The sequence below is a fragment of the Amphiura filiformis genome, chromosome 5 (genome assembly GCF_039555335.1).
Source record: "Amphiura filiformis chromosome 5, Afil_fr2py, whole genome shotgun sequence".
In the NCBI taxonomy this organism is placed as follows: Eukaryota; Metazoa; Echinodermata; class Ophiuroidea; order Amphilepidida; family Amphiuridae; genus Amphiura; species Amphiura filiformis.
In genome coordinates this window covers 22,826,605-23,110,612 of record NC_092632.1, presented here as the reverse complement: position 1 = coordinate 23,110,612, position 284,008 = coordinate 22,826,605, and the positions used below count along the sequence as shown (strand labels likewise).

The following is a 284,008-nucleotide window of genomic DNA, read 5'->3' as shown; positions in this document are numbered from 1 at the left end:
TTTATCTGGATATTGGGTGAAAACTAATGTGATGCAACTGCAGTTTTTTCGTCTGTGCCCCTGAAATTTTCTTTTGCCCCCCGACCAAGAAAGCTGGCTATGCCCGGGTCGGGATTCTAGAATTCTGACAATTCCAAGTTTTTAACAGGCTGCGTCAGAAATCTGAACTGTCTAAATTCTAGAATTCTGACAATTCCAAGTTTTTGACACTTGCGTCAGAAATCTGAACTGTCGAAATTCTAGAATTCTGACAATTTCAAGTTTTTGACAGGCTGCGTCAGAATCATGGAATTGTCAAAATTCCATTTCAACAATTCCAAGAATCTGATGCAGCAATATCCTTCGGTTACCTTCTTTTAACGCACCATAGAGATCCAAATACGTACCGATTAAATTTCAGAAGCCCGTTGTTTCGGGGATGATTTTGGCGAATCTTGCAAGACAAAAAACTGTTTTGTTATCGATATCTTGATTGTGGAACGTTATTTTGAGCATCTATCTACAATCCCGGTCATTGTTAGAACACTTTAACATGGGTACTTCAAATATGCCCCCAGTTATTGTTGGTATAGTTGTTGTTTTTTCGCCATCGATAAGCCTAATTAGCTTAAATTTCAGGGGTGGGGAGCATGAAAGCATACTATTGCATATTATGATCGCTTTGAGATCAACTATCAATATCACTCCGCGAGTGGCGTAATCGATTAGCGCGCTCAGTGTACTATGAAATACTTTTCAATTTCTTGACTTCTTTTTCTGTCTTCTTTCTTTCTTTATTTCCCCCTCCCCCTCTCTCACTCAGCTTCTCTCCCTCCCTCCACTCTTTCTTTCTTTCTTTCTTTCTTTCTTTCTTTCTTTCTTTTTATTTATTTGATTGATTGTTTTTTTGCCCGGTTTTTAAATTTTATATAATTCTCCCGTAAAGATAAAGGCATCACAGACTTTAACATAAAATGGTCCATAATTCAGCGGGCAGCAATAAAATTATGTAATCTATGGCTGTCTGAGAAATGCTTCATCATGATTTCTAAATACTCATCTCTCAAAAACGCGCTGAACTCATCATCGCAAACTGTAGGCACAAACAAATTTATAAACTCATCAATTTTAGCATCACCTGAGTAAATATCAGACGGCAACACCAGCTGCAGTGATTGAACTGATTAATCAATAAGTTTATTATTGTTTGCAATCAATAGTTGTTCTCCTTGTTATGTGTGGACTTGTGGATTTGATACAGTCTGATCATGATTGCCACTGAACACTCTGTGCTGGCTAGACCGCCGCGGAACTCAGTTTTCCATGATAGTCGTCATTTATCTATTGGTCGTTATATGACTATCACTCAGGGACTAGTAGTGCTGGCATGAAACTGACAGTAACTGAATAACTGATATGTAATATCAAAAACAATCGGCCTTTTTGATTATGTTAGTTTTATACATGAATATTTTTCCGAAACTCGATTTACAAAGTAATAGCGGTGGTTATATATTTGTTATTCGTGTGGCACTTCCTACAACTCGAGAACAAGTCTTCAACCGTTCGAAATTTGTAGTGACCAGACAGTGACCAGTGAGTCTATGCTTACAGAGAGAGCGTACCACCAGTCAAAATCTCCGCATCATCCGATAATCAAATTCTTAACGCAGAATTTAAACGGGTAAATTATGCAAGAAGAGCGAGAGCACGAGTGAGAGTAAGATTTACTAGAACTATAGTATGATCCCAATTTCATGAATGAGCTCTATAAGATGGCATTCGTTTTACTGTCTGGTCTGCTAAAGTTCCAATCCAAGCAAAATTCAACTTCCCTGAACCAAAGTAATTTATTTTCATAAATCATTCAGCCGGCTTTTAAATTGTTATTTGGGGCTTGTCGTACCATCATTTAGTATAGTCTCCCAGGCGGTTTAGGACTGAATCAGCATCAGGCATTTACGTACCCTTTTTACCGTAGTCTCCTCCGCCGCCGGTTTGTGTTGAATGAGCGGAATCATCTCGGCTGTGGAGGAGACCAGTGAAACGACCTTTTGAGCATTAATTAGCGCCCCCTACAAAAATGTTTTGTAAGCAAAAACTAAAAATCACAAATCTTTTATGACGTTGATTTAGATCAACTTATGATTTGTGATAAATGGGGGACGTTTTACTTCCTGGAACCCCAAACCAGGCGTCCTCTACCCATCAGATGGGTAAAGGCTTAACTTCAATCACAATTATAATACATTCACGAGTTCTTATAAATGGTGCAAAAAATACGAAAATATAATCCATGGTGTCAACACGAAAATGCATTTTCTGTCTCGAAATCGGCGACACATCACGAAACGACCCCTTAAAATGCGATACCGTTGATTTAAATTGTTTTGGCCCTCTATCCATGCCAAACGAGTTCGACGACAGAGGTCGCACTTCTAGTTGTCTATTTTTACCCCCAAATCAAATGGAGAATGAATGCCTTCTGGATTCTGATTGGTCACACCCACTTCACTCCCTTTACACTCACTCCCTATATACTCCAGTAGCTAGGGACGAGCGATAAACAGATACTAATGAGCTTGAATGTTACATTGTTGGCCAGAAAGTACAATCGATCTCATTGGATCAAATTTAGGACTTTGCAAACAAAAGTTCTTCGGATTGCAGTATTATGCAATAACCTATCAGTTATTCACAGCCCATTGAGCAGTATCATGCCTGTATCGGACTCAAACACGTTGAAGTAAACATACATTGATTGTCTATGGTATGTGAATTTATAGCTTGCATTACAATGTATTAAAATATATCAACTGGAATGTAATTCGATATGTCTGATGTGCTCTCATGTCCCACAAAATTAATGTGTAAACGAACAGAACTCGAACAGTATGAGTAGGCCTACACCAACAAGTGACGCGAGGGAAGAGGACACAAAATTTGTCGTCATTTGTTTTCATATGCGTAAATATTGGTACCTACATGGATAGGATTGCACTTGAACATTTTGTGAGTTTTGATTACCGCAGCTAACTTGGAGGGATTCTTTAACTCTGTGTAATTTTTTTCAGGAAATGTAAATCCCTGGAATCGTTAAGCAGTATGCAGACTTTTTATTATACGTAAAATATTTGATGTAACATATCTACGTTATTTAATGTAGTCCCATTCTATTTCCAATAATGTTTAAGTTCTAACGAATGTTTGATGACGTAAAATCGATAATATATTTCTGCTAGATATTTATATATGTAACATATACTCGGAGTCTGCATACTACTTTAAGCAATTAGAGATCAGTCACTAAATTCAATTGAATGTAGACAATGCAAGTGGGATGGTGCGAATCCGGTAATAAACACTTTTGTCCTGACTTTTTACGCAATCTACTCACACACATACCAGATTTCTTTTGGTCACTGAAATTGATTTGATTTGAGCGAAGTGGGCTATTGTAAAAGTGTGATATCTATAACAAAAGAATCATTATATCAAGTTGTTCATAGAATAAAAGGGTCATATTTTGACAACCATGCATTTTTTTAGCTGGGTATTTCTTTATATTAAAAATCTGTGATGGTCCCTGAACAAAAATCGTTATTAGTATTATTAGGACTATATCAAAACCTGAGGAAGAAAAGGACCATCCAATTCTTGTTGATTGAATAAAGAAGCCCTGCTTGCTTGTTATCGATTGAAAGCTAAGTCAACCTATGACAGTAAGCCTACACTCAGAATGTTAGTCAGTTGCTGGCTATTGTTATATAAGACCCATTCAGTCATTTAGTTTATATAGGCACTGGAAGCGATCGAATTCGGTGTTGAAATGAGCAAAATTTTGAGCTACGCCTTTTCACGTTATGATTTAATTTAAATTAAAAGTAATATTTTAATTTTTTAGTGAATGTCAGAATAAAAATACAATGCTTGATACTGTATTTTTTTTAAAATCATGGTGTTAAACTCATACGTGAAATTTAATCATCTATAGAGCGCTTGGACCCGGGGCTTGGACGGAAGGCCATTAGTTCAAATCATCCTCCAAACACGCTCCAGAAGATATGCAAATGCATATGAAGTACAAAAGGATATACTTTGATCAATACCAGTCAGGGCCGTCGCTAGCCCCCCCCCGTCATCCCAGCTACATACACTTTAATTACATATTATTAAATTTATATTTACTTCAAGGACTGTTAAATATCAAACATATCAATATTTAATACTTTGCCATAAAATGTGTATTATATTGCGAAAAATCCAAATTATTTGATATCAGGACATTCTTCGTATTTAGAATGCAATTCGATATTGGCGATATGTCTGCTGTGCTCTCACATCCCACAAAAACTGCTGTCCAAACGTTTATACCAGAGCCCTTAAAAAGCCTTAATGTACGATCTTTTTTTAGAATATAGGCATACGTTTATTTTTTCAAAACCGATTTTTGTTTTGGCATATTGTAATACTTACACATGTTCCAACTTACATCTATTAGCAAACTGTCAAATTTGCCCTATTTGTAGAAATCGGGATGATTTTTTGTTGGTCCGACATATTATCATAATTTTCATGCAGATTAATATGATAATATGTCGGAACGATCGCAAATCTTAAGTCTCCTACGAAGCCAGTTTGCTTACGCTCCCTCTACACATGTGGAGGGAGCGTAACCAAACTGGCTGCATTGGAGACTAACTCTGAGGCCGCACGCGTCCTATCCAAAAAGTGCGAGATATTTCGAGTGATAGAGGTGGAGTTTATGATGATGTTTCTTTGCAAATGTCCAATGTTATTCGCGTCCAAATGTATTGGGAACTTTCATAATGATTGCATATTACCGTAAAATGGGGTAACTTTGGGCACTTTTCAGAGTTTTTAAACCACTGCTTCCAAACAAAACTAATTATATTGCTAATTATCTCTTTTTTATGACAATAGGGTTCCCTTCTACACCTTGAAGTTGAAAAAGATTTTCTAATAATTTTGTAAGGGTGCCCTAGGGGTTCAAAATAGCCTGACCAAAGTTACCCCGCATTTGGGGAAACTTTGGTCAGAGCATGAAGAAAAATACACATTTTTTTATTACATTTGACCCCTTGCAAAATTAATTCAGCACACATCCTTGCTCACAAATATCGATTTTTATTTTTCTGAAAAAATGTAAGAAAATGCTCATTTTTGGTCAAAAATCCCGATTTTTTCATAAATTTCGAGGAAATTGGACATGAGCGACTAATATTTCTTCCAAATATATTTCTGAACAAATTGACACCAAATATGACTAAAAACAATATCGCTGTACAAAAATATAACCATTTAAAAAAATATATTTGACCGACCAAAGTTACCCCGCTGACCGAAGTTACCCCATTTTACGGTAACTATTTTATCATTTTATCATCTTCTTTTTTTTTTAAGATCGTACATAAAAAAAAAAGGCTTTAAGTTGGGTCTGCCCAAAATGACCTCTCAATTAGGTCTACACTATTCAAAAGAATATTTGCAAATAAAAACTTTTTTTTTTCATAAAAAATATTATGTTTGAAATACTGGAATGCCTTATTAGTGGCTCTACATTATAACAACTGAATATCGCTATATCGATTATTCATCGAATAAGATATCGGAAGGCATTTTATCATGCGTTCTCGTATGTAGTGGCCGCGCGTGGTAGGGGCCTACTTGTATCTTGTGCCATTTTTGACCCGATAATATGGCCCAGGACCATATGGGGAGCACCATGTGGTCCTGCACCATATGGTACAGGAGCATGTTTGACTTTTCAATTTAAGTACATCCTATCAGGATTAATATGCATGAGGTGTCACTGAAGTTGGAATAGTAAATGAGTCAATCAATATCACTTCAACTGGGGATTTCTTTTTGTGCTTTATTCACGCATCATGCTTTCTGGAGGCAGATTTGAACTAATGACATTTCGTGAAATCGCCTATATGCCGATATGCACAATTTGATAACGAACCTCAGTGACGGGTTTAGTGCCACAAATCAGCCCCCCCCCCCCACACACACACTTTTCTATTTAAAAAAAAGTCATTTTTATACCACTGAAAACCACACCTCTGGCTACATAATATTTGTGTACAAAAGATTTCTTGCAGATAATTCGTTTAGCAAAAATATCGTCAAATTTGAATTACACTCTAGTGTTCCAAAACGAAATTACAACAGTGGCATATGGAACAGTGTGGTAAAACACGCAAAATCGGAATCAATTGAAATTTTGGGAATAACACTTTTTTCGTGGATATCTGCTGAAAATATCATAAAATGAGGATGTTAGGATCACGAAATACTCCTTTAAATTTAATATGAACATTGCAAGGAAAATATGGAACTGATCCCAGAAAGTGAGAAGGGAGGTGGAATAAGGGAAACTACCGGCCGAAAACGTATTGACTAATTTCAGACATTTTCAGTGATTTTTGTTCTGAAACTGGGGGCCAAAAAAAGGAAAAAGAAAAAAGCCAAAGTTTCGCTTCCCTGCAACCCTGGAAACAACACTGAACTGTTTTGCCTCCATGGCCATGTACCTTCACCCTGTTAGTGATGAATTTTCAGCCCCACCGTGTTGAAAATGGTCCTAAGCCAGTGTTTATGACGGCAAATCAGTGAATAACAGTGCGGAGTTATACGTGTTGGCTTCAAAACATTAAATCTACGATCATCCCTGAAAAATCGTTTTCAGTTTATAGCACCTTATGAAAAGGTTCAGTAAATCCAGTATAATGAGACCCGGGAATGAGACCTAAGCGTTAGCATCTTAAACATCCCCATCTGACAGGGACAGTTCCTTAACCCCAATATATTTCTACATTCATATAATGACCTTCCGTCTGTTGGGTACAAAACCTCATCCTCCAAGACTTAATATTAACTTCTGAGCTGTGGATTTTTGATTTGAGTGTAGATTATCTAACTCAAGTTACATTGCGTGTTAAAATTAGGCAATTTTTTTTGGAACATTATTATTTTTTTATGTTTTTTGCTTGCTATCTGCTGAAGACAGCACTTAGAGCCTACGAAGAAAATAATTAATACCTCCAGCGGAATCTGTTAAAAACATCTTTTAATATAATATTTTTCTTTATGTTTAATTTTTTTAATGATTATTATTTTGACTATCTACTGAAGATAGCAAGCAAAAAACATTTAAAAAATAATAATGTTCCAAAAAAAAATATTGACTAACACGCGTTGTAGATGATCGGCATTAGGCCGAATGTAAAGCTATAAAGAAATATATTTGACGAAGCTGACCAAAATCTAAAACGGCACTTATATAACAGAGATTATCAGGAACATGAAAAAAAAAATAAGAAACAAAACAATAAAACAAAACAACAAAAATTTTAAAAAAATGATAATGATTCAGTGCGCAAGAAATCATAAACCCGCCGTCATTGCTATCTTCAGTAGACAGTCAAAATAATAATCATTAAAAAAAATCATTAAATATAAAGAAAAAAATTAGTGAAAAGAACTGATGTTTTTAACAGATTCCGCTGGATGTATTCATGATTTTCTTCGTAGGCCCTGAATGCTGTCTTCAGAAGATAGCAAGCAAAAAACATTAAAAAAAATAATAATGTTCCAAAAAAACATTGACTAACACGCGTTGTAGATGATGATTCAGTACGGCGCGAAACGGCAAAAGTGCATTGACAGGGGCTTCGTGCTTAGAAAAAAATCGGCATCCATTAGGCCGAATGCAAAGCTATAATGAAATGTTAGAATGACGAAGCTGACCAAAATTTAAAACGGCACTTACTAGTATATAGCAGAGGTTATCAGGAACATGAAGGAAAAAATCAGAAAAAAAAATCAAAATATAATAATGATTCAGTGCGCAAGAAATCAAAACCCCGCCGTCACTGCTATCTTCAGTAGATAGTCAAAATATAATCATTAAAAAATCATTAAACATAAAGAAAACAAATTATATGAAAAGACGTTTTAACATAATAAAATTGTTCTGAACTGATTTCTCATAAAATAAAATTTTCATAAAATTTCACAATTATGCCATTAAATATTGAAGTCAGACAACCTGAAATTAGGGCCCGTTCAATATTTACGTCGAGGGGCAGGAGATTTTAGGGGAATCAAAAACAGTTGGGACTCTTTTGAGTAGGGCAATAGTTAACATCTGCTAATCCTAACCCTAACCCCAATACAGGCTATACCTAAATGCCAAAAAAAATAATGGTTTGATTCTATTCCTCTCCCTCCTCAATTCCTGAGCTTTGTCAGACTTTTTGCTTTCTTTTTTAGATTTGTCAAATTTCGTAAGACTTTGGAAAGTTTATACCCAAAACATTAATGAGTAAACAAGTCTTTTTTGTGGTACATTAAGAGGTTTATCCCTCAGAATCTCGCATTTGAAAAAAGCGAGAAGGGTTTATCCCTCAGAATCTCGCATTTGAAAAAAGAAGCAAAATTGTCTCCTCTTTTCCTCGATCTTAGAAAAGACCGGACTAGTATAGTGAACCATCTTTATGTTTCGGACAAGCGAATCTTTTTTTCGGACAAGCGAACTTTTTTTTTCGACCTAGCGGAGTTTTATTCGGACTTGCATGCTCGTCTAAGCCACGAATGCGTAACTATCGTTTCAGTTTAGATTTATTTGTACATATAGGCCCTTGGCCCTTTGCACTACAAACATAATAATTACATATGAGGAAGAAATATAAATAACGTGAAGAAATAATTACATAAATTCAATCATTTCACGAAGTTTCATAGCATGAAAAACAAATAATGAAAGACCACTGATGTCAGATGGTGTATCTGAACTCATGAGAGAAATGAATTTTGGGGGACCCGGTTCCGATCTGTACCTGAGTGGAAGATATTTTTGACGAATCTTATCAAAAAACTTGCAGACCATGACAAAAGGATATTCATCTTCAATATTCCCATCCCTGCACAGATCACAAACCCGGTCCTCCAAATCCAATTTCAGTCTTCTACCTGTTTCAATCTTGACTGGAACACCTTAATTTAGCTAAAAAACGCCTATATGAGGCGTGCTTTACATCAAAAAGATATTTTTCAGGAGTCAATTGATACTCAAGTGAAGTTACATCAGAATACCAGTCTTGTTTTGCAACATCTTCAAGTCTTTGTTTAAATATGTACATAAAAAGACATTCATTTTCAACACCTTGATTGTACCAAACGTGGCCAAAGCCATACGTTAAAAGAATGTTTTTTAACATGCATTACCCATGTTGATTTACCTCTGTCGTCAAGATACAATAACATAAGGTAGCACTTTATTGGATACCTGTTATTGTCCATATTTAGAAGTTGAAACCAAAATTTAACACAACGAATCATACAAGTAACATAAATTGGAAGTCAAACTATCGTGTGAAGCTAGAGTTCTCGAGTAAATTCAGAAAAGCTAAACTTGGACTAGCGCATTTTAGGATAACGACGAGTGACGCGCGGTAGGGCGTGAAATTTTGTCATCCTTGTATATTGATCGAGACCTTTAATTTTCAACTGATAACTGATTGAACTTGGAGGGATTAAAAATCTCTGTTTAAATTTTTTCAGGAAATGAAAATCCCTGTAATCATGAACATTTTACAGTAGGCCTACACTTCACACTACTGTCTGTTCAATTAGCTTAGATTCTTGAATTTTTAAGATATTTGAAAAAATACAAAATTGCGGTCAAAGTCATCAAAGAAAAGTGTTAGCACAGCCTTAGACCTAACGTGATTTATACTTTTCAAATTCTAAAGTTCAATTTAAAACCCCATTTCTTTTCAATTTTGGTCTTTTCCCGCGATATTTTCAAAACAAGCCGTAGAACGTCGGGTACTATAAACTTTTTGAATCAATCCATTTAGAGCAATGGGGACGCCGGACGATATGTCACAATGCGCTGAGATAGTATTTATTCGACCATCCGCATCAAGAATTGTCCAGCAAAATAGCTATATCATGATATTTGTCAGTAGGCCTATTTCAGATTTGTGTTGAAATCCTACTGTTGAAACATTACCTTATTATTTATGAACTACATGTAAGTTTTCTAAAATAGACTCCAGCTTATATAAATACATGCCTTGCGTATTTATTTATTTATTTATTTATTTATTTATTTATTTATTTATTTATTTATTTATTTATTTATTTATTTATTTATTTATTTATTTATTTATTTATTTATTTATTTATTTATCTATTTATTTATCTATTTATTTATTTATTTATTTATTTATTTATTTATTTATTTATTTATTTATTTATTTATTTATTTATTTATTTATTTATTTATTTATTTATTTATTTATTTATTTACTTACTTTTGAATTTATTTTTTGCGAATGGATCTGAGAAGGTGTAGGCATTTAGGCCTATTATAAAACTACACATTTATTTTCAATTAGTTATTTCGTTTTGTTTGTTGAATACAAACTATGAGAAGGACAAAAGAACTTTTGTACAAGAAAATATTATTCAAAATAATCAGGTTACAGAAAGCAATTTTTGAAAAGTCACTGTATCTGAAAATGTCAAGCGAATGCTGATATTCTTGGGAAGGAATGATGGTATTAAACAAAACTCAATTTACATTGTAAACCAGTTGAAATAAGATGGAAAAAATGTTTAGGAAAAAATAATGCTCAGAATAATGTTATGCATAAAACGTAATCGCGCCATATAATTTCGTGTAACAAAAACCGGTGGACCATCATCACCTATAGAACCTATCCAATAACCGGAACGGTATAACAATAGAGGCCCTGCATCATTTTATCGACTGGCTCCAAACAAAGGATTTGAACCGGTGTCCTTCACCGTAGTTATGGCGGAGTGCAGTTCATTCAATCAAATGTTGTCATCAACCTATTTGATCGTAGTGCAGGGTTATGTGTGTGAGACGAACTGTCACGGTAGATTGCAATCATGCTTTTGTTGAATGCATTTGAGTAGTCCGCCATATTTACGGGATGATACGTCACATGCAAGGCCTCTATTCAGCATCGAAGTGGTTACGTAATTCTCTTGGTTACCGGATCACGCTACTTTGGTATGCCTTCGAGTGCCATATACTTTATGTGGTGATCATTTCGATCGTGGTTCATTACTCTAGCGCGTGATCCCGTTGACATAGTAACATTACGTAACTTCGATACTGAATTGAAATGACAGGACAGATTGGTGAACAGGTTGTTTTGCTATATTGGATAGGGTCTATGCCCTAAGTTGAGAATGGACCGTCCCACTCGATTTGTAAAAGGTCGCGAACCCTTTGGGTGGACCCAAGTAACTGCCTAAATGAGGCAAAATTGAAAAGAAATCGTGTTTTAAATTGAACTTGGGAATTTGAAAAGTATAAATCACGTTGGGTCTAAGGCTGTGCTAACACTTTTCTTTGATGACTTTGGCAGCATTTTTTTATTTTTTCAAATATCTTAAAAATTCAAGAATCTAAGCTAATTGAACAGACAGTAGAGGTGTTAGAGGATCAGTCACTAAATTCAGTTGAGCGTGTTGGATGTAGTCAAGTGGGGGTGCGAATCCGGTAACAAACACCTTTGTCCTGAGTTTTGTATTCAGTTGACACAAACATACCAGACTTCTTGTATTGTATGAAGTGGGCTATATATGAATAGCCTAATATATCGATGATATAAATAAGAATCGTTTTATCAAGTTGTTTATAGAGTACAGGGAGAAATGACCAGGTTTTGTTAACCATGCCGAGTGAATTGGGTATTGCTTCATACATAAAATCTGTGATCGTCCCTGAACAAAAATCGTTATCAAAAACCTCCACCATGTCCACCGTGAAAAAAAAACAAAGAAAAGGACCATCCAATAATGGTGTTCTTATTGACTGAGTTGAAGCCCTGCATGCTTATTATCGATTGAATCAATTAAACAAAGGATTCGAACTAGCTCCTCATACCATATAACCAGCAATAGGCCTATAGCCTGATCAATAGATCAACCCATATACAGCATTCTCAACTGATAACTTGGATATTAATAATGGCGCATATTGTGTATTTTCTGTGGAATAAACTACATGATATTCAGGAAGCTAAATGTGGATGCAAAATACATCCACCCGTTGCTAATTCAGTAGTGATAAAATCTATACAATTTGCCACTCATTTGTAGTGGGGTTTTTCTTTTTTTCTACACTCACATTAATTTGGTCAAATAAGCGTGAAAACGCTATTATTTTGCTGAAGGAAATTTATTTTTAAAAAAATTAGGCCAAATTAATGAAAACTGAATTTGTTCAACTAAACGCTTTGCGAAACTTTTTCGAACAACATTTCGTGAATCCATACACAGCGTCATCATCCGGAGTTCTATGGGAGGACATAAAGTCATAATTAATATGTCGAACTTTGCTCTGTTTTAATACCTACAAACACAAGAAATGTGGCTGATTCCATTTAGGTGCAAGTTGTGACATGTGTAAACATTACAAATATGCCAAAAAATCAGGTTTGAAAAAATTAACCAAATTCATATTATAAGATCGTACATTATGACTTTAAATGTCCTTATAATGTCCTTTTTTTAATTTTGCAAACCGCGCTTTATCATGTTTATTATTAGAATCCAAACAATATCTTACACAAAGCAAACTTCTGCGTTTGGTTTTATGTTAGATTTATGTATGCAATATTCCTCCATGCTACAGAGATTGAGTGGATGAACTCTGATAGACTTGATTCAAGCTCTTTCCGGGTTGGTTTGGTTTGCAAATCGATGTAAACAAAAGCATGCAGCTGAGCCGGGTGCCCGGGATCCCGGGACTAAGTTGACTATCAGTGGGATGACCAAAATTGCACGTAGACAGCTCAGTGCCGTTTATAGCACAGATTATAGAAGGAAAATAGCTTCATTTCTAGCTTATTTAAAACGATTTCATTTGTGAAATTAAAGAAATCCTTATTTAAAAAATATTAATAGGCCTATAAAACAGAACTCCTTAGTTAAAAATAAAATATAAATATTAGAGATTAGAGATGTGCGGTCCCAAATATGTGGGGTCGAAAAATATGTGGGGTCGAAAACTGTCAGAGTGCTCTCAAAATCTTGTTAACCCAGGCCAAAAATAATTCGTGAACCCCCGCATTTTTATATTTAAGTTTTGACCTATATTTGTTTTTTGTTTTTTTGTTTTTAGAGATGGGTGAATTACAAACACTTGACCGTATCCCTTGACCGTATCCATGGTATCAGTTGATTCCAATCAATTTTGTTTAGACCTATACCAGAGAAGATATATTACCCTTCCCAGAATCCTTTGCAACATGATGCGTCACCTCATTACAATAATTGTAAAAGACACTCCTATTATACTTTGTACTGACAGATTCCCTCCCATTGAACATTCAAAACATATTTTGCAAGATTTTTGATTAAAATGGCAGAAATGCATTGTGGGAAGTGTGCGCTACGGTATCTCTCTTGGTCTATGCCGTGTTAAATTATGAAAAACGGAATAAATCCAAAAAAATTATTTCAATATTTTGTAAAAAGAGACGAATTTCAAAAAAAATTTAAAAAAACATTCCCTAAGTTCATGTCTCTTCTTCATGAAAAGCTAACTGAATTTTTTTACTCCAAACGGAAGTTGTCACAAAAAAATTGGGGTAAAAAAGTGAATTTTTGTTATTTTAAAAAAAACCTCGAGATTTTTGAACAAATCTGACATCACCATGGGATTCCTTGACTCATTTCCTTTCCAAAAATGTATAGTTATCAGATGACCCCTGGTGACTCCGAAATGACCTTCCAAAATTGTGGCCCTAATTGTTGACTGTACCCACCAAGTTTCATGCCCATGCGACATTTTTTACTAATTTGACCTCAGCTGACCCCTGGCCCTGGATGACCTCGGATGACCCCGAAATGACCTTCAAAAATTTGGCTCTAAATGGTGACAGTATCCACTCAGTTTCATGCCCATATGACGGTTTTTAGTAATTTGACCTCAGATGTCCCCTGGGTGACCCCAGATGACCCTGAACTGACCTTCCAAAAATTTGGCTCTAAATGTTGAATGTACCCGTACCCACCAAGTTTCATGCCCATATGATAGTTTTAATAATTTGACCTCAGATGACCCCTGGGTGACCCCGGATGACCCCAAAATGACCTTCCAAAAATTTGGCTTTAAATGTTGACTGTACCCACCAATTTATACGACAGTTTTTAGTAATTTGACCTCAGATGACCCCTGGATGACCTCGAGTGACCTTGACCGAAATGCAAACTTGGTCTGGCTCGGATAGGGTTAGTGGAACACTTAACATGCTTAACATGCGGGCCAATTATGTAATGAATCAACTGTCCCACTTACCCCAACACTTTGGGGTAAGTGGGACACATAAGGGGGTAGGGGTAAATTTGACACAAATATTTACCATTATTAGGCCTACATTAAGGGGTGGGGTATGAACCTTTGGACAGTATTGGGACATTAGAGCACATCAGACATATCGAATTGCATTCTAAATACGAAGAATGTCCTTCTGATATCAAATAATTTTGATTGTTTGACATTCGCAATGTAGGCCTAATACACATTTTATGGCAAATGATAAAAAATTAAAAATTGATATTTTTGATATTTAACAGTAGGCCTACTCGAATTAAACTTTATAAATCTGATAATATGTACTTAAAGTGTAGGCCTATGTAGGTGGGATGAAAAGCCGACGATCAATTGAAAATTTTGACCTTTCGTATTGAAGATATGGATTTCCCCCAAACACCAAACAAAAACAAAAATAGGTCTTTTGGGGAATAAAATCCACATCTTCAATATGAAAGGTTAAAATGTTCAATTGATCGTCGGCTTTTCCTCCCAGGTACATACATTTTAAGAATATATCATTAGATTTATAAAATTTACTTCGAGGACTGTTATATATCAAAAATGTGAACAATATAAAATTTTAATAATTTGCCATAAAATTTGTACCATAAAATTTGTATTATATCGTGAATTTCAAAAAATGAAATTTAATTGATATCAGAAAGACATTCTTCGTATTCAGAATGCAATTCGATATGTCTAATGGGCTCTCATGTCCCACAAAAAATACTGTCAAAACGCTCATTCCAGATCCCTTTTAAAAGAACATATTTTACGGCAAGGCCTACATTTGGGCATTATTAAAATACTTATACCAAACTAATAATACTATCATTGTGTTTATTAATTTCATCTGAATACATTGGATTTTGGTGACAAAACGGTTATTCCTTCATGTAATTTTACACGAAATTAGGGTTAGGGTTAGGGTTAAGGTTAGGGTTAGTTTAGGGTTAGGATTAGGGTTAGGATTAGGGTTAGGATTAGGGTTAGGATTAGGATTAGGCTTAGGGTTAGGGTTAGAGTTAGGATTAGATTACACGAAATAATTACATGAAGGATCGACCGACAAAACCCACGATTTGCCACAAAATCAATAATCAAGTTATTGAATAGGCGTTTTCAGTATTAATTTAATTTTTGAGCTTGTTGGCGGCATTATATGCAACTTAACTTAGTAATTTTGTTATTCTTTGTAATTAATTTCAAGAACCACTGTTCCACCTACCCCTGAGTGGATGGGTAAGTGGGACACCATACTAAATAGGTTGGCCCTAATTGGCTAAATTGCATGATATCATCATGATTTTCTGCTATCAGACTTGTAAAAAGCGTGCTTTTTTTTTTAAATTGTAGGCCTAAATGAAATAATATTATCTCCCAAATTCTCCTAATATTCTTAGCAAAGACATTTAAATATTTGGTAATAAATAGGCCTAAGTATAATTCCTCAAACTTGCGCAGCATATCGAAACGGTGTCTAAATATCCGAACGTGCACCCCCTTTTGGGGAGGGGGTGGGGGGGGGGGGGCTGGCAAAAAATTCTTTGCCGCCTTTTGATAAAACTAAAAGAAGATAGTCCTAGGGCCTATAGGCCTATGCCTACTAATGATTGCAGCACCCCTTATCAATTGCAATGACCCCTCCCAATTTCCCCTTCCTGCCCCAGTGGCGTAGCCAAGGGGGAGGAGGAAATGAGTCTTGCCCTTCTTACCCCGGGTTCCTACCCCTCCCCCGGGATGCTGGCCGCCCTGATATTTAAGATTTTAGTAATTTTTTTGTACTTTTTAGCCCATTTTTTTGTACAATTTTCGTCATCAAAGTTTTCCCCTCCATCAAAGTTGCCTTTCCCCCCACCTCCATCCCCCTCCTTACCCCCTCACCCTGAAAAGGTTCTGGCCAGGCCAGGGACCTAAGGGACCGTTCACAAACACTTGTAAGGGGGCCTGATGCAAAACAATTTCATCGCAAAATTTTTTCGGGCCCCCCCCTTTACATACAGACTTCAGCCCCCTTTTGACATGAAAATTATGGGTCAACCCCACAGAAAAGGTCATTTTTTTCAGGCCCCCCCTTTAGGAGGGTCAAAATTTCAGCCACCCCCCCCCTTTTTGCATAAGGCCCCTAACAAGTGTGACGAACGGGGTTTGTGAATGGTCCCTAAGCTGAGCAATTCCAGCCGCTGTTTTTGATGTGCTCCCCTGCCCTGTGTGACAATCATTTTTATGTTCAGGTTTTTCTGCAGTATGCTAGACTTGGAACCGAGTCATGACCGAGTCTTGAAACCAGTCTAAACGTACACAGTTGTGGACGTGCGAAACGTGAAAAATTAGGTTTGTTTGGTGTAATTTCACTGGATAATGCTACCGTTTTTAGTGTTGATCGGGTCGTCTTCCCGATTGTACCAAATTCATCACATAGTTAAAACTTTACTTCATGTCACAGATGTATTAAATTTGATCATATGTGTTGCATTAGTGAAATATTGCAATAAGCTTACTCGCAACCATTGTTGGCAAGATCACTGCAATAGGGGGGCCTACGTGCACTGGTACTGATACTGTTGACTGTGTCTGTGTGTGTGGTACACAGCTTGGAACTTTGACCAGGCTTTGCGATGATACACTCTATCGAAGCAAAAACCTGTGCCCTACAGTACTGTAATATAACTGATAATCTTCGTGTATGTGCACGCTGCAGGGTCTCATATTATTGTGGAAAAGATCATCAGAGACGAGATTGGAAGTCACATAGACAGGTGTGTACTACAGCCCCTATATCTAATCAAGCACATTCCATCAGTGATATTGGATCGGCACTAGAAACGCTAGATACATACCATGCAGAAAGTACTATTCCTAGTGAAAATCACCAGAATCTACAAAGTGAAGCTATGAATCATAGCGAAGAATCTGTAACAATGACCCACCCAAACGTACTGCAGCTGCCATTGCAAAAGCCTGGGCCTTTCGCGACCAAAAGAAGCCCGGATCAAGGAGACTCCTCCTATGTTGACTTGACAAATCTTGACTTGAATCAAGCATCTGGGACATCATCGGAAAATCCCACACTTGTTGAACTTGAACTAGAACAAGATGCAAACTCAGATCAATTCATTCGAAGCCAGTCATTTCCGTTGACTCCTCTCTCAGATGATGAAGAATCACCTGAAGAGGTTAAAAACATTGGAAGTGGAACTGGTAGGGGACTATGGCAGATTGGATCAAGCGAACACACTATGCCATCTGGTCCATCAAGGTATCCACCTGGACGAGTTGGCATAACAAAACAACCCAAAGAATGGCATGAGAAGTTGACTCATTATTTAGTGGATTGTATGAGAAAATTTGGTATTTGTGTTATTGATAGAGTACTAGGTGAAGACAGAGCAGAATGTATCCTGCAGGAAGTCCTTACTCTCCATCAGGAAGGCAGATTCAGTGATGGACAACTGGTGAAGAATAGTGCAAACACCACACAGAAAGGAACAATTCGAGGGGACAAAATAATGTGGACTGATGGAGTGCAACCACACTGTAAAAACATTCGATATTTAATTTCACAAATGGACACTATTATTCAGATGACTAATGGAAAATTGGAGAATGTTACTATCTCAAGTAGAACAAAGGTAAGACAACAGGGGACAAATAACCACATGTTTTGTACAATGTAAAGGCATTGCATTCGTAAAAAAAGATTGATCGAGATATGGATCCATTGTTCGAGACAGGCATCTGTCAAATCTTAGTTTTGGTTATTCTTTGCAAAATATTAAAAGGGCATTTCATGATCCACAGCATCATTCCTCCACTTTTCTAAAAAAAAATTGAGATTTTTATATCACTGGAAACCTCTGGCTACATAATGTTTATTTACAAACAAATTCTTGCAGATTAATTCGTTTAGCAAAAATATTGTGGAATTTGAATTTTGTTTTGGTATACCAGAACGAAATTACAACACATCATCTATGGAGCAGTGTAATACACATCTAAATCATGCATAACTCGCAAGTTACGCAAAATCAGAATCGACTGAAATTTCGGGAATAAGCTTTTTTCGTGGATATCTACTGAAAAATGTCACAAAAAGAGGATGCTAGGATCACGAAATACTCCTCTAACCCTAACACCCAAAAATCTTACAAAATCTTACGATGAAAAAATCTGCGCATGCATGAATTCCAGGGTCTGCGATGACGCAATCACCCTAAGTGTTATATGCGCACAGAATTGCTGGCCGGGAGCCAATAACCGGTGTAGCTACCGGTCCGTGATCGTGTGCTTGGCATACGAGGGGTCAAAGGTTCGAATCCCGGGGGTGCCAAGTCAAAAACTCTTCTTCTCCTTGACTTTTTCGGATCTTCTTTGACTTCCGATCCCAAAAAGCAGGGTCCAGTGTTAGGGTTAATGTAAGTCTTTCAGGAAAGTTTTCTGGTCATTTTAAAGGGAGTCTCCGGCAATGTAACATTTATGCCTTTGTTAGAAAAATATTTATCAAGCATGAATCATGTGATTTTATTTTAAAAACAAACTCATATTGACCATAAAAACAAATAAAAACAGTCAGCTCTCAATATGCAATGTTTAAAATTCCCGCGCCAAAATTGTCCGAGTGCAATGACGTAATGGTTATTTGTGCTCAATTGTCGTCAGCCTTGTATTTACTGGGGCGTCATTGCACTCGTCAATTTTGGCGCCCGGGAATTTTGAATATCCTGTGTTGAGAGATGGATGTTTTTATTCGTTTTATGGTCCCTTTTAAATTTGTTTTATACAACCACATGATCTGTGCTTGATAATTGTTCATACAAGGCATAATGTTATGATTGCCGGAGACCCCCTTAATTAAGGTGGTAATACAACCATAGCAAATTTTTGTTCTTATTTTAAAAAAAAAAAAAAAAATTATAGCGTATTGGTGACAAGTAAGATATGTATATTATAGGGGAAAGGTCTACAACTACTGTACTGGAAATTTTATTTCAGTACAGACAACAGTTGTGGAGTTACAGTCAAAAATGAGGGAAAACCAATAACTACTTGCCTTGAGTTGCTGAATTTCCAGTGCAGTAGTTGTAGTCCTTGCCCCTATAATATTATCTTACTTGTCACTAACACGCTATAATTTTTGAGAAAAATGCAAAAATAGGCAAAAATTTGGCCAGGGGTGTAGTACCACCTTAAAGGGCAGAATAAGAGGAAGCACATTTGTTTACACCCAAATTTGAGATTTCTTGATATCAACACTAAGATGTTGTTTTAAAATTTCCACCCATTTCATATTGATTTAAAAAACATTGTTTCATTCTTTCCAAGGCCAATATATAATAAATTCATGTGTCCGGTAACCCGCCTGTCCCTGTTTTTTGGTGCCACAAAAATATTTTACGTCACTTACGGAAAAAATAAAAATTTTCAATAGTCGTCTGTGTCAAAATTATGAAGAAATCGCATTTCATCGGCAGACTGCCACACTATCGTAAGTGCAGTTTGGACAATTATACAGGAGGAGCATATACATGTAATTTGTGTTTTCTGTAGCTGTCTGTTTCCAAGTAAACCGCAAAATGACATGCATGTAAAGCAATTTAATTTTTAATATTAACTACCGTATGCCCTGCCGTATAATATAAATGGTATTAAAGTCAGGGTTGGCGCGATTTAAATCACAATTTGAATCGCGATTTAAAACCATATTATAACATTTGCTGAGGAGAACGCCCTCAAAAACTTTTTAAATTTTACACGATTCTAATGTACTTTAGTAAACAAAGATACTCTGCAAAAGTAGATGCTGCAGTTTTGTCAAAATCCGAGATTTTGAATAAAACACAGGAACCGTCGTTCTATTATTACGATGGAAATATTAGTCGAGCATGTATGCGATGTTCTTAAGAGCCAGTCTTCCATTATGTACCCAACTGCTATACAAACAAAAAAATTCTCTAAAACATTATATTGGTATATTAACACCAACAACTCACATGTACAAATGAGCGTGTACATGTACAGCGCCGCCCTCGTTCAGCTGAAAAAATTCTTGAAATTTCGGCCTCTCTGATCCTAGTTTACAAATGACAAACTTTGGAGGGGCATAACATCTTGCACCATGCCATCATCATCCCAACCTGCATTTTGCATTTTTTTGAAGTACATGTACCAAATGGTTACATCACAAAAACCAAGAAAAAAAGTTGGAATCTTGATGGGGCATAAAAACAGCAAAAATGCCCGAAAATGAAAATTTTGACCTTTGACCTCTATTAACTCTGTGCGCTATCAAAATCCCAAAAAGTTTTTGCTGGAAAATGAAACTTACCATGGAGGTCTTTAATTTCAAACTTGTTCGGACTTGGGATTTCGATGGCGCGGCCCGTTATGATGCTTTGAAGTTTGCATGAGGGCGCTTTTCATCAAAACATTGGAGTTGCTGTTTTTATGCACCATCAAGATCTCAACTTTTTTTCTTGATTTCTGAAAAGCTAACTGAATTTATTTTATTCCGGACCAATTTTTTTGTTTGTTATCACTCGGGCAAAAAGGGGTGGGGGGGGGGTAGAGTGCCCCCAGTCAAAAAATGAAAGAAAAAAGTGCCCTTCTGACAAAAAAATTAAAGAGAAAATCAGGAAAATGAAAGAGAAAGGGAGAAAATCAGGAGGGCAAAGGAAAAGAAAAGGGGCAAGGAGCCCCTTTTCTACTAAAATTCAGCCTGATAATAGGTCAAAAATAGTGCACATTGTAAAAATAAAGCCATCCTGATAATGGGCGAAAATAGTGTAAAATACCCAAATTTTGTGCGCTACGCACCCACATCGTCCCAATAAAGCCTTTTTTGAAGCCCACAGACATGTACAGTCTCTATGTATTGTTGTATGATGCTACTGTATTTTTTTTTCGTCTGTGCCCTGAAATTTTATTTTGCCCCCCCCCCCTAACCAAAAAAGCTGGCTACGCCCCTGAGCCAAACTTAAGAGGTACATTTGTCAAACGAAAGAAAACTTACTATCTTAATGGCTTTTCTGTTTGTGGTGTTTTTGGGTATTTTAAGATCATAATTATCACTTTAATTCAAATTTACTCTGTTGTAAAATACATTGTATGTATTGACCCGGGTCTTATCATGCTATTAGTAGGCATGTCCACTAAAAATTGAAGTACTTTTAAATTGATTCAAACCTACCTTATTGGCTGGGAATTGATGAAAGAAACATTTTGGCGTTTAAATAATCTTAATCGGACGTTTCATTCCAGAGATATGGCCTTTCGAGTGTCACGGTTTTATATAGGGCTGCTAGAACATGTTAAAAAGTTAAATTCCAAAAAGGAATACTAACAGAAAGTGCAACTTTAAGGTACTTTTTCTTAATGTATTTATTAACTAGCGTTATCTGGAACATTATATTTGCTAAATAACAACATGAAAATAAGACCATCCTGAAAATTTAATCGATTTTGTTGACATACAACAAAAAATATAAGACCTCAAAACCCATGATTTGTTTGGTGAAACCTCAAGCATGATCATAGATGGCCGGCGCCGCCATGGAAAATATCTCCATAGAGGAGATGAACAATAAGTGCATTATTTCAAATGAATAGCGGTAGTCTTAAACATTGTTCAATCTTTTAAGGGGGTACTACACCCCTGTGGTAAATTCGTGACTATTTTTGCATTTTTCTCAAAAATAATAACACACTGGTAACAAAAGTTATGTATATTATTGGGGCAAGGAATCCAATTACTACACTGAAATTTCAGTGACTCAAGACAAGCGGTTCAGTATATATGATAGGAAATGTGGTACATTCTAGCGGTACCTCTTTTCTTATCATAAATAACTAACCGCTTGTCTTGGGTCACTGAAATTCCAGTGTAGTAATTGGATTCCTTGCCCCTATAATATACGTGAACTTTTTGTTATCACTGTGTTATTAGTTTTTGAGATAAATGAAAAAATAGACGAAAATTTATCGAGGGGTGTAGTAACCCCTTAAGGTCAGCACATTTTATCTTCAAAAATTATTATATTTCATCAGGAATGGCATAAGTTTGGTAACATTAATCACTACCAATTTTGAGAAATTTGCTCCAACTCAAAGGTTATCTTTACTACATTGAGCAATACACTGTGTGTGCATGGAAGCCATGATGGATAGCATATGAAATGGACATGGTAGTGAGAAGTGCACGGGAAGTAAAAGATTTGAGATGGGCAGCATGTAGGCTTAAACATTCTTAAATTTCTTAACATCCTGCACATTTTGTCTTCAAAATAGTTAAATTTTATGAGTGTGTAAGTTTGCTTGTCTGATTCACTCCAAATTCGGAGATAATTGCGTTTGAACACCTGATGCACGGAATGGTGTCACTTCAACCTGTTGTAGTTCTCATCTCATTAAATTTGTCATTAAAAAAAGTTGATCTCTTCATGAAAGAAGGTCCTCTCTATTTACTGACCAAACAGGAAAAAGTTAGGTTAATGTTTTCTGGTGGAATCAGGAATTTCTTGAAACACCCTGATATAGGCCTACATTTGTATCAAAACAAGTATGTACACCATTTAACAGGCCTGGGATTTCTTGTATCGATCAGTTTCTCCATAGACAATACGTGTGTGAGTGCACGCACACAGTAAATGAAAAATCGTTCTAGTGGAAACTTTATTGACAGTGGTCATCCCTACTATTAGGCTAATACATGTATCATGCAAATGGTTGCTTGTTTGGCTGCCTGGTTGTCCAGGTGGAAGTCAATTAATTAATCCACTGTGCAGCTCAAATGCAATAACCGATCAACGTCAAACTTGGTATGGTGATAGGATGTGGTGGCCTAATGTGCTGTAATAGTTTTGTGTTATGTTATTTGCATATTTTACCTACGTTTTCATTAATCCACTCTAACAGCCTTTAAAATGGGTGATGTTTCAAATTTCTAAGGGAACCAGCTTATTTTACGGAGTATGATCTCCCGAGCATTTTGACACCTTTTTCATCCAAATCTGCTGGCCAAAACAAGTATTTGGACAGGGGAGGTCTGTTGGGGGGGTCTGAAAATCAATATTTTCATCAATATAAAAAATATATAATTTCACTATTTTCAGAGAAAATTTGTTTTCTGCATAGAGGTTGACACCAGGTAGATTATTTAGTATTGAGCATGCACGGTGATAAAATGACAAGAAATTCTTTCCGTTGGGGGCATTTGATCAAGTTCCCTTTGGTGACCCCATATAAACTACACATACATTATAAATTTGATTTATCATGCCTGAAATGTAGCATAAGTGGAAAATTGTACCTTTCTCTTCATCTTCCTTCCTTCCTTCCTTCCGCTTTGCCAGAAAAACAACTGGGGCATTTGGGTTAAGACTTTAAAAGGGAGTAAAAGGTCCAGCAAAAGTCAATTGAAATCCTCATCACTCACTCTCTCTCTCTCCCTCATTTTAATGGGGTTCATGATGGGGATCTACAATGCATATATACATGTATGATGATGGCAACTTTTTTGTTCCGTATATTCAGGGGTGGCGCCAGGGTATTTTGATAGGGGGGCAATACATTTTGTAGAAAATGTGCCCCCTCAGAATTTGGAAAAAAATCAAAATGAAAGCACAAATGAAGCCATTTGATGCACCATTTTCACTCTTTTGGGTTATTTATTTATTTTCCAACCGCATATTTTGATAGATTTCATTCACGGGCCCGACATTCGGTCCGCTGGTTTTAGGCATGGCCCTTGCAATTATGATCAATTTTACCCTTTCTTACTTTGTCCCATGCTTTCACAGTCTAATTTCACCTTTTCTTGAAATAGAATTTATTACTTTTGACCATGTTTACCCCCATTCCTTCCATACTATGTCATCCTTACACAAATGATCGGGCATTACAATTATTAGAGCATATTTGCAAAGTCCCGGTTTGCTTTTTTAATGTTTCTTTTTTTTTTTTGACATGGGGGGATGGGATTAGTATCCAGCACCTTTTGGCAACAGATTCCGGGAACAGATTAAGACAATGTTACAAATGTGTGCGAAGCGCGCAAAAATTTTGCGACATTAAAGCTTTTATGGTGGAAAAGTGAAATAAACTCGCGCAAAGCGCGCAAAACTTGGCGCTTTTTAGGCTAAAATGGCCAAATATGAGATTAACCCACATACAGGTGTCAACATTGGGGAATGATTGTATGGACCATCTCCCCTATCAAAATATTAGGGGATTTATCCCCCACCACCCCACACCCTGGGATCTATGACCTAGATGGTCACAATGCGGTGTATATTAAGTTGCATTGTATATGATATGCTGTTAATATTTTTTATATTAATGGCGTAATAAATAGGCACGATCATAAGATATGAATGGGGGTGGCTGGAAGTTGGAAATTTTATTCCCTAATTCGTGAACTCAACCGTGAATAAAGCATTTTCAATCCTGCCCCGCCCCTCCTTGCATACCTGCAATAAAACATTATTAATAATATACACATATCGAGGGTTTTAACAAACAGAAGGCCTTACCTCACAAAGAAATCCTTTGTGAGGTAAGGCCTTCTGTTTGTCAACCCCAGGGGGGTCACTCCCATTGTGGCCTGTACACCATCCGCGATAATGAAAACGCGTAAAAAGGGTCGTTTTTTTCGTGGGTACGCACGATACGCGCGTATCGCGTTTAGGGTGTCAAAGACATGAAAAATTGGAAATAGGGGTAGCAAAATTGCAATTTCTAAATACGGAAATGAAATTTAGGGTATGAAATTTGATGTTAGGAATGAAAGCCCTGTTTAGGGTGTCGTTTTAACCAAGGGTTAAATCCTTGTTTAGGGTGCTTTTTAAAAGTTGATTAACGCGGTGGGTGTACAGGCCACAATGGGGGTGACCCCCCCCCCCCGGGTTGTCAACCCTCGATATATTGGGGAGCACTGAGCTTCGGTTGATAGACTGAACTGGATGTTGTTGCGGATACAAGAAATAGGTAACACTTAATACCCTTATCCTGCTATCTTCCTTACCCAGCTTCCATCCTACCAGCATCTTCTTGAAACACGCAATGTTGCCTGTCAAGTAGTCTCCGAGGTAGAATTTGTTCCTCTGTTCTTTCTGGCATTCCTTCCCATCTCTTCCATTGATGTAAATCAACACGTCCGTTGTCTATCGTGCGACCTCAGTCAGTGACCACACCACCTCACCCTGCGCCTCACCACACCTCCTATACCTTGCAAAACATTCTTATGCTATATGCTTTAGCTTAGCTATTGATTGAAAATATATTTTAATCAGGAGCGTAGGCGGGAGGTGGTCCCCCCCCCCCCCCATCACCAAAAGGGTCCACTTTGCGTAGCAAGCGGATATGCTTTTTCAGTCAGAAAAGGTCAAAATTTTCCCTTTAGCGAACTTGTGTAGCGAGCGAAAAAATTAGGTTCTCTATGCTTTCTGGGTCAAAATTTTAGGAAAAGACCCAAAACAGGTCCACCTTTTCAAAATCAGCCCCCCCCCCATAAATCCTGGCTACGCCCTGGCTATAATGAAGCCAATTGTTTACTATTGGTGCATAATTTAGTATAATTTCTAAGAGAGGCATTATAGTATATAGTTTTTGGATATAATACAATGTGATGAAACCAATGATATGAAGGATGAAACCCCTCCCGTATCGGATTGAAAGTAAACTTATTTATAATGACTGGTATGACACAGGTGTGTGTGTGTTGCCGTGCCAGGACAGTGGAGTAGCCAGGATTTTTCCAAAGTAGTTGGGGAAAAAAAGGCACGAGAGGCCATGTGACTTTCATGGGGGAACATTTGTCGAAAATGGGCACAAAATACAAAAACTGTATCGGCCAGCATTCCACAGGGGGCAAGATGTCTGGAGGGGGAACTTCCCCCCTTCTCTTAGCCATGGCTAGGGAGGGGAATGGTTCCTTTTCTTCTTCTACCCCCTCCTTTCTTTCTCTCTCCCTCCCTTTTCTCTCTTCCTCTTCTTTTCTCTTTTTCCTTCCTTTTACCTCTTTTGCGAATCATAGGGAATTGCCCTCCTGCCCCCCCCCCCGGTGATGCCACCCCTGCATATATTTTAAAGATTTCTCCATCAAAGGCTGGTAGTATCTGAATGTTGGCTGGTTAAACCTCTACCTAATGTGGTGGTGGTGTCCTACATGTAGGTATTTCCAGTCGAGAATCATAAATTCTTGAGAGTTAATGGCCCCAGTCCCTGTTTAGGGTGGGGTTGGTCTCCTTCTAACAGTCTATAATATCGAATTGATTAATTCGAATTAAACAATTCATCGAGTGGCCATGGGCAGCGCCATTAGACATGTTACAATACTACCAAGTGACAGGTGATGGACCGTACCCACACAATTGAATAGGCACTTTTTTGATAATTTTCATCAAGGTTACTCAAAACTTACCTAGCTAATTTATTATACATCAGGGGTCTCTGCCTTTTTAATATGTTATGAAAAACTTAATTTTAAAAATATCTGCCGACGGAAATAAAAATCCATCGACGGATAGTCTTGTTATGCTCTCACAAACTTAGAAAAAAATCTGAAAAATCCAAAATTTTGGTCTAAAACATGCCCAAGGTTACTGCTGTCCCATTCAAAAGTACAGGAAGACCACCTACAGTGTTGAGGTCAACTTTCTAGACTTCCTGTCTACTGGCAGTAATGGCTACTACCCAGTGCTAACATCAATGAATTGTTTAATTCGAATTAATCAATTCGATATTATAGACTGTCTAACTGCAAATAGTCTCCCTCACTATATACTGAACAAACTTGTCTTCTTGAGAGCATCATCAGTCTAACTGACAGTCAGCATTCAAACTTGTAAATATGGACTTTTGTTTTTGTACAGGCTATGGTAGCATGTTACCCAGGCAATGGCACCGCCTATGTGAAGCATGTTGATAATCCAAATCGAGATGGACGATGTATCACATGTATCTATTACCTCAATAAAGGCTGGAATTCAAAGGTAAGATGTTTTAAGTGTACACTGATTATGTTTGTCTGTTTATGTAAAGAATCCCCGAGGGTTACAGTATACACAGATTAAGAATCAATCTCGATTCCTGCAAAGGAATTTTGTGGGAATCATTGTGAAGTTCCTACTGTGTCTAGTGTGGAATTTATCAAAAGAGAATCAACTTTGGTTCTTGTAATTGTTAGAATACAAAAATCTTTGCTCTAATTGATTCATGGATTTGTCCACAAATTCTAGCCTAAAATATTTGACCAGTAATGATGTCATATCAAGCCTGTACCCTGAGAAAAGGGAGGAGGCTGCTGCACTTAACTTCTCACTTTTCAAAAGTGAGTCTATTATGATTGTCAATCCAATGTTAAAACTGATATAAAAGCACTATATGCAGAACATATCTCCTGAGCCCTACAATGTACATGTATGTACCACTCGTAGTTTTAATATGGAAACATTTTTGTGTGTGGTTTATGTTCAATTAGTGTTAGACCCTTTCAATACATAAAAAAATTAACTAACCGGTTTCTGACAATTTGAATGCGTATTTGACCACACAGTAGGCAACTCTTTTAATTTTTAAAGCGCTGCATCAAGTAAAAGCAGGGCAATATATACATGATTGGCGTGCACCTCATACAATGGTCACTTTGGTCAGTGCCATTCACACAATGACCAACATTGGTTGTGGAGTTTTTGTTAGCAACAACAGGACTGATCAATTTTAAGCCCTAGGTAATTTCTTGAATACTGAAGGATTTAGTTTGATTAAAATTTGTAATACTTATGATGATATTTTTATTTGAATTGAAGTATTTAAGAATGCGAATAAAGGTATTGTTTTTAGCTGCTTATGTGCAAATATCGTCTCATATAACACGGGCAACATTATTTTTGCCGTAAAACAACTTGGCCTCGTTGTTTTACTTTTAGAAATAACAATGTCGCCCATATTATATGAGACGATAGATGCACAACAGCGGCTAAAAACAATACCTTTATTCTATCAATGTTATTGAATGCTGGGATCCTTGTTTCAACAGAGAGATGGTGGTCTGCTACGGATCTACCCCAAAGGCCAGGACAATGTTGCCAATGTAGAGCCACTGTTTGATAGGATCCTGTTCTTCTGGTCTGATAGAAGGAACCCGCATGAAGTGTTTCCTGCCTATAAAACAAGGTATGCTATAGTGTGTGTGGGTGTTAGGATTCTTTGAAGCAGTCTATTTTTATACAGATTTCTTGGAATTTATGCACATTGGCAGAGCTTGCAGTTAATAATCCAGATTGCAGGTAGGTGGTGGTGGAAAAAATTGTCAAAATTTGAAAATGTTCCAACTTTTTAAATGGTTTCAAAATTCATCCTTTCAACCAATGTAAATAATGATTACTAGTTTACCCTATATACAGTGGTAGCATACATGCATACATGTAGCAAAAATAGGTCACAGTCATAAGATTCAATGTGCACTGATATATTTTGCTGTGTCACATAGGCAAGTAAACATCATAGATATGGGAAACTAGTGAATTGTTTGCAGAAGACACACAATTTGAGCCTATTTATGCAAGTGTCTGAGAGAATTGGAGCATGAAAATGGGGGGGGCACTCATGTATAGAAGTTGTAAGCATCCGCGTGAATTGACTTTCAAAAATAACCGTAAGCTAAGATGTCGAAAATTTGTCAAACTAACCCTTAACAAGGATTTTACTCAAATAAAAACACCCTAAGCAAGGAATTGGTTAGAAATTTACACCTTAACATGGATAGACAATATAAAAGCACCCTAAGTGAGGAATTGGTTTGAAATTTGCCCCTAAACAAGGATAGACATTGCGTGTGTCGGTAGAGTGTCATTCAATGACAGTGATGATATCGGTAAGGGGGGGGGGGGGCTCTCATATATAAAAGTTGTAAGCATCCGTGTGAATTGACTTTCAAAAATAACCGTAAGCTAAGATGTCGAAAATTTGTCAAACTAACCCTAAACAAGGATTGTACTCAAATAAAAACACCCTAAGCAAGGAATTGGTTAGAAATGTACACCTTAACATGGATAGACAATATAAAAGCACCCTAAGTGAGGAATTGGTATGAAATTTGCCCCTAAACAAGGATAGACATTGCGTGTGTCGGTAGAGTGTCATTCAGTGACATCGGTCAACGATATCGGTAAGCTTAAAATTGGCGCTGTTGAAGTCGGCTCTGATTTTTTTTTTATCTGGTGAGTAAAATTGCTCAGAAATCTTTTGTGCCGAATAACTTGATAAATATGTCACCACTAATGTCTGTTTGTTGGGTAATTTTAAAAAGCTACCCTAAGCGAGGATCGCCCTTTAAAAAACACCCCTTCTTTTAGTAAAATGAGTGTTTTGAGACCCTAATCACAGATCCGTGTGGACCCTCGTCTTGCTTTTCATAACCACCCTAAATCCGTGTTTTCTTTCACGCGGATGCTTACAACTTTCATATATGAGTGGCCCCCAGGCATGAAATCTATCTCAAAATTGCCCAAAACTGATAGAGGGACAGTAACTTATTTTTCAAATTGATGGGTTTGAAATTGGTTTAACCTCATCACAACAAAAATAAAGACAACAGAACAAGGCTGAGATGACTGCAAGTAGGCAACTAAATTAGGGGCTCATTAACAGAATTGAGGACATGTTTCTGCATAAAGGCATAAACAATGATCATTCCTTCAATTCTTTAGATGCGTTTTGTTGTTGTTGTTGTTGTTGTTGTTGTTTTGTATGGCGCTTTCAACTCGGGTTTCAACTCCACTGGTTATTTGCGCCAGTACTCACTCCTTTGTCAAAATGTACCTGTATATCTCCATTCAGTCACAAAACGTTATATGCTTCACTGCATCATAGTTATTTCTTATCTTCTTTATGCCACGTTATATGTCTCTTGCTGTATGTGTATGCTCGTACGATGAATCCAAATTTATTTCTTTGCAGACATGGTAAAAACCAAACGGTGTCTCTTCAGAGCCACACCAGGCTGAGTCAGCCGAGGAAGGGCTAAAACGTGGTCAAAACTTTACATGATCCTCCGCTAGCTTGACTTCCTCGCATCCAAGCCTGGTCCCCGTGGCGCAAGTTTGCGTGACCCATCCGACACCACGTGGAGGTTTGGGTTGAGTTGCCCGCAAGAAAATACTATGCCAGCTCTGTGGGCCTTGCCGGACTTTAGATGCGGTCAGCCTGCGCCAGCCTTTTACCATCTAGAGGGTAAAAGCTGGCAAATCAATACCTTTATTTTCATGGGTGCAAACCTGTGTACTCAGCTCTAGGTTATCACATGATTTCTTTGATACTTGAAGGTAATTATAATGATTTACCCACAAGATGGCCGAAAATGATGTCACACTGACGACCTCTATCAAAAGTATCAATGAATCTCCTCCATACATCTCCAACATTCGGTGATTGTATTTCATCAAGTAAACAAGATGTAGCATAAGATTTTACTTTTGTTTTTGGTGGGTTTTTTACCCTGAAATCGCCACGCTAAAGCAGATAAGCATTGATGTTGTTTATGTCGGGCTCTTGACCAATCACACGCACCGTTAGATAACAATGCTTAATATATAATATATTAACAGCAACGGTGGGGTAGCAAAGTGAACATGATCATTAACATTGACTTCATGAGGTTCCAAAGTTCAGCTTGAAATCAAAAATATTAAGATTTGCTCTCACCAGTATATTCAAGTTTTGTAATCTCCAAATGTAAAACAGAATGTAGTATTGTTTTATTCTTTGCTGGGTTTTAAATTAGACAAAAGCTTAAAGAGGTTTTACAGAACGGAATGTACAACATACTAGAACCAGAAGTGTCATAATTTGTAGCCCTTTTTGACGTAAAGTATCATAGTACTAGGATCAGAGTATACCGGCTGTATTTATAATTCTCTGTCCAATTTTGGTGTTTGCTTGAAATGATCAGACTTGTAAATACAAAGTATTTTCATTTCAATCAGTGGTGGTCACAGGTTTTTAAAAGTGGGAGCCACTGGTCTCGATTCCCCCAACTGCTTAAAAATTTTCAAGTCGATTTGATTGTGTTAATTGAGAGTCCCATGATTTCCACTCAATTAGCTGAATTTCCCCAACCATTGTGCATGCCACTGCCAGTCTGCCATTGGTACATTTGAGAAAGGCATGAAAAAAACCCCAACAATCATTTGATTCAGCCTGTACCATACCTATCCTTGCTTTAATATTGTCAGTAGGTACATCAATATTCACCATATGCATAGACTGATTAGAATCTTATTTAACATTAAATATGGATGATTATGACAGCTAAGATGCCAATGACCTTGAGTGAGTCGGATCAAAATAAAAACATGAATCATATTTAACAGAAAAAGTTGTCATTTTATAGCAATTTTACTTTCAATCAGTGGTTCAGTTTTTCAAGAAATTTTCAAGAAATTACTCATATTGATAAAGTGTATGTTGAAAATGTTCGGATCTTGTTCAAGGATTCATTGTCAATACATGTATATTCTGCAAGATTGTTAAAACATGTGTCTAGAGCCACTGGATATATGTCAGGTCATGAATATTATTACACAGGCCATGCCGATATCAGTGCATTTACAGCGCAACAGAAAACGCTGTAGCCTATCCTGAACTACACGTAGGTTTGCTACTAAACAAACAATTCTTCATTAGTTGACCTTTAACCTAATGGTCTGACAGCATATGAATTAGCAGTATGGCATCATGTATCTGGCATAATACAAAATACAAAACATTCTATTGTGATTTGGTTTCTGACATACGTAGTATTCACTTCACAGCCCTCAGGATAAATTGCAAACGTTAAACGTGATTGGTTACAAATAAAGTGGAGTGCACTAGTATCAAGATAATGAAAGGGTTTATCATTACTTGTGCCATGTGCACGCTAGCCAAGAAGATTTGGTTAAAATTTGATTTATTTTGTACTTGGCTATGATGATGCGTGTGCACACACAACTTGGCATGTATATGTTTCTCCCCTAGCTTCCCGTCTGCTATCAGGGGTAATATTAGACTAACAATTTCCCATCATCATGATGATAATCTAAACATTGTCAAGTCTTCTGAAGGTTTGATAACAAATTATAAATATTCAGTTTCATTTCATTTTCTGTTCGCTTATACACACTAAAAGGTACAGCATTTTCCACAGCAGTACCCATGTCAGTCATATTGGCTGTAGTACAGCGTTGTACATATAGGGTGAATGAACTTTTTAATGAAAAGCAGGTTGGCGGCAACATTCATGCATATACATTCATTACATCTTGTACCACATACACTTGTCTGCCTAGCTTGTATTTTCGATTTTTGCAAATGGAAATTAAAAGCAACACTGACAATTCAATTTGCGTTACCCGGCAGCACTGCATTTAGAATGTAATGTAAATTATTAATGCACACTGGTGATTACTTAACAGTCTACTGCCTCCAGTCACACATGTTGTCCAGTGTCCACAAAAAACTGCATGAAAACGGTACATCTACATGTAGGGCAACCGAATATTGTGATTGCATACACCAACATGGTCAAACTGGGAGCAACATTAGAACAGTGGATACAACCCTGAATATCTTAATCCTTAACCTGATCCTATGGAAACCTAATTCTTAGCCTAAAATCTAACCCTTACCCTAAATTCTAACCCTTTTAATCTCTCAGACCTCAAATCAAGCCGTATCTCATCGCAATTTGCACTCAAACATTCTGCATGTTGTGATACAACTTTCAAAGTGGGTGCAAAATTGTAATACAACTGTCAAACAATTTAAGCAATTGTTGATGTTCTATATTGCTCCTTATTCTACCATTTTCAAATGCCATTGCACCTCATCTTCAAAGGTAGGTTTCAATTTACTGATACAAATTAAGTCTTAGAAACGGCCTGAGTGGAATCTGGTATAGGGAATATGAATTAAGACCTTAGTTTGGTTGTTTGCATGAAATTATGGTGTTTTATCACTGATGAAGAATATTTGTGCCTTTTGGACCTTCTTCATTTACACCATATATTCAATTTATGCCAGTTCATTTGCAAGGGGCAAGGATACCAACTAGAAAATGTGACATACACTGAAAGTTGCCTTAGGGATAATATTTTGAAATGGAGGTTAATTTTGCCGACAATGAAATAAGCTTTAAAATGATACGATCCTGGTTTCCTTAGTAGTTGCCATTATGAAGATATGAAGAAAAAACAAGTGAATTTTCGTAATATTTTTTACATTTTGCACATTTTAATCACCAATGTCTCTCTCAGAACTAGTCTGGATAACTTAAGGTACCTTTTGCTGTTAACTGGTTAGAAATATATCCCCCCAACCTTGTTTCCCTCTGTTTACGCCACTCAGTAACATTCCACTTTAATAAATTGCATTACTTTGAAGATGTATCGTACACTGCACATACTGGCATGGGGACTAACACATACCTTGTCCATCATAATCTACCTAATTGTAATCTTGTTAGCTACTCAATCATATAGTTATGTTACACCTGCAGCTCAAATCAATGTTATCTTGTCAACAATCGGTGGCGCTATGTTACACATAAATTGAGTTGTTTAATCGTCAATGCAATATCAATTTCTCCGTGAATTTTTCCATGAATATTACACCATTCATGATGGATCTGTTCATGTTACACACAACAATGAAATATCAGAGAGCAAAAGATCTCTTATTTCACAAATGATTTTATCCACATACAAATTATTTTATCCACATACAAATGATTTTATCCACATACAAACGATTTTATCCACATACAAATGATTTTAGCAACAAATGGCTCATCTTACATACATGTATGATGGTATTGTATATGTTGAAGATCAATGAACAGGTGAAAGGGATGTGTGTGTCAATGTTGGTCTTTACTCATAGATACATAGAAATTAGAATAGATGTTACATATAGATGAAAAAGAAGCTAGCTTATAAATGTGGAAAATGAGCAAACAGACAAAATGATCAAAACTAGCTATGTGATGCAATCTGCTCTGCACGTGGGGAGGGGGGGGGGGCAAAGGAGGTATTTTGAGTGAGAATTATTACCTTATACAAACATTAGGCTATCATAATACTGAAAAATACCAAAGTCTAGCATACTTGAAGTTCTGAAGTTTTGTGATTTGTATTTTATTGTATTTACTCCATTTTTTTTGCCTTTTATCTTAATTTCAAATTTGCCGTCTTAGTGCCCCCCCCCCATGGACCAGATCGTGTCACATATGAGACAGGATCTGATGACCAAAGTCTGAAATTTTGAAACTTGAGTTTTTACCATTTCTAACTCACTCAGTATTATTTTAATACCAGTACTAATATTAAAATCTCCACATTCCTGGCAATGTGGCATACTCGGTTGCAAAGTTATGACTTTTTTATGTTCATTTTCTTGTATATTTACTCCGTATTTTTTCCCCTGACCAAATTTGGTCTGATTGAATCATATCACGTCACATGATATTATGGTGATTATTTCCCTAAATTGAATGTATTTTGGGGCATCTGCTTTATAAATCACATCTTTGGATAAACATTGAGGTCTATAATAGCCAAACTGCAATCCCTCAATATTAAGCTGTCCACCCCCTAACGTTCATCATTACCTTTAATCAGCAATAATTGTTACTTTTTGACACTTCAATCTTTTCTCCTCTGGATCAGAGTGAAAGCAAATTTAAGTTGACTATAAACTAGACATTCATAGATCATACTAACAACATTATTTTGTTCTGATTGTTTGGTTTATTTATCTAGGTATGCTATCACTGTATGGTATTTCAACCCAACCGAAAGGGCAGAGGCGAAGCGATCGCGTGTCAACAAACTAACATCAACAGGTACATCACCAGCACTACCAACGTCATACTAGGTATTGATACGTCAAGTGCACTTGGCAAAATGGCCGGCCAATAATCACAGCAGACAAATTGATATTGAACATGGAAAGCAAGGGATACCCCTTCTTGACACTATGAACTGCAAATAGCATCATGACTTGTGGCGTAGTTCAAAGACAGACATTCAACAGCTACAGCTCATGAGTTGACCTCAAGGTTTGGTACCCCTTAAATACCAACACTGTGATCAAAAATAGCATCATATCCTGATGCAAAGTTCAAAGGATTACATTCAACAGCCATAACTCAAGAGTTGACCTTAAGGTTTGGTACCAAAAATAGCAACACTGTGATCAAAAATAGCATCATGTCTTGAAGTGAAGTTCAAAGGAATACATTCAGCAGCTCAAGAGTTGACCTCAAGTTTTGGAGTATACATTTTTGTACCCAATAATGCATTCAAAGGTCATTCTATTGTACAAGCATACTGTCATTAAAGAACTGTGACTTGGCACATGAGCATGTTGTGCAAGCAGAATTATGGGCATTATCCAAACTTTTATAGCACATTCATGTGAGATGGGCTAGGTTTCAAAAATGTCACAAAAGTGCAGTTGAAATGGGTCCGCAGTGCATGTATGCATATTTGCACTGAATAAAATGAACCCATGCATTGATGAGAAAGTTGGGCCTTGTCAAAGTGCCTATGTGAAATCAGATCTTAGTTGATTTATGGATGTATTTCTTGTTCGAATACTATTAATTTCAAATAGTAACGATTGTAATAGTAACTTTTCACCAAGTATAACTTGGCTGACTATATTATTGGATTCTATCTTTTTATATTCTACTCTTTATAATGACTGTGCTAAAATTGTGGGCCAAATGTAGACCTACATGTTATTTTTTCTTAATGTTCATTCGTCTATAACTTAGGCGGGAAATAAATGTTATACGGGCCCTTCCGCCTAGATTTTGTGTTTTGGGGATTGTTAGAAGTATTTGAAATTAAGAAACAGCTATTTTTTGATGGAAGTGGATGAGTATTTGTTCTTGATTAAGGGCTCAGATAGCAACAAATGCACAGTATTTTGTTATGGGACCTGAGAGCACATCAGAAATTGAATTCTGAATACGAGGAATATACTTCTGATATCAAATGATTTTTTTCGAAATTTGCAATATAATACAAATTTTATGACAAATTATTAAAGTTTGATATTTTTGTCATTTAACAGTCCTCGAGTCGAAGTAAACTGTATATAAATCTAATGATATGTACTTAAAGTGTATTTTCTGGGATAAAAAGCCGACTATCAAATTTTGACCTTTCATAAATGGAAGATTTTTTCCCAAAAAGACATACAATTTTTTGGTGTTTTAGGAAAAAAATCTATATCTTCGATACAAAAAATTATTTGATATCAGGACATTCCTCGTATTCAGAATGCCATTCAATATGTCTGATGTGCTCTCAGGTCCCATAAAAAGTATGTGAAAACGTTGCTATCCCAGCCCTGAATGTAGAAAATTATGTTTGCAAAAGATTTTCTGATTTTTTTTCCAGATTTTTCAAGCTTTCTGAGATTTTTTAGGGTCATTTAGCCTATTTCAGGAAATAAAACAATCTTGACCCTACTTGGCAAGCGTGTCTGCTCCTAAAACTTCCTTCACCTAACAGATGTATCTTTTGTTACAACGATTGCAATGCTAAAGGACAAGACCACTTGCATTTAAAAGTAAAAGATGTGAACTTGTATTGGATAATCTCTTCCTAAATTAAATGTGTGCAAAATGCTCTTCATCATAAGAGTAGTTTTGACAATTTATTGTACTATTGAAAAATGTAAATATATATATTAAGCCACTCTAAAAAATCACATATATATAAAGCTGTATAAAATTAATGTTTTGGTTCTCGTCCAGTGGATTTTCGTAAATTGATGAGGGAGTTTTTTTCCTTCAATGTAAAATTAGCATTGAAAGAAGGAGGCCTTTTTTCTTTTCTTTTCATGTGAGATTCTGAGGGATAAACCCCGTATAGTATCACAAAAAGACTTGGAAGTGATTCATGTTCTCTAATAAAATTATTTATATGTATAAAATTTGCCTTTTAAAACATTCCAAAGTCGTAATTGTTTTGAAAAATCTAGCAAAAAAAGTCTGACAAATTCTAGAAATTGAGGGGAGAGAGGATGAGAACCAAAACATTAATTTTTTGGCCAAACACTTTAAACACTCAGGTAAAATTGGACCTCATACGTCTGCTATTATTAACCATTATGGACTACTCTTCATAGGCCATCATTATGGACTACTCTTCATAGGCCATCATTATGGACTACTCTTCATAGGCCATCATTATGGACTACTCTTCACAGGCCATTATGGACTACTCTTCATAGGCCATCATTATGGACTACTCTTCATAGGCCATCATTATGGACTACTCTTCACAGGCCATCATTATGGACTACTCTTCATAGGCCATCATTATGGACTACTCTTCATAAGCCATCATTATGGACTACTCTTCATAAGCCATCATTATGGACTACTCTTCATAGGCCATCATTATGGACTACTCTTCATAAGCCATCATTATGGACTACTCTTCATAGGCCATCATTATGGACTACTCTTCATAGGCCATCATTATGGACTACTCTTCATAGGCCATAATTATGGACTACTCTTCATAGGCCATCATTATGGACTACTCTTCATAGGCCATCATTATGGACTACTCTTCCTAGGCCATCATTATGGACTACTCTTCATAGGCCATCATTATGGACTACTCTTCATAGGCCATCATTATGGACTACTCTTCATAGGCCATCATTATGGACTACTCTTCATAGGCCATCATTATGGACTACTCTTCATAGGCCATCATTATGGACTACTCTTCATAGGCCATCATTATGGACTACTCTTCATAGGCCATCCTACATGAAATAAATATGAGATGTCATTCATGCAAATTATGCAGTCCTCAGGGGCACATTTGCATGTTTCAATTTATATAAGCCTGTGCTCTTATACTCAGGTAAATCCAAAGAGTTAAATTTTGATTTGTAATTAAAATATGGAGTATAATATGTACAGTATTCTTAACTTTGTTATAAATTCAGACAAAATATGCCATGTACAAAACAGTATACAGGTCAATCAATCAGCAATCAGTAATAATACTATTAAAAAAGTAAGAAATAAAGTCTTAATGTGATGTCTTCACGTTGTTCTGGTCTTTTCAGGTTAGATTAGGTATACTATGAGCTATTATACTTGTATATGATATAAATATTCAGATAACAAATTTTGCTATCTTAGAATCACAAATTTGTAAGCCTGGCCTATATGTCACATTGATCTTAATGGGTCACAAATCTCTTCAAGTATTACAGTTAAAAGTAACAAATGCAGAGAGTTACTCAGAATCTTCATTCGTCATATTAGAGTGTTACTCATGAAAGGCAAAGTAGTTTACCTCTGGATTATTTCAGCATGCACTTTGCAAACTTCAATTTAACCCTAACCTTGCTGGGGTGGTTTTGGAGGGGGTGCCCTGTGTGTTACTATTACTCACCCCTGCACCATTCCAGGGGCACCAGAGTGTGGAGTTTGCCAGAGATAGGATTAACAAAGGCACCAGTTGAAGACACTATCCCTAGAAGTTGACCAAGTTAACATAAGAGAGGGCACCCTGTTCAGGTACATGTACACTTATCCGGCAGAGTTTTGCGTAGGTGAGGTATGTTGCTTGGCAGTTAGTTGATGTGCAGCTACAGTGCCCCCCCCCCCCCAGGGTGGTCTTGCTTAGGATATTGTTAGGATATTGCAAGTGGTGTAACTGTTGATGACATTAAACACTCATAAGACAACAATTATCATTCAGTTTTTGAGTTTTTGCAGATAAGGACAGGATATACAATATTTTGGTCCCCATGCTTGGCAATCCAATATGGCAGATTTACCATAGGCTTTACTTGGCTGACAGGTATCCATTTTGTTTCTTCACAGGCAGACCATGAAACAACTAATACGACACTGAGAATCAGATAATGAGAGAATTCTCATACTTGTTTTTTGTGCTCTGGCTGGAATGTTTCCTGTTCTGTGGTGGATACTTAGATAAAGGGGAAATTGGCTCCCTACTTACCGATGATGTAATGGTTTTGACCTAAAATGAAAGGGATTGCGTAAACAAAGCTAGAAAAGGTCTTACGGTCATTCATGCTTAGGCCCTTCACAATTGATTCCGAGTTTACTGTTCAAGATTTTAAAAATAGGACGAGGTGACTTTTGATTATTAATTATTAATTATCTATTATTTTCTTTATTTAGTATTAGTTATCACAACCAATTATCAACCTGTTTTGACGGGAGTCTGCATTTAATTATTTTATCAATATACTTACTTTTACACATAGTATAAAGGTGCAGCTATGCTAATTGTTTAATCATCATTATTGTTGATATGATTCATGTTAGAAAGTAGAAGTAAAAGTCATTAAAAGTTATTTTAAAGGAGAAAATCCAAAATAAAAATAAAATAATTAAATATTTTACAATTTTCAATTTTGGATGCGGGTGGTGAACAGTAAACTAAGAATTTAATGTGAAGGGCCTAATAGGTACTATTTTAGAAAAGGAACATGAATAAGGATGAATACAGTACACTAGGGATGGCCAACCTGTGTCCGAAGGCCACATTCTGCTCTAGACAATCATGTCCTGTGTGGCCCAAGATGCATCTTCTGACAAAAATAGTATATCTGTTTAAAGTCGCCACTTACTATTCACAGAGTATTCTATGGGACTTCATATGCTTGTTTTTACGCTCATATCAAAAAGGATAACAAAATTGACATTAAACTTCATAGGTGGGTGTGAGGGTCAAAGTCATTCAACCAAAGCCATAACATGTGATGAAATCGCACCATCTTACTTTAAAGCAAATTGCCACTTCATTTGGGGCTTCCAGTGAAACATAATGATGGTAATGCATTTAAGATATGATCATCATCGCCTTCCGATATAAGCCCAACAAGCAGAATAACAATCAGTCAGTCACATCCGCCTGACCTCATAATGTATGGAATAAACTTTGCTTACATAAATATAGCCTGGTATTTATTTGTAAAGTATGATTGATAAGATACATACTAGGGTTATTGACTTTCATAAATTGAGTTGAACAATCTAATGTGATCTAACCTATATGATAATATCATGTATTACAGCACGCAAACTTGTATAATATTTCAAAATGTCTTTATACTCACATGATTACAGTCAATAGGCTTTGGAAGCCATTAACGGGTCAGAATACAGTGGCCTTCAAATGTGTACAAAATTCTTTAATTGCATGGAAGTGTACAAAATCTATACAAAATTTCAAAATTTATAACTTAAATTTTCATATGCAGCTCAAGTTATGCAGCTGTAATTTGTTTGAAGTAGTCATAGGCATTTTTTTTAATACTCCATTAAAAAATTGAATGGACATGTTTTACAAAATTTATAACTTAAATTTGAATTAATGTGAAATAATCATTTGTAGCTGAAGGCATACAGCTGCATTAATTTGATTAAGTAGTCGCGGACAATTTAGTCTGTTAAGAAATTGAATGGACATATTTTACTACCAACAGAAGTGCTTGGTGAATTATTTACAACATTGTGTAACCAAAGGAAAGCTGAATGTACACTCCAGTTGCTAGTGATGAGTAACTGAATTGTGGCCAATCAGCTTGCTTGTTTGTTGTTGTTTTAAAAAGAACAGATCATATCATTGGTTAAAAAGTAATGGCTCATCCCTTGGAATCAAAGTGTAAATTCAGCCTTATTTATCATATGTGTGCATATCCCAGCAAACACAGAAATGTTTTTAAAACATGTTGTAAATGTGTTGTGTTTTGGTCAAAACATTTAAATAACATTTAAGGGGTGGGTAATATAAAGGACATGAGGTTTCTAAAAAAATTTGAAGAAAAACGCTTCCAAAATTTTTAAAATGTTGTCTAAATGTAAAATATTTTGGCTAACTTTTTTGCAAGATATTTTGTTAATACTTAAAATAGCATTGTTTTGCAGCAAGTTCTCAAACATGTTTTTGAATGTTATTAAAACATTATATACCCTTTATATACACCAACATTAAACGTTTTCTGTAAAACATTTTCTGTAAAACGTTTTGTGTGTGCTGGAATATCTCTTGTCCAATCAATTTCTTTTTATCCAGAAGTAGAGAACACCTATTGTAAACCAAAGTTGTACTTTATATATTGTCTTCTACTCATTTTGGCAGAACTGTTAATGTTACAACTTCTTCATCACACTTAAGAAGATAGCTTAAGTGTGAACACTTAAAAGGGCATTTTGTGATCCAAAGCATCATCCCCCCACTTTTCTCAAAAAAGTTGAGATTTTGATACCATTGGAAACCTCTGGCTACATAACACTGGAAACCTCTGGCTACATAATGTTTATGTACAAAAACATTTCTTGCAGATTAATTTGTTCAGCGAAAATATTGTAAAATTTGAATTACGTTCTGGTACCCCAGAACAAAGTTTCAACACATTGTCTATGGAGCAGAATAATCATGCATAACTCGCAAACACAAAATCTGAATCATTTTTGGAATAAACTTTTTTTGTGGATATCTAATGAAACTATCATAAAAAGAGGATGCCAGGATCACAAAATACTCCTTTAAGTCACTGACCATTCTGATATTGTAGACTGAATCTTCAGTTTACAAGGTGAGTGCTCAATAACAAGTTCAAATCTTACAGCTGTGTGATGAAGGGTTGTTACTGATACATGTTATATTTGTTAAGTCTTCTCTGTGGTGAAAATAGTTGGCTTAGGTACAGGCCCGTATGCAGGAGGGAGTTGTAAAAATATTTTTTTTAATTCCAAAAAATCCCAAATTGCAAGTGTTAGAAATCAGCAAGAAAATAAATAAGTTTTTTTATGCTTTTTGGTGAAGGGTGGTTCAATTCAAATTTTAGGTAGATGGTCCAGTCTTCCTAAATTGCTCCCTTGGAATAAAGGTCCACTTTTTTTCAAGATATGCACCCCAAATAAAATCCTGCACACAGGCCTTCTTAGGTACCATGTTACAGCTGACAATGGCATAAATGCTATGCCTAAATATAAATGTTCATGTTTGTACTGACAAATATTGGAATTTTTCCAACATTGTACAAAAGTGTATTAACATTGAATGTGTTTTTCATGTATCTAGCTTTATAATCAGCATGTTATTTGTTTAATGGCGGGGTTATTTGTATTAGACACAGATGCTTCCTTCCCTTGGTTTCAAGAGAAGAGTCAATATTTTGTATCCAAGATAGAAGATTGTCTGATTTGAAAGGCAAATCATTTGTTGGCAGCTAAAAATGTTTCATTGAACATCAGGTTTGTTGATCAGATAAACAAATTGGTTTTTGCTTGACAAAACCAAGTTAATTTTTACCCACTACAATATTTTGTCCTTTGCATCGGCGGACTTCAACGGTATGAAGGTCTTTCTTCCCCTTCTTCTTGTCTCCATGGCTTCTCAAACCTTGAAGCCATGGATATAAGAAGACAAGGAGTCATACCTTCAACAGAGAGGAAGGCACATATTTTCTAAGCCACACACGAAGTATACAATCCACTAAGACTGCAATTGCAAAAGAGACTATGGTATAACAGAACCCAGTTTCTCAGGATATTGGACCAGATAACCATATCAGTCATGCCTGATGAAGTCCACTGATGTGAAGGAAAAAAATATATTGTAGCGAGTAAAGATTCTCTTGGTTTTGTCAAGCAAATTAACCATTGATGGTTTTGATAAAGCTGTTTTGTTTAGAGTTTGTTGTACATGTATCTAGCGGATTATTCAAACTGCTATGCAAAGCACCTTTTGAAAGAATCCCTCCCCAGGTCAGGTGGCACTAGCTTTGTTTAAAAGCATTTTGTATTTTTTTTTTCAAACTGATAAAGAATTTAATTTTGCATGTATATACAGAGATGAAAGTTTTTCCAGGCAATTTTAAACATAAACTTGGATGAAAAAACGTCCCAAATGTGATCTTTGACCATAAAATTTGCCTTGATGAAATCCATTTATGTACGAGGGGTATCAAAAGTTTTAGAAATCGCCCAGAAGTGAAAGAGCTATATCAATGAAATTTTGTCAGTGCAATCACTGGTCCTTATGTACACTATGGTGCAAAAATGTTCTCATAAGTATGTTTACTTTTTTTTTACAGGTGGTGCTAGATGCCAATAACCTGCTGCCCCAGTTACTGCGCATAAACTGCAAGATTGAGAAAATTGAGGCAAGCAGCGTTATTAAGATCCTGCTTTTGAAGGGTTGCAGTGCCTAGAAAATTGATGATGAAATGAAAGTTATCTTCGGTGGTGATTGTGATATGTCACTGTTGCTTTTTGGAAAAGGATTTTTATTTCATCACAGATTTTTTGGGCACTGTAACCCTTAAAATGGATCTTAATCACGGCTGCATGCCTCAATTTTCTCCATTTTGCTGGTTATGCGGTTACATAGACAGGTACTGACATCTAGCGCCTGTAAAAAAAGTAAACATACTTATGAGACCATTTTTGCACCATAGTGTACATAAGGACCAGTGATTGCACTGACAAAATTTCATTGATATAGCTCTTTCACTTCTGTGCGATTTCAAAATTTTTTGATACCCCCTCGTATATTGTTGTAAGAAATGTGAGAATTGATTATGTATATCTTGCCATTATCTTAGGAGGATTCCATAATGCCAAAGTATGAGTTTGTTTTCTTCATATAAAGCATTGGGGAATTCCTTTTCGTTTAATTTTGACAACGTTTGTGCTTCCTGGCCAAAATTTTTCCTTGAACTGAAAAACAATCAAACAATATGACCTTATGTACACAGTATATATCAGTATAAATATGACCCAATCGCACAATGCTACATGGCAAATCCAATTTCATGTTGGTTGCTCACAACTTACCAAAACATTTTGTTTATGACTGGAAAGTTATAAAGTAACTGCATCTCATAATTAAAAAGCATTTGCTATGATGTTTAAATATTCCAAACTTCAATCTGAATCTAGGAAGATTATATACTGTGTACATAAGTTAAAAGCCCTTCTTTTCAAGGTAACCTCATTGACTGTGTGGTTTTGGATCATTTAAGGGCCTAAAATTATGGACAAATAATAAGGCAAGACACCTGCTTACAAACCCTGTTGCATGTATTTTTAATGGCCTACATGCCATGGCTGTATTATATACTGTACTTTGTAAATTATGAATTCATGTCAGAAATAGTTAATACAGTGACAGATCCAGGGGTCACGAGTCCAAAGGGGTACAAATTATATGGGGAGGTGACACAAATATGGGTCTCATTTGCAGGCTTCTTTTATAACAATTTCTCCATTTGTAGGTCAATTTTGGTATAAAAGTAGGTCATTTTTCACATTTTCCAAAAAACAACCCGCATCATAAACTTGTGATAAATTTGGCCAAGAATCTGGGCCTCATAATAAAAATGGGTCCAATTTTCTTTATAAATGTGTATAAATATTGTCCACTCTCAGATTCCCTACCCCACCCCCACCCCCACCAGCCCCGGCAAATCGGGATCTGCTCCTGTATATACCATCTAAACTTCATTTTACGTTCATGTGTGAAAATGTGTAACATTTTTGTTGTGGTTTATAAAACCAGGTAGATGCTACCATGATCTAATATTACATGCATGTGTTGATACTCAAGTTATCAATTAAATTATTTATTATTGCTAGTTTGATAATAATTGATTAACGCATACCATATAAACCATGGTATTGCACTACATCCAAAAGTAACTAGACTTCTTTGGAAGAAGCTGTGTGTTGCTTGTGAAAGCTCAAGGATTGTTGAATTTAAGATTTGAGCTTAAAGCATATTATTTTATCAACTTCTGTTGGATGTTATTATGTTATTTGTATCACTGTGAGTGAATATAGACAAATGTAATAGGATGTGTGAGTTGCTAAGCAACTCAAAAGTAACTTGAGTAATTCACAACCAAACAGCTACAAAACAAGGAGTTTGTAAATGTTTTAAAACTCAACATCTCAAGAAGTAATTATTTGTTGTGTTCTTTGCAACTGAACCTAAAAAATATGTGACCTGCTACCACGAAATGAGCATAAAGTCACAAGTTGGTAGTTTTTAGACTTCCTGGCTGCTGTGTTGGTGTTCTTTGTTTCACAGACAACTGTTCAAGTCATTGTATGTCTGTATGTTCTTTGTGAATGGGGTACAATGGGCCATTCACAAAGGATATACTACTGGCTTGTACAGGCGTGCAGCAAATAAAGAACATCAACTCAGCAGGCCATATGTCTCCCAATTATCAACTTGCGACTTTACGCTCATTTATTTCATGGTAGCAGGTCACATATGACTCAGATCAAGAATAACAAGGGAGCTGAGATTAGAAATGCATCTGTTGCCAACTGATGATGATGACAACTATGAATGGATGAAGAATATATTTTATGGAAGAAGTAATATTGTCTGTTGTCCATGGTGTGTAGTCAGATTTTGTCACATAATTTTGTGTTTTGTATGTACCTCTACGTCACATTAAGGCCTGTTCCAAAATAAGCTGATTTACAAGTTTTGAGTTCAATTGCACTACATGTAGCAATTTTGATATTAGAAGCAAAAAGGTATTTTACAATGGCTCATAGAACAGTATGGGTGGTAACCATTCATAACATCTAAATAGAACATATTTCTGACCTAGAATTTCACTGGTATTATGAGAAAAAAAATGAGCTTCCTTTTGATGCCACAATCTCCAATTTGATAGGATAAAGTGGGTGGATGAGGTGGCCAATCTGATATGAGGTGTATCATAAAAAATTAGAAATGAATAACTTGGCCAACCTAGCCACTTCACTTCCTATATCTAGTACTCGCCTTTCTCTCAGTGTACAATGGCTCTTGTGGTAGTAAATTCATTGTATTTGTACACGCTTTATACTGTTCCTTTCTACTTTTTGCATGAAAAAGGGTTATTTTAGAAATGTTCACATTTTAGTGAAAACAACGTTTCATATCAGCAAAAGTTATTGAATTATCTAAAGCAAGAGAAAGTGGACACTATACTACTCGTATTTTTCACCCTGATGTGGCAGTGATGTCAACGTGTTGAGGCAGCTGTTTCGTGCATGCATCAATGCGGTGTCTTTAAGAGCTTGTGTACGTCAGCGCTTTGAGTGGACGCTAGCGAGTAGAAGCTGCACCCAATGAAATTCGCATTGACGTCACTGCCATATCAGGGTGAAAAATTGTATAGTGCTATTGTCGATGTGTATTATGTGGGCGTAACAAATATTCCAACATGTCAATGTAAATTTGGAGATATCAAAAAAAAACAGTCGGGTTAACCATACACCATCTGGTCTATGGGTTAACTAGGAAGTGCCAACAAATGGTAGCAGTACAATATTTTTAACAATTTTACTGCTAATTATCAATCGAACAAGTAGGATAGTATTGCATGCATGGACTAGATATGCATACAAAGTGTATATACGCAAGATATTTAACCAAATTATGACAGATTTCTTTCATTTTGTGATAAATGTGAACCAATTTGACGGACACGCTAAGGAGAGCATGGCTCAGTAGTTAAAATTCTTGCTGCTGGTGCATGAGGTCCCAGGCTGTGGAAAACTTGCTGGCAGTAATGAATGACCTGGAAAAAAGTCTGAATTGAATTGGCAAAACCTATAGATTAAAATCAGACTTTCATTCTTGCCATGGTGCATTTAAAGCTGGGTATATGAACCATGAGGGAATTCCATCCTTTGGAGGGTCATATTAAGCCGTCGGTCCTGTGTACAGAAGTACCTGTATGTAGCTCGCAGTCAGTTGTTAACTCCTGACTGTCCCAACCAGTCCCAGTGTTCTAATGGACCACAACAGAATAAGCCTCACAAGAGATTTTTGGGTTATCCTTGTACAAACCAAATCAAATCAAATTCCAGTCCATGAATTTATAATGACATGTCAAAATTATGCGTGTAATTATTTTGACATGTTGACACAAACAAATCATATCAACAACGGCACTAGTTTCTAATTGCCGCACTGCAAAATTAAAGGGGGAATCACCTGTCAATACACAACAGGCCAGCACCAGTTTCCTCTGTATAAAGCTTTCTAAGTTCAGGTTCAGTAAAGGTTTGTTACCCATGTTTTAATGGGTCTACTGTTTTGTATCTGATTGGTATTTTGTATATTATTGGTGCATTATTTTGTCAAATAAACAACATTATATTAATGCTAGGCAGCTTTTTTTTTTTGAATGGTGCAATTTCTATTATGTAGATATGTGATGAATACATTATGCATACTGTTCAATAAAATTTTGATTATACTATGAATATTTTGGAATGTGTCACCTGATATTGTAATTTGTATTGTTCAAATCCTTAGTGAAGTATATAAGTACCTGTTATGATAAGCCAAAAAAGACTTGTCTCAGGCGAAAATGGTTAAAATCTTAACACAATTTCCTATATTTGGTGCATCTTTTTATTGAAAAAGGCTATGTGAAATGTTTGAGGTTTTATAATTGCATTTTTTGGGGGCCTGGAGGCCAAATTGATTTTTTTCCAATGACTCAAAAAAATTAATAACCATCCAAAACATGAAAAAGGGGAATATGCTATAATGTGAATTTTAAACTATGTGCCCAGTCTTCTGAGGCAAACCTTTTTAACCTTATCATAAGCTATGTTATTTATAGTTTTTTTCAGAGAAGAACGGCACTTGTTTACATTTCGAGAGCGTGCAGAGCGTAAATACAGAAGTGAGGTTCTGATTGGCTGAATCAATTGTCCGACAATCATAGCAACAGACCGATGATTGGCCGATTGTGCATTAAATCATTGGTCGGCGCAGATCGGCGCCCTTGAAGTGAACGCAAAGCTTCACATATTTTTTTGTTTATTTGATTTGTTCGGGTTCTGACAACCCTGGATAACCCATGAAAGCCTCTATTGAAGCTTATTTCCATTGGGGTCCATTTAAACACCGGGACGGGTTGGGAACAGTCAGGGGTTAACACCCTACTCTTTTCGAAACTGGCTGCGAAACACATGTACAGGTATGGCTCTCTGCACACGGGACCGACAGCTTAACGTCCCCTCCGAAGGATGGAGTACTTTTGTGATTCATTTACCCAATTCTAAATGAACCATGGGGAGAGCGGAAGTCCGAATTTAATCTACAGAAGTTGCCAATTAATTTCAGACTTTTTTCCAAGTCAATATCCCAGCAAATCGTCACCGCCGGGAATTGAACCCGGGACCTCATGCACCATAGGCAAGTACCCTAACCATTGCGCCACGCTCTCCCCAATGTCGCTCATTAACAGGGCACTCGCATCAATCTGAAAGGACTGCCGTTCTTCTCTGAAACCCAGAATAGTGTAAACATTCTTGAGGGCTCGGATAGTGATGTTTTCACATATTATGAAATAGCTATGTACTGAAGACATTGACATTCCCAGCAAACTCAAAATGTTTTACAGAAAGCGTTCAAATGTATAGGGTTATATAATAACATGCAAAAACATTTGTGAAAACTGGATGCAAAACGTTCGAACTTATTATTGTTAAGTGTTGACAAAATGTTTTGCAAAAACGTTTGCCAACAAATGTTGACAACACAAAAATGTTTTTGCAATGTTTTTCCATTTAAAACATTTTTTAAATGTTTTCATGACCTTTACAGGGCCTGAAAAGAATAGCAGTGCTTTTACACTGAAGGAGCTACCCTGTATTAAAGCCTTAATGTACGATCTTTTTAAATTTTTAGATTTTTCTTTTTTTCTTCTAATATGCAATCATTATGAAAGTTCCCAATACATTTGGACTCGAAACACATTGGGAATTTGCAAAGAAACAACATCATAAACTTCACCTCTATCACTCGAAACATCTCGCACTATTTGGATTAGGACAGCGAGTGCGGCCTCAGAGTTAGTCTCCTATAACGCGGCCAGTTTGGTTACGCTCCCTCCACATGTGGAGGGAGCGTAATAAGCTAGTTTTGTACGAGACTACGGTTTTGCGATCGTGGCCGACATAAAGTCATAATCAAAATTATGACTTTATGTCGGACCAACAGAAAATCGTCCCGTTTTACTACAAATAGGCCGAATTTGACAGTTTGCTCATAGATTTAAGTTAGAACATGTTTAAGTATTACAAATATGCCAAAAAAAAATCGGTTTTGAAAAAAATAAAGGTAAATTCTGAAAAAAGATCGTACATTATGACTTTAAGAAAGTTTAAATAAACTAAATAATAATAAATACATAAACAAACATTAAAAATGTTATTAAAATATTTTGACCAAAACCAAAATCGTTTTAAAAATATTTTTGTGTTTGCTGGGTTGATATCTACTGCAGATATTTAGTCCTTTTGTTAATGTTGTTTGTTTGTTTGTGAGGACACGGTGGCTCAGTGGTTACGGCCTTGGCCTCATAATCTGAGAGCTTGTTCGACGTGCGTGGGTTCAGGTAACCGTCCCACCACTGTGTTGCGCCCTTGGGCAAGGCGCTTTGCCTGGCTTGCCTCACCCCACCCAGGTGCAATGGGAAGCTGTTAGGGGTAGTCACAGTCTTTGTACTGATGAACCCTACGCCATTTGTAGGCAGCAAACGACATATTCTAATGATAGGGGAATAAATGTAAAGTGCTTTGAGGCTGTTTACGGTATAAAGCGCTATATAAATATCTACATTTAATGTTATCTTGCATATTGTATGACTTGACGCACACAAAATTCAAATAAGTTTTACGATTTTAAGGTTCTATACTAATATCAGCTTTAGATACCTACTTCATCAACAATATCAGCAGTAGATAGCTACTTCATCAATACCAATATCAGCAGTAAAATCAAAATTGGTAAATTACCAGGTAATTTACCAATTACGAACATTGGTCAGGATTGTTGGGCACTGGCTGTCAAAAATATGTTGTTCTCTAGAGGATTTGGTCACAAGGGGTTGCCAATAAAAATGTTTTTATTGCACTATTTAAGCAATAATGTACATAGAACTACAATGTTTTACTACTTCATCAATGCCAATATCAGCAGTTGTAAGCTACCTCATCAATGCCAATCAGCAATCAACAGTAGATAGTTACTTCATGAGTAGTGCCAAAATCAGCAGTAGATAGCTACTTAATCAATAACAATGTCAGCAGTAGATAGATACTTCATCAATAACAGTATCAGCATTAGAAGATAGCTACTTCATCAAAACCAATATCAGCAGCAGATATATAGCTACTTCAATACCAATATACCTTCTGGTGACGGTGTGCGAGGTGAATTAGGCAGATATCCTTTATTTATTCAAAGCCTGATGAGAGTTATTGGTTATATATTCTAGAATCGGTAAGTAAAATAAAGCTCTGGTATTTTACCGGGTAATTTTGGTAAAAAAACGTAATTGACCATAAAATTCGGTAAAATAAAAGACACAAAGTTATTTTTGAGATGTCTTAAAACATGATGTATGGTTTCCTTCAGAAAATTCTGTTTTACTTGGAATACATAATACTAAATAAGATTGATCGCTCAAAAACAGGATGTATGGTTAGAAAATCAAAAGGTTTCCTTCAGATAATGCTGTTTTACTTGGAATACATATTATACTAAATAAGATTAATTGCTACTGGTATTCAGGATCTAAATATAGTGCCTTTTGTTTTGATCAAAATTAATAGTTTGCAATGCAATATGGGAGACCAAATGGTTCAAAAAGGTCTCAAAAAGAGAAAGGTCTCCAAAACATGATGCATGGTTAGAAATTCAAAAGGTTTCCTTCAAGGAAAAGGTCTTTACATGTACTTTTATTCATCGAATTTGTACAACAAAGGGGTTCAAGTGCATTTTACATTGAAGACTACGGTTACAATAAACACAGTTCACACCAAAAAAAAGTATTATTAAAAAACCTCAGAGGTTAAGAATGATGAAACAAATTGGGCAAGTTTTGAGTTGTGCAAAAATAATAATATTCATGTTTGGTAATGACCTGCATGATATCAGATGTATAATTATTTTAAAATGCTTATTCTCAAACAGCTCCTTTGAATAATAGGCTACAGGTACATATGCATGTAGGCCTACTGGCTCTGCAAAAATAACAGTTTTTTTTGGTCTGCAGGTAAAAAATGTTCTTGTACAATGTATATATAAACTAGGCATCTTACATTTATCATCTCTCCATAGGCACATCAAATTGCAATTCATCCTAATCATCAAGATCATAGTTAACGCCAGCTACAAAATCCAATTTGTGGTACTCTATGCATTTACATACAAAATATTGTAATAAATGAAAGATTAGAACATAAAGTTTGAGCAAGTTTGAATTTTGTACAAATAATGAAATTTGAGAATATAAGTCTTAAAAACATTTATTTTACCTATTTTGCAGTAAGTAAAATAAAATCTGGTTAATTACCAGGTGTAAAATACTGGTAATTTACCAATTTAGAACACTGGTCAGGGGTGTTTGGCACTGGTTGTCAACAATATGTTGTTCTCTAGAAGATTGGGTCACGTTTGAATTGCACAAGGGGTTGCCAATAGTAAAAGAAACAAGAAGCTGTTCATATCAAAGCCAACCAACCATCTCTCAACAAAGACGGGGGCCGGTTCAAACTTTCAGGGGTATATGAGTCACAACCAGATATAGTCACTCATTCGCTGATGAAAGATGGAGTACCATCTGAAAATTCTGAGGTAGGAATTAATTTTTTGTGTTTGGATCAAAAGTTTAAATCAAAATCATGATTTATACCAACACAGATGAACTTTCACGAACAATATCAGCAGTAGATAGCTACTTCATCAAAACCAATATCAGAAGTAGATAGTTACTTTATACCAATACCAATATCAACAGCAGATAACTACTCCATCAATACCAATATCAGCAGTAGATAGCTTCTTAATTAGTGTTAAAATCAGCAGTAGATAACCACTTGTCAATAACAATATTAGCAGTAGATGCCCACTTCATCAATAACAATATCAGCAATAGATGCCTTCTTCATCAATACCAATGACAGCAGTAGATATCTACTTCAACAATAACAATAGCAGCAGTAGATAGCTACTTCATCAATACCAACAATATTAGGAAAGTTTGTTCACGAAACAACATTTTGAACAAGCTCACTGGATCCAGATGAGGAACTTGACCAGACACTCTCAGATCAACAGCCTTGGCCTTATGCTACTCTAGTGCTGAATATGCCTACCCAGTGGGGGGAAGATCAACTCATGCAAAGAAGGTGGACCCAGCACTCAACTCATGCTGTCGACTTATCACTGGGTGCCTCCTATCAACACCAACGGAGAGTCTCTACACCTTAGCTGCTATAGCCCTCCATCCAGATGTACGTCGACAAGTGACCGGCATGCAAGAACGTGAGCTTCAGACCACTGATATGAAGCATCCCATGTTCAACCAGACTGCTGCACCCAAACGCCTTACATCCAGGGGAAGCTTCCTAAGCAAAGTTCATCCTCTTGGGACAGTCTCCAAGGAAGCAGAAATACCTACTCTGTGGAAAGAGAGATCTCCCAATTCACCAGCTTTGGGACTGCAACCCAGTGAGCAGCTACCACCTGGAGCTGATTCCATGTGGCCTGAGTGGCGGTGTCTCAACAGACTAAGATCAGGGGTCGGAAGGTGCAAGGTCGCTTTGCGGAAATGGGGCTACCTACCAGAAGGACAAAACACTACCTGTGAGTGTGGAACTGTTCCACAGACTATGGAACACCTGCTGGTCTGTCCACAGATGGGGCAACATTGCACACATGAGGACCTAACTGAATTCAACGATTCTGCTGGTCACTGTGTCAGCTATTGGCTCGGGCGCATTTGACCCTGCACTTGGACACACTAAGAAGAAGAAGCAGTAGATAGCTATTTCATCAATACCAATATGAGCAGTAGATAACTACTTCATCAATGCCAAAATCAGCAGTAGATAGCTACTTAGTCAATAACAATGTCAACACTAGATTGCTACTCCATCAATACCAATATCAGCAGTAGATAGCTACTTCATCAATACCAATATCAGCAGTAGATATCTACTTCATCAATACCAATATCAGCAGTAGATATCTATTTCATTAATACCAATATCAGCAGTAGATAGCTACTTCATCAATACCAATATCAGCAGTAGATAGCTACTTCATATTATACCAATATCAGCAGTAGATAGCTACTTCATCAATACCAACAATATCAGCAGTAGATAGCTACTTCATCAATACCAACAATATCAGCAGTAGTTAATTACTTCATCAATACCAATACCAGCAGTAGATAGCTACTTCATTAATACCAATGTCAGCAGTAGATAGCTACTTCATCAAAACCAACAATATCAGCAGTAGATGGCTGCTTCATCAATACTAATATCAGCAGTAGATAGCTACCTCATCAATACCAACAATATTAGGAAAGTTTGTTCACGAAACAACATTTTGAACAAGCTCACTGGATCCAGATGAGGAACTCGACCAGACACTCTCAGATCAACAGCCTTGGCCTTATGCTACTCTAGTGCTGAATATGCCTACCCAGTGGGGGGAAGATCAACTCATGCAAAGAAGGTGGACCCAGCACTCAACTCATGCTGTCGACTTATCACTGGGTGCCTCCTATCAACACCAACGGAGAGTCTCTACACCTTAGCTGCTATAGCCCCTCCATCCAGATGTACGTCGACAAGTGACCGGCATGCAAGAACGTGAGCTTCAGACCACTGATATGAAGCATCCCATGTTCAACCAGACTGCTGCACCCAAACGCCTTACATCCAGGGGAAGCTTCCTAAGCAAAGTTCATCCTCTTGGGACAGTCTCCAAGGAAGCAGAAATACCTACTCTGTGGAAAGAGAGATCTCCCAATTCACCAGCTTTGGGACTGCAACCCAGTGAGCAGCTACCACCTGGAGCTGATTCCATGTGGCCTGAGTGGCGGTGTCTCAACAGACTAAGATCAGGGGTCGGAAGGTGCAAGGTCGCTTTATGGAAATGGGGCTACCTACCAGAAGGACAAAACACTACCTGTGAGTGTGGAACTGTTCCACAGACTATGGAACACCTGCTGGTCTGTCCACAGATGGGGCAACATTGCACACATGAGGACCTAACTGAATTCAACGATTCTGCTGGTCACTGTGTCAGCTATTGGCTCGGACGCATTTGCCCCTGCACTTGGACACACTAAGAAGAAGAAGCAGTAGATAGCTATTTCATCAATACCAATATGAGCAGTAGATAACTACTTCATCAATGCCAAAATCAGCAGTAGATAGCTACTTAGTCAATAACAATGTCAACACTAGATTGCTACTCCATCAATACCAATATCAGCAGTAGATAGCTACTTCATCAATACCAATATCAGCAGTAGATAGCTACTTCATCAATACCAATATCAGCAGTAGATATCTACTTCATCAATACCAATATCAGCAGTAGATATCTATTTCATTAATACCAATATCAGCAGTAGATAGCTACTTCATCAATACCAATATCAGCAGTAGATAGCTACTTCATATTATACCAATATCAGCAGTAGATAGCTACTTCATCAATACCAACAATATCAGCAGTAGATAGCTACTTCATCAATACCAACAATATCAGCAGTAGATAGCTACTTCATCAATACCAACAATATCAGCAGTAGATAGCTACTTCATCAATACAAATACCAGCAGTAGATAGCTACTTCATTAATACCAATGTCAGCAGTAGATAGCTACTTCATCAAAACCAACAATATCAGCAGTAGATGGCTGCTTCATCAATACTAATATCAGCAGTAGATAGCTACCTCATCAATACCAATATCAGCAGTAGATAGCTACCTCATCAATACCAATATCAGCAGTAGATAGCTACTTCATCAATAACAATATCAGCAGTAGATAGCTACCTCATCAATACCAATATGAGCAACTGCTAGAAAATCACTGGTAGGCATGAAGGGAGCCCTCTTTCAAAAAAATATTAAAAAACACAATTAAGGCAGGACACAAATCACTTAGAATGCCTACATCTAGGGCATCTAGATTTGTTTACAGACTATTTATTACAATATAATATCGAGATTGATAAAATAGGCCTATTTCTAAATTTCTCAAAACTCGACTATGGCATAGTCTAGAATGACCTCGGCACATGTGTCAAAATATTCTTTTTCTGAATCCTTATGACAATACAAAGAGATTTAAATGAGTTTGAATAATTTTGAACTTGACCCTCTATGCAAAGGTCAATGAATTTTTTCCACAAAATGGAGGTGCTGCTGAAATGGCTCCATATAATGATCAGCTCTGGAAGTATTATTATTCTGTCACATAACTTTAACATGATTTGTACAATATTGTGGTGCATGTGAACTATTAAAACTGTGTATGCAAATTTCATTGCTGTTTTTTGCTATGATACTAAATATCTAAATTATCATTCACAAATTGTACGTACCATATCTTCAAAAGAATACCTAGTACTAAAACCAAATCTGAAGTCAAATTTGAGCATGTTGTAGGTTTTGTGGAAATCAATACAAATTTCACAAATTAGTAGCTATGTTCATGTGTTTTATGTGACAACACTGAGAACTTATTTTTGAGTTGGGGAGGGGGAAACTCAAGTTTGGTTTGTTAAGGGACATGCCTCAGAGAATCTGAAAGACGACCCATATTTAAATTTGCACCTATTTTTACACTTAAGGTCCAGATATTTGACCAATTTTAAACATTATTATGTTTTGATGGATCCAAGTTGTGATAATATTGGATCCAAAACATAATAATGATAAAATTGGATGCTTTACGCCCAATATTTATTGGTCTCGCTATGAGTTGTAAAATATTGGACTCGACTACGTCTCGTCCAATATTTTAAAACTCATAGCTCGACCAATAAATATGGGCTCAACCGATCCAATTTTATATCACAATTTCACAAAGTTGTCCAATTTTTGTAACAAAATGCTCCAGATATGTAAAATTTGGGTAATTTATTAAAAAATTTGACAAAACTACCCATTTTTATACCGCAGTTGACCTAGAATTAAAAAAGGGTGCTATTGTTACACCAGAAGCCCAATAATGAGACCCATAGTTGTGGCACGTCTCTATATATGGTCATTTGTACCATGTACCCTCCTTCAACAACTGGTGAAAAATGCACAAAGCAAAATCAATACAAATTCACTACATTGTTTTTTTCCGTATCATTTAATTACACTTTTTCTTCCATCCATTCATCACTCCAATACATCATCATTCTATCTTAGTAATATTTTATAATAATATTTCATCATATTCGGCTTTGTTGTTTTATTCATTTTGGCATTTTGATGACTTGCATCAGAAGATATTGAGCAATCTACAATAGTACAATTGAATCATATAACTACATGCAATAAGTGACTGGCTACATAGGATAGTGGTCAAGTACGTTGAATTCGCATCCATCATGTGATCAATGCATTCTATTCATTGGATTAATTATTACTACTGATCACGGTTGTAATTAAAGGAGCAATACCTGATTTGTAATCACAACATTTCAGTTTAATCCGCACCCCAAGGCATGATGAATGTATGTGATCTATAATGCCAAAATACACAGATTATTTCAAACAATAACTACGAACAATAACTTACTCGTAGTCGTATATGTAAGCATTAAAAAACATATAAGGAGCAAAAAGAAAATTTTGTCAATTTGGTAAATTTCCAAGTAATTGTTATGTGACAGTACAACGTACATAAATTTATGCAAAACATTTGTAATTTTGGATTTCTATTTCTCAATAGTGGAGTTGAATGACCAGTACTCACCCACAAACACCCAACTCCTAAACACCTAAACACCTAATATTAACCCCAACCCAGGTCCACTAGCCAGCAATCGTTTTAAACATCTTTGCCAAGAACCCATTTTTAAGTTGATAAAAATCAACATAATTTGGAGGGCCAGGCTCTTGATACCCTACTGTCATGAAAAGAAATTATTTCAAGAATTTTTGCCAAAAATGTATCTCATCTCAAAATGACAAATATAAAATGACCTCAATCTCTTTTTGACTTCAAATCCTTATATTTGCTCATCATATGATAGTTATCAAAATCAATTAAAGACATGTACAAAGATGAGAAACAGTTTTCATTGAGTTTGCTTGTGTCTCTCATATAATGTGTGCTACATGAGCAAACCTTTGTACACTCAATATTAAAGAAAGTAACTATCATTTGATTTTGGGTTTAGCCAATACATGCCCAAGGTACACTATTTTGCTCTCTCCACAAGAGACAGACTAATATGGTGGGTTTACCATAGCATTACACATGCGCTATTCAAGAGTTAGTACTCTTTTGATCTAATCTCTTTGGTTTTCCCCTTTTCACAAATCAGGTTTTGCTCCTTTACTATACAGACCACAGATTACTGCTTTTAGCTATTGAAAGGGTAACATAGGGAACTATACACAAAATAGTAATATTTTTCCATGTTTTTCATCTTTTTTAAAAATATCTGGATTGGCTCAATTTTATTGAGCCACAAAACATACAAATACACAAATGCATTAACTTTGTTTCAAAACGCTGCACTAATAAAAAATAGTTATGTACACTTTACATAAAATATGTGAACCCAATAGTGTAGGTATGAGTTCCAATTATAACAAAATTATAATAACTATTCAGTTCCTCTCTTTTCTACAGCCCAGATTGTGCAGATTTACATGTTTTATTATTATTAATTATTTCTATTACCATGATTACCATATATCAATACATGTGACCCGATTAAGCAATATGAGGACAATATGACACAATCTGATCCACTCAGACCAAAGTAGGACATTTTGTTATTACCATTACTACAGTACCAAAGCTTACTAATGTTGAAATCTTCAAGTCCCTGACACACTTTGCACAGTTATGAACAGAACATTTTATATGTCCATTTGTTTTAGTGTTTTATTGCTGGTTTTTGCATGCTCCTAATTTTTGTCAAAATCTCAATTTCAATATTGCCAACTTTGGCCTGACTGGATCAGATCGTGTCACATATCATGAAAAGTTCATTTTCACATTTGTACATCATAAAGGATAAACGCGCGCTCATAACTCAAATTGACATTGTCCTCATTTTGTCTAATCTGGCCAAAAATGCAATTTTACCCCTTTTCCACTTTGAATGAATGACTTTTTAATTAAAATTGCTAAATACCCTGTACACCATGATTCAATGGTCTTCAATGTTGTGTATCATCAGATGTCATTAAACAAGTGTCTAGGGCTATGTGGCATTCAGCAATAACCTTGAATATTATCTATCAGTCAAATAACCATTTAGATGATTTTTCAAAAATAACAATCATTTTAGTCATTGTTATTTTGACCAAAACATATCTGTTATCAACTGTGATTTGCTTTTGGTGCCATTGAAATATGAATTCTCAATTGTTTTGACCTGGCTGTACCATTTCTGACCTGTACCTTTGCACTTTGTCATGGCAGTATGTTGTCATATGTTGCACTTTATCCTGGTAATAATTTCTCAACCTGATACTTGAAGTCATATGATATCCTTTGTCAACTTGGCATTTTTACTTACAAAAGTACAGATATTTAAAACAAATGTCACTTTGTACCAATCATTTGTCCAATTGTTCACTTGACTATACATTTCAAATAGTTTCAATTCATGTGTAAAAAGGATCCTGAATACATAACTATTTTGCAATTGGTTTTGGTGACACATGATTTATACAGCCTCAATTATATCTACACTAATCATATTTCCTTATAAAAGCTCTTAATTCAAATTAATTCAATGCATTTAAAAATGATAAGCCTTAGCTTAAATCACACACACAAATCATATTGGTTTTAAAAAAAAAGTTCACATGGTACAATTAAGCAACACTGTTTCAGCAAGAAACCTAGGTGACAGATTTTACAATGGAGATTTTTAACTTTGGGCACACTCAAAGGTAACACACAAATAGTACCATTATACCTCTGATACTACAGTGCTGGATTAGCTATCAAGTTGCAATTTCAAATCAATCATCACCAAATTTGACTCTCCTCATTAAATAATAATAATGACATTTGAAAATGACCACTGGAAAACTCTCCTTTCATGCATTGTGACCATTCCTTGAATGACCACAATGAAAAACTTGTCAAGTCTGTCAATCACAGCACACACAGAATTGACATACATTTAATATGGTTTAAAACCTTCCGCTTATATCTGAAGCTTAGTAACATCACAAAAAATGTTGTTTAGTTTAATTGATTGACAGATTGGTACTTAAATTACATTTTTATAAATAAAATGGAATGATAAAATACCGTCTATTCTTTGGCAAAATGTTAAGACTATTGCAAATTATATTCGCTATTACAGGACTGTATTAAGAACATACAAAATTCATAATTCATATGGCTATTGAAACTGTTTTACCTGGCCATCATTTCAGCCGCTCAAAGAAGCTATCCATATGGGTCATAAGTTTATAAAAACTTACATAAACCACCACCAGAAAACCCAAATAAAACAAATGACTTTACACTCACTTTTGCACACTGCAGCCAATGCTGCTGGACTGGAAAGCTCAAATTATTTCAGTAACAGATTTTCAGCTTTACATAGCTTGCAAAAAGTATACTATTGGTCTTCAAAAATGTGTTTGAACTTCTGAGTTTGTTTTGATAATAGAAAATAATGTCTAAACCACCCCAAATTATTTCTAAACAAAGGTATAGAGCATATATACTTACTGGTGTGAAACCGTAAGTATCCTACATGCTTTTATTTTGACCTTGAACTTAGGCATTCCACATGAATCTCCATCCCATTATGTACCATGTAAAATACCTCAACATTAAAAATTATCATCATAAGTAGAGCATCTTTGTGAAAGATGATATATCCATCTGGGTACAGACAATAATGTTAATAAGCTTAAGTTTTTAGGCTGGGGCACCAGCTACAACATAAATACTGCTAACAGGGGAACTGTTACTTTACATTTCAAACAACACAATGAGCTCCCAACAATGATCTAGCTTGAAATAGACCCTGGAAAGAGTGCTTGAAATGACTTGGCAAGATCTTATTTTCAGAAGCCATCTTTGAATCTACCAATACATCATTTGGTCTCCAAGTAATTACCTTTGGGCTGGCTGTATGAAATCATTATTGTACTCTTTTTACTTCCTTGGTCCAATCAAATCTGCTCAATAAAGCCTCTCCATAAGTACATATTTCTTAGTTAATTACTATTTAAAAATGCAGCACCAATGTTTTTTTAAATGATAGAAATATGACAAAACATAATTGTTTAAGTACAAGCAGACTACATACATATACACATGCATTTGATGCTAGAATCAGACATAATAAAATAAGTAGTTTTAACCATCCAAATCTATCATTATAGCAAACAAAATTACACTATAAACATAAAAGGTTGCACATATAGAAAGCTGCTGAATACAAATAAAGCATATATATTCTCGGTTGTTTTAATCCTTAAAAGGATGTGGACATAATTATTCACGCAAAAGTCTGTCGGTTAAGTTGTATACTTTCATTTTAGTTCAACACATACAGTGTTCAAGTACTGATCTCAATCAGTATTTCTTTCTTAACATCATATAGTCCAACCTCACTTGTCCGGACCATACTTATGCTGGCTTCATAGTGTCATGCTGCTTGTCGATTTGCAGCAAATACTTTGTGATTGCTGCTTGCAAACAAGTGGCAGTCACCTTTGCCGCTTGTATTGATCGCATTGGCCAAACTAGTATACAGTGCCATACATCATGAGCGTCAAGGATAAAAAAAGTGCAGTGATTTGTAGTGCACAGGCGCAGGCACAATGCCTAGACGTTGATCCACAAGCCTCAGCACACTTTACAGGATGCAAGGGTGATGTATTGGCAAGATGCTGCTTGCCATTTGTTCACCGCAACCAGCATGATATATGAAACCAGCGCGAATAGGCATATCTGGATAAATGATCTTAAAATAGCTTTCAAATCTCTAAATATGTTTTTAGCTTAAGCTCTGGAAGGACAACACTTAAATGTGTGGTGCCCTGGATTACACCCAATACTATCTTCTGTGTTGTTACCAGATGATTTTGTTCAATTTTCAGCACTGGGCCATTCCAAACAGAATTGCACATAGTACACTTATCCAGATTTAGATTTATCACATATTATCCATCCAATCTTTCGCCCTATGACCGGGTGAGATTGGACTGTACTTATCTACCAAAATGTTTTATATTTAAGCACACAAAAGTTTTTTACCCAAACACCAAAGCTGCTTTGCCACCACATTGAACATTCATTTATGTTATACTCCACCCAGACTGAAATACAAGTTATAATCCAACCATGCTGATGTACAAATTATAATCTATCTGAGCTGATATGTCAAGTCAAGTAAATTGTCCCTTTACAGGAGAAACCTGCATTGCTCACATGCACATCACCATTTAAGGCTGTGGTTATGCAAGATGCCTTCTCTTTGGCTGAGCTTGTTTCCAAAACTTTGCTTAGTTGAAAACTATTTCTGGTCCTGAAAACAAGCTGAGTGATATCACAAAAATGAAATAGAATAACGTGGTACTTTTACATTATACTTTACATAAAATGTAGGCAGTGTCTGCAATTAAAGCTCACAATGTTGTGGCTAAGCTTGAACATCTATTACATTAGAGTAAAACTAAATGTAGAAGTAGTGAACATGTTTATCACACTGAATGCTCATTGCCACTTCTAAAATCATCTTAGACCAATGACTTGCAGAGACTAATTGCAGATTGTGTGCAACTGCAAAACACATTGCAAGTTGGGTGTCACTGTCCACTGCTTACTCTTAATTTTGTAAACCACCAAAAATGTTTTGGTCCAAGCTCTTACAAAAACATTTTGAGTTGTAGCTTTCAAAGACCAAACAAAAGAAGCCAAATGGGTTGCCAATGCAGCTTATCACACACACTTTGATAACTTGCTATCATTTAAATCATCATACTCAAGACCTTCAAGTTGGTCTGTCTGAATCTAAACTCACTCCCCATCATTTCCATTCCCATTCTACATTACTATTGCACTCCATAACATCACATTTGGGGTATTCCAATTAAAATACATATACCCCCACAGAAAACATGACCTTAACCTTTTAACACAGGGGTGTAGATTTCAAATGGAGTCACCCATTCAGGCAACTCAATTTGAAATACATGATCCCTGTGCAGGAGATTAAGGCCATGTCTTCCATAGGGGGTGTATACATTCCAACTGGAACAGCCCAGTCCTACTACAGGGATTTAAAAGAAAGACTTCTTGCAAACATAAACTAGAAACTACTTGTTACATTTAATGCAAAAATTAGAGGACTGTTCAGGTTCACATTTTACAAAATATGAAGACATCTTTCTCACACCACTTGGGTGAGGTTATCAATTAAAAGGTTAAGACCTTATTTTCTTATATTTTTTATTTTACAGACTTCATATAGATTAGCCAAATGTGTAGCATAATGATGTGAAGTTGTGCTTGAGTGTACTTTTGGCTTTTTTCAGAGAAGGCCCAGAACATATAGATCGCAAACAAGTATTTTCACAAGGCAAAATAATCCAGAGGAACACTATTTTCTGCTACATTGGAAGTGTTAGTTTATAAGAGCATGTGTGCAATACCTGTTTAACATGTTTAAACTTCTCCCAGAACCATAATATGGTGACAGCAAGAGGAAAGTTCATTCATAATTCAGACCCATAAGATGAGCAGCTATTATCCATGAGTCAAGTGTAGTCGGTGACATCAATGTGCACTTTATTGGGCACAGCTGCAAATCCAAGGTGTATTATACAACAGCTATCTCAATACATTGATGTCAGCATCAGCATTTTCAGCTATATTTGGACCAAAAGCACTATAGCTGATTCTATAGATCTTTCAAATTATTTTACAGACTTCAAATATTCCACCCCTATACATACTTCATAGGTTAGCCAAAGATGTGGCATAATGATGAAATTGTGCTTGAGTGTACTTTTGGCTTTTTTCAGTGAAGGCCCAGAATGCATTACACATAGATCGCAAACAAGTATGTACAATGAATCAAAGTTTGTTGGACATAAGGCAAAATAATCCAGAGGAACACTATTTTCTGCTCTAGCTCCATAGGCATCACCCAAACAATACTACATTGTGAGTGTTAGTTTATAAGAGCATGTGTGCAATACCTGTCAACATGTTTAAACTTCTTCGAGAACCACACAATATGGTGACAGCAATAGGAAAGTTCATTCATAATTCAGACCCATAAGATGAGCAGCTATTATCCATGAGTCAAGTGTAGTCGGTGACGTCAATGTGCACTTTATTGGGCACAGCTGCAAATCCAAGGTGTATTATACAACAGCTATCTCATTGATGTCACCGACTACTCTGGCATGGCCAGAAGTTGCGATCAGCAATTTCAGATATATTTGGACCAAAAGCACTATAGTTGATTCTATAGATCTTTATTTAAACCTTTCCACTCATTGCTGTTCAAATTATGTCATGGAGAAGTTAAAATTATCAGTTAAAATTACCAAGTTGCAAATTTTCAAACATTGTTATGGTGACACTGACCAGGCACATGTATTTTAAAGATAATTTTAAATAGGAAATGCACCATGGAATAAATAAAAACATTTAAATTTCTTATTGCCTGCAAGTTATTGTGTATTAAAACATTTTGTTTTATGCAACAAATGTGGCATCATTAATTAATCTGTGATGCTGCCCTCTATCAAATTTCTATATTGCATTTGGAAGGTTCACTAGAGTAAGTTGGTGGAGGTATATTTTTGAGCTCTCCCACCCAAAGACCTCAGCTCATATTTGTCAAGTTTTACAGTGCAGGTATGAAAACAGGTATTGAAGACCATGTTTTTATACCATTTTCTGTGAATTTTATTCAAAAATAGGCTGAAAAACACTGAAAACAATAACAAAAAATGCTGAAATTGGCTAAAACATTATGCCTGAAAGTGATCTCATTACAAGAACCACTCATCACTTAAAGGGGAAAGTTTATCATTTTGTTAATAATACAATGATACCATCAGTTATATCTGCTCCAGTCAGGATCACCAAAAGCTGTTCTTAGATATTATTTCTCAACAATTTTGATTTATTTGTCAGTTCCCTTGTTTTACTGACTTTTCAACAAAAAGGCTGGGTTCTTTCCATCTATTATTTATGAAAAAAGAACTTGGATTTTATGATCAAATTTCATCTGTATGATCCAAAATTTTGTGTGTATTGCGTCAAACAAAACCAGTCAAGTCAGGGTTCAAATTGGGCTATTCCATTTGAAATCCACACTACCCCTGTGGAAGATGTTAGCACTATATCTTTTAGGTTTTAGGGGGAAGTACAAATTCCAAATGAAATGAACACATTAAGCAGCTGAGAAAGATTCAACCTGAATCTTCCACAGAGGGAGGGTAATTTTCAAATAGAGTTGGTTAATGTGCTAATTCCATTTAAAATTTATATTCCCCCTGTGGAAGATATTTCTAAATCTTCCACAGGGGGAGTGTGGTCTTTAAATGGATTGGCACATTTGGCCTAAATCATCAAACCGATCTCACAAATTAACAGCATTAATTTGCATTCTCCATGCCAGGCATCAAGCAAATATTGGTGAGATTCTTCCTTGATTTGCTCAAGCATGCCAGCATTGATTCCCAGCAAATAAAACACGAAAACCTGCCACTTCAATATTGGACTGAATTTTGAACATTTATCAGTTGTCAAATCAGGACAATCTCTCATTTGGAATTGCTGTAGCCTCCATGGAAACAAAGAAAAACAGGACACTTATTGCCAGGGCTTATTGTTGAAAATTTACATATAGGTGTACTCTATCCTTATTAGGAGGTTAACTGTCCCTCCCCTTGCTGCCATAACTATTGGTTTTACAGCCACATAAAATCTTGTGTCCTGTATCAAATGATTTTGTCTGCTCACACATAGTATGCACATTAGTAACAGGTTGATTCTACACATAAGCAAATAAAAGGCCTACATAGACAGTGTCATTTGAAAGCACATAACCGCTAACCATTTGAAGTCTATAGTTACCATCCAATACAATCATGTTATTGTTAAATATGATACAGACATGCAACGTTTAACCAACTTGGTTGACAAATTCAGCAGCCAAAAACAAAGCTGTTTTTGGAAAAAAAAACTCTGCCACCAAAGTCATCCTGTTTTTATACATGCTCATTTTGTGTAAATTTCTTTTAAGACTATGTTACATAGAGTACAAATTTATTAGTTTTTGTTAAACTTTTTGCTGTGCAGCCCTGACCGCTTCTTCAAGCTGTGCTTTGTCATGCATGGAGTGCAATCCAGCATCGGAGGCACTGTAGGACATCTTTGAAGCATGGAAATATGGATGGGTGCTGCCTGTTGCTGCCGACACATTGCTGTGAAGCAGCGACATAGCTGCAGCATTAGAAAAACTACCCACATTGTTATACGACAAGTCCATAGGCATCTCGTGCCCGCTACGATAGTTCTTATACACGGAGTGATCTGCGTATGGATTTGTTTGGTACGAATGAGCAGCTGCTAGATTGACAGGTGTCCCATACTGCTGGAAATTGTTGTACTGACTGTAATTACCATAAGCCATACCTGTGTACGCCGATGACACAGCTGTGATCACTCTAGGGTGTGTGTTGTATAGTGGTTCTTGTTTCATGGGATTGGTTTGAGAGTCTAATGGATCGTAGGCTGTAGGACTTTTTGCTAACAGTGCTGGGTGAGTTGACGCTAATTCAGCACGGCTAGCACTAAGGAAGCTTTTGGCATAACTTGCGCTATTGGCATAACTTGCGCTATTACCATATGATGATGAACTATTGGCAGTGGCGGGTGGAGTTCGTGAAATATCTATATGGTCCTGTCTTAAAGATGTCATACCTCCAACCACGGCACCTTGCGAAGAAAGGGGATATTGAGATTTGGCACTGTCTGATAATGGCGGAGTCAAAATAGATTCCGGTGGCTTCGGGCTAGTTGCCGATGCTTTGCTGTAAGGAACTTTTGGTACAATAATACTACCAATATGTCCTCCATCATCATGTTCAGGAGATTGTACATGCAACAGGGTATCCCTGTGGTGATGTGGAATTTCTTTGTTCGGTGGATTTTCCCAGCTTTCGCTGGCACATCCATGATGACCACCACTGCCTGCTACAGGTAGCTCAGGCTCTCTATGGTGTCCATTTGGTTGTGTTGCTATCATAGGGGACAACCTATTTGATGTGAGCTCTGTACTAGGTGTACCTCCTCGTTCTTCAACCAATGTCCTCTCCAACACATTGGTAACTTGTATCTCTCCTGACTCCGGGTCAGATTGGTCCTCAGAGAAAATCTTTGGTTTCTTAGCAATATCATGGACTACCTCCTCTTCTTTGCTTGTGGGTGGTGATGAAGACAGTGGAGGAGATGCTTTTCTTACTTTATTGATTTCATGTTCTTTAACCTTTGCACTATCAGATACTATGACCTTTGACCTCTGGTTATCAGCATGGCTGTTGCTGGTGATAACACCACCAGGTGACGGTGATGCTGCTGAAACGACAACAGGAGTTCCGATCATCTTGCGTTTCTTGCTTTCTTTGCTCTCTGGGTTGCATTTGCGTCGTCTGCCTTTGGCTGGTTTGTTACCGGGAGTGTCAGATTTCTTGCTTTGGTCCAGGTGTGTGTCCGATGCTGGTCTTGGTGAGTTCTTGGATTTCTTGATGTCTGGAGTATGAAATAAACACAAAATTGAAAGCATTAGGACTAATAGTTTACATGTGTGTAGTCCATACCACTGTGACAAGAGTCACTGAACTCTGGGCTTGGGTGATTTTTAAAAACGATCTATTTTATATTTTTGATGTGAATATTGTGTGACTCTAATAGGTTGAACACCATTGGTTGCATAGAATCCCACTATTAAACATAGCTGTGCATTTTATATGGAGAAAGATGTGTTTAACAGTTATTTTACTTGTTATTCTGGTTGTAGTTATCTTACTATAAATAGGGGAATGTTGTGACTATGTGACTATGCATGAAAGTTAAAGGCTCGGTCAGTTTCGATCCCAATGTCGCCAAATTCATACAGGACATCGAGGCATATACCGAGACGGTAATGCGAAAATTTGGTTGAAAACGGTCAAGAATTGGCTGCAAAAACAGTGAAAATATGGGTAAAAACGGGGTTTTTGTTATAAAAATCGGTTACCAGCCTACGCATCACTGCAGCTGGCCTGCAGCGCGTCGGCGTCGCATGCGTAATGCGCATTACGCCACTGCGCGCGTAAACGGCGCAGAGCCACACGATTTGCAAGCCAGAGACCAGTGGACATGATAATACGGAAAGAAGGAAAAATAATAAAGGACAAAAAGGTACATGGACGGGTCACGGGATGAAGCGGTACTATAAAGAAAAATTAAATTAAAATGAGGACAAAAAGGAACGAGTAATTAGACCAACGGGTAAAAGTAACTAAATGAAATGGGAACGAAACAAAGAAGGAAAGAAACTATTCAGGAAATGTAAGAAACTATTCAGGAATGTAAGAAATGTAAGCGGGGACCTGCACGAAGCGCGGGTATCCCGCTAGTGGGTAATAAATCACCTAATGATGCAACTATTTCAAAAATTACCAATCAGTTGAAAACATTGCTTAAAAAATCCATTTGCTTAGAAAAAAAGATAATTTTTGATTAAATAAAAATGGTGATACTTCAATAATTATGGTGTTTTAAATAATCAAGTACTCAATTTTATTGTTGTTTAATCAAAATATCGCCCAAGTCTTCTGAACTCTAAATTAATTTGAATAGATTGGACTGTTGAGCCAATTCTTTTGTGCCATGTCAAAATCAAAAATCTAAAAGTCTGAAAATTGAAGAATGTCATATAATAACTCCATATCTAACAAGAGAATTACTTCTAGAAAATAAACCGGTGGAATATTTCTGTTTCCCCTATGTATGGGCAATTGGGCATTGTGAACTCTGTCAGCAAGCAGTGTCATCCAGAGCCTGTTTGATCAAGTACAATAGCGCCCTCACTTTGGTTTTTCAGTGATTTGGAATTTTAACAAAGAATAAATAATTGTGACTTATTACTTCTTTTGAAACCTTTTCAAATCTTTATCTTTAACTTATAATCTGCACTGGATCTGGATCAGTTAACTTCATTCAGATTTCTTTATCTAACCTGACAATAAAACAGTTTCTGTAAACATTTTGAGTCTGCTTAGAAACTGATTTCAGAAACTGGTGAGTCCTCTGAGCTATATATCATATCAAAGAGAATAATTTTCCTCATCATTGTATTATCCACCTATCATGGTTGCTAAACCTGTATTGTGCTGGTAGCCTGATTAGGCCAATTTAGAACTAGAATTGACCCACTTTGACTCAAAAACTTTTGGGCAACTTGGGCAACTGCAGATTAAAAGGTTAATTTTAAGATCCTTCTTCACAAATCATGTGTCTTAAACAAACCATTTATTTTCGGGGATAAGATCCACAGAAAATCATACAATTTCAAATAAAAGTGGAATTAAAATTGATTTGTTTAAAATTGATTTGTAACATGTTAAATTTTGGGCACATTTTTGTCCTATGTGTGACTTTTGGGCTGAACAGTTTTGGTAACCATGACACCTGTGTTGTGACAAGAATCTGATGCATTGGTCTGGTGAACCCTATGAGTTGCTGATAGCTTTAAAGTGTAAGTAAAATGGTCAATACCAGTCCTCAATTGTGTTTAACAAACAAATAAACAAACAAACAAAAACTATGTCTCACTAACCTGTGTGGTGACCGGGTCTGACTCCATGTCTGGTGAGTCCCCTGAGCTACTGTCAGATTTCAGATCTGGGGGTAGGGACGTCATTTGACTGATATCAAGCACACACTGAATGTCTTCCATTTTACTGTAGAAAGAGAAGTAGAAGAAGAAAAGGTGTTTCAATTAATGAATTAAAAATTGTGTCATAGCATACTGCAAGTACAAGTAGTTTAATGTAAAACCAGGATTAGCATATGCATTGAAGATGCTGGAGGAGATCACAGGGAATTCAATTTTTTGTCTTCTCATCCCAGAAATCTTCCTGGCAAAAATGTTTTTATGTGCCCCACTGAATATATTTGAAGCTCATTTTGTTTAGCATTATATTAATTTGAATCTGTTACTACATCTACTATTAAGTTCCTTTGCTTCAGTTTTGTTTTTTCAGGGATATAGTTTGTCTGATCCATGTCACAAGAGAGCTTAAAGAACAAATTGATGACCAACACTGGCAACATGAAACAAACTAGAGACTGTCAGTATGAAAAGCACTTCAAACAAATTAAATGAAAGTCCCCTCTGGAGCAAGCATATATTCTGAATCCAATTTGTAGCACCGAGGATCAGTACTCGCCCCTGCAGTCCCTATATAACATCAATGTGAAAAGTTCTACAAATAATATTGATGTGTCGTCGTAAACTAATATGACTTCTCTAATATCCAATGTAGTTTTATTTATAGAACTTCAATATCTTTTGGTAGGTCCTCCTGAGCATTCATACTTTTTATACACTAGTCAATTATTGGCAATACTAAACAAGCAAGCAGTGCACTTTGTAGCTGGGTTTCAAATCTCCAGATCAATAGGATGGTGCCTAATTTCAACATGGCCGAATAGGTACTTTTATCACCTCTAACATTAGATGCCCATTTTCATACAGAAATTTATCTATTATTTATTTTAATTCATAAAGTATATTAAAATGTCAATACAAAACAAAGCAAGGAATTCACTTTGTAGCTGTGTTGTAACTCTCAAGATGAATAAAATGGTGCATATTTTCAACATGGCCAAAATAATGAACTTCGTCAATTCAAACAACTCACACAGTCTCATTGCATCCCACAATATCACAAAACTAGTGAATTAATCAACAACAGACAACGTAATCTAGTGATGTTTCCTAGATTATTTGACAAGAATAGTTGTTACAAAATGATACCCTTTTCTACCTCCATATGCACTGACACAAATAATACATGACTTGTCCTGGAGTGTAAGTCTTCATGGTGCACTAGAGGTTTATCAACTGGGCTAATCACACTCTAATTTTACCTAATTGAGAGCTTAATGAGTTGCCGCTTATCTCCTTTATTAAACTCAAGGGAAAGCCGTGTCTATTCCGTGCCCTAGTTCCATATGATCTTCATATCATAATGCTATACATTGCCTAACAGATTATATCATCAAATCCATCATGTTGTACAACATAGTCGTATCTACGCAGGTATGTAATAGCTGTGATGTGTACAATTTCTATGTTTAAACGTTTCTTAATCAACTATTAATTCAGGTATCATGTTGACCACTCATTTAGTTGACTATATTATTGTCTCAATCAGGCCCTCTGGACACTTGTGGTACAATGATTTGCAGCCAGGACAGAAAAGAAGACTATAATATTTTTCACTACAGTCTGTCCACTTAGAAGTACAAACCAAATATGTGACATCGGGGGTCGATGCTTTTCGTCACACGCGAGCGCCACACGACGCGTAAAGAGCGTGGTGCACAAATCGCGCAGCAGTTGGCGCGCCAAAGAAGCATTGCACTGAAATAATTATTCGTATACCTCCAGTTTCCGAGGTCTATTTACTTTGTACTTCTATGTGGACAGACTATATGTGGCAGTGACGTCAACACGTTGAAGCAGCTGTTTTGCGGTCACACATGTGCGTCGTCTTTAAGCACGTTTGTGCGTACACCTGTGCTTTGAGTGTCCGCTAGCTACTTGACGCTGCGCCTAACGAAATGTGCACTGACGTCACTGCCACATCATCAGGGTGAAAAATGGTATACAAGAAAGGGTTGCAGGATTTCCAAAATGTGACTATTACGACCATTCAAAAATTGAAACATTTAAAAAAATGTTAACCCTAGACAGCTAACTTCTTGAAATGTTCTTCCCAACTTGTACAATTATAAGCAAATGTTTGTACCAGTTTTGGAATGTTTGTGGAATACCGGGTGCATTACATTCCTGCAACATCATGCTGCAGGCCGGATCTCCAGTCTGAATTATAAAGTGCCACTGTCCTAATATTACTTACAATCACAAAATGCTTTATCAGAGTAAGAAATGCAGACAATTGTGTCTGCAGAGAAATACTATTAACCAATAGTATATGATACATAATGTGGACATGCATTGTTCATAGCAATCATTGTGTTTTTGCCAGAAAGAGTATCTTAAATTTGACACAATGTTCATGATTAGCAACAAAAAGAGTTACTTTAAAAGGACTGTAAAAATGAGAAATGACTATGAAAGGGGATTTTAATTGTCAACAAATATCTTAAAAATTAGATGCAAAAGTAGGTTTTTACCAAGTACAGGGACAAGCAAGCATACCCGCAAATACAAGGATTGAGCGCAAACTCAGATCTTTGAAAATAATCTCATAATACGGGAGGTTTTTATACATGGCAGCTATTGAATTCTAAGCAGATATAGGTTTGTTATAATAATATGATTTACTCTTAATGTTATCACTTTGTGCTTATTATATCATGTACACAAGTCTTTAGTAGTAGGGTAAGTTTTCTGTAAAGTGCAATGATCATTTCTTTGAAATTGCGCTATATAAATGCCGTTGTATGTATGTATGTATGTTATGTTTAACACACACAGTGTAGCTGGCTGATATGATATAAATATCAAATATCTCTGAATTGTCAATGTTTCTTCAAAATATGCTTATGAACTACAATCTGCTGAGCAGAAACAATGCATTTACTTATAAAGATCATAAAAATATCTAAAAATTCATTAAATCTGTGATTTTTACAGATCACAAACATTACTCAGAACCCAAATTGTTGAGAATTGAGGGCAAGGGTTAATATTAGTATACGGCTTAATGTTAACAGTCAATTATAAAGAGGGAGCTTATATTGGCAGACTACATTTCAAGAGTATATAGTACTTAAAAACAGGTATAATAAACCAAAACTGAATTCTGACCTACTTCTTTTGATAAAGTTCAGTAAATCATCTAACTTAAGTCAAAAAGGAAATTAATACAATTTTCATACCAATAAAAATATGAGTTCATTAGTTAAGTAAAAAGAAACCCTCAACATGCGGAGCACATTTTTAAATGTGCTCCGCATGTTGAGGATTTCTTTTTTTAAGTAATTCTGGAAAGTTCTTTTAAGAAAATGTCCCAGAAATTAGAAGTTACAAGCTCATTGTGTACTACATTCTATGAAATTTTGATGGATATTCATTTGTACAAAAATGTAATATGCTGAATGTGTAAAATTGTGTGAACCTTTGGGAACCTGATTGCTTTCAATATCCATATGAAGAGGGCTGACATTGGCTACATTTATCATCATAACTTTGAATCCCTGAATGTCAGCCTTGAAGATAACACTTATCATATCATCTACATATCACAAGATGGAAATTCTGTGTCCAATTTGTTATTTAATTGATGTCACAGAAGCTAACTTTCTCAGTCAAATAAATAGTTGTATTACAAAAAACACCAGCTACATAGTACCAAGATAAAAGAGCAAGAGGTTTTCAAAAGAGCTTACCTAAGAACTTGGATAATAAAGATGAAAGATTTATCAGTGGAATTCTTGGAGTATGTTAATGTTGCTGTTGCTTGCATCCACACATAACCACCAGCTTTGCACATCCAGCGGAAATATTTAGTGATCACCTGACCTTTGTTTAGTACTAGAAAGAAAACATAAACAAACAAAAAACATAACATAATGATGCAGAACCAAAAATATCAACTTCAATCACAATTACCAATTACAACAATGGCAGTGGAAATATTGTTCATTCATTTATTGAAATTAAAGATGTGTGACCCATCTGACAGCCTCATTCCCCTTCCACATTACTACATCAGAATGCAGATTTTGATATCAGGTGAAAGCTCATATTTTTCTCGTAACTCCAGTGATATTTTAGACCTGAAATATGTTTTATTTTGGTGGTATGATCATAAAAGCATGGTAGTTAAGTGGTAGGCCTACACCACCAAGGAAGTCATGCATTCTATGAGCACTGTGATACACATTATTTTTTGCTTCTAGAATTCAAACTGCTGGAGAAATTTAACTCAAAATTTAGAATAAGAATATTTAATATTTCGGTGAAATGGGCATGGGAGGTAAAAATTATCATGTTATTATTATTAATGCAAGGTTCATGTTATGAAAAGTGCTTTATCAAGCCCTGGGACATACGATAAGTTTGTAAAATATCATTGGTCAAAACAATTATGAAGCAATGGAAAGGAGTAACGGATGATCTCAATCTCGTTATACATAAGTTCTTCAATTCTGCTTAGCATTCGGGATTTGTCATAATATTTATTCTTAAATACTTGGATCTTTATACAATTTCATTGATTCCTAGCTGTGTTATCAGACAATATAACACAGCTGGTTTGTACACCAATAACATGCCTGATAAGATGAAAACACATGGGCAAAAATATTGGATGCATCTTGATTCATCTATTTATTAATATTAATATCTGAAGTGTTAAAGAATGGATACAGGTGTAAAAATCATCTTTCATAACATGCAAAACCATTAATTTTGGTATCAATTTTGTACTTAAATAAAATAACAATATCACTAATTTTATATAAGACAATGTATGGATATAAATATAATAGACTTACAGTCTGCATGGCTGTCCCTGATGCCTGCAATATCTTGTGCATGTAGAAAACTGTACAAACTTTTGTTTACTACATCCTCTGATACATGATCTAAAAATTCACTGATTCTGGAAGAAAAGAAGGTAAAATATGAAATAATTTGACACTGAATTCAATAATAAATGATTATGCATATATCATTAAGGAGGTATTCGTTGTATTACAGTGGTCTCCTCGTGTCAATAATTCTTTGAATTGCATGAAAGCAAATAACTTTGATACGAAAAATGTGTAAATTTAGTGTCATCAAAAGTGGCTCAATTTGCCATTACCGTATTTGACCCATGCTTAATCACATGGGCACTACCTGCTGATTGGTTACAAGACTATTATGATTTATTGAGCCAATCAACAACATGGTAAGAATAGTGGAAGGGCTGGCTGATGATTGACCTTTTTGGTAAATCCCATAAGCCTTTGCGAGTAGACCCGAAATGTTGTCATTTGACGTCACACTGACTTGCAATGCACAGCAACAATGTTCGCTAAACGATGTGCACATTGGCGTGATGCATACTGGCGTCAAATGACAACATCTTAGGTCTATACTCGCAAAGGCTTAGAATAGCCCATTTTGAATGTTATCTTAAATTAATCTTACAAACAAGTATCACACTTACTTGGCTTCACAAAATGTGACATTAAGATTGAGATCTACTTTGCAGACAAACATGGTGGGGTCTAGGTGAATCTCGCTGATGGTAGGGGGCGGTAGTGAATATGCTAATGCTACAAAACCCATGACGACTGGTGGATGACGGCTGTACTGTGTCAGCATCATGCGGGTTCTTAGGCTGCCGGTGATATGAATTACCTATGATTCAAATCATTACAAAAAAACATAATTTGTACTGATCATTTGTAACACTAATGGAAATGTAACTTATTCACTAGCAGTTTCCGAATATACAAAATGGATCCTTCATGTAAGAGCTCCAATTTAAACATAAACCAGGTCTGACCAGTACTAGCAACTTTAGTAGACTTGCAAAGTATACTTAGTGTGACAGAGACTGTACACATATGAATAATATATCTATTAAAGAGGTGCAACCTGATCAACAGCTTCATCCCCCACTTTTCTTCAAAGATTTTGGTATCAGAAGAAAGCTCATATTTTTCTCATTACCCCAGTAAAAAAGGATTGATCGAGATATTATTTGTGACATAAACAAAAACATGGAGAATTGTGGTAACCACATCGGAAATGTGCATACTTATCTATAGGCATTCTTATACATGTTTTTGCTTCTCACATCAAAACCAATAGAGCAATACAACTCAAAATATGGAAACATTTTGTTTGAATGGTAGGCCTCAATGAAAAATAGAAATATGAAAAATTGGACCACACCCCTTAAGGGCTGGGGTATGAGCGTTTGGACAGTATTTATTGTGGGACATTAGAGCACATCAGACATATCGAATTGCATTCTGAATACTGAAGAATGTCATTCTGATATCAAATAATTTTGATTTTTGAAATTCGCAATTTAATACACATTTTATGGCAAATCATTAAAATTGATATTTTTGATATTTAACAGTACTTGAAGTAAACTTTATAAATCTGATGATTTATACTTAAAGTGTATGTAGGTGGGATGAAAAGCCGACGATCAATTGAAAATTTTGACCTTTCGTATTGAAGATATGGATTTTTTTCCCAAAACACACAAAACTAGATGGACCGCGGTTCTCGGATGTCGCGGTTTTCGACGCAAAGCGTCGACCGTGATGCCTCCACCAAAGGGAGTGAAGTGGCACGTACTCACAAGTTGATACAAAGCTGGGTGACCCCAGATGACCCCAAAATGACCTTCCAAATATTTGGCTCTAAATGTTGACTGTACCCACCAAGTTTCATGTAACGTATGACAGTTTTTACTAATTTGACCTCAGATGACCCCTGGGTGACCCCAAAATGACCTCCCAAAAATTTGGCTCTAAATGTGACTGTACTCACCAAGTTTCATGCCCATATGATAGTTCAAACTAATTTGACCTCAGATGACCCCTGCTGACCCCAAAATGACCTTCCAAAAATTTGGCTCTAAATGTTGACTGTACCCAATAAGTTTTATGCCCATGCAACAGTTTTTACTAATTTGACCTCAGATGACCCCTGGGTGACCCCAAAATGATGTCCCAAAAATTTGGTTCTAAATGTTGACTGTACCCACCAAGTTTCATGCCCATATGATAGTTTTTACTAATTTGACCTCAGATGACCCCTGGGGACCCCAAAATGACCTTCCAACAATTTGGCTCTAAATGTTGACAGTACCCACCAAGTTTCATGCCCATCCAACAGTTTTTACTAATTTGACCTCAGATGACCCCTGGATGACCTCGGATGACCCCGAAATGACCTTCCAAAAATTTGGCTCTATATATTGACTGTACCCACCAAATTTCATGCCCATACGACAGTTTTTACTAATTTGACCTCAGATGACCCCTGGGTGACCCTGGATGACCCCAAAATGACCTTCCAAAAATTAGGCTCTAAATGTTGACTGTACCCACCAAGTTTCATTCCCATACGACAGTTTTTACTAATTTGACCTCAGATGACCCCTGGGTGACCCCAAAATTACCTTCCAAAAATTTGGCTCTAAATGTTGACTGTACCTACCAAGTTTCATGGTCATATGACAGTTTTTGCTAATTTGACCTCAAATGACCCCTGCATGACCTCAGGTGACCTTGACCCACTAACCAATACAAACTTGTTCTGCCTGGGGTCAAGATGCACCCACCCACCAAGTTTGAGGATCATGCGACCCCTAGTCTCCGAGAAAAGAGGTAAATAAGGAAAATGAGCCCACTGACCTCAAATGACCTTTTACCTCAGTATATGACCTTGAAACTCACCCAAAAAAAAGTAGCCAGAGTTTTGACCATGACCCACCTATCCTGAAAATCTGAAGTCAATCCGCCCATCCATGCCCGAGATATGGCATCCGGACGGAAGCACGGAAGGACGGAAGGACGGAAGCACGGACATTGCAAAAACAGTATGCCTCGCGGTGGAGGCATAAAATTAGGTCTTTTGGGGAAAAAAAATCCATATCTTCAATATGAAAGGTCAAAATTTTCGATTGACCGTCGGCTTTTTCTCCCTGCTACATACACTTTAAGAATATGTCATTAGATTTATATAATTTACTTCGAGGACTGTTATATATCAAAAATTTGAAAAATATCAAATTTTTATAATTTGTCATAAAATTTGTATTATATTGTGATTTTCAAAAAATGAAAATTATTTGATATCAGAAAGACATGCTCCGTATTCAGAACGCAATTCGATAGGTCTGAGGTGCTTTCATGTCCCACAAAAAATACTGTCGAAACGCAATAAACACTCATTTTAGATCCCTTAAGGTATTAACATAAACACCATACTAACATCACACAAACACCGCCATAGAGGTGAAGATAGCCTTACACCTTTAAACCACCAACCCACCTTGTATCCCGATGACTTAATCTGACTACCACGCTTCGTAAGAGTCGACTTCATACGAATGACAAAACTTCTTTCTAAAAACGGCATGTCTTCAGAAGTGCTCATATTTAACATGTGGTCACCTGTGAAATTGGCAAGACACACAATGATTGAAAAAAAACATGGAAAAACAATGGAATATATGGGATATGGTATATATGTACCTTATATCCAGATGACGTGATCTGGATGCCTCTCTTGCAGAGGGTGGACTTCATTCGGATGATAAAGGACCGTTCAAGCTGACTCCCTGAACTGGACATATTCAAAGCTAGATCTAAGGAGGATGAGAAAATAAGAAAGCAAATCACATAATTGTCTGATTGTAGTTGTACCATCTTGGTATAGAAATGGCTAGAGTATACTATTTTGTACAATGGCATACAGTAAAAATAGTTAAAATGATGGCTCTTCATATCAAAGAGGGCACTAAAGGTCACAATGATGTAAATTTGATCAGCTTTAAAATGTACCTGTTTGTTAAGTTGGATGAGTATTGGGCTATTCCAGATTAAATCCATACATCCCTATGGATGAAATGACCTTAATCTCCCACACAGGGGATGTAAGTAAATTTCAAATGGAGTCACTTATTTTAGGTAACCCCATTTGAAATTCATACTCCCTGTGTGGAAGGTTAGGGTCATGAGGAAGTGGAAGTGTGTGGAATAGCCCATTCTGATTTTGTTGATGAGAATCATAAGTAGAGTGCAAAGATATTCTTAATTATTTGCTATCTTGGTCAAAATCTGAAAGAGTATTGTAATTGCCCAAAAGTAAACACCTCCTTGTATACCTGGTTAAAGGTGTTAAATGGAATGCAGAAATATTAATTTAACCTGGCTATAACGATAGCCGATTATCCTTGAACTGCATGAATATTATTGTGCATACCACTTCAGCAGACAAATTATTATTGGGTACAAAATAAGGTAGGAGCTGTAAAGGAGGTAAAGATTAAATGTTCTTTGGTTAATTCGAAGCAAATCAATTCTTACAATTATGATGCGCTGCCAATGGTTGCTCTTCCCAGAGCAATTATTGGCCTCCAGGATCGACATCGCCGTTCTAGCCATCATTGCATTTTCACATGAGTGTGATAATAATGTTAAAAACAGCTCGGTTAAGGATCAATAGATAAAAAATGGATCTACTATGATTGTAAATTGCTGTTTTAGTGCATGTTCATTCATGTGCAACAGTGTTATCTTCAGTAGATAGCTGTGCAATCGCTATCTTCTGTGGACAGTGCTGCTATCTTCTGTAGATAGCAGTGCTATCTTCAGTAGATAGCAGTGCTATCTTCTGTAGATAGCAGTGCTATCTTCAGTAGATAGCAGTGTCATCTTCTGTGGATAGTAGTTCTATCACCAGAAGAGATTAGACCTATGTCAGCTACATTTTATTGAGTGCATATCATTGTTGCCCTCCATACATTTGACAGACAAAACAAAGTAACAAGTGATACTTGACAACTGATGCAGCATAATATAGGGACAATTTTTGATTCATTTTGAAACATATACATTAAAATGTTTAGTTTGTATTCATACCATCTGTCATGTACATCACAATGTGACAGTCCTGGGTCTCTTTGAAGTTCACAAACACAACATTTCAGCTTTGTTAAAAACTGATCAATTTTGATGATAGTTTCCGGGATAGTTTTAGAATATAGTTATGAGTTTATAACATAAATTTAAAACTATACTCTGCTTGCACTATGTAACATGTGGACAGACAAAACAACATTTTGCTAATAGGTCTCCTGACGGTGGTTCCATCATGAGTTAAGTGACTATGCCATAATCTACCATTGATAATTTACAAAGTAAAGATGGCTAATTTGTGACTGGTATTTAAAGCGCTGACAGTTTTATTGGTTGTGACAGTTAGCCACATCAATTAACCATCGGGCCATCATCACTCACAACTTATGCATGAGATGCCACACTTCATTCCAATCTAGTATTCATCTTAAATCTGTTCCGTCTCACCCTGTGCACTCCAGAGCAGGAAGCGTTACTATACCTAGCCTATACTGCCAAGCCATGTATGCGCTGCAAGCTTCCATAGTGGAGCACCAAGCCCCCATATTTGAACTAGGAGGGATGAACAAATTGCAGAAACTACACGGACAACAATATTATTAATATTGTCCTTTACATTTTGGAGTTGACAATGTACTTGTGTTGTGTGTTTCCCTGCAAAAGGGCTAAGGGAATTCTACACTACAAGGGCAAACAATACAGCGTGCACAGTGCAAAAGAAGCAGGCTGGGTAAACCCGCCGTTACCGTAGCAGCACGGCCATACTGCCTGCTGCCATTTGGCAAGTTTGCCATCTGTCTGTCATTTTGCGTGATCATGTGAGGGGAAGAGACCTATCACCAGTGTGTGTTATAGCTTGGGGATATTACCCTAAAACGATCTTGCCTGGAGCGTTGGTAAAGGGGAGGACTGGCTTCAATGAAATATGCATAGGCAAACTTCACATTGCTCCTTTACTCTTTGAAAATCACCACTTAATCTCTGACATCCACCTCAATAAGCTAATAATTAGATTAGACTCACATAAAGTCCTCACAAAATCTCAATTTTTCTTCAATCCATGTTTGAATACCACAGAATGCAAGTCTTTGTGTACTCATACAACTGAAAGTACTAACACATGGTTTTGAAAGAAGTTGAATGTACTGTGGTTTGATTGAACAAGCATTTGAAACCATTAAAAGCGTTTTTACACCAAAAAGCGATAAAAATCATCTATGATCAAATTTCATAAATTTTGAAAGGTACATAAATCAGCATCATTAACTTAAATAGCACATAGAATTTAGTTACCAGATGTCTATGTAATTTCTATTATTTCATAACAATGACATTAACTTTTAACTTCTTTTTTCTAATCTTATCAGTCAACAGTACAATGAATAATGAAGCTTAGTATTTCTTCATAATAATTCAAAATTAAGGGGAAAATGCTCAAATGCAACATTGTATGCTGTCACCATTTTGTAAAAACATCAAGTAAAGCTAAAATATTTTTAAGTCAAATATATCTAAGGTTTTTATACAGCAACTTAAGAATTAAGTACTAAGTTTGAATATTTTCACTGTCAGTTTCACAAAATATACTTTTTGTTATCATGTATTAGTTGCACAGTACTATGCTTTGTCCTTCGTTAAATCATATTTTGAACTATAGAATTCGGTTGATTTTGATGAGACAAATGAAGAACAAAGAAGTGCAAATGATCATTAATTTTACATAATAAATGTACAAGAAATGTTTAAAAGATACAATGTTTTAAAACACATGGTTACCTATTAATCTGAAATATCCTTATTATACAGCAACCCCACTTTGTATCACCTGAAAGAACACTATAGATTTCAGTTCAAAAGACTAAATTTGGGCTTTTAACAAGCAGAACCTGAAAAGTGCCATCTTTAAACTTATATAGTCTCATCACCAATAAATTTTCAATTGTTGAAAGTCTCTTTCAATCAAATTTGGTTAAAAACCTTCCACACAATGAGAAGACAAAATAACCAATGTTAATCTCAGCTACAGCATATGGCACTGAATTGGAAGTCGGGATTTGTACGAGTCCAGCGCTCAGCTGATTCAGCAGCCCTGTAGACTCATCATTGAGTTTACACAGGGGCAGCAAATATTTGATGTACAACCAATTTAGTGAATTACTAATTCAATAGGTTTCCAATTGCAAATCGTACCGTGGTCTCTCCTGTGTCCCCTTGTTCTTGTATATATATTCACTGATTTAATTTAGTTGGATTATACCGAGCTATGCGTCAAAGGTGTAAAAAATATTGAAAATGTATGATGAATTACTCAAATATAACTATTTACATTCATTGTATCTAATAATTTAATATTATTAGATACAATGAATTTAATTAGTTTAATATTGTTTTGTGTCTCCCCAAATGTAATATATCTATTATATTGAGTGCATATTTTTGTTATGGGTAAACAAAGACAAATTTCAATATATGAGTGCTAAAGTACCCAGACTATGCAATCTCTATATTAAGGATAAGTAAAATAAATTAAAGTCTTTACAAGAAGAGTGGGCTATCAATATGTGATGGTCAAGGTATAGTTGTCCATTAAAGAAAATCATGTTGATTATGGCAGGCTATTTAACTGTTTCTCGCTATTCTTTTCTTTTTTTGTGATTTGGAAATGTACCAGATGAATTAAAAGTCGATTTAAATAAGAAGGATAGTTGATTCATAATAACTGTTTAACAATTTTGTATTAGTACTTCTTTCCTTCATCGCAAGTTCCTATTTTGTCATGATGAAGTTTATACATATCATATCAAACATACATATTTTTAACAATTTTTATAGTTACTCTACAAGTAAGATGCATGTAACCAGAGGAAGAAAAACATCCAGATATACCGGAAAAACTGATAAAGACAAATCTGGAAAAACAGACCAAAATCCGGTACAAAGAAAGCTTTATAGTACCAGAATTAGTGCTCTCACATTTACTTAACCCACATTCATCCCCAATTACTATTCGAGAACCAACTTCTTTCAGACATTAAAAAATCATGTTCCTCCCTTGTATAGAAACTGCCTCCTCCTTACTCCAAATAAAACCTTACTATATGTCACCCTTTTGTTTACTTCCCATACAGGCTTACACGTCTCTGGGGTCGCAAACGCAGACGGATGTTTGTATGCACACCACGTGTCAGTCATCTCCCTATTTCAAACCAGCCTAGTGACGATGGCAATGAGGGAGGGGTACATACACCAGGCAACCACCAACAGCATTATGGGTATCCAGTATCTCTGATATTGAATATTTTTAAGCTTATCCCGTTTGTACCCCCTGCACTAAGTTCATCCTATTTCTCGCCATAATAACCTAAATCCTTAGGGGGACAGTGCCAAATGAAATTCTACTGACAAAACGTCTGTCCAGATTTTGAAACGTCTTATATACATTTCAATGAATCTTAATCAAGAGAGAAGCTACCGAGAGATCCAGTTTTTGTCTTGGATGCACACATAAGGGTTGTAACGGGTACGGTTTTTGCCACAAGCTTGGTTTGCCATATCTTTACAGAACATATGCCACAGCCCAAGTTTTTGCTGCCGTACATTAATTTTTCAGTTGTTGACACCTCAATCTCTTCAAATTTAATCAGTTGTGCATCGATGGTTTTTCCCAGATTGCCATTTGCAAGTTGTTCTCTGCGTGGCTGGACTACCAAAGAGGCTATCCACAGTACGCTCCCTAACGCGAGAGAACCCGGACTGTGTAGGCAACCAAGCTGTTGCCTGGATCAGCTTACAACATAGAAGTGTGGAAAGCAATATACATACGCAAATATGTAGCGCAGGGGGAGTTTTCCATTTTCACACATTTTGACCACTCAGCCATATGATAATTTCCTTAATATGGAAATAAACATATCGTTTTCGTCCTGAATAACAAACTTGATGTTTATCCATGTATGCTATGAACAACAACATTAATCTGCTTTTCCCGTCTCAGTTACTAATAATAGTGCTTCTATAAACTCTCTATTCTAAATCCACCATGTTATGTTTGCATTAAAACTCATAAAGCAAAAATATTTTAATGTCAACTATCATGTTCAGTCCATAACCAGTAACGCAACCACCAAAGTTGCGACAGAGCAGCATTATTAGTATGGATGGCGCACCCTTAGTGACGCACGTTCAGCTTGCTTAGCAACTGATGTCAAACAATTTTGTAGTCAACTTTAGTGGTCACCAGCATGACGTGTTTTATCTGCAAAACATGCGAGTGACACGAAAGTATCTGTCAAAACTGTTTAGCCATGATTTAAAGTAAATTTGTTTTCAATCCTGACCTAATCAATAAACAAGGAAATGTAAGATTTTGCATTTTGACATCAAAGCTTAACTAATCTCTTCCAAGCCCAGACCCACAACATTCCATGTTAGTCTGATAGTAAAGGAAGAAACAAAACGGTGATGAAGCCCTTACATGTACGTAACTAGTTTGGTTAAAAAGCTGCCTCCTCCCTTCTGTGACAAAACAGGATGTGACATGGGTCCCCAGAGTTGGTCTAAATAATGTTTTTAAGAGTGAGAAACATTAATCAACATTTAAACCCTCTTCCTAACTGAATTAGTTTCATTCATTGGGCTTCATTGATCTGTTGGTTTGTTATAAGTTTCGCAGGGTTTCTTACCCAAATTTGCATATTACATCTCATTGAGGGTATCCATGTTCCGCCATGTTTGTACTTAAAAATGCAGGCCAAGTTTCTATTCTTGTTTTACGCATGTTCACGCGCCAATCCGGCTTGAAACGTGGGGGGACATTCAGCCTAAATTGTCAAAAAGTGGCTGAAAAGATAAAAAAATGGGTCATTTTGCCAAAAGGTGGGACATATCCCCCTGCCCCCCCCCCCGGATTGATGCCCATGCTTTTACGACACTAAGAGTGTGGAAGGTGTAGATGGGATCCGGGGTTGGGAAGTGATATACAAACTGTCAAAACAGGCCCATAACCAGCATTTATTTTTTGGGGGCTCGCAAATGGGACTTTTTGGGTCGTTGGTCCTCCCTGGTTACGGGCCTGTTCAAAACAAAGTAATATATAAGATATTGCTGATAATTGGTTAAAAAGATAGTATTTATGGCAGATCTGGCCATAAAAGTTTCTTGGAGATGGATTGATATTGTGTTTGCAAATAGTTTATACTAGAACAAAGTTATTGAATTCTTCAATTGAAGTGAATGGATATAAGGCAGTATTGGCTTTTCAATAAGGCTAAAATAAATAACATACAATTCCTATATCATCTTTAAAATTCTGCCTTGGATCAAATCGGAATTCATATTGCACATAAGCTAAAGCAAACATCAACACCCAATAGGAATGCCAGTGTCCAACCACCTGTGGTTGTTAGTTTACTTGGCTTGCAACTGGCAAACCCTACACATTATGATTGTACTACACTATGTGCATTTAACCAGCAGACTACAAATAGTCAATTCTGTGTTCTGCATTTTGTACTTTGACAGTTCTATCGTGTGTTGCAGTCGTCCGGGCTGGCCTAGCTACCTACTCTGTAGTCGTAAGCTTATTTTGTATACAAGTGCACGCACCAAGCTCTAGGCCAAAGGTGGCAAAAACGAAATGATTGAACTTTTCAAAATGGTGATCATGGAATCTCTAGGGAACATGCCTGCGCCTGATCAGAGCTTGGCCATGACCGAATCGGTGCTCTAGTTGATAACATGGAGAAGATTGAGTCAATCTAAATTCATGAACTTTTTACAGCTCCGAGTTTAGAGTGGCAGAGCATATAGCGTGAAGATGGCATTGATGAGTTCCCTAGTTGCCGGTGTGCTACACTCCCATTTGTCGTTTAAAGTCTCATTTCTTTTCCTAATTTTGCTCCTATATCAAAAAAGCTGTGAAGAGGCTACTTGTGCTGGTGTATAGGGGTGACATGTCAATTAACCTCCGACAAAAACAGACTTGTTGTCATGACAAAAATTGAGCGACAGCTGGAAAGAGCGAGAAGTTTTTATCATGTATATAACCTGTAGCAATTTATCACATTCAGTGTTGGCTACTCTCGGAATCACACCCACTGCAGAAATTATATTCTAATTGGATTGTTTTAGCCTGAGTAAAAAAGATTGCCAAGCGTCATAAGACCGGTGTTTTGTGTTGGATTTTAGATCTGGTAGCTTGTCTAGCATTTCCCAGAACCCAACCAAGTGTTAAACTGCAATGCATATTTGATGCGATAAAAAAAGTGATGAGATACCTATTGTCTATAAATTAAAATGTCAGCTCCCCAGTTTTACAATTTTTTTCTTGTTTTATTTTGCACCTCCAGCAACAAGTGATCTCTGAGCTATAATAGGATATTATTAAACTGTAATTTATACACTGCAATCGAGCATAATTTCACTGGACCAAAGTTACAAGAAAAAATCACGGAATCTGAGGTACAACACAGAAAATGACATTTTTGCATGATGCGACAAAAATTGTTAAAAGATAAGAGAACTAAATGTTAAAAACAATCTTGAGTTGTGTGTGTGTCAATTTTTATTCCCAGAACCCAAGCAAGTGTTAAAAAAACAGGGATTTACAAGTTTTGCAACACGGAAAATGGATTTTAGAAAACGGTAAACTTCGGACTCTACCCTATGGGCACTACTATCTCTCTTAAAGTTCCCCTGATTGGTTAATTACATGATATAATCATCTGAGTACCCAATCAAAATGGAGCTTTTAGATCTCTCAGCAATTTTAGGCTTTTATCCCCTTCAGCCCTTCCAACTATTCTTACCAAGTCTCTGATTGGCTCAATACATGATATGCTCCTCTTTGTGATCAATAAAAATAGTTGTCAAGGCTGATAATTTGACCGATTGTGCCCATAAGTTGAACTCTAATTTATACACCTAATCAAGCATCATGTCACTGGACCCAAGTTAAACCTAATGGAACACTTATTTGTATAACTTTTAAGGCTACGTAAACATTTAGTTTTTTAAAGTATACAAGTTAGTAAAGCTATGATGATAAAAAAATAATATTTTTTAATTTGATAAATTAATTATGAACCATTTTCAACTTTTTTAATTTCTCTGCATTGCCATATAGAGAAGGATACTCATATATAATAATGCTGAAAATGTGTTGCAGACAAAACATTAAAAAGTATAACAAATTAAACTGGGATAAAGAAAAACAATAAATAATTTCATCTTGGTCTATTTTGGTCCCACTTAATTAGAAATCATCTAAGTTTACTGGTTGTATTCTTCAACTTTGCAACGTCTAACTCTATTGACTATTCAACTTTTCACAAGAGTTAGATGTAATAAATTCCTTCCCTCCAGGCAATTAAATGTAATGAACTCCCTCCCTTCTTCCTCCAGCAACTTTTTACACCTTTTAGACTTGAATATAGGACAAAAGGTTACGGTCCTATATTATGACTACTTGTTGCGCAGTTTCAATAGATACACAGGGCAATGCGTAGCCAATCAGAACAATGTAGCAAGCTATTGGTTTGAATCACAGCAGGGAATTGTCTTCCCATCATGCATTGTTCAAAACCTCTTAATAACCTGCACATAATATGCATGTTGCCAAAGTGAGACAATGATTTTGACCATGTTGACTATGTAGTTTGAGATACTGCATACCGTACTGGGATATTTTTGCTGGGTTAATGTTTCGCAATTTTATCAATTCTGGACAGTTTTGTGGGTATTTAATTTGCATAATGTCCAAATATCATTCACATTAAGTACTATGTGTAATAATATTTTTGCAGGGTTAAAAATTTGCAGCTGCTTGTTCGACCGGTGAAAAATGTGAAAATTAAACCCCACTAACATTGCAGGCTTGAAAATGGTCTTGAAAAAAACCCACTGAAAATCATATTTTTTTACCATTTTCTGTGAATTTGATTCAGAAATAGGCTGAAAAACACTGAAAACAATAACCAAAAAATGATGAAATCGGCTAAAACACTGATACTTTTCATGGCTGAAGTTGGGTCACTTGGTAGTTATTGCATAAATTCAATGCTCGCAGCACTTTTTGACATCATACCCCCAAAATTGATCAAGAAAGCTTTGTTCATCTAATTGTTTTCAAAAACATCAATAATATACAAAAAAAAGGTATATCTTAATCATTTATGGTTAAAAAAAGCTAAAATATTGTATACTGTTGTAAATTTTAACATGTTCGCATTATGGTTCAAAAGGGACAAACCTCCCTACCTGTTTGGCAGTCTGTCTCTTTTTTTGTTTTCCTATATTCCATTTTTAGTTATTTTCTGACCATTTGAAACACCTTTTTACCCTATGTGTAGTAATCTGCCTAATTTTGTTACTACAGTGGTTTCGTCTCAAGTATGTCTATGCTTAAAAACAACGAAGTCCTCAATTTACCTCAGATAGCCCTATTTCAACCTCACTTTACCATTGCAGACTATCTAAATTACAAATGATACCCCATGTCAGTTATCAATCTCTTTTTGATTTTTCAGTACCTACAATTTTCAACCCAGCCTCTGTTTATACTGATTTCCAAATTCACTAAAAGTAACATAAAAGTATTCAATTTTGTATGAACGTATATTAAATATTTTTACCAACAGCCTAATACAAGCTTGTTTTACAACAGAATATTTTCTCTCTCTAGATGCCTAATCAATTTAATGCGACTGCTTTCAGTAATAACCCTTAACATATTTGAGTATATTTGCAAATACACTTGTTTAGGATTTGAGAAATCAAGATTTTCCATGTTTTGCTTTTATACAAGGGACATTGTCAGATAGAAATGATGTTAGATATGCATAATATAAGAAAGCATTAGCAGTTTGAGCTGGTCTCCGATGTTTATCAAACATGGCCATTCTAAGGTGCATAATTATGCAGTCAAGTTTACCATCCCTCCCTCTCCTCTTACATGATTATACAATCTAAACAAAGACTCCTCTAGTTGAAATTTATTTAACATTTGGGCTCATCTTGAAGAAAACTCACAAATAAGCTCAAGTTGACTTGAAGTAGACCTTGCCCAAACTTCTTGTCGGTGATCATCCCGGCCCATTGGGCACTCAATGTCTTATAGAAATACTTGCCAATTTCCCAAGAAAAGCAGCTACTCTACTGACCTAATTGGATTGAAAATACTCCAAATTTGGCGAAAGCATACTTCACACCAATGTAAATGGGAACCGGTCGGCTGACTTGTTTTTCAGACCAACTATTCTTAAAACTCTTCATGACTAAATAAACACATCAAATCTTAAAATGCTTTAAGAAGTTGTTGTTTGTACAAATGGTCCGAGCCTTGATTGTGAAATCTTGAAAGGAGAAATTAATTGTAGTGGAGGGAAAAATAACGTTGACATTTGGTTGATAGATTCGGACGCGCAATCATCAGTTTCATGTTCGAGGCATTTCCGTCGTCCCACAGCCCCTTAGCTATCGTTTTGAAAACAAACTTGGTCATGCATGCCTGAGCTCAATGCAAAAAGGATGCAATTTACGAAGTACATAAATGGCTCTTGAGCTGAAGTGGCCATCTTGAATTATAAATCGTATGCTAAAAGCTTGGATTTCGTCTGTCTAAATGTTGGTGTTCTCTTTAAGCGACGGAGTAGAGGCATTTCCAATTGGGATGGGGATGTGAACAGAGGGTTTAGATCTTGTTTGACTATATTCACATAACTGCTTACATTTACGTTGGAGAACATTTAATTATGCATTACGCACTCTAACAATGCAGTGCTTTGCCCTTTTTAGGCAACATGTTTTTGGTACTTGAAAAAGCATTTTGGTTTTCCAATAGCTTAGCATTATTATGAATAACAGGTTAAAGATAAAAATGCTGAATATCCAAGACTATTATCTTGTTAAATGAAAATATTTATCAATATCAATATTTATTGCTTTATGTGTCTAATGGAGCTTCAAGCTTTGTAATAGTTCAAATGTAACATAAAATTATGATATTTTCATACAAGTTTTAGTATCCCCCTAATTATGCTGTACATCAATTATAGTCTTTACAGTTGAAAATTGTAATCAACATTATGTTAAAATTGTATGAAAGAAGTAAAAAGTAAAATAATTAACTATGATGCTATGGATCTTATTCAAATTGATTCCAGGAGGACGATCTAATATTTTCTTCAGTACATTACACATACACACATTTATTTTAGTCCGACTTGTGGTACTCAATCATTCTTATTCCTCAACTCGAAATAGAACTTGGAAAATATTGAGAACCATCATGTCAAATGTTTGTAATTCTTCATAATCATTATGTGCATGCCAGTTTGGTGAAATTACAGATCTCCAATCCAGCAGGAAATATTTGGCTGTTTTAGGTTGAATTCCATGTAATATGTGGAAGATTTTAAGAATGATGTTGATATAATATTACCATGGCAACAAGCTTACCTTGAGGTGAAACCGGTGATGTTAGCACTGGGCTTGATGCTGCATTTGGACTACCTTCAGCTACACTAGGTGTTGAGGATGTGGTTGGAGACATCATACGGGTGGGAGGAAGCTTCATGCCAAGTTGTTCTGCTAGTTCTGCATGATCTCCAGGATGGACATAGTCAAAAAAACTGCTACCGGTTAATTCCACCTGTACACAAACATTGTGATAAAAAAAGACATATAAGTGACCTTGCACTGATTTTACCAAGAAATATGTAATGGTTTGGCAATAAATGAAGAGTTCAAATGCAAAAACAAATTTATCCATTTCTTCAATTGGATAATTTTAGATAAAAACAAATATAATTGGTCAAATATAAAGAAATAACAAGAAAATATTTGCCACTTTTGATCAAATATTAACCTAATGAAATTTTAAAGTCGGTGTCAATTTAATGCTAGCATTACATGTAAAAGAGTGAAAAAGAGATAATTTCACTCTAAGATTGCCTGCAGTGAACATTCTAATGGAATGAAACAACAAGAGTGAAACTTGAATATATTTCACACTGAAAAGAGTGAAATTACACTTTTTCTTAGAGAAAGGGCAGATATTGGTGGCCTTAACTCAAAAAGTTTTAAAATGGCATTTATTAGCCTTTGCATAGGCACTCTTCAAATGAAAGTTGATCAACAGCCAACATCCTATAATGATATTCTACTAGACACTGGCAGGGGTAAACCTGAAAGGCAATCAAGATATACTGCAGTGTGGAAAGACTTCATTCTGAAAGACTTTGCATCTTGCTTTGTAAGTAGTAGAAATAATAGTTCAAGAACTTCAAGGCAATTAGTAATACCATATTTTACAAAACTGCAAGGATACTGCCTTCAAAATAAAAGAAAATTTCTATGTAAAGGGCAATTTTTGACTGAATTTTGACTCATATTGGCTACTAAATACACAGGTTTGAAAGAAAATAAATGGAAAGCAAAATAATTGCAGACAAAATAAATCTAAATTTGGTTAAACTCGTAATCCATGGATCACTGATACATAAAGTTGAATCAGAATAAAGACATTTACAATGTGTGTTATCATAACAAGATGCAATTACAGATATATTAAAATAATACCCCAGAAATACATTCACTATGTTACCATTCTTTACATTTTGAAAAAAATATCATCATCTCCAATTATATCAAATTGTGTTGGAGAGCACACGCTAATAAGATTCTCACTTAGGATAACCTTAATATCACAATGCCTGGTAGCTTGACTTTATATTTCCCTTAAGAGGCTATTTAGCTTGCAGGTAAGCTTTGCCTATCCTAGCCACTGGGTAATCCTGGTGGAAGGTGGGATACATAGCTCCCCCTTGAGATATCATTATTCAATGTCTGCGAGATAATATATTGTGATTATTTTAAACCAATGCAGGTTTCTTGTCACATTGGCAACATTATGATTGTGGGTTCCTGCTGCTGACTGTATAGCTCAACTGTGATGTAAGGAAAGGGGAAATTTGTTTTTTGAAAACATATTTTACTGTGGTAAAACTAATTTACCAGCACATTTATGTAACATTTAGAAACCAAGATTCTATTTAAAAAAATACACCTGACTAAACTTTCATATTATAATATTGTGCTCTTTGTTTCTCATTTTTTAATGAAATTCAAAGGAAAAAATATATCTAATGTATAACATGCAGTCAACTTTATCTAAATTCATTTGATATAATATAAAATTACAAACCAAATTGAATAGGAATAGTACTGGTCACAATGTAGGTTCCCAGCAAACACAAAAATGTTTTTAACATGTTATACACCATTTTGATTTTGGTCAAACAATTTTAAAAGCATTTAATGTCAGGTTATTTAAATGTCATAAAAACATTTTGAAAATGCTTTATATGAAAAAAACCCCACAACAACAGCATTTTTAAAATGTTGTCAAAATGTTATTGTATCATTTTAACAAAATATTTTGTCAAATCTTAATAACATTTATGCTAAAAATGTTTTGCATCAAGTTTTCAAAAATTGTGTTTAATGTTAAATGTTTTCTGTAAAACGTTTTGTGTATCTTACCGGTACTTCTTTGTGAACTTGATCTTTGTTTTTCTTTACTCCTTAGAAACACTTACTTCTTTTGACACTGCTAACATGTCATGCTTCTTTCTATTCATCGCCCAATTCAACTTTCATCCTTTCAGTACATCATTTTATAAAAAAAACAACATTTTATTAAAAATGAAAAATCAATGCCCAGAAATAAACCTATCCCGTTTGAGTCATAACATTTTCGCCAAAAATCTGCTTCCTTAGTCACTCCATTATTCATGCTAGAGGGCAAGATAAATGTAGATTTACAGACATTATTGAGTGTTTGGTCATATCCATTTTTTAAACATTTCCAATATTAGAAGACAAGACGCCTTCCTAAGCAAGAGTACTTGGTCATATTTATATTTCAAATGCTTGCAATTTCAGGAGAGGAGTCTCCAACTATCATCGAACGAGAAACAGGATATTAAGGAAGCAACTAAAAGATGTATACTGCTATGCAATAAACAATTGAAGCAACCGATAAAGACATGTTGGAGGACTCAAGAGATGACAACTACAGGCCGTTATGGAGTGCTACGGGGAGCGTATAAACCGGGATTGTCTCACCCTCCTGGCACCTCTCGAGTTTTGGCAACAATGTGAAGTGGGTTGGTAATAGAGTCGGCACAAATGACATGGGGAATTCTCAAGGTGGTGTACTCCAGATATGAAATGAGTTATGAATATACTGGCGAGGTAGAGAGATAACACATATAGATGGATGGGTGAAAGAATTTGGTTACAAAATAGCAAGCTTAATATGTGGATGTACTGAGCTTCTTTTTTTTTTGTAAATGCTAAATGATGATATTATTTATTGTTGGAAATATTGATAGTTGTTAGTTCACATTGAACTAAAATGACTTGTTTTGTACTAACAGACCAAAGTACAGTTACTTGTAACAATTTACAGAAAAAATACAATTGAGCCATATATTTTGAATTGGTGAATTAAAATGTTGTGATGAATCAGAGAAGGGACAACCCAACAAAATACTACAAAACAAATTATGTGATCAATTAACTTAGAAGCTCTTAGACACAGTTTTAATTGTTGTTTTTTTTTAAAGGGATCACATTTTTCATATTATTAAGAAGAGTCTTTTCATATGACTGGACCTTACAAGCTTTTTAGTCAAAGAATTCAAAATTTGAATACATACATCAAAATATATTAAAGGTTTGGTGAATTTTCAAATTGAGTTGCCCAATGTCAGGCCCGAATTGTAGCAGTATTATATAGGTTGCTGCCCCCTGTTGTTAACAGTTTTCAATCTAAATTTAGGCTAATCCAGTTGAAATCCATACACACCCTATGAGGACATGGCCTTAATCTTTCATACACAGGATGTGAATTTTAATTGGGATTAACTGAATGGGTAACTCCATTTGAAGTCTACACCCCTGCGTGGGAGATTAACATCATGTCTTCCGTAGGGGGTGTATGGCTTTCAACGGGAATAGCCCAATGGGGTAAAATCGAGTACAAATGACATTTAGAAATAGTTGCTGCTATAAAAAATGGTAAAACATGTCACATCATATTGGATGAAAAAGACGTTTACTTCACAACATTTTTAAACAGCAAATCACTTAAGCACACAATGGGTCTCTTCAAATTCAAAAACAGGAATGTGAAATAAAACTTTGTACAAATTGAGTTTTTTCCAGAAAGGAATTCCCCACTGACACAAACATAGTACTTGTTGAAGTACAAGTTCATAAATGCACATCTATATACAACTCAAATCCCCTATGTCATTTCACCATGGGTCTCATCATAGGACAAGATGAAGACTGGATGAGGAGTGCAACTGGTCTTGATTAGTACCATACAGAAATACATTGTATGGTGCCTCTTGTCTTTTGGAAACACTTGGAGTGGTGGATTCAAGGGAAAATTGGCAATCTTAAAATGGGACTACTCCTTAAGTGGGACAACTCTTGTAATTCTCCAGTTGACTCATCAAGATCTTGAAAAAAGATTGAAGGAGAGAGGCATTTCTCTTGGAAAGTTTCCTCTCTGAAGTTCTATTGTTGCATATTTGTATTATTTAACAACAATATTCAACATTTCAAAACAAAAGTAACATACTTTTTATGGTCATTGTCTATTTTTTGTAGAAAATTAAGAAATGTCAGGAATTTCTTTATACCTGGGTTTATAGCAAAAGCACATATGAGATGATCCAAGTTTTTGAAAGTGAATTAATTTGGATTTCTTAATAGAACAATTGTGATTATGGACCAATCAATTTATTAAATTTATATCCAAATCTATTAGATATAAATCTTGAAAAACACTGTTCCATCATAAAAAAAAGTTTGTGAGATTTGTTTAAATCTGAAGCATGAAATCACATCAATAAATTAGGTGTTGTTTTTTTCTCCACCAAGAATTGGCTTTTGTTCTTTTCTATAATGGTTTAATTGTTATGAAAATTATTTTTATTGGAAAAAATACACAAATCCAATGGCTCTACCACCATTTTCTCCTCTTTTGTAGAAAATTTTAAGCTATATGGGTTGTGATTGAATGACTGTTTATCAATCTTAAATTATTTAAAAGTTATCGCCAAGAATCAGTAACAATTGACAGTGACATGTCTATAGCCTTAAAATGACAGTATCATTAGGTTATTCCAGTTGAAATCCTTAAGTTACACCCCCTATGGAAGACATAATCTTATCTCCCATACAGTGGGTGTAGATTTCAAATGGAGTCACCCATTCAGGTAACCCCATTTGAAATTCACACTACCTGTGTGGAAGATTAAGGTCATGTCTTCCATAACAGGTGTATGAATTTCAACTGGAATAGCCCATAGTATATTACTGGATTGATATGTCATTCGTATCGCTATTTATTACATGTCAATGATAATTTCCAATCTTGTATCTGAGTCTAACGTGTTTGATGTATTAAAAATACAAGAAGGCTAGTCAAGAAATGATATAAATAATGAACAAGAGGGATGGATGGGGTTTTGACATTGGCAAGCTTTTGCCTGCACTCGAGTTCAGTTGTGCAACTAATGATATTTTACTTATTCAGCATCTTTTCACGAGTTGCGGCCCTGCGGACTGCTACGCGAGACGAATACGCCTCAACCAGCCATTTGGCACTTCACGCATGACGCCGTTCACGCCGGTGTAGTTTTCACAGGGTTTTCGCCGTGGCAGCCCAGGTGCGCACGCCGGAATGACTCGAGACGAAGGTGTGAAACTTTTGTCAGGAACAGGCTGGTTGTACGGCAGAATCCTGTTAACCCTTCATTCCAAATTGATGTTGACTCCATGTCAAAACTTGATTATTTCAACCTAGACAACCATGTCATCAACCACTCACACACTAGTCAGTAGTGATCAAGTACCAACCAACAAAACCATTCCTACATTTGTATAACATCTTTCTTTCATTTCCGCCAAGAAGTAGGGCATTGATTATGGAATGATTAAGAGTAGCAATGGATTTGATCAAGTTTAACTCGTCTATAGCTGACAAAAAGCACAAAAAAAAGATACATAAATGAACGGAGAAAAAAGTAATTGGCTCACTCACTATTCTACTTGTTCTATAACTGCTGGATGCACTTGCTCAGTGAAGCAAACCTTATGCAAAGAAAAGTCTTGGGGCCATGTAACACCTTAATCCCTAAAGGCCTAAGGGTGCAGTGTGCACACAACACAATGCAAGTAATGAGGCAAACTAATCGTGTTATCCTACACAGTCCATACTAATTGACATTCAGGACACTGCTATAGCGTATCTCTTCACCCCCACATTATCGCCTCATTATTGACTGTTTAAAGACCCACAAGGCATGGTGAGGGTGATATCTAAAGAATTATTAAGTAAGGGGAGGGCACCGCACAAACAGTTTGTGTGTTCAGAAAGCTAATTCAAAGCTTTACTTTTCCAGTCGACAAATGTAACCAATAAACACACAATACGAGTACTCTGCCAATTGTACATTACATGTCGTAGACTGTTACTTGTACACCTTGATACATATGCTACAGGGGCAAAATGCGGCACACACAAAACCGACTAGCGCGGTTGGTCGGGGTCTTGCCTTGAATACCAACAAGGTCTCTCTGTTTGCCTTGCTAGTTGATCATGAATGGGCTTTATATACAGCTAGTTTTGTTGGTTTTTAACACAATGCTGACCCCTGAAGGCCTTGGAGAAAGTCATTGCTTTGAAAAGAAGATAGACTTTAAAACTTGGTGTAACAACAATAACTGTGAAGTTGTTACACCTATGGATGGAGTTTATCAACACACTTGATTAATTTCTAGGGTTTTTTTCCTTCTTGTTATACACATCCAAAATTGGTGATTATAGAAAATCAAATCAATTAGAGCTTTCAAATAAACAGTCAGTGATTGCTATCTACTGAAGATAGCACATCTACAAATGATGTCAACTATAATGACACAGTTTGGTTTCTGTGCAGATTAATTAATTGACCGATTGATGAACCGATTGATTGATTGATTGATTGATTGATTGTAGCAACAGTTATAAGGATGGATGTTATTAAGGCACTGACTAATTTCTACTTCTGGCATATTTCTAAATATATATTCATGAACCGTATTAATATTCATGAGGCAATGAACCAATGGCAGCGATTGATCAATTGATACTGAAAACTTTCACTAGTTATACATATCATATATAGAAAATCAGTGAGAGCAAATTAAACATCCCTGTGTATTTTGAATGGTCAGTGATTGCTATCTACTGAAGATAGCACTTGCAAATGAAGTCACCTATAATAGCAGAGTATAATGTATGTGCAAACTGAAAACTTTCACTATAGTTATACATGTACATATCTTATATTAGTGTTGTAAAGAAAATCAGTGAGAGCAAATGAAACACCCCTGTGTATTTTGAATGGTCAGTGATTGCTATCTAATGAAGACAGCTTGCTATCTACTGAAGATAGCACCTAATAATAATATTCATTTGTACCAAAATAACAGTACATTTACACACACTTTATATTTCTTGCACATAACAAAAGCAAGTATTTCTTACACATGACAAAAGCAAGTAATGCACAATATAGTATATGTGCACATCATGAGCTATCATGCCTTGCTCATGTTTCAAAAATGGGATTGATGGATTGAATGATTGATTAATTGATTCATCCTGATTGACCCATCTATCCATTGATCCTCTCTTTGATAGATAATCAATTTTGTGTTTGAATTTGCCAAAACATTTTGCATGTTTTTAGGAAAATACTGTTTGCATCACTTGTTGTTTCACATGATATGCTTCAAGTTTTTTGGGTTTTTTTAAACTACCCCTGTATGTAATTCATTTTTCAATTGCAAGAAAGGGTTGGCGGTATGCTGGATTTCTTAGGATGTACATGTTGACTGAAAAAGGCCACAGAAATGAAACACACACATTGTATTAATAATCACTTCACTGTCACTAGGATCCACAACATACACATCTATTAGCACACAGTTCTTTAACCCCAATATAATGTGTAAATTCAATGATTGACCGTTGCAACTTTGGGTACAAAAACTCATACTCTGCAACTTGAGGTCAAATTTTGCACTATGATTATTTAATTGAGGTTATTGGATTATGCCATTGAGATGAGGTTATTGTGGTCCATAGTGTGTACTCACCTGGGAAAGTCCTAGGTAGATAGAAACTGTCTCAGAGATATAAAGAAATCTGCCGTCACTGCACAGGGCAAACAGAAAGCCGTCCAGAGACTGTGAGAGAAAGCCAAGAAACAACAAAAGTGTGTTAAAACGCAACCACAGATGTTTTTTGCGTAAATATACGGGATGTAGATTGTCAACAGAGATGGCTGGTACTGACACTTGTCGCCCTATATCACCATGGAGATATGTTGTCATCATGAGCCAGCCATTATTTCTTTCCTTTTGTATCAAAAAAAGAGAGAGTGAGCAAAGGCATGTTTATCCATGAATATCTAAGTTGGTCTTCAACCTCTTTTACTCCACTCTTCAGGTTATCCATACATTGATATTAAGTGGGTCAGTTGATGGTCCGTAGTCGTACCGAACTCTATTCACAACATTTGCTCACATTGAAAGTTTTGGTAAAACTCATGTTCTCCATAATAAACATTCTTAAAATAGTGTTTGGAGTACATATTTTGGCGCCTTAAGTACGATATTATTGTATTTCAAACTTTAAAAATAGCATAACGACTGTTAGATTTTGTACGAAAGGAAGTCAAGAAACATTCATTTGGAGACAAATACCAAACAAAAAGACAGACATGAAACATGTTATGCAAACCTGAAACATGCTGTACAAACAAAGTTAGGCAAGAAAAAGGATGTTTTTAACACTTTCATGACAAGTTGATAAGACAAAGTACGCATATAGGTTTATTTGTAAACTAAGTTTGTACCAGATTGGTCTAAAATATATAGCTTGGTGTAAAATAGCTGCATCTTTCTGACCCACTGATGTAAATCAGGCAAAGCAGTGTTGTTTGTCTAAACAATAACAAAGTAGATAATTTGACATGAATTACGGTACAAAATGTAGGAAACATTTATCCCTCACTGGTTGCCTGGTTCACACACTGCTTAGAATACATTCAGTCTTACCAAAACCAATAGTATGGTTGGGGTTCAATCAACATTTCGGTTTACTTCCCCTCTAAATAAATCTGTTTTATACGGCATATTTTTATGTGATTCCAGCAAAAACAACACGTTTAACATTTTACAGTAAATGTTTAAATGTCAGGTTATATAAAGGGCATACAAAGGGTATAAAACATTTTAATAACATTCAAAACATTTTTGAACACTTGCTGCGAAACATCCTATCACATAATGTTATTTAGGCGTTGATAAAATATTTTGCAGAAATATTTTATCAAAAAATATTTTACAATAACATTTTGAAAACATTTTAGTAATGGTTTTGTAGTATTTGTTTCATATCAAATGTTTTAAAAACATTTCCATGACCTTTATATAACCCAACATTTAAATGTTATTGAAACGTTTAGCCTTTAGAAAACAAATAAAATGTTACATTTCAAAAACACTTTTTGTGTTTGCTGGGATATAAATTTTACACACCCATTGATTAAATGACAGTAGGTTTTTCCCTGGACTGGAGCAGCCAAGCAACTTGACGGGATTAACCTCCCACTAATTCAAACTAGACACAAAATGATGCCAATTTTGTACTTTAGATGCCAAACAGGGTTGCCACACCCGTCATTTGGTAGCCCAGCCCAAGTAGTGTCCCATTTTAGCCCATTTGCAGTGAATGTTGTCATGTCACAATATATAAATCATGAAGTTTTTGAAGATGATTGTTGGATATATTTCACAGAAAATAATAATAGATTAATTTTGTCTCAAAATTATGCTCTCAAATTAATTTCCAACAAGTTATATTTTAAGCAAGTTTTTGTAATTTTTGCCCATGAAATGGGCTGAAAATTTGTAGCAAATTATTTTGTAGTTGCCTAAATTTTGGCTACTGGAAAACAAAATCCGCTACAACTTGCCTAAAATTGGGCTCTTTTGAGAGATCAGGCAACAGAAACCTTTGTATTGTCAATTCAGGCAGAAGATTTGCTTTCCTGGAAAATGTCACTTTTTAATAATAATGCAAAAGGATTTTGTACCTATACCTTCCATCAATGATGATTATTTGCTGGTAGTGATTGGGTGATTTCAAGCAGTTTGCTTTAAAATGCACCCAAATTTTGGGAATTGTTATGTGCATTAATTTAGTTCATCATTAGGTTCTTAGATTAAAAAACCTCTTTACATTTGAGAGTTAAAGATCCACTTTTTATATGCAAGACAATTTGTTTTAATCCACAAACTAATGCTATATTGTCCTAGCTATATTGTCCTATTGTGTCTTTTACACCTTCCTCAAGGCAGTAAAGTAATATAAAATATTGTGATTTTCTCAAAAACTGCTCATTTTTGCAGGAATCTGGTATGCTAGTTGGATTTCCCGTGTCATTTCTTTCTGAATATGTACACTTTTATATACTTATCATTGTTACGTTTCGAAATACAATGAAAAACAATATCTAAATTACTGACTCAAGGAAGGCATACAGACTATTATCCAAAGTTAGACTCTACAACAAAGATTGAACCAAGTTTCTCATAAAAACTTACGGGAGGTCAAACATTCACAGCAATAAAAAAGTTATATTCAAAGCAATGTATAAAAAGTTTTGACATGAAAATCCTTACATAATAGGAACTTTGTAACATTTTATTACCTGCTTTCTTTCAATGTTCACCACCTGGCAATAATTGTATCATAAACCTGGTTTCATTTGTTTTTCTGTAAAGTTCATAACTCTCAAGTGAACAGCCATGTTAAAAATAATCATTTAAAGGTACTAGCGGTGATTTGCTAAATCTGAAAACCATCCAAAATCAGAATTTTATATTTTTGAAAATATTGTATGTGTCCTACCATACCCTGCAAGTGATGAGACCAAAAAAGACCTTAGAATAGGGTTTAAATTCGATGTTTTAGTTAATGTTTGAGGAGTCTGTTCATTCGGACACTTACTGCATGCAGCATGCAATTGAAAAGTGTTTCAAATTATTCAACCATTTTTTCATCTTTTTTGTATGAATATTATCTAATGAGAATGTTATAGATTTATCCTTCAATTTTAAGGTAGTCCTGCATATTTCAAACATTCTTAAGGGATCACTGATAGTGATAGTGTCTTTAAGGCCAAACAGACTTGATGTTAATGATGTAGAGTTTCACACCACCCTCCTGTACAAAGTTTCCGTTTTGCCAACACTTTTTGCACAAACAAATAAACAAACAACAAAACTAACACCCTCTTTATCGTTCTAATATGATTTTAAATGTATTGTGTATAAAACTATGAACTATACTTATTGTATAAAACAATAAAGTAACATCACTGATCCATTTTCAATTTTCACCACAATTGGCTCATTACTGATTGTGGCCATTACATAATTTGTGATGAGATAAAGCAAAATAAATAATTTGTCGAGCAAAATCAAAACTCCGTCACAGTTGAACTTATGGTTCCAGAGATATGATAATTTCAGTGTTGCTCTGAACAATAAATAAAAATAAATAAAAAAAATAAATTGAAAACTCTTATTGGCTATATCTCAAAATCAATATTAGTAACAAGTAATTCATTTAGTTTGATCACATTACATAATAACTTCACTTGATATATCAGTTTGGATGAGCCTTACCTGTAGAATATGACTGCCCAGATTATGCTCATAGAGCTCATGAGCTACAGCAGTAGAGCCTGAGTGAGTGTGTTGATAACGACCTGAAATTAGACAAGTATAAGAAAAACTTTGCAATATGCCCACAATAGGAGATATAATTTTTTTTTCAATTATTCAGTTCTAAAACAGGGAGTCTTCAGTTTGTTTCAATGTCTTCAGATCCAGGAGTGCATGAAGGAAGCACAAAGTGGGGCAAGGACAAAATCAATATCTAACGGTCAAGACTTTGGATGCTCTCCATTTAAGTTGCAAATTCATTAGGGGGTAGTGGGGGATACACAGGTCCTGATGGAGATAAAAGCCCAACCTCCCTCGGTTATGTCATGGTTCCTACCCTTGGAATAGACATTTTTCTCAACATTCCAAAAACGTACAATTCCATAGGCAATATTCTCATGTCCACTTGTGAATTTTATACTTCATGTGCTATGTTTAAACAAGGTGAAAGTTCGAAACCTTTGGAATAGTGCATGATGGTATAGGTAGGATATAGAGAAAAAGTTCCACAGCCATTGTGTTTCTTACCTTGTAACACAGAGCGTGTAGGTGGCATATCAATGTAACTATGCCATGGTGGATCTCCCTGGCCTGAAAAATCTCTCATCTTTAGATAACTAATAGTCAGCCGTATAATAGATGCCTTGTCCAGCTGGCTAGTAATAGCAGCTGGTAAGGGCAGCATTTTGGCCAACTCGTAATACTCATAGTTCTCCTTACCGCGGCGTGAACGGGCAGCATCGCGTGACTTCTCCTTGCGCAGAGCAATGATCCTGTATGGAAAGATCACCAAAATGATAGAAAACAGTGAGATACGATCAAATAACTTCTACAAAATGTCTAGTTATGTAATAACCAATTCAGAGGTGTTGCATATGTACTGCTGTTAAGTCCCCCATTTTCAGCCCCACTGTCACTACAAAGACCCCATTTTTTCCAAACATGTGCTCCATCACCCAAAGACCCCTTATTTTTCCATGTGCTCCATCACCCAAAACCTCTTAGTTTTCCATTTGAGCTGCCACCCTAAGGTCCTTATTTTTCAAATCAAGCTGTCTGAAATAGGATCCCCCTTCATAGCCCACAATAGCCTGTATTGTCAATCCCTGTAGGAAGCCTGGGCAACCAGCAAACATGGGTTTAGCCTCCCCAAATAATACAGAGAAAAAGATGTACTTAACATTATCATTCTGTCCCATTAAACAAAGGCAAAAATCTGCTTGGTGGTTATCAATGATCTACAGTGCTCGTCAAAAGTTCTTGGGACACCGGTGGAAACACAGATATTAAAATATCACCTTATTTCCGTTATTTTTAAGATGCTGAAGACTTTCTGGTGTCAAGCCAAAACCCGGCCCTATCCTACCAACTCTTCCCTTCCCTACCAATCAATGTTGGATACTACTAGGCGAGCATGAGCAACATTTCTAGATTGAACATTGATCATGGTAAGGGGAGCAGGCTTATTTACTTTACCCTATTAAACTTGGTGTCCCAACACTTTTGATGAGCATTTAAGGTACTAAGAAGATTTCTATATCATGGTCATATTACAATTTAATTATAAGTTAACTTAATTTAAGAATTCAATTTTATATTTTCATGTTGTTTTTTACAATTGCATTTGTTTTTCACTCTTCTTCAAACTCTCCTTTGAAGCAAAATATAGCCAAATTCCCATAAATGTCTGCTAAATTTAAAAAATGCAATGATTGCGGTTGCCTAAATTACACGAAAACCTTTAACCCCATAAAAGTGCTTACAATATGAACTACAACAGCAAATTCAGCACACACAAGTACTTTGTTACCAATACAATAATGTGTCATAAAAATATACTCTTTTGCATATTTCATGCATATATTTGACTAATCTTTAAGAGCAGTCACATATCATGCCTGCCTAACTTGATTATATGCATCACACAAGAAAAGGTTAAAGCTCTGCACATATATTTTTACTATACAAAGTTACAAATTTTTAGATCTTTTTCAACATTTGAGCTATATCTCAAGAACCATTGAACCAATACTAGGCATGTTTGCACTCATTGAGATGCAATTTTCATATTGTTTTATAATATGTTTGTGAAAATTAAACATTTTTGTCAAAATTTGGTGAAATTTTGCGACTTCACCGAGAGATCTTTGGATGAAGAGAAGTACTTAATTCGCACAGACTTAGTAGCATTGGTATTCATCCCAACACCGTCATCAAATGTGATACCCACGATATTGGCAAATGGAGGGTGCCAAATAGCCCCATAAATTCACTTCTACAAAAGCGTGGTGCGGAATGGCTAATTAGGGGAATCTGCGTCTCAGCGGAATCCAAAAAAGAAGTACGGAGAGTTGTCAAATAACTCAAGGTGTAAACTTACCCATTTCTTCACACATTATTATATGTCTGCCTCTAAAGTATATTTGCCAGAAGCATTACAAAACTACAAAACAATAGTCACAAACAATCTTTGAAAGTGTATGGAAGTAAATCAAGGCGGACATTTCCATCCCTTGCATTAGCCATATGGGAAAGCCAAGTTCAATTTGCCTGATTTTTCCTTTCAACTCAAAATGTATTTCAAAATTGACATTTTTATTTCATTTTAAAGGGTAAACATGCTTTCAGCAAAACAAAATTTGAAATAAAAGGATAAAATTTGAAAGGAATTGTTTGATTTTGCTGCAAGGCAATGTTGAGTTATACATCATGAAGGTGGCATTACATCTTGATCAGCTGATATGCATCAGCCTTTCAATATTTTATGTCTTGCTAACTTTTCAAGGAAGATAAACTGCCAGACCCATCATAACTATCTGACTATTTTGTACAGTATTGGCACAAACCTGTCCATTTGGATAATAACTGCTTTAATTATGTGAATTTCAATAACATGAATGATCAGCTGATCGATGTTTCTGTTTTCTATTGTTTCTGATGCAATAAACGTAAACTTCTATTGAAATGAAAGTCAATCAACTTATTAAATGGTGATGACAATGATAATAATGATGACACTGACAATGAAGATGATGATAATGATGTAAAGGGTGATTCACGGCAGTGGCGATGATGATGATAACAAAAATTATGATATCGATAGCATTATTGACAGTTATTGTAGTGGATACAATTTTCATTCAGTCAAACGTGTCATTGAAATCCCCCTTCTTGTTTGGAAAGCTTCAAATTACATTTATAAACAAAAAAACAGGACTCCTCCCCCAAAAAATAAAGGAAAAATGAATAACTGAAATCCCTTTAAGGTGGTACTACAGTCTACACCTCCTGATAAATTGTGTGACTAATTTTGCATTTTTCTCAAAAAATAACTACACACTGGTAACAAAAGTTATTTATATTAATAGGGGCATGGAATCCAATTACTTCACTGAAATTTCAGTGATTCAAGACAAGTGGTTCATTATATATGTTAAGAAATAAGGTACATTCTAGCGGTACCTGTTTTCTTATCATAAATAACGTAAGCCTACTGCTTGTCTTGAGTCACTGAATTTCCAGTGTAGTAACTGGATTCCTTGCCCCTACAATATACATAACCTTTGTTACCAGCGTGTTATTATTTTTTGAGAAAAATACAAAAATAGTCACAAATTTATCAAGGGGTGTAGTACCACCTTAAAGATCCTATATTTAACATTATTGGCTTAAATATCTCTCTTAATGATAGCCTTTTGACAGCAGACTATTTAATAATCTTTGATGCATTTTCTAATATATATAATTATTTGCAATACCCATCTCATCTCCATCCTACACCCACCTACTTCACACACATCAATGATACACACAACATTCCTTCAGGCAGCACTAACATCCGACGCCATATGTTTACAACAATCTTGACGCATCACAACAAAATTTACTTTCATACTTGGTCAACTTATCCGAGTTCTCCTTCAATTGTCCCCTCCCCTCAAGGTTGCTTCTGGCAACTTCCCCTCCTCACACGCCATGCATGCATACGGATCGAAACAAGACTTACAGGGTGTTACGCTGCAAGTCAGAAAGTCAGTCGGTGTTATGCACACAAATCACAAATTCCTATTGTCATATCTCATAGAATTTCTTTTTAAATAGCTTTATTTATATAAACTATAAAGAACATTTTGTTGCTTGCCAACAATTTTAAATTACACCAAGTAACATATTTTTCAAATATATTTTTTTCACTTTTGCTTAATTTTGTCATCTAAGCAGACATATCTGTCATGCCACACAAAATAAGAGAAGGCATAATTATGTCCTTAGTTGACAAAATGAGCTGCAACAGCATCTAATTCCTAGTACCACAAAACACATTTATCTCAGTCAATTTAGTCAGATCAATTATTATACCTAAAAGCAATATTTCAACAACAAAAATAGCTTTTTTCTACAAAATGTTAGTTTTCACTATCAGACATGTCCCCTCTTAATTTTGGGCCAAACAAATCAGGTAGAACAAAGAAAATTGCTATTTCATTCCAGCACCTATATTGTCATCAATTGTGTATCAATGGTCAATAGCCCCCCCCCCCCTGCTAAGGTCATAATTTGGGCATGTGAGTTAGTTAAAGTACATTACAATTGTGTAATAAAAATCATAATTTTGGCAAAAAATGAAAGCATCCTCCTCAGCAAATGTTACAATATTGCTTTTACATCATTGTGCCCTGTCATCAGGTATAACATGTATCCTTAAATTAATCAAATAACACCAATTTTGATAAATATTAGCCCTCATAATTCACCTCCAAAAGTTAAAAAACCAACAAACAAGTTAGTACATGTCAATGCCTCATGTCACCCCTCATCACAGTCAAGTCACGTTTTCACAAAAGACTACACCTGAATAAAATCCGTCTATTTTGACTTGATTGAATCATATCCATACCTACGATTGAAATAACACATTAATTTTCCACCGTTTGAAAGATCCTGGAATCCCATCATATCAAACGAAGATGAGAATCAGACAAAGAAATACCTCTGCAATATTTCACCAGCAATAGCTAGACTCTCTCTCCTCCTTTCTACTGACTTTTTTTTTCATTTAGCACTAAGTAGATTGGCTTTCTTTTCCCTCAAATTTGCACAAATTTGTTTGCCTAGGAAAATGGCAGTGATGCGCATCTAGCGCAGCAGCGAGCATTATAGAAATGGGTTTGGAAGAAATAGGTCGGGGTTGGGAAGTCGACAGTAGTTTAATCCGTCCGTTTATATGACATTTGAGATGCAAACATTTATATACAATTTCCTTAACTCTGAGCAAACTATACCACGGCAATGTGCCTAGGGTTGGGACTTTAATCAATTGTTTGTATTACCAAGGCTTGCTGCATCTGTTTACTCATATTTACATACAACAACCAAGTTCAAAGACTGGGTCATTTGTACTCATTCAAAAATTGATTTCATATGATCCACTTCAACTAATATGGGTGATTAATGTTAGTAATTAAACAGAGATAGTATGAATGTGTTATAAAGGGTTAAATGTCAGTGGGAATTTACCTGAACAACTATAGACTCTAAGCTAATCTTGACAGGCTTAATGAAAACCAAGTGAAATAGTCATGCTAGAGTCATGGAAACGATGGAATAGCATACTGGTAATCAGAAAATGATGAAGTTTTGCCTCAAAAATACACATTGATATGATGATGCTGAGGTAATTTATCATTTGCTGATAGAATGATGGAATAAACTTGTAATTTGTGTTGCTATTGAATGAGTTTCATTCTTTGAATCAATCAATCCAATATGATGATCAAAAACCTAGCTACAAATGTCTGACAAAAACAATAAGAAAAGGTGAAATGAAACATAGAGAGCAGAAGCCAGTGGGAGAAACAATGACAAAATAAGACAGAAAGAAATGGAGAGACAGACTAAGACATTGAGAGACAGAGGAAAGAAATTGAGAGTGAAAAAACAGGAAAAAGAGAGAGAGAGAGAGAAAGATTAAACACAAAGAGAGAGTGAGAGAAACAATGACAAAATAAGACAGAAAGAAATGGAAAGACAGCGAAAGACACTGACAGAGAAGACAGAGGAAAGAAAATTGAGAGTGAAAGATCAGGAAAGGAAAGAGAGAGAGAGAAAGAGAGAAAGATGAGCACAAAGAGCTTAAGATAGTGAGTGAAACAATGACAAAATAATATAGATACATAACGAGAAATTAACAGAGAAAGTGGTAGAGACACTGAAAGTGGAAGAGAGAAAAAAGAACAATTGAGAGGAACAGAGAGACAATGGCATAGCAAGAAACAAATACAGTCTAGGCCGAAAGATACACAAAAAGGAAAATTACGAGAGGGATGAAATTAACAGATGAAGGAAAATTAATAGATGCAGATGGATACAGAAATACAAAGCATAGAGAGAGAGAAAGGGCACCAACAGAACTGTAAAAGTGGCGACATTTGCAGATGTAAATCAGAGGCATTGTGAAGATCAAACTTTATCAGTTTTAAAAGGCCTGAAATATTCCATGTTAAAATAGGGGGTAAGTATAGGGCACAATTTTAAAAACAGCATTGTGGGGATTCCCCACTAGACAAAAAAAATTCCGAGAGATTTTTTTAAAGCAAGAGTGAGAGGCATGGGTGTCAAATAGAAATAGGGGGCCCTCTATCAATTACCAAGTTATAGTATCTCTCACTTTATAAGTTGAGATATTTGCAAAATATCCCCCACTTTGTTTCATGAATTTATGGGTGCAAGAGAGAGGGGTAAATCAAATAAGTAAATGAAATGGACAATCTGTGCTACTTCTGTTTCCTGAAATGTCTTGCTTGTAACAATGGTATTCTGATTCAAAAAACATTTCTCATTCATTTATTTTAGATTTTCAGAAGCACCGTCTGCCAATTGTAGGGCTTCATCTCTATGACTTCCTGACATGGGTGAAATTAAGAAAAATTAACATATTGTGGTAGTTCATAATTAGGTCAAAGGTCAAAGAAATACAAAAAAAAATTACAGTTTCTATTCTTTCTTTTTTTGTTGTAAAACTACCACAGTACCATAGTGTAAAATAAAAGAAATGTTTATTAATATTATTTGCAACAACAACAAAAGCAATTATCTATTGCAACTGCGGTGGCAAATTGGTGGATTATATATGTATTGAACAACATTTATTTTTACATCTTTTAAAATTTTGGAAGTTCTGGATCCCATGCCAAATTGCAAAATATTATTGAAATTTACATAATATTGATATATGCAAATACTATATTACAAAACTGCCTAAATTTCAGAACAACATAAATGAAATCCAAAATAATCTAGAGCTTCCTAGTGAAACACCTACAGGCCAAACACATCACTTGTGCAGTAATGAGTAATAAATAGCTTGCATAAGAAATTAAAGAGAACACTTTATAACTCAAATTTCTTGGTTCTCATATCATTCAAACCTATCCCTTTCAGCTCTCATAAACCTGGTATTTCCTATTCAATATCATTGAGCAAATAGCAAGTGATGGCTGATTAGATTCTTTTTATTGGATTGGATATAAATTGGTGCTTAATACCCAAGCCAATGTCCTCTTAAGTATATGGATTATGGACCTATACAGTGCAACCGCACACCAAATGTGAAATGCTAGCTGTAACCTGGTACACACTACGACATGCTAGTAAGTTACTAAACACATACAAATAACTTGTTATCACTACAACAAAATGCTAACACCGACAACCACCTCGCAATGCAACGCAGTCACGGTGCGGACATGTCGGCATGCTTGCAAAACTCTCTGCACACATGCATGCATGCTCGCATGTACCGCGTGAGACAATCGAGAATTCTTAAGTATTGGTATCTCGTCGCCCGGTTAATAACCAGATAGCTGGCACTGATTGAATGCTGCACACGTTTCCATGTTTTGGTGTTGACTGTTGTCTGCTTGTTATACTGCATGCTTAGCCAATTACTCCATTAAGAGCTCTGATTGCAATTTACTATGCAATCAGATCCGACTTAAGCAGTCGGATTAACCGAGGCTAAACACCCTCGCAAACCGACTTGAGAGGCTTGAATTGGTAACGTATCTGGGGTGTATTGATACTCACATGCTTGCATCAAGAGTTGAAGAGAAAGGCTCTGGAAACATCAGGCACTCCATCATAATGCTGGTATACAATGTCCTATGATTATCAACAAGTAGTCCAAGACGTGCACTGTTTCATAACCCAACTTTCAATAAAATCAAAATTCTTGGTTTGTTGGTACCGGTTATCAATCTTTCCACAGTTCCTTATCGTTTATGTTGTGGCGGGTTAAGTCCAATTGGTTTATACGCAGCACACCTCGCCGTAGTAATTACATATTAAACACATGTTCCATTGGTTCAAAATTAGTCATCTGATAAATTTGCAACAGTCCAGAATCCCACCAGTGAGGAAGAGCAGGCTGCCAGGCATAACTTAGAGTGTGAGTGTACTATATTGCTTAACTATCTCCCCCGTGAAGATATGTCGTCGTCAATATCTCCCGATGGAGGGGAATGCACAGAGTAAAGGGGTCCCTTGGTTGAGAGCTCGGCAGAAAATGAAGTGCAAAGAAGAGCTGGTCAAGTCCATGTGCCATTGCACAAGTATCAGCAAAGAGCACTTAATACCTGTGTTGCTAGCTCCCACTTGAGGAATCAGCCATCAAACATCTATCGTAACTATAGTACCGGGCCCGGACGTACGACGGTCCCACCCACAAGCCTGATCCATATACCAAAGTTGATTGCTTGTTCCGCTGACCGTGAATTCACCAATCACAAACCCATCATTGACTCGCCATTGAGGCTGCTGGATGCTGTCAGCAAAAACTTGGGACTTGTCACCGGCATACACACACATACACACAATCAGCATAAAACAACCCCTTTTCTTCTAGCTTACAAGAGCCAGGGGCCAAATTTCTATCTAGAGTTTCAATTTGTTCCCTCTTTCTCTTTTCAAGCTTGAGCAGGTTGGCAAACTTTGCACCTGGTCTGTTGGGACTTAGGCTATTGGAAAACACTTATTTTCATGATAAATTTAATTTCACAATATATTTTGCCCACGGAGTATGAAAACAAAAAATTAACTACTAGTCCAATATACCACACATTATTTAGTGGCCAAGATTTGGTCAAATTTACTTCAAATTGTTAATAATTTTTGTAAGTAATCATTTCAATTTCTTAAAGTCAACATAAAATATTTTGACTTATTCATGCAATGGTGTGGATACTACTGCTTGTTTTTCACACATTTATACTTGGGCACCTTCAAGGAGTATCCAAGTCAAGTTTAATTATATTACAAGATCTCGCTTCATTACAAATGGTTCACATAATTTGTATTTGGATCAATTCTGGTTTCATTTTGGACATTTTATCTTGTGAAATGACAAGTATCTGTGACATTTACACACAAAAACACAGTCAGAATTAGATAATATATGTGACCGTACAGCACGAATGAGCCGTAAATGTCCTCAATTGTATTCTGACTTACAGTGTAAAATGGGCATGAAGGTCATATTCATAGGTATTTCAATTTGGTGCTACGTGTATCTCATTAAATGAGGTACACGTAGCACCAAATTGATACCTATGAATACGACCTTCATGCCCATTTTACACTGTAACTCAGAATACAATTGAGGTCATTTACGGCTCATTCGTGCTGTACGGTCACATATTGTATTGTTATTTTCTTGTTTTAATAAACTAATAAAATCTGCTTTAAATATTCCTTTAACCAAGTCCAAATTTATACCTCTGTACTTCTTAATTATAAAAATGCATGGTTTTGAAGTGGCTTACTGAAAATCTGAAGTTGCGTTTTGAATTTTAATATGGTACATAAATAATTTTAAATCAACTTTCTCTTTGTCAACTTCTTTATTAAATGAATTAGTATTCACATCTTTACTACCAAGAATATAAATAAACAACAATATTAGCTGACAAATAAATTAAACCATTGCCAAAACCAATTATTCAATGTGTTGTTAATTTTCTAATAAATTGCTAATTTGCTATCTTCAGTAGATAGCTATAGGCATCTACATGAAGATGTTAAGGTTTTAAGTGTAACATTGCTATCTTCAGTAAATGGTCTATGTCTGAAGTTAGCTAATGAAAACTACTAATTAGCCCTTTTATTTTATCAATTTTGAAAACATCCAAGGAAACTTACAATGATGATTAATTTTGCAAAGGTTAAATTTAAATCTTGTAACTAGCACCAGCACTACTTTTTGATGAAGATGAAAATTGTAAGCCAAAATAAGGTTATTCTATAAATCTGGCAGCAAGTGGAGTGGGTATTTTGTGGTGGCTAGCTCATTTTTACTTGTTTCATCAGTGTGAAACTAGTCTCTTTTGCAATCTGGGATATTTGGTGGAAAATACTAATAAAAAGCCCTATTTTTCACTTATTCACCAGATGGAATTTAGGTAATAGTACATAACATCATAATTCAGTTACAATTTGTAGCAGGTTGTGAATTCATGATTATTACTTTCTCATGTTTAACACAAAGTTAACAAGAAATCTAAGATCCTCCTCCGTTACCCAATCCAACATTACACATGAACACAAATATTTGATTCATAACAAATTGGGCAAACTAATCAAAAAATACCTTATCATCAGTGAACTCTGAGGCTGTATTTTGTAATTTTGGCAGGTGAAAATGAGATTTCATACAATGAAGAATGTTACAATTTTATCACAATTTGGCCTTTCTTGAGAAACAATACATCATTTGGCACACAAACATTTCAGTGAGTGTGAACACTGCTTATCACCCACACTGTATTACTACTAATAAGTTTCTATTTGGATATATGGCCAGTCGGTTGGCAATCATACATCACACGCTGCTACTGCCACTAAGTACACATGCAGACCACGTCCAATTTGAAGCAGAGCCCTCTCTTGGCGGAATAAATCAACTTTATTGCAGTGACAATTTTTTCATATATGATTTACATTTTTTTGTTCAATATTTGACATACAAGGGGTAGATGACCCTATCTCATTGGTATGCATGTCCTTACATCCATTAAATTCTGCTTGTTATTCAGAAATATTCAGAAAATAGACCACAAATTGTATTAAGTGGACTCTGTTTTATGCAAAGTACACATTTAGTAAATTAACTGACATTTGGTGAGTGGAGTGAAGATAATAAAAGTTTTAACAAAGAAAAAGTTTAAATCATTCTGGTCTTTAGTTTGAATTGGTTTCACTACATATTAAAGTTTCGATGAGGAATCAGCTGTGGCAGTTTGTTGGCCCAAACAAAGCAAAACAACAGTAAAACAATTTGATATCTTTTGTACTGAGATACCAGAAATGTATTCACAAGATATAACTGTGCTATCTTCAGTAGATACCAGTGTTACATTTTTCTTTGTTAGAATAAATGCAGTTTGAAATTTGCATATCTTTCTAGCATTTGTTGTTGTTAAGTTTTCCCATTGTTTATGCTTCAATACTGCCTTATAAGCAAATACAGATGAACAGTTTGCCATCTTTTGTTAATTATATCTTCAATGGTGCTATCTTCAGTAGATAGCAGTATTATTTTTAATATACATTACAAGACCACTATGCTACACAACAGACTACAGGTACTATAATTGCTATATCTATAAATCCTTTGTCAGAACTTTCATTATCTCTCTTGTTAGATGCAATATAAAATATCTTTATAACATTTGCCATTGTTAAGTTTTCCTGCTTCAATATTGTCTTATATTTATAACCACAGCAAAGGCAAACAAGACAATACATCTTGCTATATTTTGTAGATATTACTTACATCTTCAATATCTTTAACAGTGCTATCTTCAGTAGACAGCTAGCAGTGTTATTTTCAATGCATATATGTATGGCAAGACCACTAATTATACTGCATACCAAATTAAGGCACTATATTTGTTATCTTTAATGTTTTCTTTGTTATAACTTTCATTATCCTCCTTGTCACATAAAATGTTTATATCTTTCTAATATATGCTCAGTTAAGTTTTCATTGTATACATGCTTCAATATCGTCTTACGACCACATCAAAGGCAAACACACAAAACAATCTTGCTATCTTTTGCACACTTGCTATCTCTTGTACATTTGTACAGGTACTAATTATATCTTCAACTGTGCTATCTTCAGTAGATAGCAAATTTTATTTGCATGTGTCAAGAGCACTATACTACACAAAAAACAAGATGCTTTAATTGTTATCCACTGTGATTGTTATCTATATAAACCTGTTCCTGCTTTAAGTTTTCATTATCCCTTTTGCCAAGGGTAATAAAACTTGCATGTTTCCTCATAATCATTATTTAGCTGCTACTTAGTTGCTCCATTTGTCGGTTGTCTTTGTTAAAAAGTTCATTGTCTTCACTCATTATGACGCTATCTGATCACCAGGCCAAAAGCCACAATTATGATGAAATTTTCAAAATTTCTTCCTTTAGCCTGATTGGATCAGCCCATGTCACTCACAAATATCTTTTGACCGCAGCATACACACTTAAAACTACGGGGTCAAAAAATGACCCAAACGGGGTCATTTTTGACCCCAGCATAGTTATCAACTAAACACCATACCACTAACGGGGTCATTTTGACCCCATTGGTCGGGTCATTGCAATGACTACGCATTTGGGTCAAATAGTAACCCCATTGGGGTCAAAATATTACCACATTTCGGGGTCAAATGAAATGACCCCTTCAAAAGGGTTGCCTTATTGGGTTACTTAATGACCTCATTTCGGGGTCAAATGAAATGACCCATTTGAAAGGGTTGTTTTATAGGGTTACTCAATAACCACATTTAGGGGTTGTTTGGATTTTTTAGTAGGCCTATGGTCATGCTGGTCCCACCAGGACATAAGTGTGTTTCTGCACAGAGAAAGCATTACATAAACAGCAAACTGCAAAATGCATCTGTGTATCACACTCACACACAGTCAGTCATCGCTTATGACAGTTCACGTATTATAAGCTTACATGATATAAGCTTATAACAACTGCAGCCAAGACACCAGCCACGACAGCATGAAATTGAATGAATCTGCGTGCATAGACAAGGGTCTATGCATCCTTGCAGTCTCACTTTTCAACTAACTTTTCATATTCCACATCATGCAGACAAGCACACACGACAATCCGCTGAGCTGCACAATCAGAACAAATATGGCGCTAATGTTACCACGTGAGCCGATGCACACCGTGTGTGCAAATAGTTCCGAAATGCAAGTCATTATAAAGTTGACAAATTGGGTAACTTCGGTCAAAAAATTAGTTTTATTTATTAATCAACAAACTATAATTGCAGCTCATGTTTAAACTCATTTATTCAAAGCGGAAGATTGAAACTGATATCAATGCGCGACGGTATCGGCAAAATGACCACTAAGTTTTTGACCACGTTCGTCGTGGCTAAAATGACCTCGTGAATGTGGTCAAATTAAAACAGTACAACCCCCTTGAAGGGTCAAAACAACCCCAAACGTGGTCAATTCAAAATGACCACGGAAAATATAACCCCGTAGTTTTTAGTGTGTATACGAGCAGACACATTGAGTATGTACTTATGTCATGCAATGGTCACATAGTAAATACTTTTCAAACCTGACATAACTCAAGCATAGCTGTCACATCTTCTGTATCCTCATTCAGTGCATACCGAGTCAAGTTATCAAGAATAGCAGATATCTTGTACAGGAAACTGTTCTGTACCATTCTTAAGGATTAAGTATGGGTTAACATTTTGTATAAACATTTTGTATGGCACACTTGTGTATACTATTACCAGTACAATGCCACTTTATTGTTAGACTTTTGTGTTGTTTTTCATCAAAACTGACCTTCTAAGAAATTTACTACATATTCAAGAAAATACTTTCAACAAGTTGTGTGCTCCTTCATTGTTAGTACACTAGTCTCGTTTTGCTTACACTACATTGAAATATCTTTTTGTATTTAGGCATATCTAAAAAACAAACAAAACAAAATTACAACAAAATCCACAAAACTATGAATTTCATTTTTGAATTTATTTGACCTCTATTATGTTACTTTTCAAGCAACTAATGTGAACTTTTGATAAAACACACAAATATACTTGGAGAATTGATGACATACAGCTTCACCTTCAAAACATAACATGACTAATTTGTATTGTAGTCATGCCTCATCCATGTGTGCAAAAATGATGTGGTTAAAACGTTACACATCTTAAACCTTTTAACAGATTTTACTGTCAGTTTTATTTCTAATGTCAAAGGCTCTATCCCTAGGAACTAAGCAAGGATGTTACTAAACAAATTTGCTCAAGATCAACGATTGAGACTCGGCTGGAATACCTGATGATGCTCTACACCATTACTAACAACGGTTCTAATAGCAAGATGAAAATGTGGCCGTCTAAAATGGACAGGATGCGGGCTTTATGGTGAGAATGTAAGCAAGACCTTTTATCGGTTTTGTTTTTAAGACAAAGTAAAAATGGTGTGTCAAGGACAACTCCCTTTGGATTGAAGTTCCATTTTCTTGGTCCTCCACAAGTCCTTGGTAAACAACTTTAACGGCTCGATTGTGTGGTGCTATCTCTTGTTGATGTCCCTAAATGGCAGTCAAAAGGAGTTTCTACCCCACTATGCACACTGTAAGCTTGTGCTATCCTCACAAAGTAGTGTTTACCGAAGCTCCACCACTTAATGTTAGCTTCAGTGCTTGATTGAGGCCGTCGGAGAGAAAAGAAAAGGGGAAGAAAAGGGCAGTGTTAGCGCTAGCCTTGGCATGCGTATGTGTAATGCTACCAGTGTATTGGTAGGTGGGTGGGTAGGTAGGTGACATGCACTCCCTGTATAAGTTCAGCCAATGTTACTAGTTTCTAGTACGGTGATATTTGCCCTCAGTTTTTCTCACAGCACATGCGTCACTGGTCCACTTGTCGCTCAAAACCTCCTGGGGAAACAAGAAAGTAATTTTTCGCTATGCGGACCCACGAGTTGGACCCAGCTTGTCCCATTCTTGTAATGTTTGTCTTCCTAATGTACCATTTCTATTGTAGGAATTCAAAGAGAGGTGGGCCAGTGGAAGTAAGCAAAGAAAACCCTCACACACAATGAGTGTCAGAGTAAGGGGGTGCCATTTTGTTATTATCTCACCAGTCTCCAAGGGGGTTGAAAATTCATGTTAAGGATATTTTTGTGACCGCGATGCGAGCAGATGCTCGAGTGATCCTGTTCTATTTTTCAAACCCGGCTTGCTTTCAAGCTCGAACGAAAAAAGGGACACGAATGACTAGTAGAGCCGCACTTGCGATAGGCAGCTAGCATTAGCCACACACCATGCCATGCATACAAAGCACCTTATCTAAAACCCATCCCCTACTTAGTTCTCATCAACCTGCCTGGCTAGCTAGTCATTTGATTAGTTTGAATCATTTCAGCCAATTTTGGGACCCATCCATTAAAAAAAGACCACTTTTCAATCAGAATAACGTTGCCCTGGAAGTGTGAGTGAGTAATAAAGTGAGAGTCAAGGGGACAGAACTTTGGCTCCTTTTAAATTCTTCAACAGAAAAACAAGTTTCTCTATTTTTGACAAATTTTACTATCATCCTCTTTATTCTGAGCATAATTCACTTAATAAATACCACATCTCTGAAGCATTATTCAAAAAGCATCAATGTCATCATACTATGCTTACGTCTGACTTATCCTATTTATATATAGCACAAAAGTAAAATTAATAGTACAAAACATAATTAAAAGTTTAGGTCGAACCCCTGTTGATGCATAGAGCATTAGAGAGGTTAAAAAACAAGAAGTAACATGTAAGTAATGACATTGGAGTTGAAGTGATCAATGGAAGGACAAGAAGCACTCTTGAGCAAAGATACTCTCATTTCCGATGGCAAAGCTCATCAACACCCATTTACAATCTTAACTCAAAATGTGACATCAAGTTTTAGAGGATGAGTTTTGTACCCTCACACATTCAAAGGTCATTCTATTAATGTACAACTATTGGGAGTATAGAACTATGCCCTGACAGATGAGGATGTTTGAGGTGATAGTGATGGCTAGATTTAGTACAAAGGTATCTACCTTAAATGGAACGTCAATTACATTATGTGTGTACGTACGTAACAGACTGGTAACATGAAATGAAGATGGGTCAAAGTGAAGTAATTGAATGTATAATTGATTCTTGTTGAAGATTGATAAAGGGCAATTCTAATGCACTGTGAAGGTGCCAATTTCTGCATCAGTGAACTTTTCACCCTTATACAGTTCTTACAAAGAACAGGTTATTTTTTAAGTTATTTCTTTTCAATGAAATCAAATGGGATTGGGGTAGGGGTTAGGATGGTAGCATGATCCAAATTCATTACAAAGGTTCACCTAAGATAAAGGGACGGTGCTCAAGAAGGTTCCACTGGGGAGAGAAAATCCCCCAGTTTCATGTCTGTTGTGGCAGAAAAAGGACTCTTTACATGCAAGCCTTTTTTACTCTCTAAATGTAAAAGAGTGAACTAAAATGAGTGAAAATAACTACAAAAGAGTGTATTTTACTCCAAAAGAGTGAAATGTCCACTATTTAAGGAGCCATAAGAGGGACACCTCTTTTGGAGTGGTCTTTTATATGGCACCTTGAAGAGTGAAAATGTCTCTCTTTTGGAGTAAATTTTCACTCTTTTGGAAGTGATTTTGACTCTTTTTGGAGTGCATAAATATTCACTCTTTTGGTTTACTCGTTTACTTAGAGTCATTATCAAGATATTGGAAATCCATCACAAAATATAAATCCTGAAGACAACCAATTATTTGTGCATCCAGGGAGGCTAAATTGCACACCTGAAGTGGTAGATTGAACCAGGGATTGAACACCCTGTCTTCTTGTGTCTGTATGCCTGTGGTCTGTTGCATGCTTACAACCTGAGCTTACAACTGTCTCTCTTTCCTGTTCACAAGGTTAGTGTCCTCTCCATGCAAGATACCAACCCTAACTTTCAAATTTGCATCAAAACACACTCCCAAAACTTCACTTTATCACTTTAAGATGGAATTGCTAACTAGAAAAGTCTATACAATGTCTACATTTCAACGTGCCCTCATATTTAATAGATACATAGCTCTTTATATTTCCGCACACAAAACATTGAGCATTATATTCATTCATAAGCCCACCTGTTGAATTCATTAGACATGTTAGACAATAAAAGTTCAAGCGTGTTTCATGTTTTATCTACCTGCTTGGCTTGGGTTACTCCATAACCGTTTCTTTTGCACACTGCGGTATTTTATTCCCAAAATAAAGCGATACTGTATACGTTGGCCATATATCAAGTATCGCAGGTACTGTATACATACAAATGAAATAAGGTGTGGAGAGCTTACTTGGATTTAGAGATTTTGATTGTAAAGTTTCAGCTAGAAAGGTAATGATTTATACACCCACTTTAAAACGTACAGCCTGGATCAAACTGATCCAGATCTCAATCAGATCCAACTAAGCTGATCTCGATCTTCTCAAATCTTAAAGGCACTATTGATGATCCTAGCAAAATGTACACACTTAAAACTACGGGGTCAAAAAATGACCCAAACGGGGTCATTTTTGACCCCAGCATAGTTATCAACTAAACACCATACCACTAACAGGGTCATTTTGACCCCATTGGTCGGGTCATTGCAATGACTACGTATTTGGGTCAAATAGTAACCCCATTGGGGTCAAAATATTACCACATTTCGGGGTCAAATGAAATGACCCTTCAAAAGGGTTGCCTTATTGGGTTACTTAATGACCTCATTTCGGGGTCAAATGAAATGACCCATTTGAAAGGGTTGTTTTATAGGGTTACTCAATAACCACATTTAGGGGTTGTTTGGATTTGTTTAGTAGGCCTATGGTCATGCTGGTCCCACCAGGACATAAGTGTGTTTCTGCACAGAGAAAGCATTACATAAACAGCAAACTGCAAAATGCATCTGTGTATCACACTCACACACAGTCAGTCATCGCCTATGACAGTTCACGATTATTATAAGCTTACATGATATAAGCTTATAACAACTGCAGCCAAGACACCAGCCACGACAGCATGAAATTGGAATGAATTTGCGTGCATAGACAAGGGTCTATATGCATCCTTGCAGTCTCACTTTTCAACTAACTTTTCATATTCCATCATGCAGACAAGCACACACGATAATCCGCTGAGCTGCACAATCAGAACAAATATGGCGCTGATGTGACCACGTGAGCCGATGCACACCGTGTGTGCAAATAGTTCCGAAATGCAAGTCATTATAAAGTTGACAAATTGGGTATAACTTCGGTCAAAAAATTAGTTTTATTTATTAATCAACAAACATTAATTGCAGCTCATGTTTAAACTCATTTATGAATTGAGATTTTCAAAGCGGAAGATTGAAACTGATATCAATGCGCCGACGGTATCGGCAAAATGACCATAAGTTTTTGACCACGTTCAGTCATGGCTAAAATGACCTCGTGAAAGTGGTCAAATTAAAACAGTACAACCCCTTGAAGGGTCAAACAATCCCCAAACGTGGTCAATTCAAAATGACCACAGAAAATATAACCCCGTAGTTTTTAGTGTGTAAACAAATATAATGAGTAAGATTGCTTAAAACCAGAATGTTCAATTTCCATCAAATTTTATTCTTTACTCAAAATACTGAAATAATATTAGTCACAACTTTCAGGAAAGATTTCTGTCCATTTTAAGCCAGAATAACAAGATAACGTGAAAGAAACCACACTGGCTATTTTGGCCATTTGACATGGAGTTCTATGGGGACTTAATGTGTGAATTATGACTTTATGTCAAAATTACTCTGTTTACCTGACAATACAACAAATTTGGCTGATTCCATTTACATCTCAGTAAGGATGGATTTAAGTTTCACACATATTTCAACAAAACGTTCAGTTTACTATAATCTACAATTGATTATGCAGAAAGGTACAAATAACATTCTACTCATTATGATTGCACCACACTGCACATTTGCCAGGCTACATTCTGTAAAAAGGTTATAACATTACTATTAACCAATATCTTTACAATTCTTGAACTTACTCAAACTTTATTTAAAAGCTTTCAATTATATTGTAAATGTTTCATTAAGTATTGAACATTACAACTCAAAATGCTCAATTAGTTGGAATTGACTACTTCTTCTAGATGGTTTGTATAAGATTAATGTGGTAAACACAAAACACAGTAGCAGCGGCAAGATGAAAGGACACCATGTTGTATATGTGACAGTAGCAATAAAGTCCATCCTGGAAACATTGATGTTTCAAGCATTGTGATTAAGCAAGGTACAAAGTGCATGAAGAAAACAGAAAAGGAACTTCCGTTACAATTATTTTGAAATAACTATGCCATTGGACAAGTCTGTTCTACAAAGAAGGCCTGAAAAATATCATGATCTACGAAAGTACATGTATAGTCAGGACACTAGGCCTGCTCCAAAGAGAGAGTGTGTCCTCACTTTTGACTCAACAATTATCAACATATTTTGTTGTAATAATTAATAAGCCTATTTATTTGATTTATTATAAATATAAAAATGTAATCCAATTTTAAAAGCAAATGGTAATTCAGGGAAAATAGACTTAAAAGTGTGCTTTCCTTTCCTGTTGCATAACATAAAATTTTCATACTAACTAAAAGTGCAAAAATAAATACAAAATTAAGTGGAAAGTAAAAAAAAAGTCGGTAATGGTGAATCCAACGGACGAGGACAGTAAAACTGATTTGCAAGAATGGTTAAAAGTCTGTGAACAGGGGGTTGACAAATTATTGCAACCTTTCTCATGCAGCCACACATAATTTCCTGTACTTCCTGTTTGATACAAAATAATGCAGACTATCTCCTTTCTCTAAACCATTTTTCTGTATTTTTTTACCCAAAGTTGTACCTTGGAGCATGAAATAGATAATTTTGAATCCATATCAGCCATCTCATCATATTTGGGGGGGCACCACCATGATTAGGGGGCACCAGGTCTGATGGGGGCACAAGTCGCTTTTTGACCTATGATGCTACGCCACTGGCCACATATCCCTGTACTCAGGCTTTTCAATAGGAAAGACTTCCTTGGGTTAACTAAAACTGCTCTTTGTGCAACTGACCATCATTGAAATATTTAAACAATCAATAGTACAGACATTAAACAAGAATTTTGTTAACAGAATTCAAGATCAATCAAAGACAATGTTTATTAACAGAATTGTCAACAAACTTAAAATAAGGTCTTGAAAACACTTGAAGGTCTTCAAAGAGCTCAAACGATGAGAACTGATCATGGTTGTATTGTAAAACAAAAGTTTTTTTATTAATGGTGATGATGAAGAAAAGTAGATCAAAGGTAATTGGGCTGAGTAGTGCCTGCCCATATTTCAACAGCACCCTAGTGTAAACTATCCAAGCTACCCAAGTGTGATCTTATGCTTGTTTTCCTGCTTCACCACCAGCCTCTATACAGGGTCTAATATTATTGTTATCGCACTGCCAAGTTGTTATCAAGCAAGCTACATTACACCTCAGAATGTGACAGAACTTCCAAATTAACTTCCATGCAAACAAGCCCACCAAGATGCTCAATTTGCCATGGGGATGCTACTATGAAACATTCATTAGATGGTTATTACCTGGTTTAAGCACTGACCAATGGCAATGGAGGATTGATGTTTGAATGAGGTATGCTGTCCAATCACAAGTAGACACTTATTTCTTTCCCTAAAAGTTGAACTTTTGCCTAGGTCAGCTACTTAAAGAAAGACGTACGAATAGGGCTGGATGGTGAAGTGTCAAGCGCACTTATGTGCACACCAAAACGACAGTGCCAAATGCTTGCTGATGTCCCCAAGGCATACAGGCTTTCCAGAGGAATCGCCAACCTCAGAATCTCGGATGCAGAACAAATGGTCTGTATCTCGCAGATCTCTTCCCAGGTTAGGCCTTGCATACAAATCAAACTGAGATGGCCTGTGGGTTGGATTTGATGTGGACAGAGCTAAGGAGTGCGTAACTTTCACGCGACAGCGACAAGATCCCGCCTTTCCTGATTGTGAGTGATATTATTGATGGAATTTGACTAGCTACAAATAGAGAGTGTGCCAAATGTTGCTAAACTGTTTGATTTGTGTATAGTGATCGTACCACCCTGCAGGACAAGACTACTTCTGATTAGTATTCAAACCATACAAAGAACACTACGGAATCAAAAACTAATCAAAATATCATAAATTGAATTGAATTATGGTAATCATGGAAATTAGTAAATTGGATATTATTGTTACTGTTGACTAACTTTTACCATTAGTTTTATTTGTATCTAATTTCTTTTAATACAAGGTATATGACATACAACAAAAGAAACTTAGACAGAAATCTACTTGGTATTCATGTCATAGTTCACATTAGGAAATAGAAAACACTAGTTACACAGTGTAAAATTGTTTCTCTGTGGATAGGATTATAATGATAATCATGTTGTATCAATTTAATTTTCTTTATATGAAATCTTACAATCTACATATTTTTGGTCTACATCCAGTGGGTTTGCTAGTCCTTAGGGTCGCTAGTGCAAAAGTTTGCTGACACCCTAAACCTAGCCCTCAGACCAACAAATCCATTTTTTTTTGGACTAGTGAACCTTATTTTTCGGACTAACAAACCTAATTTTCAGAACCAGTGAACCTCAGGACTAGCAGTAAATCCCCCAAATTTCTGTTTGTACTTGGTTACCCATGTGAAAATCTGGAAAATGCTGTTAATATCTAGCAAGAGATACGGTACCTCACTAACTTCAAACTGAAACAGGACAGAAATCTACTTCAAAGACCAACCAAGGTCAGCAACCTCCACATTGTTCAACAAGTACTGTAAAGATTCGCCTTATGACGCACATGCATACAAAGACAGGGGACCCTCCTCCAAAAAATCCCAAGAAGAATTAAGGGTTTTTTGCCCTTATTTGCTGGTGGGAATTTTACAGGAGGGAACTTTTAGTTTGTGCCCAAACTTTCAGTTATGTCAAGGGAGCCCATATGTGCCATCTTTACAGTATGTTTCAACAAGTCTAAAGATGTCATCTGCTGATGATAGCAAATTTGGCTTAGTACTGGGAGTGAAGGTTGACATAGAGACTGAACTTAATTTTGATTGAAATATGCTTCATACACCAGTTCACCTGCATATAATTGAAAATTATATATTGATATTTCAATGATACCATTAATTCATCAGCTTTACATGTTTAAACAAGTCTGAAGAAGATTATCTGCAATAGAATCCAATTTGGTGGTCAGACATACCATTGGTGTTAATAAGCTTAAAATATGATTCATTAATTTCATAAAATATAGGCATAAATATTTGGTTTGACACACTGATCTACCTGTTACAACAAGTCCAAGTTCTCTTTGTGCTACCTATAGGAGATAGCAATTAGGGCTGGGTAGTTTGTTTCAAAAGATATAGATAGATGAGTAATTTGTTACAAAATATGTAGATAATAAACTCAATTTTTATAATTTCATGATGAATTTTTGCTCCCACTCACAAAATTGAAACATAAGCAGTATTGATACCTCGTTATACATATCTGAACAGGTGTTAAGAAAATCTCTTGGTGCTATCTACTGAAGACAGCAATTTGGAAGTCAATATCAAAATTGGTCATAAATGGATTTTTTTCTAAAATTATGTCACAAATGAGTTTTTTTCTAAACTTTTAATATTATAAATTACTGTTTCTATCACACATCAATAGCATCAATTATTAACTTGATTTTAATAATAGTTACATGTTTATATACATGTATATGGGGTGATCTTCAATTTAATAAAATTGCAAATCAAGTTCCTTGCATGCCCTAAAACTGAAACTGAAACTAATACTTTTGCTAAAACTTCCCCTCATAGTGCAAAGAATTCTAACCCCATTCAGATCAGCTATAGCCTTTAAAAATAGCACCACACTGAACAAAGGCCTCAAAACATTTCTGAAATGTAAAATGACTTTGTGAAAGTAACATGCCCAATGCACCACTTAACCTGAATTCACTTTGAAAGAAAAAGAGAAAAAAATCTAAATGGTATATTTGATCAAAAGTGGTCAGAACAGAAAACACCTTTTTCAAAGTTGTATTAAACTGTCTAACATTTGCTTACTTTTGTCAAATAGAATCAGAATTTTTGATTTTTGTAACACACTTGGCAAAGCTATTGCTATTATTAGCTCAACAAATTTCCAATAATAATTATTGTCTGCAAGTTTGTCCTCATTCCAATTTGTCAGCCACTTCAGTAAACAAAAAATAGTAATTCAATTACTTTACAAGACAAATGACACAATATATAAAATCTTTGATGGGGAAATTGGGCCACCCCGGGGCACTTAGTTCAACTTCTTTTATTTCATCCAATAAAACATTAATAAACTCAAAATACACCATTGAAGAATCATAGTAATTACATCAAAGAAAAAAATCACATTGGCTTTCTTTTTTTCCTGCAGACTGATTAAACTATCTAATGCAAGGGTGACATGATTATTGCTTGTTAATTTGTAGAGCTGTACGCGTGCAGAAACTTTATTATAAGCGGTGCGTGTGCTATGCCTTCAGGTAGCAAAACCTGATCTAACAAGCTATATTACGGTCTTCACCTAGCACGCAACTCTGGCCGGCCGGGTGAGTGAGTGAGCATATATCGTCGGCTGCGGAGCTCTACCCAGATGGCTTGCACTATATGCATTGCTAGACTAGCTAGCCTGCGAGACACTGATAATAGTACAGTTGGCCTGTCTGTGTACACTATTACACTAGCTTTCTCTCTTTTCAATGGTCAGCCCTCGGGCGGAGATTTCAGTGACTGGCTATTGTCCGACGACTGAAATCTATACTTCCCTTTTCGCAACATTTAGACCCGCTTTAAGACCTGACATAGTTTTTGATTCGGTTGAAGTTTGCTATTTGATATTAATTGTGGCATTGCCTGGCTAGATCTTTTCAGAAAGGTAACACCATTAAACTACTATTATTTACTATACAAGTAGAGAAAAAGACACACAAAGTGTACATTAATACGTAAAATAATGCAAGAAAAAATGTTATTAGGTCCTGTTCAATTGAACAATCTTTATTGTATATTACAATTACTAATTTAAGGAAATACTGATCAAACAGATTCATTCAAATTAATCACCTTTTCCACATTGAATGTTTAAAAGATTAAGCAATAGATTCAAAAATAATGTTAAAATAATAAACATAAATCTATTATTTGTAACTCCAATCGCAGTATAAATTTCTTGTTAACGAAGCTTATACTTGTGGAAAAAACAAAAGTACTAAAAAATCTCATTTGTGGTGCTACATTTATTTGGGCATAAACAATTCTTCAAGTTCAGTTTATTTAAAATGAGTTTTACTACTGACACAAACAAACAATTTTACCAATATCCTTAACCTCTCCCTCCTTTATGGGCCTGACAACCCACTACCATCAAATACTTTGTAAAGTTATGCCAGCATCCCAGATGGGCTCCTTCCATCACACATTCGTGCCTTGAAGATTGACGAAGGTATCTTGACAATGTGAAAGCTACTAGTCTCAACAGAGTGACAACAAAGCATAAAAAGAAGCCAATGAATTGAGATTCCTCCTATCAATAAAGAATAGTGGCATATTAACACATGCAGATGGCTATCAAGCTATGGCCCAGTGATCTTGAATGGCGCACTTTGTGAAAAAACGGAAGAAGTTGTTGCGTTCACGTACACCCATAGACCTGAAATGACCCCTAGGGCTGTGCCCATTCACCATGGCTCAACAACATCACCTCAGATCCAGGGAATTGATATGAACTTGAAACAGTATAAGGGTTTTAAGGTAATCAAACATTAATCAGGCCTGATGATGCATTATGATTCTGAATTAGTAGGGGTATAATTGCAAAGTAGTATTAGAAACAATTTATCAAAGATTTTCTACGCTTGTCTTGCGTTGCGGCTTCCGTACGGGTTCCAGCGACCGCTACTTGTGATGATGATGTATGAGATAATATCTTGGAGTGACTTTATGACCCTTTTATTAGCTACCGAGGGAGGATGAGTATTATTCTTTCATTTTCTGCTCAAATTGTTGTCAAAGTCAATTTATATTTTGTTTCTAAATGGTCAAGAATCAATTTCAGTTGGTGATGTGCAATGGGTGAGAAATTGGCTTGAATTTATCCTTGGGGAAAATGATGGGAAAAAAAATGGTATGCTCTTTTTAAGCAGGTTTATTTATTATAAACCAGTATAATTCACTCTGAGGCAGTGAGTCGCAATTTTTGAGCAGTGAAAATGAGATTTAATTCAAGAAATGTGTCATTCATCCTCTATGAAAAGGTGTACTTTTTGCCAAATTTGTTTTGTTATTCTTCATTTGGTGCACAAATTTCTAGAGAGTAAACATTAATTGTATCAGTGTAAAATTTCAATTTCTCATTTGTTTTTGTTGACACATGCACACTCAACTAAATTGAAAAGATTAAATTTAGTAATTGCAACATTGGTTCTTACCAATACCCTGTTGAACTTAAAGAAATTTGCAAAATGTTCTTTTCAACATACTCTAATTTATACATGTATATTGTATAACCATTGAAAAACAAAAAAGGTAAATGACACCCATGCAACAGCATATTTTAACCATAAACTGCTCACAAAAAAATCAATTTCAGAATTTGATTTGCATGTTTGGAGCCATCTAGCAAAATATCGAAATCCGACTCAAAAATTATGCTATCCTACACTTTGTTGTCAGGGCTAGAAGCATTATGCATGTTTATCACCATTATTAAAATCCTCTCTGATGCAGATATTTAGGGCAGCTGGTAGTTCCAAAAATTATACAAAATTTGTACAAGCTATAACACCATTTTATACCATAATCTAAATAAATGTATTACAATAAGGCCAAACATGCCCAGAATTAGTGTTTCTTGCACAGCCCTGTGAATCTTCACCAATAAAATCAAATTTTATGACTTTTCTACCACAAAACTGTAAGCCACCTACACACAAATATTAATTGCTTCATAATTTGAATCCCTCTAAGACACTCTGCACCTCGGGACAAGTACTGTGCAACATTTCCCCGGTATGTTCAACCCCCAGCACACCCCTTCTCACCGATCTGCCTTTAATCTGCCATTGGCAACAGCTGATGAAGATAGTAGGGGTAAAACCGAGATCTAGATTTTGAACTTGAAAGAATTAGTAATAAATTGGCTCCTCTCTTGGATATAGCTGTATGTTATATAGACACTTAAAAACAATACAGTGAAACAGCTCTCTTCTTTGGCTGACTCATTAGCTCAGCATTTTCTCTTCCAACTTTTGTATAATTTTTGAAGCCACCAGAGCACAAATCTACACTTTGGACTTCCAAAGATTCCAAATTCTGTTCCTATATAGCAATTGACCTTTGAATAGCTATTACATAAGTAGTAAACTATGTTTCCTTCAACAACAGCAACAATTTTTTGGTCAAAATACAGGCCCATAGCCAGGGTCTTTAATGCCGATTTTTCAAATGCAGACCTTTTCAAGAGAAATCTTCATTCTGGCCAAAAGTAGACCTTTACCCCTCCACAATTAATTTTGAAGCCTATATTTTAGACAAATTTTACAGAAAGTAAAATTTGGGGTATGTTTACCTAAAATTTTGATATTTTTGGGCCGATTTTGATATTTTTACAGACAAAGCATACCTTTTTGATTGATTGATTAATTTTATTAAAAATATAAAATAGATAATATATATTTTACAAGTTTAAAATACATGACATTGGCAAAATGATTTGTAGATGTGTAGTTTCTATGTAACAAGACTGCTTTGAAATAATAGTGTAGCTGCTACAGGCTGATTTCAAAGTACAAATTAGTGTTTCAAGTCATGTAGTATTTTGTTATCGTACATGACTTCTCAGCTGGTCAAAGATTTTCACTCAATGCACATACACTGCCGTCTGCTCATCTCAAACTAACAGAAATATGACTGCTGCCCTCTATTATATTGTGCAGCGTTGGAAAGACATTTCTTTAAATCACTGTGAGCGTATTCTGGTCACTTGGTATATTCCTGTGGCCATTGTACATTCTGACTGAACATAGTATTTGTGATATTGTCAAAAGAAAGATTCAGGTATACAGACCTGAAAAAGGGAAATTTCAAGAATTGGATGGACATTTTGGAATTTTGATGGAATATTTGCTTCCCCATGTAAGAAGTATATGAGAATTTATAATTTTTGCTCTATTAGGAGAGAAATTTGGCTTATATTCCCAAAACATTTTATGTTTTCCAGGCCTTCTCAGGTATATCTTCATTATCATGTTCTCATGTTAGCTACACTGCCCTTGGGACTTGGGTAATATCAACCTTTATTCAAATTTATAGTAAAAGTAAAGTAAAGATTTATAGTAACAGTACAAGAAATATGCAATGATTAGTAAAGATACTAGTATTGTCACGACCTAGAGATCTGCATACAGCAGACCATACAATTAACATATTTTATGTAAATTTTAACTATACAATTGACAAATTTCAAAAGTCATTCTAATGTGATTTCCAACAGACGATCTAAAACAAAGCTGAAGCAGGTGTTCAAATTTCTTGTATTTTTTTAATGTCTTTCTCATTCTAATTAGAATTGCAGTCATTCAAAGTTGAAATTCCATAATGTGATGAGTATTTAGAAAATGTTGAGTATGTTTTTCTTGAAACACTTGCAAACTGATATTTCTTTCACAGGACTATTTCATATGCATTTGCATCAAAAATTCCAAATAGTTTAGAATATCAGTTCCAATAGAATATCCTCTGAATTCACAGATCATCTGTGAATTCAAATAACCTTGCTAACTTCTTCATGCATTTTAGCTGGTTTTGTTTCAAGGTGCTTACATGCTGTTGTTGTGGTTTAAATACATGTATTTCCTATGTGCTACAACAACATAATATCTTTTAAAAAAAGTGAACAAAGTTAAGATGCAAGTTTTCACGATATTCTTGCTATATTGCGTCATTTTGCTCTCCTTAAAAAAATTGCACAGATAGAATTTGAATTTGCACAGATGAATTTGAAGCAAAAAAGCTGTATTAAGTTAACTATCTGATGTACCAAACAGATGGCTTAAGTGTTTTATTTCCTGCAAAAACTTGAAACAAGTGAAAAGTATGTGATAGCACAGACCCGGGTATGTGATTTTACAGTCTGGGTCTCTGCATTCAAGGGAGTTTGTGAATTTACATCACCCCCAAACCCATATGAAGAGTATAAAAATCATTCAAAAAATTGGACACATATCAATTTTAGGGCTGGGTGTCAAGCTTCCCCCCCCCCCACCCATTTCCTCACCAGAAAAATAAAAAGCTTGGGGCTGACACTGTTTTTGTTTCTCTTCAGTTGCATATAGTTACATCTTGACAAATGATTATTTTGAAACTCCTTTGTTTCAGGCAGGTACACCCAAATAAAACAAGACTAGTGCACCTGATCATTTTTTCCAAGAGGGAAAGATCAACTATGTTAAATCAGATTATCAACTAGTACATTAAAGCTTATGTACCAGAAATAAAAAGAAATCACAAAATCAACAATCCTATTGCCAAAGGGTACTTTCTCAATTTGGTCAACCCCACAATTCAAACTAAAGTGATATTTCCCCTCAAATAGTCTCAATAATACAACAGCAGTCTACCACTTATTTCACAGCAGCAGACATCCAAGTACTTCTGTAAAAGTGCTAATCTTTGTATGTGTAATTTTTGCACCTTGCCCATTTTTTTTACGATTTCACTTGCTTTTAAATTTGTGATTTCAAATTGTCTTACATAGACCTGTATATAAAAGAACAAATTCACATGTTTTTATGTTTTATGGTAGCTGCATTGAGCATGAAAAATTACTGTTCCTCAAAAATGTCCACTTTTGCAGTAATGTAGTATTACAACAAATAAAACTAGTAACACCAATCACCCTTAGAACACTTTGTTGTGCGTAATATAATTTTGAAATCAGTCAGTATGCCGGTAAACTCTTTGACAACGGAGGATTTCTTCATTACGCTCGGATCTCGGGCACTCCCTGTTCATCACTTGAAGCACTTTGATGAAATTTGTGTTGGCTTATCTAATTTTGGTCTTTGATGGCAAAATTTCATTAGGGAGCAAAATTTTATACTGTCTCCCTGCCTGCAGGGGTGAAGAAATTTAGGTTGCCCTTCATTGAAAATTGGCTGTGTTAAAATTTGTGCCCCACGGGCTCTGCCATGTTTCACATTGACACGAGGTAGTGTTAAGGGACGGGAAACTTGAATAGCGAGCGGGACTTTTTAGGCAATAAAGCAGAAAACATGGTGCCTCTAGGGCTGAATATCGTTATCTCACAAGAAACATGTTTTGGTGGAACACAATGCGTCGTCTGCTACAACTTGACTACATTTATATCAATCTCTATGGGGAAAACATTAATATGAGGCATGTTTGTACTTCAATGCTGCCCTTATGAAAATGCCGAGCACATTTTGAGCTTGTATACGAGCTTGTTATGAGCTTGTTATATATGCTCGTTCAGAGCTTGTTACGATCAAGAAAAAGCTCGTAATGATCAAGAAAAAGCTCGTATTTGAAACAGAACGAGCTTATTTTTGAAACATTACGAGCTTGCATTTTGATGAGCTTGCAAATTACAAGCTCGATATTGGAACTGATGAGCTTATTTTGGAACAAAACGAGCTTGCACCCCAAGCGAGCTGAAACAAGCTCGCAGTTTCATTACGAGCTAATATATGCTCACAAATACGAGCTTGTAAATTACAAGCTCAATTTTGAAACAAAACGAGCTTATTTTTGAAACATATCGAGCTTGCAACATTTGTGAGCTGGAAACAAGCTCGCAACAGCAATTTCTATCGAGCTTACACAAGCTTATAAATGTAAGCTCACAAGCTAACTTGTTAACGAGCTTGTAACAAATGCAAGCTTGTTTCAAGCTCAATTGAGCTCCATATCACAAGCCAATATTCGTAATTTCTCGATTGTTGTCTTTTCCAAAAAGCACATTCTGGCTAATATGCAGGTCAGCTGATGGGCATCCTGTTGTCAGGTCAAAGGGCTTCATGTGGTCCTACACCTGTAGGTATATTATGATGTTTAAAAAAAAAATTGTGATTGACTATTGTAGTTGCAACAATAACAAGGTAAACAAACATCTGTATAAAGTTAAAGAACATTTAATTTAAAGAACATTTAAAAGGTACATCGAAATACAAAAAAAGAGTAGGTGCAATATGCAACCTTTCAGTGCATCACCTACATGACTGATGTACATTTCCAGTTATTGAAATGTTTTTATGATAAAACTTAATAAATGCTTATTTTGCACTAAACTAAACCTATACCTACATTGTGTTTTTAGTTGATATATTCTTATGTGCAGTGACAGATAAAGCTACAGTATCTCAAGCTAGTTTGGGTGTGTAAATCCCGGGGTGTAAATGCACTGGGTGTGAAAATTTAAGATATTTGTGTACAAAGTATAGGCCATGTGGGCAAAATCTGGGTGTGTATTTACAAATTTGAGTGTGTAAAACACACTCCCTACACGGCTGGCTGCCTCACGCCCTTGCATCCAACGACCGACCTCGTTGAATTCACAGTTATGCCCGTACTGATACATGACCAAAGGTGCCAAGGCTGACGAATTCGGCAGTTTTCTTGCGACTCGTAATTTCAATTTAGCAACAAAAACCCTTAACATACACCTTACTTTTTACATATTTAGGCAATCGTGTGATTCTTAAATGTCTCGTTAACCATTCCTTTTAAAAATACTCTACACACACCTGTAAATTGGTTGAATTTGCGTGACAAATGCTCTTCAAAATAGTCACATACGCACGCACGGATTCCATAAACTTCCTATGCAAATCGTTGCTAAGGCTTGTGCGCATGCGTGGAGGTTAACTTGTCGGCTCGTTCTAAAACTAAGATCTTTCAACATAATATCTTTGGTTAGTAATCTTTTATAATGTACAATTGTTGTTTTAAATATTTTTTTTCGCATTTAAATATATTTTTATGTCAAAAATTGTGGCAGTTTTTGTTTATTGTAAATATTTTTTTTTTGCTGTAAAAAGATTTGTGACAATGCCAAATTGAAAATCCAAGATGTCAGCGCCCAGTACTGTTGAAAATATTTTGAGCCAATTCAGGTTTGTATATATTGTAAACTCACATTTTCAGGGAAGGTAATGAAATGATGAGTGTTTAAGTAAGAGCTCCTGTACTGGAGCTTGTGTCAATTTGAGAATGAATGCACCATTCATTAATTTAAAGACAGCTGATGTCGAACTTCAAGTAAGCTTAAGCCTTAAAATTGAATTGTGATTGATCATGTGATAAACAACAACTTTTTTTTTTCTTTAAATGTTTTGTTGCATTTTTAGATAAACAACAACTTGTTGAATTTGAAATGATGCTTAGTACAGGGAACCCCGGTCCGGCACTCCGTGCAGCGCATCCACAGATATATAGATATTCATGCTAGTCGGTGAAAAAACACCTTTTTTAGCGATTTCGCGAATTATTTGCCCTTCGACAATACCCTTATTTTCGCTAAAAATGTTAATACATATATTGGAATTAAAAATGTAAAAAGTGATGTGATGACAGCTATGTCTATATGAATCATTCAAAGGAGAAATTGTCACTATCAAGTACAACATTTATGAGCTTACACTTTTACAAGCTCACAAATTATCATAGTAGAAATTTTACAAAAGTACAAAATTTACGAGCTTGTATGCGGTCATGCGAGCTCACATCAAATTTGCAAGCTCACAACATGTTTTAGAAATATGAAGTACAAAATTAATGAGCTTGTATGTGCTCATGCAGAGCTCGCGCCAAATTTTTGAGCTTACAAATTTAATAGAAATTTTTACTTAAAAATGTACAAGCTTGTGTGAGCTCACATGTAAAGTTTATGAGCTCATGTGTGCTCGTGCAAGCTCACATATAAGAAACGAGCATTTTGAGCTCGTAAGGTTTGTGTGGGCAAGATCGCAATTGACTACTTGTGCTCGTAATTTGTTTGTATTGTGAGCTCGTGTTCGTAAATATGAGCTCGACCTTTCGACTCTACGAGCTTGAAGGAGCTCAATGTTGCTTACACAAGCAAAATCAATCACATCTGAGCTCAAAATAAGCTCACTCGAGCTCGAAACAAGCTTATTCGAGCTTGTTTTTATGATTACATTTTCGTAAGGGTGAAGCTAATACATCCTACTTCTTAAAGGAAATGTTGATCAATTTCATATGATACGATACTTATCGTATATCTATGATCACCAAACCTATCTATTGATGTGATGAAGTTCATTTTGACAAGACAACAAAGGGTTACACTAAAGTCCTGTTATTATTCATAATGATGATGGTATTGACCCCTTTCTATGATATTTCAAATTTATCAGTTTGATTCATCAAAATTGACTTTGATGTCTTTACCGTTTTTTTGCATTTTATTTAAGTCAGATTTACTCCTGATAACATCTTTTCTTTTAAAATTATTTTGAGTTTAAGAGTTTGCTGTTATTAGTTTTAGTTCAAAGACAATAAATGATTGACCACTTCTGAACTCATAAATGGTAATCTTGTATATTTTTTTTCTTGCTTGAAGCACTCCCTGTCAAATACATTAACTTTTTCTGAATACAAGTTAATTGTCCTCATTCTTTATACCCATTTTAGTAAATCAAGACTTTTCCATTCATTAAGTCTGTAGCACATCGGACCATTCAATGAAAGAAATCTTACATATACATGTGCTCCTTCATTTTGACAATATGAGAAAAACCTACAGAACAACTGTCACAGTTAACACCAATTTGAGATAATTACTGAAAATTAAACAAGCCTGCTTTGTCCACTCAATCGTAATACTCACAAAATGTTTTATCAGAAAAAAAAGCCTAAAATATACAGAATTCATTGCAATTAAGCTTAACATCTATTGTAAACTCGCAATGACATTCACACTTTTTATGGAGTCATAGTGAAGTGGCAATTAGCAATGATTAGTAGAAACTTTTGTTACGACAGCCCACCACTTCAATCACCCATTGCCACAGTCAAATAATTCTGGTCGGTCCCTCCGACAATGCCCGTTGTGCCGACTAAATTGGAGTTAATGAGAAATGATCAACTGATTAGGCTAATATTGTATTTTGAGGCAATGATTATTTATTGGACAAGGCGGAGGTGAATAACCAGCTAAGTTAGTATTTGATAGCAAGAGAAGGGAAAAACTTCAAAAACTTGAATTGACCAATGGTGTACTTTCTTTGTTAAATCCATTTCCTATTTCAATATTGTGAAAGACTTTTTAGAAAATGATTTCAATATTTTTTGAGTGTCTTCAAAACTAGAATTGGTCAAGTCATAATACACTCTGACACTTTTGTATGTGGGAATATCAACGTTAAAATTGGACACCACCACTTAATTTATGCAGCAAAATGTCTGACAAAATGCAAACAATGTTAGGCCTGTTGAAGGACGCACTTTACCCATTAAATGTCTACTCCTTGGCCCATCCACCTCTTAACCAAATTCCTCCTCGTTCTCTTGACAAATAATGCAATCAAAATCACTGAGATTGTACAAAAGCAAATAAAGTCACATTACTCCAAACTGGAGAAGCGATGTCCCTACTTGTACTTGGGTCTGTCTTACACAAATATTGACTGACCCCTGATTCATATATTGTAGAAACGAGGGAAAAGCATGTTAATATTCAGACTAAAAATGGAGATAATTCAGCCATTGTTTGATCAGGTGTCAATACAGACCTGCGAGTATGTCTCTATGCCTGTACGTTCATATACTTCCTGCGAATTGTCTTGATTGCGGCAGAAGATAGCCGACTTGCTCACCATTCAAGAAAATGTTTTGAAAATATACATAGCACAATTAGTACAGCACTTGACAATTATTTCCAGTCATGTACGAAAGTGATTCAACATGTAATGTTGATTGACACATGTTCTCTCCTAGTTTACGCTCTCAATTATCAGAATTAGCATATTTTTTAAATAAATAAAACCTGTGGAATTGTTTAAAATTTCATTCAATGATTGAGATAATGGAGAAGGATAATTGGCCAAAATGACCACTATGAGCAGCTATGAGAGAAAGAAAAGGACCTGAGGCGTATGAAGGAAGAAATATAATACAATGTACATATGTGCTCATAGTTCATATGACTTGCTTAAATAGATTAATTTCATATTTGATTGAATGCAAAGCCGGTAATTTTTAATATAACAAGCATTGTGGAGGATAACAATGGTTTAAGGAATAGGCTCAAGCAACTGTGAAAAGTTAGTGACAATTAAAAAATCTCAGTCTCTGCCTGTCAGTCTGATCATTTTATTTCTTCTTATAGTTAAATTTTCAGCACCACAGAAAATAAAAATATATTATCATTAGTATCAATATTAGCTTCATTATAAGCTATAGGGTAAAATAGTATTTTCATTTAAGCTAATTATTGTACACTCACTTTCGGGGATGGTGGGTGGGCCAGAAGTGCCCTCTGTGTTGCCCACCCCTGTCTACTGAAGGGGAGCCACCCAGCCTGTATGTAGGATTCAGCTTGGTTAGAGATAAAGGAAAATTTCTTTTTGCCCTATTACATTTAAATGATAATATTGCAATAGCAGAGTGCTACTTACAATATATCTAAAATTCATCCAAGTAATCATATAGGAAGTGTTGATGAATGCCCCGGATGAATGCCTTTTCACCCTTTCAGCAAAAATACCCCTAACACAAATTAAATTACACCACAATTTGCCCACAAAGCAAGTTTTGTTGGCAAAATTAATGTGTTATCCAAAGTTTAGATATTCTGCATGCTTTATGAGAGTTGAATGGACTAAAATGTTATATTTCCATAGGTCTTGCGATTCTTGTGTTAAGGCCCATAATATAGGAAAACAAAAGTTTTGGGCATTTTACGATTTTTACCCCTCCAAGAGAAAGCATGCACATGGGGCAGAAACAATACACCTCATATCATTCCTTGGCATCTCCTTTGTAGAATGCATACAATTTCTTTTGTGTGTCAGCTTTATTTGTCTCAATATTTGACTGTGACCACTGTTAGGTCATGCCACCCTCCAACCCACCTTAAATAGGCAATGAAATTAAGAGCTTTCCACTTCAACTTCTAAATGACCATTTATGAAACCATTATGCTCAGCATATACCACGCAAACAGTTGAGGACACATTTCTGATCGAAAGTGGTCCTATTTTTCTACTATTTGAAAGAAATCAATGAATTAACAAAGGATTACTACAATTGAAGAAATTCTAGCATGTGGCCAAACTACATTTTGTACACACGAGGGCATCTCATCCATTCTCCTCATGAATGATTTCTGTATGAGCTGCATCATTTGAAGTGATCAAGTTACACCCCTGATAGTTACACAAATGACGGTTTGGTCTGATGGTTTGGTTGAGCTTGATCGTCTGCTCAAAGGAAGGACAATCATCATGTGAGTACAAGATAGTCGTATGCAATAGCTGCCTGATGTCATTTCAAATTTGTAGGACTGTTCAGGTATCAAGTCTGAGCAGTGGTGTGGCATGGGTCATCATATTGGGGGCCACCGCCATGATGGGGGGGGGGGGCACCAGGTCTGATGGGGGGGTGTCACAAGCTGTTTTTCAGCAAATTTTCCAATGGGATTCTCTCAATTTTGCCCCTATGATGCTACGCCACTGAGTCTGAGGGGTAGTGAGAGATGCTTCCGGAGGAACTTTTATCATCCAATGAACATCTTAAAGCCCAGTGCCTCATGAGATAAACATTTAGCATTTTATGTAAGTTTTAGGATTCCTCTACAAATGCAATTTAAAAATCTAATATGAGCAGTGTTCGAATTTAGCAAAAATAAATGGTTGTCCCACGGACAACCAGATTACAATTTCTGGTTGTCCGTCTAAGTTTTTGGTTGTCCGTAAGCCTACAAATGTGACTTTTGGCTAGATTTATGGTTGTCCTGTGGACAACCGAATCAGTATTTTTGGTTGTCCGGCGGCTTTTTTAGTTGTCCCGGGCAACCGGACAACCAAAATTTCGAACACTGAATATGAGGCAGCCATCATACACATACAACTTTCTTACAGTCGCATGATAAACTACATAAAGCGCTGTGCAGAATAAACAGTGGTCCACCATGATGACCTGTATACCAACACACTCTATAAATTTGGCATTTAATTTCATTGGTACTAGGATTATTTGGTCAGAAATGCAATCAAATGTTGCTTTGGGTTTACAAAGGTTTATAAGCCATAAAGATCTAGTTCAAATTTTGTGAAAATCCCTCTTCATATTTCACATTTGTAAAACATTCACAACAATTCTCAGCGTAAGTATAAAAAAAATTCTTTACTATTTACATGATTTTTACAATTGGTAATTGAACCATGGGGATCCCTCTCAGAAGTTTGACCCCCTTCCCCCAGAAGATGGTTATGGCCCTTTATCAAAGAACATGGTCAATACCATGATCACTGTACAAGTATTATAATAGCTTATAGTGTGATACAGAGTGTGATATAACCAGCACACTTTCCCTGCAATGCTCCTTGAGGCAGGGTAACTCACATGAACATAACCGCTAACACATATACCTCAAATGGTCACATTAGATATAATTGGCAGTGATTACGTTTCCTCCATTATGCCCTATATTCATGGGGTAAATAAAATGTAACACACACACTAGTTTACTGTTCTTGTTCTGAATATCTTGAAATAAAGTATTTCTAGGTTAAAATGTGTATATTTCTGATGCAGTCAAGTAAAATGAGTACTAAATTTCTTGCTGCTAGAAAGGTGTTCTTTTGTATATCATTATTTTCAGCAAGATAAAAGATTGGGGAGGACTCAGTATACAGGTACATACATGTGCAACCAAAAATTGTGTGAAAAGGGAGTTTATTTTCCTGATCAGGTATTTTACAAGCATAATTTGTTTAGGGGTCAAGAAATTGCCATTTAAAAAAATAGGGGTTCTGAACTTGGATATCTTTTTTACATTGGCTTTTCAAAGTTTTGCAAATTGAGTCCAAAAAGGGATAAACTTTTTCTTTATTTTTGGCAAAAGATATTTGCTTATGAGGCAAAATTTGGTGTCAAATAACCGTGTTCAGGGTATTTTCATTAGCACAGAATGGTGAAACTCATTTAGGAGGTCTTTTGAAAAACAACAATTTATGATGTTCTGAACTTGGCTAATTTATTTAAGGTAGCTTTTCAAATATATTTGTAAAAATAAGTCCAAAAAGGGTATTTTGTTTTGGCAAAATATTTGGTGTAAAGTATTCTGCTTAATGGTTTTTTTTCTGCTGGAAGGGTGAAACAAGTTAAGTGGGTGTTTTGAAAAAAAACCACACCCTTTTTATGGTGTTAATTAACTGTTTGTGCAAAACCATGCCCATATAAGGCGCAGGGGTGCAACCCCCATAAATCAGCCTAAAAAAATGCACAATTTGGCCAAAAATGTCAAATTTTTAGATAAATATACCCAAGTCATGAACTTTTTGTAAAATATGCTCCAAAATCAATGTAATATGAGATTAACTTGGTCAGAAACTTATATACAGGCATCAACATTTGGGGGGATGATTGTATGGACCATCCCCCCTTATCAAAATATTGGGGGAGATTCATCCTCCATCCCAGGGATTTATGCATATATCATGAGGATTGAAAGATAAGGGTTTGAGGAACTTTGGGTAAGGATTATGCATGGGGTGGCAACCACTATGGATGAGGTGGCACTATGGATGGGGTGGTAACCACTATTCTACAGGTGCTCCATGATGATTGCGCACAACAAAATATTCAGTTTGCCTATCACATGGCCTCCCAACTTCACATTTGAGTTTAAAATTACTCACTTACCACATAAAAATGTGATAAGTTCAACCGAAAGTAAATGGAAATTAGTACACAAATCTACTAATTTGTTTCAGTCTTGTAATTTTATTACCAATTTCATGGAGAACCATGTCGCTCAACCCATCACATGACCTAATATTCACCTGAATCTCGACCTGAATCATCCAACATTTCTACTTAATTTCTTTGTCTCCTCAGATCAAATCAACTACCGGTACTCAGCACTGTTGGTAGTTATGGAAGTCACTTGTCTCACTACACCTTCTGTTGGCCTCGTGTGACATTCTGTTGGCCCCGTGTGACATTACCAAGGGTGTACAAAAAAATCACTCAGCGAAGACAGGAGTTAGCGACAATCAGGCTGGGAAAAATAAATGCTTGTTTTGTACGCATATGTGAGTTAACCCAACAAAAATAAGTGTTCAACTGCAAATGAAATTTCAAAAAATTAAATTTTTGTCCAAAATGTCAGAATTTTATAACTTTACAACAATATGGAACCTCAATGTGTAAAATGCTTCTAAATGAGTACTAAAATTCGAAGTATTTGTACAGTGGTTCTTTAAGTATGCATTTCAAATGTACACAATGGTTAAGCCCACAGCATTAAGGCATATAACACGGCATGATGGAATGTTTACAGAAAAGTGGGTCGGTTTGTACACTGAAGATGGCTCACATGTCATAACTAATTGTTTAGTCTCAGGCTGATGATCCTTCTTGCAATTAAGACCATACGTTTGTGTAGAATTGAGCTAATTGTTAAAGCTTCGCTGTATAGAGGCATGGATGCATTATAGTCGTAACATAAAGTATGTCGTGATGATGATTTTTTGGGAAATGGTAATAATGGAACGCTTGGAGGTAACTTTTGATGATAGGTACATGCGCTTCCATTAGTAGTACCAATATTATACTATTGTTATATACCCGATGTTCTACATCATCATTTACTAACACCTAACACACTCTCAAATATGTAAGCATCAGTGTTTACTATACTCTCTCGGCAAATTGGGTGCACCAAATGAAGCATTTGTTTACCAACTGGCCCAATTTTGGTTTAAAAATTCCTAAAATTAACTAATTGTGAAATCTTATAATCTCATTGTCACTACTGTGCCAAAATCGTGACCTACAGCCTCTGGAGTAAAAATACATAAACATGTCTATTGCGTTGCACATCTGTATTCTGTCTTTACTGATTTTTGGTGTCTTTATGCGCACAATAAAATCTTGAGTGACATAATAGGTTGATACCAATACCAATCCATTCCAGAATTTGTGTCAACCTGACCCAAAACAATAAATCCATAGTTTTCACATTTGGCAAATTATGGGGGTCCAATTTGGACCCCCTCATATTTGGCCCTGGCAAGAACTAAGCCCGGAAATAAAAATAGCTGGGTAGAAGTATCTCCTGCACAGACTAATGCAAGATCCATATCCTAACCAAAGCCCAGGGGTATACAAATGACCATACAGGGAACGTACCGCAAACATGGGTAGCATTTTCGGCCTTTTGTTTTTTCAATGACCCCTTTTTCTAGGCCAATTTTGGTATATAGATAGGTCCTTTTTTCAAAAATGTCTCAATTGTTTTTGAAAAACAGCCTAATTTTGCCTCACTGTAGTCATATTTTTTTAATCTCCCCCAAAAAATGTGTAAAAACTAAGATAATTTTTACTTTTGGTATATCGATGGGTCTAATTTTTTTTGAAAATTTTGTATCTTAATGGGTCCACTTCTCAGTGGCACACCCCTTCCTAAACCAAACTTGAGCACCCCTTCCCAGACCAAATTGCATATTGTTGGTTAGAAGCAAACAAAGAAACATTCCAAATCTAAGTATCAGAATTAGTTGTACAAGCTGTACCTATTGCATGTAATCAAGATGTCTTAAATGTTGAAACGTAAATGTTCTACGTGAAATTCTATGATAAAACTTTACACAGTATATGATCCACTCAGACCAAAGTCAGAAATTTTGTATGAGCTATTATTGCTAGCATCCCTTACTTGCTCAGTACCTAAGCTTACTAATATTAAAATCCTTAAGTCCATGGAATACTAGTTGTAAAGTTATGACATTTTTTATGTCCATCCTCTAATGCTTTTTATTGTATTTTATTTTTGCCTATATCTCAATTTCATTATTGCCAACTTTGGCCAATTACATTATACTGTCCTATCCAGTGAAATTTCTTTCAGTTAAAATATATAGATTCCAAATAATTTTGGAGGTTCAGGAAAAGGTTACAGGGCATTTGACTTCAAACACTGTCCAAATTAGGGAAAATAAATGAGAGTTTTATTGATCTCTTCAAAACTGCATAAACTAAGTTATAGTGTGGAGTTTACGAGCCCTTCACTTTTATAATAAGACCTGTAGAAAATACAAGTTTCTCCAAATCAATGTTGAACGAAAATAGTACCTGTTGCTTCTACGGCCGGTAGTGATCAAGACAACTGTTATTGTTGAAACGTACAAATACTAAGTGATAAATGCAGCCATTACGAAACATCTGATACATTTCTACAATCCCAGATGATGAATGCATTGAAATTCACTTCAAGTTATTGTTGGGAAACATAACTATGTAAAGTATTATGCCTAGTGGATATTTCTCACTCAACAATAATGTCATCTCAAATCCACCTGTTGGCGTGAATACAATATTAGCTACTTACTGGGCACTGTACTTAAATAAATTCTCAATGAGAGAGTGATAAGGAATGACAAGTGAAATCATAACAAAAGTGTGCTTAAAACCCTTCTACCATTCCACTATATTATTCACAATGGCCGCGTTTTTGAATTGAGGCGGCACGAGTCATCTCTTCCTTAAAACGCCTAAGGCATTCCACACACCCGTTAGGTCCACTTACATGTGCAAGGGAATATAACGTTACAATTTAGCAAAAGGTTTTCTGTGTTTATCAAGGAAACTGCCTAGTGTAATTACACCCCAATGAATGTTGTATCGTTGCTACTGCTCTGCATATTGTTTGTCCGCCCGTATATCTGCGCTCGTAGCTCCCGGGTCCAGGCAAAAGATGTGCGGGGTTATGCATAGCTCTTCATCAATACTGCCCTGAAGCCCTAACAATTTTCTCATTATTTCTTTCAGTCACCCCGGAGCAACAAACATGCAGAGCAAAATTAATGTGCAAGATTTGGCCCTGTTCCGCCCTCGGGGTTACCGAATGTCATCCTAGACATTTTCCGAGTCTATCTATAAATCGACAGTTTCTGCGATCTTGGCAAAGCGTTGTCCAAAAGCTCAAGGAGTTACTATGGGCTACAGCTTGAACTTAAGCTGACAAAATATCAGAATTGACCGAGATCTGAGGCATGTGTTTCATTTTTTGGTCTTTGCTGTATATCATTATCATCGTATCACACTTATCCCCCTCGGTTTTAGCACGGATGCTTGAAGAGTCTAGCGTTAGAAGTGCAGTTCTATTATGGTTACAAGTAAATTGAGCTATTGCTTTTGATTACCTGCTATCCAACATGATATCACCTTGGGGGGATGTGCAACAAAAATGAACACCTTCGAACCTCCCCCTTACTTCATACTCCAAGTTCACTATTCCCAATTGACAGTAAGCTTACTGAATCCTAAATAGCTTCATGTAAGGCTTCAACAGGTTCGTTATTTTCCACTATTATATGTCAGAATTGTTCTCTCAATCCCATTTCTGGAGGTAATATCAGTTTTACTTGTTGACGTGTATATTGGGGTCTTAGCCCATAAAACTTGAGATGCTAGCAATGAAGTCTTTACTGAACATAACAAAATATTTCAAAAAACATAAAGATGAAAATAGATATAAAAAAATCAGTGGATTTTTATGATTCTTTCAAACCCGAGACAAGGCTATTTCGAGATTCTGTGATCAAGTAGTAAATTTGGTTAGTCTATTCTCTTTTTGATTATGAAAAATATCGTACATACGGTCATGAACTTTAGGGGAAAATATTTGTCAAATATTTGTCAAATATTTGAACTGGTCAAATGGTGTTTTTGTTATCATATTCTACATAATTAGTGCATGGGGGCACTTATTAAAATGAAGATAAAGGTCAAAATTTAAACAAATAAAATGAAAATGAAGGTCAAAATTTACACAAATAAACAATAAAAAGTACAGATGTGTACAGGGTGTCCCAGAAAAAATTACCGAGCAAATAAAACTGAACGTAAGTCGAGAAATAGACATCAGAATAAATAAAAATGTATCGCATAGCTTATTTTGTTGTGCATCACATACGAAAATTTTATTTTATTCGGTTGACGGTTCTTGAAGAAATGAACGATTACATAATGTGTGCATCAATTCCGTTCATTCCAAGTTTGATCAACAGACGGTTTTTTCATACTCGCTCACCGCTGCCTAAAGTGTGTGTATCTCATTAAATTTAGTCCATATAATCTATTTTATAATCGGACGGTGTTATGTCATCCATGCTTTCACTGAAGATGAATAACAGTTTGTCCGTAAAACTTTGATTTCTGCAATTGAAAGCTTTTCAACTTCAATTCTTCATGTTGTGCAAATGTGTTATATTTTAACTTTCCAAAGAACATTTCAGACAAGAATAACAATGATCAAGTGCTTACAACTTTACGTGTGATTTTTGAAACCAACATCATTACTGTCAAAGTTTTAAAAGATTTAAATTTTGCATTACAATTTCTTGGAAATATAATAAAAACATTTATGTGTGTGAGAAATTTTTATGCAATAATTCTTTATGCAACATTAACGAAAAATATATATTTACAAGAATCGAGCATCATCTTACATGCAAGCTTTCATTTTCAATATCGTGCAGGTTTTCAAATTTGAACAAAACCTAATTAAATGTTTTGCAAGAAACAGATTGTTTAAAAAGAACGATGATTTCACAGAAGAAAATATGAAGCCCATTGACAGTTAACAACTAGTGTGCATTATGTTGAATGATCTTTCTTTCAAACTTGGAATGAAGTGAATTGACACATGCGTTATGTAATCGCTCATTTCTTCGCGATCAGTCAACCGATTCCAGCGAAATTAGCGTATGAGATGCAGAATTAGATGGGCTACATGCTGATGTTTAGATTTTTGGATTTTGATGTCTATTTCTCGACTTACGATCAAATTCGTTGGCCCGGTAATTTTTTCTGGGACACCCTGTATGTAGCTTAGATTGTAAATTTGAAGCATTACATAGGAGCGTTCATTACTGGAAGGACGTTAATTAGATTGAATACAGTAGATTTTTATCCATCAGAATCTTGCATTTAAAAAACACATTTCTGTCCGATTTTGTTTTTATGCGACCAACTAGTTAACTACGGTAAGTCACAAAAAATAGCCTGTAGATCCAGTAATAAGCGAGTATTGCCATTGTTGGTAATCACATGCATTCGGTAGCATTGTATAATTACTTTGGAAAGGCTATGTATATGACACCTGGTTTGTGGAATGTAAAGAATGTGACTGAACACCTGTTGCTTGTAGGTTATTGACACATTTGATAATGAGAATAAAGCAAATTCCAAAATACACGTAGAAAAAAACATTCTAGCTAGTTACTGTTTGGTGTCTTTCTTACAAATTTTAAGGGTAATTTCTGAAACATTTTTGTAATTTCATGAAATTGTTTGATTGAAAAAAAATAAAAAAATTAGGGTAGGTAGTTTTTTTTAAATAATTTTTTTTACACATTTTAAGCTGTAAATCGCGTATGATTTGCTTTAATTTTTCGCTTATATAGATATATATAATTATTTTTTGGCAAAAAAATAAGAAAAAAAGTCTAAGGTCGGTCGGGTTACGCCAATCAAACAATTCTGTGATCAGATCAAGCAAGGAAAACATCAAGTAAACATGTGACCGATTTTTAAACTTTTGTACATTTTGAAAATTCAACATAACCATAATAACACTGCAAGTTTAGATAGTATTCTAACCACCCTTACACACTGATTTATTTGACACACTTTTGGCCATGCATTACCACAAACCACAAGACCAAAGGCACATAGAATGCACTTTTTTTAGTACAGTACACAGACACATTTTCAATAGAATGCAGAGTGGCTAGCTTTGATAACCATTTTATAGATATTTTCAGTCTAAACCAGTTAGTGCATGTTACTGCAATGGGGTTAAAAGGGAAAACAGACACACAAACACCCAAGAGTGCACAAAAGACAAGCCATGTGGAGTATGATCATGTTCCGATATTCCGTCCTATTCCGTCCGAAAGTGTGTAGAGAGTTTACAAAAGATCCTAGGAGGTAACCTGATCATGGGGTATGGTTTTGAACTACATAGCCACATTACAGATGATGGTAATAAGATACTCATATCAGCGTTATTTACTGCATACTTATAGCGGGAGCTCAGGAAATGTACATTAAACCACCAAACCACTTGCTGATAAATGTCCTCAAATAGCCTCGATTAGCAGCCTCAAAATAGTTTCAATGAGCAATATCATGTTTCTCAACCCATCTAGGAAAAGAATCATGTAAAAATGTCATCAAATATTTAGATTATACAATTAGATTCATTTTAATGACAATTTGGGAAGCCATCAAGAAAGCCATAGACTAAGTCTATATGCACACTGAACTTGTAGCCAATCAATGTGGAGTATTAGTGAGGCCTTGTCCAATGGCTATTCATATGCAAATGAAGTGACCATAGTGCACTGAACCAAGGCCTTAGCATGGTCATTCATGGTGCTTGCCTTTGCATGTATGGGCCTGTTCTGTCTAAGGACACATCTATCTACTGGTGATGAGATGGACAAGATTAGTCTTGTTTGGAATAATCTGATGAAAATTTGGGGAAAAAAGGCCTTTCATATGATCAAAATATGTCTTTTTAAAGAAAAAATGTGCAAATGGTTAGTGATTTTTTATGCACCATGCAGTTCAAATACATTAGGGATGCACCATTTGACATTGGCAGCAAATTGGTTTATCAATTTCAAGAGGGGAAGTGCTCATTCTAACTTTTGTGAAATAAGGTGTTTCATTTGAGAGAGACAATCTGCAGATCTCCCTCAACCAAGAAAGGGTAGATTTTTAATACATGTCCTGATTGGTTACCCGGGGTTTGTTCCCAAAATAAAAAACATTCAGACATAGTTTGGACTGTTTAACAGTCTATAAAGTAAATAGCAAAATTTATTCAAATATAAATATTTGGAATTTAATTTTCAAATATAAAAATAATCATTAAAAATGTGTTTGAAAAATTACACTTGAGTGGAGAATTTTGTTTCTTCTTATGAAATTGGGAGGGGCATGAATAAGTGTTTTATGGGTCTATTATTTAGGGTTGTAGCAAACATATTTTACTCTTATGGAAGGGGTCTGCTCCTAACAACCCAATAAAATAGTCATCTTCTTTACTTATCTTGTGATATTTCTCTCTATGATCACAACATATTATTAACCTTGATGCAATCTCCTCCCAATCCACTACTGTTTAATTCATAATGATGCCTCCTTATATCATAACTAAACAGGGCTTTGCCCTTGTAAATCCTATCTTTGATGACAGTATTGTCAATTTTTCTTGACATTCCATGCAAATATTTAATAATAAATGCTAGTCTTGTTTGTCTTCTGCCATATATAATTTGTGCGTTGGTATAATAGTGCAATGATTACACTATTTATTGGCGGTTCATGCCCCCTTGCCACAGGTTGCTGATCGTTTTCAATTAACATGCTCATTTGGGACAGTCTATTCTTCAATGGCAAATGTGATAGTAGGGAATTAGTTGAGTTAAGTCAAAGTGAAGGGCTGAATATGTGTACAGGTGAGGTTTTATAATTGTATAGGTTTATATGTGACACACTCTGATCCAACCGGGCTAAAGTCGGTAAATTGGAAATTGAGATACAGGAAAGAATAGGGGGCTAAAATACAACTAGCATTTACTAGAAAATGCAAGTTCAAACAGAACTCATTCCGAGTTACATCAAAAATGGTAGTGTTCAATTACTGAAAATAATGATTACATAAAAAATAATGATTATTGAGATAATGATTACATTATTGAAAATAATGTTTACATTATTTTCAGGAACATGAAATTAATCATTAATGTTAAGTCTACTATTATTTCTGTGGGATTTTCAACATATTAATTTTGCCTGTTACAATATTATCAGTGAGATAATGAAAATATTAAAACAAATTACACATTTGCTTATTACGGTCACATACAAATTCTTTTAAGGCTAAAAGAACATGTTAAGTCTCTCATGGCAGTTTCAAAAATGAATGCAGAATGCATTTGTTTTTAAACTTATTTTTGCAAATTTGCAAGAAATTTTTTCAAAATAATTCTTGACTTTACGGCAAAAAAATAAAAATAATATAATTCTCATTATTACTACAGTAAAATTAAAATTAGTTTTTGAAGTAAAGTGTTAACTTTGGAAGCAGGATAGGAAACACAACTGAAAAAAATCTGAAAAACCCACCCTTAATTGAATTTCAAAAATAAGCTAATTTATAGCTTTTTATAGAAAATCCAGGCAATTTATGCTTCATCCTACCGTACATGTTGATATAATGTTAACAAAAGAGTCTTTGCTTTTTTTCTATAGGGTATTTCAAAAACAATGATTTTTAATTTCACATGTTTGAACATGGCTATGATTTTAAGCAGGTGTAAGTAACCATCAAATTACATACTCATTTGCTACTAATTATTCAATTATTTTATTTCTTTATTGATTGATTAATTTTTTCCATTTTTCTTTTTCATTTTTATCATTAAAAAAAAATCTTTATTTATATTGTTATCATTGATTGATTGATTGATTGATTTATGTATTTATTCTATTTATATATTTTTGACTAAAAAGTAAAGCAAACCATAAAATAGAAGTTAGTAAAATGATAGATCCTGCAACTTCTGCGCGTAACATCTGAAATGAAATTACAAACATCCATTTTAACATTCAAATATGTCATTACATAGTAGTCAACATCCTATTACAAAAGATTGACTTGACATGATCTAAAACCCATAGCTCCATAAAAATGTCAATTTTCATTAATTTTATACTTTTGTCTGCTTCAATTCTCCCATTTCAACTGTTTTCAAACTGCTAATTTTGATGTCCTGAACTGATATATGCAATAAAAAACAAATCAAAAGCACTTTTATTACACTTTGTGCAGGTTTTCAATCTAGAAATGATGTGAAATTTATATTACACAAAAAGACAACTTTTTAAGCTTTTTCACTCAATAAAATTTAACCCAAATAAATCTTACATCAATTACGCATATATTTACAAGAAATCAAGCAAGCAAACCATTTTCTTTGTTGCTGACCTAGTTTCTCCTTTTAATGTGATTTTTAATGCTGATCTATTATGACATGATATAATGAAAAACGGAAATTTTCCCGTTCATAAAATCCCAATTTTATTCAAATCTAGGTCAAGCTCATTGAGACTCGTTTGTCAAATATCAACTCAACAATTGAGTGCATGAAGGTTGTATGTGCTTTGTTATTACTATGCAGTTACTGTCTTATTACGTTCAGCCAACCAACTCATCCCCACAAACAGTCAACTACTATTTTTCAATGAACAAAACAACTCTATGTCATAACACAATTATGGTAATTCAATTGTCGTAAAATTCATACCCACTTTTTTCTTCTCCAACAAGCAAGAATAAAACGATAATGGTGTCTATGCACTATAAAATGTGGGCCATTTATGTATTTTTCCATGTCAAATTAAATTCCAAAAGGTCTATGATGGCACTCCAAGATCACATTCATTCTGTTCTTTCATTTGTCATACCATCTGATCCAATTTTGACAATTGAGTTACTATCATCATCAACTTGCCTGGTAACAAGTGTACTATTTCTCAACTCTCAGACTCGGTCTTTTGAAATGTGATGAAGAGCTGTACAATGCTCCTCTAGTCTCTTCAAGAAGAGCTTTAGGGGGAGGCTGTTTGAACTTAAATGATCTATGGTTTGAACCAGTGGTCAAAAAGTTTAAGAGTTAGTGAGTCATCTAGTAGAGTTATAAATCACTCTCCTATATATATACATGCCATTTAAGGGGACTATAGAGGAAAAATCACTCTTCTATTTAGCCTCTAAAAGACAAGTGCCTGAACCAGTAGGTTTTTTGGGGGGGTCGGGTGGGGGTGGTGGGGGAATTGTTTGAAACACTTGGCCAAAATGGTAGTGATTACCAAGAAATAGCTCCTGGATACCCTCTTATTTAATGTGGCGGTCACTCTCTCCTGGTAAAAAGTCTCATATTTGCATGCCACATTATATATACCTGTGTGTTTTAACTCTTGGTTGGTCACAAGTAGTTCCCAGTTCACACAAAACCCACCTCAACTGGGCTCTACTTTTTAGTATAGCCTGGTTCCAACCCTGCTATTTTTCTTCGTCAATAAGACAACGAAGATACAGTTAGTGATGTTGGCGCATCTTGAGTGGCAATTCATTCCACAAAAAAAGGAGTTACTGTATTCAACCTAATTAGCCCCCCCACTGGCACTTAAGTTAGTCACTATCAGGGGTATTTATTAAAATGATGAAATGAAAGTTAACAATTCAGAATTTATACACAAATCCATTAATACAGTGTTCCAGCAAACACAAAATGTTTTACAAAAAAGGTTTAAATGCTGGGTTATATTATATAGGGTATAAAACAAGTTATTAAAATGACTTCCAAGCACCTACTTCAAATATGTTCCTTTTGTACAAAGGTCAATGTAAGGCACTTAGAATTGCACATTTAAAAACAAGTGAAACTATTCAAAATTGGCAATCTGCGAAAAATTAATTATGCAAAAATTCCACTTTTACAGTCTTTATCAGTTGTCATCAATTTCTGAAAATTTTGATTCATTTTTATCTCATGAACAGCGACAAATCAATTTGATATTGAATATTTTATTGGTGAATGTTCCAATATTCTTGCCACAATATGAACCCATGTAATCCTCATCCAATTCCCTTAGCAATCCAGGTGTTAACAACGTACTCACAACGCAACTGCCTTATAGCGACCCAAAAAATGAATGCAACTACTGCTTTATAAAATTGACTATTGCACAGCCTCTAACAATTACAAATATTGAGCCCATGCAGGGATTGTGCACTCACTGTGTTATCCAACACAAAAAGGTTCAAATGTAGGCCTAGTTTTTTTCTACAAAATATACACAATTGTGAATGAAAAATAGTCTTGATGACATATCTTTTCTTCTGCAATTTTTTTTTCTGTTTTGCTGTGTCTTGTTTCTTTAATTTAAATGAATCCTATAAATTTGGGGCAATGATCTCAAAATGTCAGATTTATGAAAGAATGTGATTGAAGAGGTCGAATCCGGGAGATAAAAGCATTTATTCATGGCTAATCCGGTGCTGGGAGGTCTTTAACGAGCCAATCAGAGCACAGTTCTATTGATAAATATGTACGGCTTTTGACATGACAAAACATGCACTATGACTCTGAATGGTCGTCATGTTATGGATGGTGTAATTTCTTCTCATCTTGGGGGCCAATTTACACTACATTTGTAATGTGTTCGAATATTGACAAAATGTGAACAGAAAGTGGTAAAATATGAAGATTATTGTCAGAAAAAGATAAATAATCAACTTTGGATTAGTCATTTTTCTCTCACTTTTTCTAGTTTAATCTCTTTTGTCACTAAAGCAAAAATACATAATTTGTCATAATATAGTAAAAGTGGCATAAAATGGATTTTGGATGATACCACATAATGACATATATTTTACCAACGAAAACACCAACTTGGATAGAATAAAAAGTATTGGAAAGCTGAATGTTTTACCACGATATTCACAACAAAATGTGCCAATCTACAACTTTTAGTAGTATAAATCTACCACTTTTGGTTGCACCGTTTTTTTTGGGAGACAGGCTGTAGAAACTATGCGATTCATCTAGTAATGGAGACACCCGGCCATGCTGTTGGAACAAGAATGCGATCACACACCATCCTCGTACATTTCTTTTTCTTCTTGTTTCTTATTTCAGTTGGTTTCAGATGCTACTTTTTATCATCAATGCCACGTTTTGTAGAAAAACGGAAAGGCGTATCATTTTCGCTCAGTGTAAACTTGTTGGTTCCACAAAACCTACACAGATCACGTCTGAATCAACCACTTGAAAGTGATGATTTCCTTTTTGGTTCTGAGAGGAGTCTCCAATCTCTAGAATGGGTTACTACCTCCTTTGGTTTGAATTTATACCAAATGTTTATTTTCACTTTCCCAAAACCAACTTCAACACATATTCAATTGCATCTTAAACTCCCATCTTTACAAATCGCAACAACATCTCGATACATAGTATTAACAGAATGGCTAAATTAACATATTTACTGTAAAGGAAAAAAAGGCAATCAATTTTCACAAAATGATGAAAAAATGGGGAAAACATTTGAATGTTATGAGCATGTTGGCAATATAGGCCAAGTGGAAATCTCCTACATCCCCTTGTGCTTCATCTGGCACACTTCTACAGCTCTTTCGTCAGTTCCATCCCACATGGCGATTGTAAGCGTTGATGATACATGCCCTGAGGGCGGTGTCCATAATCCCGGGCCTAGCTTCATGACTAGTCTCATTCGTATACCCTCTAAACCATTCATTTGTGTTCCATGTTTCAAACCAGTGACTTTTATGTGTGATGATGTATTCCGAGTCTTTAGTTTACCAAAATAATTTTGACCTAAAATTGAAAATGAAGAAGTAGAGCTGCTGGAGGGTTGATTTATGTTATTTTGAAAATGATCTAGGTTTGATTTATAACCACATATACTATAAAAAGAAAATATGACTTATAAAGAGCTTCAAATTGTGAATATTCAGCATTACACAGGTGGTAGCGGTATTAGGTATTTATTCCTAATCATGTTCTTTCTTCAGTCTTTGACGACTTACCCGTGTACTACCTTTGTAGTTATAGTGATATCTTTTTCTTTCACACGGGTACAGGCCCTTTTGTGCAACAATTTTTCATCTATTTTTACAATTTATTTTTGTAATTTAATTTTCAATTCTTAAACATGAAACATACAATTTCATTTGTTCTTGGTCATGTTCCTTGAGATGATAACAAACACACAACATGCATGATGTTGATGCAGTGCTCATTTTGCTCTGATTAAACCAATTGCCTTTGCGACATAATAGAGAAATAATCAATTCAAAGTGCTGGTACGGTAATTTCATGGACTAAATCTTGGATTTAATTTTATTTAAATATTTATTAATATTTACATCTCATTTGAATAAAAGTGATAAAGAATACAAAACATTTTACAGAAAATGATTAAATGTCTTGTGGGTATAAAACATTTTATTAACATTTAGAAAACATTTTAGAAAACTTGATGCAAATTATCTTAGCATTATAACATGTTCAATGTGTTGACAAGCATATTTGGCATTAACACTTTGAGGGCATTTTTGAAACATTGTTGTAATGTTTTCCCATAAAACGTTTAAAAAAAATTTTTCATGACCTTTCAATAACCAGACATTTAAATGTTATTAAAACATTTTGACCAAAACCAAAACAAGTTTATAACACATTTCAAAAACATTTTTGTGTTTGCTGGGAATGAGGATATGGATAAAGGTATATCAAAAGCATTACTTATAGTTCACATGGAATCAATTCTGTCCCAGTACATCCTTTTTAAAGGGATTTTATTTAGCTTACTGTCATGTACATTCTGATACAAGACCATTGGTTTTGGCATCCGACAATTCGGCCTTAAGCCGTATTATTCTGCTTCTAGTAGAACTATTGGCATCACCAAGGATGCCAGCTAGTGTTATATAAGACAATGCCAGAAACAACGCCAAATGTTTCATTTTGCTGCAAATTTATTACCAGAAGAAGGCATGCATTTCATCTTCTATTAGGAAAAAAGTGTAAACCACTGACTGCCTGATTGTGAACCCATCTTGCAATCTTGACATTCACAATCTAAGCACAGACATGATCTTGATTCTAGTCAGAGTCACATCATTAACTCTAAGTCATTACAAGTATATGCAACCAAATAAATGTCCAATGTTACATCAAATCCACTATCACTGAGTAAAAGCTTTTTTCAATCTCAGTATAATGTTGTCTCTATTCATCAACGGGGGTTTGAATTTCGTTGAAACTTCATTTTGTGAGGATTCTCTCCTAACCTCGATTGATAGGAATCCAATGGATTTGGGTGAACTTGTAGACTTAGACGATTTGTACGGATCACATAGTCGTGGAAGGCGGGTCATTGCAATTAATCTTTACATTAAGTGTAAGTAAGCATTCAATCAGCAAAGAGCAATTTGGCTACATTGAATTGAAAACTTATGCACTGATTTTACATAGCCAAATGGTGAAAATCCAAAGGATTTGAGTAAACCTTGTTTTGCATGCAAGTCTTAAACACAGACTGCACCAATCTGTTTCTATACTCTATCGGTTCTGCAGTGTCAGGGAAATGCAATTTGGTTACATTGGATTCGGATCAAAATCTTACGCATGATTTTACAAAGCCAAATGGTGATAATCCAAATTTGAGTTAAGCTTTTTGCATGTGAATCTTTAATCAAGACTGTACCAATTTGTTTCTATACTCTATCAGTTCTGCAGTGTCAGGAAAATGCTATTTGGCTACACCGGATTGAAAATATATGCACTGATTTTATAAAGCCAAACAGTAAAGTCCAAATTTGAGTTACCTTATTTAGTATGTCTTAACAAATTGTACCATCTGTTTCCATCCATACTCTATCAATTCTGCAGTGGGAATCAAAGTGGTTTGCACACTCTAATGAAATATGAAATTACAGCTATAATATCAATTCCTGAGAAATCCTGCAAAATGTCTGATGTTTGCTCCCTTGAGATACAAGTGAATTGCCTATAGCCAGACCTGCTGGAGAAACCATTTCAGAGTTAGGGATGGAGAGGAAGCATCTCAAAGAATACAGAATGGTTGGCAACCCTAGATATGTTTGTGTTTATGTTTGTTTGCTAACAGACCCATTCCCCTACAAAATTGACAATCATGCCTTTACATCAAACAACAATGTCAAGTATATATAGAAAAACACTACATTGCCATAAAGAGGTAGGTATATTATGCACATAAACATGAGATCATTACAATCAAGTCACTTGATATAATTAAGGCAAAATTATGTTAAGGAATTTCCTCAAAGGATTGCTACTACCTTTGCCATAGACAACCTAGCCCAATGCTAACCACAATCGCTATTCAGAGATTCACTAATGCCCTCAAAGAGATTATAGAGCATGATTGATTGCATGATTTATCGACTCGTTATCCAATTAGAAGACTTCTTCAGGGACCACTAATTGGTAAATGAGTAGCAGCACCTCTGATTTATACTTGAACATGATGTTGCCACATGATGCAATAATACACACAATTGGGTTACTTTCAAATAGTAAGATGCATCCCTCCACTTATAGAAAAGTGTCATACTGCTCCTGTTTGCTTCACCTCACAAAAACACTGGCAACACTGTTAGGTTGGGACAAGATGGGGGAGGGGACATAGCCCCAGGATTTTGTTACCTAGGGTAGGGGTAATGATATCAAACCGCTAATATAGAACACCAAAGGCATGTGCTCTTCCCAGATGAAGCACACATTAAGCTCATTGTGAAGTAATTAATGGGCAATGATATTCCCATGAAAGACAGAAATTGTGTTTTTAGTGTGACCATAATTGGGGTAAGACTTCCTGAAGATCATTAGATGGTCACTGAAGATGGATACCACATTTTTCTGCCTTATTTGATGGTGAAATACTGGCCTGGGTCTCTTGTGCAATATCAAACTGGTGTAAAAAAATCCCTTAAAAAGAGAGGTCGTTGACATGTATCCTTTGAACGATAAAATTCACAAATATGAAATGCTTGTTTCATTCACAATTTTGTTTTGTATTTCATGCAAGTTTTGGATTTTGCCATGTTAAGTAAGAAAATCTCATTCAATCTTCACTGCTCAAATGTATGTTTTTGGATTTGAGTTATAAAATCAAGGAGGTATAGATGTTCTCAGTTCACTATGAATACTATCATGGGGTGTGTGGGATGTGTGTGTGGAGGTGCATTTGGGGTACCTGTATGAGCATACACCCAGCAAACACACAATATTTTACAAAAAATATTGATATGTTTGTTATAATGAAGGGTATAAAACATGTTAATAACATTCAAACAGGGATTGGGATGTTAGTGTTCAAAGGTATAGGTGTATTTTGAGCTTCTCAAAAACAAATTATATCAAGAATGAATAACCATGCATATTGGCATGTTTATTTTGGGATGCTGACTGTAATTGGAAGTTGGTTTATTCTTATTTTCTGGTTGATTTGTTAAAATAATGCTGGCTAGATGCTTTTACTTACCAAAATATACAGTTTGACAAGTTTGTCACATAATCTGATCCATAACTATGATAACAGCAATGGTACTGTCTATTATGTGGCTTAACCCTGTGTGATAAGGCTAAACCACATTGTGGCAAGAAAAGCCTCATTTGTCAAGTATGTTTTGTGGTGCAAATCCAATTTGTCAGGTACTGTTATTGGCTTCCGTTGTTTTTTCTAATTATGTGATGTGATCAAGCATGTAAATTTAAATTAAAGGTTTTTTGTCATTAATTAGTCCTCCTTAATAGTCGAAATTCAGTCCTTTTGCAAAGTGCACATAGAAATCACCACAAAGCCTCTGATGTCGAATCTCATTTCTCTTGACCTAAAAGCTAAGAGTGATACTTGCATATGTGGAAGAAATGTGGAATCCTGGATGCTCCTTCCAGGGAAATGTCAGCATTTGGAAGGAAATGCTGTTTCCCCAAAAGTACATAAATACATAAAAAGTTGAGGTTAGTTTGCTACTTTTCTTGAGCCTTGTCACATCAAGACCCAAGAGTGTTTCCACACAGGACCATCCTAGGCAATGACCAAATGAGCAACATTTCCTTGGACTGATTCAGAGCTGGGAAAAAGGTGAATTTCCCAGGAATATAAACTCAAAATATCCCTCCAAAAAGACAGAATTTCCCTTCAATAATGTATTTCCCGTCCAAACATCAAATTTTCCAGGAATAGGTTTGCCAAATTCCCCACTTTTTCAGTCCTGGACTGATTCATGCTTCATTACTAGCAAATGTAGCATATTAGTTTTGACATAATTAATTATTACACTTTTTACTACACAGTAATGAAGAAAAAATAAATGTGACAAAATCATACATTGCACCTTTAATACTCATGTGAAAGGACACATTGTGCATCATTTATGTGACCTCTGACACATGTTATCACATAATATTTTTCCTAAAGTGATGATTCTGACATTTGCAATCAGCAGACTGGTAGACCTAAGAAATAAAATTTTAAAAAGTTCAGTATGTGGTATGTTATCCTAAGATCTAGGCCTATTATTCCTACTGTTAAATCACAGACTGTGGTTTAATATTGAAAAAAGGATGATAAATTGCCACAAATCCAAAACAATAAACCAAACTGACAAATATCATACCACATGTATTTACAGGGTCTGTATAAATTGTTTCCCTGTCACTATTTTGTTTTGTTTCCTTTACTACCATTGAAAACCACATTTATATATTTCGTTTTTCGACGTATATTCATGTATTTAAGTAAATCATGATGACTGAATATATTTGCGAGTTATTTTTTCTCCTGCAAACATTTGTCTTGAATTTGGATCAACTCAAAACATGCAATATTTCCTTCCACCATGATGCATGCACAGGCAGTCAGGCAGACATACTGAATGTGCGTGCTGATTGACCTCCAGGTCACATGACCCGCAGTCATGAGCTGTAGGCCTTTCGTTGGCCTGATCTCCTTGGTGAGCAACATGAACGTATATACAATCCTTACCACATGAATCACTGTGCCACATAAAGGCAACCCTGGGAGGGAGCTAACTACGGAAAACAACATTCATGTGCAATGTAAAGCAACTCTGTACACTAACACAATTTTATATCAAAATATTTTTTCAATTCAACCTACTAAATTTGTTGCTACAAATCATTTGAATGTTGATACGGTATCTGCTACAAAATGAAATGATATAGATATCCGACTTATATTTGGAAGGCATTAAGTTAGTCTACTCTGAAAATGTATATATTATTTGTACTTTTTAAACAATTTTCACTTCTTTTGAACCTCACAATCACTGGGAGACAAACCAACAAAACCAGTGGGTTTATTAATGTGTACTCAGTCAATTTTATGCTGGCATGAAAGTATTCAAACTTGGTACTGTATTGAAATGTTTAACACACATAATTTATATGGAAATTTTTTGCATGATTTAACCCTACCAACAAAAAACGCAAGCACAAGCATCCCACATTATTCAACTGTGCAATTGTACTGTAAAGATACGCCTAATTGCGCATATGGACTACCTTGACATAACTGGAATTTTACGCACAAACTAAAAGTCCCCACCCGTAAAAATCCCACCAGCAGGATTCTTGTTGAGAATTTCAGTGGAGGGAGCTCTCTGTCCGTGCGTGAAATTTACCCTATATAAGGCAAAAGAGCCCATGTGCACCATTAGGTGAATCTTAACGGAAATGCTGGCTGGGCCAGGTCAAACCTTGCAATCCCCGGTCATGCCGGTGGCACCCGAGGGTTGGTGGTTCTTAACCAGACCGAGGCAAGCAACATTTCCCTTATTTCCCTTCATCTTCTTTCCTTCTTCCTTACAGTGTTACAGTTAAAGACTGGGGAAACAATAGGCACTTTACATTCACTTTTGGCAATTTGTTATGATGCTATATGTAACTGTTTTAATTAATGTTGCTGCATATAATGTAATGTTATACAACAGATTATAGTTCTACTGTACCTATGGAAGAAGTTGAAATACTCAAAAAACTATAAAAAAACAACAACACACAAACAAATACATTTGCGCAACATCAATTTTGTTGCTTTTGTAAATTTATATGTATATATATAATTCCTCTTTGTTTCCAACTTCTAAATTATTCCAAATTTTGCAAAATATTTATCTTAATAAAAGCCTCCTCAAATGTCTCAGCTTGTTTGCTTGCCTCTTCTCTTTCACAAGCACCCAACATTATACACCTTGCCATATAACACCAAGCTATATACAGACTACCAGTCCAGGGTATGCATATGAACCGCCTTTTGACCCTACCATATCTAGAAATCCCATTTTACATTGACTTCCTATGGCCTAGATCTCAGCACTGACTCAAACTTTCAAACAATACTGTCTGGGACCCTCCGAATTCCATAACGGATAAACATGTTATGGTACAGTAATCCTACACATGCACCAATGTTAATGCAAAAGACGCAGTATAACATTCAAAACTGCATTCAACATATGAATGTGACTCTTTTTTTTGGCGACATTAATATTTTTGTTTCTCGTTCGCAGTATAGGTTCGCAGTAGGTTCTATATGTCTATGGTTATGAATGGCTGAATGGTATGGGGATCATGTTCAACTTTAATGCTTTCATAAAGGAAGGATCTCAATGCAGAAATGATTTGTTTTTGTAAGAAATAGAACGCAACTTTAAAAACCTATATTCTTAATTACAGCCCGAATTATAGGTGCCTCAGTGATGGGGTGTTTTTGACAAATATTGTATACTAAAGATTTTTAGTAAAATATGATTATTTGGAAAGATGTTTAATGGGGCACATTCACAGATTTTGTGAGGGGTGACTGAAATTTTATAATGTCCTTATTTGGGATTCATTTTGTGGTACAATCTTAATTCAATAAAAATTGAAAGTTGCAACAACATGCTTAATTGCACACAAAAAATTGGATTCAAAAATTTTTATCGGATTTTACACATTTAAACCTGTAGTATATTATTCTGTGCTAGGTTTGTGCTAAATGCAATTAATGACAAAACGATCCATATGACATAATAATATATTCTCTAACTTATTTTATTTAATGTGTCATTAGGGTCACCATAAAACAAAATTTGTTGACAAAATTTCAAACTCAAAATCTGTGAATGTCCCTTGAAGTTAAAAAAATAAAAAGCAGCACATTTCAAGTTTCAAACATCTCAATATCTGGATTCATGTCCTACAAGAACTGTAGACTCAATATGCTGTATTCAATTTTGAGAATTTTCTGAAGATTCAAATGGGCACTTTCCTCTCACCTAAATACATGTAGTTGTTCATTTTCAACCATGTTTACCTGTCTAGTTATGCTGTATCTGATAGACCTTACACGCAAGAAGATCTAGAATCAATATAAATTTGGCTTTAGCTATTTAAGAAAGAAGCAATTTTGTGGAAAAAAAATAATATATATAAGATTGTCCTGAATTCTGTTCTGTTCTATTCTGGTGATGTTCCTCGTTTACCTAATTTTTATTTCTAAAAGTACATTCAATACAAAACATTTTTTTGCAGCTCTATATCTGTTGTGCTAACTGTTAATTGTGACGTAATCTGGTCCATGGGGCCAAAGGAGGCATTTTTGAAAATTAAGTTACTATAATTATTACATTATACATACAATAGGCTATCATTTACTGAAAACACCAAAGGTCTAGCATACTTGTTTCTAAAGTTATGAGGTGTTTTGATGTCTATTTTGTTATGTATTTGATTGTTTTTTACTCCATATTTTTACCTTTATCTCAGCTTCAAATTTACCACCTTTGGCCCCCCATGGACCAGATCGTGTCACAATTATTACCATAAAATATTGATGTTTAATATTACAACCAATGAAAAGCTTTATTTCAACCAAATTTCTCCTATGTTAGGAAAGGTGATAAAAGCAGCCTAAAAAACAAAAAAAAGCCAAGAAAAACATCACATTCATCAAACAAAGAACACTAATGGCACAAAACCAATCAATTACATTCCACTTTTTAATCAAAAACTAATAAAATACTGAATCACCTACCTTGTACCCATGTATCCCAAACATAAGACAAGGATAAGAAATACTAAGTAAAAGTGCTCGCTAACTAAGCTTGTTAATCTCAGCCACCGACTGACTTCCATCTACCAAATAGCAACCCAATTTGAGCTGATTTTTTGCATATTTCATGAAATAAACCACAGCTCGTTACCAGCAAATTGGGCCTGACCTACTTTAGGTAAGGGTCATTCCGTAAAGCAGAAAAAGAGAACTAGAAAATGAGAGAATCATCAAGTGGTTTTTGCTTAGGAAGTATGTAAGTGGAGGGAAAGAGAGTGCCTGAGAGCAAAAGCCATGCATGCTATGTTCCTGGGCATCATCATTACAACAAGTAATAATTAGGCCCTACCCTGATCAATGTTCAGTGGGACAAACACAACCCGAAGACTAGTAGCGTACTGTTGCCTCAGGCGATGTGCCCTCATTTTTCTGGTCGCGTCTTCTTCCTTTTGCAATCGGAAAATGAGTTACAATTTAAAGACAAGCTAGTATAGTAGTGTCTGATGATACCGGGCTATGTTCTTCACTCGTCTTGAATGGTATGCCTTGGGGTCAGACCCTGATAAGCTACACGACGACGATGACGACCAGAAAACGAGTGATGTTCTAATTTTATTTTAGACTAGAGTTTCTGGCAGCGTACAAGAGAAAGAGAAATTGGTATGGCTAGGTTTAAATAAAAGCCTGATATGCCATCGCTTTTGTGTAAGTGGGCATTTTGTGTCCGGACAGTTTACATCATTGAGTGTGACCAGAAATTGAGAAATGTAGACAAAGAAAATAAGATTACATGGACATGTCAATCTACATGGGAATGTACAAATTCACTGGTTACAAACAAAAGGCATTAAATAACTCCATATTTATTTCAGCAATCAACAAGTGATTTTCTGCTAGCAAATTTGTGATTGAATCTTGAAGCTATAATAAGAGAATTGGGGAAATCAACAAATGCCCCAGTTCAGCACAGATACAGATAATACACATTGATTCATAGAGATTATTTTCATTTGTTTTTAACAAATAAACTCCTGAAAATTCACATTTTTTTAGTCCCAATATTTAACAAATTACAAATTTTGAAGACGTAACTTGGAAATTTGATTTACAAATTCACCTTTTCAAATGTGCATTTTTTTAAATCCAAAAATATGTATTCTGTCAATTGCAGTTTGGTCATTTTTTCTAAATCTATACACTTCCCATTTCAACTTTTCTAGAAAAGAATATTATGATTGCACTAAAAACACCAAAGAGCATTTTTTTTGCAAGTAAGAAAAAGATCACTTTCGCAATTTTCTTGCTAAAATTTGTAAACGATTTCAATCAAACATTCAGTAGTTGACACACATTATTGCATTATTAGACTAATTTGGACATTCACCTTTTGATGGCAAGACAAAACATAATTCACTTAGACAATAATGCTAACCAAAAAAGTGTGGTTTTGTGTAACTGAAAAGCATGTACTTTTGTCTACATTCTGGGCTCTCCATGTTTGGAAGTCATACTGACAAGGTCATATTCTTAACCCGCTCTATACGCCCATCACTAAGACACAAAATTCAGAATCTATCTTTTTTGACAAATTCAGAATAAATACCTTTTTAAGTAGCATTATTTGAAATCCACATGGAAATTCTACCCAAATGCTCACAAACATGCCCAGTTCAGTGCTTCTTGACATACTGATCTGTTACATGCTGATTTTATGGAGCTAACGTTAGGGCCTATACTGCTCCACAAAGGTACTAAAGATAACCTTCCAAGTCTAAGGTACTGTCTTTGGCAAACAGTAAAGGGCTCTAGCATAACAAACCCTGACAGGTTCTCTCCGATGTGCAAGGATATGTAGTTATAGGAAAATCTATATAGAATTATTTGGATAGGAGTTGGGAGTTACACTTGTGGTGAGGATCCTGAGAGCTAGGAACAACTCATTAGTTAGTTTACAAATTACTTGTGAACTCTATCACAATGGTATATAGCTGCTTTGTGATGCATGGTGCTCTCTAATTTATATGGAATAAATTTTTACAGAATTTGTTGAAAATTTGAACTCATATCCCAAACAGTAAAATTCAGCAATAATGCCTAACCAAATTACCATAAAAATGAAATGTTTCATACACTGGGCAATTCCAGTTGAAATTCATACACCCCCTATGGAAGACACCACCTTAATCTCCCACAGAGGGGTGTAGATTCGAACAGAGTCACCTATAACCCCATTTGAAATTCTCACTCCCTGTGATCAAGATTAAGTTCATGTCTCCCATAGAGGGGGCATGGATTTCTATTGGAATATCCCATTTTGCATTCTTACTGAGCATTCTAAAATTTAAAAGACCTTTAAAACTGTTTCTTTAGTGTGTAAGACTTAGACTGTGTAATAAACTTTAAATGAGCTCAATTAAAATCAAGTGAAAATGATTAATCATTTGCAGCCTGAAGAAATTGGGCAACAAGAAATGTAAATGAAAGTCTTATGAATGTCGTTAAATTCTGAAGACTGGACCATGTATGATATTTTGTGTTTGCAAGAAGTAATCCTATGTGTATTGTAATTGTACCTTTATAATCATTCATCCAAAATCATTTCATTAGGCAAAAAAAAAAAAAGGTTTGTCTCAAAGCTCACGAGAAATTTAAAACAAATGCGAAATGCGATTTTTTTTTTTTTTTTTTTTTTTATTCCCGACTTTTTTTCATGGTATTTTGAGAAAAAAGTCTGATTTTCGCCAATTTTTTCTAGGAAAAACTAGAAAAAAATTTTTTTTTTGAAATAAAAAAAATTTCCGCATTTGTTTTTTGTCAAATCGTGAGATTTTACAACGCTGCGCAAGCTTTGAGACAAACCTTTTTTTTTTTTTTGGCCTTACCTGGTATACAGTTCACATCATTTATTGTTCCACAAATTAGTGCATATGGCAGCTCTTGCATTACACAGGTTTACACATTTTTTCCTTACACCAACGTGACAAAATAATGTCTGCACTGGTGAAACCAGGCTAGTACGTTGCCGCTACAGCTAGCTGCCATTTTCAGATTGATTGTAACATAGCTGATTGTCAAGATATGCCATTCACAGTCCATTACACACTAACCATTTGGCATCATTTTCAATATATAATTGATATGTGATACTTTAGATATCTTGCTCAGGGCAAATGGTTGCCGGATGTCCACTTAGAAACTGTGCATGTTGGTTCTTGTTGGAATTTGTTTCAAACGTACAGCTGACATGAGTAAAGATTGTTGTTACTTTCATGTTCTTCCAAGTTGAGACTTCCTTTCTTCAACCTTTCATTTCTTCTTTCATCTTTGTTTCCTCCACCTTCTTTTCATCATCTTCTCTTCCATCTTGTTCCTCCTCTTCCCAATTTGTCGCATTCTTCCTTCAACTTACTTCTTTTAATTATCTTCTTTTGCCTTTCATCTTTTTCCCCTCCTCCTTCTTTAACTACATCCTTCCTTTTCTTCCTTCCATTCTCCATTTCTTCCTTCTCCATCATCTTCTCTCTTGTAAACCTTCCATCACTTTTCCTCCTCCCACTCTTTTTCTCTTCCTCTATTAACCCTTCTATTTCTTCTTTTCATCATCTTCTATCACCCATTAAATGTTTGTTTTCCTCCTCTCAACATCCCCTTCCTACTTTACTCTCAATTATCTCTCTTCTTAGTTGCCTTCAATTTCATCCATGCGTTTTGTTTCTTTTTTACACAATTTAGAAAAATGTTACAAAATAATGTGAAAAAAGAAGAAAAACAATGAATTTAATTGATGACTTTGTACAAAAATAATGGCAATTGGAATGTTTATTAAATTGAATTCTCGAATGTGTTATTGCCTTTCCTTGTACAAGGGTGTCATTTTCATCTTCATCAAATATCAACTTCTAATTGAAATTAATTCCACAATATCCACTCCATTCATATCATTCATTCCCCCTTACAATTTTATCAGGTTCATTTTCAACTAATTTTCTGCTTTCAAAATGAAATCTGTTGATACCATAGAATAAAATTGTCGCCTGTAGCTGAGAGGCAAAGTGTCAACTTGATTTCCTTGATATTTTATACCAGTGAAACGATTCTTAGCATCCTTTCCTCTATCATAACACCCAAAAGTGACTCATATTTAGTGCTCTCAACACATAGAGAGCAAATTAGCATAAGGCAAATACAATTTGTCTTAGTGCTAGCATGATTCAAAACCAGTTATCACAAGTAACGAAGATGTATATGAATTTCTTCCGGCAGTTAGGACAAAGCTTACTCCTTTACACCGGAATTTATAATTGCGCCTCCTCTAATCCACTAAACAGGGTCAAGTGAGGTGAAGAAATCAGGTCAAAAAGTCATCTTTATTAGAATTTACTATTTTCAACCCATTTTCCTCAAATATTACAAAACTTTAATATCTAGTTTAGAAAAAGATCATTAGCTTAAGTCGGATGCTTAGAATTCTTTTTGTTCAACCTGCATCATACAATGGTGGATTGCAATCAAGGGCGTGAGCTAAATTGTAATACATGCAAGTTTCAACAGGTTTCGTCACTAACTAATATATGACAAATGTATATGTATACTACTACATGCTTTAAACACAGCTGAACCAATTCAATGCGGAGTGGGACAAGGTAGTATATATGTAAGCTTATCAAGGAGGAACATGCAACCTCCTTGTGATAGCTACTCCACAAGAAAATTGAAATGAATTCAAGTTGAAGATATTACTTCCATTTGAATTATGTGATGAAGGTTGCATTATATTAGAAGTCCAATTATAATCAGTTTTGTATTCATTACACAGTTACTGGGTCAATGGCCTTTTCAAGTTAACACAATTTTTCTTGGAAATTCACAGCAGTATTGTAAAAGTAACATACATTATTACAGCAACAGGTCTTATTTGTAGAAGTCTTGAGATGTTTCAAAATGTTAAGCTGCATCTAAAAAAAAAAAACATACTTTACCTCAACTCAAGAACCTGAACCATGACTTTATATCATACATTGCAGTACAGGGAATCAGGGAATCATATTCCATGGCTAATCTGTATTAAAAGGTATTATTCTTACAAATTGCTTCTCACTGTTAAAAAGAAAACTATGGCTTAGTCAGGACCACCATAAAAAGCTCTATATTTAGTTGAGCATTTTTTTTATTTGTCAAAAATAAACAAACCAAAGGTTCTAGGTGTATATTTGTTAATAGATAGAATAGAAATTTAAATATCTTGATGGGTATAGAAAATCTACTTAATGATAATACTAAACTACCTGGTTGAGAACTTATACTGAGAACAGTTGACAGTGATTTTATTCACATTTATCCTGTTGTCAATCTGTACCCACAACTTCACAAGTCAAAGGAAAATTCACCAAAAAGACCCCCATATTACACTTTTTTTGAATGATACCATATTCAGATATTATAATCAAAGCCTTTACAGCAAATTAATCAGGTAAAAAGTAAAAATTAACCATAGGCACCAAAGGCAATTGACTTGGGTGCTTCATGTTTTTTTTGTCTCGGTGCCCCCTGGTGGTGCCCTTGCAATCACTCTTTAGCAGAATTGCCTGGGTGCCCTCACAAAAGCCAAAACAAACTTTTTACCCTTAATACTATCAGTAAACGACTGTGACTGTCATTGAAACTAGAAATATTGAATTATATTTCTCATCTAAAGAATGATCTAAATGAAGATCATTTCTTATTAATCCAGAGATGTACCAGGGCATAGAAAATGGGCATGCAGTTCCCAGAAAATCTTTAGAAGTGGCAAAAATGGTAAAATGCAATAAATTACCAAAATTGTAATAAACATTGCTTAGTTTGTAATTTCTTTTTGATTTAATGCACAAATTAACGCATCCAAAGGCTATTTTCGTACCCGGAAATGCTTAAAATACCGCTAGTAATGTTTAACAGGTCAAACTTGCACAAAATATTTGATATTTGCTCAGATTTGTTCCTTGGTTCAAAAAGGCAAAATTATTTCTATGGTCTGAGATGCACCTTTAACCATCCATTACCACCTGATACATTAAAGCTCACACATGGAGATATAATAAATACAAATTTCTACTATGTACAGGTATTTCTTAATCCACAGGTGACATCAAATCCAGGCAAGCACGGCATATAGTGACTGTAGATGCAGGTCGATGCATGCGCATCTCAAACGGTCTCCATTTATTCAATAATGTTGTGTCCAAACCTCAAAGGCATTTCAACAATATCTACAACTGAGATTGAAAGAGAAGGATGAAAAAGTAGGCTGCCCATTCAAGTCTCTGCTAATACCTTTTGGCCTTGCTGTAAAACGTAACCATCATTTAAGTCACATCCAACTAACCTGGCCCCTTAAGCTTTAGAACGCAACAGGCGCCCTACCATCCAACCTGTATTTGGTTTGTTATTATTGGGTAATCGGGCGTGGCGGCTTAGGGGCAACTTCGCGCCCAGACTGTAAGGACCTGGTCATGTCCTAGTTATGTTGCTTGCAATCGTGATGGTAACTTGTCATTTTATTGCGCCATGGTTAGCTAGCTATATAGCTTGCACAAGGAGTAATGTTAGCCTATGCTAAGCTGACATGATTTCCGTTAGCTGATAATAAGCTCAGTATTAGCACGGCCTTTGATTAAGAGTGTATACAAACCATTTTCTTATAAATGCTTCAAGCACGGGGTAGACTTACACTTTACATATACAGCATGTTTTCCCTCTAAATTGTGTTTGGGAGATGAAAAGGGGAACAAAATATGTCAAAAATGTAGATGCAGCTTTTAAAAGTGATTAGAAGGATGTGTTTTGGAACTTGAACTTGATGTCGAGCACATTTGAAGTGTAATTAGTAATTACGAAAAATTGTTACACATTCGAATTTCAGTGTCTTGCAATATACAGTTTTTTAAAATCCTGCATTTCTTATAAATAGTAAGTGAAATTTAATTTAAAGTGAACAATCAACAGTACAATGTGTCAGAATTCTGAAAATACCTCAAACAAATATATATTTGAGGTCTTGAGCTGCTTTCATCAAGCAGGAACTTTGTTTTGATTGGTGTGTGGGAAGATTTGCAAAAAGATCTGCATGGAAATTTGACAAATATGTACGTATGGGGGTCAAATCTTTCAATAAATGAGGGCCCCTCATTCAGGTTGAAACTTTCAGGCAAATCTTGGGTTGGACTTGCCACCAGAATCTGCAGGAACAATCTGGCGGTGCAGTTGTGTCCAGGTTAAACTTTTGACTGCATTTTCATTTTGATCAAATATTTTTTAAACATTTTTTATGCCTACATGGTACAAACGCTATGACAGTTTTAAACACCCAACGAGATATTCTCAAAGTGTACAGTTATAAAAGTATAACAGATCGACAGACAGACACACAAACATAAAAACACACACCCCTGCATATGTATCTCATCTACCTTGCCTATAATAAAATTATACAATCAATTGATTTAGTTAAATATGTTAGTATATAGCCATAATTTGTATCACCTTCCTGTTACATCCTGAAATTATACATTCAAATCGATGTCAGCATAAGGCAGAAATAATGCATTTCAACAGCAGGGTCATCATCTACCTACATTCTATTTAACCCTACTCAAACAGACTGTCAACCGTTCAGAAAATTTAATCAAATTTGCCAAATTTTTGACATTATTATCAGCATTTTTCTAATCAGGATAAAAGTGTATTAAATTAAGTACAAACATATCTTGTATTGGACAAATACATCTTTAAAATGATCTTACAATTTTTCTGGAAAAAAATCACAGAATTGGCCAAAATGTTGAGGAATGTTGACACGTGGAGCTAGCCATAAGCAAAGCATTATGCTAACATTTCCCGGCAAGATGTATGCACGGTTACACAACTCAATGGAGACATTTCAATCAATAAGGTTATGGAATGGAATACATAGGTCTTAAATCGAATCCATCATGGTTAAAGCTAAGTGTTTTTATCAAATCTACATGTTCCAATTGATAGTTATATTTATACATGACTTTATGATAAATCATTGTAACATCGTACATCATTTTATAATGTCAGATATATAAGATAGAGCTGACCACAAAGATTGTTCACCCTCTATTCAGAAGAAATAAGCTTTTACAATATCATGTTAACTTATAAGAATAATATTTTCTGGTATTTTACAAATCAATGTCATCACAATAATGGATCCCAAGAAATTATAGCTTTTGGGGGTTGAAAAGAGCATAACACGTATATGAAGCTCTACTCCAAATGTCGAAAAATAAGGTATTACATTTTTAATTACAAACAAAAAGACTATCAAGTTTTGGCAGATGAAACACAACTTAGTTGTAATCCTTTATTGTGACCTATAACTGGAAACTTAACTGATAAATGTCTCCTTTAGAAAATTAAGAAGTGAAATTAAGAGTAATATTTAACGACTACATACTCATGATTTTAAATCCTTAGACTGGTGCCATATCTTTGATTTTTTGTTGTTACTGCTAACAAACATACTAAGAAATAAAGCATTTCGCACAATTTTAACCAAAAACTGAAATTACATGTATCTTTTGGGGTATGAGGATATAGACAGTGACAGAAGGCTCTGATCCATTTTTTTGGTTTTCAACAAAGGTCCACAAAAACCATGGCTGTTGGAGTCCATCTTAAATTCCCATCAAAGCACTATATTTGAAATGTGCCCTGAATGCAGTAAAGCATGCACATTCTATATGCAGAATACAATTACGCATACAATTTTCCATCATATGCGACCTCAATGCTGAGTGTGACAGACAACAGGCCCGGGCTGATCCCCTGCTCTTTACGAAAAGGCCTGCAACTTTTACATGTCCAGATATTGCTCTTCTGGTACATGGGACCACCATTTTACGTGACTCTCCGAACCACAGCATGCTATGCACCCACTGTGGTGTCTGCACGTTTAGAGCCACAATGAGTGGGATACCCTCTATTACCCTCTTATTACAAATTATTAGGCCTACTATCTTTTTGTGAGCCCGAGATTGCAAGCTGCATGGATACATGCATAATTATTATAGCTGTTATTGTTGTTGCTATTGCTATTACAATTACATTCAAAGTGAGCAGAGCCGTAGCCGGGGGAGGGGGTTTGGGGAAATGCATCCCCCAAAATATTGAAAATCAGCCCTTTTTTGAAAGAAAAATCACAAAAGGTCCACTTTTTAGTCCCACGTACCCCAATAAATCTTGGCTACGCGCCTGGAGGCGAGTATGAAGCATAACAATTTACATAATCAACATTTCATAATAGATACATAATGGAAAACATTTCCATTGGTCTCGTAAACCATGCAGTTCAAAGTCCAAACACCCTAGCATGTGAAACTAAAGCTAGCTTGTTGTGAAAGTATGTCTGTGCCATGGACATTTTGAGCGCACCATCATGAGCGGAAAAGCAACATGTTAATTAAGACCCCGGACTCTTGAACTCTACTCATGAATGGTGAAGGGAATGATACGTGGGCTATGATTAATTGAGCAGACTGGTGATATATGGACTGATAAGGAACTTTGCTTATATAGCTATATTCCAAGATGATGTGTTACTTTAAGGAGATACTGACCATGGGGACATTTTGGGAAAAGATATTAGCTTTTTTGGTCAATTCATCATACAGTTTTTAAAAGTAATATTTGAAAAAGACTGCAGGAGGTTGGTCACAAAGATATCAGATTAATGATTTCCCCTTCCAAAATTAAACTGGTCACTTGTTGGTACCTTTTATGTTCCTGTCATGACCCTTCCCCCTCACCTACCTAGGGTAATCAACCCTATCCATACCCTTCTCCCTTTATAAGCAGCTCCTTCATGCATGTTGGACATGCTGCACTTTGCAGTGTCAGCACCTCCCCCCCCTTTGAAAAAATACCCCACCAGTTTCAATCAATACTTTCTCAAATATCTGATCAATAAGAATTTTTCAGCTTATTGACTGGTATAAATTATGGTTACTACAGTTTTTCAATATATTTTTGTCTTATTTATCACAAAAGTGCACATTGAATGTATTGTTAAGCTTCTAACAAGTCCTACAAATAAATTTTACCCCCTTCCTCTTTGAAATTAATCCCCAGCCTGCCTTAACTTGGCTATGAAGTAATCTGACTGAGTTCACCTGTTACATTTTCTATCTATAAATACATGTACACCATACATGCATCCCCACAAAAACCAGGCCACTCTCATCACCCCTATCACCTATCAAAAAACATAGCTAATGCATTCCATAAGCTTCCTTAAAACCCACTCCACATTCATGTTACATGGAAAATTTCCATCTCACTGAAAAACCGCAAGAAAGCAGCTGATTAACTTGATTTGATAGGAAACCTTCCGCTTTCTAAAAAAAGTGGGGAAAAATCAGTGTTCTTGCACTCGCCGACTTAGACTGTGCCGTGCATAGACTCATTGTCACATTTACGTTAAGCTGGTAATGTAGCCATTTCCACTGAATAAAGCAACATATTGGTTGATTAAACACTTCAGTGCTGTAAAGAGAGCTGCAGTCAGCATTAACGGGTCAACTGATTTTTATCGCAAAACCGATGCAAAAACAGGTACACACATACAATTTTGATCTATTGCAAACATTTTCTTTCCATTTCAAACCATAATTTAACAGAATGATAATAGCTATAATCAGATAAGCTTATCACCCCTGTGACTCGTATTATGAAATAAGCTCTACTCGCAGGAGAGTGATTATGATTTCGTAATTTTAAACTGGGTTACAGGGCAAATCATATTTAAGGAACATTTTTCCAAAAAATAAAATTAACATTGTAACTGAATTTTGCAATAGAATGAAAATGATTGTTGAACATGTTTGTGAAAGTTTTGTAATAATGCTTAACAAATGGTCATATATCTCCATAGGGATGTTATACTTGAGAATTTCTTGAATGAAAATTGATTGATGTTCACCATATTGATTAGTAGATCTTCGCTGTAGAGAAAGAGGCAGTGTTTTGTTTCTTACTGTATTTCCTACAGTTTCATTGAGACAGTGACGTTTAATGCTTTGCAGCAGTTACTCAGAGTGATTTTTGGTCACAACCTTAACATGAGTTGAACTTTTTTTCTTTTCTTAATTGTTGGTGCAGTATCCATAAACAGATATCCAGTTCTTGTAATGAAATGACAACAATTTTGCATTCATGTGTATTTTCTTACCATAAAAGTAACTTATGACATACAGATGTCATAGGGGATGTGTGGATTTCAACTGGAATAGCTCATTATTTGATGTTATGGAGCACGGTGGCCGAGCGGAATGGCTCTGGCTCATAATCGGAAGGTTGCAGGTTCAAGCCCGGCAGCGCCATCGTGTTGTGCCCTTGAGTAAGGCACTTTATCTCAATTACTCTTCTCCACCCAGGTGTATAAAGTATTGGTACTCTTAAATGCTGGGAAGGTAACAGACTCGCTGTTGACAATGGTTGAGGAGGTGTGGTGATCCCCTACAGCAACATTTCACGGTGGAGTCTGGCCTAATCCCTAGCGAAAGAGAGATGGGAACTCTGTTCTGTAAAATACAGGTTCGACTCTTTCACCTTTACCTTTTGATATTATTTGGACCCACTTCTGGTTTCATTACAGATTAAGGGTGATGTTGGCTTTGTAACAAACTTGGCTATACCTTTATGGCAGAGGTGTCAATCTGTCAAGTTGAAAAGTGGGAGCGGGACATTTGGCCTAAATTGTCAAAAAGTGGCTCAAAGGAACAAAAAAAAATATCATGAGAAATGTCCCCCGTCTTCCCCCCACCCCCGGATTGATGCTTCATACTACTATTATATTCTCCATTTACTTGATACACCCACCAGTACCACTTATGTAAGAGGAATGTTATCTCCATTTCACCTTACAGACATTGTGTCAGTTGATGCTCATCATCCCTCGCAGTCAAGTGGATCTGGGTGGGTGTATGAAATAATACCTCTTTTCTCTGAATTGTTATTATTATACATTTTACGTCATTTCTCTGAATCCATAAATCTTTAGAAGTTCTTGTAATTCCAAAAGGCATCTAGTTGTTTCTGCAAAAGTTATTATCCTGAAACATTTTTATTTTAACCCAAAGAATTGTTTCACTGCCACATTTAAAATCTTTGAGACATGATCCCTACCAATAGACCAGTTTTGTACTTCTCTAACCATAAGTGTTTTCTGCATTTTGTGATTACCACTGATATGATAGGTGAGTCAAGAAACATTGACTCATACCATACAGGTGTAGAGATAACCAGTCAACAAAACTGGATGCAAGATTGGAGGCTTAAAGGAACTAAGTTCTTGTTGTAAAATCATATTCTAAATTATTCAAATAACCTAATTTAGTAAAAATGAATGATAATATATTTGGAACCAAACTCGACTCGGGTAAAAAAACTGGTGGATATCCTTCTTCCAACAGGTTTCATTAATTAACATATTAATTAATTAGCATATTTTGCTCTCAAAATCAAGTAGACATCATTCCTTCCCATGACAAGTTCAAATCAATGTTAGAAAAAAAACTTTAATATGTATGTTGCACCTAAAACCTATACCTGTGTATAATAAAAGTGTTGCATTCAAATTGAGGTAAGTTGTAATGCTTTTCAGAACAGGTTGGCCTATGGTAAAGCATGGTAAGACTACAGTTAGTCTGGCTCTGATCTTTGGATGACTGTTACTACAATGTGACTACTGACTAACTACAGGGGAAATTTCAAGGGAAATCCCACGAAGCAATGAGGATTTGTCAAGTGGATCAATTGGGATCTATGTTATAAAATGAAAACCTAGATTGCTATGCAGATAAACTAGATCAGGCAGAGAAAATTATTCTGGTTTTATTATCTAACTGTCAAGGGATAAATGCCGATGGGGGTTTGATAAAATGAACAATCTCAAGTGAAAGTATGATTAATAGTCTTACTCCCCCTGTAAATAGTATCTGTTTATCTAACAACATGATTACATCGCAAACCAATTTCTGTTTTGCCACTCTCCCCTCACCCCTTTATCCTTCACTGGAATTTAACTTTCATGTTTTTTGTTATCTATGCAATAAGGCTGCATGTATAAAATTCATGTGTTTGTTCTCATCCCTGCCCTCATCACTTTTTGGAGCTGGTCCATATTTTTTTCTCTTTCAATTTTTCAGTATAACTTTTGATTTTAAAGCTCTAGTAATTCATTACGATGGCAACACAGTTAATTAAGCAACATGGATCACTTTAAGGAAGACTGTGTAGTATTCTGCCCCTCAAAACCTTCAAATAAAAAACTTCATCATTTTTCAAGAATGCAATGAAAAATAATTACAACTGCTATTTTACATTGAAAAAAAATATGTAAAAAACACATCCCACCCTTGTCAATACATGAAAATGCTCTGTAAGAAAACCAACAAATTAATTTTATGGAGCTTAATACTTGTCTCTAAAATTATTCGAATGCTGTCAATGGTTTTTTTAATGTTATGATGCACTGTTTATCATGCATGAACCTTTTCTGTTTAGAACATGAACCATGAAACACATTCTGTTTACATAATATGTACCATTCAAAATGTGTACAAATAATATTTCTATGAGTTTTCTTTTTACATGCATGAATAAAGTACATGTATTCAATTCCATTGTCAAGTCCCTTTCAAATGACAGGTAACAAAAACAATTTGCTAATTGTTTTTCACTGGCTGTCATTTATATTTGAGGAGACTTGTAGAAACCATTTCTCACAATTTGCTGAAAATTGCTATTGAAATAGAAATGGTCTTTGTGTGTTGCAAATTTGCAATGTCACTATTTATGGGTATACTATTTTAATGCTGGGTATGTTTTAAGTATTTATAAGCACAGAGGTTTAGGAAAATAAAATAACTAATTACAGTGCAGTCTGGAATGTTTAGGTCAGTAGTATTTTAGTAAGTACTTTTTACTTGTGTAAATCTGAAATAAAACTTACCCATTCATTTTAGTATAGGATAATGATGACTAAGGTGGCTTATGGTTTTCTACCAAAACCCCCTCAATGCTCATCTTAGCAAGACAACAAGAGCAAAAATTAATTTGTATCAATTTAAAGTCTCATGGTGGTTTTATCATTCATATAAAGTACTAACATACCAAGTTGTAGTTCAGTTGACTATGGTACTTCTTGGGATGGGATGAGACTGGACAGAACTTAACATTTTAGCAGAAACTTTGCAATACCTGTGAAATTGCATGCAAAGAATTCAGGCCTATCTCTCATGTCCTCAAACCACATAATTTCCTAGCAAGTATCTTCCAACATATCACACACAGGCAATGGGATCATATAGCCCTAAAGCATGAGATAAAACCATGAAACTCGTAACAAGAAATAGTTGCAAATAAGCAGTGCAGTTTACAGAGATATCGTTCTGATGAGCTGACTGACATCAATTTGGCTTATTATCTGATACAGGTATGTTCACAATTATCTACTCGTGTATATACTTCTGTTATTTCCAATAGGGGAAGGAGACAGTCTAGTCTTTCTGAGCTGCAGGTGTGTTGAAATTTGCAAATTCCCGACTTAGTGGGTATAACAAAAAGATTATTTTTTGGGCAGTTACGGGCGAAACCCATTGAAAAGTCAAAATACTCATACTTCAAAACTTGAGGTTAAATTTTGAGATATACTTGTTGCTAACAGAAATGAGACCCAGCCCATGAAAATCACAGTGGGTGCGACGATATGCTACTCTGGCGGTCTGTGGGGTATGTGAAATTTTGTCACCCAAGTCAGCAAAGACAAACTCACTGCTGACTTCAACATCATCTATGGCAACAAAGTGTCACAAATGCGGACCAGTTTGACATTATAAGTTTACAATTTGAGATTGGGCCTATGAAGATTTCGGTTTATTCCAAGCATTGTTGAGACCACATCGAGAGTTTATTGCAAGAAAACCCCACTCCAATAGCTGCCAGGTGTCACATTTTAAGATGCTTTAGATTTTCAAAATGTAGAAAATTGTCAAATATCCATTGGGCATCATCTATGGCAACAAAGTGTCACATATGCGGACCAGTTTGACATTATAAATTTACAATTTGTTATTGAGCCTATGAAGATTTTGGCTTATTTCAAGCACTGGTGAGACCACACTGAGGGGTTAGTGCAAGATTAAGAATGCCCCATCTGTAAAGCTGCCAGGTGTCATATTTTAAGATGCTGTAGATTGTTAGAATGCAGACAATTATCAAATATCTATAGGGCAGCTATTGCAGATATGGCTTTCTGGCATTAATTCCTAAATGTTGGCTCATACTTCCTGAATGACCAACTGCACCCCACCACCACCAGCTGAGTTTGGTGGTTAATCAAGGTAAAGAAGTCTTATTATCAATTATCAATCACAATTATACCGATTGACTATAACTATAACTAAAAGAAACAAATTCCACCAAAGCTTTATACAGAGAGAGAACACAATTGCGAAAATCAATAATAAACCTAATTCCGATGGCACCTGTCCCATGGACAATCTTGAAAGTGGATCTTACTTTGGTTGGGAACATGAATCCCGGAACATTCTCAAATATTAAGTCACCATGGTAACTGAGCCATGACTCACATTGCACGAGGGGTCGGCATGGGGTCATCTCAGAGACACATTTTACAGTTGGAGACAACATTCGATGCTTACTCCCTACATTACAATTTGATGTAAGCTAGCAGCCAATAATACATGTAGATGGATTAAGATAAATTGAGCTTGATCACACTAAAATTGATCACACTCCAATTTACACAGAAATTACTTTGCTCTGGTGTAGATTTGGTAAAAAAGATGTTACCATCAATGTCTATTCTGATTACTATACCACAGGCAATCAATGTGTAATGAAATGAAAATTAAATGTTGCAATTAATTTCTTTTCCTTTTTTAGCAACTTTGAAGTAAACCACTTTAAATTTGAGTGAAACCAGTAAATGAGCTTTGGTATTACTATTTTTTTGATATCATTTTGTGATAAACAGGGGCATATCCAGGGGCTTTCTTAAAAATTATGCAAATTAACCTATTTTACTTGGTATATTTCTGCTACCCCCACCCCCACCCACCCGCTGAGCCCCCTGGGTATAGGGTTCCTGCATAATGCCCCTTTCATAAAGTAGTTAGTAATGCTGTGCAAAAACAATGTCTATTCCAGTTTAAATTCAGACACCCCGTATGGAAGATATGACCCACACATAGGGCATGTAGATTTAAATTGGAATCACAAATTCAGGTAACCTCATGCCTTCCATAAGTGGATTTCAACTGGAATAGCCAAATGCAAAGAAAGGAATACAAGTACTACAATGCAAAGTCTTACAGGGTTTTCTACTCATTCCATGAAATCATTATAAATATAAATAAAGTCAAGAAATGCCTAGCTAAGAAAGCAGTTTTGATTTGAAGCTTATCTTGTCTCTACTTCAGGAGACATTCAATCTTCTGTGAAAAGGTGTAAAGGTATCATGCATTATAGACTGACAATCACTGTAAATGTTTATCAGAGGGGGGCGGTAATCAAAAATGTACCCATGTCAAAATTTTCAAGGAAAAATCCTTTGGTTGAGAGTGCACACATTCAAGGTAACAATATCCTTAATCCATTACATCAAAACCAGGGCAATTTGTGATATTTAAATGACCCACAATACAGACTTGCTATCATCAGCGACATCAAATATGATCACATGTATGTTTGCCAATGTTACAGAAGACATACTTTAATCAAATTCATGAACTTATTAGAAATCATCCTAACATGCAAAAATACAGAAATCTATGCCTTTTGAATCATCAGTAAATCGGATTGTGTTTCACATATTTATTGAATTCAGTACTGCACCATATACCATTACCAAAATGATCCTAAATAAGGATATTGGTTGGAATAACTGATCCAAGACTTTAATTGAAGCAATCAGCTTCACAAACTTTGAAATACACACACTTTTTAACATTAATGTTGAAATCCTAATTAAACAGGGCCAAATGTTTAAATTATTTTGAAAATATAGATGTAAATGGAACCTTTAGGCCTGAGGGTGGTGCAATAATTATGTGTACCCCGGGGTGGTGACATATAGGGGGCGCAAAGATTTTTTGCAGGCTAAAAGGGAGGGTAAGCATTTTTTGGCAAGTTGAAAGGGGAAAGTGATTTTTGGAACAGTTTGGGCAACATTTTGATAAAAAAAGGTGTAGAAAGAAATACATACATGTTAGGAAAACGTTCAAGTGTGCAACAAAAATCTCTGAAGGGAACAAGGCAACTATCAAGGGGAGCATGACCATGATGACTGGTCAAAAATGGGCAATCAAAATGTAAAAATATCACAGCAGCCAGCGTCCCACTGGGTGGGGGAAAAAGGGGCCTGCAGAGATGCCAACATTAACATCCAGAAAATAGGGAGGTTGCAAAAATTACATGCAACTTCAATTGCACATAACTTGTCAGAAATAGGGACTAGAGGGAGGTTTCCAAATTTGGGTGTCAAAATGGACAAAAATTTTTCCAAAAATAGGGAGGGTTGGCATATCTGGGCCTGCTGAGTCCCTTTGGATATGCCACTGCAAATGACATTACAATTTGAGGAACTTGTCCCTAAATTTGCAAATCACGCTCTCCTGTATAATACAGCTGTTGACTGTTCCCTAAATGTCTCAATGCAACAGTGGATGATATTTAGTTTTAAAACATGCTTTTCTCTGGGCAACAGTCTTATTTGCCAAGCTCAGTGTTTGCAAAATGTGAGATTTTGGTGCCAGGCAGTCTGTTGAGTCTGAAATATTGCATATAGCCGAAACACTCCAAAATGAACTTGCACTACCATGCGCTACATAAAACATAACCTAGATCGACAAAAAAAAAAAAATCATGTCAAATATTTAAACTACACATTTAAAATGCATTTTGAGAAAGCGCCAGGAAAATGACACAAAATGTATATGGGACCATCAGTATTGGCTTGGAGTTGTAGACAGTGCGAGGAAAGAGGTATGGGAAAAAGTGCAACTTGAACAGGCACTTGAAAGGCACTTTAGCGATTTGATAGTAGGGTAACTGCAAAATCAAGAGCATTTACCGAGTGTATCACACGCTAAAAATCACAAGCTATTATAGCTCTTGGTGCAAAAGTTAAATGTAGTAAAATGCTGTACCGGCCGTAAAAACTCGGCCTATGTGCCACAGCCCAGCACACACCACATTCGCTCACACAGACGAGGTTGCCTTATACATTTTATTGAACAGTTAAGTGAGTGTAAGACGAGACTGGAGAGCCGCGACCCTATATCGTAGCACAATTGTATTGGATGTGTACACAGGGTTGAAGAATGCCATTTATTACCACTACCCTGCACAACCGAGCTAATGTCAGAAATATGAAATTCCATAGTTTTCTGGTTTTTATGAATAATAATAGGGCGAGTACGTATATACGGCACCAACACATACACACAACATGGGTTGAAGATTAAATCTACAGCTGCGGAAGTGAATTTCAGATTTTTTTTCTTAAAATGCTTTTGTTCAGTTTTGAAATTCAAGCAGAGCATTTTTGAAGCAAGGTTCCCATGTCTTTGAACCCATTATCAAAGATTTTGTCATTGTTTCATAATTTTTTTCTCAAATGCATGAATTCAGCAAAATGGTTCAGTGTAACAGACTCTAAAATCCATACAAGCATCAGGAAAAATAAGGTCAAATATAATCTTAAGAAAGACTTGGTGTTTTACAATTCAAATGAAATATCTTGAAGCTGTTGTGGATAAACTTTCACAATGTGCAGTCAGCAATTCCAACAAATAAAATCAATGAAAATCAGCCTTTATTGAAATAGTACCAAAACATGAATGACACCTTAACAAAAAATATGAAATGAATGCAAATTTTGATGAAAATTATTCCAACTAGAACACACAGCCTCAACAGGTGAAATGTTACCGAATATTGTCATAAATTTTCATGGATTCAACATGGTAGTGTGAGGTTACAGCATGGAATCATCTCTAAACCAAAAACAAGTCCAACCTTCTCGGATAAAATTGAAGAACTGTTAAAATTAAGTTTCTTAGTAGATCTGCGACTGGTTTGGATTTTTGTTGAAGTGGGATTTACGTAACATCATAATGTAAGTTGTGCAATGAGATTTGAACCCACTTCAAGATCGGTGCATACAATATCAACAGGTTCAGATAGGCAATACTGCCACTTCATGGAGGATATAGCACTTCAATGAGCAAAAAGAAATCTTTCATTTTGCGTGCCTAGGGCCAAGAAATCTCAAACCGGCGGTGCGTTGCCGGAGATGAGTGCATAGATTGGCATGTCAGATGATATTGATTCATAACGTTCGTGTCGTTGCTGGACTGTCTGCGCACTGCATCGAGTTACGCCAGACGAGTCAAATTCTAACCTAACACCCGGGTTTCTGAATTCGGTTCCTTGCATCTGTGTAAATATTGCCCATGTGAAAAACTAGTAGAAATGGTCGGACAATATGGGTTAGTATACCATGACATATTAGTCTCATGCCTAACGCCAATGCTCTCAAAAGAGAATGAAATACACTCATGTGTGAGCTTGATAGCATAGCGTTAAATTCAAATTGAATCGCCCCTATTACAGACAGGGTTATTACATTGTCCAGGTCTTGTAGCCGTGAGATAGTAACGATCGAGATAGAGCGCTCATTAGCAAGTGGCATATCGGCTACAATATCAAATGGTCATTTTCCTCTGAGTGGCTCACTTACACGTGTCTAGATTCTCGTCCGCAAACGCCTAATATAATTCGCACGAGGTAAATAAGATGTATCGCATTTGCTCTGGTTACACGGGACGAGACCAAATCTTGCGTTGGGAGTAAGCAATATAGCAAGACCCTGTATTTGGTGTATGTATCTTGCCAACGAGTCGTTTGTGAGTAACAATCTCTGGCAGATAGTTTCTTTTACATATGAATGGTTTTAGTTTACAGTGTGAACCAAAAACGGCTTTCTACCTCAACCCTTGAACTAGCAAAATATATATTTGTCATCAATTGTAATTCTAGATATTCCGTATTCTTCTTATCTTCATAAACATGTTATAATACAATTGCATTAAATTTACTGACATCTCTGACTCATCTTACGCAGAGCTATAAAATATTTTTACCAATTCTATTTTGTTTTTGGTAGTCTGCTGCTGGCACTTTAACTCCATGGGCAAAACTATCAAAGAAATATTTTGATTGGTTACAAAGAGGCCTATCATATCTTGAACATCCAATAAGAGACAAGGTAAGAATGGTCAATAGGATATATTGTTCGGAGATATTAAATGATTTATGTTGATTGGTTGCTTATATCAAGTTATTAACCAATCATGAGCAATTTAAGAAAGGGAGTTGTGCCCAAGGGGTTAAAACAAATCAGCTGAATCATACAAAAAACAGATTATTGGTATGGGCAAGGTTTACAATAATATAAAAATCTTGGAAAATTTTGGAGGGAAAAAGCAAAATACAGAAATACATAAGAAACTGTGGAAAACTTTGCTATCTACAAATGGGAATTTAGCTTACCTTCCTGGGAAATGACAGGCCTGGACATTTGCAATCCTACAGGCAGAAAATAGTTTGTAAAAAGAAAGAAAAAAAAACAGTGAAAAAAGGAATTTTACCAAATTAACTGAAATATTGGTTTGGTTTGTAACATTACCCTAGCTCCCATAGATGTTGAACCTATACCAATAATCTGCTATTTCTACAATTCAGATCATTCATGTAAGAATGTTTTCTCATGACAGAAGCTCCAACATAAACGAGGAACGATTATGAATTTATGATAAATGGTCTAGCTATTTTGTTTTCATACTCAAATTTACAAATCTTTGCATATCTATCCTGCATAGGAAACATCAGACATCACCTGTGCCTTCTGCTCCATTCACTAGAATCTCAAACATGCTCATCCATAAAGACACAATTCTTTGACCCCAATATGTTTGTACACTAATGTAATGACCCCTGAATATGTTGGGTACAAAAACTCATACTCTACAACTTGAGGTCATATTTTGAGCTATGATTATTGAATGGGGGTTATTCAACTTTGCCTGAAAATGAGATCATTTTGGTAAGTACTGCAGTCCTCCTCATACTTCAAAAATTGATATCACATAGATTTATGGTATTTTGGTATCATCATTGATTATTTATTTGATGCATAAATGACTGAGGATACAGACATCCATAGTGACAATAAATAATGGATGCTTTGAGTGGAAATTGAAATTATGGGTGTATGTTGCAATAGTTAGCCTGTTCTGACAAATTTGGGTAGCTTAGTGCATATTTCATATTTTGCTAACTGGTTGTGATTGCATGATGTCAATTTTTTGGAAAGGAAATCATGATGCAAGATTGACAATGTGGTTTCTTTGCCAAAACTATTTCCCATGAGCTTGTGATAAGTTCTATTGACTCAATATTTGTTTTTTCAAATAAATAAATCTGTCCATCATTTTTGAATCATTGATGCTACAAAATGGTCACTTTCTTTTTGAATATTTAGGTACCGGGGGCAAAGTGAATGTCACGGGGTGGATCGACAACTTTTGCACAAAATTGTTGCAAAGAAGTGGACATTTTTGGCTTTTGGGTGGGAGGGGGTAAATTGAATTTCAGGAGGGGAATAATCAACAAATTTTATGCAAAATAGCCAGAAAAGTGGACATTTTCTTAATTTTGTGTTTTACTGATTGATGGCAGGGGGGAGGCAAGAATTCTGACTGGGGAGGGGAGATTTCCCCCATGCCCCCAGCACCATCACTGTTTAGATATACTTAGTTTTGTTATGTAAGATCCTTTTTACACTCTCCCGGTACTAGTAAAAGACAATACTTTTCAAATTTCAGCACCTGTATAACTGTTAAAGGCACTTTCATTGATCCACCAAGGATTTAAATGAAGTTGCTTCAACATGGTTGGGACTTTCAATTGGGAGGATACCTTTAAAACAATTTCTTTTCAGAAATAATACAAAATTATGAAGAAAACTGACAGCCGTATTTGAGAAAACATCCGTATTGGATTTGGAACAGAATTCTTTATGCCCTGACATAAAGAATTTAGAATTGTGTCTCTTGACATTAAAATGCACTGTCTCACTTATTCGTTGTAGGGGTTATTCCAAAAGTGGGGAAAAAATGATGTGTGGGGATAGGGTAGTTTGGGCTTGTGGGATCTCTGAATGACTGAATGTCCCTTTAAGCTCAGCTTCATAACTGGGAAAAACTTGAGAAATTTCAAACAATGAACTTGCACCTAAAGTCTTAATGACATACAAGGGGCAAAAAGTGATCAACGTTTAGTATTTTTACCTCACCAAATATAAGAAAATGGTAGAATTTTGAATCAATTCACTAACAGTTCAAACAAAGATATGTAGTTCAGTTCATGGAACTAACAAGACACAAATGCAACCTTAAAATAAATCATATAAAATGTAAATAAAAATAAAACCTGAGACATAACATTAACTAAGACTTAACTAAAGAAACGTTAAAAATCAGATATTCAAAGATGTTTTTTTAATTTTTTTTATGGGCCAACAATTAATGTCAACCATATTAAACATTAGATAGTGGGGATTTCCCTGAATTTTGCTTGGGTTCTTGCCCTGGTATCCTTTCTGGCATGCATATCAATCAATTAGGTGAATAAGGTCTAACTATATTGGGCAATACCAGATTTTTCAAAGTACTCCTTTTCTCAGAATTTGGCAGATCCAAATCCTCTAAATTCCTATGAAATTTTCTTCTTAAGTTTTTGCCAAACATTTTAAGTTCGTTTAAACTGCAACCATGTAAACCATAATGAAAACTATGTTGTTTTAAGGGAACAAAAATGACAGCGATAAGACCTTAGCCTTTGAACGCACTTTATCAACGAACCGAACACCATTTTTCAAGACATGCAAATGAACATGTCATGGTATGTCTGCTTAGGGTTCAAAGTTCAGGGCAGAGGTGCCGCTTCACATGAAATGTTTGGATGCTTTCCAACAGGGGAAGCCAACACAACATGAATGTTCAGGAACTCATAATTCATGTGCACTCCCTGACCCTCTCCTAACTAGTTCAGCAGAAATATCAAATTAATATATTGCACAGGGCTTTTGCTCCGTTTTTCACTGTAATGTAAAATAATCAGCTGGTTTCAAAAAAGTTTCAAATTATCAGGGGCTATGTTGAGTACCAGCAAACCAGCACCAACAATGCATACATAAATACCTTATTTCTTTGAAGAACTTGGAGAATGTATCAATTTTTTTTTTAATTTGGAAAAATCTATGATTCCAGCAGACAAACTTGACATTGACTCTTGTATTAGGGTTAAGCAATTAATGCAATTTATTTATAGAAACCGCATCATAACCACGATAACACATAAACTGTTCCATATACATTTGTATGATTGCGAGTTGTTCTTTAGGATCTAGATAGGTTTACAGTAATAGGCCAAGTATAATTTTGTATCTTAAAAAATCTAGATAACGAAATCACGTGGGTTACTTAAAGCGAAACCACCATTCACAAAAACTTTTTTTTTCGGTATTTAATTTGTTTTTATATCAATGTGAATTTATGTAGTCTAAGTCATGGTTTATTGATAATGAAAATACATTGATCAACATTGGTGGTACCAGGAGTACCATGAGCATCCCACAATCCCCCAGTCAAATATATTTAGGCCAAAAATGCCCAATTTTGGGCAAATTTTCAGATTCCCCCTTACATTTTCTTGCACCTATCAGAATAATCTTGGTGCCTGCACTGTGAACTGATATTCAAAGCAATAGAAGAAATGTATTCACTCCAGTGACTTTCTCACTTCTGCACCTGATCCATTCAGACTGAGGTTGGAAATATTGAATTCAAAATAAGGCCACAAAAAAGGAGGAGAGCATAAGAAAGAAAAAGAGCATACAAAGTGTTACAATGTCACATAAGTTCTGTTTGATTCTGGGTTTTCAGAATTGCAAAGTTGGACCACAGATGGGCAGACCTAAATTATGCATGGAAGGGGCTTGCAGGTGTGTCAGCACCCCTCAACTCCACTTTTTGCTATTTTTCCCATAAAAAGGTCCCAAAGTGGGAAAAATGTCAACATTATACTGCGAACCTAATTGCTAATTTAATAAGTCCACCAATATTTAACCTGGTACTTTCAATCTTGTAACAAAATTCTACTAAGTAAAATTAATTTTTCTCTAGGCCATAAAATTGTAAGACTATCACCCAATATGGTCTCATAATTATTTCAAGAAGCATAGCTCAATAAACCTATATTCAAAGTGATAGCTTCTCATGTTTTGGACAACGATTTTTTGTACCCGGCACATCCAAAGGTCACACCATAACAATATACGTATTTGGCGTTAAGGAACTGTGTCTTGGATATTGTGTTGCTTGAGATCCAGGTGCAACAATGTGGAGGTGGTATATGTTATTCCAGGGACAGGCTTCACAGTAAACGCTGAACTTCAGTGCCTACATAATACACTACGTTTAGACCTTAAAGGAAATCTGTACCATAAACTAATCAATGGCTATATAGTTGCAGTAATAATAAAAACGGCAAAGAGTAAAAGTCCCAAGCTTATAATATACGTCCAAATAAAGGAGAAATTCTTAATTCCTTACAACGATCAGCGGTCAGTTTGCAATCCATGGTGGCTGCCATATTGATACCCGATATATTTTTTATTATGCTGTAACGGTACCCCGATTTTGAAACCAGCAAAATCCGTGCCACAAGCCTCGTCCCTCGTGAACTTTGGTGACACGTAGCGAATACTACCAAAGTTCAGATTCAACATTCGTTCAAAAGAAATCGCGACAATTTTTACCCATAAAACAACAGAAGAACATAAAAAAATGTATTTTAAGTAATATTTATGATCAACCATGTCTTTTGAGAACGAAAAGTGTAAAAACAGCACTAAAAACCAAAATTCGCTGTGGGGGTCGCGAATGCCACACAGCAACACACGATCACCGAAGGTAGCCGAGGGTCTGTGTGAAAGGTTACACTACCAGGCCCATATGCAGGATTTCATTTGGGGGGTGCTGATTTTGAAAAAGTGAACTTTTTTCCAAGGGGGTGGGGCAATTTTGTGAAAAGTGGACAAAATAAGGACCTTTTTTGTCCAAAAAAGCGTAAAATTCTGAAATGTTGGGACTTTTTGTATACTTTTCTAAATTTGGGATTGGGGTGCATCACACCCCCTGCTCCACCCCACCCCCCCCCTCGTGTGCGGGCCTGAGAGAGAGACAGAGAGAGAGAAAGACACAGAAGCTTGAATTCTTTTGGTGTTCCTTTAACATGATAAGCTTTGCAACTCAACTTTCACATACTGCAACTTTAGCTCAAGTGGAATGGATCAAGTCACATCTATCAGTCATGCGAGTGCCATGTGCAAAGAAATAAAGACAATTGCTGAAATACTACATCGGCTCTGCAACATAAAACAGCATTTTTGAAACTTGCTAAGGCCTAAAGTGCATTTTTCCTGAGTCAGTGCTGAGTAGGTCTAGAAATTATTTATCAAAAGCTGTCATTAGGTTGACTAATGGATAGACTGGATCAAATATCTGAAATACTGGAGTCTGTTTTTCATTTGGCTTACAAATAAGCAGATTTTTAGCAGATTTAGCAGCCCTATAGTTTATCATACAGCTTATAAATGACAGTAAAAAACAACAGTGATATATATATATATAGACTATTAGATTAAATTACTCATTTCTTTTTCTCTTTATCGATCACATAACATATTAATATTATTTTGAATCAGTAGTTGCAATGATTTTGCCTGATGCTTATCTGCGTTTGAATTGAGCATTGAATTGCAGTCTTATGAACAGAAGATCAACATGAGCTAGGCAATGGTTCTTTTGAGTGCATAATTATCAAGATATGTTCCATACAATTATGGATTAACATACTAAGTGTATATGTATGCGAGAACTGGCCCAGGTCCCTCCGATCGCGTTGTCCAAATTGCAAACGTGCAGCACGAAGCCTATGCTGGCAGGCTGGTCACTACTGGCTATTAACCCTAACGCTAAAAGTGGTTTTGGGCTATTGGAAAGGAAAGAAGGAACAAAAAGGGAGAGAAGATGAACAAAAAAGTTACTTGGCACCCCCGGGATTCAAACTTTAGACCCCTTGGATCACCGACAACTAGCCATGGGTCTTTCGCTGGTTCGGCCAATGAAAGCGTGCATAATGACTTAGGCCAATTGCATCATCACATCACGTTGGATGTATGCATGCACAGTGGTTTTACTTTGTAAGATTTTGTAAGATTTGATAGAGTTTAAGGTTATAATCAATTGCAGTAAACCTTTGACGAGCGCGTATTTTAAGCATACATCGCGTATTTACTGCGTTGGACGCACTTGTCTCTGATTGGCTGCCGAGGCGATCAGCTGTTGCCGAGTGGAAATTTATGAATGAACTGTGCGCTGTACGCGTTGTTAGCTCCAAATTTGTAACATCACGGTAGTCACGCTCGTCAAAGGTTTACTGCAAAATACAGTAAGCCAAAAAATTAAGGTACCAGTTGTGTTCACCCCTGTATATCCTAAATAAAGACAAGTATGTCAAAATTAAAACAAGCAGTCAATACCTGTACTCTTTAGCTCTGATTTAAGATCTTATTTGTTGAAATTGGTTGAGGATTAAAGAAGCGGTGATCTAAAACCTAATGAAGAAACGAAATCAAAAGTTGCACTTTTGTGTTCTAATCAATGGAAGCACAACGGTAGTTTTAACGTGCTAATCAATGGAAGCACGGCGCCAGTTCTCTTGTTCGCGAACGCTTTGTGTACAAATCAATAGAGCTTGCAATGCAGCAAACTGCAACTTTTAAATTGGCATCTTCCTTGGGTATTTGGACTGTCATGTTTTTATTTCCAGAACAATTTCAACAAATGAGGTCTTAAATTCGAGCTAAAAGATGCAGCTATTGGCAGCTGGTTCCAATTATGACATATCTGTCTTTGTTTATGATATACAGGGGGTGAACATAACTGGTACCTTAATTTTTTGGCTTACTGTAGTATAATACTGACTTGTTGGGATTTTTGCCATGGCTCTAAACTAGACAGTCACACAAAATGGTTGAATCTTTGAGGCACTCAGATTACATTCACAATAGATGATTGCAAAGCAACACATTTGTTGCTGCCTTGCAGTAGCAGTGCAAGGAAATATCTTTAATAGAGTCCACTTTTGACTGCAACATTAATACAAATTCCTATTTTTTGCACTCTTAAGGTGAATATTTTGTGAAACTGACAAAAAATGTGTTAACAAAATATTAAAGCCGGAGTTTACTATTTATGAGTTTTTGTCTTTGTGTAACAGCTAAATTCAGATTTAATTTGGATTGCCAAGATATGCTCCATACAATTATGGATTAACATACTAAGTGTATATGTATGCGAGAACTGGCCCAGGTCCCTCTGATCGCGTTGTCCGACTGACGAATTTCAACAAATAAAGTCTTAAATTCGAGCTAAAAGATGAAGCTATTGGCTGCTGGTTCCAATTATGACATATCTGATATACAGGGGGTGAACATAACTGGTACCTTAATTTTTTGGCTTACTGTAGTATAATACTGACTTGTTGGGATTTTTGCCATGGCTCTAAACTAGACAGTCACACAAAATGGTTGAATCTTTGAGGCACTCAGATTACATTCACAATAGATGATTGCAAAGCAACACATTTGTTGCTGCCTTGCAGTAGCAGTGCAAGGAAATATCTTTAATAGAGTCCACTTTTGACTGCAACATTAATACAAATTCCTATTTTTTGCACTTATACTCTTAAGGTGAATATTTTGTGAAACTGACAAAAATGTGTTAACAAAATATTAAAGCCGGAGTTTACTATTTATGAGTTTTTGTCTTTGTGTAACAGCTAAATTCAGATTTAATTTGGATTGCCCAAATCCCACTTGAATACACATTACCACTGTCACACGATTTTGCACATCCTGAAGAAATGTATCTACACTGTCACCTCTCAGTTTTGGATCAGTTCTGAAGGGCACCATTGAAGTGTGGAAACAGAACATGAACAATGTAAGTTTACTGATGTCTATAATTGATAACAAAGAGCAACATTGTTCAATATCAAAAGCTATCAGACTTTGGCTTCTGGAAATTCAGTACTGGAAATTCTCGGCTCGCCTATGATCAGCTCGTAATAGGCGAGCCGAGAAATATTAGGCTTCTGTTGCTGCGCAAATCAATAAATTCCCAACTTACACCCACATACGATTTTAAAGCATGCGTCACTCACGCAAAGTACAGTTCGCGTCTTTGCCCAGGTGTGTATACGCCATTCTACATCAGTTTAGGCACCGATTTAAATTGAAATTGTAGGTGAGCTATACATCACTCTCAAAGCCTTAGCCACAGGAGTATGATGCACACCCACATGCCAATAAGAAAAGTCCACTTTTTTATGCAAAAAAAAACATTGAAAATCATCCACTTTTTTGAAGAAAAATGTCACAAAAAGTATGTTTTTCAGGAGAAACATTGAAATAGCCCTTTTTGAAGGCAACATTCACAAAAAGCCTACTTTTTAGCTCTCTGCACCCCCAATAAATCCTGGCTATGGGTCTGATCACTCTCATGAGGGTGTTTAGGAGAGCATTTAGCAGAGTGATCATTCTGGCTTAGGCCTCAAAAGTCAAAACCTGTTATACCGAACAGCTATATTAAATACCATACTGATTTGTGTATCGTCAGCGCTTTGACTCCTCTGGAAAAACACTATACAAATCACATCAATAATAAATAAATACTAAAAAATGGGATGTGAACAAGCAATAATGGATGTCATTTATCACAAAAAATGAGCAGCCGTGGCAGTGGCAGCGGTGGCTCGGCAACCCCCGTCAGACATTGAAAATTCCTGGATCCGCCGCTGACTCTTTAGATCAAAACTCAACAACACTCCCGACCATCCAGAAATTGTGTCAAATTTGACCAGAATTTAATCACATTTGTCCTAAAATAACATTGTGGCACAATTTTATTTCAGTCAAATTTGGCAAAACCAGATGAAATCTTTCAGTATAGGAATCGAGTCAAAATATTAACTCTAACTTGGTCAATTTGATCTAAATACAAATTTAGTCAATACATCGACTCAAATTTGTAAAATTGTAGCCAAATTGTACTAAATTTTGTTATTTTTTGGTCAAATTTGACTATGACTGATGAAATCTTATATCACTAGGATTCTAGTCAAATAATTGTTGACAACATTGTTTTAAGAGTGAAGGATGAGTGATTGAATCATGTCATAACACAGGAACAAAACTATCAATAGCACATAACAGCCATTTATACAAGGGATCCTAATTTAATCATCCACCTCTTCGATAGTAATCATCCCCCTCCAGCTACGACATCTACTGTAAAAGAACTCATTTTCTTGTGCCCTGCAACAATTTGAAACATTTTTGCTTGTTTTAATTTCACTTATCTCAAGTCTGACATAGACTTACACATTTAATAAACATATTCGCACATTTTTAATTTCAGGAAAGCTTACAAGAACGTAGCAAAGATTAATACAGCATGAATATTTCACCTAATACTCGTTGTCTATTTTGCTACACATTTCTCAATTTTCTGATTCCAAGTGCTTGGCATAAAAATAGCAATACTTGGATTCAAAAAATAGGCACCCTCCTTCCCTTCACAGCAGTGCAAATTATTATCCAAATATATTTCAATGTAAATAAACATAAGAGACATCTGAAGAGTCCCATACATACATATATACATACATGAATTTTGTATCAAGAACATTTTTTTGAAACTATAGTGTATTTCATGTTGCTTGTATTCAGGTTAACACAACATTCAAATCATAGAAATGACAACAGTACATGTATGTAAATGTTTATGATGCTTGAAGATTATGCTGAATAGCCAAATTTGAAAACATGCCAATATTTAGGTGATCTGAAAAGAAAATTGATAGAAGTAACCTTTTCTACAGTGCCGGTATTAACTCATGACTTATTATGTGCATAAATTCTACTTGAGATGAATGACTTCTTATCCATTTTTGCATTTCTGATTTACTCACTAGCTTTCTCAAAAGCCCTTACTTTTATATTTGAAATCTGACCCAGTGATCCTTTCATATTGGAAATCAGTAAATTAGGGACAGAGGCGGAAAGTGGAAATTTACGTAAATTTGGTTTTTTCCCTCAAAAGTGTGGGGGGGGGAACAAGACAAATATTGGGGAGGGGGAATGCACCCCTTGCCCCCTTCCCCCTAGCACCGTAACTGATTAGGGAACAAACAAAATGATCAATGAAGTCCTTACCCTGACAAGGCTGACCCACTCCCTCCACATCTGTAACAAAAGGGGTGAAAATAATATCAATTTTTAAAAGCGTATTATGAGAAAAACAATCAAAATCTTTAACCCCTTAATGAAACTAGATTCATTCCTTGTGCTTCACTGATCTTTTTGGTTTGTTCCTTCATTTCAAATCAGTTCCATATAGACCCTTGTTCATCTTTCCAAAAAGTAGTGCAGCACAACAGCGTATGGCGCATTGATTGGTCCAGAATTGGCAGAAAGTGGGGCACGAAGTCTTCCAGAAAGAAAAAGGAAATGGGTTTTTAAAGATTAATCCCCAGTTTTTGCTTAGCATCTCAATCATCCTCATCTGTCCAGGACACAGTTATTAATACCAAATAAGTATAATAATAATTAATATACATGACCTATAAAGAACTGAACCCAAAACATAGCATACATCATACTAATGTTAAAATGTAGACAGAATCAGCCGACTGTGAATATCAAAACTGTGAATGTAAAGAAAATGAAGAGAATGTAAACCCACACATTTATAGTACACCCAACAATTAATGGTGTCTGTATTGGGCTTTTCTAGTTGAAATCCTTACACCCCCTATGGAAGACATGACCTTAATCGATCACATAGGGGGTGTAGATCAAGTAACCCCGTTTAAAATTCACACTCCCTGTGTGGAAGATTACAGTCATGTCTTCCATACCCGGAAATCACAAATAATGTTTTTAAAATGTATAAACATGTTATAAACATGTTTTAGTTTTGGTCAAAACATTTAAACAACATTTAAATGTTGTGTTATATAAAGGTTATGAAAACAATTTCAAAACATTTTCTACCAAAAACATCATAACATTCTCAAAATGTTTCAAAATGTTATTGCAAGATATGGCAAACATTTTTTATGACAAACATTTTTTGTCAACTCTTAATAACATTATTTTGGAAGAATGTTTTATCAATGTTCTTAGCAAATTGTATATCCTTTAATATAACCTTAGACCTGCATTTAAACGTTTTCTGTAAAACATTTTGTGTTTGCTCGATAGGGTGTATGGATGTCAACTAGAATAGCCCGTTATGCCTATACATGGCCTACATGCGTCGTTAGTCGTGTTCCATTGTCATAGGCCTAGATTTTATAGGTTCAGAGACAATGCGTGTTTACAACATTTTCATTTTTAGGAAAGTTCGCCTCATTACTTAAAACTGGTTCATTTTGAATACCCAAAAGAGTGGTTACCAACCCTTCTTGATTAATGACAAATACAGTCAAGAAATGAGACCAATAGCATTTCATACACTCTAAGATAGTGAGAACCAATCAGAGCAAAACGTTAGTAAATTACTAGACGTGCATTTTAATGTTGTACAATTGCACGGGCACGCACTGCGTGTAGTACGCACAGTGCTTTCGGACACGTTCATTTTACTTGCGGGTTGATGCATTTATATTTGCATGCATTTTCCAACATTTTTAGCGACAATTTTGTCATAAAAATTGTAAAAATCACAGGATTTTTTTCTTGTGTATGAAATAGCTTAATAAATGCGTATCACTTGTTGCTCGAGAAATTGTACAGAATAATGCACTCCCCTTCGGGGCTCGTGCATTAGACGCATCAACATCTCAGCACGCGTGCATTATTTTGTACAATTTCACTCTCAACAAGTGATACGCATTTATTATCATATAAGTAGAAGGCCCAAAGTTACTCAATTTGTGTAAAAATATGTAAATTTGTACGCATAAGCCTATCTTTACTTATAAAGTGGGGGAGATGGAATTTTGCCCCCACATACTACATTCTGGAGCACTATTACGGTGTCAAAATATAATTTCTTTGCATGCATCATGTACACAAGAGGACTTTCAGATGTTTCTAGTTATGCTGAACAGTCTTAGCCCATACAAAATGCTGTACATTGGCCATAAAGTTAGGAGTAGTTTTATCTCAGTTTTAAAAATGATATCCTTAAAGCAAATCTATTCAAAAGCAACGACTCTCTATGATGCCAATTTCTTGTGCATGTAATATATGTTACAAAACAAGAGAACCACCTTTGCTGTTCAAAATTTCTCCAGCATCTTTGCATAAAATTGCCTGATTATGAACCATGCCCTCTCTCTACTTGCTTTATGCCTTAAAACAGCCATCCCTTTAATTTAGTGTGTCAATGGGTCCCTTTTACTTGTTACAAAAAGAAAGCAGTGCCATGTCAAGATAATTTAATTGTTGCTTATAAACAACCTCTACCAGAACTCCCCTCTTTTAACCCTCTATGCAATCGGCAGTTACAATCAACAGGTTCCATAATTTTTTCAATGTCTTGAAAATATGTTTAATTTAAATTTCCATTAGCATATTCATAAAGATATCTACATGAAAAATATTTTCAAATGAGTACAAACATGTTGAGTAATAGGTCGGTAGTTCTTGGATATGGCTTGGAATTATCTGAAAGATCTTGTAATCGGGTGACTTTTACATATTGGTAAAACCCACATTCGCATTAAATGCACCTGTGCGGAGACCAGGATCATGTCACATTTACTCCTATCTAATACTGTTTACTTCCCTGGCTGAAATTTGATACACTTTTGATACACCACTTTTGATACGTATGAAAAATGTATGAAATAAAAGGCTTTGAATTGGAACCCTCATTTCATACACTTTTATGTATCAAAACTGTATCAAATTAACATTGCATACACATTTTATACATATCAAAAGTGTATCAAATGCCAAGATAATGTATCAAAAAAGTATCAAATGAAATGTATCCTTTCATTTCATACATATTTGATACATAATTATATCAAAAGTGTATCAAATAAGTAACTGTATCAAATCAGGGTTCCAATTTAAACTGTATCAAATTAGCGTTCAAATTTTTATCCTTTCATTTCATACACATTTCATACATAATTTATATCAAAAGTGTATCGAATATGTTACTGTATCAAATGAGGGTTCCAATTTAAACTGTATCAAATTTATGTTCAAATTTTATCCTTTCATTTCATACACATTTCATACATAATTTATATCAAAAGTGTATCGAATATGTTACTGTATCAAATGAGGGTTCCAATTTAAACTGTATAAAATTTGCGTTCAAATTTTTATCCTTTCATTTCATACATATTTCATACATAATTATATCAAAAGTGTATGAAATATGTAACTGTATCAAATCAGCGTTCCAATTTAAACTATCAAATTAACATTCAAATGTTTATCCTTTCATTTCATACACATTTCATACATAATTTATATCAAAAGTGTATCGAATATGTTACTGTATCAAATGAGGGTTCCAATTTAAACTGTATCAAATTTATGTTCAAATTTTTATCCTTTCATTTCATACACATTTCATACATCATTTATATCAAAAGTGTATCGAATATGTTACTGTATCAAATGAGGGTTCCAATTTAAACTATCAAATTTTCGTTGAAATTTTTATCCTTTCATTTCATACACATTTCATACATAATTTATATCAAAAGTGTATCGAATATGTTACTGTATCAAATGAGGGTTCCAATTTAAACTGTATCAAATTTATGTTCAAATTTTTATCCTTTCATTTCATACACATTTCATACATAATTTATATCAAAAGTGTATCGAATATGTTACTGTATCAAATGAGGGTTCCAATTTAAACTGTATCAAATTTATGCTCAAATTTTTATCCTTTCATTTCATACACATTTCATACATAATTTATATCAAAAGTGTATCGAATATGTTACTGTATCAAATGAGGGTTCCAATTTAAACTGTATCAAATTTATGTTCAAATTTTTATCCTTTCATTTCATACATATTTCATACATAATTATATCAAAAGTGTATGAAATATGTAACTGTATCAAATCAGCGTTCCAATTTAAACTATCAAATTAACATTCAAATTTTTATCCTTTCATTTCATACACATTTCATACATAATTTATATCAAAAGTGTATCGAATATGTTACTGTATCAAATGAGGGTTCCAATTTAAACTGTATCAAATTTTATGCTCAAATTTTTATCCTTTCATTTCATACACATTTCATACATCATTTATATCAAAAGTGTATCGAATATGTTACTGTATCAAATGAGGGTTCCAATTTAAACTGTATCAAATTTGCGTTCAATTTTTTATCCTTTCATTTCATACACATTTCTTACATAAATTATATCACAAGTGTATCGAATATGTTACTGTATCAAATGAGGGTTCCAATTTAAACTGTATCAAATTTATGCGTTCAAATTGTTATCCTTTCATTTCATACATATTTTATACATAATTATATCAAAAGTGTATGAAATATGTAACTGTATCAAATCAGCGTTCCAATTTAAACTGTATCAAATTAGCGTTCAAATTTTATCCTTTCATTTCATACACATTTCATACATAATTATATCAAAAGTGTATGAAATATGTAACTGTATCAAATCAGGGTTCCAATTTAAACTGTATCAAATTAGCGTTGAAATTTTTATCCTTTCATTTCATACACATTTCATACATAATTTATATCAGAAGTGTATCGAATATGTTACTGTATCAAATCAGCGTTCCAATTTAAACTGTATCAAATTAGCGTTGAAATTTTGATCCTTTCATTTCATACACATTTCATACATAATTATATCAAAAGTGTATGAAATATGTAACTGTATCAAATCAGGGTTCCAATTTAAACTGTATCAAATTAGCGTTGAAATTTTTATCCTTTCATTTCATACACATTTCATACATAATTTATATCAGAAGTGTATCGAATATGTTACTGTATCAAATCAGCGTTCCAATTTAACTGTATCAAATTAGCGTTGAAATTTTGATCCTTTCATTTCATACACATTTCATACATAATTATATCAAAAGTGTATCAAATATGTCACTGTATGAAATCAGTGTTCCAATTTAAACTGTATCAAATTAGCATTGAAATTCTTATCCTTTCATTTTATACACATTTATACATAATTATATGTCACTGTATCAAATCAGCGTTCCAATTCTAATGCTGGCCAGCGGGACCGCCCTATTTTTGATACATGCCATTTGATACACTTTTGATATAGTTTTTGATACACTTTTGATACAGTTTTTTATACACTTTTGATAGTTTTTTTGATACACTTTTGATAGTTTTTTGAAACACTTTTGATACAGTTTTTTATACACTTTTGATACAGTTTTGATACACTTTTGATACAGTTTTTTATACACTTTTGATACAGTTTTTCAAATTTAAAAATTCGTCCAATCAAGCTCAAATTCAACAAGAATTATCCTTACATGATCTAAACATATTTGCAAACATTAATGACCCCAAAGTGAAGGGGTCAAAGGTCAAATTTTGAAATTAGTCTAATCAAGCTCAAATTCAACACTGCCCTCTACTGCTAATGCTGATCTCTAGCACTTTCCCCATCACGGAGCAGCTCAATGCACTTTCCCTATCAACGTTCAAAATTACAACATAATAGGATAAATGTGTGAGAAAGTCTTGCAAAAAAGAAGCAAAACCCAACCAAAATGGAACATACATACATCAGAGGGCCTGCTTGGAATGCAGTGCTTGTCACTGAAGTTGTTACCCTCAATAAAGAGACAAAAAGGCTACCAATAACATCTACTATACAGGCATGTGCTATATTCATGCTTAATACATATACATTGAGGCACTATATATAATATATAGTAAGCTTACCTTATCAGAACAAAGTCAGATATTTCCTCTTTAATCACAGTCCCTGATTACAACTACATTGTAACCTAATGTGCAGTCTACAAGCATGTTTGTATCTTCATCATGATAAATAAAACACCATAATTTGCTCTAAAATACAGTACATTTCCAAATGCAAATCCTGGTGTTAACTGCATACATGCCACATGGGCAAATTTGAAAATGATGAGTCATTATCTAGACATGTGATCAGTTATTGATACAGTTTTGATACACTACAAAAGGTCAGTTTATGAAAGCCCAATTTGATACACTTTTGATATACCTCTAGCCACCCAAAATAAACTAAGTCCAATTTAATACGCTTTTGATACACTAAAAAACAGGCAAAGTCCAATTTAATACACTTTTGATACACTGTATGCAGCCAGAATTTGACTAAGTCCAATTTGATACACTTTTGATATACCTCTAGACACCAAAAATTAACTAAGTTCAATTTGATACACTTTACATACACTAAAAAACAGGCAAAGTCCAATTTAATACACTTTTGATACACTGTATGCAGCCAGAATTTGACTAAGTCCAATTTGATACACTTTTGATATACATCTAGCACCAAAAGTTCACTTTGATACACTTTACATACACTGAAAAACTGCAAAGTTCAATTTGATACACTTTTGATACACCACAAGCATGGCCAAAATTAACTAAGTTCAAATTTGATACACTTTTGATACATTTTTGATACAGTTAGGTGGTATTTGATACAGTTTTGATACCTTATATTTTCAGTTGATACATTTTCAATACACCCTTTGTATATCAAAACTGTATTAAATTGCTGTTTGATACAGTTTTAATACACTTTGATACACTTTTGATACACTTCTTGCTGTATAGAATTTCTGCTAGGGTTGCCAGTGTTTATTACCTGGTTCATCTGATTTCCTAAGATCTTCACAATGCTGTTCTAGAGTAGGTATAAAGGGATCTTTACCTTGTATACAAGTAAACATTACCTTTTATTTAATACTTTATTAGTCTTGACTTTATATTTATGACTTCACAAACAGAAATGCAATTTATGAAAATTTAATCTTGTAGAAATCTTTTGAATATAAATAATGTCAGATTCCTAAAATGCTTGGAAAATGTTCTTCTTAATACTTTTGTTGTATAAATTATGATAAAGTAAGACAATTTCCCCACACTGGGGAACTTTACACAAAAGGTAAGTTTATTCTACATTGTAACTTCCAAATGAGTAATGGTTGTGAAGTGCAGTCTAAAACATGTTTAGAAGATTCGTCCCATTTCCATTTTCCCCAAATCGGGAATATTAATCTTTCGCTTCAAACATATGTTTTCTCGGTGTACTATGTTTACTACAAAGTTTGAATAAATATAAAAGGATTGCTCAAAGCTCATGTTTAAATGTCAGTGTTTGTACCAACTGTAATAGAGCGGAACGCCAAAATTGAACAACTTCCAAATATGGTGAACTCTTGCCATGTTCAACATGACAAAATGGCTTTGTAGTGTTTTGAAATAGGTCCTACCTGCAACGACATACTATTTAAAGTGTTTTTAATGTGCTTCAAAAATGGCTGTGCATAGGGGAATGTGAACTTTCAACTGGTAGTGCTGTGTCTGTTTTTGTATACGAATGACCTAGTTAATGTATGCCAGCATTTAATTTAACACCGGGTGACTGGTAAAGCACAAAAGAAACATAATTTCATGACCCAATATGAGGGATTAAGCTGAATAATATAATATCATAATTTCTTTTAGTTGTTATCTTTTGCTGTTTTCCTTCCTTCCTTGCTGTTTCTTTCATTGCATCTCCAGCCTGCTGATTTTTCAGCTGATTTTTCTGTCATCAGCAGCCATTTGGGTTGCCCTACATTGGGTATACCCACTACAGCCATGAAGCCTATCACAGACAACCAGTCTAGTGGTTCCATCACCAGCCATTGGGTTCCCTGAGACCCAATACAGGAAGGAGCCTATGGCAAACATATATAAACTAGTCTAGTGGTTCCATCAGCAGCCACTGGGTTCTATGCAACCCACTCCAGCCAAGAGGCCTATGGCAGACACATATAACCAGTCTAGTGGTCCATCAGCAGCCAATTGGTTCCCTGCAACCCACTCCAGCCAAGAGGCCTATGGCAGACACATATAAACCAGTCTAGTGGTTCCATCAGCAACCACTTGGTTCCCTGTGACTCACTACAGCCAAGAGGCCTATGGCAGACACATACATTGTATAAACCAGTCTAGTGGTATCAGCAGCCACTGGGTTCCCCGAGACCCAGTACAACTAAGAGGCCTATGGTAAACACATTACCAGTCTAGTGGTTCCATCAGCAGCCATTGGGTTGTCACACACCCAATACAACCAGGAGGCCTAAAACAGACACATATAAACAAGTCTAGTGGTTCCATCAGCAGCCATTGTGTTGCCCGATACCATTATACAGCCAAGAGGCCTATGGCAGACACATAACCAGTCTTGTGGTTCCATCAGCAGCCACTGGGTTGCCCTAGACCCAAGCGCGGATCCAGGGGGGTGCTTTGGTGGCTGCAGCACCCCGGGTTTAAATCGCAAGGGAGAGAGAGAGAGAGAGAGAAAAGAAAGAAGGAGAGAAAGAAAGAGAGAAAGAAAGAAAGGAAAAAGTATGCACCAAATTGCACAAATTGAGTTCAAAAATGCAAAAAAATTCCCTAGGCAAGGGGACGCTGCTCCCTTCCAACACCCTGGACCCCCGTATTGGTCACTAACTTTACAGCAGGCACGGTTTAGGGGTGGGGCGGGCCCTCCTCCCACAAAAAAAGAGGAAATGAGAGAAGAGAAGAGAAAGGGGAAAAAAGCTTTTAAAAAAGGAGAAAAGATTTAAGAGAAAAGGATAAGAGAAAAAGTTAAATTGCACGTAATTGAGTAGGGCCATGCCTAAAAAACAGCACAGTCGGGTCGATCGGAAGTAGGTCCTATAATATAGGCCTGCAAATATTTTAGGCATTGCTTGAAGGTTTGTCCTTGTACCAAAAGCATGTGAAAATTACTCCGGGCCCGCCGATATGCAGGGCCTATCACATTTTGTCACCAAAGTCACTAGACGACAATAATAGGGAAAACTTGTCCACGAAAGGCTTCATGGACGGGCCGTCATTCACAAATTTTCAGCTTTTTCAAACTAGAATTTTACACACTAATAATAGTGCCAAAATGGTCCACCAAATCGCTTCAATTAGGTCTTAATTTTGCAAAATTGTCCAACTTCTGAGCGGGGCGCACCCCCCCTCAGACACCCCCTACATAGTGCATAAACAAGTCACCATTTTCGCTTCTGCTTTCAACATTTGCCAATTTATGTTTAAAACAATTTATAGGCCTACAACAATAGGGAAAACTTGTCCACGAAAGGCTTCATGCCACATCATTTCACAAATTTTTGGCTTTTTCAAACTAAAATTTAACACACTAATAGTGACAAAATGGTCCACCAAACCGCTTCAATTAGGTCTTCATTTTGCAAACGTTTCTTACTTCTGAGGGGGGCACATTTTTTAAATTTTATTTCAAAGCACCCCAGGGGAAAGCAGTATCCGCCCTTGCCTAGACCCACTACAGCCAGGAGCCAGGAGGCAGATGGCAGACACATATAAACCAGTCTAGTGGTTCCATCAGCTGCCACTGCATGGATTGCCCTAGACCCACTACAGCCATGAGGCAGATGGCAGACACATATAAACCAGTGGTTCCATCAGCAGCCACTGGGTTCCCCGAAACTCACTACAGCCAAGAGGCCTATAACAGACACATATAGTCTCTAGTGGTTCCATCAGCCGCCACTGGGTTCCCGAGACCCACTACAGCCATGAGGCCTATGGCAGACTCATAACCAGTCTAGTGGTTCCATTAGCAGTCACTGGGTTGCCCTAGACCCACTATACATCCAGGAGACCTATGGCAGAAACATACCCAGTCTAATCATGCTATTGGTTCCATCAGCAGCCACTGGGTTCCTCAAGACCCACTACAGCCAAGAGGCCTATGGCAGACAATATAGTCTAGTGGTTCCATCAGCAGCCACCACTGGGTTGCCCTAGACCCACTCTACAGCCATGAGGCCTATGGCAGACACATAACCAGTCTAGTGGTTCCATCCACCAAGCTAGACCCCCATGGCAAGGAAGGCCCATGCACATGTCTGGCACCCGAGGGGGTCGGTGGTTCAAAACCTTCTTCTTTCTTTCTTCCTTCTTTCCTTCCCCCTCACCAAAGAACAACTGGGTGTTAGGGTAAATAGATTGATGTCAAATAGATTGAAAACACTGATAAGTAAATTTTGGAAAAACATTTATATTTTTCAATACATTGAAAGATGACAACGCCTTAGTTGACAGACCTTGCCATTCATAATGATTAACAAGACCTTGCCATGCATAATGATTAACCAGTAGGCCTACAGTTTATATTATGTTACCATAGTTGGTAATGAGTAGATAACCCAGGATAAAGACAGTTTGACAAGTTAATATATTACAGTTATGCACCAATACCACCAAGTAACAAAATCACCTTAGCTAGGGCAGCAAAACTTCACTTTCAGGATGAATAAGAACATAATGACATTTTTCCAATTTCTATTGTTAATAATTTTCATTGTTATATTGTGTTTTGTGTTGCATAACCAACTGGCTTTTCTTAAGGTATCACCTTTGACAGTTTGCCAAGTTCACTTCCACTGCCAAATGGGCCATTCCAGTTGAAATCCATTCACCCCCTATATCAGGCCCTCTCAATTGGTGGCGCACGCGTCACTTGTAGTGCTTGGAGTCAGTCGAAGTGGCGCACAGTAATTTTAATGATTTTTTTCACATAAATCTTGAACAAAAAAGGGGTGAAAATACCCAATCTGGTCCTTTAAAAAACCTTAAAATCCAGGGGCCGCTGCCCCTAAAGCCCCGATAAATCTTCACCACTGCACCTTACTCATACGCATGAGCTACCTCAAACATATTGGCACTTCATGATCACTAAAATTTTCCAGTTGGCACTTCAAATAAACTAGTTGAGAAGGCCTGCCCTATAGAAGACATGACCTTAATCTTCCACACACAGTGTAGATTTCAAATGGGGTTACCTGAATGGGTGACTCCATTTGAAATCTACACCCCTTTGTGAGAGATTAAGGTTGTGTCTTCCATAGTATGGATTTCAACTGGAATAGCCCAGTGTTTATACTTTAAAATACACCATTTCATCCACAGAGCTGTCAGTATGCAATCTATCAGTGTTTGAGATGAACTTTGACATTTATGTAAATACCCCTGTATTTTAAATGTTTCCCCCTCTCTACATCTTAATCTGCCCCTGCACCTAGGTCACTTTCAGTGTAATAGCTGTTACCCCCCTGAAATTCACTTTGCCCCACCATGCCACTCCCCCAAAAAAAAAAAGTTCCTGGTGCCACCAATGGGCAAGCATGGTACTGGAGCCCCAAATCTCCCCAAAAAGATTGATTATCCTAGCATAATGGTCAAAATATTTTAATAACACTAAAACATTTTTAAATGGAAAATGTTGAAAAACAGCAACATTTTTAAAATGCTGTCAAAATGTCATTATAAAACACTTTTTGGCAAACATTTGTGCATAATATTTTGTTTTAAATACTTAAATAACATTATTGTAACAAGTTTTCAAAAATGCTTTTGAATGTTATTAAATAATGCAAATTTAGAACTGGTAGGGGCAGGGCTCAAATATAGAATATTTGTCACTCAGGGGGCAACCAAACCCTTGTCCCTTGTACGCTATGACACTACATGATACTATTGATAGAATAGCACATGAGCATGGATACCATTTTGCTCATCTCCAGGCTTGGAAAAAATAGGCAATTTGGCAATCTCCTTGTCGGGAAATTTGGTTATTTGGAGGGATAGTATAAGAAATCCTGCTAAGTTTGTGGGAAATTTATCTCTCTTGCCAGGAAATAAACATATTTTCCAAGTCTGCTCATCTCTCTAATGGGATGGAGGATTTGTATCCAGAGGATACTTCACCTCTTCCTGGGTATGGGTGCCCATGCCTGTACCTTAACACTACCTCCACCCACCACATGTCAATGGCAGGTACCTTTGCTATTAGGCAGGTAACCTTTCAAAAGTACCCCTGTTTGGCAGGTAATAATTTTTATGTAATCGGTGTGAGAGCAAATGACGCTGAATAGGGGGGCAGTTTTTTTTTGGTTTTGTTGATAACTTTTTAAGAATTACTGGCCTAGAGAAATAAGTAGATGACTAATAGCATGCAACTCAATACCAGTAAGTTAACAATAAATAACATGATCATAATATTACCAATCATGTGGGTTTTCTCTGGAACAAATTGGGATAAAAGATCTAAGTATCATTTAATTAACAATTAACTAATGCTTACAACTTCGGATTTGGGTGATCAAAAATCACATCTGAAATGGAGACTAACGGCACAGTGGATATTAATTATACAATTTTACAATGAAGTAATGTTTATTTACTACTGTATACTATTACTATGGGGTTGGTTGGCCAGTAGCCTCCCAGTACCACCACACAATCAGTAGCATAGCCAAGGGGGCCAATTGGCTCCTCCTCTGTGGGATGCTGGTATTGTAGATTTAGGCTTTTTGACCATTTTTCTTCAAATTCCCCCAGAAAATCACATTCCCCCTTTTTGACCCCCCCTCCCCCCTGGAAAAACCCTGTCTATGCTACTGCACACAACCTGTTGTACATCTCACCCTGTTGATTCAGTGATATAACCAGATGAGTGGACCCTAATCAAGAGTATCCTGGTCAATGAAGAGGCAGTTTAATAAAGAAGTCTACAGAGAGGAACAATGGGCGTAGCCAGGGGCAACTGCCCCCCCCCCCCGTGAGAAGTCTTGCCCCCTCTTTCCCCTGTGGGATGATGACCACCCTAATATGTAATATTTTTAGCTCTTTTTGTACCTTTTTGGCCCATTTGCAACCATTGTCGTCAAAGTTTGCCCCTCTTAAAAGTTGGCTTTCCCCCCTTGTCCCCTATTTGCCCACCCTCTGAAAAAGTGCTGGCTATGCCACTAGAGGAAGTTCCACTGCATTTACCCCACTGTAGCCCCCTTGTTAATGAGATGTAAAATGTTAAGTGTCAGCCTCATTTAGCCACCCACTTGTAATTCACTATTCAAGTACTTCCCCCATCCTCTTTCCCGAGGGGGGAGGGATTGCATTTAAAAGTACATTACCCGACCCAGGGACCCCTGTATATAGGCATTACATACCCCACTATCTAGGCCTACATGTATTACATATCATGTAATTTGTTTCTACCATTACCAATCCCGGGTTGTAGGGTCGGTAAATTACAAAATGCTGTACGCCCCACCCCTGGGGCACACCAACCTGCTAAACCTTATGTAGCTTACAATCCCCACCAGTGCCCACAATTCCCAGGATAGGGGGTGGGGAAATATTTTAATAGGGCATGTATGGATTGTGAAAATTACCTTTTCTCATCAATAAATGTCAAACAAGTTTTAAAAATTTATTCATCCACCTGCAACAACTTTCGTCTGTCTTGATAAGTGGGGGAGGCACATTTAGCCCAAATTGTCAAAAAGTGGCTGAAAAGAACTGTCAAAAATTGCTACTTTTCCTAATTTTCCCATGTTCCCCAGGATTGACTCACAACCACCCTTTAGACACAGGGGAGGGGACCAAAATACTTGCGTCAACTCCTACTCTTTAGTAGAACTACTCTTGACAGTCATTTCTTTACATCACTTACCTTGCATTTTTCACACTCCAAGTTTCATTGTCCACATATCCAGAAGTATCTACCAAGTGATGATGATGATGATGACTGGCAGCACTGCAAAGAGGATGGATAAAAAACAACAAAACACACAACTTTTAGCAGCCAACTTATGACCTCAACCTGTCACACAGCTTCACTCTCAAGTGATGATTAGATGGGGAAACCCCTAAACAGAATTATTAATGTGTGCGTGAAATTTGTTAAGAATTGGTGAACATCCACGTTCACATTTACACGTTCACTTTCAATTGTGAAATGAGAAATGGCACGTTTCATCTTAGTAGGGCAAATTCACGTGTAGGGCATACTATGCCAGACGTACACAATTAACATACAACGATTGGCTTGCTATACCATGCTAGCATAAACTTATTTTAAGACTCAGCCATTTATGGGTGAATCCCTCACGTACAAACATTTTTTGGAAGAATAAGGACTACGTGCTTAGTTTACCTGACGGCTGCGGCCTGAACTTCGGCACTGATTGGAATAGCGCTACTCATGCTGGTTGCTGGCGTGACATTCATTTCTAAGACACCTCAACTTGCAAGAAAATACCTCATCCAGATGTAACGTAGAATGACATACTGTGGTTGATCACTTGTGTTATGTTGAAATCAGGGTGGGTTTTAGATCTGTTCAGGCATCGCAACTTCCCTCGATGTAGTTTGGCGAGCCGAACAGACCCCATACATAACAACATTCAGTAGTACATTCAAAGCCCAGCGCAGTAGCTAAGTATTCAGTACGTGCAGCGCATATACAGCGTGTATTAGCGCCACAAGTAAACAACGTTGCCGATTGGTTGAACTTGACGTCACAGAAATGAACCAAATGCACCTGTGCGTGACCTTGCCAGGAAAGCTAATCAATGGCTATTATATTACAAATTCTTACGCCCGTAAAAATGGCATGAAACTGAGCAATTTCTAATACAGCGTATGCCAAGAAAAACACCTTCATAGCATATGGAATTATGCAGCTATTTTGTCAAACCGATGGCTATGATATTTTGATTGAATGGCGCTGATAGCTTGCGCATATTTTTTCATAAATTATCAGAGGGAGTAATATTTCTAAGCAGCACGACATTCTACCTGCTGAATGAAGAATCTGTGTCAGTCGCCAGAACTCTAAATGTGGTCTACCGACTCTACCAATATGAAATATGATACCTTCCTTATTATTTACATGAATTTATGTTATAAAATAATATGTTGCACTTGTTACATCATGAGGATGCGGTTTCCCGAGATATTGAGTCGAATATTTTATGTTTTAGCGCACGAGCCTATTTTAGGGAATTTCCCGTTTGCACAAGTTGATCGCTATTGCTCATTGACCACGCCCACACAACTGACCAGTCAGCCGTCCAGTTACAGCGTAAATGTGTTGCACTTTGCAGCGGTCATATAATTTCAAATTCAATTATTTTGAATTATTTATTTATTTTGAATTATTTATTTTTAAATGGATTGTAATTATTTAATGGTATACCGTATGTTTATTTCTGCAAACATTTTAGTGGCATAGATAATTTGTATCTGTCATTTGACTTTCATATTTAATTTGGAAGAATTCTCACGGCCCAACTTGGGTAAACAAATAAACAAACAAAACAGATTCATTGTTTTTTGCTACGATGAGGTTGTTGATGTTGTTAGTATTAGTGTTAGTATTACTCCACAAGTCCACAACCACCATTATAATTATTATTATCATTATCATCATCATCATCATCATCATCATCATCATCATCATCATCATCATCATCACCATTATTATTATTATTGTTATTATTATTATTATTATTATTATTATTATTATTATTATTATTATTATTATTATTATTATTATTATAAATTTTATCATTTCTTTTCTTCGTCTTATAACAATCTGTATCAAGTTTAGAATAAATGCAAAACCATATACATTAATCAACTACCGGCCAGCAAACACAAAACGTTCTATAGAAAACGTTTAAATGTCGAGTTGGTAAAAAACGCTTTAACAACATTCATAAACCTTTTTTGAAAACCTGATGCAAAAACATTCGAACATAATATTAGTAAGAGCTGAACAATATTTCAGAATAATATTTTAACAACATTTTTAAAATTTTTTTAAAATGTTGTGGTGGGTTTATTTTCATATAAAACGTTTTTAAAATGTTATCATGACCTTTATATAACCAACAGTTTATTAAAACGTTTTGACCAAAACCAACACGCGTTTTTGACATGTAAATTAGAACGTTTCAAGAACATTTTTGTGTTTGCGGACCTCCATGGGCATAATCAGGAATATGTTGTGAACTTGCAGTCTTCTTGGACTTTGATGATCTAGCAGGATTGGTTCATAGTGCCACAGAATCATGCCACCATGGTATGTCAAAATGTCACAATCATGATTAAGTATATTAATAACCAATTATTTATCATAAAAAAAGTTTTAAAAAAAGTTCAAGTCAATGTCAACAAGAAAATGTTAACTTCTAAACAAAATATACAATATAATTTTTATATTGACATAAACCCGTTGATTAATAATACCAGCGAAAAGTATTCATTTATTTTACCATTTATTTATTGGTCTTTATAGCGGCCTCCTGCTCACCACGGGGTTTTATACTTGGATTTTCATATCACTTTTATATTTAATTCAATGTCATTTAGAAACATAATAATTTTATATTGACATAAACGGTTAATTGATAATAACAGCAATGTTTGTAATATAACACCAAGTGTTAATTTATGAACATTAGTGTTAGAAAAATTAACATTAGTGTTAGACCATTAACATGAATTATGTGTTTATTAAGTGTTGCTCTGATAAACACAATATGGTGTTTAAATATGAACACTTGTTTTTGCAGTGTAGTGCCACATAAAAGAGAATCATGCCACCATGGTATGTCAAAATGTCACAATCATGATTAAGTATATCAATAACCAATTATTTATCATAAAAAAAGTTTTAAAAAAGGTTCAATTCAATGTCAACAAGAAAATGTTAACTTCTAAACAAAATATACAATATAATTTTTATATTGACATAAACCCGTTGATTAATAATACCAGCGAAAAGTATTCATTTATTTTACCATGTTTATTTATTGGTCTTAGCGGCCTCCTGCTCACCACGGGGTTTTATACTTGGATTTTCATATCACTTTTATATTTAATTCAATGTCATTTAGAAACATAATAATTTTATATTGACATAAACGGTTAATTGATAATAACAGCAAAATGTAGGCCTATATATATTTATGATCGGTCTTAGCGGCCTCAAATCTTGCTCACCTGACGCGGTTTTATGCTTGGATTTTATATCAATTATATAGTTTGTACCAATATCTACTGCAGACATTAAAACCTGGTTGAAAGATATTCTGATATTAAAATTTCATGATTTACTTGAAAGTCCATGATCTTTTTCACAACATCACAAATATAATGGCGACTGCACATGCAATGTGAAGTCACGAGTTAAGCACGCTCGAGTGTTGGTCTCCGTGCTTGTAGATAGAGCTATCTGCATGCAGACAACGTAAAACAAAGTTTGTAGAAGACGCAGTGGAATTAATTTTGGTGTAATTTTGTCTTATATTTGCGATGATGGTTTCCGCTAGGTTTGCTATGACCATAACACTATCAGTACAGCGTATAGGGTGATCCCACGGCTATAAGATATCAACTTATCATCAGTGATAAAAAGTCCTGGTGATGTTGCAAATAAGGATGCTTTCTACTACCAACTGGATGATGTGATATCCAATATCATGACATACAATTGTAGTTGGCGACATGAATGCCCAACTAGGAGATGATGTGAGCACATGTGAAACCTGCGCTTGCTGCCATGCTGTAGGAGCCCTTAATGACAATGGCTTCAGACTTCTGACTTTCTGCCTCGCACATGACCTAGTTGTCGGCTCCTCACTTGTCCCTCGGACACAAGAACATCCACAAGCTGACATGGAACTCTCCAGATGGTAAAACAGTGAACCAGATCGACCACACCGTGGTTAACAGAAAATGGAGAAACTCACTAAACGATATTAGAGTGTGTAGAGGGCGGATATTGGCAGTGCAATCTTGCAATTACAACCGTTCGCTTATCTCTCACAGTCCTAAAACAACAGAAGAAGCAGCTGAAGTTCAACTCCTCAAATCTGTTGAACAAAGACATACATGCAATCTTCAATGCTACTATCGGCGGCAAATTCCAAATCCTTGCTGAATTGGATGACGCCTCTGACATTAATGAAGAGTGGGGCAATTTCACTGATACTGTGAACGCAGCTGCAGGAGAACATCTCGGATACCGCAAAGGAAAACCGTAGAGTGGATATCCTCTGAATCGAGGGAATTGATATCAAGGAGAAAGAGGGCCAAGCCATCTCTTGGCAGTGACTATTGTGAGCTCAATATGCAAACAAGAACAAGCCTAAGGAATGACAAGAAAGCCTGGTACAGTAAGATTGCTGATGACCTTGAGTCTGTTGCCAGAAGTAACAACATGAGAGAGCTATACCAAAAGAAGAACATTCTAATTGGAAAATCCTACAGGAAAGCATCACAGATAAGAGGTGCCAATGGCAACATCATCAAGAATGAAGCTGCACGACTTCAGAGATGGTCTAAATACTTTGAAGTTCTGCTCAATGCTAAAGATCCTGAAGAAACCATAGATTTCTCTGTCTTCACCCATACACAAGAACTAACCATCAATATGGAGCTACCAGTTAGGGAGGAGGTTGATAAAGCCCTTAGTCTACTAAAACGCTCCGGGAGTAGACAACATCACTCCCGAAATCCTAAAGGATGGTGGAGATGCCATCAAAGAATATGCCAGCATGTATGGAAGAACGAGGTTACACCAGCAGAGTGTGGAAAAGGCATAATACTACCCTTGCCAAAGAAGGGAGACCTTACCTACTGCAGTAACAACCGAGGCATCACCCTCATTGACATCGCTGGGAAAGTCTTCTCCACCATTCTACTCCAGAGAGTTAAGGATGAATTGGACCTGAGAATGAGAGACAACCAGGCAGGCTTCAGAAAAGGCCGTTCTTGTCAAGACCAAATCTTCAGCCTAAACCAGATCATTAAGAAGTGCCTGGACCAACAGCTACCATGCATCATCAATTTCATTGCCTTCGACTCGGTGCACATGTACTCCCTTTGGGAAATCCTCCGCATCTACGGAATCCCTTCTAATCAACCTCATTAGGAGAATTCATATCAGGACACAACCTGTGCAGTAAAAACAGAAGGTTTCCTTTCTAGCTGGTTCAAGATCATCACTGGTGATATCTGGTCTCCATTACTCTTTAGCTTGGCTATTGACTTCATCATGAAGAGGGCAGTTGATGAAAACAACAGAGGATTAATCCTGCTGCCAAGGAGGAGTTCAAGATATTCAGAAGAAATGTTGGCCGACCTGGGTTATGCTGATGATATAGCTCTCTTTGAAGAGACTTATGCCAAGATAACGGAGACAACTGAAGCCATCTGTGTTACTGCTAGCAAATTAGGACTACAAATGAGCTATAAGAAGACCAGCTGTACCCTCTAGGCAATGAAGGTGTTGTTAAAGTAGTCGACCACTTCAAGTATCTTGGTGCTTACTGCAATGCTGACGGGTCTAATACCAAAGAGCTGAACAACAGAATTGGCAGAGCCAAATGAGCCTTCGGAGAGTTGGACAAAGTGTGGATGTGGAAGGATCGTAACATCAACCTGGAGACCAAGTTGAAGTTCTACAATGCTTGTGTACTTTCCACACTCCTCTATGCTTCTCTATGCTGCTGAGTGTTGCACACAAAGTGGGATGAGACTAGACTGAATGCTTTTGACATGCGCCGCAACGTAAAATCCTTTGCGTGATATGGTCACAATATATACCTAACAGCCATAAACGATCTAAGACCAAACAGCCCGAACTCACATTGCTCATCCGAAAACACCGCCTACAGTGGTTTGGACATCTGCAGTGAATGGATAAAGACCGCATTCCCAAGAGGCTCTACCTTTGGAAGCCAACCCATGGGAGACGCAAACCTGCTCGTCCAAAGACACCATGGAGAGGTGGACCTAGGGTGGACTGTAAAGGAGGCTGAGGTTGCAGCTCTGGATCCAGAGGATGATTTAAGCACTTCCCAGAAGTCTTGCGGTTAGCGCAGCTGTGTGAGTGAACATGACACCACTGTCCGCCCACTGCATACACACGTGCATGGTTAAATTTGAATTTGGACAGATATATTTACAATAAAAACACCTTCACAAGGTTGGTCGATTTCACATTTTATGTTATCTACAGAAGGTGTGAATTATCCTTCATGCATACATCACTTTAGATCTAAAATCGACCAAGTAATGACGACACACGGGCAATTCTAAAACAACATCTTTTGCACAGAGTTCAATGGGATTTGAAAAGTAAAGTGGCAGTTGAAACTCTAGTGATAACACTTTTACAGTGCATGATGGGGCTTCCTTAAATCATCCTCTGCTCTGGATCGTAGGACTTGGAAGCATCTCTTGAGCCAGGCAGTAGGTCTAGAAATGCATGACGCTGACTGGTAGGTAGGTAACTTATCATAGTGCTCTGTGCACCATTGGTATAGCCGAATCCTAACCTTAACCTGAGCAGGAGCATTAATGTACAAAAGCACAGGATACCTGACCATGTGCCACCTGCTACACGTTCAACCGAATGTGAAAGAAAGCACTGCACGCACCCTTCTTTGGTGTAAATTCCTTAATGGTTAACGGCAAACTCACCGAATGGGTTTGACTGTTTAGGCGGCGTAAGACAGGGATGCCGTCTCTCCATGTTTATTCAACATATTCTTAGAATTTGTTAATATGTAAGATGTCCAGAACCTTAGTACCGGAATCAGGATATGGGTGCCATGTACATCAATACACTTTATGCTGATGATGCAACCCTCATGGAACTTGAATTTGAGGAACTGCAACTCTGATCCACAAATGAGCTAAAGAAAGTTGGCAATGGGGAATTAAATTATCCGAGTAGAGGTAACCATTGACAAAATAGAAGAGTTTGTTTTCCTTAGCAGTAGTGTTTCAACAGTACATGGAAAGGTAAAGAGGCGTACCAGATGGGCAGCCCGGGCATTTAGTAGACTAACGAGCATCATCTGGACCAATCATGACATCTCAAGAACACTTACAAAGTATACTCATTCTTCCTATTTCCACCTACGGAGCAGAATAATGGATACTAATTACTACGAAATTCAGATCATCACCGACAGTTTGATTGATATGAGACGCCACCGGTCTATTCGATCGTTGGGGGTAAACCTTAATGGAAACGGATAAGAAATGAAGATCAGACACAGGGATCATATTACAGACTACAATAACAAACAATAACACACCCGACTGGATAAAATCAGGAACAAATTATCAGAGGAAGAGTGGGACAGTAATTGACAGAAAGTGATCTTTAAGAGGTTAAAATACCTTGGCCATAGCAAGAGGATGCACCCATCAAGATATCCCGGACCAACATATTTATGACCTCCAACGAGGACAGCTTAGGATCAATTCCGATTCTCATCACATATTTGATTGTCATCTAGTTACCCACATGTTGTTTTTACACGAATCAATTTTGATTCTTGCAAATTAGGTATGGTAGAATCGTTACGAGAATCGATTCTCTGATTCTCGCCGAAATTGTTTCCCTGATGTAGATTGGCAGACCACGTGGAACACCAGCCGAAAGGTGGTTGAATCTTATGAAGGCAGACTGTGCAACAAGAAATTTAAAAGATCTCTAGCAGAAACTATATCACTCTATCACGTGATCGGAAGATCTAACAACTCTTTCTGAAACAGAAGCTATCATACGTCCCCAAAAGGAATGGTTTAAATACATTGTAATGAAAAGGACAACTTAGGTTTAGGTATGAAAGCAAGAAAGAATACCACTGACGGGAAGGACAGTCTGATGGTGAAATTGGCCAAGCAAATCTAACTGATTGTGGAAACGGGAGAAGGATACAGCTAGCTAAAGCTGCTTCATATAGCCAACGAAGTATTTAGTAGGGATTAACTGAATTAATAAAAGGATTAATATGAAGCTAAGACTTAAGCAGGCTAAATTTCATAATGGAAATGGTACATCCGAACTGAACTTCATTTGGAGAAATATCATTGAGCAATTCATCGAGTGGCAATCATCATTGCACGGCACTGTTATCGACTTTGAAAAAGCTTTTGATTCAACACACCAAGACAAATTACCAACATAGTCAAACCGATGTATACTGATAGTGAGTATACAGACTAGTTTACAGAGTGGTTTTGAATAAAAACAGGAGTTACGTGTCTGGAGTTTTGTTTCTTAATGTTACTGACTGGGTAATAGACAGGACCATCAACGATAACAATATTGGGACTGGGATTTAAACTTTTGTTCCAAACAAAAACAAAAAATACTTCTTTCAGATGGTACTTCATGTTTCATCAGAGAGAGTGAGACATGACATTTGTGATCTTATACTAGATCACAGACTCTCTTTGATGTATATTGCCTTAATGCCGGGTACAAACCATCTTTGTCCAAGATCTTGACTTAGTCCATAGAATGTCCAAGAGATTCAATGTGAATGTTTTCCGATCTGGTGAAACTTAGTCTGCTATGTTCCTGAAATCGTGTTTTTAAGGAGCGTTCTGTATGATGTAAGTTTCCTTACATTGACCAGGTGCCGTTTGACCTTGAGGTATGAGCTACGTTTATATGACGTCACTGCATTATTTACACCAATCCCGGTTGACAAATCCCTCGCCTAGTGGAGGATAACACCCTTAGATATAACTCCTTTATATCAGATTGTCTGACTGTGTGAAATTTGCCTTAAACAATATTTGATCCACCACGTTGGAGAATAGGCTATGAAAAACTTCATAGCGCAGCAATGGTTCTTCCTTTTTTGTGATATTTAGCATTCACAACTGCGCCCTACCCCCTTGTAGTGGTACCGTTATGTAGATGCCATACACTGCAATCTCAAAAAGTGTAGTTCGCAGGAGTTTTATAACTTTTACTGACCATCTGAATTCCTTATATTAGGATATTGAATTCGCTACTGAAGGAGAGGAGGATGACATATTTGCATTTCTGACAGTTGTTATCGAACCGGACGGATCCATCATAGTCCAAATATAACGCAGGAGCACGCACATGGGCCAATATCTGAACTTTTCGTCCAATCATCTTGCGGATCATACCCTCGAAGTGATCCGGACACTATACTATATACATGGCTCAAACTACCAACACAGATTCACTTTCATGAACCATGGGATTAGATGATGGATGATGTCTAAACCTGAGAAATCTAAATACATTAGGAAACGAATTTGGAGAAAACCTTCTGTTAATAAAATACTATGCTGAGCCACCAGCCTGGGTGGCTCACGCTCCAGTAATTTTAGATGATTGAGCTCAGTAATACATCAAAGAATGTCTTCCAATTCATGAAAACAAATAGATAATCAGCTTATCGGATTAAAAGCTTAGAGGGAAGGTCTTGCTGCTCAGCGAGTGTTTGTAATTATGAGAAGGTTTTCTCCAAATTCATTCTCTAATGAAAATCTTGAGAATGAATAACAAAACCGTTGATGCTGTCTAACTCGACGGAAATGGCATGTAGAGGAATTACTTACTATGAGCAAAGATGGTGGCGGAGGGAGTGACATGAAAAGCAGGCTTAACAAATCCAGAATTATATTTAGCAATGTTTAGGACTACTAACTTCATCTTTCTTCTTGTCCTCACCATTGCCATCACACATGGGAGTCCACTCATGCATTTGAGATGTTCGTTGCAGTCTGCATGCAGGTTTCTTCCAATAGCATCTCCAAGAGCAGAAAAGACACACATATTCTGATCTTGGAATCTTGGAAGAGGAGGTGACACAGTGAAGATCACGTTGTCGAGTGATGACATACCCAGTTGTGTGGCCGCTTCCTTCCCTTCAATGTGATTTACCTTCATATGATATCCAATCATATTGGATGAAAGTGGAGGCACTTCTGCAGCTAGAACTGTGTTGATGTTTAAAACAATGGCACTCCGGGCATTCAATAATACACCATGCTGCTTAAAAGAACCTTTGGTAGAACCAAATTAAATTTTCCCTTCGAAAACGTTGGATCTGAGATGGGACCAGATGTGGGATTTTCGAAACTGGATTCCAGTGAAAATGTTAACCCGTTTCTAAAATTGAAATATTGTAGGGACAATTTATTGAGTTTGTAATGTATTCAAATATTGACAAAATGTGAAAAGAGCCCAAAAGACAAAATAAAACAGGTGAATGAAGTATGTAACTATTTTGTCAAGTTTGTTTAACTTATTTTGAGTTAATTCTATACAATATATAAAATTATGTACATGTAAAATAATATGAAATTACAAAATCTCAACAACGAGAACATTTCAAACTGGACGGTATAATGTTTTGGTTACAGCGTGTTTAGCAATAAACGTTGCACCACAACTACCAAAATAAAAAAATGCACTCGATTCAAGCATAAAAGAATAACCAAGAACAGAGAGGTAGTTAAGAATCACTTCTGGTAATTTCCACCAATAATTCGGTCGATCCACAATATAATGCGCCTCCAGCGGTTGCTGGGGAGAGGCCAAAATATCCAGTGCATCATGGGAAAATGTCGACATCCAAAGCCCACGTAATACGAATACAACACAGAAACGTGTCGTTGTGTTTCAATTTCAATATAATTATGTTACATGCTAATGCACGCCAAAAAGCATTTCACGAAAATAGAGGCCCTGCGTGCTTTTAACGATTGGTTCCAAACAAAGGATTTGAACTGGTGTCATTCACCGTAATCATGGCGCATTGCAGTCCATTCAATCAAATGTTGTCATCAACCTATTTGATCGTAGTGCATTTGTTATGTGTGTGAGACGAACTGTCGCGGTAGATTGCAATCATGCTTTTGTTGAATGCCTTTGATCATGCTTTTGTTGAAAGTCTAATGACGGCTAAGAAGGCGATGTAGACCCTGGAGGTCAAAAATTGGACTAGCAAGAGCAACCGTTGGCGGCGCATTGTATTGTGAATCGCGAGAATTACACCTGTTTTAAGCGTTTTTCTGCCGAAAGCAGTATGTATTCGAATTGGAACATGAAACACGACTATTGGGCGAAATAATGGCCGGATTACCATGACAAATCATTCTGTCAAGTACATTTGGGCTACGTTTTCCATGTTGCCACGAAGTTCTTACAGTACAAAATGCTCAATAAGTCTGCATTTCGGGCTAATGAATTATGCATTAGAAAAAAAAAAAATGGCAGGGACGGTCATAAATTCTTTATACGGGGTTGTAGTAAAATGTTTGCCTTGAAGAGTGATTATAAAAATGTTTGACTTGATTCTGGACTTTGAAAAGAATATAAAGCTTTGAATGTGTGAAGTTTTTATTGTTTTAAAGAAGTTAATCTGAAATAAGGTATATGTGAAGGATTTTACGGATATTTAGAGGGCCTGCACCCCCCGTCTTACAAAAATGTCGAATTATTTTGTGAACGGCACCTAAATAGTTCAGCCTGATACGAATATTTAGGGGAGACCGGGGCAAAGTGGAACACGGGGCAAAGCGGAATCATCAGTCGGCTGCGGAGCAGGTGACTACAAGCTCCTATTTTTGGCTGCATCCTTTTTTGTACTTTGTGTACTTAACCTCTATCTTTTAACCAAATATCCCACAGAGTCGTGCGATATGTCAAACTTTTCCTCTGGTCATAAGGAACAAAAAAGTCAGTGGTCACATCTATGTAGGATCATTGGTTAATGAGATATAGTCACTTTTTGTACTTTGTGTACTTAACCCTCTATCTTTTAACCAAATATCCCATAGAGTCGTGCGATATGTCAAACTTTTCCTCTGGTCATAAGGAACAAAAAAGTCAGTGGTCGCATCTCTGTAGGATCATTGGTTAATGAGATATAGTCACTTTTTTCTACTTTCTGTACTTAACCCTCTATCTTTTTAACCAAATATTCCACAGAGTCGTGCGATATGTCAAACTTTTCCTCTGGTCATAAGGAACAAAAAAGTCAGTGGTCACATCTCTGTAGGATCATTGGTTAATGAGATATAGTCACTTTTTTGTACTTTGTGTACTTAACCCTCTATCTTTTTAACCAAATATCCCACAGAGTCGTGCGATATGTCAAACTTTTCCTCTGGTCATAAGGAACAAAAAGTCAGTGGTCACATCTCTGTAGGATCATTGGTTAATGAGATATAGTCACTTGTTTGTACTTTGTGTACTTAACCCTCTATCTTTTTAACCAAATATCCCACAGAGTCGTGCGATATGTCAAACTTTTCCTCTGGTCATAAGGAACAAAAAGTCAGTGGTCACATCTCTGTAGGATCATTGGTTAATGAGATATAGTCACTTTTTTCTACTTTTTGCATTTAACCCTCTATCTTTTTAACCAAATATTCCACAGAGTCGTGCGATATGTCAAACTTTTCCTCTGGTCATAAGGAACAAAAAGTCAGTGGTCACATCTCTGTAGGATCATTGGTTAATGAGATATAGTCACTTTTTTCTACTTTCTGTACTTAACTCTCTATCTTTTTAACCAAATATCCCACAGAGTCGTGCGATATGTCAAACTTTTCCTCTGGTCATAAGGAACAAAAAAGTCAGTGGTCACATCTATGTAGGATCATTGGTTAATGAGATATAGTCACTTTTTTGTACTTTGTGTACTTAACCCTCTATCTTTTTAACCAAATATCCCATAGAGTCGTGCGATATGTCAAACTTTTCCTCTGGTCATAAAGAACAAAAAGTCAGTTGTCACATCTCTGTAGGATCATTGGTTAATGAGATATAGTCACTTTTTCTACTTTCTGTACTTAACCCTCTATCTTTTTAACCAAATATTCCACAGAGTCGTGCGATATGTCAAACTTTTCCTCTGGTCATAAGGAACAAAAAGTCAGTGGTCACATCTCTGTAGGATCATTGGTTAATGAGATATAGTCACTTTTTGTACTTTGTGTACTTAACCTCTATCTTTTAACCAAATATCCCACAGAGTCGTGCGATATGTCAAACTTTTCCTCTGGTCATAAGGAACAAAAAGTCAGTGGTCACATCTCTGTAGGATCATTGGTTAATGAGATATAGTCACTTGTTTGTACTTTGTGTACTTAACCCTCTATCTTTTTAACCAAATATCCCACAGAGTCGTGCGATATGTCAAACTTTTCCTCTGGTCATAAGGAACAAAAAAGTCAGTGGTCACATCTCTGTAGGATCATTGGTTAATGAGATATAGTCACTTTTTTCTACTTTCTGTACTTAACCCTCTATCTTTTTAACCAAATATTCCACAGAGTCGTGCCAAATGTCAAACTTTTCCTCTGGTCATAAGGAACAAAAAGTCAGTGGTCACATCTCTGTAGGATCATTGGTTAATGAGATATAGTCACTTTTTTCTACTTTCTGTACTTAACTCTCTATCTTTTAACCAAATATCCCACAGAGTCGTGCGATATGTCAAACTTTTCCTCTGGTCATAAGGAACAAAAAGTCAGTGGTCACATCTCTGTAGGATCATTGGTTAATGAGATATAGTCACTTTTTGTACTTTGTGTACTTAACCCTCTATCTTTTTAACCAAATATCCCACAGAGTCGTGCGATATGTCAAACTTTTCCTCTGGTCATAAGGAACAAAAAAGTCAGTGTTCACATCTCTGTAGGATCATTGGTTAATGAGATATAGTCACTTTTTTCTACTTTGTGTACTTAACCCTCTATCTTTTTAACCAAATATCCCACAGAGTCGTGCGATATGTCAAACTTTTCCTCTGGTCATAAGGAACAAAAAGTCAGTGGTCACATCTCTGTAGGATCATTGGTTAATGAGATATAGTCACTTTTTTCTACTTTCTGTACTTAACCCTCTATCTTTTTAACCAAATATCCCACAGAGTCGTGCGATATGTCAAACTTTTCCTCTGGCCATAAGGAACAAAGAAGTCAGCGGTGGCATATCTGTAGGATCATTGGTTAATGAGATAGAGTTACTTTTCCAATTTTGTGCATTTAACCCTCTATCTTTTTAACCAAATATTCTAGAGAGTCGTGCGATATGTCAAACTTTTCGTCTGGTCATAAGGAACAAAAAATTCAGTGGTCGCGTATCTGTACGATCATTGGTTAATGAGATATAGTCACTTATTGTACTTTGTGCACTTAACTCTGTATCTTTCTAATCAAATATCCTACAGAGTCGTGCGATATGTCGAACTTTTCCTCCGGTCATAAGGAACAAAAAGGTTGATTGGCGCGAGGTTCATATTGGTGCGTATGCACCAAATATGTATCTTGTAAACCTTACGTTTTGCCTTGCTTGCTTCGTAATCCTGTTTGGGCTGGACAAAAAATATGTTCCACATTACCCCGATCTCACCTAGGTACGGTAATATTCGTCTTAAGCTTACAGATTTTCTTTATTTTATTACTAGTATATTGTGAAAAACCATGTAGCTGTGGTGTTAGCTCAATATGCTAGGAAAGTATTATAACCGATGACCCCATGTTGAATTTGGCTAAATCAGCTGTATTTTTGCTGATAAAATAGCACGTACTCGATCGACATCCGCCATCTTGTATTTAAAATGCCTAGCAACTGTCACTCAAACTTACGATGTGTCAACTGCCGTTCACTTTTATACAGGGATTGAATACGAGTGTCACGGCCCGGGGTTTAGTGTGCATTCAAATCCTTACTAGCCGTCGGAAATGATTGCAAATTACACATTTGTAATCATTTTGACCACAAAATATGATGTGAAACACAGGTAAGCAATGAGAACAAGTCCTACATTTGAAATTTGTAGCTTACTACAACCTGAGACTAGCATTGACTAGTCTCAGCTGCATGTGTACTCATCTGAATTCCTACTGACTGAAGACAGCCTGAAGACATAATCATAATTCATATACATGTCAGATGTATAATTGTATTGGCAAATATCCACAAAAGCGTTCATTATCAATTTATTTTGATAAATTGTCACATTTTATGCCATGTATTATATTCTTAAAACTAACCGGTGGATTTGCGAACAATTTGTCGCATAATAAATGACGTTCAGCGGTGAAACGGTGGGCCAAAATGGGTTATATTTGGTAATATGCACACGAATGGTCAAATTAATAGAAAAATACCTGTGATAAATTTATCTGTACACATTGTCGCACTCCGAGTGACGTATGGTATATTTGCAACCCTGTGGTGGATTTGCGTAACAATTTGTCGACATAAATAACGTTCAGGAGAAACGGTCGCCCAAAATGCATTATTTTTGGTAATATGCAGACGAATGGCCAAATTAATAGAAAAATACCTGTGATAAATTTATCTGTACAAATTGTCGCACTCCGAGTGACATATGGTATATTTGCAACCCTGCTGTGGATTTGCGAACAATTTGTTGACATAAATGACGCTATGGAGAAATTATTAGAAAAAAGCTTTTATTTTGCCTAGGCCTGTCCTCCATGCTAGGCAGGGTCTTAGGCAGGATCAGAAGGTTTGGGTGTGTAAATTTAAAAACTGGGTGTGTAAATTTAAAATTTATGTACAAAGTGGGCAAAAACTGGGTGTGTATATTCCTGCATTAAATACATCAGAATTATTACCATTGCAAGATGGCTTAAATAAAGCTAGTTCACCACGTAAACTTGTATGGCTCAAAATTCGGACCGCTCGCCATTAAGTTTACTGTCATTGCGTATTTTGAAATTGTTGACGTTTTAATGGTCCCCGATTTCCGGTTGATTATTTTAGCTGTGTCACGTCACGCGCATGACGCTGGTGGTAACCAGCCTAGCCTAAACTTCAAAAAAAAAAATACGATCGCCGATATCGATGTGATGGATGTGATGTGGGACTTGCATAGGATTACACAGAGATATTTCGTGCCAAAATTTGACCATTTGTAGGCAAGTTGGCCTTACTTTGTAGCGTTGTGTGAAAAAGGACAGTCTTAAGTAAGTATACGTGCAACGCTTTTGATGTTTTGGGAGACAGTGAGGGATCCGAAACAGCGGGCGGCGGAGCTTATTCTTGACTGTTTAATATTCATTCAATACGCTGCCTTACGGTAATAGTCTTATACGCGCGATGGACAGATAGTATCAGTTTGTGAATGAGGACATCGTATAAGTTCCTTGTACTAGGCTTAAAGCTAGCATTTCAAGTATCTCTTATGGCAAATAACAGATGGTGCCCGCTGGAATCTCTTGAGGCATTGTCTTTTTTAAAGACATTTCTTGTTATTCTTTAAATTTCTTTTCCCAACTTAACCCGCAGAAGTTCCAGATAAAAACGTGGAAGGAGCGTTATTAATAGCTATCAATTCCAGTTTACTTCAGAGACAACAATATGATTCGACAATGCAATCAACACTTTAAAACACTTCAACACATCAAAAAGTAACTACCCTCTGAATGAATGACCATTATTCCAAAACAGGTTATTGTATACCAAATTTGTAAAAAGCATTATTGGAAGCAGAATTTATTTTACTTGTTGCAATAATTGCCCCAATATTGAATATGGATATGAAAGTTGCAGCAAAATCCTATTGCCTTGTATTTAGTATTAAAACATGATGTGAACAATGGCAATTGTTACCGGTATTGATTATCACGTGTTTTGATCTCCTGCAAGTGCATGAAACAAAAATAATAATCAAATGAGAGCCAAACATACTTTCTTCCATGGATACTGAAAAAAGGCAATATCATCATAGGATTTTGCTGCAACTTTCAAATCTTGCGTTACGTTCATTTAAATGTACGCTGCGACATCAACATTGGGCCAATTGCACCAAAATAGGTGTCGTAATTCGCAGAAATAAATTCTGCTTCGAATATATATCCCAAAGTTGGCATAGAATAAAACTGTTTTAGAATAATGGTCATTCATTAAGGTAGTTACCTTTTTTGGTGTGTTTTGTATTTCACCATGCATCGGTCCTCATCCCTGATAGAAATAATACTCGTGAGTGGATTCCGATCAGCATACAACGTATATTGGTAGCTTGATTCTCTAAATACCAAATGCGGTTTCATTATCAAATATAGAGGGCAGTTTTACACGTGCTTTATATTCTCTATGCAACTTGGTGCAACTCCTTTACTATTTAATTGTCAAAATAATATTAAAAGTGTACAAGGGTTTTTGCGCGTGTCTTTGTAGGTGAGAGATGTAGGGTGGGGGGAGGATTGCTGTTTGTTTTTACTTGCATATTGTCGTTTTATGCTTGTCGTTTCTTTGTTTTGTTTTATTCAAACAATAACAATGCGGTAACAATGTTGTTTTACCTGTTGCTGCAACACCTTTTATAACGTATCGTTTTTCGTTTCACATAGATAGAGGGTGCAGTGCATAGAGGGGTGTGTATATGAATAGAGGCAACTGCGTTGCCATGTCAGTCTTGCCATCTCGGTAATAATACTATATAATTGTTTATATTAATTTGTTATATGTCTGTAAATGTAGGGGTGTGTGTGGGTGTGTGCGTAATAATCTTTAAAAAAATCCTATTGTCTGATAGTATAGCCTATTTGTACTTGGAAATACATAATTTGTTAGCGTACCATACCAGATTCGGCAATACCATTTATCATGTTTATCAGAATATCTTTGATGAAAGTATTGTTATTTTCGTATTGTTGTTTTGCCTTTATACGTGGGAGTGGGTTGGAGCCGGGTGGTAGGGGCCGGGGTAAGGGGGTGTGGGGGTGTGTGGGGTGGGGTGGGTGTGTGGGGGTGAGTATGTATAGATGTTTGGGATGGGTGGGGTGTTGTGGGTTGGGATGTAGGGCATGGGCGTGGTCATTCTGGCACTTATTCATAGCGCTAACATCAAAGGGAAATGTTTTCACTAGGTCTATCGTCTTCAGTAGATGGTGATGCTGTGATGATTATCATCTGCTGAAGACGCTAGTGAAAACGCCAGACCTAGTGAAAATGTTCCAGACGAGCGAAAATTAGTGTAGTGTTGAAGCTAAACTCTTTATTCATTTTATCTACCACTACGTATGAATATCCACTCGTAAACATTATTTCAACTCATCCTATTTTTGAGCATGGCTGTGCCTATGAAATCCTATTGTAAAGGTTTCTTTTTCCTTGAATAGTGTAAAGTTAGTGGTTCTTTCACAGAGTTCACAACAAATAGTTACTAAACTAAACGTGGATAGATGTTTTGGAATATTCCGCCTTCAAAGTCAGGTTTGGGTTATATAGGGTTAGGGTTTTAGGGTTATGTTTGATGGCCCGGACGGGCTATATTCTGCAATTACACTTTGTTTTAAACGGACGATACCTCCAATATGAACCCTGTAAATTTGAGGGCAGCATTTAATCATTAGTAAACGAACAGCACAATAATAACAGATTAGTCACGTTTTAATGAGTATACAATACCACTTTATGTAACACTGTGGACATACAGATAACTAGTACAGAGATATTACCAAAGATTCTGCTTACCGATGTGGTATATCGGTAAAAGGGTTAAACCAGTTTGGTATCACTTGGTGAGTCATCAGGTGATCATGTGGACGGGCCTGATGGACCGTGGGCCCCGCCGTGGGCCCATATTGGCCAACCAAAGGCCCTTTACAAACTATTAATGTATGCATTTGAAAGAGTGATTGTGGCTCAATAAAAGTTGAAACATTGTCCAAATTACTCAATTTAATATATTCGTCATAATAATTTTCATATTCACTTCTGAGCGTAATTTGGTAACGGGAGATCGCGAAAGACTTGTGTCTTCGTCCATCGCTCGTGGATGAAAATTTATATCCCCCTTTACGTGTCCAGACTACGGAGTCCACAGATGCACTCAAATACAAATTGCATGTATAGACAAAATAGAATATTTTGATTGCTAAAAGATACGCGTAAATACACAGTTGCCACAAGATCATATCTCGTATCTACAAAACATTAATAGCGCGACGTTATGAACTTTGCGAAACAATTGAGATGTGCACTCGTGTTATTCGATTAACGACAACCGCAAGAATAACGGCAAAGTTCAGCATGATTGCACATAATACAATTATTACAATATAGATAAGATTTGCAAGTTTGTACAAATTACGGTCATTTTCACCCACAACCCAGCCACAGCAAACACAATTCGTTTTCGACATTATTCGCAAAAGGTTAGAAAAGGCAAAAACGTTTAAGTCTCGAGTTATATAAACATGATAAAGGGTATATAAAAAGGTAAAACGTTTTCATACCATTCAAAAACAACTTTTGAAAACTTACTATAAAATATTCTAAAATGTTAACGAAATCTTGACGAAATTGGCAATGCCAAAAAAAATGTACAAAAAATATTTTACAGTAACATTATGACAACATTTTAATCATGTTGTTACATGCAATTGTGTTTACAAAACGTTTTAAAGCGTTTTCATGATCTTTATAGAACCAGACATTTAATTTTATTAAACTATTTTTACCAAAACCAAATACCCAAAACGTAACCCCTTCGAACGTTTTAAAAACGTTTTGTGTCTGCTGGTAAGGTAATTGTTTACATATACCGTATGCTTGTCATACTTTACATTACTTTATTGATAAAGCTTACAAACAAAATATATAGTTTTACACATTTTCAAATCTGCGAATAAATCATATAATTAACATAATTAAATTTGATTTGAATACTGAAGAACAAAATGGCGAAAAACATTTTAATTTTCGTGTTTGAAAACGCAGAGCTAGACTTGCGAATGATACAAACATCTTTTCCTTGCCATACCGATGAACCGATACTCAAATACCCGCCATAACGACACCAAGATCTTTTCATACTCATATTGCAGTTTCAAAACTGCATTTCGTTATTTTAAGGCATTCATTCGTTAAATAATAAGTATAATCTAATTTGTTTCAACGAATGTAGACATAGACGAAATATGATTTATATGAACGTATAAAATAAATACAAACGAAAATGTTATATATAATCAGCACAAAGTTATAAAATGTGGTGTTTTCTAAGTTGAAAAGAAAAGACACTTACACTATTTTGAAGTAATGTAATGCCATCTTGATTCAGTGATGTCCCGCCAATAAATACGTGGCATGTCGTGCGAATTTTCAATTAAAACGCAACCTTTAGTCACGTAATAATCAACAAATAGATGATTGCCCTTTATATATTTTCCCAAGACCTGCCTCGGAGTATTTTTAACTGATATAAAATTATGTTACACACTTTTTAAAGGCAAAACCTTCAACATTATTTAATAATAACCGAATTTTAAATAAATCCCAATTTGTTTCATTATAAATGTTTTAAAATATGCCTTTTCAGGATTTTCAAGTTTTAAATATAAGTACTATTAAGCCACTTGTTGATTATGAGCCTTTAGAAGCCGGGAACCCATTATATAACAGATAAAAGCATTGGGCATATTCAACCGGGATTCTTCCCCTATCCTCATCTACCAGAGGCACGATTCTGGCCCATGTATAGGCATATATCCATTCACCTATACTGTAGGAATTATGTACTTAGGTACTAAACCTCGTGCCTCTTGGACTAAGGGTTAATTTCATTATTTAACAATACTATGTAATTTTAGGATGATGTTTAGAGGGAGTGAGGCTATAAAATCTACAGGACTTGAGAAAATGAACCATTCAACGGACGAGAAAGAACTTTTGAATCGATAGAGGTTGAACGCCCCTTTATCACTAAGCTTATTTATTGTTGTGTCTGATCGTATTCATTTTTAGACTGGGTAGAAATGTTGCATTCAATGTCAAGGTTAATCAAGGTTATGATCATAGTTTGAATATGTGTGCTATCTACCATTCGTTTGTTAGTTGTCTGCAACTGATAACAATACTGTTAATGACCTGATAGTATCATTGCACATGGCAACACGTTCTTGCCGTATCATTCACTCTTTTTACGAAATTTATTGCATTTAGGGCCTAAATTATTCTTGTTGTAAATAGATGTTCGTTATTGCATTTTGTGTTATGTTCGTTTTACTACTAACGTACTTTAAATAATTAATTGTAATGGGTATCATTGAAAAATACAATACAGCCGATAGTTCGGGACAAATTAAGCATGTTAAGTAATCATAGAAACCAGTATATTATTATTTTCTTGGTCCTCTGTCTATCTGTCTTTCTACATAATGTCATTTCACTTGTCTCTATAAATGCTTTTGACCGGGGCTTTTGCAGATCATGTAGATCAGAAACAGAGGATACTAACATTGCAATGAAACATTTTATTGTGGAATTGATTCTGAAGTGATGAGAAAAGGCTGAATGTGTCATTCTGAAATGGCGAGATTAAAAGGCTAAATGTGCGATTTTGCCATTTACTAATGTTATCAATAACGCACTTCGGATACATGGTTCAGTTTAACCGCAGTCCAAATCATTTAGGTACGTACTAAAGGTCTTTATTCGGATTGTCAGCCTCATCACCCGTGTGCCTCATTATTCATCGAATGTCACGTCACGTGTCAAATGAATTTAAATGTTCTTTGATTAAAACCAAAACTAGAATTGCTCTGATAATGTTAATTGCACAATCATGAAATAAAATGTAATCGTTCCAAAGCCATCAAACCTGTTCAATCCCCATCAAAATGGATATTAATCAGGAATTTACATTTTCCTTTGAATTAGGAAGGCTGCCCTGAAACATGTTCTCCTTCTAATTACATAAGCTTTCCCGAAACAGATCGAAATTCTGATGCTAGGCAAACTATTTAGCTTGAGTCGCTCGGCACTGAAAGACAATCATTTAGTGACGTGTTGAACATGGTCATTCGCTCGGCAGACTGGGCAAGACAAATCGATGGACTGCTACCCGATACATCCTCTTCTTTAACTTCTTGTGAATTTTCATGAATCCCACTATTGATCCAAATAGTGTTGTCATAATGTGGGATATGTTAGAAAGACCTAGTAGATAGTAGAATGGTTGTGAACGTTATTTCTTAAAATACCATCTTAACATCTTCTTAGCGGACTTAACTATAAGTTAAAAGTAAAACTATCTATGACATTTTAAGCAATTTAAAAGCGGTTCAAAAAGTTGATAAATTAAATAGCACGTTTTCAAGTGATCTTATAATTGAGAACATGTTTCTGTAATAGAGCAATTAAAGTAGGAATTATGGTAAGTTCTAAACATTGCCTGTCTCCAAGAAGAAGGAAAAAACAAAACACAATTGTGTGGCCAATGCACATTTGCCAGAACAAAATGCAGACTACTGCTGCAACAAATAGGTATGTAACTTACCGCGTGCCGCGACGCATAAGTAAGAGACCATTATGACTACATGTAACCAGCAAAATTAATACAGATTACCGCAAAGCATAGGTAGATAACCATGGTGATTGCCATATCAAACACAAACTACCGTACGGGACTGGTACGGGACCATTGTGGCTTGCCAGCACAAATACCAACTACTGCAACGCATAGGTAGGTGACCATTTTGACCTACAAGCACAAAAACAGACTACCGCAACGCATAGGTAGATGACCACTGTGACCTACCAGCACAAAAACAGACTCTGCAACGTATAGGTAGATGACCATTGTGACTTACCAGCACAAAAACAGACTACCGCAAAGCATTGGTAGGTGACCGTTGTGAGCTACCAGCACAAAAACACAGACTATCGCAACGCATAGGTAGGTGACCGCTGTGACCTACCAGCACAAAAACAGACTACCGCAACGCATAGGTAGGTGACCGTTGTGACCTACATGCACACAAACAGACTACCGCAACGCATAGGTAGATGACCACTGTGACCTACCAGCACAAAAACAGACTCTGTAACGTATAGGTAGATGACCATTGTGACTTGCCACCACAAAAACAGACTACCGCAACGCATAGGTAGGTGACCATTGTGACTTACCACCACAAACACAGACTACCGCTAAGCATAGGTAGGTGACCATTGTGACCTACCAGCACAAAAACAGACTACCGCAACGCATAGGTAGGTGACCATTGTGACTTACCACCACAAAAACAGACTACCGCAACGCATAGGTAGGTGACCATTGTGACTTACCACCACAAACACAGACTACCGCTAAGCATAGGTAGGTGACCATTGTGACCTACCAGCACAAAAACAGACTACCGCAACGCATATGTAGGTAACCATTGTGACTTACCAGCACAAACACAGACTACCGCAACGCATAGGTAGGTGACCGTTGTGACATACAAGCACAAAAACAGACTGCCGCAACGCATAGGTAGATGACCACTGTGAACTACCAGCACAAAAACAGACTCTGTAACGTATAGGTAGATGACCATTGTGACTTACCACCACAAAAACAGACTACCGCAACGCATAGGTAGGTGACCATTGTGACTTACCACCACAAACACAGACTACCGCTAAGCATAGGTAGGTGACCATTGTGACCTACCAGCACAAAAACAGACTACCGCAACGCATAGGTAGGTGACCATTGTGACTTGCCAGCACAAAAACAGACTACCGCTAAGCATAGGTAGGTGACCATTGTGACTTACCAGCACAAAAACAGACTACCGCAACGCATTGGAAGGTCACCATTGTGACTTACCAGCACAAAAACAGACTACCGCAACGCATAGGTAGGTGACCATTGTGACTTACCACCACAAACACAGACTACCGCAACGCATAGGTAGGTGACAATACTACCGCAACGCATAGGTAGGTGACCACTGTGACATACCAGCACAAAAACAGACTACCGCAACGCATAGGTAGGTGACCATTGTGACTTGTCAATATAAGTAGCGTTTACCAGAGCAAAATTACTAGAAAGGGTGCTTCAATAAATTGCCAATCTTTACTCCTGGTGTTTTTAACTCCAGGATTATTAGTTGTTGAATTACCCAACTTATGGCTAACATTAAAGTTTAGAGCACATTCCATAGCTCTCAAGCTCTTGTTACAACTATATGCTCCCGAAATCTTGTCTAACAGTAATGTTGAATAGGCCAAAACAAACAACATTCTTGTATTCTACGATCGGTCCATGCATGCATGGCATGATAAAGATGATGTATGATTGTCCATAATACCTCCATCTGGAGATCTGGTATTACCGGACTTCTTGACACAAAAACGAACTTCATACACTCTGAGACTAATCAGATACTCTAAACCTGTATTAAGTAATGCTTTCGCTTAAACGTCACTCAACATTATTTAAAAAAGAAAGAAAAACCTGTGCTGCAAGAATTAAATGCAGGTGACCGTTGAAATATGCCAGGATTACTGACCAATATGAAATGTCAGGACAAAATCTAATGCACCATATAGGTTACCATTAGAATTGCCGGCAAATACATAATACTTCAAAGCAGGTTAGTGGCCACTTTGCATGGCCAACACAATACAAACTACTACAAATCATGCAGATGCCAAAAGTAATCACTATGAATACAAACTATTGCAACCCATAGGTACGTGATACAAATTACATAGGTGGGTGACTTCCCAGTACAAATACACACTACTACAATGCAAGGTGACCAGTGTGACTTGTCAGCATAAGTCTACCGAAACGTACCTGTAGCGTTTACCAGCGTACAGTTACTGTAAGGGGAGTGTGACTTCTATGAATTATCAATCTTTGCAAATGTCAAAATTAAGATTGATAAAACATAAATCACAGAACATAGACCTCAAGCTCTTGTTACAAGTATATGCTTCCAAAATCTTGCCTAACAGTAATGTTGAATCGCAAAATGACTATTTGAAGAGCTTATTTCCAAACCATGTTACATGTTTCTCATTTACCTGTGTGATACAGTCACAATTACTTTGACAAGTTTGACATTAGCCACAATGTGCAGACTATTGTTCTCATTTGGGAACCTCACACAGGAAGGCCTCACACAGTATTGTTACTGTGCATCCATCTACTGTTTACTTTGTAATGTAATGGTGCACCCATCCTTTCTAAATCAGAAACATGTGTTTGTGGACTTAATATGGTTTGGAACCAAGCTTTTCATTTTATTTTCTATATGGTAAATGTGTATGGCTCTTAAAAACATCATGTTATACATAATATGAAATAAAACTCAATATGGCGATTCTGGTGTCACTACTGGACTTCTTGATCTTGACCCAAACCCGATCTTCATGAACCTGTACGGTAATGATTTTTAAAACTTCATTTTAACATTGTACTACAATAATTAAGTGCAGTTGCCCATTGTGATTTGCCAGCTAGCTACTACGGACTGCCTCAACGCATAGGTATGGTGACCAATGTAACATGATTGACAGTATAAATACAAACTACTGCAACGCATAGGTAGGGTGACCATTGTGACTTGCCAGCAAATACAAACTATCGCAACGCATAGGTAGGTGACCATTGTGACTTGCCAGCAAATACAGAATACCGCAACGCATAGGTAGGTGGCCATTGTGACTTGCCAGCAAATGCAGACTATACTGCAGCAGATAGGTTGGTGACCACTGTGAATTGCCATCGAAAATACATTCTACCGCAGTGAATTGAAGTGAATACACATATACAAACTACTGCAACGCATAGGTAGGGTGACCATTGTGACTTGCCAGCAAATACAGACTACCGCAACGCATAGGTAGGTGGCCATTGTGACTTGCCAGCAAATGCAGACTATACTGCAGCAGATAGGTTGGTGACCACTGTTAATTGCCATCGAAAATACATACTACCCCAGCAAACACAAAACGTTTTCGACATCATTCGCAAAAGGTTATAAAAGGTTGTCAGAAAACGTTTAAATGTCGGGTTATATAAAGGGTATATTAAGAGTATAAAACGTTTTAATAAACTTAAAAAACATTTTTTGAAAATCTACTGCTCAGCAAACAAAAATGTTTTAAAGAAAACGTTTAAATGTCGGGTTATATAAACGGTATAAAAACGTTTTAATAACATTCCAAAAACATTCTTGAAAACTTGATACAAAACATTCTAAAGAGAATGTTATTTTAGTTGAAAAATATTTTGCGAAAAATGTTTGCCCAAAATATTTTCAATAACGTTTTAAAAACGTTTTCATGACCTTTTATATAACCCGACATTTAAATGTTATTAAAAGGTTTTGAAAAAACATTTAAAAGTATTGTTGTAGTGTGTTTTCATACAAAACGTTTTAAAACGTTATCATGACCTTTATATAACCCGACATTTTAATGTTATTAAAACGTTTTTACCTAAACCAAATGCCAAAATATAACCTATTTAAAACGTTTTTGTGTTTGCTGGGACCGCAGTGAATTGAAGTGAATATACATATACAAACTACTGCAACGCATAGGTAGGTGACCATTGTGACTTGCCAGCAAATACAGAATACCGCAACGCATAGGTAGGTGACCGTTATGACTTTTCAGCAAATACAAACTACTGCAACGCATAGGTAGGTGACCATTGTGCGGGCAATTGTGACTTATCAGCAAATACAGACTACCGCAACGCATAGGCAGCTGACTATTGTGACTTGTTAGCAAATACATATTACCGCAGACCATTGGTACTTGCTAGGACAAATACAAACTACTGCAACGCATAGGTTGATGACCACTGCGACCTGTCAGTAAATACAGACTATCGGTTGTTTAATGTATGGTATATAGAATTGGCTTCATTATTAACTAAATGCAAACTATAGATGGCTCTATTTATCCTAAATCATATTTCTTAATTTGCAAGGGGTAGGTGATCAATACTACCTTTAAAACAGATGGAATAGGTTAAACAAGCAGCAAATAAATTTTATAAACATATTTCATCAAAAAATAAAAGAAATTGTTTGTATTAAAAGCTTGAAAGAGTAATTTTTAGTAACTAAATAGCGCCACCAATTTTGTCATAAATAGTTACATTTTATATCCGAAAAGCTTTAAAAATGCTTTAAAAGTAAATAATTTTGTAAAAGAGGGGAAATTTAAAGTTGAAAATGACTCAAAAGCATCTGTATACATTAGCATGATATCGATTTTAGCTGTTTAAGCCTAAAATTGGGTTGTACATGTTTTGTTTGAAAAACTAATAAATGATCACATCAAACAGCCGCAACACTTAAGTAGGTGACCATTGCGATTTGACAGCACAAATACAGACTACCGCAACATGTAGGTAGGTGACCATTGTCACTTGTTTGCACAAATACCTCAAACTACTGCAACGCATATGTGGACCATTGTGACTTGTCAGCAAGTACAGACTATCATAACACCAGCACAAATACAGACTACCTCAACGCATAGGTAGGTGACCATTGTGCCTTGACAGCAAATACAGACTACCGCAGCGCATAGGTAGCTGACCATTGTGACTTGTCAGCAATACAGACTACCGCAGCGCATAGGTAACTGACCATTGTGATTTGTCAGCAATACAGACAACGCATAGGTAGCTGACCATTGTGACTTGTCAGCAAATACAAACTACCGCAACGCATATTAAAGTAGGTGACCATTATGACTTTTCAGCATATACAAACTACCGCAACAGATAGGTAGCTGACTATTGTGACTTGCTAGCACAAATACACACTACTGCAACGCATAGGTTGATGACCATTGCGACCTGTCAATAAATACAGACTACCGCAACACATGTAGGTGACAATTGCGATTTGACAGCACAAATACAGACCACCGCAACGTGTAGGTAGGTGACCATTGTCACTTGTCTGCACAAATACCTCAAACTACCGCAACGCATAGGTGGACCATTGTGACTTGTCAGCAAATACAGACTACCATAACACATATGTAGATGACCATTATGAATTGCCAGCACAAATACAGACTACCTCAACGCATCGGTAGGTGACTATTGTGCCTTGACAGCAAATACAGACTACCGCAGCGCATAGGTAGCTGACCATTGTGACTTGTCAGCAAATACAGACTACCGCAACGCATAGGTAGGTGACCATTGTCACTTGTCAGCACAAGTACATGTACAAACTACTGCGTATAGGTGATCGCTGTGAAAAAGAAACAATGCATTAGTAAAATGACCACTGTAAATTAACAGCAAATACAAACTGTTGTAGGTAACGAAGGTATGTAACCACTTTCAATCGCCATCGTAAATGTGATCGGTGTGAATTGCCAGTATAAATACAAGCTACTGCAACGCATAGGTATGCGATCGCTCTGAACTGCCACTACAAAAAGAAACTAGGCCTACTGTGAAATTGCCAGCAAAACAAACGGTTGCAAATCAAAGTATGCGATCACTTTCAATAACCACCACAAATACAAGCTACCGTGACTTCGACGCATATGTGTGACCAAACTACTGCAACACATATGTATAATGTGACCATGCATTGTAGATTGCCCGCACAAAATTAACAAATTGCTGCAACAAAATTATGTACCACGTTCAACAACCCGCAACGAGTGGTAAATGCCAAGATAAATAACCAGCACATATTCACCTACTGAAGATCAAAAGTAATTGGCCACTTTGAGTTATCATTACAACATAATATTCTGGTATTCTAGAACCGGTCTATGAAATGTGTTTAAAAAACCACTTAATACATGTACGCAATAAGGATAATCTCAATCTGAATATGTACTAGTAATCCTTATAAAAGACCGCATTCGAGGCCCAAACACTAATTTTTTATTGGCAACAAGAGCATTTGCCGAAAAAAAACCAGTTTAACAGTACATGAATGTTACTTCGGGAAGTCGTGTCTAATTACACACAAATTATAATGGTGGTAATTCATCTGCTGGTTTGGGGCTATTGCTTGCCCTGGTTTTGGACCATAAAAATCCTATATTACCAACATCTATAATGTTTCCTGGTATGTTTCATTGCTCATGTGTATAGATCATGTTCATGAGCATGTTCATTCTATTTTCACGTATTAATGTTAGCAAGTAATCATGGGTCCTATTCATCGTGCCCTATGTGTATGTCAACACCAGGATCAGAAGCCAATAAAGGATTTGAAATAAACGGGTTACGTGCCGGTGTTAAATTCGGGGAACGCCGCCGTTGTTAACAAGCTAAAGACCCAGAAAAAGGAAAATTAACATTGCTATATACGTCATTGTCAAATATGCTGTCGAAGTGCAAAAGATCAAACAAATCAAAAGAAACGGGATATATCGTTGAAATAGTAATTCGGGCCAAATTTGTCGCATGCAAGGCTCTTGCAATAAAAATGATTAAAAGTTTCTTCCAATTACATGTTATTTATGCATACTGTACATTTGTATGGTGGTCGATAACTTGACAAGCTTCCTCTAATATAACACAAAACAAAGCGGTAAAAGTCTTCCAAAACAGATTTTACTTCAATTGTACATGTTGGACAACATAATAATTATGGTGACCATGTTCGCTTCAATGGCAGTTGTGATTGGGGTAAAGAGTTTCCTCTTCTCTTGACCCAGAGGCTGGCAGTAAAATTGTTCACTTGATTGTTGGGAGTGGCATGGCTTTCTCTTCCTTGATCTTTATCTTCAAATCTGTTTCTCTCTTATGCTTTAATACTTGGCTTGAGCATTTTGTTTGAGCTTGGTCCCATCAGGACCCAAGCGACCGTTTAAACAAATTTTACAAACGACAGAACGACAGGTAAAATATCACATCTTTGTATCAGTACCACTTTGTTTACTTTGATTATTTGCACACCGAAAGTTAAACTATCTTCTAAGACCCATTACTATCAGTTATAGCGCTGTCTAATTGGCTAAAATCGTCTAACCTAACAAAGTCAAAATTAACAATTGTCGTATTTTATACTTATCCATAATTTAATCTCATCAATTTAACATATTCTAATGATATCAATATTCTAAGCATACCTAATGAAAACATATCAAAGTCACGTAGGATAAACCGTACTTTCATGTCTGTCTCTTATAGCAATGTAACAGACTGTAGACTGCAAAAAAATATCGTAAAGCATGAAAGTTGCACGATAATTAGCCATTGTCACAGAACACAGGTTATGTAACAAAAGTATTGAAATCTAATACACTTGGGCATGCAAACAGGTATATTGTACGTAAAAACACTTGGTACGTGCCTTCATATGCGTTACATGCTGCAATTTAGTGTTAACACGTACCCATACCGGAATAACTGTGTGCAGAGCATGCCACAGTTTCGGCACTCTGTTAACCAAAACCAAGAATTCGGCACTGTGGTAATAACCAATCTAAAGTAGTTACAAGTAATGTTATTGGAGCTTCAGTCTTGAAACCATGATTTAAACAATCTGTTTGTTAAGAGTTAATGCATGGTTGTTTTGTAAAAATATGTAAAATAAGTACTGTTTATATAATGTAATTATTTCCTCGACTGACGTAAATAATCGTGTATAGTGTCCACGTTCGGCAAAAAAAATATCGATCGTACTCTCGGTTTGAACTTTTGTGCCTAAAGGGAGACGATATTTTTTATCACTTTAACGTAGAAATATCAATTTCATTTGAGTTTATCTTGGCAAAGAATTTTAATTGAGATTATATAGTCATGTTTAAAAGCCACTAGCATGACTTCACGCTCGTGCTGTATTCTTGCAAACTGATTCCGCCCGGCGGGGCCCGACACGGCACGGCAGACTACGTGCGCGGCAACCCCAATGAACATGTATTGTAGATAGTAGATGTTGAGGATAGATGGGGGAAGCCCGGTAGAAAAACGTGTCCCAGGTATCGGTCACGTATGCCCTTCCATTAGTTGCCGTATGTCTTGCATTTTGGCGTGTCTAGCTGAGCTCCCGCACCGCTAAGCTTAGTAAAAAAAATCTCTGTGTATACAAAAATGCCTCAAACAACATCATGACACACTTTCAAAGTTGGCTTTACCGAAGAAAGACTGTTCGGCTATGCGACTCCTACAGGACGCACAAAGTGGACGCGAATTGCGTCTAGCATCTTTTAGAGACCTCATTATGACGATGGAAGATGACATGATAATACATTCAAATAATATCATTATTATGGAAAGTTACAATGGATAATATGTATACTAACTAACCTGTCTGCCGAATGGTGTGTCCAGTCCAATTCCACTCCTGAATGAAAAAGTGCAGAGTTGGTCGCTGCTGTGCCAGGTTGTTGACAAAACAGTTGCGAAGCTGATGCTGGACTGCAGGAATAAGCCATGGACATCACTCCAATGGTCAGATATTAACTTGGGTAAGTGAAGATCACTAATCCTGGTTACTTGCACCTCCGTAATTAACCTCTGTGCACTCTCGGTAGCTCGTTAACTCAATGAAATCAGGTAAAACTCTTGTCTTATAGTTTGAGTATAAACCAGCTGCAAATTTCCACATTCAGCCAACCTCCGTGTGGCAAATTCTCCCATATATGAATTTATATAAGGGAAAAAAGAAGAAGCAAGCGTCATCAATGCATTGCCTGTACTTGTTGTACCGCGGGCGGCCCTCCTGTTTTATTGAATAGATAGAACACAAAATTACATGACAGAAATAACGCTGGCTCTCTCATTTATTAGTACTATCACACACGCTGTACTCAGCATTTCAATATCTCATATTAATCGCGTCAAACTGCGTTTACTATTTCGTCGTTAAATCACAGCATAATTTAACATTAATGAGTCGATGTAATATCGCCATCCTTAATCGTCACCTTAGTCTTTCGGCTCAACGATCGGTCGGTCGATCGTCCGTGCACCTCAAGCCTATCGATGCCGCTGCAAATTCCTTTCGTTGATTTTGATTTAGTTTGGCACACCCCTACAAAACAAATAGACCAACCCGAGAAAACTTAATAGGTCTAATCAATCTAAACCATATTTCAAATTGGACGATGAACACTTTCTAATGTAAGACGTTTTATGGCATTACCAATGCATTGTTTTAGTGCTTATAACGTGGCGGGCAAAACCAATATCAAGTTCTTGTATAATGCGTGATGCATACCAAGTACATTGTGCTATTACATTTGTGGCAATCATCACATATACAAATCTAATAAATACAAAATTTAAACCGCCTGTCCAAACCCAGATAATTTGGATATGCAGGCTTGTGGCCGAATATTTATGAGTGTGGAGACAACTCCTGTATCCACACAACACTTGTTGATGATTTCAATTCCCTTTTTGATATCTGTCCTATATCATTGATAAATGTCTGAAACCCACTTTCCAAACGCCAAGCCAAACTCAAACTAGACATATCATTCTCTCAGTGGCGTAGCTAGCGTCATAGGGGCACGGGGGCACGTGCCCCCCAATCGATTGCAAAAATTAGAAAATCCCACAGGAAAATTGCCGAAAAACGGCTTGCCCCCCAATCAGACCCGGTGCCCCCCAATCATGGTCGGGGCCCCCCCCCCCCTCTCCAATGTGATGACCCCACGCTACGCCACAGATCATTCTTGTCAGCATAGGTCTGATAGGGCTAAATGCTATTAGGTAGCAATATTACAACATACTCGACAATGTTCCAATAATTGTAGAAACTAGGCATGTTCGTACCTTTTACTTCTTATGTGCCAGTGAAACACCTGTAATGGAGCCCGTGTAACAAATCAAAACTTTACCATTCTCATTTCAACATTGTTACATTTGAAATTTTAGGACTGATGCTAGTGGATTGTGGTAAATCGCAAATTAACAAACATTTTTTCAAAACAGCAGCCCTAAAATTATGAAGCGCATGTAAATTGAACGTTTCTAAAATAGTTGATCAGAAACGGACATTTACTGCTGGAACTCGAAATGTCAATCACATCAAATTTAAAATTAAATTTGTACAATATCTAACTTTAGTCATTTATTAACTTTTATTGAAATTCGCAATAAATTCCACCAACAAAAACTTTACAGTGTAACCGTCACACGTTTCGACAAGTTTAAATATCAACGCCATATACACGACCTGTTGATTGCGTTGAACTAATGAAGAAAAAAACTGATAGACGAGTCGACAATCAACGTTTATTCAGGTAACATGTCATGTGACCTGCATGCTACATAATGACACACAAAATGCGTCTTTTTTTCTTTTCTTTTTTTGTTTGTTTGGGTTTTTTTGGGTTCAGTTTTTAAATATTTTTTTTAAAAGCCAAATGCCAAAAAAAGGTTCCGGAGAAGGTGTCAGATTCTTTTGCATTTCAACATAACACAAAATGGCATTTCAGGAACAATATGGAAATTTCAGCAGAATTGTCATCTAAAATATTGCATAAGAATTTTATTTCTAATTCTATTAAAAGAGGAAACTGATTTTGCTGGGTGATTTCGCGCGACAAATGACGCAGTTTGCTTGAATGCGTCAATTAATAATGTGACCTAATGTCGACAATCGTCAATTTCGAGAACAGAAATATAATTAGATAGGGCTAGGACTACTGGATTAGGGTTGTGGCTGGGATATGGATTAGGATTAGCAATAACTGCATACGCGTACATATCGAAAGGTTTGGCTACAAAAAGGTACTCTTATAAATGCACACAGTTTCCACGTCGATACACCGAATACACAAATTTGTCCAACCACAGAGAGTGTTTACACTACACGGTTGAGTGCATATAGCATCATAAGAGCTGTGTGAGCTTCTAGCTGGTGACTAGTGGAAAATACGGCATCTGCGATTGGTTTTGTCAAATCCCTGATAGTTCTCTTCATCCAATCAGAAAAGTTTTTATATCGAACGAAAGCTAACACTTCCCGCTAAAAACACTTTTTTTCCCATTACGTGAACAGATGACGCAATTCAATGTTTATAGCAAGGCGAATGTGGTAAATCTGTTGAAAACGGCCTATTCACGCACAATTTTGACCAAGATGTAGGTTTTAAAAGTCAAAATTCTGGTAGATCCTTACAATATTTTTCAAATTGTATGTCATTAAATGAAAGAGCACACTTGTCCATATACTAGATTCATTTCAATGAACAATGGCCAATTTTCTTTAAATTGCCAATCTTGTGCAAAAAGTTACTATTTTCGCCTGTTTTGTCATACGATTGTAAAGTCAATGAACAATGCTAAAGAGCACTTAGAAATTGACACTGAAGTGTAAGAAATCACAACTTCTTTAATGCGAACTGCACACAATCACTATACTGTTCAATATATCCTTATTATGATGTGGCGGGAGTTTTGAAAGCACGGGCCCTGGACAAAATATGATGCCCGCGCATACTGCCAGGCAATTACGTCAGAGGTCAACTCATCTATATAGCTCGCAGTTTCATCAGTATCAATCATTAGACGCCAGTCCGATTTCATCACTAGTCTTCTACCTTGTGCAAGGATCCAAACACTTTCATACGCATAGTGAAGTTTCATTTGAATCACTGCGGCTGTTTTGATAATCCGAAGACCTCAACTTTGAACAAGGCAGCGTGGCACAATGGTTAAGGTCTTTGACTTTAGAACAAGAGGTCCTGGGTTCGATTCCCGGTGGAGGCAAAACACATTGAAAAAATTGACAAGTATTCGCTCCCTGTATATACACGCATTTGAATTGCGACAGATGCATTGGATCATATGACAAAGATCTAACGGCCAGTTCCGATTAGGGTAACCATGGTAACGCTTGTAAAAAACCGTTCCACCATGACCTGGGCCGGCGACACAGGAGATCAATATTTAACATGTCTTTGCCTGATATTAAATGATTCACGGTAAATAACAATAAAAGTATCTGATTTCGACTTTCTGCACTCATAGAAATGACTTGTTCGCCTTGTTGGCGCAATTCAAAAGGAGTAAGTTTGGACAACTCAAAATTAGTGTAAAAGTTGCCAAAACAAAATTCATTTTAGTTCTCCGAACTTAAAAAATGCTGAAAAAGCTCAAAAAGTTCCGTCAACTAATTAACTTTGTTTGGCATTACTTAAAAGTTGATGTAAGTCGTTGCGTCAACTTTTTAAGTCATGCCAACTTCTGAATTCAAGTTCAGGGAACTTAGAAAAATAAACAAGGTTCAAAGAACCAATTAGTTGAGTTATTGTAACTCAACATGTAAGTTGATGTAACTCGTTCATATTAAGTTACTGGTACTTATTGTTTTGAGTTATTCCAATTTGGTACTTTGTTACTTAATTCACGTAATTGGATCATTTTCTGCACAATTAGCACACCTCTAGAAAATTATGCTAACCTAGGCTATAGTTTCATTTTCTGAGTTGTAACAACTCAATAAAGTAAGTGCAAATGAGTGCGACCAACATGATGATATCGAGTCAGCGTACAGGCGTGAAAGTGCAGCGTCTTTACCTCAAAATGCAGAAATAAAACTTAAAATGACTATGAAGGTAACATTTTGACCATTTTCGGACATTTATAGACTTTTTGAACCTGTTATCGGCACTCGATAGGATAAGACTGTAAACAAACAAAACATGAAAGCAAAGTATAGAGTCAAATTGGGTTATAGAGCAAAAGTTACATTTACAAACAAACAACGCATTGTGTTTTTGATGAGTTTAAAATTAACAACCAATGCATGAGACATAAAATGTCAAAAATTGCAGTATAAGTTTATGGTATAACCGTACAGTCACGATATTCCTGCAAGAATTTGGTATAGCTATAGGTACACAACGGGGGAAACTAAAAGATCATAGCCTAATTTCCAAATAAGGAAATTAACCTAATTTTAATAATGACCCAAAATAACCCAGTTATTAGGAAACTAGACAGATATGGGGAAATTGAAAGGCGAATAAACGGAGTCTTGGGCAAATATGATTCATAAATATATTCATCTAGGGGCACATTGCATGACTATCAATTTCAGATCGTTTAATATGTTTTTAAAGGGAATTATGATAAATGCAATTTCACATATGATATTAAATGCTATATATTTACTGTTTATTTTTCTGGTGGGGACAATTAATCTTAAAACTACTTATATAAAGCTAGATAACAATACATTTATCAATGTCATATTAACTCAAATTAGTTTTGACGTTTTTAAAAGTAGGCCTACTCAAAATTTTTTCCTTTCTATTGTTTTTTATAAAATCTCTATTATGCATTTCAGCTTGGAGAAGGCTTCTCTGAACAAATTAACCATTGCAAGTTGACTTCCATAAATTATTATTCCAAGAATACATCATATCATGAAGTTCAAGAGATGAAAATAACATACTGCTGTTGTCATTTCCAAGTTTAAATTGGGACCGTTGCCGTTGTATCATTGCATGTAATCAAAAGTATTACTTTAGCATGAAATGATAAATATATTTAAAAGGAAATGTTCATAATGCAAACATTTGACAACAGTCGAAAATGCTGTTATCTGCTTTGCAATCTCAATTGGCTTCATGCATTTCTGATATAGAAAATGAGTGAGGGCGTCAATGCATTTTACTGGCCACTAGAAATCTTTCTTCCTATGAAAAACAGTGTAACTCATATTAAAACTTTTTGCGTTTGAGCAAGTCATCAAGTTTGTTTATATAATTACCATTATAAATTATGATTACAATTAATTACAATAAGTATTATAAGTATTATTATTGACTCGATCTTTTGTCACCAAATGGCATGGTCTCGGGGTAATATTTACGCGTTGAAATGCAGCACTTGATTTTCAGTTCTTAGCCAAATGTTCACTTTTATGTGGAATTGCCCATCAATTGCTTTATTATACAAGGTCTTTTGGGGAGGGGCTGTATCATATTTCTGAGGACGAATCTCATCACAGTGAAACAAATAATTAGCAATTAATATTTGATTATGGATATTATCAAACACGCGCTCGTGTACGATAATTGATGATCAAAATGTCTCTGTTTAGAATCAAAACTAGCATCCGAAATTTTACTTCAACGTAGGGCCCCTACTAATTATTTGTTAAATATTTTCCACCACTATTTTTGAATCGGCAGCATTATGTCAGTCAATTTAATCACAGTGATGGTTACTGTGTTGCTAGAATATGATCTGCTCGCTCTGTTTGTGTAATACATTAGTATAATTTACTGATATCACTAATGGATACTTTTAAAAGTTCTAAACAAGCAAGTAACATAATAGTCAAGTTATATTTTTGAAGGAAGAAATAAGAAAATCTAACAAAGCGACACCTTGGATGTAATTGTTTGATGCAAATTATAGTGAGGGCAATGCATTATTGATGTTTAACTTTTTACAATTCTCGTTTCTCAATTGACAAAAATCACAATTCAGACCATGTAGCTGAGTGACTTCCGTAAATTGTAAAATCCATATTTATAAATCATCAATACTGCGGTGATGAGAAGCAGCTACAAATGCGTGTTCAAAATGTTCAATTTGTCGACGTTTAGCCTTTAATTTTAGTTGTAATACAACTAGCCGACCAACGACAGCAACTAGTGGTAGCTATTCCAATGAGTCACTGTAACGCCGGCATTGTAGTTTGTTGCGAGCTTTCTCATCTGCGCAAATTGAGAGCTTTTTGTGATGTACTTTCTTTCCAAAGCTGACACTATTGGATGTTCCCGTATGGAAGTCACGTCCAAACCGAGTGTATTTCATTCTTGTGGACTACATCAGTCTCTGTATATTACGAATTTACCCCATCGTGTTAATTTGAACTTGTCCATGTCAATTTATCTGCTTTATCATAATAAGAAGCATTAAGCAATTGTTTTCAATAATCGTTTAATTATCGATCATTTTTCGATACTGTTTAAAATGATTTTTATTGTTTTGGACTAGTTGGGTACAAATACATGTAGGCCTATTAGGTATAGAATGATATATCCAACTTTTTCGTAATTGACCACTTCTTTGCCGTTGGCGGCGTTTAGCTCTGCCAACTCCAATTAGGTCGGAGTTAGCGAAGTGAAAAACTGAAAGCGAGGCCAAAGATGTAATTTCCATACTTTGCATAATTGGGAGCTATTGGGAGTATAATGTAATTTACATCTTTGGCCTCGCTTTCAGTTTTCCGCTTAGCTAACTCCAGCAGAGCCAAGCGCCGCCAACGGCATCGAAGTGGTCAATTACGAAAAAGGTGGATAGGGTAAAATGGTCAACAAAAACATATTTACATTTACCATTCTGCAGGTTTACAGCGTACAATCATCAAGATCATGCAATCATAGCGGTTTTGTTTCTGTGGTTTCAAACCATTATGCAGTGATTAATAAACTATTAAAGCCATAATCTACGATTTCCATCAAATTGTAATTGTGCAATTCTTTAGTCAAATGCTGAAATATGCTGAAGTCTTTTTGGTCCCTTTCTTTCGTTCTCTTTTAGTATCAGTCGGGAGGAAATGTTTTGGGCGAGGTGGGCTAGATTATCAAATTTCAGTAACCATTTTTAATTTTGTTGTCTTTTATTCCAGATCAGATTTGTTGAGTGTCAACTATACCAAAAGGAAATAGGCGTATTAACAACTTTAAGAGGTAAAACTATATACATTATGACTGCTTGCGGACAACATGTACACAAAAAAACATCTAAGAACTCATTTTAATATTAGTATTATTATTATTTATTTTGACCAAATTCGCCAAAAAAATTGAAATCTTGGTTCTAAATCATGTTTTTTATGATTTTTTCTTAAATTTAGCATTTTCAACCAATTTTGGTGAATATTTCTAAAGTTGGTCAAAATGAAATAAATAAAAATGGGTTCCTAGATCTTTATGTTTAGAAAATTAATGAAAAAATTAGAAACGGCGGAAAATTGTTTTGGTTATGTTTCCAAACAGATTTGGGTCATATGCTTTTTTTTAAATGATTTTATCAAAAACTAAAGTATTTTTACATAAATTCGTCAGTTTTTTGCCATTCTAAAATAGACCTATTTATCTTTTATGTATTTTGTCTTTAAGGGCTCAGATAGCGACGTTTTCACGTATTTTTTGGTGGGACATGAGATCACATCAGACATATAGATTTGCATTTTGAACACGAGGAATGTCCTTCTGATATCAAATATTTTGATTGTTTGAAATTCGCAATAATACACATTTTATGACAAATTAAAAATTTATATTTTTGAAATTTAACAGTTAATTGTACAAATCTAATAAAGTGTATGAAGGGATGAAAAGCCGTCCATCATATGAAAATTTTGACCTTTAAGATATCGATTTTCCCCCCAAACACCAACAAATGGTTTTGTTTGGGGGGGGGGGTGTATATCTTCAATACGAAAGGTCAAAATGTTCAATTGGTGGTCGGGTTTTGAGCCCAGCTACGTAAACCTTAAGTACATTTCATTAGATTTAAAAAGTTTACTTCCAGGACTGTTAAATATGGTTAAATATCAAAAATATCAAATTTTAATAATAATAAAATTTGTCGCGAATTTAAAAAACAAATCTAAATTATTTGATACTAAAAGGACATTTCTCATATTCAGAATGCAATTCGATATGTCTGATGTGCTCTCAAGTCCCACAAGAAATACTGTGCAAACGTTGCTATCCGAGCCCTTAATGCTCCGCGTGCTAGCCATGAAAAGTTTTGCGCTATTATTTTTCTCAAAATATCAAGAGCTATCTTAACCACTGAATCAATAATAGGCTTGTTTGTACTCATTTTAATGTATTTTTAAAAAGATAGTACATTGTGTCTTTAAGCTTTGTGGGTTAAGAACAGAGAAAGATTTGAAAAGCTTGCAAAATAGGGTATTCGGCTTAACCACTAGCAGACTATGTTAGAACATTTATGACACTAACAAATGTGCCCCTTGATTTTGATGGTTTTTACGATCCTCCGGATGCGGCAAATCACTGAATGGGCCTTTAATTTAAAAAAAAAAGATCGTACATTGTGGCTTTAATCTTTGTGGGTTATGTATAGGGACTGTATAGGAACTGCAAACCATAATGTTACATGTTCTTCCTGCTCTTATTTATACTGTTTTATGCAAAACATAATTCTACAAGTATGCATTATCAATTAATTATTGCTTAACATAAAAGTGCTATGCAGGTGTCTTCGTCATGTTTGAACTGAGTTATATAGACCGGAACAAAATAATAGACCTATCCTTGATAGGCTAATACATGCTAGACACGTACAATATACAAGTTTACTCAATTAACCAAGAACAATTAATCATTAATCAAACAGGACATGGAAATTATTTATTTATTTATTTATTTATTTATTTATTTATTTATTGATTGATTGATTGATTGATTGATTTATTGATTGATTGATTGATTGATTGATTGATTGATTTAAGAGAAATAGAAAATACAAAATTAAGAAAACATTTACACTATAGGCATTATCTGCAATAGGTATTTTGTTTGTCAAGTTTGCAACATGTAGTATTTATTTATTATTTATTATTGAAATTCAGACAGTCTACTCCCGTGCATGATGCTCAGGGTAAGGTGTACAGACAGTCGGACTTTTACCTGATCGGAATTTCTGGCTGCCGCGAGATCTTTGTCATTCATTCCCCACAATTCAAATGCAGTATAAATGGAGAGAGTGGATATATTTTGTATATTTGCCTCCACCGAGACGTGAACTGGGACCTCTTGCATCAGAGTAAAAGACACTTGGGCCACACTGCTCTGTATAGACTATGCCATAGTCGATTTTTGATACATAAAAATATGTTATTAATCGTGATGAACGCATTCAGTTGAAATCGAAATTATACTGATATTTATTACATCAAAATACTAGTAAATGGTTATAAGAAGTTTATTAGTGAGAGTAAAAGTAACGTGGGCTTATAATATTATTGAATAGGCCTACATCATAATTATCATTTATCTTAATGGCATAATTATAATGGCTCACTTCAATACTGAACAATTCTGATTTTAGAATCCACCAGTTTCGCGAAAGCCCGAGTAAAAGTCACTTGGGAAGCTAACAAACAGAGGGGGTACGGTGACTGAAAAGATCAGATAAGAAAATCTATCAATTGTAGGCCTACACATACAAATCAGGGTTTTATGCTTAAATGTATAATAGCCAGAGTATGGGCGATTGGACTGCGGAGAAGTCTATGCTCTGCATGTAGAAGTACGGTACTTTTCTTAATTTCAAAGCTATACATGAATGAAAACAAACAAACCAAAGAAAAACACATTTTTTACTGATTTTTGAGAAAAGTAACACATGGCAGGCAAAATTTACACCTATTTCATTTGAATGAAACTAAAAGATTTTGCAATTCTGACAACTGGTAATTTCTATTATAATGTCGTTAAAATATATGAAGCATCAATTTCTTGCTTGGCTTCTACAGACTTCTCCGTAGTCCTCTTGCCCATTGTGCATACTCTGACTATTGCATTTAAACTCCGATTTGTATTATTTTTTGGACAATTGATAGATTTCGTCACCGTACTCACTCTGTTTGCTAGCTTCCCAAGTGATTTATTTTTACTTGGGGTTTCGCGATTAATATTAAACTGGCAGATCCGAAAATCATGAGCCCTCATATTTATACCAATATATTTTGTATTCGATAACACATACTTTACTTTTACTGTTACTTTTAGGCCTACTAATCATATAAACCTGTTTGACCATATACTGAATACTTTACTTGTGATAAACATCTGTATAATTTGGAGTTCACTATATATGAGCTCATTTTAGTTATCAAAAATCGACTATATGGCTTCTATGAAAAGCGGTTTGATGTTAATTAAGAAAGGTTTATGGATTTATTATTAAAGTAACTCTCTTCATTTTAAGCCACATAATAGTCTCTAACTTAGGCCTATACATATTGTTTAGACTATATTTCTCATAATTTTGGTTTTTCTGGTTTTTCTTCCAGATCTACATGACGTTATGCACTGCCTACACGGTGTACGCAAGTGGTCACGCCATTTGGGTCACACACGGACACCATGCACGGATGCACGGACCAGAATGAACATGATGACATAAGTTGTTTTTCATTAGTGATCTTCCAAACCAAAACACCCTAAAATTCAGGTGTTTGCATTTGTAGAACAAGCACATGTGCCACTGAAGCGGATATATGGCAAACATTTTTTATCATACTAAATCTGGAATATTCAGTTATTTATGATAAGATGTGTCCCGCCATCCCAGTGACCGATATTGTCCAAAATCCAGCTTATGCCCCTATATAATTATTCGGACTATGCTTGATGTACTCAGCTGATGTCTCCCTTCCTCTCAGGTCGAATGAAACGATCGAATTTGAAAATGGACAAACTGAACTTCAGCCAGTGAAAATATCAGAAAATATTGCCACAAATTAAATATTGGTGGGAGCAGACATTTGGTCAAAAAAAATCACTAATGTGTTCAAATAATCTGAACAGAAATGGATTACTTCGGATTACTAAAACCTAAAGATTATAGACTCTAACTAAAGTGCTTACAACAATTTATAACAAATTAATAATAAAGATTGTACTCTTTATTATTTTTCAAATTTCGTTCACCTGTTTTGACTGTAATTATTCGCATCATGAGCTTGGGAATTGTCTAGCTGTCACTTCTAAGCTGTACTTCTAAGCGATAACACTTTAACATTAAGGGGTCGGTCACCCACATTTGGACTGTATTTTTGTGGGCCAGGGAGCATATCAGATACACCAAATTGCATTCTGAATATGTGACCGTACACTACGAATGAGCCGTAAATGTCCTCGATTGTATTCTGAGTTACAGTGTAAAATGGGCATGAAGGTCATATTCATAGCTATTTCAATTTGGTGCTACGTGTATCTCATTAAATGAGGTACGCGTAGCACCAAATTGAGGTAGGTCTATGAATACGACCTTCATGCCCATTTTACACTGTAACTCAGAATACAATTGAGGACATTTACGGCTCATTCGTGTGTGTACGGTCACATATGAGGAATATCCTTCTAATATCAAATAATTTTGATTTTTTTTTTTAATTCTCGATATAATACAAATTTTATGGCAAATTATTAAAAATGTATATAAATATAACTTTATAAATCTAATGTTAGGCTATGTACTTAAAGTGTATGTAGCTGAGAGGAAAAGCCGTCCATCGTATGAAAATTGTGACCTTTTGTATATTGAGGATATAAATTTTTCCCCAAAAGACCTACAATTTTTAGGAAAAAATGCATATCTTTATTATCTTCAATACGAAAAGTAACAATTTTCATATGATGGAAGGGTTTTCTTTCTAGCTAGCTGCAACCACTTTTATTTAAGTGCATATCGATATATTTATAAAGTTTACTTTGAGGACTGCTAGATGTCAAAAATATATATTTTAAATAATTTGCAATAAAATTTGTGTTATATCGCAAATTTCAAAAAAAAATCTAAATTATTTGATATCAGAAGGATATTCCTCGTATTCACAATACAATTTGGTGTGTCTGATGTGCTCTCAGGTCCCACAAAAATGCTCGTTATCCGAGCCCTTAAATGGAAGAAAATGGATTTGGGACAAAAACAAGAAAGTAGAAAGTTTTATCAATTTGGCTAATAATAAAAGAACCATTTGTACTGAACTTAAGGGGGTACTACACCCCTGCCCAATTTTGTGCCTATTTTTGCATTTTCTCAAAAATTATAGCGCATTGGGGACAAGTAAGATATGTATATTATAGGGGCAAGAACTACAACTACTGCACTGGAAATTTTGTTTCAGCACAGACAACAGTTGCGGAGTTACAGTCAAAAATGAGGGAAAACCAATATTTGATCAATAAATCAATAACTACTTGCTTTGAGTTGCTGAATTTTCAGTACAGTAGTTGTAGTCCTTGCCCCTATAATATACATATCTTACTTGTCACCAATGTGCTATAATTTTTGAGAAAAATGCAAAAATAGGCACGAAATTCGGCAGGGGTGTAGTACCCCCTTAACCTATAATCAAATCACAGCAGAATATCAAGTTTTCCCAGGTGCTTTGCAAAGAGCTAGCTCAATCATTTAGGCCAAAAAGATCTATGTTGCTAAATGGTACGGTAATCAATGTTCACACAACATTAGCCAGGATCAAAAGATTCATCTCAAACCTCACAGTCAAATTCTCGAATTTGATCAGACTGATGAGGCATGATGGGAAGGTGTGATTCTCTGCTGTGGAGAACGATTGACTTTGTCAGAAATCTGGTGTCTCTGTTAAAAAAGGATGAAATCTAACATCTTTCATCTTGTTCATCCTTCTCCTCATGTTACTAATATTATGTAAACAGTAGAAAACGTTGTCCAAAAACAAAATATAGTCAATGGACATTGATCCAAAGTACTTTAGTCCAACTGAATTATTTATTTATTTATTTATTTATTTTATTTTAATCATATTTATCCAGGGTAGCCCAATTCAGCCAAATAGCTAGTCTATCATGGGGTCCTGCGATACATTTACACAACATTAAAAAGCAACAATTATCAATATGCAATTTAGGCTATTTAGGCCTGTGACAACTACTAGTATTAGATACAAAATTAAAATACAAAAATACATACAATTTTTTAAAGTAAATAAAAACACATCATTTACAAGGGGCCTACATGCTCAAATTTGTAAGACTTGCATCTTTGCTTGAAAGTCTGCACAATTGTTTCGGCCAACCAATATTTTAAAAATATTAGGTATACGCGTGTAGGCCTATATACTAGTATACGAAATATCTTTTGGACCAAAATTTGGACACAGATCTGTGATTTCGACAAAACAATATTGTACCAACTGTATTTGGACAAAACAATATTGGACAACTGTATTTGGACAAAACAACATTGGACCAACTGTATTTGGACAAAACAACATTGGACCAGCTGTATTTGGACAAAACAACATTGGACCAACTGTATTTGGACAAAACAACATTGGACCAACTGTATTTGGACAAAAGAATTTGGACGAAATGTCATACCCCCTACCCAGGTTTACTTATAAAGTATATTGAAACTTTAAGATAAAACCACAGAGTGCAGAACCGAGCTGTGAAGCCTAGATAACACTGAAGTACAATTGTAGATTTGTACATAAAAATGTGGGGTCCTTAAGACCCCTTATTTTTTTATCCGCCGTCCCATGACCCACATGTTGTTGGGTAGGCTAAAAGTTGCGACCGTATACGTGCATGTCACTTTTAATAGGGCAAATGAAGTTTAATTTCGTCTTAGTTTTATCCCAGATTTTTATGAGCACTATAAATACTATTTTAGGCCTATATTATGCATAGGCTATATTTAAACATATATCATATATACACCTTTCTATTCGCAAAATATGTAGGCCTATACCATTGCGAATATGTACCCGAAATAAGGCCTATTAAATAGGCGTTGCAAACAGCGATTACATGACCCATAACTTGAAGAAGTCAAGGTCCTTGATTATTCCGCAAGATGGAAATAGGCCCTAATTGAACGAAAAATTAGAAAACTGACTAGACACGCGAAATATTTGTAATCTGTTCCGATTTGTGGCCTGTGTATCTGACACATCAGGCGAGCGGATAGAATTAACTCTGATAGATTACATACCTTTCTTGTCAAAAAACTCATTCAGTTCAGCAAATCCGATGGCATAATATTTCGGTGGTTTCCAACGTCAACACCAGGATATTTACAAACTATGAAACTAAACTACAGCGTACCCAAAGAGCACATTAACTACTGTGAACTTGGACAGATAACATTCAAAATGTTGTCTGTGCAGTTGAGGTCGACTACTCCACTTACTTCAAAAGGTGTGCTGCATTTACCTAACTAAAATGTACTTCTTCTTCGTGAACATAAACTGTACATGACATTGGCAAAGCTGACAGAGAGAACATGAATGTTCTGTATAAACATAGTGAACATGAGTTCAAAGGTGATTCGTAACTGTCTGGCGTTCGAGTTCCCATGCCGTGTCAATACGGTATAGGGTGTAACAAAATATTTCAATTGAATACCGTATCAAGCTACATCAGCTCGGGACAGTGCCGTACTTCGGCACTAGATAAAGCTAAACACTAACTTGTAGGACGTTTCTAAACATGTTTAATAAAACATGTCAAACTTCCTATGTTTAGGCATATTTCTTAAAAAATAAGCCAGCAAACTTTTATTTAGAATCGTGGTGCAGTTTATAGAAAGGTGTTTAAAATGAAGTCTAAACACTGTTGTTACAGTGATGCATTTAGAATTCTTATTATTAACGGTAGTTCCGTGCGGGCACATGTTAATACGAGATGCTTAACAAGGGAGTCTAAAAAGCTATAGAGCCTAATGGGCTTGCATGCTGAATATGGAAAGGACAGAGAGAAATAGATTTTAAAATAAAGATCAAGGAAAAGAAGGCCACTCCATTTTCTTCACCTAACTGAATCAACGATCAACCATTTTTATAAGGCTATGCAACATAGAAGAAAAACATAATGATATTCGAGAAGTATTTGTCCAGAATCCATGCACCGTAACGGCCGCCCCTCCTCCTCGTAATTTTTCCCGGGTACGGAGCTTGCTACACTATTTTGCAAAGACCTTTCGGCATTGCACAGTGTCATCGCCCCGATATCTTCATGGCAGAAATCGCCATGGTAGGTTGAATCCACCGCCACGCATGGCCATTTTGTTCCGACCTGTTTTGACGCATAATGGGCCGAAGGACATCTTACTAAGGCTGCTGACCTCGCTGTGTGTGAGCATAGATTATCAAAAATCTATGGTGTGAGTTAGCATGCATCCGCCATAGGTCACTGCTTTTAGACTACCTCCACGATTGACCTATACACTGCGCTATATAATTCGGCACATATAAAATCAGAATTATTGTCAGTTTTTGAGTTCAAGACGCAAGCTTCTTCCTCAAGACGCTAGCTAACGACTATCATATCTGTTCAACATGTATATTCAAGTGCAACAAACCACATCTGGCTTCTTTATACAAAATCATTTACGGGAGATATTCATCATTTTCTATCCCGGTATCCAAAGATTTTCGTCTGAATATCAACATCGTGCATATCACATTCACGTGTATCGATCCCGGGTATTTATTTTAGTATCTCTGCTGTACCAAGTAATTATTAGCCAGGCGATGTCGGTGTGCACTGGGCGTCGGACTTCATAAAACTGCGCCAAATCGTGCAGTGCGAAAGGTCTTTGCAAATTGGTGTAGTCCTGCATCTTTTAACAACAGGCTATCAGTTCATAATTTCATATTTTGTTTGCATCAGTTCAGAGAATAGGCATAACAAACACATTATAGGCCCTAATACATCAGCCACCCAGTACATGTCCATATGGGTTAAGGGAGCATATAAAAATCTGTTCGTTAACTCTTGGAACATATGAGCCTATCAATCATTATTGTTGAGCCTATAGGCACAAGTGTAGGCCTTGTAAGTTATTAATATGCTTTCAATTTCCATATGGAAAATTTAGAGCCTATTTTGAACTCTCTATACCATATTTTTTCTGGAAAAAAAATGAATAAAAATAATAATTATTGAATGTAATTTTCTCCATATGCATTCATGTTGTTCATTGATTGTCTCAATTGGACTTTCAACTTTCAGTGGCTTATAGGCAGGGACAAGGAGGAAACGCCATCCCTCCCTTCTGGGATTTGGCCGCCGGGATATTTTACCATTTTTAGAACATTTTTGTCCATTTTCGTCAAATTGTATCTCCTTAAACGGCTTGAAGTCGCCACTTTGCTCAAAAACCTGGCCACGCTCCTGTTGTCCGGGTCTCCTTCCTATATGTACATTAAAAAAGAAACAAATCATGAACATGGGGTGGAAATGACACCCCTCTAAATATCATTCCATGCCACGGGATCTCATTTTATATCCCATACTATTCCTCTTGTGTGTCAGCTTTGTTTGTCTCAATAGATGAGTGCAAACACTGTTATATATCATGACATGCTCCCCTCCGACTCGCCTAAAAGCATTGAATTTCCATGGAGTGTATATAACTTTGATCTCTGATATACATTAGATGAAACTATTCAAAAATCTATGACCTTACATATTTTCAAAAATAATGCTAAAAGTGTGTATTTTTAACTTTTGTTTATATCTATCAATTTTATGATGATGTAAATCACAATTTATTTATACTTTGTTTATTAATATATTTTGTAAGTTGTGTTATGTCCACGGCTCCAAGGAAGAACAACTTAGCTGATTTGGGTCCTTCGTGGTGAAATAAAGCTTCCTATCCTATCCCCCTATCCTATGTTACTCCACTATTTGTGAACATTAAGCATATCTTAGTTATCTTGTATATCCAATGAATCACGGTAGAAGAATGCTGAGTATTATGGACAAAACTGCCCATGGCATCTCCTCCTCCCCCAAAAAAACACATTAAAAATAAAATTTGTTTTATTGTAATGTTCGTTTGGTGTTTTAACACTTTGGTGTTTTTTTTTAAAAAACACTGGTGTTTTAAAATTTGGTGTTTTAAAAAACTTGGTGTTTTAACACTTAAACACCGATTTAAAAATCGGTGTTAAATTGGAATGTTGGTATGTATATACGCAATAATTTACGATATTTTCATAATAACATTTCCCATATTTTAACTGCAGATTTTGGACGTGAGAAAACATAAACCTATTTTTTCTGATTAGCGAAATATTTCAATTCAGTTCAATAAATTCATATCCATTTGAGAAAGTACAGGAACACTTACTTCACTTCGCATAACTCACATAAGGTGTACATCATTTACTCACGATGGCGCTGTATAACATATTCTATAAACCCCGCGCGGATGAACAAATTCACTTATGCTCACATGATAATATTGATGCTGTTCTTGTTTATAAGCTGGGTTTTAAAGACAAAATATGAAAGTTTTGTTTGTTTCTATTTCAATATATTCTTATTTCAATTCCTTACGTATACCGCCTGAATTAAAAGCTTTTTGCGTCATTTTTTATTAATTTTGTATTAATGATCACTTGAAACATACAAAAATGCACTTAGTTGAAATTACTTCTTCAGCATGTTCTCAGTAAAGCTATCTCTGATATTCAAGTATATTTGACAATAACCAGCGAAAATCATTTTATCAATCCATAATTACCTGCATTGTCCTCGAGTGCAGTTGTTACCAAAAGCGTAATGCTTCCATAAAAACAAAATATTTCAAAAAGTGGCCATAGTCATCTTCAAAACACTACAAATAAACAATTGGACACTGGTCAGTTTCCCAAACACATGTTGGCAAAGATTGCGTTTCACCAAAGTCGTCGATGGGCGAATGGTTGGCATGCATTCATGCGCACTTCATGCCCAAGACGCAATATTTACTTTTGCTATTAGCCCAACCTCCCATATAAATATGATCACTAATGCCATCTTACTTGCAAGTACCTCGAGTGAGGAGGAGAAATATTCTCATATGTGCTCCCAAGGGCTATGAATGAACTCCAATGACCTATCTAAATATTGCAATTGAAATGCTCCTTTAAACGGCTGATTGACGGATAAGCTCTTGTACAATATATAAACCACGGGTAAATCATGGTATATTTATTTTTGAGCATGTAATACCATGAATACTGCACAGTGATTGACAACCAATCATATGGATAGTCCGATGCCGGGTTTATTTGGACATCTTCTTGGTATGAAAATGACGAGACAAAGACAATACAAAGACGTTCAAATCAAAGATAAGATTATTCAGAACCAATTTGATTGAAAATAATCATTTCCACGCATATCGTTATCACTCTTATAGAAAAAAAAAGGGTTCTGGTTCTACATACAGGACCGCTGGGGAATCCCAAAATGGTTCTTTCTGGCTTTTACATTACCGTACGTTTTCATATCTAAAATGGTTCTATCTGGCCTTTACATCATCTTTTTTCATTATCTAAAATGGTTCTTTCTGGCCTTTACATTACCTTTTTCATATCTAAAATGATTCTTTCTGGCCTTTACATCACATTTTTTTTCATATCTAAAATGGTTCTTTCTGGTCTTTACAGAACCTTTCTAGTTCGTTATAGAACTATGTACGGTTCTATACAGGGCATCTTAAGATCCATTTTAGGTTCTACTTGGAACCTTTTGTTCTACAAGACATGCAAGAGGAGCTTTTCTCGAAATTAAAACAAATATCGAATACTGTCAAATGCAAGTACCCGCGGAAAGCATACTACGAGCTATCTACGGTAGATAGCAATAACATATACCCTTGCCCATTTTAAAATTTAACTGAGTCCTTTAGAGGATGTTGCTGTGGATTCGGTACTTTTGTCTGAAGGTGGATAGGGGTAACATTTTGCACATTTTAATGAGTACTGCGTGTGTCGTGAAGATAGCACCCAGCAACCTACACCACCTTTCAAATGGCATCGGATATCTCTATTCTTTCTCAGACTTCTAATTACAGAATGTTCTCTATTATTAACTTCCGTTTCAGTTACTACCTTTTATTCTTCTAACAACTTACTATGATGTTCCCTGCACTCAAAATGCAACAATGTCTACACGCAGACAACTTGACAACTTGTACGATAAAGTATATATTCCACGTTTGTTTGTCACGACCCCGCATTTGAATCTCTGGAATTAAGCCACGCTAAAGTTTTCCACTTGTAAAGTTTGGAGTGACAGGTGGAAAACAACTCTTACTGTATTTCAAACTTTCCAACTTAATGCAAATGGTAGCACACACAATCATTAAATCACTAGAACAGCAGGAGCGATCAGAATCAGGCATGACAGGAAACCCTATGGACAATTTACATCCATTTCGCCCATCTTCTCTGTCATGAAGCATGTGTTATTTTGCATGTTATAGAGGTTTTGATGGCGAGTTTAATGTCCCTTGGTCATGCATCAAATATACACTACCCATCTTCTTGTATTCGCTTGGCCGGGACTACTATCCTGTTTTTGGTTGAAACGTCATAAGCGGTCGGTATAGGTATTAAACTGCCTATACAGAAAAGCTTTCAACGGAATTACATGTAATAAACAACGAGATAGGTTTGTACTTTAAATGTTGGGCCCAATGTATAACATATGTAAACTGTGTTTTGAAGAATTTGTAGATCCGCGATTGCGAGGGTGGAGTGGCAACGAGAGGTAAATAAATTCTACACCTTATTATTCTGCGCTTTCTCCATTCACTCATTTTATTTATTTATTTATTTATTTATTTATTTATTTATTTATTTATTTATTTATATCTATTCATATATTTATTGCTTTATTCTTTCCATCCTTCCTTCCTTCCTTCCTTCCTCCATTCTTCCGTTCATTTTCTCATTCATTCATTTAGGGAAAGACAGTTACCATATACATAGTAGATTAATTTAGATAATGATAATAAAGATGATGTGTAAAGATGTAATAGACGGAGAAATTCACTAGAACCATATAATTCACCACTTGTATTATTTAATGTAAGAGTTAGAGCCGCATTAATGCGTCATAATCAGCCTCATTCAACTTCAAATCCTTATTCTCATCACGTATCATGTCATACTTGTAAGTAGTTTTGAACCAAATTTGAACTTTTTTGTCTCCATTAGCAATGACCTTAGCAATCAGCCATCTATCGCATTTACTCCGTGTAACGAAACGCCCCAAATGCCTTTGCACTTTTATCCCCTCGTCATTTTTCCTGGTTTGAAATTTATTGTAATGTCATGCAAAAGTTTGTGTACCTAGCATTAGAAAAGCGACAATGTTCACAGCTCGTTCTGTATGTCAGATGGTATACAGGCCATGGGCACTTCATGCCAGCGCACTTGCCGCGAAAATGGTGCGTGGAGATGTGATTGGCGAGTGCATAGCTTGCAATCATCGCTTCTTGCTCGTAATGGGTCACAGCATCGCTGCTCACAAGTGCTTGTCGAACATCCTATTCAAATCAATTTGCCCCTCCCTAATGCCTTCGTCTGTGTTCTCACTTGCTCATCAAATTACTGCGCAAATTTTGTGGTTACGACCTTAATCGTTCATTTTAGTATTGTTTGCTCTTTATTGTCTTGTCGCATGTCACATTACTACCATTTTGTATTTGTTGTATGTACAGCCTATCTGATTTGTTTGTTTGTGGCATTTTGACAAATTCAAAGTAGTATTGAGATTTTATGCGGTCTGTCTCTGTCTCTGTCTCTCGATGTTGAAACATGTGGTAAAAATTAACATTTCAGCATTGGCATGTAAAACGTGAATGCAACACTAGAAACAAAAGGCTACGGGAATATAGAGTAGGCCTATTATGCAATGGTATTGCAAGAAACGGTAAAACTACATTGCGCATTCTAAAATGTAAAACAAAATCAGACTATGGTATTGCGATAAGTGGTAAAACTACATTACAGATTCTAGAATAAAGAAAACTATTATAAAAAAAAAATCAGACTATGGTATTGTGAGAAGTGGTTAAACTAAATTACAAATTCTGGAATGTAGAGAAATATTATAGGCCTATCTTGATGTGAGAAGTGATAAAACTGAATTACTCATTCTAGAATGCAGAAAACTGTTATGTAATGGTATTGCGAGAAGTTGTAAAACTACATATCACACATTCTGGAATCTATAAAACTATTATCCAATGGTACTGCGTGAAGTGGCAAAACTACACTTATACACATTCTAATGTAGAAAACTGTTACACATAACACATTGGTATTACGAAAAGTGGTAGAACTACATTACACATTCTAAAATGCAGAAAACTGTTATTCAAAAGTGTTGAAAACTATTATCCAATGGTACTGCGAGAAGTGGTAAAACTACATTGTACATTCTAGAATGCAGAAAACCATTGTCCAATGGTACTGCGAGAAGTGGTAAAACTACATTACACATTCTAGAATGCAGAAAACCATTATCCAATGGTACTGCGAGAAGTGGTAAAACTACATTACACATTCTAGAATACAGAAAACTATTATCCAATGGTACTGCGAGAAGTGGTAAAACTACATTGTACATTCTAGAATGCAGAAAACTATTATCCAATGGTACTGCGAGAAGTGGTAAAACTACATTACACATTCTAGAATACAAAAACTATTATCCAATGGTACTGCGAGGAGTGGTAAAACTACATTTCATATTCTAGAATACAAAAAACTATTATCCAATGGTACTGCGAGGAGTGGTAAAACTACATTACATATTCTAGAATACAAAAAACTATTATCCAATGGTACTGCGAGAAGTGGTAAAACTACATTACACATTCTAGAATGCAGAAAACTATTATCCAATGGTACTGCGAGAAGTGGTAAAACTACATTACATATTCTAGAATACAGAAAACTATTATCCAATGGTACTGCGGGATGTGGTAAAACTACATTGTACATTCTAGAATGCAGAAAACTATTATCCAATGGTACTGCGAGAAGTGGTAAAACTACATTACACATTCTAGAATACAGAAAACTATTATTCAATGATACTGCGGGAAGTGGTACAACTACATTACACATTCTAGAATACAGAAAACTATTATCCAATGATACTGCGAGAGTGGTAAAACTACATTACACATTCTAGAATACAAAAAACTATTATCCAATGGTACTGCGAGGAGTGGTAAAACTACATTACATATTCTAGAATACAAAAAACTATTATCCAATGGTACTGCGAGAAGTGGTAAAACTACATTACACATTCTAGAATGCAGAAAACTATTATCCAATGGTACTGCGAGAAGTGGTAAAACTACATTACACATTCTAGAATACAGAAAACTATTATTCAATGATACTGCGGGAAGTGGTAAAACTACATTACACATTCTAGAATACAGAAAACTATTATCCAATGATACTGCGAGAGTGGTAAAACTACATTGTACATTCTAGAATGCAGAAAACTATTATCCAATGGTACTGCGAGGAGTGGTAAAACTACATTACATATTCTAGAATACAGAAAACTATTATCCAATGGTACTGCGAGAAGTGGTAAAACTACATTACACATTCTAGAATGCAGAAAACCATTATCCAATGGTACTGCGAGAAGTGGTAAAACTACATTACATATTCTAGAATACAGAAAACTATCATCCAATGGTACTGCGAGAAGTGGTAAAACTACATTACACATTCTAGAATACAGAAAACTATTATCCAATGGTACTAGAAGTGGTAAAACTACATTGTACATTCTAGAATGCAGAAAACTATTATCCAATGGTACTGCGAGAAGTGGTAAAACTACATTACATATTCTAGAATACAGAAAACTATTATTCAATGATACTGCGGGAAGTGGTAAAACTACATTACACATTCTAGAATACAGAAAACTATTATCCAATGGTACTGCGAGAGTGGTAAAACTACATTACACATTCTAGAATACAGAAAACTATTATTCAATGATACTGCGGGAAGTGGTAAAACTACATTACACATTCTAGAATACAGAAAACTATTATCCAATGGTACTGCGAGAAGTGGCAAAACTACATTACACATTCTAGAATGCAGAAAACCATTGTCCAATGGTACTGCGAGAAGTGGTAAAACTACATTACACATTCTAGAATATAGAAAACTATTATCCAATGGTACTGCGAGAAGTGGTAAAACTACATTACACATTCTAGAATACAGAAAACTATTATCCAATGGTACTGCGAGATGTGGTAAAACTACATTACACATTCTAGAATATAGAAAACTATTATCCAATGGTACTGCGAGAAGTGGTAAAACTACATTACACATTCTAGAATACAGAAAACTATTATCCAATGGTACTGCGAGATGTGGTAAAACTACATTACACATTCTAGAATACAGAAAACTATTATCCAATGGTACTGCGAGAAGTGGTAAAACTACATTGTACATTCTAGAATACAGAAAACTATTATCCAATGGTATTGCGGGAAGTGGTAAAACTACATTACACATTCTAGAATACAGAAAACTATTATCCAATGGTACTGCGAGAAGTGGTAAAACTACATTGTGCATTCTAGAATACAGAAAACTATTATTCAATGGTATTGCGGGAAGTGGTAAATATACACTACACATTCTAGAATATAGAAAAGTATTATCCAATGGTACTGCGAGAAGTGGTAAAACTACATTGTACATTCTAGAATACAGAAAACTATTATTCAATGGTATTGCGGGAAGTGGTAAATATACACTACACATTCTAGAATATAGAAAACTATTATCCAATGGTACTGCGAGAAGTGGTAAAACTACATTACACATTCTAGAATACAGAAAACTATTATCCAATGGTACTGCGAGATGTGGTAAAACTACATTACACATTCTAGAATATAGAAAACTATTATCCAATGGTACTGCGAGAAGTGGTAAAACTACATTACACATTCTAGAATACAGAAAATTATTATCCAATGGTACTGCGAGATGTGGTAAAACTACATTACACATTCTAGAATACAGAAAACTATTATCCAATGGTACTGCGAGAAGTGGTAAAACTACATTGTACATTCTAGAATACAGAAAACTATTATCCAATGGTACTGCGAGAAGTGGTAAAACTACATTGTACATTCTAGAATGCAGAAAACTATTATCCAATGGTACTGCGAGAAGTGGTAAAACTACATTGTACATTCTAGAATACAGAAAACTATTATTCTATGGTACTGCGGGAGTGGTAAAACTACATTACACATTCTAGAATGATGAAAACTGGTAAACCCACAATGCACATTCTAAATAAAAATACTGAAAACTATTATCCAATGGTATTGTGAGAAGTGGTAAACTACGTTACACATTCTAGAATATATATACATGCTATTGCGAGAAAAGTGGTAAAGCTAGCTACATTGCACATTCTTGAATGTATAGAAAATAATTATACAATGGTATTGCAAGAAAACTGCTTCTAGAATGCTTCAAGAATGCAGATACTATTATTCAATGACATTGTTCTAGAAGTGGAAATCTACATAGAAATCTGATAATGGTATTGCATAAAGTGGAGAGAATATTCTTCAAAAAATTCTTCAAAACTAGTAACATTGATGAGACATGTGATGAGACTTTATTGTTTATCAACGTTTAATTCCCTGTTACTTTTACGACAATTATTGTTTCCTTATAAAGCATATGTTATATGAACTTTATTCAAGGCTCAAAGGTCTTAACTGCGCAGCCAAATTTGTCACCTAAGTATATACTGTTGGAGGGCATTGTCATTTGGAATTAAGCATTTATAAACGATGAGTCCTCGGGGATGACATTGATGCAGTCTATCGTAGAGATGGGTGTGAATACGCCTGCAAAAGAACCCAAAAGTGTTTTAAGAAGTATTTTCCTTCACTATGGTTCACTTTTTTACAAAACTTCAAGTCCTCTGATTAATCCCCTGTGTATCGCATCAAACAAAGAACACCTGAGCTTAAAATTGACTGGTATTACGACGTGTTTTAGCTAGAAATCACTAAAGTAAAGTGATTCTTTTGCGAGATTTCGACAAGACTAACTTGCTTTTCAGTTACATGCATGATTTCGGGTAGAAAACACGTTCTTCTTAAGTTCTGATAACATCTATTTCATTAGCATGTTTTTTTTTAAAAACAATTTTACTATTTTGCCATCACTTATTTATTTGACAGGCGAAGAAAATAATTTTTTGTTAACATCTTGAATGTGTTATAGGACCATATAACCATAACAGGAAGCTAAAAAGTTGGTTTGGTAGAGTCCTTGGGAGGGGGTCATCATTTAATTCCCATATATACCGGACTATATCTGACGCTTTTGGAAACGTTCACATGAAATTGCCATTGCATATACTCATGTTCATCAGGAAATTTACTCTCTTTCATAACTTCCTGTTCACCACTTGACAAGTGGAAAAATGTCTCAATAACATGGCCAAAATCGTCGGTAAGCGCCAGCTTTGTGGGAATTTTCTATTTAAGGAAGCCATCATAGGTCAAGCAAGTATGCTCCTCATTATCGTAACGAAAATCGTTCTTTATTTTAACCATTTCAATTGGTTATGTATTTTGTTCACGTCTTGTTAATCAAACTATACAAAACTGCCCGATATTATCAGACTAATCAACTTTGTCCATGCAGTTCACGGTATCATTTGTATGATATTCATGTTCATTAAATAAACCTGTGTGTAAACCGTGTATTTCATATGTGTATTTACGCAAGGTGATATCAGATGTGACGATTTTGGTCGATCGGCTCAGTTGCTGGCCACTGGCGATCGTTCGTTCATCACGCACACGTATGCCTTAGACCACCGGCAGCCAGCACGTACAGATTACGAGCTAGCCGACCGGGGCTGCGACCTCGGGACGTGACATGGGCATGGATAAACGCGTCCTTGTTAATTTTAGAATATCTAGAACAGATGTATGAACAACACCATCAACATATAAATTTGCAGTGTCAGGAAAAGAAAGAAATTGACATTTTCAATGTTTCCCAAAGATTAACTTTGCTATATAAATTATACACCAGATTATCTCAAAACTATGGAACGGGAAGATTAAAATGTTATTAATACCAGTTTTTTATCAAAATAACTCTTCAAAGTTGGTCACTAAAATCGATGTTACAAATCCATTCAGATGAGTTCGGTGCATCTGCCATAATATTACGTTGAATCATTGATGTCTTCAGAAAACGACTATAATAATCACATCTCTATTGGTACTGGTGTGCATATTGAGTGCTGTCTTCAGTAGACGAAGACTTCGTGTACGTACAAGCTCTGAACACACACATTAAGTGATGTCCTAAATGGCCAAACATCTCTATCAGCTTTATTTGTTCACACTATAAGGGCTGACCTCTGTAAACGAGTCCCTTTTGATTGTATTTCCACTTTTCATGCCATCTTCAGTAGACGGATCTCTGTTAATTCTATGTGCCCTTTCAGAGCTAATTTCAAACCTCTATTACCTTAGTCTCGTTGAATGGAATAGTCTACATTTCACCTCATGAAAATATTCTTGCCATTATACTCATACAATTTCACACTATTGCCTATATCTAAATTATACATACATGTTTTAATAAGTTAATATTTAGTATTTTAACTATATAATACACTAATTAAGCGATGACTTCTGACGACGACGACGAGTAATTTTATATTATGTCTGTACATTGTGAGCTGTCTTCAGTATACGAGCATGTCTATATATACATTCAGTGCTATCTTCAGTAGACGAATATTCCTGTTAGCTCCTCTTGTGCAATGACTGGGTGCTGTCTTCAATACAGGCAAACATGTCTACTAGCTCTATTAGTACCATGTGTGCAGTGATTGCTGTCTTCAGTAGACGAATATCTCTATTAGCACCATATGTACAGTGATTGCTGTCTTCAGTAGACGAATATCTCTATTAGCACCATATGTACAGTGATTGCTGTCTTCAGTAGACGAATATCTCTATTAGCACCATATGTATACAGTGATTGCTGTCTTCAGTAGACGAATATTTCTATTAGCACCATATGTACAGTGATTGCTGTCTTCAGTAGACGAATGTCTCTATTAGCACCATATGTACAGTGATTGCTGTCTTCAGTAGACGAATATTTCTATTAGCACCATATGTACAGTGATTGCTGTCTTCAGTAGACGAATATCTCTATTAGCACCATATGTACAGTGTTTGCTGTCTTCAGTAGACGAATATCTCTATTAGCACCACATGTACAGTGATTGCTGTCTTCAGTAGACGAATATCTCTATTAGCACCACACGTACAGTGATTGCTGTCTTCAGTAGACGAATATCTCTATTAGCACCATGTACAGTGATTGCTGTCTTCAGTAGACGAATATCTCTATTAGCACCATGTACAGTGATTGCTGTCTTCAGTAGACGAATATCTCTATTAGCACCACATGTACAGTGATTGCTGTCTTGAGTAGACGAATATCTCTATTAGCACCATTATGTACAGTGATTGCTGTCTTCGGTAGACGAATATCTCTATTAGCACCATATGTACAGTGATTGCTGTCTTCAGTAGACGAATATCTCTAATTAGCACCATTATGTACAGTGATTGCTGTCTTCAGTAGACGAATATCTCTATTAGTACCATATGTATACTGTGAGCTGGTGAGAGCTGTCTTCAAATATCTGTATTAGCTCTTTATTTACATTGAGTCTTATGTCTTTTCTGGACAAAAATGTCCCAACATAGCATTACATGTATTATGAAGTGCTGTCTTCAGTAGACGAATATTATGTATTAGCTCTTAATGTACATTAAGTGCTGTCTTCCGAAAATAGTTCAAGTGTATTTTATTACGTGGCACAAAGTGCATGAAATTTTGGTAATAGATAAAATAATAAAAAATAAAGTACATAAACATCACTATATGGGCATGACTATCTAACCCTGGACAAAAGGGTTGGAATGGAATTAGTACGGTATTGCAAATGAGCCCCGTTCCTCCCAATCAATGGTGAATCCTGACATTTTGTTCATGTGCGCTCAGAGTAGTACCCAATATTAATTGGTGGGGCAGGGGGAGGTATGGGGGAGTGAGGGGTGAGGGTAATGTTTAGACTTGATCATTTCAGCACTCTAAAAATAACGAAAATATGGCATTACAATGTGCACATTCTATTTTTCATTCCAACCTGTTTTGTCTAGCATTGTAGATGAATATCTCTATTATTAGCTCTTTAGGCTAATGAAAGTAGTTTCCCGTAACGTGTTTTCGGCAATGTAATGAGGCCATTTTTTCCACTTTCATTTTTTCATTATTTTAAATTATAAAAAAAAGCTGGCATTTATACAGTACTTAAATGGCTTTTACTTATATTGTTGATGAAAGACCATGTCAAAACAGAAATTAATGCTTAGATCATCTTTACAGATATTTTGCAACAGATTGAGAAAAAAAATTGAAATTGTTTTTATTAAAATGAAAAGAAATTTGCAATTTTTGTATTCACCAGAAATATTAGCTCTTTATGTGTACATGGTTTTCTGTCTTTAGAGGAATATTTTTATTTACGCCATATGTAGGCCTATAATATATACACATATACTGAGTGCTGTCTTCAGTAGATGAATATATCCAAAGAAAATTTTATTTTGTTTATATCCGACTCCAAATGCATTGATAGTTCTATAGTTTTATTTATATATTGCATTTTGGTACCCTTTTTTCTTTATATATAAGAATGATCTTTCTTTTATCATGTTTATTAAAAACATTTACTACAAAATATTGTGCACGTTTGTTTTCAAATTTTAAAAAAGAATATCGCACAGATGTTGTGAAACGTTAAAGAAGATTGCGTAAATTCATAAGAATGAGCGACACAAAAATGTCGAAACTAAAATTGAATATTTCAAGAGGGCAAAACAGAAGTGTTATTATCGTATAATAATAACTCGATTCTGTTCTGTTTCTTGTGACATGTCTTTAACCTTCCCACGTGTGGCTATTTTTCTTTCACACCCGATCATTACACATGTAGGTCGCGTTACAACTCATCAAAACACACCACAAAGTCATCAAAAATATGAGTAATTTAAACACGAACTGATATCATATTATTACTAATCGAACTTTGTATATACATTACGCGTTCGATATATACGACAAGGGAGGCAGGCGACCTATCTCTCCCATCTCCCCATATATGTCCTAGATTGTCTATTACACGTATAGCAACAGCCTTTAAGGTACTTGTCAAAAATTAAAAGGCAACCACCAGTATGTGGACGTTACTAGCATTTTAACTACTATTTATCTAGTTACTCATCATGACCCTGGCCTGCTAAAATATTGCCATCAAAAGTTACACTATGGAAAGTAGGCCCCATATGACTTCTCCAATAAGTGGTTGTCTTTCAATCACAGGTTGAATACCGGTAACCATATATCTGCACCCGTATGGTTGCATCGGACCATTGCTTCTCTGGTTAAGCCAGGGCACGCCCGACTAATATACTGAGATAACACAATACGGATATGTTTTCAATAACTGCAAACAATTCCAACCATTGTTTAAAAGGATGTTAATATTGCACTAATAGCTTTAGTTTTGCTACCCGAGTTCCCCGCCTCTAGTATTTCCGCACGTATGGGCTATACGGTTTCGCCTGTTGAAATATAATAAGGGATGGTCAGAATAAGTTTATGGAATATACAGCATTAACGGTGTTTGAACTATGGCATACATTTTCGGCTTTTATTCTGCTGAGAATTAAATTTCAATTCTAAACAAACAAATACTGGCTTATTTACATTTCAACAAGTAGTTTAATGGCATTAGGAAACCAGTGCTATTTTCAATCAGTATTAATTTATATAATTACAGAGGCATAGACTAAATCCAAAGAAATTTTAAGTATACACACAAATGTTTTCACGTTTCTAATTGAGATACATAATGAGGCTCAATCACCTCAAAGCGCTAAGCTAAATCACAAGAAAACGTTAATTCAACATATTTTCCTAACATTACGTATTTAAAAGTAGTAATATTTATTTTGTAAATAGCTTGCAACAACGCTTCACACGTCCGGTGATATCAAAAACAATGCTACTTCTTAACCCCCCCCCCCAAATAAATGCAAAAAGAGCTCGAAGATGCCATTTTTGCAGCTTGTCGTCGTATATGCCATTTAAATAAACCTTGTACGAAGATTAACCGGCATGGTTGTTCAAAAGTTTTAAAAAGTGTTAAAAATATGACCGATTGTTTAGTGTAAATTTTACACATTTGTTTTAAAAAGCAACTGTTTGAATCATTTTTTTCTCTGTGTACTTGACAATGTCTCAATGGTCACGTAACGTTTACATTACGGACACGAGTCCATGTATACAAATAAAATCGACATACTTCTTTAGTCAAATAGCCAACAGCCACAAATTTGTTCAGGATACGCGATGTCGTCTTTTACATCAACGGCAGTTCTTCTCTTCATCGTCCCCGACCAAAAAGTTTCATCTGACCCCGTATTATTATGAATACTTAATTGCGGACCGTCTGTCTTTCTCTAATAAAAATGATCACATAACAATATTTATATTCACCCTATGCAGATAAGGCATTATTAAATAGTATTTACTGAGTATTAGCGCATTTTGTATTGCATTCAGCGGTTATGAAGCTCACATAGCTATCAGGGCGAACTGATGGCCAGGGAAGTGGCATTGATGCGCCCGCGGCATTCCCGTTGAATTGAAAGAGGTTGTCTCCTCACTTATCGCGCAATAAAAGAGAGATAAATTGCAAAATAAGCACTGTGATATAGCCAATAATACTACTTGGTGATCTGCCTAAGGCCATTGGTAGAAACCTTATACTTTAAGAATTCACACCAAAAAGACAGTTTATTAAAGTATCGATGTATATGTGTTAACAAATGTTTGGATCTCTTCACTGAAATGTTTGCATTGTAATAAACAACGGCAACAGTTCTTATCGAAAAGTTCTCAAGACCCCAATTTTATAAGCTACAATTTCAATGATAAAGTATCGTCAAGTGTAACGGAGTTAGTCATGATTAAATTCAAAGCTTTGACATGACCGTTGACCCATATTGTAGAACAACCTGATTTTCAGAGTTAACTGATGTACAAGAGTGGTTGTTGGCAGGTCAGCGGAAGATGTGGCCCGAAAACAAAACTACAAGCACTTTAAAAAGGGACTGTCTTTCAAGAAAATACATCTCCTTTAACAGTAATTCTTAGTTCGTCTTGGAGAACAATTTGGTCTTTATTTTGTTTAAGGTAATAGACCAAGCTCTTCTGAACAACTTACTTTGTTACTGTAGTATTATACAAATGTATTTGGTTTGACCAAGGATTGTTGGTCTAATCTATAATCAAGTATATGGTTCGTAAATATGAACTTTTCTAAGCGGAAACCGAAAAAGGGACATAGGCCTACGGTTTTCTGTAAGAAAGCGCAGGCCTATTATAAGAAGAGACGGCTTTGTGAAAAAGCTTTCAAAATTGTGTTTCAAAGAGTATATTTTTAAATAAAAATTAAATATCTGTGATATAGTCAACAATACTACTTGGTGATCTGCCTAAGGCCATTGGTAGAAACCTTATACTATATGAACTGCAAAAAAAACACGTTAACATTATAGCGAAATACCTTAGGCCTATAGGAGAGTAAAAGTCCCTACCATCATTCAAAACTTAGCCTGTCCATGCAAGCTCCCCTGGGCCAGGTTCCTATGTCTATAGTACTCTTGATCTCAATTTAAGAAGCATTTTTAAATAAAAGTAATTTATGACAATACACATTATTTATAGACGCACTTCTCTTAGTACCCTACCAGTTAATGGCACCAAAACAAATTGACCAGCAGTTATTAATGCCACCAAAATAAAATGATCACTTTCCCAACAAATCCTGTTTGTACATAGACTGCAAAAATAAAATTGAATATGCTTGTGTACGATATTTAAAACAAATGCTATGAAATTATGACAACAAGGAAGACAACAATCAAGGCCGCCATTTGCTTTCTACAGTAGATAGCAGGAAATTACACGAGCGTTTCTTAATGGATGGCGCTATAGCACTATGTTTAACAGAAACATGGGGTGGGGAACCCTCAAAGATCAACATTTGATTTATAATTCGTCAAAGTAACTTTTCTATGATCTTTTTAAATCTCATGTCACTGGTTTATATCAATATCGATTAAGTAACTATCTATCTACTGGTGATGTCGATATTAATGAAGTGTTTTAGTGTAGTGTATTGATGAATAGCTGATACTGGTATTGATGAAGTAGCTATCTACTGCTGATACTGGTATTGATGAAGCAGCTATCTACTGCGGATAGTGGTATTGATGAAGTAGTACCCACTGCTGATATTGGCATTGATGAAGTAGCTATCTATTGCTAATAGCTTTATTACCGCTGATAATGGTATTAATGAAGTACTGATATTATGTGTATTGATGAAATAGTTTGTTTTTTGATATAAATTAAATAACTTTAGGTACAAGTGATATCGACAGTGATGAAGTGACTATCAACTGCTGATATTGGATTGATATTACATCAGTTTTGATCAAGTAGCTATCTAAGCCTACAGCTGATATCTGCTATATCTATGTAAAATATGCATCGCTAATAGTTGCCGATATTTATGTTGGAGATTTATTAAGTTCTCTTATGTACGCTGCTGCTGATGATAGCACTATTAAAGAAGTCACCTTTGCTGATATCGTTGATGAAGTGGCCTAGCTCTCTACTGCTGATATTGGTATTGATGAAGTAGCTATCTACTGCTAATATCGTTGATGCAGTAGCTCTCTACTGCTGATATTGGTATTGATGAAGTAGCTATCTGCTGCTGATACTGGTATTGATGAAGTAGCTCTCTACTATTGATACTGGTATTGATGAAGTAGCTATCTACTGTTGATAGTAGTGTCGATGAAGAAGATATCTACTGCTGATAGGTGTTGATGGAGTACTAGCTTTATATTGCTGATTATGACATTGATGAAGTAGCTATCTACTACTGATCCAGGTATTGATAAAGTATATCTACTGCTGATATTGGTGTCGACGAAGAAGCTATCTACTGCTGATAGGTGTTGATGGAGCTATTGCTGATATTGGTATTGATGAAGTAGCTATCTACTGCTAATAGTGGTGTTGATGAAGTAGCTATCTGCTGCTGATAGTGGTGTTGATGGAGTAGCTATCTAATGCTGATAGTGGTGTTGATGGAGTACCTATCTACTGCTGATAGTGGTATTGATGAAGTAGCTATCTACTGCTAATAGTGGTGTTGATGAAGTAGCTATCTGCTGCTGATAGTGGTGTTGATGGAGTAGTCCATTTGTTACTTTTGTTAGTGACGTCAAAACTTTCACCAGTGCATCCGTCTATTTCTGATATAGGCCCTAAACTTCGGAATTGAACAGATTTACATTTTTGATATACGAAGTTTGGAGATCCTGTCATATTAACCACTTCTTCTTTTTCAACTCTTTTTTCAGCTTTAGGTTAATAGTATTTTAAACTCTCAATCAAAAGACATATTTTGTTGGTATTATTAAATGTTGCATCTAATGAACAGGACACGCCGTTGATCGTGCCAACGAAACACAGCCACGAACCAGCAGAAATGAGACAACACTCATGCAACCTGTTTGCGACTGGACCCTCTCATGTTAATCCTAATTGTTTGATGACGACTTCGGACATCAAACCAGTATTCATGTTTGCAATGTTTGGAGGTGTTATTTCAACCGCACATTCTCATGTCAGACACCAGTACTCAACCGTCTCATCCCCTATGCAACGCTAAAGAGCGGAATTTGCGTAAAGATGGATTGGGCTGTACTGGCCGAACAAGAGCAGCAACTGATGTCTAATTATGTCATATGAATTTTGTGTCAATGTTTGCGCGTGGTGTCCTTAATACTACAAACATGTCTTTGAAGAGTTAAAGCCTCATTGAAAAAATACCTATAGCACTTTTGATTTTAATATTTTGCTTTTTGAGTACCATTCTCCAGAAAGCGCGGGTCTTCTTCAGATAGAAACATACTTCAATTCAAATTCGTCAGTATGGACAAAATCAGTATACTATAACATTCTGTTACCACTATATGAGCGTATAGACATGCATCACATCACCAAATCACTAATTTATCAATGTTTTAAGATCGGGTATACAGATCGACATGTACATGACAACAGACAGACCATTTAAACAGGTACAGAATCTGTGTTTATCATCAGTATTATTACATTAAACAATTCTACAATTCAACATGCATCGGCGCACAAAAAGTGGACAATTTATATATACGTCAATACCAACATTAGCAGCAGAAAGATAAGATGTTGTACAAGGCCTCGTCACTTCAATATTTGACACCTTATCAGCAGTTCTTTAATACCGATATCCGCAGTAGTAGCTGAAATCTACATCAAATCAATATCTGCTATAGATAGCCGATTCATCCACACCTACACTGCAAAAACAAGTGTTAATACATTAACACTATTTGAGCAACACTTTTTAAACATGTTAAACCGTTAATGTGTTAAAATATTAACATTTGTGTTAAAATATTAACAATTATGTGTTAAAATATTAACACTTTTACACTTTTATTAACACATTAACACTATGATTAAATGAGGATGTTCATTTTTAAATACTTTAAAACGTTAACACAACTTTCCAAAAACAAGTGTTAATATATTAAGTGTTACTTTTTAAACACGTTAAACCGTTAATGTGTTCAAATATTAACATTTTAACATAAATGTTAACATAAATGTTAATATATTAACGGTTTAACATGTTTAAAAAGTGTTGCTCAAAAAGTGTTAATCTATATCTATTAACACTTGTTTTTGCAGTGTAAAGGTCCCCTAGAAATAAGTTTGTTCTTTGATAGCTTTTTGGGTCATCCTTGGTACTCCTTTTTGCTGTATTCGCATTTTATGACAATAATATTTGTGGATTTTAAAATGTCTATGCTTTATGGTTTTGTTTTGCGTACCAATAGAAATCAATCAAGCAATCAATATCAATTGCAATATCTATATCAGCAGTATATATATAGCTACTTCATCAATACCTATCAGCAGTTTTTAGCTATTTCATCAATACCAATATCATCAGAAGATAGCTACCTTTACCAATCACCAGTATCACTATCAACAGGAGATGTATTTCATCAATACAGTATCATTCAGAAGTAGATAACTACTTTATCAATACCAATCAGCACGATATAGCTACTTCCTCAATACCGGTATCAGCAGTAGATAACTACTTCATCATTACCAATATCAGCTTTAGATAGCTACTTATCAATACAACTATCAGCATTATTATGTTTTCAGGGTTATTAGGAGTTACGAAAACCTAATAATGATAATATTGGATGGCTTATTTCGCATGATACCATAACATATCGGATTCGTCATACAAATATCGAACTCGCCGTTGGCTCGTCCGATATTTTTATGACTCATCCGATATGTTATGGTATCATGCTCAGCCATCCAATATTATATCAGTATATAGCTACTTCATCAATACCACTATCAGCAGTAGATAACTACTTTATCAATACTAATATCAGCAGTAGACAACTACTTCATCAATACCAATTAACAGGAGATAGCTAATTCATTAAATACCGATATCAGCAGTAGATATTAACTGCTTCATCAATATCAGCACGGTAGATAGCTACATCATCAATACCGATATCAGCAGTAGATAACTACTTCATCAATACCTATATCAGCACGGTAACGGTAGATAGTTACACCATCAATACCAATATCAGCAGTAGTTAGCTACTTCATCAATATCGATATCAGCAGTAGATAACTACTTCATCATCAGCAGTATATAGCTACTTTATCAATACCACTATCAGCAGTAGATAACTATTTTATCAGTACCAATATCAGCAGCAGACAACTACTTCATCAATACCAATCATCAGGAGACAGCTACTTCATTAATACCGATATCAGCAGTAGATATTAACTGCTTCATCAATATCAGCACGGAAGATAGCTACATCATCAATAATGATATCAGTAATAGATAACTACTTCATCAATACCTATATCAGCAATGTAGATAGCAACATCATCAATACCGATATCAGCAGCAGATAGCTACTTCATCAATACCGATATCAGCAGTAGAGAACTATTGATAACTGTTTCATCAATAACAAAATCAGCAGGAGATAGCTACTTCATCAATACCGATATCAGTAGGCTATTGCTACTTCATCAATACCGATATCAGCAGTAGAAAAACGCAGTGATTTATAGAGCGCTACGCACAGGCACGACGCCTAGACGTTGATCCACAAGCCACAGCACACTTCGCAATACCTATATCAGCATGAGATAGCTACTTCATCAATACAGGTATCAGCAGCAACAGCTACTTCATAAATACCAATATCAACAGTAGATAGCTACTTCACCAATACCACTATCAGCAGTAGATAGCTACATCATCAATACCGATATCAGCAGTAGATAAATACTTCATCAATACCTATATCAGCAGTAGATAACTACTTCATAAATACCCATATCAGCACGGTACTGTAGATAGCTACATCATCAATACCACTATCAGTAGTAGATAGATACTTCATCAACACCACTATCAGCAGTAGATTGCTATTTCATCAATACCGGTATCAGCAGTATATCAATACTTCATTATTGTCTATATCAGTAGTATATAGACACTGATAGCTATTTTATCAATACCAATATCAGCACGGTAGATAGCTACTTCATCAATACCGATATCAGCAGTAGAGAACCATTGATAACTCTTTCATCAATACCAATATCACCAGCAGATAGCTACATCATCAATACCGATATCAGTAGGCTATTGCTACTTCATCAATACCGATATCAGCAGTAGAAAAACGCAGTGATTTATAGTGCGCTACGCACAGGCACGACGCCTAGACGTTGAACCACAAGCCACAGCACAGTTCGCAATACCTATATCAGCATGAGATATAGCTACTTCATCAATACAGGTATCAGCAGCAGATAGCTACGTCATCAATACCAATATCAACAGTAGATAGCTACTTCACCAATACCACTATCAGCAGTAGATAGCTACTTCATCAATACCAATATCAGCAGTAGATAGCTACTTCATCAATACCGATATCAGCAGTAGATAGTTACTGCACCAATACCGATATCAGCAGTAGATAACTACTTCATCAATACCTATATCAGCACGGTAGATCAATACTAATATCAGCAGTAGAAAACCACTACACCATCAATACCGATATCAGCAGTAGATACTAGTTAGTTCACTAACACCAATATCAGCAGTAGTTAGCTACTTCATCAATACCAATCACCAGTAGTTAGCTACTTCATAAATACCGATATTAGCAGTAGATATAGCTAAAAAACCGTAGTGATAGACAATTCTGTGTACGCTGCAAGTGCATGTAGTATAAACGTGCGTTGAAAATTTGAATTTTTTTCCTTTTAAAATTTTGAATGTTTTACCGCGTTTGACCAAATTTTAATTACTTCGATTGTAAATCTACATAAAAATTATGACAAAACTATTAAAAAAACTTGTAAACTTACCAACTGGGATTTATTCATCTTTATCTTGTCAGCTGCATTCCATCTCGGTGTTTTTGTAATGTCAGCAAATGATATTGCTCTTCACGTTTCATTTCGAAGTTGTGGCGTTATCAAATAATTCGAACGATATGGTATTATATAGCTGTGACCTTTTCTGTCTTGTATGTATAAATGTATAGGTCTAATTATTAAGCATCACCAATGACCGATAGTAGGCTATAATAAATATATTTTTGGATTTTTGACAACGTTTAGCTCATGGAATTCCAATGATGTCCATTTATATTGGGAGCTTGCGCCTTAAGGCGAAATGTATACTTACTGGGACATTTCATCAGAAATCACAGATGTTTCCATGTTGAGTTTTTAGTTCAATTTTGGTTAATTTCTTCATTAAATTGACGGAAATGTACCGGGGAAACGTACTACATTTTATCATAGGCCTACATATATTTTCTAGATTAAATCCAGTGCACATTTGTGATGTATCTTTGGACTTAAGTCTGCATTTACAGTGTTTACTTAATGGTCACTCCAAAATAGAAATTAGGCCTACACCCTTTTTTTTTTTTTTAATTGCAAAAGTAGAAAAGAAAAATGTGCAACTCAATGTGACCAAACCTTTATTTTTTTTTATGTCGGGTACGGTATATCTAGGCATTAACAGCTGAAATCGAGGAGAAAACGTTGACGAAACTTCGGCCAGGCACAAGTGACCTGGTGAACGAAGGGCCGTCGCCGTAGATAGCTGGTCGGGGTATTTTTACAGGACAGGCAAGTGTAGCCAACAAACGGGCGTTACCCTGATCGGAACCGCCAGTAAACAAGGTCTTTATCATGGATCATCTGCCCCGCCATTACCAGATGAACCACGGGGAGAGCGGAGATTTTTTTTTTATCCTGCGGGGAATTGAGCCGGGACCTCTCGCACCAAAGGCAAAACCCTTAACCAGTGTGCCACGCTGCTCCCCAAACTATAGAGACCTAATATTGGTAAATGTAATTGTCATGCTGTTCCTTACCTTCCTTACGTAGAAATAGCTACAAACATCTTTTTTTTCCGTGCTTTGTAGCATGATGTCATAATGTACTAAACCTATGTAGGCCTACTCAGTGGTAGAATTTTGAAACAAACAAGGACACAGATAGAAATAGTAGTTCTAATTCAACATACGTGCATGTGTAGCAGCCTAAAGCTGTTATAGTAAAAGGCCTAGGCCAACTCAAATTCTGGTCATAATTATTTGTTCTGACTTCTGACTGATATTTTAAAACCTCACATTAGGTCTTCATTTATGAAGGGGAGAGGGTGGCACATCTCTGGGGCGGCAGTAGGCTCACATGGAGCACATGCCGCGCCGCCGGTTCACACAGAGCGACCGTTTAAAAATAGGTTTAACGAAAAAATAAAATTAGGCCCTACATTGGCTTCGCCACTGTTCCGTCATTTAATTGCCAAAGCTGTGCCTGTGTTTGACCATTGGAAACGAATGTAGGCTTACCTACTTCCCTGGGCTCATGCAGCATAAAATGGTAAGAAACCACTTCTTCCTATCGTCTGCTTTTATACGTACCTACACTACACTAGTACACTACACCCCACCCCGGCACTACACACGCTACAAGATCAAACCGGGACCAAACCAAACCAAACTACTCGGTCTAGCAGTTTACAAAAGTTTGTAAACGAAACCGAAAAACACCTCCCGGAAAGCACCTACCTCTGTTTACTGCATCTTCATGTCCAGTTTATTTGTCTCCTGCATAAGAAAGTGTGAAATAAAGAATAACTTGGCGTTGAAAATTGCAAGCAGACCCTGTGGCGCAGCAGGCGACTTCAAACGAATCCAGAACTTTTATGAATTGCTGGACGCATCACCCTTTTAATCGTCCGCGGAATGTAATTGATGCCTTATGAAATAGTTTTAAAACATACCTACTTAAATAGAAAAAAGAAATAAAATTGACATCAATAGGCCTACTTTTACTTATTTGTAAAAATGTGAAGACATTAATATCCTTTACCGTTAAATAACGAGCTTTTCATGTGGAACTTACTTCTCACGCGAATAAATATTCGCGCAAGTAATTTAGCTATTCGTCTAGTGGAATGTGGTGGCCAGGTGCATGCATGCACGTTCACCTGTTGTGCATGATTGGTAGTACTAGTGGTATTTTGCAATCAGCGAAGTTTGTGAAAACAAACAGAATATACCGATAGTACTAAAAAACTAGCACGTAAACAAAACGTTTGCAGGAATTTTAAAGTATGTGAACGGAATATTAGTATGTTGATTTGATTATAAAAGTGCTACATGGTTAAATTATTACACTCATTGTTGAAAAACAGACTGTAATTAACGACGGCCTACGGAACGGCGAGGCAATAGGCGTATATAACATTTATGTCCAAAAATGTTTTTGTTTTAGTTTTTCAAACTTTTAATCCGGTCACATAATGTTGTAAAATGATTTTTAAACCGCAATTGGGCCTTAATTGGCATAACTTTTAAAACAAGTAGCCTATAGATCTAATACTTCAAAATATCAAGTATGCACGGGGCTCTGAACTTCACGGTCTTGACCTTATTTCACACGGAATCCGACCGACTGTGCACACAGTTATGGAACTTATTAAATGTTATCATTATTTAGCACCGATATCAATATCACTGGCTTAGTTTCCCTCTACGATTTTTAACATAAATTGACTTGTAGGCCTTATGTTTTGGTTTTTTGTTCATCCCAACATACGTAGGCCAACACTCGTGTCCCACTTTGTGTTCATGCTTGATATTTAGCATTTTTAATTATACATCTTAACCGCCATGTTAAAGATGTTTCATCTGTTGGCCTGTATATGAGTGGGAGTTTTAAGGGGGAATCTGGAATTTTTCGGGGGTCTCGAGGGGGAATCCGAAAATTTCTGCGGGAGATCTTCAGAAAGTATGACACACTGACAGTAGCGTCAATCCGTCCTGAAATGTGGGAGGGTGTGTGTGTGCAGTGGCGTACCGTGGCCGCCCCAACCCCGGGGGCTGAAGAAGAAACAATTTTGCCGCCCCTTCCTTAACAGCCCGAAAAGGTTGACCCAATTTTTTTCACGGTCGTTTGAAAAGTGAAGAGCAAAAAAAAAAAAAAAAAAAAAAAAGGATTTTAGGCGCTAGCGTCCCAAAAGCAACCTTTTTACAAAAATTTTTTATGCTTTTTCTATTTTTTGCGCCCTTTTTTCTTTGCTAATTCGTTTTGCCGCCCCTTCGTTTTTGCCACCCCTGTTTTTGCCGCCCCTTCTTCTTGCGCCGCCCCTTCGCTTTTGCCGCCCCCTTCTTTGACCCCCAAAGCCCCCCCAAAAAATACGCGCATGGTGTGTGTGTGGGGATTTGACCCGAATTGTCTGAAAGGAACAAAAAATAGGTGATGCCAAAAGGTGGGGCACGTCCAGCATCATAAGATCCCAAATTGCAATGGCATAGGCCTAAAGCTAGCTGTGCTTATTAATGCGACCCATCACATCAAAAGGGATCAAAACAAGGGAGATGTCTTCGAAAAGGTGCATGGACTGCTTCATACTTTAATGTTGGATGCAGAGTATTGATTAGGCCTATATGTGACAAATGTAGTAGGCCCTACAATTCCTTATTATTTTATTTTCTTTATTTCTATTTCACCGACATATTTCGATGTGATGGGTCACAAATATTTTTGCATCCCAAACTAAGCTGAATTGAAGGTAGCTGGTTAATGCAGCTGAAAGGTTGGCATGTTGTGTCCAGTTTTGCAGTAACTGACTGTTACTGACAGTAGTGGACTAAGCAAGTACCGAGTACTGGAAAAGCTCTCTAGTCTTCATTTATGGGCTCGGTGACCCACCTTTAAACAATATTTTTAGTGGACCTTCATTGCATTCTAAATACGAAGAACATCCTTCTGATATCAAATAATTTTGAGGTCTTCTGAAACTTCATACATGTATATATTCAATATACGAAAGGTCATAATGTTAATGATGGTCGCTTTTCCTCCGTAAGCACATACATATCATTAGATTTATAAAGTTCTAAGTTATTTCGAGGACTGTTAAATGTAAACAAATGTCTATTTTGTATAATTTGTCATAGAATTTGTATTTATAATCTAAATTATTTGATATTCAGAATGCAATTTGGTGTGTCTGATGTGCTCTCAGATCCCACAAAAATACTGTGCAAAGGTGGGTGACGGGACTTAAAATCAGTAATTATATTTTTTCTAAAAATTTAAATGATATGTGTTTGCAACTTCATATAGAATCTCAGTGGCCATGGGTGATAAGATCATAAAAGCGTTTAAAAGACAGGCATGAAAATGATCATCCATAAAAAATCTGAAGTGTTTGAAAAAAAAGCCTGAAAAAGTGTGTGAAATTAGGCTATAAAGGCCAAAAACGGGCTAAAATTAATAGAAAGTTTAGAAATTTGGACAACAAAAAAGCCTGAATTCAGGTTTTAAAAATTCCCATGCCTGGGACCTGATTGCAGTTGGAAGTGTTTGTATTGACTGTCTGTGCAGAAAAAGGTGGCTTACTTCATCAAATGATTTATGTACCTTAATTTGCATTAGGTTAGATCTTGAACTTCCCTTATTATTATAACTGTGTTTTTTTGTAAATTATTAGTAATTGTATTTCTACCATAAATGATGACTATTTTTGAATGATGAACATTTGTGGTATCAGTATAAAATACTGAATTTGAAATGCATTTTTAATTAGTAAAAATAGTCAAATTTTGGTAAAAAAATTATTGTATAAGAAGCAAAATGTAAAATTCTTTACAATTGTTATGAGTGTTTGAAATGGTAGAGTGACGTTTGGGACATCCATTAGTATATTGTATTCACACCTTGTATGTAGTAAAATATTCTCTACATTTTAGTAACTGTGACAAAATAAAACACAAACAAAGTTGTATAGTTTCACTGTTGGTTTTTATTTCTCTGTAACCGATTTCACTGGTTGAAGCCCATCCAGGAAATAATTACAAATTATGTAGACATTGCACTTACCTTATAATACTTGTACTTCTTAGAAAAATAACCTTAAACTTTACATATCTTAGAATTATAGTCTTAAAAACCAACTCCTTAACACTATGTGTTTCATGTTTACGCATAGTTAGAATTCCGGTCAAAATCCATGAATCGATTCTCATAAAGGTTTGGGTGCATACAAATTAAACGATTGGCACAAAATTTCTTTCCAAGAATCGAGACTGAATCTGATGAAATTCTAACCATGTTACTTAAGCTTAATATCGACATACAATATATTTTTAAGCATTAATCCTTACATGTTTTAAAGTTGAGGATAAAGTATACTATGAGAGAACCCATAAATGCATCAACTACACGATGAACTATATAATAACAAGTTAAACTTGCAATATATTTCATCACATACTTGATGTAAGCTTAATATACAATTTCCCAAATTGGCATTGCACACACATTTTGTGACTGTTTGTTTGTTGGCACTCTTCACTTTCATTGCTTGTAATACAGTTTATTTGTTAATTCTTTTACTCTACTCAATCCAAAACAGAAGTTAATTAAAAAAAAAAAAAATGTTAAAAAAATCCAATCTGTTATGGAAACAGATAAGTTAATTTTCAAATAAGAATAAACTTAAATTGTTTAAAAAATCTCACTCTGTAATGGTAGCACCAAACTTCTACACAAAGTAAAATTGCACACACATTCATACAAAAAAATAATATTCTCACTAACTTGCACATAAGATATAAAAACAACATTGACTGGTCTCTCAAGGATATCATATTCAGCACCAAATAATTCTCTTACACAAAATAAACATCATTGAAATATGGGTTAAGTTCAAAAGGTAATGTGGTACCTTACTTGAGTGCAGAAAAGTCTATTCTCTCTTTACCACTTAACCAATATTTCAGTCGCTTTGCATCCATAAATTGAACTGTACCCTGGACAATGACAAAAAGTAACTTTTGCATATAACTAACTCACACACACTATCCCACCCACCCATTAAAAATTTAATACCTGTAAATATTAAGCACTCACCCACAACATCCCTTGCAAAATATGATCATCTTTCACTCTGTACATAACTTGCACTTAATTGGAACATCACATTGCAACACAATCAACCTGAACATCTTTGGTAAATTCTTATATTGTTACATTCACTGTTTGTGACCCTAGATAAAGTTTCAAATTGTAAACTAAGAAATAGTTGTTAACTTATTGGATCCAGTTCATGGGTACATAAATCCTAAAGAAAGCTGGGGATAAGAGTTCTACAGTACCAGATTCCTATGGCTGCCACCCCAGAGGTTACATTGCTGCCCGTCTATTTCATTGGTACTCAAAAGTACCTGTATGGGTACTCGAAAGTACACACACTGGAATCACATGTACAGTACACACACTGATACATGATTGGTACTGCACTGGTACTCTAGTAGCCACAAAGTAGCTGGACAGCAGTGTACTTCTGGGGACAGCAGCGATAGGAATCTGGTCATGTAACTTTCACGATTATAAACAAGAATATGTAACTTAAATGATTGAGTATTACAGACTACTTAATTACCTTACCTTTACTTGCAAATTAAGGCAGCCACTTCAAAGGCATGTCATCATGAAATTAAATTCCTAGCTTAGAAAAACATTAACTTATATTTCATTACATCTTAAAATTACCTAGTAATAATTACCTTACTTGATGAGTGTTATAGGCTTGCTGATCATATTAACTCCACCACAAACCTCCGTACTCATTACCGATGTTATAATCATAACAGAAAAACACTAGATGGTTACACAGACTTATTACAGTGTATTGGTCAAATCAAACAAGGCTAGAACACATGCAACATCAACATGCAATATTATTGAGAAATACATGGTATATGTGGAAGAATATTTACATGACACTTTTGAATCAAGAGTAAATCTCCAAGAAATTTCAAGGGGACAGAATCAACTTCAATCACAGTATGTTTCAAATAATTTTCATAGAAATGAGTTTTGATATCAATCTGGTATAGATGAAGGAATAAGCAGAAATATGTATCATGAAACACAAAAATAGTATGTACCATTTGAAGTGCCAAATCAAATTTGGATTTGATCTCAATACTATCTGCGAAGAAACTTTGATGCATAATGTGACACCGATGTAATATCTCCTTGATCATTTGTGTCATGTAGATAGCTAACACTAGCACATTTAGACATGACACAAAGGGCATCTAAAACTACTGAACAGAGTAGGAAAACACGTAATAGTACTTTCTTCATCTTTTTCTTAAGAAGACTAATTTGGAATAGTAACATGAATTATTCAATTCGAATTTTCAACCATTTACATTGATACATTTACTCTTGTGACACTACTACCAGGTATATTATAAAGTTGATACCTGAACATTTTAAGTATATCTTTGAATGTACTACTTTAATTCTCAAAATCCTTCAGATCTTCTTCCCGTGCACCTAGTGTGATCATGTACACAACGGTGTTCACATAATTGCCCTCATAAAATGTTAATGTATTTGGGTCCAGTTACAACTTGAAATTAACATTATTAATGTGTAGCACAATAAAAATGTATCTGTATCAATACCATACCATCATAATTTTGAATCCTGATTTCAAAGAGATAGAATATTCAGCACACTGGCTCCTTATTTCCTTATCTAGATCAAAGTAGTACAAATAGAAATAGTAACTCTTAACTGTACACACTAACCCAATAGAGTCATGTGATACAAAGAACATGACCTGGTTCTAAGCAAGATATATATTTGATACGCATTATATCATGAGTTGAAAGCAAGAAGGTCTTAACTGCTTCGTAATTACAATGCACTTACTACCTCTTTACATTCACATGACTATATACAAGCATAGAGCACTATAATGGAAGCCAATGAGCACAACCAAGTTGCAGAATACATAAGCTTAATGAGTTGATGCTGCATACATTGCAACACCACTCTCATTTCAGAAATTGACTGGAGATGCAAGATATGATATATGTGATATATTCAAGCAAAATTGAGCCATGGGTCACATGACCCTATTTGGTGTTGCAAATTTAAAATGTGGGGTGGCAAGACTATCCAGTCAAAAGGTGGGACACATAATGTGACACAATTTTGAAATGGAGTGGTCTGACTTTCAAGAAATTAGGTTACCTTTGAGAATCTCTTGACTTCCAACTGAAATGGAAACTTTCAGGTTGCAAACAACAATGAGTTTTAGCGACACTCATTTTGCTTGATCATATCATGTGAATTGTTGTACCACAATTGGGTTATTCCATTTTAAATCCATTTATACACTACCTATGGAAGACATGTCCTGAAGCTTACACACAGGGAGTGTGAATTTCAAATGGGGTTACCTGAATGGGTGACTCCATTTGAAATCTGCATTCCCTGTGTGGGAGATTAAAGTCATGTCTTCCATAGGGGGTGTATGGATTTCAACCAGAATAGTCCACTTCTACACAGTAAGTTTACACATTCTTCAAGAAAGGTGTCCAATCAATTTCTGAATAAAGATTAATAATAGCACTTTAACTGTTACAAGATTCTTTTAATTCCCAAATAATGGCATTTTACAGTTACTTTACTCGACATGCATAATGATTTGTCAATGTCAGAGCTAAGACTTCCTTTATCACATATGGCCTATATTAGGTACATTATACAGCCAATGATTGAATCAATCAAATCAATCAATGAATCAAGCAAACAAATATATGGATTCAGGAAATCTGGCTTCAGGAGACATGAGCCGTATGATGACAGTAAATATAATGAAACATGCGAATGGAACAGATCCAGTAACTTTTGTACATTGGATAAGTAATAGGCCATCTAATATCATCTTCGTCTACTGTTACCATGGTTACAAGTTCTTTGGTAAACAGTAGGTGGGTTTGAAAAAAAGCACAATGGACGGTTTTCCTTTTTCCTCTCTGGGTGTCATTTTTGGCAAGTTTGAAGACAATAATACAACAGATAACATCCCTTGTTTGTTTATAACGTACAGGACAAACAACACTGTTTTTGATGACCATCAACCATCAATCATGCAACAAAATTTTGGTGCCAGCCCAAAAAAAGCAAAAAGCAATAAAAAATAGGCACATTTCATCATCAATAATATTGTTGCATTGCTTCCTATTAGTACGTTCACCAAAGTACCACACCTTGGCGTTTTTTCTGCTTAAAAAATACTTTTTCGGTACAAAATGCAAACAATTGAGTAGTAAAAAATCTGACTTTTACCATGTTTTCATGTTGATAGTACGTGGCATATGACTGAGATTTTTTCCACTATTAATTATACACTGCTTGCATGTCCAAGTAAGGAGGGGTGGGTTCACAGTCTCACCATCATATTACATCCTTAATTACAAGTCCTTATAAACATATTATACACATTTTAATTACAATATACAATTAAATAAATACCTCTGGTTTTTATATTTACACTCCTCATTTTACATTATTATATTACAGCTATATACAAAGATGTAGGATGCATTTCAAAGTCTTTTCGGTCTTAATAATATACATTTTATACATAATATTTACAAACATTATCTATGCAAGTTTCAGTTTGACTGTGAAGTGGAATGGTAAAATGTGGTCCTCCTTGATTCAAAATCACGATATAGCCATTGGCAGAGATTAACTCGGAATGTTGTGTCTCAACTGTTACTAATAAAGTAGAAATGTGCGCTATGATTGGCTATCTTGCCAATCTGGGTCATAATGTATGTGCATCATCCCATGAGTGCACAATTTTGCCACACAAGGATAACGAGAGACGTAACATTCCTAAGTTTATTTTTGCCGGTGACTATAGTTGTAATCAATACAATGTTTTGACACCTTCAAACAAAAATAGAGGGCAGGTGTAATTCTGCTGCAAATCCAAATATCAAGGTTCTATAAAATGGTTTACTTTTCTCTTAAACACACCTTTCGTCTTCTGAATGGCAAAGTATCATTTACAGTACTTGCAATTTACTGACCCACTGTTTTTGGGTGAGGTGTCTAACAAAGCATATTTTATCACATTTCAACTAACTCAAAACTCAAAAAGTTGGCCAGAACATTTAACTTCATGTAAAATGACTAAGTACTACAGCCACAAGCAATAAAACCAGTTACCAGTTTTAATAATCTGGTGCTTAAAAAACCCAGAGAGATATAGTTCACAACATAGCACAAACATATTCCAATGTTACAACTTTACAATGAAACCTTGTAATTATCTTAACCTTAATATAATACTTTCATTTCAGCCTTTTAGTGGTCC

At 35.8% G+C, this 284,008-nt stretch overlaps 2 protein-coding genes across 2 annotated transcripts; one reads left to right on the top strand and one right to left on the bottom strand.

Annotated features, from left to right (window-relative positions):
- The first annotated feature begins 16,653 nt into the window (after positions 1–16,653).
- On the top strand, positions 16,654–37,194 carry LOC140152811 (egl nine homolog 1-like). Its single transcript, XM_072175311.1, has 4 exons — positions 16,654–18,006; positions 27,241–27,360; positions 28,407–28,543; positions 35,167–37,194. The coding sequence occupies exons 1-4, from the start codon at positions 16,993–16,995 to the stop codon at positions 35,279–35,281; spliced, it is 1,386 nt and encodes a 461-aa protein (XP_072031412.1). The 5' UTR covers positions 16,654–16,992; the 3' UTR covers positions 35,282–37,194.
- Positions 37,195–63,665: 26,471 nt separating this feature from the next.
- LOC140152809 (uncharacterized) lies at positions 63,666–236,330 on the bottom strand. Its single transcript, XM_072175309.1, is given in 14 exon segments — positions 63,666–67,108; positions 67,111–67,259; positions 69,331–69,454; positions 73,137–73,281; positions 74,247–74,353; positions 74,906–75,099; positions 77,964–78,076; positions 89,805–89,997; positions 97,572–97,661; positions 101,172–101,254; positions 101,739–101,983; positions 181,044–181,079; positions 204,449–204,532; positions 235,662–236,330. Coding segments are annotated over 14 exon segments (3,012 nt in total). The 5' UTR covers positions 235,790–236,330; the 3' UTR covers positions 63,666–65,787.
- Between the last annotated feature and the right edge of the window lie 47,678 nt (positions 236,331–284,008).

What these genes read in the sequence shown, in the direction of transcription:
- LOC140152811 (XM_072175311.1), top strand. Translation starts at nt 16,993, where the DNA reads ATGATACACTCTATCGAAGCAAAAACCTGTGCCCTACAGTACTGTAAT. An exon ending in CTATCTCAAGTAGAACAAAG is followed by an intron (nt 18,007 to 27,240) that starts GTAAGACAACAG and finishes GTTTTTGTACAG; the next exon opens with GCTATGGTAGCATGTTACCC. An exon ending in ATAAAGGCTGGAATTCAAAG is followed by an intron (nt 27,361 to 28,406) that starts GTAAGATGTTTT and finishes TTGTTTCAACAG; the next exon opens with AGAGATGGTGGTCTGCTACG.